This window comes from Diospyros lotus, chromosome 1, assembly GCF_014633365.1.
Source record: "Diospyros lotus cultivar Yz01 chromosome 1, ASM1463336v1, whole genome shotgun sequence".
NCBI lineage: Eukaryota > Viridiplantae > Streptophyta > Magnoliopsida > Ericales > Ebenaceae > Diospyros > Diospyros lotus.
Window position 1 is genome coordinate 48,062,956 of NC_068338.1, and position 236,992 is coordinate 48,299,947.

The 236,992-nt window shown below is 36.3% G+C and overlaps 20 protein-coding genes and 2 long non-coding RNA genes across 51 annotated transcripts; 12 read left to right on the forward strand and 10 right to left on the reverse strand.

The window, feature by feature from the left end:
* Positions 1-1,944: 1,944 nt before the first annotated feature.
* Positions 1,945-7,415, reverse strand: LOC127804309 (serine/arginine-rich splicing factor RS40). Of its 2 annotated transcripts, XM_052341166.1 has the most exons (7): positions 7,235-7,414; positions 6,560-6,620; positions 5,211-5,321; positions 3,633-3,745; positions 3,278-3,531; positions 2,345-3,061; positions 1,945-2,241 (listed from the first exon to the last, which is right to left on the reverse strand). In XM_052341166.1, exons 3-7 carry the CDS (start codon positions 5,314-5,316, stop codon positions 2,205-2,207), a joined length of 1,227 nt encoding a protein of 408 aa, XP_052197126.1. In that variant the 5' UTR covers positions 5,317-5,321; positions 6,560-6,620; positions 7,235-7,414; the 3' UTR covers positions 1,945-2,204. The 2 variants fall into 2 exon arrangements, with proteins under 2 accessions (XP_052197126.1, XP_052197135.1); XM_052341175.1 differs by lacking the exon at positions 6,560-6,620 and having other exon boundaries at positions 7,235-7,415.
* Positions 7,416-11,713: 4,298 nt separating this feature from the next.
* On the reverse strand, positions 11,714-19,386 carry LOC127796965 (uncharacterized). Its single transcript, XR_008022103.1, has 4 exons — positions 19,248-19,386; positions 13,481-14,846; positions 13,081-13,165; positions 11,714-12,142 (listed from the first exon to the last, which is right to left on the reverse strand). It is a non-coding gene; the product is annotated as an uncharacterized LOC127796965 (long non-coding RNA).
* A 3,752-nt stretch (positions 19,387-23,138) lies between these two features.
* Positions 23,139-25,028, reverse strand: LOC127795011 (40S ribosomal protein S17). 2 transcript variants are annotated; one of them, XM_052326410.1, is made up of 2 exons: positions 24,885-25,028; positions 23,139-23,870 (listed from the first exon to the last, which is right to left on the reverse strand). In XM_052326410.1, the coding sequence occupies exon 2, from the start codon at positions 23,843-23,845 to the stop codon at positions 23,420-23,422; it is 426 nt and encodes a 141-aa protein (XP_052182370.1). In that variant the 5' UTR covers positions 23,846-23,870; positions 24,885-25,028; the 3' UTR covers positions 23,139-23,419. The 2 variants fall into 2 exon arrangements, with proteins under 2 accessions (XP_052182370.1, XP_052182378.1); XM_052326418.1 differs by lacking the exon at positions 24,885-25,028 and adding an exon at positions 24,367-24,456.
* Positions 25,029-29,479: 4,451 nt separating this feature from the next.
* On the reverse strand, positions 29,480-33,174 carry LOC127795947 (cationic amino acid transporter 7, chloroplastic-like). The gene is made up of 5 exons (XM_052327935.1): positions 32,592-33,174; positions 32,289-32,511; positions 31,833-32,181; positions 31,497-31,731; positions 29,480-30,393 (listed from the first exon to the last, which is right to left on the reverse strand). Exons 1-5 carry the CDS (start codon positions 32,971-32,973, stop codon positions 29,822-29,824), a joined length of 1,761 nt encoding a protein of 586 aa, XP_052183895.1. The 5' UTR covers positions 32,974-33,174; the 3' UTR covers positions 29,480-29,821.
* Positions 33,175-36,931: 3,757 nt separating this feature from the next.
* LOC127813203 (putative F-box protein At3g17490) lies at positions 36,932-71,528 on the forward strand. 5 transcript variants are annotated; one of them, XM_052354058.1, is made up of 3 exons: positions 36,932-37,506; positions 63,013-63,109; positions 70,145-71,528. In XM_052354058.1, the coding sequence occupies exon 3, from the start codon at positions 70,147-70,149 to the stop codon at positions 71,236-71,238; it is 1,092 nt and encodes a 363-aa protein (XP_052210018.1). In that variant the 5' UTR covers positions 36,932-37,506; positions 63,013-63,109; positions 70,145-70,146; the 3' UTR covers positions 71,239-71,528. The 5 variants fall into 5 exon arrangements, with proteins under 5 accessions (XP_052210018.1, XP_052210027.1, XP_052210037.1 ...); XM_052354067.1 differs by lacking the exon at positions 36,932-37,506 and adding an exon at positions 38,539-38,594; XM_052354077.1 differs by lacking the exon at positions 36,932-37,506 and adding an exon at positions 38,571-38,590.
* A 5,757-nt stretch (positions 71,529-77,285) lies between these two features.
* LOC127794038 (transcription factor SRM1-like) lies at positions 77,286-80,062 on the forward strand. The gene is made up of 2 exons (XM_052324936.1): positions 77,286-77,949; positions 79,015-80,062. The coding sequence occupies exons 1-2, from the start codon at positions 77,540-77,542 to the stop codon at positions 79,277-79,279; spliced, it is 675 nt and encodes a 224-aa protein (XP_052180896.1). The 5' UTR covers positions 77,286-77,539; the 3' UTR covers positions 79,280-80,062.
* Positions 80,063-82,278: 2,216 nt separating this feature from the next.
* Positions 82,279-89,423, forward strand: LOC127787050 (uncharacterized protein At2g38710-like). Of its 2 annotated transcripts, XM_052314900.1 has the most exons (6): positions 82,279-82,578; positions 82,700-82,813; positions 86,259-86,378; positions 87,175-87,289; positions 87,930-88,023; positions 88,921-89,423. In XM_052314900.1, exons 1-6 carry the CDS (start codon positions 82,571-82,573, stop codon positions 89,124-89,126), a joined length of 657 nt encoding a protein of 218 aa, XP_052170860.1. In that variant the 5' UTR covers positions 82,279-82,570; the 3' UTR covers positions 89,127-89,423. The 2 variants fall into 2 exon arrangements, with proteins under 2 accessions (XP_052170860.1, XP_052170867.1); XM_052314907.1 differs by lacking the exons at positions 82,279-82,578; positions 82,700-82,813 and adding an exon at positions 82,842-86,110 and having other exon boundaries at positions 86,246-86,378.
* Positions 89,424-90,289: 866 nt separating this feature from the next.
* LOC127789784 (vesicle-associated membrane protein 727-like) lies at positions 90,290-96,241 on the forward strand. Of its 6 annotated transcripts, none has more exons than XM_052318802.1 (7): positions 90,364-90,382; positions 90,462-90,561; positions 90,798-91,063; positions 91,164-91,368; positions 91,549-91,669; positions 95,568-95,630; positions 95,713-96,241. In XM_052318802.1, exons 3-7 carry the CDS (start codon positions 90,874-90,876, stop codon positions 95,854-95,856), a joined length of 723 nt encoding a protein of 240 aa, XP_052174762.1. In that variant the 5' UTR covers positions 90,364-90,382; positions 90,462-90,561; positions 90,798-90,873; the 3' UTR covers positions 95,857-96,241. The 6 variants fall into 6 exon arrangements, with proteins under 6 accessions (XP_052174766.1, XP_052174746.1, XP_052174762.1 ...); XM_052318814.1 differs by lacking the exon at positions 90,364-90,382 and having other exon boundaries at positions 90,389-90,561; positions 95,713-95,877; positions 95,990-96,241; XM_052318806.1 differs by lacking the exon at positions 90,462-90,561 and having other exon boundaries at positions 90,290-90,382.
* Positions 96,242-102,864: 6,623 nt separating this feature from the next.
* Positions 102,865-104,708, forward strand: LOC127789777 (uncharacterized). The gene is made up of 3 exons (XM_052318767.1): positions 102,865-103,743; positions 103,993-104,147; positions 104,265-104,708. The coding sequence occupies exons 1-3, from the start codon at positions 103,167-103,169 to the stop codon at positions 104,556-104,558; spliced, it is 1,026 nt and encodes a 341-aa protein (XP_052174727.1). The 5' UTR covers positions 102,865-103,166; the 3' UTR covers positions 104,559-104,708.
* A 2,007-nt stretch (positions 104,709-106,715) lies between these two features.
* Positions 106,716-110,036, forward strand: LOC127801279 (pentatricopeptide repeat-containing protein At5g65560-like). Its single transcript, XM_052336245.1, has one exon. The coding sequence runs from the start codon at positions 106,813-106,815 to the stop codon at positions 109,648-109,650; it is 2,838 nt and encodes a 945-aa protein (XP_052192205.1). The 5' UTR covers positions 106,716-106,812; the 3' UTR covers positions 109,651-110,036.
* Positions 110,037-110,722: 686 nt separating this feature from the next.
* Positions 110,723-123,150, forward strand: LOC127801300 (uncharacterized). 4 transcript variants are annotated; one of them, XR_008022994.1, is made up of 5 exons: positions 110,723-110,879; positions 111,611-111,674; positions 112,293-112,373; positions 121,628-121,806; positions 122,571-123,150. It is a non-coding gene; the product is annotated as an uncharacterized LOC127801300 (long non-coding RNA). The 4 variants fall into 4 exon arrangements; XR_008022996.1 differs by having other exon boundaries at positions 121,631-121,806; XR_008022997.1 differs by lacking the exons at positions 121,628-121,806; positions 122,571-123,150 and adding exons at positions 112,547-112,692; positions 112,790-113,423.
* On the forward strand, positions 114,797-118,085 carry LOC127801288 (pentatricopeptide repeat-containing protein At5g65560-like). Of its 2 annotated transcripts, XM_052336263.1 has the most exons (2): positions 114,797-114,997; positions 115,752-118,085. In XM_052336263.1, the coding sequence occupies exon 2, from the start codon at positions 115,792-115,794 to the stop codon at positions 117,742-117,744; it is 1,953 nt and encodes a 650-aa protein (XP_052192223.1). In that variant the 5' UTR covers positions 114,797-114,997; positions 115,752-115,791; the 3' UTR covers positions 117,745-118,085. The 2 variants fall into 2 exon arrangements, with proteins under 2 accessions (XP_052192223.1, XP_052192216.1); XM_052336256.1 differs by having other exon boundaries at positions 114,797-118,085.
* Positions 123,151-126,329: 3,179 nt separating the features above from the next.
* On the reverse strand, positions 126,330-136,013 carry LOC127809031 (isopentenyl-diphosphate Delta-isomerase I). The gene is made up of 6 exons (XM_052347779.1): positions 135,732-136,013; positions 133,907-133,962; positions 129,822-129,913; positions 127,563-127,665; positions 127,298-127,435; positions 126,330-126,946 (listed from the first exon to the last, which is right to left on the reverse strand). Exons 1-6 carry the CDS (start codon positions 135,992-135,994, stop codon positions 126,693-126,695), a joined length of 906 nt encoding a protein of 301 aa, XP_052203739.1. The 5' UTR covers positions 135,995-136,013; the 3' UTR covers positions 126,330-126,692.
* An 8,472-nt stretch (positions 136,014-144,485) lies between these two features.
* LOC127797807 (probable pectinesterase/pectinesterase inhibitor 46) lies at positions 144,486-147,201 on the forward strand. The gene is made up of 3 exons (XM_052330965.1): positions 144,486-145,398; positions 145,595-146,245; positions 146,350-147,201. The coding sequence occupies exons 1-3, from the start codon at positions 145,017-145,019 to the stop codon at positions 147,024-147,026; spliced, it is 1,710 nt and encodes a 569-aa protein (XP_052186925.1). The 5' UTR covers positions 144,486-145,016; the 3' UTR covers positions 147,027-147,201.
* Positions 147,202-147,865: 664 nt separating this feature from the next.
* LOC127799425 (uncharacterized) lies at positions 147,866-161,301 on the forward strand. Of its 2 annotated transcripts, none has more exons than XM_052333460.1 (8): positions 147,866-148,030; positions 148,571-148,594; positions 154,752-154,857; positions 154,993-155,061; positions 158,611-159,104; positions 160,082-160,343; positions 160,501-160,709; positions 161,056-161,301. In XM_052333460.1, exons 1-8 carry the CDS (start codon positions 148,026-148,028, stop codon positions 161,120-161,122), a joined length of 1,236 nt encoding a protein of 411 aa, XP_052189420.1. In that variant the 5' UTR covers positions 147,866-148,025; the 3' UTR covers positions 161,123-161,301. The 2 variants fall into 2 exon arrangements, with proteins under 2 accessions (XP_052189420.1, XP_052189412.1); XM_052333452.1 differs by having other exon boundaries at positions 147,868-148,030; positions 148,568-148,594.
* Positions 161,302-161,909: 608 nt separating this feature from the next.
* LOC127799437 (AP2/ERF and B3 domain-containing transcription factor At1g50680-like) lies at positions 161,910-166,450 on the reverse strand. Of its 2 annotated transcripts, none has more exons than XM_052333480.1 (4): positions 166,389-166,450; positions 166,016-166,183; positions 165,834-165,889; positions 161,910-163,313 (listed from the first exon to the last, which is right to left on the reverse strand). In XM_052333480.1, exon 4 carries the CDS (start codon positions 163,292-163,294, stop codon positions 162,209-162,211), a length of 1,086 nt encoding a protein of 361 aa, XP_052189440.1. In that variant the 5' UTR covers positions 163,295-163,313; positions 165,834-165,889; positions 166,016-166,183; positions 166,389-166,450; the 3' UTR covers positions 161,910-162,208. The 2 variants fall into 2 exon arrangements, with proteins under 2 accessions (XP_052189440.1, XP_052189432.1); XM_052333472.1 differs by having other exon boundaries at positions 166,296-166,437.
* Positions 166,451-167,610: 1,160 nt separating this feature from the next.
* On the reverse strand, positions 167,611-168,257 carry LOC127790083 (dihydroflavonol 4-reductase-like). Its single transcript, XM_052319363.1, has 2 exons — positions 168,040-168,257; positions 167,611-167,916 (listed from the first exon to the last, which is right to left on the reverse strand). Exons 1-2 carry the CDS (start codon positions 168,161-168,163, stop codon positions 167,645-167,647), a joined length of 396 nt encoding a protein of 131 aa, XP_052175323.1. The 5' UTR covers positions 168,164-168,257; the 3' UTR covers positions 167,611-167,644.
* A 3,074-nt stretch (positions 168,258-171,331) lies between these two features.
* On the reverse strand, positions 171,332-183,617 carry LOC127807591 (protease Do-like 10, mitochondrial). 3 transcript variants are annotated; one of them, XM_052345595.1, is made up of 12 exons: positions 182,460-183,204; positions 182,235-182,384; positions 182,001-182,127; positions 181,238-181,483; positions 179,239-179,434; positions 176,159-176,418; positions 175,619-175,746; positions 174,338-174,541; positions 173,372-173,422; positions 172,605-172,825; positions 172,221-172,271; positions 171,332-171,698 (listed from the first exon to the last, which is right to left on the reverse strand). In XM_052345595.1, exons 3-11 carry the CDS (start codon positions 182,089-182,091, stop codon positions 172,265-172,267), a joined length of 1,404 nt encoding a protein of 467 aa, XP_052201555.1. In that variant the 5' UTR covers positions 182,092-182,127; positions 182,235-182,384; positions 182,460-183,204; the 3' UTR covers positions 171,332-171,698; positions 172,221-172,264. The 3 variants fall into 3 exon arrangements, with proteins under 3 accessions (XP_052201555.1, XP_052201542.1, XP_052201550.1); XM_052345582.1 differs by lacking the exons at positions 182,001-182,127; positions 182,235-182,384 and having other exon boundaries at positions 183,062-183,617; XM_052345590.1 differs by lacking the exon at positions 182,460-183,204 and having other exon boundaries at positions 182,001-182,443.
* Positions 183,618-187,460: 3,843 nt separating this feature from the next.
* On the forward strand, positions 187,461-192,521 carry LOC127804692 (endoglucanase 12). Of its 4 annotated transcripts, none has more exons than XM_052341639.1 (7): positions 187,461-187,655; positions 188,234-188,769; positions 189,697-190,004; positions 190,457-191,057; positions 191,163-191,335; positions 191,813-192,255; positions 192,441-192,521. In XM_052341639.1, exons 2-6 carry the CDS (start codon positions 188,382-188,384, stop codon positions 192,212-192,214), a joined length of 1,872 nt encoding a protein of 623 aa, XP_052197599.1. In that variant the 5' UTR covers positions 187,461-187,655; positions 188,234-188,381; the 3' UTR covers positions 192,215-192,255; positions 192,441-192,521. The 4 variants fall into 4 exon arrangements, with proteins under 4 accessions (XP_052197599.1, XP_052197616.1, XP_052197607.1 ...); XM_052341656.1 differs by lacking the exon at positions 192,441-192,521 and adding an exon at positions 187,774-187,907 and having other exon boundaries at positions 191,813-192,439; XM_052341647.1 differs by lacking the exon at positions 192,441-192,521 and having other exon boundaries at positions 187,461-187,669; positions 191,813-192,439.
* Positions 192,522-192,623: 102 nt separating this feature from the next.
* LOC127804712 (beta-hexosaminidase 3) lies at positions 192,624-204,568 on the reverse strand. 4 transcript variants are annotated; one of them, XM_052341676.1, is made up of 15 exons: positions 204,264-204,568; positions 203,071-203,412; positions 202,106-202,180; positions 200,495-200,530; positions 200,278-200,389; positions 197,804-197,874; positions 196,632-196,762; positions 196,479-196,544; positions 195,753-195,853; positions 195,596-195,655; positions 195,318-195,351; positions 194,444-194,542; positions 194,311-194,370; positions 193,529-193,779; positions 192,624-193,005 (listed from the first exon to the last, which is right to left on the reverse strand). In XM_052341676.1, exons 2-15 carry the CDS (start codon positions 203,401-203,403, stop codon positions 192,839-192,841), a joined length of 1,596 nt encoding a protein of 531 aa, XP_052197636.1. In that variant the 5' UTR covers positions 203,404-203,412; positions 204,264-204,568; the 3' UTR covers positions 192,624-192,838. The 4 variants fall into 4 exon arrangements, with proteins under 4 accessions (XP_052197636.1, XP_052197643.1, XP_052197650.1 ...); XM_052341683.1 differs by having other exon boundaries at positions 203,071-203,469; XM_052341690.1 differs by having other exon boundaries at positions 203,071-203,410; positions 204,148-204,568.
* Positions 204,569-206,946: 2,378 nt separating this feature from the next.
* Positions 206,947-221,667, forward strand: LOC127801508 (type II inositol polyphosphate 5-phosphatase 15). 2 transcript variants are annotated; one of them, XM_052336727.1, is made up of 11 exons: positions 206,948-208,088; positions 208,790-209,045; positions 209,422-210,223; positions 215,032-215,156; positions 215,867-215,951; positions 217,359-217,524; positions 217,624-217,664; positions 217,767-218,034; positions 218,277-218,400; positions 218,900-219,260; positions 220,671-221,667. In XM_052336727.1, the coding sequence occupies exons 1-11, from the start codon at positions 207,176-207,178 to the stop codon at positions 221,031-221,033; spliced, it is 3,504 nt and encodes a 1,167-aa protein (XP_052192687.1). In that variant the 5' UTR covers positions 206,948-207,175; the 3' UTR covers positions 221,034-221,667. The 2 variants fall into 2 exon arrangements, with proteins under 2 accessions (XP_052192682.1, XP_052192687.1); XM_052336722.1 differs by having other exon boundaries at positions 206,947-208,088; positions 217,359-217,664.
* Positions 221,668-221,987: 320 nt separating this feature from the next.
* Positions 221,988-234,957, reverse strand: LOC127801517 (acetolactate synthase small subunit 1, chloroplastic-like). Of its 3 annotated transcripts, XM_052336744.1 has the most exons (12): positions 234,789-234,957; positions 234,356-234,684; positions 232,403-232,616; positions 231,728-231,811; positions 230,836-230,904; positions 229,842-229,925; positions 229,206-229,358; positions 225,844-225,948; positions 225,630-225,752; positions 224,957-225,109; positions 223,615-223,680; positions 221,988-222,378 (listed from the first exon to the last, which is right to left on the reverse strand). In XM_052336744.1, the coding sequence occupies exons 2-12, from the start codon at positions 234,637-234,639 to the stop codon at positions 222,295-222,297; spliced, it is 1,419 nt and encodes a 472-aa protein (XP_052192704.1). In that variant the 5' UTR covers positions 234,640-234,684; positions 234,789-234,957; the 3' UTR covers positions 221,988-222,294. The 3 variants fall into 3 exon arrangements, with proteins under 3 accessions (XP_052192704.1, XP_052192694.1, XP_052192710.1); XM_052336734.1 differs by lacking the exon at positions 234,789-234,957 and having other exon boundaries at positions 234,356-234,768; XM_052336750.1 differs by lacking the exons at positions 225,844-225,948; positions 234,789-234,957 and having other exon boundaries at positions 234,356-234,769.
* Positions 234,958-236,992: the final 2,035 nt, after the last annotated feature.

Here is a 236,992-nt window from a genome sequence, read left to right on the forward strand (position 1 = left end):
ATAAATTAATAATATTTACTCACAAAAATGGGAGAAAGAGGCGGTGAAAGAAAAGGAAAAAGAGTCTTATGGAGAGATGATAGAATCTAAAAAAAAAAAATTGAAGTTGAACTCTTGATCCCAAAAATGATAAAGAGAGAGAAAGAAATAAAAAAAAAATGAAAGAGAAATCACGTGTAAAAAAAATAAAATTTTAATAAATAATAACTAATAGTAGGAGAAAAGTACACTATCATTAAAATTATTTGTAATATTTCTGGTACTTTTAAAGTTGTGTTGACACATGAAAATCTATTTTTTTTTTCAAAAACAAATTGTCTTAGTCTTTTACTATCACTTTTCTTCTCTAACGTTTTGTTTTAAAAGAAGCATGCCAATTTTCAACTTCCAAAGTAGATTTTGACTAAAGTTGTTATTGACAACAGTAATATTTAGTAATTAAATATAATGTTGTGCTTATTAATATTAGAGTAAGTAATTAATCAACATTTTTTAGGAATATCTTTTAATAAAAAATTATATCAAAATTTAAAATATCACACCCTTTTTCTTTTTTAAAAAAAAAAAATCTCTCATACCAAAAAATATTTGACTTCAAAATATAAAAAATTACATAAAAGTACTTTCGCGTGTCTCTTATTTTTATTTCTTCTTCCTGTTTGTGTAGAGTTGCTCATATCTGTCAGTGATGTACCCTTCATGAAATGATCAGGTTGCCACTGACTGCCTCAACTTAAAAAGGAGATGCACCATCACCCTTTAAGTTTGTTTTGGCTCCAAATTCGCTACCACCACCATGCTTCCTAGTAGGGCTAAGAATATGATCCCAAAGTTCGCAAGAGTTAAATTTTTTAAGCTCTTTCGTGTGTGTGTGTGTGTGTTTTATTGTACACAGGACAGGACAAGTACGTTTAGAAGATTTGGTTGTTTGAATACTTAGGGCCATCTTTATTTTCTTATCACAAGATTCTAATGAAGCCTAAATCCCAAATAAAATTTAACATATAATTGCAGCATAATCAAACAACACTGAACAATTATTAAATACCCTAACCTCACAACATTCTTGCTAAACTACCCTAATCTAGCCACTTTCCTTTTCAAAAAAAAAAAAACTAAAGAAAATACGAAATTATGTTTCCCATCTGTTTGGAAACACAAAGCAGAAAAAGACGATGAGATTAGATGTCGTCCCCACTAAGATTAGAGCCAAATATGAGCTTCAAGAACTGAAAACACTGCGTGAATATGCCCTGTCGGCGCCGCTTGGACTCCACAGCGTTCCGGCTGTAGTCTGGAAATTTTTTGTTATTTATGAAAACGTTTTCCACACCAAAATAATCGCCGCAAGGATCGGACTCATCAGACTCCCAATTCGGTTCAACAGAATCAAAAGAACAAGACGGCGTAGAAGACATGGCCACACTATAATAAATGGGAACCCTTGCCCTTGGTCTTGTGCCACCACTGCCTGAGTAACAGCAACCTCCTCCTCTACCGGCCATCATGATGATATTAATAACACCCTTAATCTAATGTTACACAACATTTTACGACTATAACAGATTATTATATATAGAGTAGTAGTTCTAGTCCGCGTGAAATTAGGAGATGTTTTCCAGATTGTAAAAGGATTGAGATTCCCAGTCCGGATTGGATAAGGATTATAGGATTCCAGAAGGGCCTTACAAGCAAACTCTTTTAACACCGCAAAACAAACCAATTGAGATTTAAAAGCAAAAAGAGATACCCCACCAAATAACCCTTGCCTTAAGGCAAAAATATTGCGTTAAGAGGCCCCCTCCTATGAAGAACTGCGTTTGGGTCATCAACTTCCATAAAACCGCCCATCCCCATCTTTTTTACAACCAACCTACAGGCTATAGCTTTTGCAATAACAAGAAAATTCCCCACGAACCCGCCGGTACAACCCAAATTCAAATATAGATCCCTAAAACGATCACATTTACTTGAATTAAAGTCGAACACACATTTGTCTATGATGTCTTCCTAGTTCAAAACATATTAATAAATGCATGAAGATTCAGAACAGAAGTTGAAATACAACGACGAACAAACTAGAACCAAATAACCTGCACTATCTCAGAGTTTCAGAAGCTTGCGTCTCATCTGTAACTGGTTGTAGGAATTAGGCAAAGAGACACAGCAAGCTAAATAGTTCCTACAACTTAAATTCAAGCGACTCAAGATTGAGATCTTTCCCTTGCTGGGGGCGTGCGACTGCATCAAATAAGAAAAGAAGAAATTAATGAAATCAATCACATCCTCCAATGTCACAACAAACATGTATGCAACGAACAAATCATGGCAGAACAATACAAACCTCCGGTATCTTTCATTCATGGGGCTCACTGCTCTATCATTTGGACTGTCCCTTGGCTCAAGCTTAGAATCAGGGCTGGGGCCATGGGGATAGTCATCAGAACCATTCCTCTCCCTCTGGGGGCTGGGACTGTCTCGACGATAGTCATCAGGGCTGATCCTCTCTCTTTGAGGACTTGGGCTGCCTCGACGATAGTCATCGAGACTGGCCCTCTCTCTTTGGGGGCTTGGGTCACCACGATGATAGTCATCAGGACTACCCCTCTCTCTGCGGGGACTTGGGCTACCACGGCCATAATCAGGACTAACCCTCTCTTTTGGGCTGGGATCAGAGCCATGATCAGGAACAGGCCTCTCTCTCCGTGGGCTGCGGCTATGACCTCGGCCATAATCAGAATTAGTCCTTTCCTTCCTGTGGGGACCTGGGCTGGAGCCATGACCATGATCAGAATTAGTCCTTTCCTTCCAGTAGGGACCCGGGCTGGAGCCACGACCATAATCAGGGCTCCCCCTCTCTCTCCGATAGGGACTTGGGCTACGGCCACGGCCATAATCAGGACTAGACCTCTCCCTCCTATATGGGCTCAGAGATCGCCCCCTGTCATGGCCTCTCCTTCCAGGAGACCTATCACGACTTCTATCAGGGCTATAGCCATTTCTCCTGTCATCATCATCTTTGATTGCATACTCAACGGAAATAACCCTATCCATCAGCTTGCTGCAAATCAGAACAAATACAAGTCCCAATCACAATATGAAAGTTCATTCAGAAGCTAGACAAACAAACGCTATCAAACAGACAAACGATCTACCAAAAACAAGTCACTGCCAAAGTTTAACTATTCCCAAGGTTACAAAGATTAAATACAAGGCGTTGACACAATTGGGACAATAAACACACAGATGCCACTGAAAAATTTTCAAATAAGAATACCTCATATTTGTAGCATCCAATGCCCTGGAGGCATCCTCTTGTGATTCATATTGGATAAATGCAAAGTTCCTTCTGATCCTCACGTTCAATATCTTCCCGTATGGATCAAAATGCCTTTCCAAGTCCCTTGTCCTAGTAAGATATGGGTCAAAATTAATAACAAACAGTGTCTTCGAGGGTCTTGAATTTGTTGAAGATCTTCGAGAACTTCCAGGCCTCCTTCCACCACCACCACCACCACCACCACGTTCTTGCTGAAATACATCAATGGATCATCAATTCACATAGAATGCAAAAGTCAGAGAACTTGCAAAACGTGCAACTATTACCAGTATAATTAACAGAGTTGCATTACCTTTGTCCACTCAACACGAAGACGACGTCCCTTCCTGCCAAATTCAATACGGTCCAGTGCTCGAATTGCATCCTCAGCATCTCTTTCATCATCCATGTAAATAAAAGCAAACCCTATATACCAATTAAGTAAAGTTATTGCAGAGAAAAGATTTTACTTTTATAAATGGAGGCAAACATATAAGTAAAGAATCCCCCTTGCAAGGATTCTCTTACATGGTAAGGCATTTTCATCAAATGCAAACCGCCTAGAACTCTACCCAAAATAACGTTGACCCCATGTGAAATCTATAAACTATTTGACCAGTAAATTCAGTAACAGACCTTGGAGATGAATTAAGTGGTGTCAAGGAACTAGAATCCAAAGGTGGATGTCTCATGGTGGGATAATGAAAAGATTGCCTTCTCCATGTAATCTGCTGCCTCTGCTTCGAGGTCGGCATAGTTTGCCTGAAAATGAAGGCTGGGCATATTTGATGAGGAATGAAATGCAATGGTGTCTGAGGGAAATGTGGGATGGTCATGCCATAGTGAATCAGAGTGGCTCTTCTTGGATACAAGAAGAGGAAGCTCGTCACAGCCAGGAAATGGAATGTGGAAGAGTTGATCCATCAGCCAGGAAATGTATGAACCTTCCAAGGTCATCCTGCGCCAAAGAATTAGTTGAGTATGGGGGTTACACTTCATAAATCAAACTTTCCTTTTCTCCTCAAGCTGTATCCTGGGACCCCACGAGTACTCAACAAAGGATTGCAATTCTGATCTCGCAGTCTGAATGCTATGCCACAATATGAAGGGACTTTTCGGAGGACTTTCCCTTGGCTGAACGATATTGTTGTTGTGGAGTCCATGGCACCATCGTTGCATGGCAGGATGATATTTGTATGATGAGCTTAATTTTACCACCATTTTTTATATAGATAGAGATTGAAGTAATTTTATCTCATTAATATGACCTCAAAAGAAAAATAAATGTTTGAGCAATTAAAAGGTATAACCTTGCACGAGGCTTTGAAATGCTTACCCTATTGACGCCTGTGGTACATATATTAAAGTACATCATGTAAACATCAGCAACCACCAATTAAATTAACAGCTACTGACTGCAATTAAGTTCAGCTGTACTTGATCAGAGTGCCTCAGCTTCCATACTTTCTGGATCGCAAACAGATCCTTCTTGGCACAACTACTTGAATGGATATGGCAACTGCTAGCGTTTGGAAGATGTGGACGGACGTGTCTTACCGATACATGCATATGGTAGCGCATTAGCTCTAAAATTTATTCTCATTCTTCAACACTATCATAGTTCTCAATCATGGTGTGGATTCAATGATTGCAATTCCCAATCTAATTTAATGGAAAGCTTTAGACAGATATCTTTGCCACTGTCCTAGTTGAGAATCCAAGTAGAAAGCTTGATACTCCATAGTCAAATAGCTAATTACCCATACCACCACCAGAACACAGAAATGATACGTATATAAAAACTGACGAAGCTAACAATTAAGAAGTCAACAATAAAATCACAAGCCTAACATATATGTAAGCTAAGAACAAAAGGAACAGTCAAATTTACCAGACTTCATATCCACTCTATCAACCTTCCCATATTTTCTGAACAGTCGCTCCAGATCAGATTGCCGTGCATCGTAGTCAAAATTTCCACAGAAAATGGGCCTCATTTTTCCTACATGGTAAAAATAGTTCTTTACTAAAACTCTCAGCCATCATGACTAATGCAATATTATGGTGTAAAAAACCTTAAAAGACACTGGTGAAACACTCTTGGACACATAGAATTTATGTATAGTAAAAGTAAATATGCAGATGCTATGGTGAGGCTTGAAGAACAAGTCATTCACAACCACCTCATGAAACTAAAAGACCAACTCTGTTGTCTAACACATAACTTTAAACAATAAAGTATCAATATGTACAAAATACAAACCTAATTGAGATGAAGATATGATGGACGTGTGGCCACGCAAGAAAAGACAAAATTAAAATGAATTAACTTGACCATATCAATTATCTTTCTTCATCACTATCTCATGAAACTTTTCTACATAAAGATGGTTTTGCCACGACATTCTTTTGCATGGATTTGAGTTGTTAATATGACTTTTAGAAGTCAACTGATCTTATAAATGTCATCATGTCACTAACCATAACAAAGTTAGGATGAGGTGCAATTGAGGTTGATAATGTATTAAGATTGAAGTAGCATCTATTGAAGACAAAATGAATAAGTAGAGATGGCAACGGTCACCCATTTGCATACCCATTTAGTAAATGTTCAAAATATATCTTATGTCTATATCCTTCAAATTGTGAATTTTTGAATCTCTTATGACACGAAATATAACTTTTTCATAATCATTTTAACTTTAAATAGGTAAATGGGACCCATTTATTGACCCATTGCCATCCCTATGTGGATTCATATTTTGCGACAGAAAAGAATGGTTTTTTATCTACAAATCTGAGCATAATGGCAGAACCTCTCACGCTTGAACTGAACATGGATGGCGGAACCTCTCACACCAACAAGGGTGGACTATCTCACACCCTAATGCATACGTAGTGCACCAATGCCTAACTTTTACTTAGTTAGCAATATAGGGTTTTAACTAGTTACTCTCTTTAATACACATTTTATCCTATCATTTAGTATTAACAAGTGCCACATGCAGTAAATCAAATATAAGTATCAACATACATAGATCAATAAATCATATTTTACGCAAATGCAAATTAAAGGAAATGCAATCAGCTATAAGTGTCAATATGCGCAGATCAGTCAACATGGATTCTATTTTCCCAAGTAAATTAAAGAAACGTCAATGTGATGGTATATAAAGAATACCAGGATGATTAGGAATTTGAATGCAACAATTGCCACTATAATACAATTTACCCACTCACAGTGTTATATTAGGTTTGGAGATCCCTCAATTGCCTTTTGGTTAGGTCAGGTCCAAGTCACCTAACAAAATTATTAAATTACATGAGAATTAAATAAACACAATATCTAAAATATCTATCCTAACTAACTGAAAAGTCGACGGTTACGGTCAAACGGGTCAACAGATTGGATTTTGGACCGACCTAAGGCCTGCAACAACTGGCCAGACCCAGACCCAGACCCAAAAATGGACTGGCCCATGAATCATCTGGGCCCTGCCAACTTGGCCAACCCCAAAAACAGCCTAAATCAGCCACAACCGCCGCCGCCGCCGGACTTTCCCACGTTCAGAGCCTACCGTTTGAAACGCCAAGCCAAGGGGGTTAACATACACAAAAATGGGTCAGATTTAACGGCTGGATTTTCGTAGATCTGATTTTTAATTTTCGGGCCAGAACTGAAAAACGCACTGGCAGTCGCCACCAGCCACCGTGGCCAGTGGTTCCGCCGATCAGAGGCAACCACCCGACACCCTTATCCCCACCGACCAAGATACCCAAAAACCAGCAAGATCCAACGGCCGAATCTCCCTAGATCTAAGCTTAAGCTTTCGGCCAAACCCAAATAGCGCGTATATACGTATATATCATGGATCAGTGCTGAAAATAATCTCTGATAAAACTAAAAATACTTACCTCCTTGTAGATCGGGCCCGCTTTCACACGGTGAAAATACGGTCAGATCCAAGATCGGATGGTTGGATTTTACAAGATCGGCGATTTACAGAGGCGTTCTTGAGAGAGAACGAAAGAGGGAGAGAGATACCAGAATCGGTGAGGGGGAGGGGGAGAGAGAGAGAGAGAGAGGGAGATATATATATATATATATATTGCGACAGAAAAGAACAAGAAGAGGGAGAGGAGGGAGTGGGAGCCCTAGTACTAGTAGTAGTGGCTCTCTTTTGCCACATGGGCTTGGCTCCCTTGGGTTGGCCTACTCGAGAATAAGGCCCAGAAGTCGGTTGGTACATCATTATTGTCACTTTTAATAGATACCTATTATTTAGACACTTGTCTAAATATCCTTCTACTATCATTTATTTAATTTTTCTACAACTGGAACTGGACACTTCTTTGACAAGGGAGGCTCATGCTAAAGCGGAACTTTGAATTCAACAGCTTCACATATTGAAGAAACCTCAACTAGTACAAACGGCACGTCTTAGGATTATTTTGATGAAATTCCAAACTAATTCAACTGTTTTCTCATAAAATAAAGCAAAATTTAATTTCTTTATCAGTTTATAACATTTGATTTCCAAAACTAGTAAGATGATTAAATGTGAAACGCAAACTAGGCTCGATTTAACAAAATAACAAACAGGATCATAAATCGATTCGATTATATACAAAATTCGATACTTTTGAGCGATGAAATTCTCAAAAACCTAAGAATTACAAAAATCAACAGTCAGGAAAATGAAAAAAAAAATATATTAAACTGGTGCATATAATAAAATATGTAGAAACAACTCTATTGCTAACAACGAGATCTATAACTATTATAAGTGAAACATCATAATAGAAAAAAGTTTCGACAGATTTTATTCTTAGCATTTAAGCCCTGTTTTCTCAACAATCAAATGGATATTGAGATATTGTGGAATAAATAAGTTAAAACTCTCCAAAACATATGGAATGAAAATGATGTAGGAGGTGCGTTCATACCCTAGATTTGAAATCAAGGAACCTTAATTGTAGCCTAGTTAGGGAGAAATATTTTTAGAATTGATCACAGTAAAAAGCAAGAGAGTCTATTTATAAATATTTTATATGTCCATGTGTCCGTCCCCCTCGTCACTAAATTACTAATTGGCCAAAAATAAATGTTGACATTTCGATTCTACTTAGGGTTAGGTTTGGCTTTAATTTATGGGTGTTAGTTTGGAGTAAAAGGATAACAAATTCAAAACATTTTGAACAATTATTTTTTAAGATATTTGATTTTGTTGTATCATATTATATATATATATATATGTTATTAGTCATTTTTATTGCGTTATGTTAATGAAAAATTATTTAATAATTGAATATAATATTTGTCAACGTTCAATTTCGACCGACCGTGATTCGTTTTGGGCCGCGGTGAGTCAATCCAAAAATACCGAGAAGGAAGGAAACCCCCCTCCCCAAAATTCCAAGCGTGTACAACAGAATCTTTTACGTGGTTCGGCCAAAACGATGCCTAGTCCACGGCCGCCGTCTGATTATTCTCTCAGGGTAGCGGTATCTGATTATTCTTTTCGTCCTTGCCCCTCATGGTCTCTTTGATTCTCATTTATACTGAGAGGCTTTTACAATTCAGATAACATATAAAATACAGTGATTGTATAATGGGGGACAAACAGTTCTTATCGCCTTCACAAGACCGGAGTGGGATCCTCATTACGAGGGGCATGGGCTGTTACAGATAAAGTGATCGGACCCTACCTCTGACTTCTCAGCAGCTTTGCCGCTCATGCGAGCTGGAGGTTTTAGGCTGGCGACCTGGACGGTCCAGCAATCTGGAGGATATTTCAGGAGCTCGTTAGTCTATTGCTTGGAGCTCGTTGGGGGATTATCGCGAGCTCGCTATATGCTCGCTTTACGATTTCCAAATTTTTGTGGAGGCTGGGCTTTCCTTAACGAGGTCGTCCGGGCCTTTTTGGCCTTGGGTGATTGGGCCGATCTATCGGACCGAGTCTGGCCCATGCGAGGTGATGCGAGAAATACATATAACAATATTGTAATTATTAATACTTAAAAGTAAATAATAAACCTCGATGCTATTATAAGCTATTTTGTATACAAAAAAAAAAGTCATAAACTCCCAGGGTTATTTTTTTATATTTAAAGTAAAATTTGAGAGGACACAACAATTCATACAACCACCCACATCATATAAATCAATAAAAGATTAACAATTAATGTCCCTAAATATCAAGACCAGATAACTAGTGTAAATAGTATATTTGTCTAATGACCACGCTACATCATAAGGTAAAAATTCCTTATTTTTTAAGTAATATTTATTTTTAGAGCAAAATTGTATTTGGTCAAACATTTATTTTCCAAAACATTTTATTAAAAAATAGTTAAACTTTAGAAGCATAACAATATCAACCAATCAATCATCTATATACTGTATAAATAAAACTAAAATTTGATGTTATGAGGATCTATCAATAATGTATTTCAAAAAGTCTTTTATGTATGTTATTTAAAATATAAAAATTAATTAGGTTAATAAAATTTAAATTCATAACTTCTAAACAATAATTAATTTCTTATATAACTTTATTGTCGCACCAAATCTTTTATTTAAAATTATATCTTAAAAAGTTAAAACTAAAACATTACTATCAAAGGTTATCTAAGAAACTTTTTAATTTTTTTTTCAGACTAACATATCACAAATCACCCCCTCCAAATAAGAGGTTAGACAAGGAGCACTTTTGAAAAAAAAAAATAAAAAAAATTAAGAGTGCGTTTGTTTTACAGTCAATTTTTTCATAAAAAAAGTAAAATTTTCACTTAATTTTTAACTTATGCATTGTTTGACAGTCATTCTTTTATAAGGAAATCATTTTCCTTGTAATGATCATATGAGGACATTTTCTTTCAAATCATGAAAATCAAATTTCTTGGGAGGAAAGAGATGAAATTTTCCTGACAATTTGAAAAGTGCAGCTGGGCAGCCGTTGGGATGAACGAGAAATGCAGGTTGGGAGTATTTAATAAATATAAATATATGTATAAAAAGTGAATATGTCAGAAATTTAATAATTAATAAATATAAATATATAAAAAGTGAATATGTCAAAAATTATATATAAATTATTCCTTTAGAAAACAAAAAAAAATTAATTTTGTAGTTTTATTTTTTGAGAAAATAATTTAATTAATTTAAAATACATTATTATTTTATTTTTTTTTACAAGATTTAATATTTTTTAATACATTTTCATTATTGAATTCCATGAAAAATGTGTCATTTTCTATGAAAAATAATGCCTATCAAACACGAAATGTCAAGAAAATAATCAAATTCTATGGGAAATATTACCAATCAAACACTAAAAGATAAAAAATAACATCATTTAATTATATCAATCAAACAGCTTAAACCTTCAATTTTCAGGAATTTATTTTCCTTGTAATTTAATTCCCTGAAATTAATTTTCTTTCTACTCAAATTCCACCATTGTAATCAAACACATCCTAAGAAATTGTGAGATAGAATTGCGAGTTTAGAAAAAGTTGTCGGTGGTGTTTTATAGCCTTCTACCCTTTTCATTTAATCCTACTATTTAAAATTCTTGAGATGAACTGATCTTAAAGAACAATTTCAACTTTTATTCATATTTGTATAAGTTTTATCTAATACATAAAACCCATAAAGAGTTCCAAGAGCACGAGTTTAGTGTTGGCACCTAAGCCCACCACATTTGAGGAGAAAAAGGTTCGACAGAAAAATTGACTCAACGAAAGCATTTCAACACTCATCCATTTATAAAAAGGTATAAATATTATATGCTTTTATTTACATTTGATGTAACCTACGCATATGGTTAAGTTCAACTAAGCGCCACCGAGTTTGATTTTTGTATATTCTGCTGTACATTTTGATGCTTGAAACATGATTTTCAAGACAATTTTAAAAATTAATCAAGAAACCCATAAGAATACCATAACTGTTGTGCCGTATGTATCAATCAAATATTATTGAATTGTGCTTCGTCCGTGCTTCTTATGTAACAACATCTCAGAAATCATCTAGATAATCTAATATGCACTAACAATTTGTTAAAATTCCTACAATACATGCACACTTAACAAGTCAATAATATATATGCATTAGAGATTTTCTTTCTTTTGTTAAAATTTCTTCATGTTATGTATGTGCTTCTTCCGTGCTGCTTATGTGACAACATTGCCATTTTTTGGGAAATTATTAGGTAACTCGGCAAAACCTTCAATGTTAGATCAAACACAAGCTAAAGCAAAGACGGAAAGGGTGGGTTACATGCTGTAAGATCCATTTACAAGAAACACAAATATATATATATAATAATAACAACAATTAAGGACAAATTGTGAGCAATAGAAACACAAAGAGACAACAAGTAAAGCCAACCTACTGGCCAACTACATTATACGACAAGCATCCAACTACAAAAAAATATATATATGCCACCACCAAGCATCCAATATCAGGGCAAAGTTTACAAAAAATAATTCAACTATTTCATTCGGAAGCTCTGGTGGCCATCGACAACCAATCATAACAACATGAAAGGGAACTATTCTAGATAGCCATTCCAGATACGCACGCACCAGAGTTTCTAAATCATAGTTTATGCCATCTTCAATCTAAAAACAACTTATAAGTCAATATCTGAGCCTATAGGAATACATGCTGCTTTGAGTCAATCTCTACTAGCGTTTTCATTAAATAAATCGTATTGCAGTAAATAAAGAACAACAAGCCTTCTGATTGTTGCATCCGTCCACCAGTATAATTATCTTCAGAGCCAATCAACAAGTCCAAAAGATTTTCATCACCTACCTGTAAGCAAAATTAACTATTATAATGTTTATGAAACATTAAAATAAAATTAATATTGGCACGAGAGACATAATAAACGAGAAAAATCCAGAAAAAATGGCATGCCTTACTATAAGATCATAATAATTTAAAAAAAAAAGGTGCAAGTGGTTGTATAGATTACTCGCTGCAGCATCAGTAATAGGCCATTTCGACTTGTAAATGGCAAAATTATTTTTTATGAGCTTAGTTGTTAAAAAAACTAATAAAACAAACAAAAAATAAAAAGGTAAAAAAAATTAATAGCATAGTAGCCCAGCTGACTATACATATAATTCAAGAGTTATCAAAGCACTGCTATACAAAAAATTCAAGATTCCACGACTGCACCCCATTTCTTATTGCTCATAATTCATCAACAAAAAAAAAAAAAGAGTCATGAACATTATCTCTTTAATGACCAAACCGCAGCCAATCAATTTAAGTTTTGAATACAAGCATAATTTACCAACAAATACAACTGGTGATTCTTCATAAATCTTACAAGCTGACAAACACATTAGGGGAATTGATACAAGATTGAAAGGAATCGATCAATTTCAAGATAAAAAAGACAAAGAGAGAAACTTAATGGAAAAGATTAGGTAAATCCTAATCCTATGAAACCCACAATTGGTGGACAAAACAAATGTGGTTCCTGCAATGGAATACTAACCTCGATCAACACAAGCATTTGGCAAGCGCATGTTATGACTAAACAATAAATGCTTTTGTCAAGTGGATTTATTGTTTTTATAGAAAACGCACTTGGGAAGTGCTTTTATAGAACAATAAATGCACACGGCAAGCATGGTTATTGTTTATTGAAAAACACACTTGCAAAAACTAATTGGAAGAAACCCATATATATATGTTACATTTATTAAAAGAAAGGATTAAAATATTATGTACTCACCAGATTAATTTATTTGAGGATGCTTTTGATTAGATGGGAGAAAATATTCATCTGACAAACTGTGACCTTCACTGCCTGCAGGTTGCTGAAACAAGATAAAAAGATTTAGGTATCGGAGTATTGTGGAATAACAAAATGTATTAGCCACTTGATAATATATAAAAATAATAATTAAAAATGTACAAAAGCCTGCTGAAGGGACTGATGGTTCACTTCTAGGTTATTCCCACATAGTTTAAATTCAGAGCTTCTTCAATGTTTTGCGAGTACACATAAGAAGGGGGAGAATGTAGACGAAAGAAGTGCCATTTTGTCTTTATGAAGGAAAAAGTACTAGAACTTTAAGTATGCTAACAATCTGCCGAACTAGTAATAGAATGCAGAACAATTTTTTCCACACCTGAAATGGATTTACTTCTGTGCCAATATCGTCCAAAAAACTAAGTCAAAACACATCTTCACCTTACCGTTGGTCAAAAGTTATCCCATCAAGATCAGAAACATTAGACAGAGGTGGCACTGAAACATTCTCTTGTTGAATGGAAGTCAAGGATGGTGAGATATTAGTTGTAATCTGAAACCCAATAGAAGAAGACACTTCTTGGCCCAAGTGATCATTCACAGGATTGCCACTCAAAGTTGGCACAGGATTGATACTTTTATATTGCATTTTGTTCATCAGGCCACTGTTAAAATCGAAATAAGTTGATGCCTAGCCACGAGCCCAATATAATTACTGTTGCTAGAGTCAAGAACACCAGTTGCAGTAGAAATGTGCTCTTTTTGTTGACACATTTGGGTAAAATTTGTACCACTGAAGAGGCTGGCAGAAGTATTTCCGGCCAACAACAAATTGTTTTGATGATTATTCAGTTCAATTCTTGAACTATAGGGCATGTTACTTGCACTTCCAGGTTTTGGTTTCTTGAGATCACCTAAATTGTATAATGAGTTGCTGAGTGAAACTTTCTGGATCGGAGAAGGTGGATCATCACCAAGTCTAGGAGCTTCAGCTGGAACATAGCCTTCACTATATGTGTGTTCAAGTGATGGATTCATGTTGTCTTCTTCCAGATTTTGTGATTGCAGTTGGTGTCTCTCATACAAAGGGATAGGTTGCGTACTGATAGGGCTTAATTTTATGCACATTTTTATCTATTTTCGGTCTTAACTTTGTGCTATTTTTCTTACTTAAGGTGTGAGTTTATATGAATTTTACATAATTAGAATTTCTTTTTGGAGAAAACAAGCAAAGGAAATAAATTCAAAGACTTGGGCTTTAAAGAAGATATTATAAATTAAATTATAATATTAATTTTAAAATTAATATTATTGAAAATTAATATTAAAAGGAGGAAATCGGAAGATAAGGGAAGATGAGAAAAGGCAGGGATTAGGTAAGGGAAGAAGAGAAAAAGCAGGGATTAGGGTTGAGAAGAAATTATTATATTAATTTTCAATAATGTTGATTTTGAAATTAATATTATAAATTAATTTATATAATCTTCTTTAAAGCCCAAATCTTTGAATCTGGCTTGTTTCCCACAAAAAGAAATCCAAATTATGTAAAATTCATAAAAACTCACAATAAGTAGGAAAAATAACACAAAGTTAAGACCGAAACTAGATAAAAATAAGTATAAAATTAAGTCCTATCAGATACATGCAAATGTTGATCGATAAGTCTTTTCGATCTTGCTCCTTTCACTGATAGGCTGAGTTTGAGTGCTTGATTCAGAAACTGGTCTTAGGCAATTCCAATACTTCTGCGAATTCATATTAATTGCATCATCAGCAAGATAAAACATCAAGAAAGAATCAATAATTTGTGCATAAAGATTTCTGTAAACATGTAAGTTGTGCTCATGATTAAAACATCGATGTGTTTTACATACAGCTATGCTTACTTGAGCACACATAATTCTTACTCCTAATTTTTGTGCTAATACACAGCTTGAAGAGTAAGAAATAATACATATGATTGAGCCAAGATTTTCAATGATTAATCATAGAGTTACAAGTTTTTTTGTATTGCTAACTGATTGTAAGGAGAAAAACAAAGTCCAAGAGAGCTGTAAAGAAGCAGGATCAAGGGTTTTCTAGTCATTCTGAACAAAATTTCTTCATGTATGCACATCAATACTATTCAATAAATGTAGATTTCCAATTTGGCATTCTCTTTTGTTGAAGCTGTAAAAAATAGAGTTGATTATTTTGCATTTACTCAAATCAATTTAATTTAATTTTCAAATTTATTTTATTTGAATTCCACATGATTAAATATGAAACTAAATGATCAATGGAAAAAAATATGAAACTATATGTGATACAAAAAAATAATCACAATTTTCAGTTAAATAATTGCATTAAATTTTTATACCAACGTAGACATGTTGGAATAATAACGCTAGAGAACTGAGAAGAGAGAGAGAGAGAGAGAGTGAAATGAGTGTCTTTCACAGCTACCCATTACGTATTGTAATTGCTTATTCATGTTATTACATGCATATATAAAAGATTAGGGTAAGGTGGCACCAAACTCCTATGGTTTAAAAATGTATTTGAAGGTTCGCCTTGTGGTTTTCTTTTCTTGCACAAACCCCCATTTCATTAAGCCCTTATTAGGCCCCTATGATTTTACTTTAAATTCCACCAAGATCCTCTATGGTTTTGACTATTTTCACACAGATGCCGTACAAGTTACTTTAAATTTTCACAATTCAAATCCAACATCAAAGCAATCTATTTGATCTATTGACTTTATGGAGGGAGATCTAAATTTAAATTTAAATTATTAACTTAAATTTTCATAATTACTGGCTGTTATAACCCCTGTTAATAGCTTTTCAACACCAGTTTCGGTATGCTATTGCATTTATAAATGCCATGAACGTGATAAAATGCCAGTAATTTTGTTCAATCATAATGCATAAAAGTGAAAAATAAGATGATAAAAACTGGGGAAAAACAAATGAAAGACACAATTGTTGATCCAACTTGCATAACCTATTGTGATAGACATTTTTTTTTTGAGTCGACTCTCAATCCAGATTTCAGAAAAATAAGATTTGCTTTGACTTACAATACATAACATAAATTCATTACAAGATATTTACTTAACAAATATCAAAAATTTATTAGGGGTCTTAAACATACTAAAAATAATTTTACTAAAATTATGTTTTGTTAAACATCAAAATACACAATAGGTTGATTGGAGCAACTTGGCTCAACAATCTCCCCCTTTTTGATGATGACAAAAATATTATAATTTTATGAAAACATTTTTACAAAACAACTCCCCCTATGTTTTGTACTAATAGATACCAATAAAACAAAAACCACAAAGATTGTTTTTGAAAAACATGAACCAAGGTTTTACAATGAAAAACCATTTGGAAGAACATTCCTCTCTCCCTTGCAACTTACCTCCCCCTCACTACATACTTCTCTCCCTTTTTTGAAATCATCAAAAAGAGAAAAGAGTTAGTACAGAAAGAAATATAGGGAAAATGATAAAGCAATAAAACGCAAGGGATCAGAGCATGCAGAGTATAACAAATAAGTAGGAAATAGCAGCCAAGCAATCCAAACATATACACTAGCCAAGAGATAAATAAGATATCAATTAAAACAAATGGCTAGAAAAATTTTTGTATGCCTTTGATTTGAAACAAGAAAATGATACCAATTTAAAGTTGATACCAATTGAAGCATTAAGACCAAATGATTGAAATGATGCCAATTTTTTTTTTAAAAATGATATAAGCATTTTGAGAATAATTTTTGGACGATGATACCAATTGTTGCATAAAAGAAATATCCTCTTGATACCATTTGTTGAAGAACAGTGAAACATAATGATATTAATTTATACCAATTGATAAAACAATGATGCACTAGGATACCAAATGACTTTAAGCAACATATTTAGGCATACTTATATTTAAAGCATGATGGGAGATGAAAATTTGATTAAATAAACTCATTTTCTCCTGGAGGCTTCAGGAGAGTCGACTTCCAAAAACGGACAGTCGACTGTCAAATGAAAGTCGATTGTGATGCTCTGGACTGAGAGTCGTCTCCCAGTGAGGGACAATCAACTGTAAGTCAAAATGGTAGTCGACTGTGAATGTGCATCAGTCGACATAACCGAGCATTGTTTATGCAGAATTGAGATAGCCGAGAGTAAGTTTTGTCCAGTCGATTGTTGAGTCGACTGTCTATTTGAAAGTCGACTGTGGGTTGAGCGAGAGTCGACTGTCGGCAACAAGAGTCGACTATAGGTGTCGCGGAGTCGACTGTCAGCTAGAGTAGTCGACTGCCAGACTCCAACGATCGGATTTTTGGAGCTGTTGCAGATCGTTTTGAGAGCCCCAATATAAATATCAAGAGGAGAAATCTGGAGGAGGCTAATGCTCTATCATTTCCTATATTCCTAAAGCACACCCAAGCTCTCAAGCACTCAATCAAAGCAATCCAAGGCCCAAGAAGTTTCAAAGATTTATCCATTGGAGCTTCAAGGCAAAGAAGAAGTTTTCTTCTTATTGGTAACTTGTATCATTTCATTTTGCCTTGTATATTGTTCTTGTATTGATATCCATTGTAGTCCAAGTGTGTTGAACATAGGATTGATTTATTTGTATTAGATTGTGGATTGTGAGTGGCATCCTAGAGCCCAAGTAATCTAGATGTATTATTGTGTTGTATTAGTTTTCGGGGTGAGCTAAGGGGAAATCTCGGGGTGTACAAGTTTGCTAGGTGCTCTTGTGTGGAAACCTAGTGGTGATTTTAGTGGAACCTCAAGTGTCGGTTTGACATTGAGAGAGTGAAGTAGGTGTTGGATATGCCGAACCACTATATATCTTGTGTTTATATTGTGCTTGTTTGTGTATTTATATTGCTATCATTTTTAAACAACATATATATTTATAACAAGTGTATTTTGTGTATAAGAATATCTCAAGAGTTTTAAAAAGGAAAGAATCGATTCAATAAAGTTTTTAATCACTCAATTCACCCCCCCTCTTGAGTGGCCATTGTGTGTGTCAGGGGACCAACAACAATACCCTGCCTGCCTTTGGTTATTCCCAATTTTGTTAACCTGCTACAAATGAAAGACACAATACCCTGCCTGCTTTTGGTTATTCCCAATTTTGTTAACCTGTTACAAACAATTCACAAACAAGTATCAACTATGTGCTTTAATAGTCAACCATTCCCTACCATCTATGCACAAAGAAACATCCAACTAGCATGATCAACCTAACAAACAAGCATTTCAACCACCACTTATCACCCATCCAACATTTCACAAGCAAACTCATCTAAGAAAATATCAAAATTTTCATATAATGTAAAAAGGTCAGTATCCATCATACCATGTGCAACAAGTACAATATCTGAAAACATATATATGTGCAACAAGTATAACATCCAAAAGTTGAAAAAAAAGAAAAAGAACAACAAAACAAAAGAATAGCAGCATTCAAAAAATTTAATACATACTAATTTTTTTTGCATAAATTGAACAGTTAAAATAGGAATGCTTTTGGCAAGGTTTTGTTTATTGCTTCTTATTCCAAACTTAAAGGCATTTGAAGACAGACAATGTGCATTAATATACATATAAGATATGGCAAATCAATAACTAACTTTCATGTAAGATGAAATATGCACAACCAAATATAACAAACTTGCAAGTGACTAGCTACATGTTCCCTAGTTAATCCACACACATTCATCAGCTCGACAAGTTTCTTTGGAACAGCATCTGGATTACATAAAAAGGAAAGAGGAAGTTAATCAATCAACCAGAACAAAATGAAAATAAAAGAGCCACCCCAACAAAGATGTCGGTTAATTCAACAGAAATATGTCAATATACAATAAGAATGAGAAGAATTCCTGCCACTGAAATCCCTTACGTTCATGGCCGCCTATGGCTTTAACAGCTTCCCAAAACTGGCAGTGGAGTTCATTTGAATGCTTACAATTTGGTGTGTTTAAACTACAAACTAATCAAATAAACAACAAATGCATGAGTTTCGGAATTGACAATTGAGTTGTTATGGACCTTAAGCTCTGCCAAAAACCATAACCAGACCCTGAATTAGAATTCAAAATAATCCTATAAACAGGAATCAGAAAATGTCAAGAAGCAACACCTTGTCAACCCTCTGAAAAGCTCGCACAACAGCCAGCCAATTCTTCGGCGGAGTCTCCAAAACCTTCCGAAACTCCCTCCGTGATCGGCCCCTCTCTTCGTGCCTCTTTGACTTGTACTCTACGTTCTCTGCCCCCCCCCCCCCCCCCCCCCACGCCACCTCTGCCTCTCCTCCGACCTCTCCTTCATCCTCCTCCCATCATCCAACTTCACTGTCAACACCCTCCCATGAAACTCCACCGCCTTCTCCGCAGTACCACCATCGTATATCACAAACCCAAACCCCATGTTCCTCTCAGTCTCATTGTGGCCCTTCATCAGTATAACATTCTTTACTGGCCCGAATTGGCGAAAGAACTCGGCCACTTCATGCATCTTAATCCATAACGGAAGATTCCACACAAAGATTTTCCCCTGCTGCCGGAATGCAACTCCCGGGATGGGAATGACGGCGGAGACGGTGCCGGTGGTGGCAGGGAGAGTTTGCTGGTTAACTGGAGCTTGGTGGTGAGACTGGGGGAACTGGAATTGGCACTGGGTTTATTTGCTGGATTTACGAGGGTTTTGAGGGGGTTTATGTAGAACTTAGGTTTCGCCGGAGGGGATTTGGATAGGAATGATTTGACGGACTTCCGGCTGGAGTTGGGGCCGCGGATGTCGCCGGAAAGGGAGGAGGGGTTGTCGGATTCGGAGGATTGGGGTTTGAGGGAGAGGGAGAGAGCGCGAGTGGAGGCGGAGGTGGCGGCGGCGGCATGGTGTTTTCCGGCGAGGGTGGAGGTGGAAAAAAGGTGTTAAGAGGGGAGAGAGAAGAAATCTAGGGAAATTCTATCTGTAGCCCATTTTTTTGCTCAGTACAGCCATCAAAATAGGATTTCTCAGGATTGCTCAATGCAGCAACCAATTTATTCTCTGCAGCCCACTCTTTTTACAAAATTGCCCTCATCATCTTTTATAACCACGCAATCATTCATTTTCAAACCCTACCACTCACACCCAAAAACTCTCTTGTTAGAAACTCCATCGAATCCAGTCATCACGGCACTTATAAAAGACAACGCCCGTTTGTTGTAATTTAATTAAAAAAATTATAATTTCTAGTTTCTTAAATTATAGTTTCTAAAATTTAAAATAAGTTGTGAATATATTTGCTGCAACTTATTAGAAGATGTAGTTATGGTGTTTGATACCATAAACTGTAAAATAACTTATTTTTATATAATTATCTATAATACCCTTAGTAGTTAAAAAATGATAATTTAAAAATTAATTAGTGTATATGTATAAGTTTCAAGTGTTATAAAAAAAATTAATTAAAGTATAGAAAGTGAGGAAGATGACAAGAGAGAGGAAGAGATCTGAAAATGGAGATGGCAGTAAAGAAGAAAAACCCATGATTGCATAGACAAAAGGGTAATTTTTTGTTAAAAATAAGGACAAAATTGTCATAAAAATGTAATTATTTAAATAGAAGTTATAAAAGCTGGGGTATCACAGCTTTAAAAAAGCCAGCTTCTATCCCTTCTAAAAGTCAGTAGAAATTATAAGTTAGAATTCTATAAGGTAAAACAAACACTACATTCTAACTTTTTGAAACTATAAATTAAAAGTTACATCTTTTAAACTGCAACAAACATGCCCAACATCACAGGTAATTTCGTACTTTATTTTTTACATATTTGTTTTACACATGCAAATTGTTGGGCGGCCATAACTAGGTAGGGAAGGAGGGTGTTCACCCCCTGGGCGGTGGGTCAGCCATCCACCAACGCGGCCGCTGGTTGTGGCCAACCCATTGCAATGGGGGTTCCTGGAGCCTCCCAACCCAATTGGGTCGAAGGCTCCAGGAACCCCAACTCAATTCGGTTGAGGGTTCCAAGAACCCCCGACCCTTGTGATTCGGGGGTTCCATGAACTCCCCGACTTACGGGGGGTCGCGGGTTTCGCGAACCCCGGATTGGCCGCGGTTTCGGATTTTTTTTTTTAAATTGAACAATTTTTATAAATTAAAAATAACATCAAAGTTGATATTTTTTATAAATAATTTTAATTTAAGAATGCTAATTTTTTTATTTTTGTTAAATTTACATTTGGCTTGTTATCTTATTTTTCTCTTACATTAACTTAGATAGTAGCAAATTAATATTATTATCGATAATATTGAATTGTGTTATTAGTTGAGGTATATCCATAAGTTTACCATGATATTAAATTGTGTAATAGGTAGTATCTTTGAATTTATTTTGACATTATATGCTCATATCAATTTTTTTATACAAGTATGCCACGTACTTGAGGAGGTAATCCAGGAAGGAAGTGGGGCACAGGAAGTTAGAGCACAAAGAGCTAGTCCATCTTCATCTCGCTCGTGTCCGACAGCTTCTACGAGGAAAAGAAAAGTCAAGTCTGATGCTGTTGATGTATCCATTCCGGAGTCAGGCATCCTTGAATAGTCATTTGTAATAGTTGTTTCAGGTTCACCATCTACTATTACTTTTGAGTAGCCATCTATTAGTGTTCCTGAGCAATTATCAGAATAAGATGTTGGCTTACCAGTGCCGTCTGATCTTTGACCTACTCTTGTTGTTCATTGTTGCATTTTTCGTCAAACTCTCTCCATTATTGTTCATTATTCTCTTATCCATAACGAAACTCTCCCTATTGTTGTTTATTATTTTCTTCTTCGTAAAATTCCGACCATTGATGTTCACTATTATTTTCTTTGTCAAACTCCCCCCATGTCATTAATTTTTTGATGTAATCATCCATATGGAAAGGAGAAAATAGAAGAAAAAAATCAAAAAATTAAAATGGAGAGGACATATAGAAGAAGTAGTAAATGACGCATATAATTGAGAGAACAGAAAAAGTTGCAGAGAAGAAAAGAGGAGGAGAATAAGAGACTGCACACAAGGGTAATAAAGGAATTTTGATTATGGGTAAATTTGGTATATTAGATGGTGGCTATACTGAGCAAAAAAGTGGGCTGTAGATAGAATTTCCCATCCATTTCTCAGCTTCAGAGTTCAGAGTGAACCGAATTTTGACTCCAAAATCTGTGTGTTTATATAATTATTATATGGTGGTGGCACCATGCGGGTCGAAATTCAACTTAGTTTAATTAATTTTAACTGGGATTAAATATATAAAATAATTTTGTTAATAAATATTAAAAATTAATTTTTTATTTTATAATATAAAATTAAAAAAATTGCTAATAAATGCATCCGGTAAAATCTAATATAAAATTTAAAAAAATATTTTTTTCTTAATTTTAATAAAAATTAAATTAAAAATATATATATTTCTGCTGAAGATACCCCTAATATTTCTAAAGTTAAAGTTATGTCTGCAACTTCAATCGAATTCTTTCCGTTTAATTTACTTTGAAGTTTGAACTTAAATTCAAACCTTTTTCCAGTCAAAAATATTAAACTAACTAATAATAAAAACAAGGTGTTTCTTAATCGTATTAAAGTTTTCAACAATATAATTTTTAGTTTACTTGTTAATACTTATATTCCGAGAAAAAACACAAGAAGATTTAGTGTTACAAGACAAATTAGGTAAAAATGTGCTTTGAGTTGTCATAAAATCATAAATGGGTTCAGATTTTGTAATCAATTATGTATGATTCAATAAATTGAACAAATGTAGCAAGTAATACCATACAACAAGATCATCATATCAAAGTGTAGGTGGGGGGCTCCGGCCGAACTGGATTCACACCCTTTAAATGGGTGCGATGAATTTTAACTACTTTATTTGCAAAATCAGAAGAGGAAGTGAGAGTGGACAAACCGGATGATGATTTGAGAATCAACCAAAAATCCTATATGGTGCTACAACAATAAGGCATCATCAGTCGGTGTCCTGTTATGGGTATCATGCAATATAGAAGCTTTAAAGCATTATTTTTCCAGAACTTCAGAGAGACCTGTATTTTAGTCTAGCAACATCTAATTCATGACATTAAATACCCAAAAAAAAAAAAAGACTTGAAGATCGTATGGGTCCTTTTCTATCAAACCACTTGCCACTCTTTTATCCCATCACCAGACACTAAAACTCAAAATCAATAACAAAACAAGAAGGTCCGTCCTGGCCACAAAATATAAAGTCAAAGTCGCCTAACTACAAACCCTGCATTTGAAATAGCTATCAAGTGCTGAAAACCTAGTACCTCCTCGGTCCACCGCGACCAAAAGAAGCAACAGGAGGTAAAGATTGTGGTTCAACGGTTGATTTGACAACCCCAGGGAGGTCGCCCATGCCAAGGGCAGAAAGCATGTCAATGGTCTCCTTGTCAACCTCAATAACATCAGTTTTGATGGCAGACTCATCAGGCACGAAGTCCATGCGCCGCTCGCGCTCCTCTTCTTGCAGTTTCAACGAGATTCCACGAACAGAACCTTTCTGGATTCTTTTCATGAGATGAGTGGAGAAGCCAGCAATCTTGTTTCGGAGACGCTTGGAGGGGATTATAGCAACCTCCTCCAATATCTTCTTGTTTGTGTGGAAATCCAAGGTCATCTTGGAGTAATACCTCTCGATCACCTGTCGGGAGGACTTTTTCACAGTCTTCGTGCGCACACGACCCATATTTGCAAGCTCCTAATAAGACGCTCTGCAGGAACGTGAAAAAAGGTGTTGGCAACCAGTTAAAAAAGATAAAAATCCATTGATGACTGGGAAGATGTAGATTAAGCAACGGAAATTAAATTCCAAACATCATGTTCATAGAGAGGCTTCAATTTTTCAAACACATGGTTCTTCATACAGTTGGGTTGGGTGGGTTCTACCAGAAATGTTGCTTAAACACGAGTAGTATTCAAACTCAGAATGTCATGATACAATTATTTACAGCCATTATCCTTCTTTCACTGGATTTGAAGTAACTATTTTCAACCGTGCACTTAAACCATGGTCAATAGTGTCTAAAACCCATCAGAATTTTTTCCTTGTGATCATCTAACTGGAAGTTCACAATACATATCTAGCAAGCACCATTGCATTGTTCAAAAAAAATCAAATCCAGACCCAATTTCAACGTTGAACATTGTCACGTACAACTTAAGAAAAGAAAACAGCACCCATCAAACCGAGAAACACATAATACCTACTTGTTTTTGTTGGTTAGTATCTGAGCCTCATCTACCAACAAACAGAGATTCCACGCCGGTTCGTATAGCAAAAGTTAAACCCAGCATACACTAATTCATATACATATGCAGATCCATTAATAGCATAAAAACCAGATAGCCGGAATCATATAACTTTACCAATGCTTTCTCACCAATAAAGCAGAACATTCTACGATCAAAATATAAATGGCAATCGAACTTCTTTAACTGTATATAAAACACATACGTCATGCATCGCAAGGTGTAAGCTTGAATCATGTAGTGTGCGATGAACGGATCTAAACAAATTGAACGGAAAATCTAACAAGATAATGAAATCTAAGAAAGAACGAACCATTTAGTGGCGACTGCATCACATGAAGCGAGATTAAACAACTAACGGCCACGAATAAGAAGCAAGAAAAACGTAATTAAGCCTTAAACAAAATTTCTGTTCTTCTGTTTTTTCTTTCGATTTTCCTAAGAAACAATCGAGAGAAGGAGAGAGAGAAACTTACTTCGAGGCGATGAGAAAGGAAGAACTCCAAATTGAGAAGACACTGCGGCAGCTTAAAAGCGAAGGGCGCAGTGCAGAGAAATATAGGAGAGGGTTTGGGGTTGGGTCTATTAGGGTTTCCTCCATTTAGGGCTCAATTAATGGAATCTCATCATGGGTCGGCCCAGTCCACGCTTTGGGTATTGTGGGCTTTGAAGGGCTTAATCTGGGTCAAGGGCCTCAGGGTCATAGCCATGGCCCAAGAGGCTCGGGGTCCTCGGCCCAACACAACCCATGCTGATAACTGCTCGTCTTGGGAACACTTTGCATGACTCTCTTCTCTCTCTGGTTCGATATTGTAGAGATCATAAACAATGTATTAAGAATCAAATAGTGACTTATAGTAACCTTAGTAAGCTTTAACATATATTCCACCTTAACCCCCACAAGCATAGCCTAGCGGTTAAAATCGTATATGTGTTGGTCCCCAAAAATCCTAAATTCTAGTCGCTATATAGCCGGTCATAGGTCTCGTATTCGATTCTCACTGTTGGGTTCTGTGATTTACCTTTTGGACCGTCTAGGCCCAATCTCGACCCCTTCCCTTATGCCCGACCTCGGCCCAATATGATTTATCTTTTGGACCCAGTTTTGGCCCAACGCCAGCCTGTCACGACATCATTGCAAACCCACTGAATATCCGCACAGCTATCTCAAATCTCATCATCTTTAATGGGAGATCTCATTTACATTAATAAGGGTTTTGTCGCCACTATGCTATCACCTGGGAACCATCACCGACACCCAATAGCCAATCTTATCACTTGTAAGCGCACATCTCATGCATGCAGAAGGATATCTCATCCTTCTATATCAACTAGTTTTCTTTAGAGGCAAGATATATTCTCGCATCTGACCTACTGATACACTGCCTCATCTTACTCTTTTACTCACTCAACCGTCAAAATCCTTGCAGGTACCCGTCGGAGCTCACGCCCCACCTCCGATTGTCCCTTTATTTTGGTCAGGAAGGAACATCTCTCCTGCATAAATCATGGGACTGAGCTGCAAAAAGCCTTTAAGATGAAGGATTTCACCTTTTGGTCCCAAAGATATATTCCATCTTATATTTAATCTTCTTATAGAAATTTTAGATAAAATTTAATTGAATCAGGTTTGTTTAAGAGTTATAAGTGTCTAATAATTTTATTAAATTAAAATGCATTTAGATTTTAAAATTTGGGACACTTAAATCTCTTGTAATTTTGTTTTTGACGACCTTTTTAACATCAATTTTTTGGCTTAAAAATTTGAGTTACATGCAAAAAAAAAAAAACTATAATACTCCAATTAATTTTAAACAATTACATAAAAATCATTTATTACAAAAAAAAAATGAAATTAAAAATACCAAATTTACACTTCCAAATAAAGTCAATTGATTTGAAAGGAAAAAATAGAGAAAAAAATGTGAAAATATGAATCCACTATCCCATAAAAAATAAAATTTTAATTTTTTTAAATTAGATGCACAGATATAATATTTAAAAATTTAATTATATATTGTATTTATTAAAAATAAAATTCAATTTTTTAGAAATTAATTTGTTTCAACAATTCAGATATAAATTGAAAATTAATTTTCTTTTATGATTTAAAAATTAATTGGCTTTTATACTTTCTTTCTTTTTTTTTTAACTTTTTTATCTACTTTTACTCTTATATCCGTCAATTGGCGCCACTTTCCTCCACTTAAACGTAAGTTTGGTATTTTTATTTTTAATTGACTTGTAATAATGGAATTGTGTGTCATTATTCAAAATTAATTGATACATTATGGTCATTTTTTTTCAGGCATACAAATACATAGTTTTTTGTCAAAAAATAATGTAAAAAGGGTTTATCAATTAAAAATAAAATGATAAGAGATTAAATGTCCTAAATTATAAATTTTAAAAGAGTTTCAAGGATTTAAACTTAAAATTAATGATTTTTAAACAACCCTTTGAGTGTTTGTGGATTCGGTTAGTTCAAGTTTTACCTAAATTCAACTAAATTATAATCTGGTTTATAATTTTTAATCTTAAACCAAATTAATCATAAAGTCAAAACCCAATTAAAATAAAGCATGATTGGATTGGTCGCAGTTGCAATACACATATAACAAAATTAGGAAACTCAATTTATGTATGGTGGAGCATAAAATTAGCTTCTATATGTCAACAAAAACACACATATAACAAAATTAGGAAACTCAATTTAAAAACTTAATTATAGCAATTCAATTCAATTTTTAGAAAATTAACAAATAGTTAAGCCAAAATAAACCCTTTCCTAGAAACAAAAAGAAGAAGAAATTAGGGAGATCTTTAATTATGGTAATGGCATGAGATAGGACAAAAAAATTAGGGGAATTTATTTATGGGAGAAGAAACCCACAAGAATTTGGTTCGCAGAAGGGTATGGATGTCAATTAAAGTAATCAAAATAACTGGGTCTCCTCGATTTGGGTTGATTTTTTGACCTTACCTAAACTTAAACTTAAGGGCACTCCCTCCCACTTATGGGAAGTGCTGTTCATGTGTAAATAATTTGTATACTAACAAGTGCTCTTTTTCAACTTCAAGTAAACTCTGCATCTTTTTATCTCATGCACTTTTTGGGTCACATTAGTTCAGATTTGTCTTTTCTCTTATCAGTATCCACTAACTTCAAATCTGGTCGAAAGTTTGTAAAAAGAAATTGTTTTCCCATCTATTTTCTACCATACTTTCTCGGCAACCAAACAAAAATAGATTGGATTTTGCAAGTTTTGGTGGAACACAGTGGGGGGTGAGTCCCTTTGATAAAGGCCACATATGGAAGACATGTTTGGACATGCTACTCTTGATCCGCAATTTTGATTAGGCCCTTCTGCCAAATAGTGACAATAACAGAAAGCGAAGGAAAATTACACTTTTGGCCGAGAAAATGAAAAGGCATTGTGGCCTACGTTGATTGTTTGCTTTTTGTGAGCCCAATTTAATTAATAATTTCAGTGCTATCTTAGTTTTATTCTTCATCATCATCATATATATTATGTGACTATTATTTCTATAATATAATTAAGTTTTTTTAAAGATAAAAATTATTATTTTATTAATACGCATTGTTACGATCCCACTCGCTATTCGACCTCACGATATCAGTAGGAGATATAAATCAGAGGATTCTGCGGTCAGTTCGATTCTTTTTCCTGCCGTAAACGTGAGGGCGACAAGCGATTTTTAACTTTTAAGATCGCTTTGCTGAACTTTCTCTCTTGGTCAGGATTAAAACATAAAACTTGAAAGTTCAAAGAGCATCACCTAAGAAGATTTTTCCTTTACCAGCGGAATTATGCTTGGGGGGAAATTAAATTTTACATGGCTATCAATTTAATGGATTAAATAAAGCATGTGGCATTGAAAATTACAATGGCCTTCTGTCAATTAAATCTTTTCTAAAAGATTTTGTGATAGATACTCTCATAGTTGAAGAGATGTGATTAGCAGGACTGCCCTTCCCAATTTCTTAAGATAGATTATGAATGATTTTGACTAAAAGAAGAATTATTAATGGATTGGAAAGAGGAGGTGAAGAAGAGGGAGTTCATGGAGGAAAAGAAAGGACCTGCTTTAAGCATGATTTTGTGCCCACTTAGGGCCCCTACCAAGGCCACTAATTGGGATTCAAATAGACCAATTGACTTTCGGCAAAGGACAAAAAGTTGGATGCACTTAGGATAGGATTTGGATTTTGGAAAAGGGCTCCCAATGGAACCACCCTTTGGCTAAGCCCCCCCATTCCTCCTCTTTCGTCCCCATATGCTCTCCCTTTCAAAAATATCCAATATAATTTTAATACTTTACAGTGTAGTGTATCGTTGTCCATCCAATTATAGACTGTCACATAGGTTGATCGTGAAGTGCATTTATGATAGCTGATGAATTTAGCATTTGAAAGGGTGACAACCTATGATTAAATTGAAATATTTTTAAAAATAATTGAATATTAAATATTTTCTTTTTCTTTCTCTAGATGAATCCCTTTTGGGAAGGGCATATATGCGTATTTGATATCTTAATTTATAGTCACGTTTTGTTTATAATTATTGATAACTTCTTTATATACACTTATATCTTATTTAAGATTGTTGGATAAATTATATTTTTATTTTTTTAATATGTTAAGTAATTCAAATTAAAGTAAAAAATAGCAAACCCAATAAAGCTACTTTTTAATACGACGAGGAATATATAGTCATTATCTCTTTTGGGTGTATGTAATAAAATCATACGTGCCAAATAGGTATGGGTCAATTAAAAATTGAAAGGGTTATGTCCAAAAAAAAAAAAAAGTTTAATTCCCAACAATCAATATAGGAAGCATACCCACAATTCTTAATATCGAATGTGCATAAAGAGCTGTTTGTGTTCTTTTGATGTTATTTCTCTTTAATTTTATGTATTTTCATAAATCAAACAATGTCGAAGTTAAATAGAATTTCCTTTTGACTGTTAACAAATTTCGTTATACCTCACCAATATCATATAATATATCAACTTAGTGTAAATTTATAAACCATTTATACTACAAAATTTATAATGAAAATATTCTGAGGGATCAAACACTTGATCCAAATCTTCATGATAGACTGCCTTCAACTTTTCTGCCATGCTTTGCTTCAATTGAACTGTCATAATAGGTCAAACACTGGACTCCGATTTTTATATATATATATATTATAAACCCTAAATAGGAAGGGCTAATTTACAAGGGGGATCTAAACCCAAACTTAGATATCAAGCATCTATACAACTTGCTGCTAACACTGCAAAATTGCAGGCTATTGTTTCTTCTCAACTTTTCACCTTCTTTTCTTCTTCTATCACGAGAAGTCATATAAGGGAAAAGAAGGCAGTGAGTGAGAGAGGATCTTTACACTTCGTTGATAGTGTGGTCCTCACTTTCATTTGATTCCTTCATGATTTCACCATTCTTTTGACTAAGACTACCATCCCCGTCAGCATCAAAGCTAGCATGAACACTATATAGCACATATATAAGCACCGCCACGACAGAAAAGAATCCGAACCTCACGTAAGATGGCCCATCAAGAGAACCCAATAAGAAGATGTTGAGAAAGATTGAGATAGACGGTATCCAGGGCATTAAGGGGACCCCCCAGAACTCCGGTTTTCGAGTCTGTGGGACTACGCAATGGAACAGTTGAATGACTGCGATCGCGATCATGGTGCAGGTCCCGAGCATGAACCCCTTGGGCTTGCCTGATGGAATGAAGTGCCAAACCAGGGTGAATATGACGGATGCGAGGGAGAAGCAGATTAGGAAGGACAACGTAGGCCATGGATTTGTAGTCCCCACCGAGACATAGCGCCGGTAGATTACTGCATTTGCCACCATGTAGAAGACGAAAAGGGTACCAATTGATACAAGGTTGAGGAGGACGTCTAGATCGGTGAAAAGCGCAATAGCAGCCGTGCATACTCCTGAAAAGGAAAACAGTTTCTCCATAAGCAAATCTACAGTAGGTAGAATAAAAGCATATCTGCAGTGATGCAAGTAGTGTTAGGAAAGTAAGAAGCCAGCTATCTTCGTCTTTTTGTCATAGCTGAGAGGATATTGATGAAAGTCAAGCAGCCACGAACCAAATTGAGGATCAGAACAAAGAGAGGATCAGAACAAAGAGAGAGGGAATTCAAAATCCTTTACATTATGGGAGGAATCCTATCCACTAAAACCTGCAAGTGTCTAGCCCTACCCTTTGAAAGGATTGAGAGGGGAACATCTTCTAGTGGCTCTTTTGGTCACTTTCAGTGGATGACTTCAACCAAAGTGACCGCCCAAAATGGATATTCCAGGAAGAAGAAGAAACTTTTTCAATTGGTTCTTTCAGAATTCACAAAGCCCAATTGATCTCCATCACTCTGCCAACTAGCTAATACATTAAACCATCTTGTAAAACAGCCCAATAAAATTAAAAAAATCAGCAAACAGGGTCTCTAAAGTTCCAAAAACACGAGATGAGAGCATGATCACCAATGGCTAATATCTTTCTAGAATGCATGATTCATGTGGAATCTAGTGCAGTGCATAGCTAATGATGCATTCACTTCTCAGTGCTCTATCTTATCTGGGGCTCCCAGAAAGTAGTTTCCCAAATATAATTAGTCATTCTAACAGAAAGGGTAACCCCCCCCCCCCCCCCCCCCCCCCCAAAGATTATCCAAAACACTACTCTTCTAATAATGAAATCTACAAATTTAAAATGCCCCTGGAAAAGGGTACTACTAATGATCCCAACTTTTATTTCTTAATGCATCTACCAATTTCCTTTATTTAGAGTTCGGACGAAGAAAGAATTAACGGTCCTAATAAGTTCGGAGAAAGAAAAATTACGTTAACCAACAAACTATGGGTACTGAAATTAGAGTGGCAAGCCCATGGTAAAAGCACGGGGACGCACGCAAGCTAGACCTTCCCATCTCTAACGGAAATTGTTTGGGTGGGCCCACAGCTCAACGGCCAAGCGTGGACAAGAGTCCACAAAGAAACGGAGACGAAGATAAACAGAAGCGAAAGGAGAGCGAACCGAGAAAAGCAGAAGCATTGAGCGGCGTGGATGTCCTGTGGTGGACCCTAGCGAACCACGATGGGACCACTCCAGACCGTCCGATCACGCACATGTACCGCGCCTGACCCATCATCGCCACCAGCATCGACGTCAGAATCCCGAAGCTGGCCCCCACCCCGATCACGTTCGACGCCCATCTCCACCCCTCCGACCCCGCCTTGAACGCCGCCGCGTACGGCGACTCCACATCGATCTGCGCAATCGCAAGTCATTTATTATTATCACGTCATCGTATTAATCTGATATTATTTTTATAAAATAAAGTTAATTGATAATAATTAATTTATATACTACCATATCATAAGGGAGGAGCATGGACATGGAAGCGGCCATCAAGCAGTAAAGAATGGTGACGAGGATAACGGAACCCGAGACACCGATGGGGATATCCTTGACCGGGTTACGGACTTCTTCGGCCAAGGTAGAAACGGCGTCGTAGCCGATGTAGCTTAGGTAGACCATGGCGGCGCCGTTGAACACGCCAGCAGCTCCGAAGGGGAAGAAGCCGCCGGGGTGAGCCGGCTCCGCCGGCTGCGTGAAGTTCTTCCAGTTACCTCTGTAGAAGCCGACGACGATCACGAACACTATGAACAGAATGTGGAGCGCCGTCAACGTCATGTTCAGCACCGAGCTCTCTCTTGTGCTGCGATTCGATGGGAAATTGACGGCGAAATTGGGGAATTGGTTAGTTATGGATTGATGAATTGAAATAGGAATTTGCTTAGGATTTTCTCGGCAATGTTTATATACCTGTAACAGATAATGAGAGTGATGGAGAGTACAACGGCGACGGCGACGAAATCGATCTCGTTGAAGCCCTTGGGGAGAGCGGCGACCGTGAGCCGCCATTTCACCGCCGTCGATAGGCCAACGGCGGTGCTCAGGTACGACGTAAAGCTCCGGGCCACGGCGGCGTTCGACAGGACGTAGTCGATTATTAGGTTCGCGCCGGTGAGAAATGCCGCAAATTCCCCTGAGAAAACGGCATTAGCGTTAAAGAAACGGAGACGGATATGGATAGAGACAGAAGGAGAAAGGAGGAAAAGGGCTGACCGAAGGTGACTCGGATGTAGCTGAAGGCGCCGCCGGCGACGGGCATGTCGACGGCGAACTCAGTGTAGCAGAAGGCGGAAAGGAGGGCGCAGATGCCGGCAATGGCGTAGGAGAGGACGATTGCGGGGCCGGCCAAGAGGCGACTGGCGCGGCCAGTGGTGACGAAGACGCCGGCGCCGACCATCCCTCCGAGGCCGAATCCGACGAGGTCGAACCAGCGGAGGCTCCGGCGCATGTCGGTGCCGGAGCGGGCCCGGACCCGGCTCATCTCCTCAAAGGAGGTGGAGACAGAAGCGGCACGGCGAGCGAAGCGGGCGGGCGTTTGGGAGAGGGCGTGGCCGTAGGATTTGAAGCTGGAGAAAGAGGAGCCATGGCCGTCCATCACTCCTCACTGGATTCTCTTCCTTTTCTTCTTTCTTTTATGGGTTCTGAGTCTTCTTCTGGTGTTATCGGTAAATATACATTTATATATATATATATATGTTTTATCGGAGAAGATGAAGATGAGAGGATGGGAGTGAGACGACGTTATTTGTATTGTAGCATTTGCAAAAGCGGCACGAACCATACCAAAAGTGTGAAATGACACACTGACGCTTGACAGTAATAAATAATCAGTCACCCAGGAGAAAACTACATCTCTTCCCCCGTTTTTCTCCTTTTTTGGATAATAACATGTCTTCTTTCTCTTTATTTTAAATTACCTTAAAAATAATTTCAAAAATATTTTATTTATAAATTGAGAGAACAGACGCACAAGTTAGCGTCTCTCAAACTCTCCCTTTATTTTTCTTTTTATTATAAATTATACTTATCACTCTTCAAATTTATTTTGATATTTAAAAAAGAATAATTATTTATTTTAATTTTACTTGTGTTATACATGTTATTTTCTTTTGATTTCTCCATGCAAAGCTAACCGACCACATTGAGGTGCCAAATCAATCTTTTATAACCCATGCCATTTTTGGATTATACAGTAAGGATGGGTGGGGTGGAATTTATCATTCACCAAACGTACGTGCCTTACTTTTTCTTCTTCCCACGGAGGGTTGGTAATTATTATTATTTGAATAATAATGCTTTCTAGCTAATTCAAAGTAACATTGTATTTATATAATAATAATAATAATAATAATGAAGCCTCTATTGAAAGAATAAAAATAAGCCAAGCATGTCAGCGGCTTAGACGGTTGTAAAAGCAGTCGTGCACGTGACATTTTGTTTCATCAATGGTATGGCAATTTCTTGCTCGACGGAGCTCTAAACGGAAACCGAGGTTATGGCTTGTAGCCTAGTTGTTCCTTCGTTTCTTCGTCTAATTTTTATCCAGTGAGTGGTGGGGGCAAAAGAGTAAAAAATAAATATATTTGGAGCCGTAACGTAACGGCAGAAGGGGAGTAAACCGTTGAGCGGTGGCGGTGGGGGCGCAACGGAAGCTGGCCCGCGTTGACACGTGGGAAAGAAATAGATAATTCCGGGGTTTTTATAGTAATATAATGTGTAGGTGGGGGAAAATGTGAGTAGTAAATACAATTGGGGGATAAGAAGGAGAGATGTAATACTGGTGGGGGCGGGTGCAGTGGGAGAAGAGAAGAGAAGAGAAGAGAAAGAGGTGCCCCCATAAATGCGCGCGACTGCTCTCCCCCGACCCCCCACCCCGGCATCAACTTCGATGCTGTCCACCACCAGCGCTCTCTCCCTCTTCATTTCCTTCCCCTTTTACACAAAACATAATAAATATGGTCGACGTAATATTACTTTCGCCAACGAGTTTGGTGTTTTGTGCGATTAATTTTACGTAATGGAATGAATTCACGTTTAATGATTTATAATTAGAAGGTAATGATCGCAATACCATGAAGAAATAACTCCCATTTAAGTAAACGAATAAAATTCATTCCATTCGTTAACCTACCATTTAGAGTTTGATATAATATCATTTATATATTAATTTTATATAAATTATATTGGTATTTGATAAACTTAATATTTCATAATAAATTAGTTCTTGTATTTTGTTTTTCTTAGTACAATTATTAAATTTTAATTTTCGTTATAATTTATTTTTTCAAATCTCAACATTAATAAAAAATAAAATATTGAAAATCCAATTCTGCATTTTGTGATTAAACAATTTATTTAGCTGATTTTAGATTTTCTAGAAAAAGGATGATTATCCATTGGACAGAAAAGTGGGGGGCAAGGCCGCCTGGCCATATCATCTTATCGCTAGCTGCTACGCTATCTGGTTTCACTTTTTACTTGGATAGGCACAGACAGCTTGTCTGCAAATCAAGCCACTGACAGGGAGTCTGCGGCGAGGCAAGTAGTGGCGTAGGGTGGGGGCTGCGGAGCAGCAGCCAGCAGAGAAGCTTGTAGGATGGGCACAGCCGCACAGCCAGAGTCTGATCACTAGGCCACTCCATCATATCCAACCCAATCCAATCTCAGTTTAGTCTACGTGATCTCGTGGGGGGCCACTGAATCGTCGCGAAAATGAGAGCTCCTCCTCCTCCAACGCCGGCCGGCCGGCCGGCCGGCTGTCTGCTCCCCTATTCCTCAGTTCTTCTTCCTCCGTTGCTGGAACTTTCGCTTCTGTTGTTGCTCTGTTTGACCGTCTCTCTCTGTCTCATCATATTCGTATCGAGGATAAATCATTAAATCAACGCGACTTTGCCATAAATCAAATTATTTGGATAAATTATATTATTAATTTCTAAATTTTATATTTTATAACAAATTATTTTTTCATATTTTAGTTTTTACTATTAAAGTCACTCAAATTTGATATTTGCTAAAATTCAAATTTTTTTTATATTTTTTATTAAATTTTATTAACAATAACTGATATAATATACTTTAAAATAACTTGATTGTGGAATTCAAATTTTAACATTAAGTAATTTTACTTTTGTAAATAAAAATGTATTAAATAAAAAAATAACATAAAACTTTTACAAGAATAAATAAGAACATACCCCCACAACATAAAAATTATACCAACCAAATAACATAACAAACTAAGAAATAATATGGGCGACAATGGTACAATATAAATACCTCAAAAAGACACACAAAAAAAAGAGCAATCCTATGGAAACCATTGGAAACCTCCAACTAACAAAAATAGCCTATGTCTCCCAAATCATCACAAAATTATAGAATGAACCCATATGTGTACAAAGGATAGCAAAAGGAAATGTATGACTTGGGAATAGCCTAATCGGAACGACTTATTAATAAAACAAACTCACAAACCACGAGTTTATAAATATATGAAGAAACATTATGGTAGAAGAGTAAGAAATGATTAAAGTAGACAAAACGGCACACATTAAGTAATTTTAGGGTTAATAAAATTTAACATAAAATTATTTAAGTGTGTGATGAAGCATCTTCATCCTTTGTGTTCTAATAGATATTTAAAGAGGTAAAGAACAAAAGTATGAATGCAATAAAGATCATGATGTTAAGATGAACATATATTCATATAAAAATATTATAAATGACTTGTACTGAATATAATAAATAAATATTATTAATATAATTTGATTTGATCATATGATAAAAAGATTAATAAAAGGTCATGCAAAGAATATAAAATGTTTATAGAAATATAATTATAAAAAAATAATGAATGAATTAGAATTCATATCCATAAATGTTCGGTGTGTTATTATGGTGATCAATAAGTTTAAATATTTAAATTTTTTAAATTATTTAATTTAAATATCTTGAACAATATATTTTGTTTCATTAAGTAAAATAATATTAATCAAAATTTAGCGAAAGAATATTTAAGACTCACAAAATCTCAAATTCACAAAGGCATCACTTTGACCACTAACTTACAACTCCAATATTTAATTGGCCATTGCATCACAAGTGTTTCAAATATAAAATTATATTTATAAGAGTATTACACACAAATCGAGATAAGTACGGAGTATAATATAATCAATCATATTTTAGAGAATCTAAACCTAATCTTGCTTAATTCCAGGTTTGCTCTGTCTCTATCTCTCACTTGACTCGTTTCTTCATAATTTAAGCGACAATTAGCTGTAATCATATAGAGATTTTTTTCAAGCCATTTTAATGATAGAAGGGACAATGAAACCTAAAAGTCAGTTTGACCGCAGATTTGAACAACCTAATCAAACCATGTTTTTTAATGGATTCATTAAGGTTAAAGGCATACTCACCTTCCTCACCGTTTTACCATTTAATTATTTTATTTCTTAACTTAAATAACAACCTATTAACCCCTTAACCTTTAATTTTGAATATATTACGCACCTAAGTCAGCGCGTGTGTTACACACGCGATTGAGGTGCGTGCAGCATACCATCTTCTTCTTCCTCCTTCCCCGTCTTCCTTGTCGCGGGCGACCTCCCGCTCTCTGCCTCGCAGCACCACCATCTTCCTCTTCCTCTTCCTCCTTCCCAGCCTTCCTTGTTGCGGGCGACCTTCCGCTCTCTCTCTGTCGGTGGTTGCAGATCTGGGGTCGGCGGCTTGGGAGGCCGGCAATGGCTTGGGCTGGCAGATCTGGACAGATCTGGGGTCGGGGGGGCCGGCGATGGCAGCGGCGGTTGGAGTCGAGGGGGCCGGTGGGCAGAACTGGGTCGCGATGGCGTCGATTGGGGTTGGGGGGGCCGGTGATGGCTTCGATTGGGCTGGGCGAGCAGCGGCGCGGTGGCGTAGGTCGGTCCAGCAGCTAGGAGGTGGGCGGGCAGCGGCGCAGGCGGTCGTCTTCCTCCTTCGTCACCGGCGGTCGTCTTCCTCGGTCGTTTCAGGCGGCCCTCTTCCTCTCTGGCATAGCGAGACACGTGGCACGCTCTCATTGGCTTGGCCAATGTGGGGCCACGTCAGACCACGCGTGTAACTAACGCCCAGTGCTTGCTGAAGTAAGGTATGTAGTTATTACAAAAATTAATAGTTGAAGTTTAAAATTGAAAGTTGAGGGGCTAATAGTATAGGTGTCAAAAGGGCCGGCCCGGCCCGGCCCGGCCCGGTCCGGCCCGAGTCGGCCCACGGGCTTTTTAAACGGGCCGGGCCGGCCCTTTTACTAAAAGGGCCGGGCCGGGCCCGAGCCCTTTTATCATTGATAGGGCCCGGCCCGGCCCACGGCCCCCCTACAAAGGGGCTGGGCCGGGCCGGGCCCTTAGCCCACGGGCCTAACGGGCCGGGCCCGGTGGGCCCGGCCCTTTTTTTTCTTTTTTTTTAAATAATTTTTTTAAAAATAATACACATAATATATACATATATAAAAATTAATTTGTTTCTTTTTAAAATATTTTCTATCTTAATTCTTAAGTTTTAAATATTATTTCATTAATTTATATTCCTTATAATTTTTTTTGTGAATTGATATGAAAAATAATGTACATATCAAAAGGAGAATGTTTATTTATAATTTAAATATATAAAAAATTTAACTTAAAAATTTTAAATAAATTAATTGATGGTTATTATTTATATATATTGCGAAATTAAATTTTTTAATATCCAATATCAATAATTACTAAATAATAACAAAATTAAAAAAAAAATGAGTAAGTGCCTTACTGGCCCATAAGGGCCTCATGGGCCCGGCCCATAAGGGCCCAACGGGCCACGGGCCGGGCCCTTAAACGGGCCGGGCCGTGGGCCCAATTTCTTTGGCCCAGCCCGGCCCGTATGAACAGTAACGGGCCGGGCCAAAGCCCGGCCCGTCACGGGCTGGGCCGGGCGGCCCGCGGGCCGCCCGGCCCTTTTGACACCTCTAGCTAATAGGTTATTGTTTAAGTTAAGGGGCAAAATGATTAAATGATGAAAGGTGAGGGGATTGGGTATGCATTTAGCCATTCATTAATCATCGATCAACGATGCATCCAACGGTTCGTAACAAGGTTATAATGTGGATTATTATTAAGCTAAAACAAAGCAGCATCCGTGTGTCCCCTCCCAGTCCAGTTGGGGAGCACAAGCACAGGTGAGCTGATGACTGCAGTTGGGTAGGTAAGTATTTTATTTTTCCAATAAATGTGTAGCCAAACCATCACTGAGTCATGATTATTAATTTTTGTTTATGAATCGTGACAGCAGTATTTAAGGGCTTTGAGATGGGCTGGTTATGGTAGGTTGGTCCAGGTGATAAATTTAAAAAACCTTATGGTGTTTGCTTGAAATGTTTTAACAAATATGAAAGATTGGGCTCATTGGCAACCACACGCATCTGTAGCATAGATTAGAGTATTATTATTATTTTTGTATGGATCAAGTGTCTGGGTTTCGCTTGTTTAATCTTAGATTAGAGGAGATCGACTTTCCCCTAGTTTGGTATTCGGGTAAATCAGAAGCGATCACAACCTTACATACTTTTAACTAGACACGTGGTTAGTCTCACCAAATAATTTTTTTTTGCCTCCACTAAAAGTTGATCTCTCGTCACTCTAAAAAAAAACTTGAGAGTTTTACCACTTGCGTATTTTTAATATACTAAAATATTCTTAGAATGATTGTTCTTGCGCGGTCCCGATACTTGTGATCTCGATTACATTAGAGGAGGTAAATTACAGGTTGGATTTTTGACCCCTTGTACAAGGTGAATATTCTGAAACAATAATAGAAATAACAGTCCCTGTGCTGTAACAGAATAATAGAAATAACTCCTAACAAACTAAGATAACTAATTACATTATTGACCTTCTAATTACCCTTGGGTCGTGACAAAACCTGAAAAGGGTCTTCCAATTTCAAGATCAATAAGTTCTTTTCTTCTTATTTTAAAATGTTTCTTTTGATTGACAACCACCATTATATGCCCGGAAACCAATTCCAATGACTTGGAGGCCACTAAATGAAATATAAAGCAACCCTTGTCCATGGATGATCAAAAATCTTAGTAAAGTTGCTATTTAGGCATGCAAAGGCACCTTTGATAAAATGCTTTACCATTTGGTATAATTCCTTACATAATAATATCTAGACAAGCTTATAGAGAGAAATACGAAGTGAGGGATAGAGTATGTTCTTGTTTGATTATGGTCTATATTTCTTTGTTTCACAGTTCTCAGAACAAAAACTCCCAAAATGTTGAAACACTTTTTTTATGGTGTCATGTAATTTTCAATTTTGTGTCTTTGAGTTTACCAGTTCTGAAATCGGAACAAGGTTTTCAAAAACATAACCAAATGATCCTACTGTTACGAAACCCAATTCCACCACCCACATACAATAACCACGTAGTTGGACGCTTAAACAAACAAATAGATGATCGCTGACACTTAAATGCAAATAAAAAGAGAAACAAAAGAGAGAGAGAGAGGGGGTTCGAAATCCCAAAAAAAAGAACCCTAGTTTTGATCGTGATCAAATTACTGCATATGCACAAATGAACGGAAAAAAACACACACATACGAACGTGAAGACACGCAACGTACAAATATGGGCATAAGTTAAATAATCAAACCAAAATAAAGAAACGAAACGGTCAGATGAAAGAGTGTATGGGTGACAGTGGTGTCGTCGGCGGTCCGATTGACTAGAAAAGTCATTCTGGAAAGCTCTCCATGGAGAAGCATCAGAAGTGCAAACCGGGAGACGCCAGAGCAAATTGATGGCATTTTTCGGTCCGCTGGAAAACAGCCCCGAAGGTTTTAACGGCGAGTTTGGAATTGGGGATAAGATTGAAATGGACGTTGGAATTAATTTTATTTTATTTATTTCTTTCGTTCTACCTATCTCCGCCATCGCTGTTGATTTTTTTTCAAATTCTGAATTTTTAAAAAATGAAACTATTGTACAAGGGGTATCTCCACTGTCGAACTCACAAGGTAAATTCCAAAAATGAATTCACAAGGTCAATATTTTGAATTTCTTTCGTTCTACCTATCTCTGCCATCGGTATTGTATAGAGACTAGAGTATTATTGCCCCCACAGGCATAGCCCAGCGGTTGAGATCGTACACGAGTTGGTCCCAAGAGCCTGAGACTTTAGCTGCTATATAGCCGGTAACAGGTCCCGTGTTTGATTCTCACTACTGGGTTCCGTGATTTACCTCTTCTGCAGAAATCTTGGGATTGAGCTGCGGGAGGCCCTTAAGGTGAGGGACTTCACCCTTTGGTCCCAAGAGACTAGAATATTATTATTATTTTTTTTTTTTGGATTACGCCCCATTATTGGCGTCCTTAGCCACCCTACCCCTAGAGCTACACTGAGGAGGTAAATCGTGGGATGCGCCCGAGTGACCAGGGTGGTAGGCCTTGGCACCACTAATACCACTCCCAAGGTCCTCCCCTAGAAAGAAGCATTTTGCTTCCCCCAGGAATCGAATCCACACTGAGAGCCTCCAGATAAGCTTTCAGCATGCCCCTTTGCCACTCGGCTATGCCCCGGGGGGCGAGACTAGAGTATTCTTTTTTTTTTTTTTTGGATTACGTCCCATTACTGGCGTCCTCAGCCACTCTACCCCTAGAGTTACATTGAGGAGATAAATCGCGAGATGTGCCCGAGTGACCAGGGTGGTAGGTCTTAGCACTACTAATACCACTCCCAAAGTCCTCCCCCAGAAAGAAGCATTCTGCTTCCCCCAGGAATCGAACCTACGCTGGGAGCCTCTAGACAAGCTTTTAGTCTGCCCCTTTGCCACTCAGCTATGCCCTAGGAGGTAAGAGTATTCTTAATACTATGAGTGCTGTACAATAGCTTCATTTTTAAAAAAATCAGAATTTGAAAAAAATCAACAGCGATGGCGGAGATAGGTAGAACGAAAGAAATAAATAAAATAAAATTAATTCCAACATCCATTTTAGTCTTATCCCTAATTCCAAACTCGCTATTAAAACCTTCGGAGCTGTTTTTTGGCGAACCGAAAAATGCCGTCAATTTGCTCCGGCATCTCCCGGTTTGCACTTCTGACGCTTTTCCATGGAGAGCCTTCCAGCATGACTTTTTTGGTCAATCGGACTGCCGGCAACACCACTGTCACCTGTGCACTCGTTCATCTGACCGTTTCGTTTCTTTATTTTGGTTTGATTATTTAACTTATGCCCATATTTGTACGCTACGTGTCTACATGTTCGTATGTGTGTGTGTTTTTTCCGTTCATTTGCACATATGCAGTAATTTAATCACGATCAGAACTAGGGTTCTTCTTTTCTGGATTTTGAACACCCCCCCCCCCTCTCTCTCTTTTGTTTCTCTTTTTATTTGTGTTTGAGTGTCAGCGATAATCTATTTGTTTGTTTAAGCGTCCAACTACGTGGTTATTGTACGTGGGTGGTGGAATTGGGTTTCGAAATAGTAGGATCATTTGGTTATGCTTTTGAAAACCTTGTTCCGTTTTCAGAACTGGTAAACTCAAAGACACAAAATTGAAAAAAACTCACTTCGTATTTCTCTCTATAAGCTTGTCTAGATATTATTATGTTAGGAATTATACCAAATGGTAACGCATTTTATCAAGGGTGCCTTTGCATGCCTGAATAGCAACATTACTAAGATTTTTGATCATCCATGGACAGGGGTTGCTTTATATTTCATTTAGTGGCCTCCAAGTCATTGGAGTTGGTTTTCGGGCATATAATGGTGGTTGCCAATCAGAAGAAACATTTTAAAATAAGAAAAAAAGAACTTATTGATCTTGAAATTGGAAGATCCTTTTCAGGTTTTGTCACGACCCAAGGGTAATTAGAAGGCCAATAATGTAATTAGTTATCTTAGTTTGTTAGGAGTTATTTCTATTATTTCGTTACAACACATGGGGCTGTTATTCTAGATGTTTCTTTCAGTTGTATAGCCTATAAATACGCTATAGTATGTAGAGAAGGGTATGCTAGAATTGATTAAATGAAAATCTGATTCTCTCTCTACAATTCTCTTAATTCTCCCTCTTGTTTCTCTCTACTGCTTTCCCTCATTTCTCTCTACATCCTCCCCCCCATTTCTGACCATTTTCCCTCTCCAATGTTTTGTTCTTGAGTCTATTCTATCAGATCCTTCCGATTATAAATCCAATCCTAGGCTAAACCCTAGGTACATGACAAATGGTATCAGAGCATCATTCCTCGGCTGTGATTTCAATCGATTCTAGACGAAATTGAGGCAGATATAGTGATATGGGCGAATTGTCGAGGAACTTGAACAGAATCGATCGACCAGCAATTCCAATCCAATTCCTAAGGATCCAAGGATAGATCGTCACCAAGCATGGCGTTCCTCAGAACTGATTGAGGCTACTTTGGATGACAATTCTCGGAGCCGGTCGAGTTATAGGAAACGATTGGGTAAGCTGAGCTACATGTGATCACGACTTGTGATTTGGAAGAGTTGTTCAATTTTCTTGGAGGCGTTGATAGCAGCTTAGGCAGATTCGGAACCAATTGTTTGGAGGCTGAACTGAGCCTATGATCCACGGCCATTGAATCTCGGAATTGATTCCGATGCACGAGGAAGGGAGTGCTGGCTCAAATATGAAGGAGAAGTAAGGGATTGGCTTGCGGCTAAGACTCCAATAATCTTGTTCGGAATCAAAGATGAGCAAGCCAGGAGGATTTGCAACTAGAGCGAACGATTGGTACGGGAGATCCGCTTAAGTTGGCGACGCGAACAACACCAGAGGTGACGCAAACTGAGGAGCATTCACAACTGGTATGGGAGTTCGTCGAAGGTGGTGACGCAGACAGCCAGGAGGGTCGCGACATGAGTGATCGACTAGTGCAGGAGATCCATTGAAGTTGGCGATGTAGACAGACAGGGAAGCTTCCGACTGGTGCGTTGCTGGTGTTGCCGCTCGATAGGTCGGCGATTAGGTCTGACAACTCTGGTGACCTAGAAGGTGGTTGATATCTCCAACAATGATTTACAAAGGTGGTCCAACAATATATTCGGAATGGGCGAGGCAAGATGTTGACGAACGACAACGAATTTTAATAAGTCTTGCTCGGATTTGATGTGCGAATGAGGGTCAGACGAATTCCGGCTTGAATCCGGCAAATTGTGTCGACTGCATCAGAGTCGATCAACATGTGCAATTGAGGATGAAGTAGAAATTCGATTTCGACGCACGAAGATTGAGCTTGGGCTGATAGCTGAGGCCGAACGTGGAAGGCAAAGCAGATTCGAGCCCAACTGATTCCAGTGGTGAAGCCGACAGTCAGTGTTCGAATTTTTGCAGGCGTAACAGGAGGTGACTCGATTGTGAAATTTGGTAATCTTGTGAATTGGAAGTGCGAAGCAAATTCTAGTGAACTCCGACAATTCCGACAGATCCGAGTTGAAGGTTGGGGCAATCAATTTCAGTGATTAGAAGTCTAACGACTAGTAGCAGTGAATCAGTGAAAAGCGGTATGTATAGAACCCCTATCCCTTGGTCTTCCAAGTGTTATGTTCGTGAGATGTCGACCATGGGGAGTAGGGCACACATGAAACAAATGGGGTCTCAATTGCAGTCGAAAGATGCTGCATTTTCAGTGGGATAGCCTGCTCATGAAGCCTTGAGAAGCAGTGCGCACATGAGATAGTCGGGGCCTCAATGGCAGCAGAAGAAGGCTGCTTTTTTAGCTGGAAACAACAGGAATCATGAGTAGTTTAGTCAGAAAAATTAGGCATGGGAAAGTTGGATAATGAGTCCAGCCAAGTTGACAAGGAAACAAGAAGTGTGATACATGATACGAGCAAGGATTTTGGCCATATGTTACATGAGCAACTGCAAGAGTTTGCAATGATACTAACTAAGAAGTATCATTATAACTTTCTGGATGAATTCTTTGATGATTATCGTGTGAGTTTTAAGAAAGAGGAATTCCTAAAAATGGAGCAGCCGGAGGAGAAGTGCAACATCAGAAATGATATTAAAGGTGAATGGCATTATCCAAGGGGAATCTATAATGAACAGATTGATAGGGCAGTAAAGGCAAAAGGAGAATTAAAGGAACACACCAATTCCTTTGGAAAAGATGTTCTTGATGGTGATGTTTTTGGGATTCTGCAACAAGATCAGTCCAACTTTAAGGAAGAAGGAGAAGAGGAAGAAGAGGAGGTGGAAGAAGAGAGTGAGGAATAGGAATTGGAGAATGGCACTCAATCAGTTGGTGGTCTCTCAAGCACTCTTACTAGTGCTAAGACTGTTGGGAAGAGACGAAGCTCAACCCTTCTCAACCCTTTGAAAATAAACAGACCGGTTTCATACACAAATCATTCGACAGAAAACAACCCAAAAACATACACATGAAGTAAAGTAGATCAAAGCAAAGAACACAAGCGATTTTACTGTGGTTCACCCGTTAATGAGGGCTACGTCCACGTTGAGCTCCAAAGAGGAGAGCTCACTGCACTAATCAGAAATGGTTACAGCCTCCACAAGTACATCACAGTCTCGATACTCTGTACAAGAACCAAAATACCCTCTAACAGCAAAACCCCATAATCATAGACAAAGATTAGAGGTAAAGAACCCTAGACGCAAGAGAGAAAACGAACAATCTCTATACGAAGCTAATTACAACAAAATATCGAGAGTGAAACAAAACTCAATCTGATAAGGCATAGGAGGTTGCGTCGTCTGAATCTCGAGGAGCCAGCAGAAATAAATAGGCGATTCAACGGCTGGGATGAGATCGATCGAAGACAAAAGGACAACAGGGCGCCAACAGCATGAAATGGCAATGAGGGTTGCCGTTTTAGCCCTCCAGCCCATGGATTCCCAAAGGCCCATGGGCGGTTGCCAAAAGGCCATCCACCCCTTGGCCCAATCAGGAATTGGATTGGAGCTTCACAAATAATGCCAACAATCTCCACCTTGAAGCTCCAACATCTTGAGGCATCATAACCAAAATTAGTGCAGCATGCTACAATCCCCTCCATCATTGCTCTTGTTGGTTGCTCCTTCAACCAACTTTGACATGCAGCAAGTCCAAACAATGTTTGAACTTTGCTGCAGTCACTATCTTAGTTCCCATATCGGCTGGGTTATCTTTTGTTGGAACCTTCTTGATTATCACAGCGCCATTTGCCACTTGATCCCTTACATAGTGATATTTGACATCTACATGTCTGGTTCTTTCATGGTATACTGGATTTTTACACAAATGAATGACACTCTAACTATCAGAAAATACTACAACTTTACCTTGTAATATATGGATTTCTTTCAGTAAACCTTGAAGCCAAATGGCTTCTTTAAAAGTATCAGTGACTGCCACATATTCTACCTCAGTGGAAGACAGTGCAACCAAAGGTTGCAGCTGTGACTTCTAGCTGATGCAATTACCTCCTAAGGTAAAGAAGAAATCAGTTGTAGATTTTCGAGATTCCTTGTCACCAGCAAAGTCAAAATCTACATATCCAACAAGATCAAAAACATCATATTTCTTCTTATAAATTAACCCAATATCAGTGGAACCATTTATGTATCTTAACAAGTATTTTAAAGCTTCCCAATGAATTTTACCAGGATTAGACATAAATCTACTGAATAAAGAAATTGAAAATGCTAGATCAGGTTTGATACTAATCATTGAGTACATAATAGTTCTAATGACATTAGCATATGGGATTTTTTCCATTTTAAACATTTCAGAATCAGATATATGGCATTGTTTTTTGGATAAAATAAAATGACCAGCCAATGGAACATTTACAGGTTTACACACGGACATGCCAAACTTTTGTACAGCTTTTAACAAATAATCATGTTGATGAATTTTTAGACAAGAGTTAATCCTATCTCTTTCAATAATCATTCCCAAAATTTTTCTAGCAGGTCCTAAGTCTTTCATATCAAAATTGGTATTTAACAATGACTTTAACTCACATATTTTAGACTTAGACTTGCTAATTAATAAAATGTCATCAACATACAGCAACAAGTAAATAGGATTATCAGATAACATGAAATAGAAGCAATTGTCTTATTTACTTCTAACAAAGCCAATCCCAATTATAAAATTGTCAAATTTCTTGTACCATTGTCTTGGTGATTTCTTTAGACCATACAAAGATTTTTTTAATAAACAAACATAATCAGGATGATGTTTATTAACATAACCAACAGGTTGATCCATATAAATAAGTTCATCTAAATCACCATGTAAGAAGGCAGCCTTAATATCAAGTTGTTCTAGTTCTAAGTCATACTGAACAACTATGACAAGCATCATACGAATGGTTTTAAATTTAACAACAGGAGAAAATATCTCAGTATAATCAATGCCCTCCCTCTCAGTAAACCCTTTAGCTACTAATCTAACTTTAAATCTTAAGGGATCAGTGGACAACATACCTTCTTTGATTTTGAACAGCCACTTACATTTCACTAGTTTTTGTTTCTGAGGTCTTGGGACCAATTCCCAAGTGTTGTTGGTCATCAAAGAGTTCATCTCTTTGTCCATTGCTTGCTGCCATTTTGAACAGTTATGGGAGCTGACAGTCTCCTCATAGGAGGTAGGCTCATTTCTCCTCAACTCCATACCTGCCACTAAGGCACAGTAAGCTAAATTTGAGTAAGCATATCTTGCAGGAGGTCTTATAGTCCTCCTGCTTCTGTCCCTTGCCAGTTGATAGTCCCTTAGGTTTTGTTGAGGAGAGTCATATTGCTCTTCCTCAACTTCAGGGGCTATAGATGGCTCCTCATGATCACTTTCATGATCAGAGGGTAGTTCAACTTTAGGGTTAGAAACATGAGAGGAGGAAGTAGCTAGCAGATCAGGAATCACTGTCGGTTGCTCCACCTCAATTTGGGTATCACTAGTTATAAGAAAATCATTTGGAGTGCTAGGTGTGGGATAATCTTCCAAATTTTCTAATTTACAGGGAAAATTGGATTTATTGAATATAACATCTCTACTTATAGTTATTTTTACTCCACCTGAACTCCTATCCCACAACCTATATTTTTTGGTGCCATCTTGATACCCCACAAAAACACATTTGATGGATCTAGGATCCAACTTTCCCACTGATTGGTGGGCATAGGCCTCACAACCAAAAACTTTGAGGTAATTTAAATTTAGTTTCCTACTTGTCCATTTCTCTTTAGGGCACTTTAAGTTTAACACAGTGGAAGAGCTACGGTTAATCAAGTGAGCAGCAATGGAGAGGGCTTCTCCCCAAAAGGTTTTAGGTTGGCCAGCTGTAAACAGAAGACACCTAATCTTTTCTAACAAAGTCCTGTTCATCCTCTCAGCCACCCCATTCTGTTGGGGTGTGTTTCTCACGGTTTTATGCCTAACAATGCCGTGAGAGTCACAAAACTCATCAAAATCTCTATTACAAAATTCTAATCCATTGTCAGTTCTTAGTGTTTTAACCTTCTTGTCAGGTTTTCTACTAAAGCTTTCCATGTTTTAAATTTGTCTAAAGTCTGGTCCTTAATTCTAAGGAGAAACACCCAAACCTTCCTTGTAAAGTCATCCACAATGGATAGAAAATACCTGTTACCCCCGAGAGTAGGCTTTTGAGAGGGACCCCACAAATTAGCATGCACATACTCTAAGCATACCTTCGCCAGGTGAGTTCCTTTGTGGAAACTCATCCTGTGTTGCTTGCTTAGAATGCATGACTCACAAAAGTTCAAGGGTCTGTAGGCACTGGACTAAGGTAGCCTTAGTTTGACAGAGCCTTCAGTCCTTTCTGGCTCATGTGACCAAGTCTCAAGTGCTAGAGATCTGTCTTATCAGCTTTAGCCATGCATGCAGTAGGAATATTAACAGGGGATAATGAATAACCATTTAAGACATATAGACCATGCTTTTTAGTACCAGTGAGAATCAGGTGTTTGTCCTTAAAGACATGCATAAACCCACTTTCAGCTTTATATGAATAACCTAATTCATCTAAGGTACTAAGAGATATTAGATTTCTTTTTAATCCAGGCACGTATCTAACATTGTGAGTATTTTAATTATGTTATCATGCACTTTAAAAGATATGTCACCTATGCCTTGAACACAACAAGATTGATTGTTACCCATATAGACTGTTCCTGTTTCTTTGTTACTAAAATTTAGAAACCACTCAATGTTTGGGCACATGTGAAATGAAAATCCAGAGTCCATTATCCATTCATTATCAACAGTTGAGCTAGAAACAGTAAGAACTTTAGCTAGGTTATTAGAGCTGCTTGCAGCTATGGATGCATCACCCCCTTGTTTTTGTTTCTTTAACAAGTCATAACAGTATTTCTTTATGTGACCCTCTTTCCCACATTGATAGCATTTCCACTTAGGTTTTTGTTTACCCTTTTTATTTTTACCCTTAAATCCAAAACCCACAGTTTGGTTACTATTCCCTGAGTTGTTTTTCTTATCAGATTTACCTTTAACAAACAGGTTGTTAGCAGATTTCTTAGAGGTACTCAATTCTAACTCTCTTGCCTTAATTCTAGAAATAACAAGATCTAGACTAGGCACATTATCAGTATATTGCAAAGCATGTTTAACAACATTATATTCATCAGGTAATGAGTTTAAAAGGATCATAGCCTCATTGGTATCACCTAGGGCTTGATCTGTTTCTGTTAACAATAAAACAAGTCTGGTAAACTTATCTATGTTTTCATCCATACATTTAGAAACATTCATTTTAAAGTTAAATAGCATACCCTTTAAATAAACTAAGTTAGGAGCAGACAAAACAGAGTATAATGATTCAAGCTTGTTCTATAGTTCAATAGGGGTATTCATGCCACCTACCTTGCGTATAACACTATCACCAAGATGCAGAAAAATAAGATTGGATGCTTCTTCCCTTACCTCATCAGCTCTTGCGAGCTGTTCTGCTGTCCATTTTCGTTCATCGGTTTCAAGTGCAATAACATTTTGTGATGAGAGAGCAAGACTCTCATCTTCTTTTTCCAACTACCAAAATTGCTTTTACCATTGAATGTATCGATTTCAAATCGGGTTGATGTCATCTTCGCCTTGCACGAAGGTACCCTAGGAAACCCTAGACACTGACCAAGACTCACTCAGCAAAAAACAATAGATTGACGAGAGACTTTCAGTAAAAATTGACACCACAACAGTAACCCTAATTGAAGTAAAACGGAAACTCAGCCGTGGATAGTGCAAGTATAAGGGCTTTGATACCACTGTTGGGAAGAGACGAAGCTCAACCCTTTGAAAATAAACAGACCGATTTCATACACAAATCATTCGACAGAAAACAACCCAAAAACATACACAGAAAGTAAAGCAGATCAAAGCAAATAACACAAGCAATTTTATTGTGGTTTACCCGTTAATGAGGGATACGTCCACGTTGAGCTCCAAAGAGGAGAGCTCACTGCACTAATCGGAATGGTTACAGCCTCCACAAGTACATCACAATCTCGATACTCTATACAAGAACAAAAATACCCTCTAACAGCAAAACCCCATAATCACAGACAAAGATTAGAGGTAAAGAACCCTAGACGCAAGAGAGAAAACGAACAATCACTATACAAAGCTAATTACAACAAAATATTGAGAGTGAAACAAAACTCAATCTGATAAGGCATAAGAGGCTACGTCGTCCGAATCTCGAGGAGCCAGCAAAGATAAATAGGCGATTCAACGGCTGGGATGGGATCGGTCGAAGACAAAAGGACAACAGAGCGCCAACAGCATGAAACGACAATGAGGGTTGCTGTTTTCGCCCTCCAGCCCATGGATTCCCGAAGGCCCATGGGCAGTTGCCAAAAGGCCATCCACCCCTTGGCCCAATCAGGAACTGGATTGGAGCTTCACAAATAATGCCAACAGAGACACTTGATGCTATTGATCTCTAGAAGCAGCAGAAAAAGGAGCCAGAAAAGCCTCTTCACCAAGTATTTGAGGAGAAGGAACAAGTGATGGCACCGAGCACACAAGATAAGACAACGATAACATTGCAGCCAGAAGAGTTGGAGGTAACGCACAGATTTTTGCCTGCAGAGAGGTTTGGAATTCTTCTCATGATTGAAAAGAATAGAGTGGTAGGATTAACAGCTCATATGGAACCATTTTTAATGGCAATAAGGAAGAGGGGGATGGTTGAAGACGGTGTTGCAACAAGTGATAATGTTGTTATTGTTGAAAGAAAAGAAAAGAGGAAAAAGCCTAGAAGGATAAAGAAGGAAAGAAGCATTAAACTGATAGAGAAACTGGGATTGGATGAATAGAAACGGCTCAACGTAATAAATTTCTTGGGGACAAGAAACCTTTCAAGGAGAGGGGATTGTCACGTCCCAAGGGTAATTAGAAGGCCAATAATGTAATTAGTTACCTTAGTTTGTTAGGAGTTATTTCTATTATTCTGTTACAGCACATGGGGCTCTTATTCTAGATGTTTCTTTTAGTTGTATAGCCTATAAATAGGCTATAGTAGGTATAGAAGGGTATGCTGGAATTGATTAAATGAAAATCTGATTCTCTTTCTACAATTCTCTCCATTCTCCCTCTTGTTTCTCTCTACTGCTCTCCCTCATTTCTCTCTACGTCCTCCCCCCATTTCTGTTCATTTTCCCTCTCCAATGTTCTATTCTTGAGTCTATTCCATCATATCCTTCCGATTGTGTAACATCCCGTTCGAGCGATAGGAAGGACCGGAACAACTTACCCTGATGGGCCTACACGAACTTCCCAGGGGGGTCACCCATCCCTGGATTACCCCAGGTCAAGCACGCTTAAATTGGGAGTTCTTTGCCAACATTCAGCCCAAAAGGTATCCAGCTGGTGTTGTTTCCTTCCTTACACTATCCTCGATATATACTAACTTCTCTGGGCTCTTGGGGTATTACATTCTCCCCCCCTTGAGCACATGACGTCCTCGTCATGCGACCTTACAACCGGTCCCAGATCTCCCCCCGATGCATGGCCGATGTGGGATTCGCCTAAGGTGTCTACACGCACCCCCCCTCGGGGACTCAGCGTCCTCGCTGAGGTTTGCCCCATCATCGCGCTCAGAGGCTTGGGGGTCGGCTTTGATACCATTTGTAACATCCCGTTCGAGTGATAGGAAGGATCGGAACAACTTACCCTGATGGGCCTACACGAACTTCCTAGGGGGTCACCCATCCCTGGATTACCCCAGGTCAAGCACGCTTAATTTGGGAGTTCTTTGCCAACATTCAGTCCAAAAGGTATCCAGCTGGTGTTGTTTCCTTCCTTACACTATCCTCGATATATACTAACTTCTTTGGGCTCTTGGGGTATTACAGATTGTCAATCCAATCCTAGGCTAAACCCTAGGTACATGACAGGTTTCTCAAATAATATATGTTGCATCTTCCTCCTAGCAACATCCTATTTAATCTAATGGTCCCTTTTTATTTGCATAACCAACCTAGATGCTTTTTGAGCCATATAGAAAATGCTCATGCTGAACACTCAATTGTTTGAATTTAATCTTGCAAATTTGCATTGTTCATGGAGTAATGTTAGAACATGTTATCTAGAGTTGAAGTTTTGAGGTAGACCAGGCAAGAGATAAGCAATTTTATTCAGAGACAGAAACTTAACTGTCGAATGAGAGAAGTACAACATGTTCACTTATTGCAGTATCATGTTCAAAGACAATAGAGGGAGCGGGGCCCCACCATGTATAGCAGTGTCCCTCTTGGTGGTTGATGAATGCATTGATTTCCATATCAAGAGCATCAGCCCATCTTGTATTGCAAACTTGATGAGTAGAATGCCCATGAATATGTCTAGTAGAGCTTTCTTATTCAGTTGATAGATAAGATGGGTTTGGTGTGAAATGGTGCTGGAATCATTGTGTATTTTTGCCATTGAGCCTTCTATTTTTGGTCAATGGTGTTTTATGACTTTCTTTTCTTTTATTTTTGAAATCTCAAGAAGCATTCAACATTACATTGCAAAAGATTGTTAAAGGAAGCTGGTCACAAAGTTTTGACATAGGGAACAGGGAAGGTTTATTATTTCATTGTTGCACTTGCTTTATGATGACATGATTCTGTGTGTAAGTGTGTGACATTGGCGCAGAAATTGAGGATTTTAAAGTATTTTTGTTGCACTTTTGAGGTGGATAAGTGTGAGATCATCCGTATAGAGGAGGTGATTAATCTTAAGATATCAACCAATTACTTGTTACCTATGGGGTTGCTTCTTAAATGATGCTGCTGCTGCATGTGATGGGCTGGCTTGTCAGAGGGGCAAAAAGCACTCTTTTGAGACTTTCCACGTATGTCATGTCTGGGGATGTAACTAGGTCTCCAATTAACCCATCTAAGTACCAGTTTTAATATATTTTCAAGTATTTTGCCTCATTTTTATAATTGTTTTACTTATAAATGGGGTTTATTGGACCCATTTATCTTATCACCATCTACATGTTTGTGCCTAGCTGCCGAAAAAGCTTGAAGGGAATTCTGATAGGGAGATTCGGGATTGAATTAAATATCACTTGGTAGTTAGGACAGCTTTCTGACAGGAGTTGGGGTTGAAGTAGAATTAGGAGGCTTAGGCATTTTAGGTAGTTAGTCATTTCAAATAATTGGTTATGAGGCTTTTTGGCCAAAATATCCTTCTTTGGATTTTCTTGATTACTACATTCATATAAAGTCTTGTAGCAAGCTCTCTTAGTTTTGATCTACAGTCTAATCTCTTATGCCACACACTTTTTCCTTAAAAATAGTTTTTTTTTTTCACTTTAAATCCCATCATCTGATTATTAGGCTCTATTTTATTATTTTTTCTCCATTTTTTTTATATGGACAATGACCATAAGTCTATGTTAAGTGGTTAAGCATATAACTCTACATTTCTTACAACATAAGCAGTCATCTTGTCTCATAAGAAAGTAGTCTTTTTGGGCAATTGATAATCCACTCTCATATATGTGTTTGTCCTATTTCTTAAGCTTAGTGTCAGCTAGGATGACCTCATACACCATGGCAAAATCCAAAATAACTTTACCCTTGTAATTTTTTGCTTCAAAATCCATGAACTCCATGTACAAAGGTATATTCATTCCCTTCTCCACCCACATGACTATTCAAGTCACCTCCTATAATGATTTTCTCTCAAAATATTTCTTGTACCAAACCCCCTAATCTTCCTAAATTTGTCTGTCTTTATCTTCTCTTTTATCCCAATTTCTGGTTCTAACAATATTCACGGTCTCTTCTCATAAAACAGTTTTAGCTTTTACAATCCTATTTTCTGTTCTCTTCACATTCACTACCCAATCCTTTAAAGTCTTATCCATAAGAATCTCCACTCCATTCCTTGCCTGATATCCGTCTCTAAGTAGTTTATCTCCAAATTCTGTCAACATTTTAGCTTTCTCTCTCCAACCAATCTCATCTCCTGGAGGCAGATAATATTAATTTTTCTCATAATAATTAGGTCCACTACCTCCAAAAATGTTCCTGTCAATTTCCTTATTCTCTATGATCCAATTCTTAATCTATGTTCCGTGACTCACTTCTTTACTCCCATTTGTCCATGAAAATGAGAGGACCCTTGTAGATTACACCCAGATGCTGATGCAGCAGTTCTAGTTCATTTTTTTGTCCTCTCGAGCAATGCAGTGTGCTGCTAAGAGGGTTACACCCCAATGATTTGCTCATTTCTCTAGAATTAGTGTTGTTTGTTCAAGTGAGTTTTCCGCTGGCTATCTGCTACCTAACACAACTCTCCCTTATTTGGGCTCGGATTGAATGTAAATAGAAAAAGAAAGGTGAAGTTAAACCATTTTATGGTTTTAATGATGATTAAATTGAATCTAGTTGTGACTGCCAACTAATGCTTGATTATGCAATTATAAATGATTAACCTAACATGCATGCTATCGACCAAAAGAATAACAGTCAAAGGTTCATGTTTTTGTCTAGAATATCAAAGATTTATGGTAAAACTTGGTTATTAGGAGAAAATCCATAGATGACCCGCCCATCGGATCAAATAAGCACTACTAAAAATATGGTTACTAGAATTACCAACTTACAACATAAGCCAATTGCCATAACCCACAACCTAAGGTAGAAACCTTTTTGCTTTTTTGAACCCATGATTCATTGTTGTCCATACTTGTTGAACAATCTCACTTCCTTACTAGATGCAGCAAGATGAAAGCAGATCAAAGATGTTTACAGCTTTTGCAATATGAAGAACACTTAGATCAATCTCACAAGTATGAAATTTTTTTCCTCCCTCAATATTCTATAAACCTAGTTGGATATTGGCCATATGACCATGGATAGAGATGGCTGAGCATCTAGAATTTGTGTAGCCAAATCCACCTAATGGGATTGAGGCTTGTGATTGTTGTGTTGTTGTATTGCATGAACCTAGCAGCCTTGAAAGCCAGTCTGTATAGACAGTCTGGAAACAGGATCATTGAAAACAAGTTGTCAAAGTTGAGTAAGCAAGTTTTAAGTCGATTCTCTGAACTAGTGTTCAAACATGGTTCTGAGCATTCAAATATCTTGTAGAAGCCAACTTTATATTCTTGTGGTGTCAAGACCATTTAAATGCCAGGAGAAGGTTGTTTGAATATTGATGTTCAAACTCCAGAGGGAGGATTCAGACGCCACTGTTTGAATGCTCAAAATGGTTTTGAAGGTGCGGCACATTCAGCCAACTTCCGTCTTGTTCTTCAATCTTCCAAGTTGCATCTTGTAATCTGAAGCATCAACGTATTTCATAGTTTTTACAAGTTTTATGGGTTAAAATTAGCAATTTTTCAATTTTATATTGAATTTTTAATTTTTTCAATAGCCACGTCTAACTTTTGAGACATTTAAATTTTGTACTACTGTTATCTACTGTCTACTTGTGCCATTAAAAAGATGATCTGTATGCTTACGTGGCATGTAATATTTCCATGTGGACTTCTAACGTTGCCAAATGTATTATGGAGAGGAGGCTGTAATTCATAAGCAATTCTGGCACATTTGCAAAAATGGATATGAACTGAAGAAGGCCACTTCTGCAAAGATTGGCAGGAGCTAAGGCACATAATCACCCTCAATCTATGGTTGTGTTTGCATCACCATTACTGGGGCTTTAACATCTCCAAGTGAGGTCACATATAGTGTTTCCTCTACCTCTGCAGCCTTCTCCATATGTTGTATGTTCCTCCTATGTGTATACTTCTGCACCCAGATTGTGAGTACCAACAAAACCAATGTTGCTAACCTGCCTAGCATAGACCCCAGGGTTATCTTTACCTTATTGCTTTTTCTCCTTCCACCACTATTTGATTCCAGACCCTCATTTGGAGGGGGTGGTGTTGGGTAAGGGGCAGCACACTTGACCACAATAGAGAAAAGCCCTTGTTGGAAGGTTGAACATATATTACCAGACATAATATTGCTGAAACTGATACGCCCATGTAAATCAAACCAAAGGCATTTTGGAATGGAACCATTAGGCATTTATTTCACAGCTGTAAACTTGGTTGATATGGGTTGACCAGATGCCCTAATGCCTAGTTTGGGTAATTGGCAACATTAGAAGTCTACATGGCAATATTGCATGCCATCGAAGCTTATACATCATCTTTTTAATGGCAGAAATAGACAGTAGATAATGGTATTACAAAACTGAAACGTTTCAAAGGTTGGACATGACTATTTAAAAATTAAAATGCCAGTCTAAAATTGAAACTCTCACTAAAAGTTCAGTTTTTTGTGGTAATTTACCCTTAAGAACTTGGGAAAATACTAAAGAAATACCCAACTTCTACCCTTTTTTCAATTTTGGACTGAACTTTTAATTTTATCAATAGTATTCAACTTTAATTTTGTTTTAATTTTTTACCAAACTTTTAATTTTATCAATAATAGCATCTAATTTTAATTTTGTTTTAATTTTGAACTGTCCTTTTTTGTTTGTTAATAAAAACTATTAAATGTTGACATGGCATGCAAAGTTAGATAAGCTTTTGCACCTTAAATTAATAATGTAAACAATACATTGACTGTGCTTGGTCAGCTGCTGCCCCATTGGCGATGGGGGTTGCTGCTGATGAGGCGCTGCCACCTATGTATTTTATTAATTTTTATATATAGTTTAAATATATATTTAGTTTATATTTTTTGTTGAAAATATATTTATATATTTAGTATCTATTTAGCCATGTCAACATTTTTAATCTAAGGTGGTAGTCAGCTAATCTAACTTTGCATGCCATGTAAGCATTTAATAGTTTTTATTAACGGAAGAAAAATGACAGTCTAAAATTGAAATAAAATTAAAGCTGGATGCTATTATATTATAAAAGTTCAGTCCAAAATTGAAAGAAGGGTAAAAAGTTAGGTATTCTTTTGATAATTTACCCTTAAAATTTCCAATATTATTTTTGTTTATGAATTTGCCAACATTAAAAATTCTTAAAAACTTGCCCTTGACAAGGAAGGTGACAAGGTCTATGTCCAAAGAAAATATAGTTGCTTTAGTGGCCTCCAACTTAATCTTCATTTACAGGGGTCTGCATATGGAAGGAGTAATCTTGGCTGGTTGGTTGTTGAGATTCTAAGCAATTATCATAACTAGCATTAAGAAATTAAATCAATGCACTCAGATTCATCTTCAAGGATATAATGTCTGTCTTGTTATTAGTTTCCGTCTTATATCTTACTTGGAACTAAAATTCCAGGAATGATAATATGCCTTCAATCTGCATGAAACAATAATTTTCTTTTTAGGCCTTGGATTTGGTTATGTTTACCTTGGTATAAAAGTTTAATTGTGATAAGCTATAAAAAAAAATGAATTGCACTCTAATAAATTTACCAATTGACTGCTGGAGATACAGATTTGCAGTTAAATTAAAATTAAAATTGAATTATTTGGTAAAATAAATCTAATTAAATATGAAATGTTTTTTTAAGTAAATTCAGTATACTCATCAATATAGTAGCTTTTTATGGTATATATATATATATATATATATAAAAGCATATGTCTGACTATAGTTATCTCATCTAATAAATAGTTAAAGATTGATGCTACAAACTCAATTTGATTGTTTAGGTCTCGCAAAGGAACCAGACTTTCACTTTCAAACAACCTGAGCTTGGTATTTCTTGCAACCCTATTCAAGAATCTATCCTTGGAGGAAGCAGTTTGCTTGCATAATAGTTTTTCAGCTTGCTTCATTATGATCCAAACCCCAAGGACACCTATCTTGTCTAGACTTGTGAACATGAGCAATAAATACTACAGAGATGACGGGTCATAGAGGACTTTGGATGAGCCATATATGTGTGTAAATGCAAATGGTTAAGCTCTATAGTATTGAGAGTAAAAATAATAATTTAAAAGATAAAGTTAACCCTCTATCTAACAACTTAAGTTTTTAGATGTTTCAACCAAAAAAAAAAGCTCAAACTTTTTTAGATGACATAGTGATTAACAATTCAATATGGTATTAGAGTAGGTAAAGATCATGAGTTCAAATCTTAGGCTAATCCAATATTTGAATAGTTGCATGTGTTTAGACCAATTATATAGTGAAGCTTAGCTATACATGAGGGGGCATGTTGAGAGTAAAAATAGTAATATAAAAGATAAAGTTAATAGTTTATCTAATAGTTTAAGCTTTTAGATGAAATGGTAATTAACAATTCAACATATAGGGTTCAATAAATAAAATTTTTCAGTTTTGAAGGGTTGTGAAATAAAGAAATATTATATAGACACCTAATACAAATTAGTACCTAGTCAGTTCCTCATAATGTATCTAGACATGTTAGCTGTTGTTACTTTCTTTAAGAGGCTTTTCACCACCCCTCTCGAATCTTCGTTCCCATATATTTCCCCTTTCAGTTTCAACGCAGCTTTCCCCTTTCATTTTGTATCTCTTGATAGATCGATAATAGGCTGAAAATTTTCTCCAGATTCTTTCTGATCTTTGATTTTGCTTTCCATTTCATGATGAGATTATTGGTTGATATCTTTAGGCGCACATGGAAGGTAAAGCTTGAAGCCCTAACTTCTTGTTATTTAAACCAATGCTACATGGTTTTTGTTCTTATGGTTTCCCCATTGCACTACTGTAATCAAGCAGTGATGATATCTTATTTTTTGGCTGTCAACAGCTTTTAAGCCGAGATTTTCCATGAAGAATGCTTACATGTATATATTGATATGTATGGACTGACCCCATGATTTACATCTTTGCAGCAGCCTAAAAATGGTTTTCTTGGCTTACATTAGATAATATTTCGACTTTAAATATGATTGCACGACCTAGTTCTGACTGAGCAGTACAGAAATGAAGCTTTGGCTGCTCAGTTCATTTGTGGCCCTAGCTTCCCAGTGAGAATATTTTCAGAAATTTGGCACAGTATTTCTTGTGGTTCCAACTCTTTCATTTAGGGAAGGTTGAAGTACTGAAGATGCAGATGACTAGGACTTGTTTTTTGGTGGATTTGTGGCGAGAATATCTTTTAAAGCAAGCTTTATTTGGAAGATATAAGCATCAATTGTTTCTCCATGTTAATGGTTTGAGACCATTTCAAAGGAAGATTTACTGAAATTTTTAGTGGCTAAAATTTTCTAAAGCTGGTAAATTTTTAGGGCTTTTTTGTGGCTTTTTGTGGGATTAAAGGTCAAAGTCAAGGGGAAGGGATTGGGTTCATTAGGAGTCAACTAGTTTGGGTTTGGAAGACCTACTGTTAGGTGCCATGTAATGGTGTAAGAATAGTTTTCAAGAAGAAAAGCAGAAAAAAGACGACTAGAAATCAGGGGAACTCTAGGATCTCACCTACACTTAGGAATAAATTAGGATTGTACTCAAATGCATTGCAAAAAGCTTTAGTCAAAATCTCAAATCCATAAATTTCCCCGCATTTTACATAGGTATTAAAAGATTGCTAGGCTTTTTGTGGTCTTGCAAGGAATATAGACTCCTAGCACTAAGAACATTCTATACATAATCATAAAGGACACAAATCTGCAGCTCAGCCTGTGTAATGATCTTAGGTGAAGATTATGCCCCAGTTTTGACGAGTCTAAAAATAATTGGATTAGCCTTGACTCCTAAAACCTACTGAATTATGAGATTTAACCATACTATATTCAAGTAACCTGTAGAAACATAAAATAAGATCCCAATTAATATTATAATGAGCAGCAATGTCCACCAGAGTGCTATAGATCAAATTTAAAAGTTTGTTCTGCTTTCCATGCTTTGTGTTAATCTCGTTTTCATAAAAAATGCTCCTCTTACAAGTTGTTCTCATTATGCATTTAATGTTATTACTTCAGTTGTTAGTTGGAAACACTTACAGTTTCCATTGTATGAAGAATTAGCAAACGTTGCACATTGTTCTCAAAAAACTATGGCTACTTATTTACTCCTTTTGGGCAAAAGAATATATAGGGTATTTCCTTTGGAAGTTGGACTTCTTAGGCTATGCCATAATTGGAAGAGCTGTCACTTAAAACCTTGATCCGTGTTTGCTCCTTTTGAGCAAAAGAACATACACAACATTCTCCTTAGTCCAACCACATTTGTCTTCTTTGTTTATTTTATTTTTTTTTGCAATTTTCTAAGGTGTAGGTTGCAGAGGCTATTTATCTACTAGAATTGGGTGTGCCTAAGCTTTGTCCCTCATAATTAGACTGAGAAACTCATAGCCCAAGCTGAGCAAATATGATTTTCTAATGTGTATTTTGGTCATGTGTAGGCCAGTAGTTGCTCTCCAACCTGCATAGGTGTGGGGGAGTGCTGGAAAGCTAGAGATACATTGTTAGGCCCATTTTCTACTATCTGACCTTGGGACTTCTTGTAGTAACTTAACAGTTTCTATTGTATTTCTTTTAGAAGGTAACCAAGGAGGAGGAAAGAAATAGCTGGATATATTAGATGATACAGGTTGTAAGAGATCAACAACAATAATCAGAAGCTTTAATTCCACTAGCTGGGGTTGGCTTCATGAATTCTAGAGCCTCAGTTAATAAATTGGTAAGGGACTTTGGGGGCATAGACCTGCATCGGCAACCTTTTAGTACATTAATCCATGTTCCTTGAGGAACATCCTTTATGGCCCTTTTGGTTCCATGACCCTGACCATACTCAAGGTGATGGATGTTGTCAAATGCCTTTGCTGGACCATCCATGGCCTGCCTGTTCCTCGCTTGGTGTTCTTGAATGCTAGAGATCTATGGCCTTTTATGGGACTATCCGTTTCCGCCAGAGGTATATTCAGCATCCAGAATTACCTCATACCAGGAGCTTTTATTATGAGAACTTTACAATTGAAATTTAGCATTTGTATCCTAATTCTGCCGCATGCACAAAGGAAGCCCCCCCCCCCCCCCCCCAAAAAAAAAGGTTCTATTTGGGGTTTAGTTGATTATCCTACAGTCAGTTCTTAAGATTTTGCAAACTTGAGGGTAGGGGTGTTCAAAAAAACCGGTGCATCGCGGAAACCGGCCAAACCAAATCGAACCGATCAGTTTTTTTTTTTTGACGGTCGAAAACGGTTTGGATTCTGTCCAAGCCGCGCGGTTTGCGGTTTGGACAGTTGGCGATTCGGTTTTGAACCGAACCGCCCAAGAAAATAATAAAAAAAATTATAAAAAAATTATTATTATAAAAATTTAATGATTGGCAGCCCCATCCTATTTATTTTTTACACTATTTTGTTTTTATTTTTTGCTCCTATTTATTTACATTTAATTGTCTTTATTTACCAATATTTGTGTCTTTATTTACCATTTTTAAATATCTTTTTTAGTGATTTTAAGTAACATTTCAAACCGTGGTAAACCGCACCAAACCAGACTGCAAATGCGGTCTGGTTTGGTGCGGTTTGGTAGAACCCAAACCAGACCGGTCTGGTTTGGTTGAAAAACCGCACTAGCGGTTTGGCGTGCTGAAAATGATTCAGACCGGCCAAATCGCACCGCAAACACCCCTACTTGAGGGTGTTATTTTTCTTCCAGGGTTATAGCAGTTTAATCCTTAGGATGAATTCTGGAGAACAGTTCACTTCAATATGTAATGAGGTGTTTGGAATGACTGGAACAGGAAAGCCTTTAAGGAAAGGGAGATACAAGATTTAGAAAAAGGGAAAATTCTCTTTTTATAGGTTGTCTGGGACTTTGGATGACGAGCTTACCCATGAACCCTATATGAGTCTAGGGGAATGAATCAAGGATAGGTGGTTTTTTGTTCCTGTTGCTACAGAGCATGATATGATATTGAACCTGACTCCTCAATAGTGGTTGGGCAGTGACTATATGCATTATGTGATATGGTTGTTATAGATTACAAGGAGCATAGAAGGTAGTAGATTTGTGTTCTTCTATTTGTATAAATTGTAATTCTCTGTTCAAGGCACGAACCTCTGTGGAGTAAAGGGAGGTGACCACATGGTCCTTGTTTCCAGCCAACAATTTACAAGTCCAAGTGTTCCATGTTGAGCTTCTTAGGTCCTGTCTCCAAACTAGGTTCTGTGGACGTATCTTCAGATTACAAAATATAAGGACACCAAGTGGCTTGGAGAATTTCTAGTCAAGGATAATCTGTTCAGGGAACCTATGAAGCATTGTGCACAAGATGGAGATGGCGCACTCAGAAAGAGAGATTGCATTCGGGCGGAAACTTCCTTGTTCTCCCAAAGAGTGGTCATAATGTGCTTCAATCACGTATGGGCTTCATGGTAGGTTGTGCATGCTAACTTTAACTAAGTCTAGGTGATCCATGCATCATGTGATGAAGCTGGCTCATGGTCCCTCAGATGCAATATTGTGGCAGTCAAGGAGTTTTCCACATGGTGATAATGTTACATATACCCCCAACTCATAAGTGCAATGCTTACTTTATGCAGCACCCTCACCATGTTGGCAGTGCTGCTATTCCTTCTGACTCTATGACCAGCATCAATGTCAACACCATATAACTTCATTTTGCTTCTCCAAAAGGTAGATTAAAACAATGGAGTCTGCATAACTTCCCTAACCACTACTGCCATTTTGTTGTCATCTCCAGTATCTCTGCTATACCACTGCAGCCTCTACTGAAATGATAAACTGTTAAATTAAGGAGTGTTTATATATTGTAATTAGAATCCTCCATTTGAATTTTGCCCATGAAATTATATGTTCATTGGAAGGCAAAGATGCATTCCTTTTAGCTTCCCGTGTGTGGGCCAATGTTCAGGATATATGTTGAAAGATGGGATGATACTGTGAGATGCTTCAGAAATAAGAGAATTAAAGAGGACTGTCATAGATTAACTATGAAAACTTGCTATTTCTCTTATAACTTCTATGTGAAAGCATTGTCCAAAGCTCCTGCCTAACCAGATTGGCACAAAATCTTTTCTTTTCCTTGACTTGGTAAATTTAGGTTGGCTCCTTCAACTTGATAACATAGGCTGTCATCTTTTAAGCTGCACTTGATCCATTATTTTCTTTGCAAGGCACATTCATACTTTGTTTCAATGTAGTAAGTATACTTCCTAGGGCTGATGTGTTTGTTTTATTGACTCAGGAGGTTGCAGTGAGAATCATCATCTGTTTCAAACTCCTATGGGAAAGAGTCAACGGACTTTATCAATCTGTTTTATCATTCTTCCGATCAGACTCAGGTAAGCACCAAAAATCTCTGATTTACTTATTACATCTAATTTGTAGACTGTTGAGAATAAAAAAATGATAATCTAAAAAGATAAAGTTAACCCTCTATCTACCAATTTAAACTTTTAGATGAGATGTGAGTAGTTAACAATTTAATAGGATATTAGAGCAATCAAAGATCTTGAGTTCAAACCTCACCACTAACCCAATATTTAAATAGTTTGCACATTTTCGGACCAGTTACATAGGCAAGTCTGGCCACATGTGAGGTGACATGTTGAAACTAAAAAATAATAATATAAAAAATAAAATTAACCTCTATTTATGAACTTAAGTTGTTAGATGAGATAGTGGTTCACAATTTAACATAGACAATAGTCTCTCTCTCTCTCTCTCTCTCTCTCTCTCACACACACACACACACACACACACTCTCTTTTTCTCCCTATGAGTTGCTGCTTTGGAGTGCTAACCATTTCCCTAGTGTCACCCCCTCGGTGCCCCCAATATCAGGAATGTGTAGGATAGATGAATCTTTATTATTTTATGAATGTCTTTTTGGGTATTGCTAAAAAAATTTAATAATTAAAAAAGGGAGTCCCAATGCATGGGGTTCCTCTCTCTGTGAGGTTCTTTTTTTCTACATAATCTTACCCGTACTTTGCATAGAGGCTGTAAGGGAGCTCCAGCCCCCGATAAACACTCTTCAACTAAGGCTGCTCTTTTAGTTTTCTCCAAATACTTGACCATTGCTTATGCACATACCTGTAACCAGTTGAAGTTACTGTTATGATTTCTGTAATTTCATAAGGCTGATGATTGTGTTCTTTTTGGATTATTATATGCTCATATCCATACTCTTTTCTTATATGCATGTGAAATCTAAATTTCCATAGCATACGAATCCTTTAGCCACAAATATTTAGAGCACAATCAATACTAGGGAGGAGCTTTCTGCCCTGCCCTCCATTATTTGTTGATGACCAACCTCTTTTGAGCGTTTTACATTTTCCTAACATCTTTGTCCAACTATATTGGTGCTTGCTTCCTACAAACCTTGGATATTCTTTCAGATCTTTTTTGTTGACGCTTGTATTTTGTCAATCCATCTCAACTTCCTCTTTTTTTTTTTTTTTTGTTATTATTGTTGATGCAAGATTCTAATATTTTTTTTCCCTTTGTTACATTTGTACGCCCCATGTATTAAAATATGGTACAATATGGATACTCTTGTTTCAATTACATTATTAAACTGTAAGAGACTTTTAGTACATTTTATTTTTACAATTACTTCTTGGAGTATGATGGCTATTCCTTTGAATTCTCTCCATTTACTCTGTAAATTTCTGATTACTGTATTATGGTTTTTCCCTTTATAAGGGAACTTAAAGAGAATAAGTACCAAAAACTCCTGATTGATTTGGGTTAGAGAACACACATGACAATTAAAGGATAGTGAATTAGCGTTTTTTGCTATACTGGTTTTTTCTCTCCAGTTTCATGGACAACAGCCTCTTCTACCTCCTGTTCCATGTTGATGATCCCTTCCAAGTGATGAGAATGAATGTCATTTTGTTTTATTCTTTTCTACTCAGTTTATGTTACATATTTATTTATTTGGTTAGGTTGCTATATTTTTCTGGGATTTATAAATTAATTGTTTTCTATCCATTGATAAGCATAAACAAATTCTTAGCTTTACCAGTGGTAAGATCTATGATATATGATGTCTCTGAGTGGTATTAAAGGTGCGCACCTAAGCACAAGGTGCCCCTTTGGCTCTTGGAATGGTCCCAGGTGGGTGCAGGCAAGCCTAGGCACACCTGGTTGTTTTTTTTTTAAGAGTATTTTTACTGTTTTAAGTGTTTATTATTGTAATTTTTAATGGAATCCTAGTAGGGAAAGGGAACTTCCAGATTCCAATTCCAATTATAACTAAATACTAATTGGAATTGGTATTTTATTTATTGTTGTGATTTTTAATAGAATCCAATCCTAATAGAAAAAGGAAACTTTTCATATTCCAATTCCAACTATAACTAAATTCTAATTGGAATTGGTATTTACTTATAGGAATTGGTATTTTGTTTATTGTTGTGATTTTTAATAGAATCCAAACCTAATTGGAAAAGGAAATTTTTCATATTCCAATTCCAGTTATAATTAAATACTAATTGAAATTGGTAATTGGTATTCTGTTTGTTACTGTGATTTTTAATAGAATCCAATCCTAATAGGAAAATGAAACTTTTCAGATTCCAATTCCAATTATAACTAAATAGTAATTGGAATTGGTATTTACTTATTGGAATTGGTATGTTTTTCATTGTTGTGATTTTTAATAGAATCTAATATTGATAGGAAAAAGAAACTTTTCATATTCTAATTCCAATTATAACTAAATACTAAATAACCTATAAATCAAAAGAGACTCTCAAAATTTTCTTACAAATTCTTTTAATTTTGTGATATTTATATGCCGATTGCTGAAATATAATGAGATGTGTTTTGCTGAAATTTACAGGCACGTAACTTGTTTTAATATTTTTCAACTTCTTTTAATATTTTTCTTAGTATATGTTGAATTTTTTAATTTTCTTGATAACATGCTTGTGAATATATTATGAGTTAGGACCTATTTTATACCTTAATCTTCAACTAGAACATATATATATATATATATTTAGTTAGTATGCGCCTAGTTCCACCAGGTGTGCACCTCACCTTATGCCTTGCACCTCAGGCTCCAACATTCTTGTGCGCCTTAGTGTGCCTTGGCCCTTTAGTAACACTTTTGTCACTCACACCTGAAATTTGTGGGAAGATGGGCACTGGATGGAATAGAATGACTGTATGTAACAGTAGTTCTTCATCTTCTTTCATTTCTATCTCCCATACAACATGACCAAGGGCCTTCCTGTTTTATGTACTTAATCGTGTTATAAATGAAGTTATGAATGTGTATAGATACACAGATTGATAACTGTGAAGCGTTTGCTAGTCTATGCAGGTAGTAATTGAAATTCATTGTACTGGAAACTGTTTGGATTCCCCTGACTTGATGAACCTCAATCTAAGGAGATTGGATTCACAAGCTTTGATGAATAATCATCCACAACTTAGTAAAAATTGAATATGCTAAAAACTATGGTTTGGTTGAAATCCACACTATTCATGAAACAAAATGTTTACAGGATTTTTATCCTACGCTAGAAGTTTACTTCTACTACTTTAACAGGTGGTGCCCTCTGGTTTTATTCTTTTCAGAACTTCCTCTTCAGTCACCCCTCTGGATTTAACAGGACTCTTGTTTTGGTTCCTGGTGTGGTTTTCCCCTCCTAGGTCAATTGGCTGTTGTTCCTTGGCCTCTTGTTAAGTCTTATCCAATGTTATGTTCTATGTTGGGTGTTAAAATCCATGAATCCTTCAATCCATTAATACTAAGAACCTCAAACAAGCACGAAGGTATAAGAACATGGGATGAGAAAAATTCTGTAATCTGCATATTCATGAATTCCTCGAAGCCTCTTTCAACAACAATGCACATAGAGAGAATTCTGAAGTGGGGAAGATTTCTTAATTAGATTGCCTTTTTGTTTCAGATTTGGATGGTAATTAACAAGGAATCCATCATTTTTTATTCCATAAATAACTAGGCATGAATTCCCATAAAGATTCCATTCATTTTCTGTCCAGTTCACTGGTGACTATGGCCACGCTTTTCCCTATGGTAAAGATGTGTTTGCTACTGCCTTTCTACCACGGGTATAAGCAATACTATGCCAAAAGTATGGCATCTGCTGGACTGGGACCTCTTGGAATGTATCAGCTCACCATGGGAACAGCTGCGCAGTTTTGGTACACAGTTAATATAATGGGGCTACTGGAATTTCTGCTCATGTGCTTTGTAATTCAAGGCATGCCATGGGTATGGTTGCTATTGAAATACATTGTAAATGTAACACCCGAATATTTATAAAGAGACAAATAAGAGGGAAAGCAAAATCCAAGAGGAAATAGGATTTCTAAAGCCACTGTAGATTGGAATTGAGTTCAAATTCTAAATGGAGATTGAGATAAAGAGGGATTATCATAGTTGTGGAGGGATTTAAATGGGGCTGGAATTTTGTATTAAACTTGATTTAGTCTGGGATAAATAAAGAAAAATTGTAATAATATGGACATTAGCACTGGAAGAGAATTTGAGAGGGATTAGGATTAGGTTTAGTTATTATGGAATTGAAAATAAAAGAAAAAACTGAATCCAAAACCAAAAGGGATTTGGATAAAACCTAAGGGGCTTATAAATACAAGCTTAGGGGAGGATTAAATCATTAAACTTTGAGATATGAGAATTAATGAGAAACAATGTTGCTGGATAATGTTATTCTTGCACTAGTATGTTTTAAAAATTATTCTTGTGCTTTATTGAAAAGTTGTTTTAACATGATATATGTTTTCAATTATGTTACTTGATATACAAGAACTATTAATTTGAAAATAAATTGAGAACGGTGATTTATCAAATCATTTTGAAAATATTACTGATGGTGTTAGCATGTTGTTTTAAACTGTTGTGAAACCATTGGGAGAAGTCCAAGGGTTACTCTGGTTGGTCATTATTGATGGTGCCATTTTAGTTTCTCAACCGGAGGAGATGGTTTGATATATTTCAATTGCACTCCATCGGGTACTTGGGGGTCTCTAGAAGTTACGGGGTCCTCTTGTACATTGATTGGATCTAGGGCTTTACTGCATTGAGATATCTAATGAGGTTGAATTGATTGTGGAATATTATTGTGGTTCCCTTGGTTAACTGATGTTTTGTACATTGTGGAAAATGTGATTTGACTATATTGATGATACTTGTTGCATGGGGAATACTGGCAAATCTTTGAATTGAAATTTGCTTTATTATATACATATGAAATTCTCTATTTTGATATTGATATATTATGTGAGGTGACCTTCACTAGACTTTAAGCTCACCAATCTTCCTAACATATTTTTTAGGTGAGCAAGATTAAGGGGCTAGGATTATCATTGGACCCAATTTTTGGGATATTTAATTTTTAGTTATGTAAATATGGAAGGATTTTAAGTTTCGTGAACTTTGAGTCTTGGCTTAGGGTTCATGGCTAGTTACACAACCCGTGGAGGGGGTGTAGTAAGGCTGACCAAGAACCTTGCAATTTTTTCCTTGGTCATCTTGGCATAAACCTAAGTAGACTACAAGCGCGGCAGCTACAAGCCTTATACCTAGGTTGGCTAAAATGTTTGTCATATGCATTCCATTAGAATAAATTACATCCATTATAGCTTGCGCCTCTCACATTTTAGAAATTACATTGACTTCCCTCCATTAAACAGACATTAGAAATCTGTGTAAGTATATAAAACATCAAAGGTACCATGTGTAAAGCAAATATAATGGCAGGAGGTAATCTGATACAACTTTTGAACAGTAGAGGTAATCAGTGTAATTTCTAAAACATAAAGAATATTCCCTATATTTATACCAAACCTCATGGGTGCATGGTGTATTTTACCCATTGCATTAAACAGGGATCTGCCAATACTCTTCCAATTCATTTCATTGTCATTGTGGTTATGTTTCCTTCAGTCTTTTCTTATTAATTTGTAGGATGTCTTCCAATTTACAGTGGTTAAAACTGTTGTTGATTCAAAGTCTGTTTGAATCCATTCATTAATACAAAACTCTATTTATTCCAACACAGGCAAGGTTGTCCTGAATTAATACCATTCTAGTTTTTCTTGTTAGAGTCTTTTGTAGGTAGGAAGCAAGATTGTAGTTGTAAAAGAAGTAGTATTTTAGTGCTTGCAGCACTACGTTGTAGCTTCTGAGGATTTTTGTGCACTAGCAGTGGTGGGATTTACCCGGACCTGGTGATGTCCTTTTGTCTCTCTATTTAAACACACAACAAACTGCACTTGGATGAGCTGTTGTTTATTGTCCAAAGCTTAACAAGTCTATAAGTAGGAGCTTTCTGACTCCATTAAAAGCCACAGATTATCTTTCTCAAGGCTTTGATTCTCCATAGCCCTTCTTTCTCTCCATGTCTGTCTAAATGTCTCACCATCTCAATGGTTAAGTATTTGTGTTCATGTGTGGCCTTGTGCTTGAACAATTCTTAAAGAAATTAAGGTAGTTTTCTGAAAGATTATTTATTGTTCTAGTGCCATCTTGATATCCATGCCACTAAGGGTTAAAGTTGTGGTCTTTTCTTTTGTTTACAATCTTCAAAATTGCTCATTTTTGAATTTTTTGTGAAGTGTTAGTGGAAGAAGCTTGCAAAAGATGATGCTATACTCCCTGCATACATGACACTCTGAGACTGCATTCAACATATTTGTGTTTGTATCCTTCCTTGTACATATTCAACACATCTACAAATCTCCAAGATCAGATCCTTTCAATGTCCTTCTGATGTCAAATTTGTCTTTGCTTTGTAGTCTATATGCATTGCTGAAAATTAACCAGTGGTTTTCAGGTTTATTTATTTTTTCACTGTCCTAAATCATTTGGATTGGTGCCTTTTGTTTTAATTTGTACTTATTTCCCCTTCACTGACCATACTTGCCTGAAGAAGCCTAAAACTCAATTCTGTGGAGTGGCGTTTGGTTGAATTTCACTAGTTACCCTTACACATGTCACCATATCCTATTTTCTTTTTTGTTTTTTATCCTTTTCCGATGCTGGGCATGTGATATATTGGATAATGTGAATGGTAATTGTGGCATTTTATTAGTACATTAGAAACATGATTTTCTCATTTGGCCTTCTATTGTCCATTTAGCCTGTTCAACTTTGTTTGTTTAGCCCATTTTACTGGTGCCCTAATGCGCATAGCTGAGCCATCTTCATTGACTTTCCCTGTTTCATCTTGAGCACATACAATTTGAAACTTTTTAGTAATATGTCGTTGCTAATTTACCTGTATTTAGTTATGTTGCTTTCTGCAATATGTCTTCATGGGTTTTCTATTACTAATCCCAATAATGACAATTTTCTTTTTGAAAATCAGAGATGCCGGTGGACAAGAAAACTAAAGACCAGAATGACATCATTCAGCATCTTCCTGAAGAGCTGATCGGTAACATCCTCTCAAGGATTCCTGCTGAAATGCTTCATAAATCTGTCAGGTTCGTGTGCAAGCGTTGGGCTTATATAATTTGTAATCCCCATTTTGTTGAAGAACATTTTCGGCAAGCAAAATCAGGCCTTTTGCTTGAGAGCATCTCTTCTGTTGGGCGCTCTAATTTCCTTGAGTTAAGAGATGGCCTGATCCAATTGACTGAGATAAGGCATGACCATCAACTAAGAGTAGTAGGCAGTTGCGATGGTGTAGCTCTACTTATTGACCTTGTCAACTTTTCAACGTTATATGTTGCAAATCCTGTTACCAAGGAGGTGGCAATGCTCCCTTCTCTTGAGGTGCCCATGTTTCCTCTGCACTGTAGTAACCTTATTGTTCGTGTTCCTTCTACTGGGGTATACAAAGTGGTGCATGCGTGTTTCTGTTCAAGGAAATGTCATTGGCTCGTGTTTACAGTTGGTACTGATAATGCATGGAGAATGTTCAATTGTCAGCAGACATTTAATAGTAAAGATGTAGACATGGACAAATTTCCAGTTCCTGTTGGACAGATGATTTATTGGACTGGCTTTGATTTTCAAGTGGATGGAATCACTTATTTTCTGGGGATGGAGATGAATGATGAAACAACTCACAAGGTCCCCTTTCCAAAAACATCTCGAGAACCACATGCTTACCTGAGAATGGGAGATTATCTTGCTAGCTTTTCAACCACTTCGGCGGATATGAAGTTTGAGATATGCGTGTTGAAAGACTGGCGCCGGGGAGAATGGGCTCGTGTCTATCAGGTTCATATGGATATTGATAGAGAGCCTTTTCCTTGCCCATTTGTGTATTTCCCTGTGATCTGGCTTAATAACGAGGAAGTACTTGTTTTTGAGGGCTTGACAATGGACAGCCATTTTTATTTCTTCTGTGATGTGAAGAGCGGTGAGACAAGATTTATGAATCTGGGCTCCTCCGACTGTTTCGCCGTTTATCTTCACACCAACACACTTCTTTCCTGGGAGACGCCGAAATAGTGCTTATGTCCCGCCCCCTTTTTCCAGCTTTCATGAACAGTTACCGATGGTTTTCAGCCGTGTCATACTATTATGGCAGAGAAGTTCATCTCCCCCTTGTTTCTCTTTTCAGAATGCGCAAACAATAGCCGTTGGGTTTTGGTTTTGGCTTGCATTTGATATTGAAAACTATGCTGCCTTCTGAAAGCCATGGTTTGGCAACCAAACTGGGTTGTGCGATATTGTGATTTTGTTGGTGAAACTTTGCTGATGAAATAAATGTTTTTGGAGGCTGGATTTCATGGTGGCAATCATTGGCTTTATTTGTTTGCTTTGACAATTTCATAGGGGCAACATTTTGTTGTTTAAGTTGGCTTTATCTGTCTGAATCTCATCTGTTTCGTAATTTTGTTTCTCATGTCACCATGCCTGTTTTGGTTTTTCTCAGAGTTGAAGGGTTTTATATGACTCTTGTTTGGGAGAAAATTGCTCTGTAGCCGACTGAAACCTGGGTAAGCTTCATCTATTCCTCAGCTTGAAATACAAGGTTTGATCGTGCATATAATGTTACTTTGTGGATCCTCTTTTTTATTATATAAACATCTACTTTACACGTCTATAGATATATCATATAGTATTCTATTCTAATAAGATTGGTAAGTTTTATTGTTTATTGGTTAAATAATAGAGATGCCTCTTAAATAAAATTGATAAATATAGAGATCGAATAAAACTAAAGATGTCAAAAAGGTTGCGTCGGCTTGCACTATGTGAGCTTGAGCTTGGTACACTCAATAGGCTTTTTTTTTTTTTTTTTTTTGGTTTTTTTATTTCATGATTTGAAAAATACATAAATCATACTGAAAATGGCCTATTTGACTCTTGACCTTTTCAAATAATTTTACTTCAGGGGTGAATCTAGATAAAAATAAAAATAAAAATAAAAAAAACCAGCATTTTAGAGTTAAGATGAGTCATTTTGAAAAGGTTAAGGGTGAATTTAAGTTAAAAAAAAAAAAAAAATCAAGTGTAAATTAACTAAAATTGACCAATTTGACCCTTTTTCCTAAATCATAAAGAAAAAATAACATATATGTATACACAAAAATAAGTTTGTAATTTAAATAAACAAAATTTATAAAAATTTAATTTGTCTTGTACACAATTTATAAAAATTATTTCATTTTAAAAAAAAAATTACTGTAGCTAAAAATAAGTTGGGGAAGTTTGACAGGGTGGGAATTGGATTGGGTTCGTTAGGGCTTGTGCCAAGTTAGACATTGTAGCCTTATCCAATTAACTTCTTTATGTGTGATAATAATAGTTTTTACTTATGATTAAATATACTTGAAATTTTTTTATCATTGACGCTTGGGAACATTGTGGGTAAGGTGACATGAACTGTCCACTCTACCGCTGGTTACAGTATTATTTTCCTGGACGTAATTTTACACGTGCTGCAAACTTAAAGCTGTAGAATATCCGAAGGCCACTTGGAATTAATTTCTATTGTGTTTGTGAAAAACGTGTGCTTTTGATAAGGGATTCAATAGAAAAACGTGTGCTTTCCCATATGTCAAGCGGATTCATATTATAATAAGAAAGGGATTCAGAAACTCACTTGATAATGGTAGTTTTGAGTTGAATTGACTCATTAACTCAAAAAAAAATAAAATTAATCGATAATTAAAAAAATTAAACTTAAATTATATAAATTAAATTGAATTAATAAATTGAAGAAACGTAAAAAAATTAAAAAAAACTAAAATAATCAATAGAAAATGCACAAAACTAAAGAAAATGACATCTTTTTATAAATATTAAAATAATATCGTTATTAAAATGATATTATTTTAAAATTCAATCAGTTTAGTTATTTCAAACCAAAAAATTCAACTTTTAAAAAAAATTAATTGAATCGAATTGATGCAAAAAAAAAAAATCGAATCAAATTGACAAGTTTGGTCAGTTTAGTTTGATTTGATTTAGTTAATTCAGATAAACTAACTTTTTGATCTCTCATATATAATAATGTAAACAAAAATAAGACTTATAATACATGATGTTTATTCATAGAAATAAGCAATTGTGCGTACATGTTAATATTACATCATAACAAAGATTTAAAATAATATTGTTTAAAAATTTAAATATTGAATGTTGATATTTTGTATTTTATAAATTAAATGTCATATTTTTTAATTATTGAGAGATTTTTCATGTATTAAGCCTATGAGTAAATAAAATAAAACTAGTAATGGGCATCTTTTCATTCCACTGTACACATTATGTTTAAATTCAAGGAATAGAATCAACAGGCAGCACTATTAACGACAATTAATTCTCATTAAAAAATCCAATTTTACCAAATGTAAATGGGCACAATTAATCTTATTTATATATTTATTTTGATAAATTTTTAAACATAACTTGTATCTATATTTTATTTTTGTACTTATTCTTATTTAAATAAAGTAAATACAATTTTTATTTAAATTATCAAACATAATTCTTTAAATTTTTGTCTTTTTTTTTTCAATTAATACAATTTTGTATTAAATTTTCAAACACCATATTCATGCTTCTAATTTTAATTCGATTCCATAATTTAAAAATAAATTAGAGACTAATTTATTTATGTGACTAAAGATTAATTAGATTTGATTAACTAATGAATTGATTGGTTTTCACATTTTGTGTTGAATAAATTGAGATTTTTTCTTAATTACACTTATGTCGACGTTCAAAATCAGTCGACCATGATTCATAGGTCCGCAATGAGAAAATTAGCCCAAATGCAAGAAAAAATGATTAAGTAAAAGCAAAGACAAGAGAATTGTCGACGTTCGGAATTGGTCAACTATGATTCGTCGGCCCACACTGGTATAATGAATTCAAGAGGGAGAAAATGGATTATTTGGTTCGATTTGTTGACCCGCCGGCTAGTCCTTGCAATATACTCCGATGCTCAAGTAAGTGAACAAGTAAGTAAAATTGCAGAGTATCAATAAGTTGGCCGGGAAAAGTATACCATGGCTCTTAAAAGAGTTGGCTGATATATAAGAAGAGATGAGATGTCCTCCAATCTATGTTGTATGTCTGTAAGTGGTGGGACAGAATATCCAGCACTGGCGGAAACGCCGATGCAGCAGCAAGATGCCGACGGGACCCTCATTAATGTGGATGTGATCCGTCATTAATGAGGATGGAATCTAAGGTGAATGCGTAGAAATCCAGATGCGACTATAATAATGTTGTTGCAAGAGGCCATGATGGGACTGTCGTGGGCCGATCAAATAGGCCAAGAGGGTAGGGCCAAGTTAGGCCTAAATGGCCCAACTGGGACGACCCATAGCCCATAAATATTCTCCTGTATATAACCCTTTCGTTATGCAAGCTGATCGGCTAGGCCGACGAATTGCAAGAGTTTGCTAGGAGCTTGCTCAAAGTGCAGTTGGGGGCTCGCTCGAATAGGCCAGCGAGCTAGAGGCATTCTTGAGAGTTCGCTTGGCCCTGCGATCCGAGCTTAGACTCCAGCAATGTGTGAGCTCGCTTCGGCGAACCCAGCTCGAGGTCTACTATATCTTATGCGATTGGGTCGGCCTGCTACTTTGAGCCCAACCCGTAAAGAGTAGAACAAGAAATACCCATAACATGAATTTTACATGGTTTGGTCAGAACGATACCTACTCAACAACTGTTCTTTAGGTATTCCGGTAGAGTAACAGTATGTAATTATTCTTGTTGTTCTCACATTTACAATGGTATTATTGACCCCTATTTATTGTGAACGGTATTTACAATTACATAAAATACAAAAGTATAGAGATATTATCATGGGGGACAAAATATCCTTATCATCTCTATAAAATCGGGAGTGGGGCTCTGTATTACCAGGGATCCCGTTTGCATCAGATAAAGTAGGTGGGTCTTTGCCTCCAGTTATTTAGTAGTAATGTTGTTATGCGAGCTGAATAGTTTGATCGGCGAGCTGACAGATTAAGGCAGCTAGCTTGAAGCATTACTGGGAGCTCGTTGAGTATATTGCTAAGAGCTCGCTAGAAGTCTTGCCGGGAGTTTGTTTAGTTCCACGATCTAAACTCGAATTTTAGCGATATATGACTTTGCCTGACGAGCTCAACTAGGCTTATAAGGGCTTTAGGTGATTGGGTCAACCTTTTGAATTGAGTCTAACCCATAAAAAGTTGTATAGAAAATATGTATAACAACTTATTAGTTACATTTTTTCATTTTTTGTCTCTTAAATCATTATTTGATGCCATTTTTTTCTATTTAAAGGTAAGTTTAGTAATTTTATTTTTAATTAATTTGTTATAATAGAATTATGTGTAATTATTTAAAATTAATTAAAATGTTGTAGTCATTTCCTTTTTTCGACATACAAATTTAGTTTTTATGACAAAAAAATGACATTAATAGAGATTTTCAATTAAAAATAAAATTACATATAAATAAAGGGCTCAGAGGTGTAAAAAAAAAAAAATACAAATTTTATTTTGTAACGAAATGTCATTTTTCACCAAAAACGCCAAACTACGTGGGTCCAAACGGTCAAAGCCTCGTAAAGGTCATCTACCCAATTTCCTTTCTGTTGCCCAATTCAAGCGAACAAGCGAGCTGGCAAAACCATCTTATCCAAATCCTTGTGGGCTAAGTACACGTGTCCGTAGAAAGATTTGCCACGTGAGTTAAAAAAACTCAAACCCTCGAAAGTTCCGAGGTGCCCGAAGCACTTTCAGGAGAAACGAGATTGGAGTTCGGGGCTGCCTGTCTGTTATGCCGACATCGACGCCATCCTATACGGCGCCGTTTCGGCAGGCGGTTGCCGACAATAACTTTTGACATTATAAATAGCAAGAAAAAAAAGAAGAAGACAAATTATCGAATTTATTAATTTTTTTCTTTTTTTTTTTGTCTAACTAAGTATATTTTGTACATATTTAAAAATTTTCAATTTGGAGAGTACACGTCTTGTAATTGAATATATGAATATTTAATTATCTTTAATAAATTAAATTGATGAGTTGAATAAATAAGTAAAATGCACAATAAAATATAGTAGTCGACCTTAAGGAAGAAAATTAGGTTGCGTTCTTTTTACTGTTTTCAAGTTATTTTTAGTTTTTAGTTTTCTAAAATAATGAAAACGTGTTCTCTTTACTGTTTTTAAAAATGTATTTTTGAAAACAAAAAAAAATTATAAAGAAAACTCAAAACAACAAAAAATTGTTTTGAGTGTTTTCATCCAAAACAAACTCTAAATTCAAAATACATCTATTTATTTATTTATTCATATTTTATTATTATAATAGAAAAAAATATTATAAAATTTATTAACTTTAAAATATATATATATTTTTAATAATATATTAACATTAAATATTTATAATTTACTTAATAATCAAATTTATTGAATAAAATATCATTAAAAAAATATTTTTAAAATTTCAAAAAGAACGCATTTTTTAATTTTCTGTTTTAAAAAATAATTTTTCAAAATGACAAAGAGAACGCGTTTTCAATTTTCTAAAAATAGATTATTAAAATAGAAAATTAAAAATGAATTCAAAATTCAAAATTAAAAATTAAAAAATAAAAAGATCATAGTCTTAAGATTTGAATGATTTGATTAGTTAGGGGCGAATAAGAACCATACTATTTAAATTCAGATTTATTTATTTATTTTTTATTATTAAAACGAACCTTAACTCACACATTGTTCCAATTTTCCCTTTTGCCAAACAGATAGGATCCAAGTCGTCAATGGCAAACTTTCGCCACAATTAAATATTGCGCTTCGTTTACACGTTTCCAAGCAAATTGGTTCGAATTGAACCGAGAAAAACAAAAAAAATCAGAGAAATTAGGGTAGGGTTTGAAAATTAATCCCAATGTGTATATATAGAAGTTGATTCAGTCACGCATGTGAGTGACTGTAATTGCGTGTATTTTCTCGAGAAAGTAGCGGATGGGAAAAGTTGAATGGGAAAATTTTTCACCCACTGGAAGTGAAAACGTGTTGAGATTGAACTCTCGAATAAAGCAAAGCAAATCAAATGGGAACATCGGCAACGCAAAAGCAAAAATACTTTTTGAAAAATGGAAAAAAACAAACTGAGCCGATGAATCCACCAAAATCCACCTCTTCTGTATAAATACGATTGGATCGTTACTCTCTCTCTTCCTAATCCAAAACCCCTAAAATCTCTCGCCAAACCCCTCCGTTTTCACAGAGAGAGAAAATCCAGGGAACGGGAGTGGAGACCGGGAAAACTTTCTTGCAAAGTCATTGAATTCAACTATGTTCGGCGATCGTAGAAATGATGATGGCTGGCCGATGATGGGCGGCGATTCTTCGGCGGCGGCAGCGGCTGCGATGCCGGCGGCGGCGTGGACGAGGTTCGAGGATAAGTTGTTCGAGCATGCGCTGGTGGTGTACCCGGAGGAGACGGCCGACCGGTGGGAGAGGATCGCGGATCGGCTGCCGGGGAAGTCGCCGGAGGAGGTGAGGGCGCACTACGAGGCGCTGGTTCACGACGTGGTCGAGATCGATTCCGGCCGGGTCGAGTTGCCGTGTTACTCCAATGAGTCTGCCGGGTGGGAGACCGAGTCCAGGCCGAGTCAGATCTCGTTTGGGTCGGCGGCAGGCAGGCCCAAGCAGGGCGACGTCGAGAGGAAGAAAGGTACTCCTTGGACGGAAGAAGAGCACAGGTTTGTTTCCATTTTTCTCGGATACCAAACAGAGAATTTCTTCAAGGATTGGTTGTTCTGTAGTTTCCCTTCTTGTTCATTAGGAATCCCATAAATCATGTGTCTTTTCTGGATGATGTGAATATTTGTTGTTTTTTCACTTTTCATTTTCTGGGTTCTTTTGCTTATTTGCTTGGCTGCACCTATTCATTTTATGTTCTTCGGAATTATTTCAGTGTTTTCTAGAGGACCAAACTTAGCATCTGGTTCTGTATTGGAGCTTCCCAATTGAATTATATGTAGAGTTGGATGACACCATTTGCTGTTTGGCGTTGTATTTAAGAAAAAATTTAAGGTTGTTTTCTTGGTGGGTACTCTGTTTGGTTGTTGAGAAAACAGAGGAACTGACTTATTTATAAAGAAAAAACAAAATAAGAAGTTTGGTCAGTATCAGAAATAATAGGATCATAGATTTATTATTGCGATTGATTGAAAGGCTTGGAATCTGTATATGACTAATGAGGAGAACCTTGAAAGTGAAGATTACAACGCTTGTTTCCAAAGTAAAAGAACGCCGTTACAGTGTATATTTTTCTTAAGAGAAAGAATGTTGCAGAATTCAACAGTTTCCCCAGAAAATTTCGTTGCTCTAATGTAGAGTAACTGGAGTAAGAAAAAGGGTACCTTTTTAGCATTGAATCACTTTGGAAACAGAACTTTTGTGCTCATTGCACAAGATCAAATCATATGCTCCCAACAATGTGATCCTAAAACCCAGGGCAGTGCTTTTGGTAGGCTTTATACAACAATCTCAAGCTTAAATTTCGCTTGATGGGGGTCGGTTATATGAATTCTAGACCTCCATGCGTCTCTATTCATGTCCGCATCATTTATAAGATTATTATATTCTCTGTCATGTCTTTTTGGTAGGCTTTATATGAGGTAAAATTAGATTTTGAAAATATTGGACTTTCTCATCCACAAGAAAGTAAAGGTGTACTAAGTTGCTAGGACTAGTAATCCAATACTTACTTCGACTTCAAGATATGGTTTTCAAAAATTGACTTCATTTGCTACTCATTACAGGTTGTTTCTGATAGGTCTGAAGACTTATGGTAAAGGTGACTGGAGGAGTATTTCAAGAAATGTGGTGGTAACCAGGACGCCTACACAAGTGGCTAGCCACGCTCAGAAGTACTATCTTCGCCAGAACTCAGTGAAGAAGGACCGGAAGAGGTCAAGCATCCACGACATCACCACCACAGCCGACACCCAACATGTTCCTCCGCCAGCTCAATTCCCAAACCAAGGAGTCTCGATGGGGTACCAGAACTTCAACTATCCGATGTAAAGCCAATCGACACAGAAAGCTACAGGGTAGTGTATATAAACTACTATTCAAGTGGACAAGTAATCTGTAAAGTTATATTCTTTGTTAGGGCATAGTTAAGTAGGGGATTAGCAAGTGAATACCAGGGGATAGGTTGTGATTTTTGAGTTATTTCTTAACAAATAGAAAAGGAAAATGGTTTGGTATATGAGGGCATGGTTGGTTGGGGTCCGGCATATGTGAAAATGGTTTGGTATGGTTTGTGTAGAATGTAATAGTAAATGGAAACGTTTACTGCTGTTCCTGCCCAAAATTGCTTCTTCTCGATTAGTTTGTTTTAAGGTTTCTGTTCTTTAGCAAACACGAGGGAAACGGGGGTTCGCTTGGAATGCTTGCTCATTCCGACCTCACACAAGGATGACTTGCCAAGTTATATACTCGCCCATCGTGAGGGATCTTTTTAATAGCTTCGTAAACCATTCCTTGAACTAAGTCACAGAGGCAGAGAGTAAGAGTAAGGTTAGACGGCAGTTCACTAGAGGACTTCAGCTTGAGTTTTGTTCTCTAGCACAGAATCGACATCCCTAGCCCCTTGTGGTTTGCTTATTTAAGGTTGTTTTTGATTGTGATGGTTTACCAATTTTTAGAGTGCAACTTTCTCAATGGGTATTGGTTTGCTTGGCTCTAATTGTGGAGAACAGTGTTGATCTACTGTTCCTGCCAGCTTCATCATCTTTCTCGTGTTTGTACTTTTATAAAGTTTTTGATTCTACAATGTAAATTAAATTTGTAATTTTGCGATCACCAAGGATGGTCTGCTTATTTTTTATATTGAAAGTCTTTGATCTGTAAAATTTGATTTGAATTAGTCAGATAAACTAAATCTAGATAACCCACGAAAGAGACAGTAAGATATTTGGATCAAATTTGGCTCCAGTTACTTATATAAAGAGAGTGAAATTATAAGGTTAAAATTACCCCCTCATAATTCATAAAGAAATAAATGGACCATTTCATCTTTCTATCATGATATCTTCTATATCCAACTAAAGGGTAAAATAGTCTTTTACGTGTAATAAGAGTTTAATATTGCAATTTTATTGATGAATTTAACCTCCATAATACAGGGTTATGGGTTATCTTGATTCCAGCTTTATATAAATTTAAACTTAATTCAGTTATGATTAAATTTATAATTTTAAATTAGAATTGACCCCCCAATTATAAGACAAAATAAAATTAACTCAATTCAATTAAAATGTGAATTCATCAAGGCAGGTTTGATATTATAATTTATGTTTGGGTGAAGGCATAAATGCATTTCTATATTTTAGTAAAAAAGTCTTGTAATATTTTAAATTTTTAAAACGTTTCATTAGGCACATCTATTTTAAAAAAATAGAACTATTAAACTCTTTTTAATTTATATTAAATTAAATGTATCTCTGTACTTTATAAGAAAAAATTCTGGGACACGTTGAATGCCACGGGATGTTTTTGGTAAATTATAAAAGTGAATTTAATTTAATATAAATTAAAATATATTTAATAATTTCATTTTTTGAAATAGAGAGGTCTAATCGGATGTTTTGAAATTTTTGGATGTCAAGTGACTTTTTTCGCTAAAGTACAAAAGTATATTTATGCCTTTACCCTTTATATTTTCAATACAATCAACAAAGAAAAACTAAAAAGATATGCGTAAAAATATTAAATTAAATTAACATATATTGGGTATAAATACTTTTATAGAGGTTAATGTAGGGTTGTGCAAATAATTAATTCAGTTATTGAATTAATCGAAATTCATCAACTAATTAAATTGAATCGGGGAGCCAAATTGAACTGAACCGATTAATTAATTTAAAAAATTAAATTAATTAATAACTAAAAAACTTGAAGTCAAACATATAAAATGAACCAAATCAATTAAATTGAAGAAATACAAAAAAAACTAAAGAAAGTTGAAGTAACTAATACAAAACACACAAAACTAAAAAAACAACATTGTTTTATAAATATCAAAATAATATCGTTTTAAAATTCAATCATTTGATTAGTTTGATTATTCCAACTAAAAAATTAAATCAAAAACTAAATTTTTATAAAAAATTAATCAAATTGAACTGATGCAAAAAAAAAATCGAATCAAACTAATAAGTTCATTTGATTTAATTTAGTTAGTTCAGATAAACTACTTTCCCTTAATTAATGGTAGTAGGTTATACCATTGCAAAGAAAACGATGAATTGAGATATAAACTGAACCGAATCAATTAAATCGAAGAAACATAACAAAAAAAAAAAAACCTAAAGAAAATTGAAGTAACTAATACAAAACACACAAAATTGAAAAAAATAACGTTGTTTTATAAATATCAAAATAATATTGTTTTAAAGTTTAGTTGGTTCGATTAATTCAATTATTTTAACTAAAAAATCAAACCGAAAATTGAAAATTAAAATTTTGAGAAAAATTAACTGAACCGAACTGATGAAAGAAAAAAATTAAACCGAACTGATAAGTTTGATCGATTTAATTTAGTTAGTTTGGATAAACTATGTTTCCTTAATTAATGGTAATAGGTTATACCGTTACAAAAAAAAATATTGAATTGAGATAAAATGTTCATAACAAATTTATGAAAAGTTAAGAAAATAAAAAAGATGATTGAGTACGGCTTCCTATTATTTATTATTAGAGCAAAATTTTAAGGGTTAATTAAAAATTTTGAATTTTACTTAATTTGTAACCTATATCAAATTTTTATTTTCAAACGATAATATTCTATTCTTATTTAGTTTAAGATATGAATCATATTCCTCTGCTTAGATATTTTCATTAAAATATAATGTTATAAATTAATACTATTGAACTGAAAAATGACGTGACAAAAATTACTTACATGACATCTTTATATTAAATACCAAAAGTAATTAGAAATTAAATAACAATACAAAAACCTAATAAAAAATAAATATAAAAATTAAGGATAAATATCATAACCTCAATCTATTAGGTGTAGCTGATTCCTTCTGGCGAACCTAAACTCGACCCCCAATCCGAACCTAAACCCACGAGTTTACTTGACGATACGATCGTATTAGACAGGTACTCACTCGAAATTGGAGTCCGTTCTCGAGTTTACCGGACGTTACAAGGAGCCCCGCCGGGAGGACTAGCGGTCCGGTATTCGCAGGTCCCGGCGATTCGTTTTGGGCCGAGAGACTCTTCGAAATTTGAACCCTCTTCCATTAACTCACATTCAAAAGCAACAGCGAGAGGGACCACATAAAGTTGCTGCCTGTATTTATGCCGAAGTAATTTCTTTTCAATTTGTTAGTGTACCGAGAATTAGCTTATTTCGTCGATCAATCCTTGTTGCTTTACGCATTGATGGAGAGATTGATTGGGTTGATTTTGAGAAACCCCGTTTTCCAGGACGGAAATGTTGTCGGCAAACCAGGAAATGGCGGTGTATTGCTTCGACACCATAATCGCTCACTACAACGGCGAGCCGCCGCCGCCTCCTGCTTTCCCCGATTTGGGTCAACAGTACGCCTCCTTTCCCTTTCTCTCTGTATATTTGTTTAGCCAGCAGCTAGCTTTGTTCACCAGGATATAAATTGGAAAAAAGGTGGAATCTTAAAAATATCTCAAATAAAAGTAATTTTTATTATATTTATTAATTTTTTTTAAAAAAATTATTTCATAACTTTTAAAATAAATTTATTTCTATTCTTTCAAATTTCAAATAACTTATATTAAACTTTATAAATAAATTATCTTAATAGAATTTTATTTTACTCATTTTAACAACAACTACCTTAGTGTTTTCTTGAAAAATGCCAAAAGAAGATAACAAATATTTAGCAAAGAAAGACGAAAAAAAAAACTTGAAAGAAGATAACAAGTATTTAGCAAAGAAAGACTAAAAAAAAAAACTTGGTAAGAGACATTTTAAGTACAATTAAGGTTATAATTTTTAAGAGCCTTGCTAAAGATAACTTTATGGTTAGAAATGACCTGAGAGCTAGAATTCATCTTTTCAGCTGCGGGTAGTGGGATAAAGGCTTGGTTTGTTGTTTTAACAGAAAATGTGAATTGTATATTTTGCAGAACAGTGTTAAGAGGTGAGTTATCATGCTTGCCTGTGCTGTTCCGAGGGATATTTCCTACATATTGATAGAAAGTTGTTCTTTCTTTGTTCGTTATATATCTACAAATGTTATATTTTTGTTCTTCTGTCATCATAGAGGTTTTCACTAGTATGAAATCAAGATCAATTAGTTTTGACAGTGGAGAGCCAATTATGACAGTAAGTGTCATGACCCCAACGGTACATTAGTCAGAGTATTTATATGTATTAGTTAGTTATTGTACTTTGCTGTTTTCCCCGTCTGTACCTTTCAGTTGTTCTTATAATTGAAAGCCTAAACAGCATATAAATAGGCTAAATTAGTTAGATAATGCCATTGTGGAATGATAATCTGAATTTCTTTCATCTCTCTCTACAATTCTCTCTTTCAATCTCCTCAGTTCTTCCTCAATTCTCTCTGTTTTCTCTTTCTGCTCTGTTTCTCCCTCTAATTCTGTTCTCTTGCCCCCAGTTTCTTCTAATTTCTCACTTAAAACCCTAGGTCAACCCTAGGTTCATTACATTTGGTATCAGAGCCAATGATTCTTGGCTGTGATTCCGTCAGTTCCTAGCAGCTGATCAAAGTTCAGATTTGAAGGCAAAGCAGAGCAAAGCAATTCTTGGCTAACATTCAGGCGCATCGTAGTTGTAATTCAGATATAGGCGCCTCCTAGAAGCAACTTCTGAAGCAGATCCAGGCAATATTTATAGGCTGTTTCTCAGCTGTTAATTGAAGCAGAACCAAGTGATTTCTGGTGAGCTAGCTGATACAGAGACGATTGATTCAGGAGGCCAACTCTGATCTTAGGCGACTGTCTGAATGAAGCAAGCAGCGGAGATGGAAGGAGAAAATCAGATGAAACAATTGGAAACCAGGCTGGACAATCTGGAAATAGGCTTAGGACAGATTCAGGTGGAGGCGAGTTGCTATGAGCAGAAAATGCTGCAACAGTAAAAGGAATCAAGGAAGCATGCGCCGCAACAAGAAAAGGAATCCCAGAAGAATGCAATAAAATAGGCCAAACACTCGCTAACCTCAACCACAAGCTGCATGACTTTACTAATTCTGATGTCAAAAAAATTTCGTATCAGCCTACCAGCGGAACTTCTTTCAAGATCCACTGCAGAACCGATTCCAGCAGAAGCTGGAATCCTACCTGATACCTTCAGTCTGCAAAAAGCTAATGAATCAGCTGAATTGGACAGGTAATACCAGATGCCAAGTAAGGAATGGCAGTTTCCAGGAAAATCAACGTGACAACAATTGAGGACATGGCTGTTGAAGATAAGGAAATAAAAGATGATGTGAATTTGGGAAAAGATATGATTACATCGACTTTGGATTTTAAAGATTTTAAGTCTGTTTTCCTTGAAGAAATAGGTACTCCTCTAATACCTAATGACAATGCAAAGCTACTAGTTGAGGATCTACAGAATAGAGCCAGAGAGAAGGAGGAGAAGAAGTTAGAAAGTGTCAACGGCTGGCAAAAGACTTTGTGATCTTATAGGCACCACCAAGGAAATCATTGGAGATGATATTTTTGGAGCTTTGTCTGAGTACTTGAAGCGAATCTATGCTTCTTAATTGCTACATCAGCGGGATATTGTAGATATCTTGGCAGCCGTTGATGCAGAGGATTTGGTCTTGGTTTTAGCAGAGGTAAGTAAAGCAGGTACTTCAAGAGAGCTTGAAATACTTGCCGAACAAAGAGATGTTGTTTTCTCTTTCATCCATAAAATAAAGCCAAGAAGGAGAAAGAAAAAGAGGCCAAAGAAAAGAGAAAATAACAAGAAAAGGCAAAGGACGAACCGGATAGTGAAAATGGGAATTAGATGAAGAAACAATGGCACTGTAGTTGTAGTTTCTTGGTGACAAGAAACCTCCCGGGGGGGGGGGGGGGGGGGGATTGTCACAACCCCAGCAGTACATTAGTCATAGTATATTACATGTATTAGTTAGTTGTTGTACTTTGTTGTTTTCCCTGTTTGTACATTTTAGTTGTTCTAATAACTGAAAGCCTAGACAATCCGTAAATAGGTTAGATTAGTTAGAGAATGTCATAGTGGAATGATAATCTGAATTTCAATCATCTCTCTCTACAATTCTCTCTTTCGATCTCCTCTATTCATCCTCAATCCTCTATTCATCCTCAATTCTCTCTCTCTCTCTCTTTCTTTTCTGTTTCTCCCTCCATTTCTGTTCTATCTCCCTCAGTTTCTTCTAATTTCTCACTTAAAACCCGAGGTCAACCCTAGGTTCATGACAGTAAGCAGTTGTAAATTTTATGCACTGGTGAATTTAGAGTTTGTGCAATTGTTTGACATGTGTCCATGGGTTTGTTGCAAGAAGTTGAAAGAAGGATACTGGAGTTCTGTGATCAGATATTTTTCTTTGAAAATTGAATTTTAAACTAAGGCACCTCCATTATTAGGGCAAAGAGATAAGCGCCAAATGTGAATTCTTGAATAACATTCGTAAAACCTTCTCTGTTTGTTCCTCAGAAACATTAGGTAGTAATTACCATAAATTCATATAGTGTAGTTACACCAGAAGAAGTATTCATAATTTTCAGCTCTTTTGTTTTGACTGTTTGTATCTGTGATGGAGGATTCCTTGTGTACTTTTACATCTTCAAACTTACAAAGTTATTTGGCATCTAATGGATTATCACCCACACTGCAACAACAACAGTCACAGGCTTGAATGCCACCAGGTGGGTTTGGGTACATAAATTCTAAACCTCCAGCCATTTCTAACCATCTATTTTGCTATTAGTTTTTGCTTCAAACAATGCTTAATGTGAATTTATAACCAGAAAGCTCTTGGGTTTAATGTCCTGATCTGCCAGAATTACATTTCAGCCCACTGTTTGTAACTTGGAAGAAAGTGGTGAATGGTGGGGAGCCTCGTCTACGTGGATGCATTGGAACTCTGGAAGCTTATTCCTTGATCAGTGGCTTTCGTGACTATGCATTAACCAGGTAATTTCAAAGAAATAAATTACCATGTGGTGGCTTATCAAATACTTGCTAAAATCTCACTTTCTAGCTTTATGGTGGCCCTTTAAGCTATGCATATGTACTACATTCTAGCTTTTCAGTCCAAAATAATTGGGGATGGCTTTGACACCACAAGCACATGTTTTTTGTAAAACTTACTTTCTTTTAATTATGTGTTTTCTTTTAAATAAGTAATTTTCTATCAACCCTCTCTTTCTACAGATTGGATGGGTAGAAGCAATATTAATGACTCTTGCTTGAACCCACATATCTTTTTTGTGGAGTGCTTGCAACAAATACATATTCATATCCTAGCATCCATCGTATTAGGAAATTGAAATGAAAATTTTCTTTCCATTGTAGATTGATTAGAGGCAACAACTGCTATAACCATCTGTTATAATCCATCATGAATAAAAAAATGTACCTGTGTCAGGATTTGTAGTGGGTGAACAGAAGGAATTGTATCAAGTCACTGAGCACCTTGGTTGCTCTGTTTATTTGAAATGTCAGCAATGAGTTAGCTTATCATTTTAACAGTAGAAGAAGTGAAGCTTATGATTGTGTTTAGATTCTTAATTGTTGCTGCTTCCATCTTGTAGTCATGTTCTGGACACAGTACAGCACAGAAAATTTTCATTTTATTGGTTATTTACTTGCATTCATGTCAATTTTGTCTAATATGCCTCTTCTATTTTTGAATTGAATCTCCAGCTCTCGTGAGTATGATCCAATAGTTTTGGCTGATACTTGTGTTTGAATATGTAACTTCTTACAGTGCTCTGAAGGATCGTCGGTTCCCCCCAATACAGGCTAAAGAGTTGCCTTATTTGGAATGTACGGTCTCCATTCTGACTAATTATGAGACAGGTCTCCACTACCTTGACTGGGAGGTTCGTGATTTCTAGCTTGCTTTAATTTTGAAGATGGGTGAGGTTATCAGGTTATGCACATCTTGACTACAGTATGGACAATAACAAATTACTAGGCGGAGACTAATTTAAGACACATTTCTAACTCTAGACATCCAGCGGTAAATCCAAATGACCAGATAGACTTATTGATTGAAACTGCATAAAGTTTATATGATGTTTTTTACATAAGACTCTAAAATAGTTGATCGTGTAAGTTCATATCTAAATGTTGTATTACGGGATTGGTCATATATATATATATATATATACTTCTTTTTTTTTTTCTGAATGAATGGATGCCTTGTGTAACTGATCGTGTGGAAGTTCATATCTAAATGTTGTAATATGGGATTGGTCACACACACACACATATATATATATATATTTCTGAATGAGTAGATGCATTGTGTAACTGGCTAATGAGATACTGGTTATAAGATTTTCCCATACAAAGTCAATTTCATCTTCCTAAAGATCTTGTGTGGATAATGCTCTTCCTTTTGCTGTTCAAATACTTGGTCCTACTCTGGTTCAATCTTGGATAAGTGGTTTAAATATTTTATGCAAGCAGTTTTGTAGTTTATGTTTCCTATTTATGAATTTTGTTATTTTCTTGTAGATTGGAAAGCATGGTATGATCATTGAGTTTACTGACCCTGACTATGGCACTAGGCGAAATGCCACATATCTGCCTGAGGTGGCTGCCCATGAAGGTTAGCTTTCTGCTTTTATCCAACTTGATATCTTATTATCACAACCATGACTTGATGAAATGATATTGGCCGAGTAAGCAAGCTCGATATATTTTTAGTCCAAGCATTACCCTGGGTATTATTTTTGTGACTGAAAGATTACCCAAGTAGGGTTGTGGGAACAGCTTCCTTGCAATGCAACGGTAAGATTGAGTGCAAAAACAATCTCCCTCGACCCTTGCAAAGTGAGAAGTCTCCTACACAGGAGATGATGCCTGGGAGATGTTGTCCTCGAAGGAGTCTTGGTCTCCTCACTGTCAAAACAATGAAAATCCGCTTCACCTCTGTGTCCTTTCCTTCTCTTAGTGTCCTCTTAAGTTTAAAACAGGGCTCATTGCTTCAGTTTGTATAGATTATGCACCAAACTGTTGCAGCTTGCCGGAATCTCTGAATTCATTTCCTCACTGTCAAAACAAAGAAAACCTGTTTCACCTCTGTGTCCTTTCCTTCTCATAACGTGCTCTTAAGAACAAAACAGGGCTCATTGCTTCAGTTTGTATAAATTACACACAAATCTGTTGCCGCTTGCCTGAATCTCTTAAGTCTTGGCCTCCTCACTGTCAAAACAATGAAAAACCGCTTCACCTGTGTGTCCTTTCCTTCTCATAACGTCCTCTTTAAGTACAAAACAGGGCTCATTGCTTCAGTTTGTATGGATTACAGCTTGCCGGAATCTCTGAGTCTTGGTCTCCTCACTGTCAAAACAATGGAAAACCACTTCACCTCTGTGTCCTTTCCTTCTCATAACCTCCTCTCCAAGTACAAAACAGGGCTCATTGCTTCAGTTTGTGTAGATTACGCACCAAACCGTTGCAGTTTGCCGTAATCTCTCTCATGATTAGCTCATATTGGTCTCAGGCTGGACAAAGACGGAGACAATGGACTCCCTCATTAGAAAGGCCGGTTACCATGGCAAGATAACTGAATCACTGCGGGGGCAAATTCGACTGACTCGTTACCAGAGTACGCTCTACACTATGCAGTACAGTGAGTACGTAGCGTATGTCAAAACCACCAGAGCTGCTGCTCCTTCTGTGGCCGGAGCCAAGCGGGACGGCCGTTGATGCTTCGAACCACCCCCATTGAAACAGATGAACTTGTCCGGTCTGGGATAAGGAGGATCTTTAGCAGGGGAAAAAAATGTTGGGTTAGTAGGAATTGATTTGTTTCTGTTCTGTTCTTCCCTTCAGAAGAAATTGTTGTTTTGTTCTCTAATTATTCTTCAATTTGAGTTGGCTTTGAAGAGGGCAGGCATTGAAACTTATGAGCCTAGATACACTTCAGTTGCTGTGTTTATTGACCAAAGTTCATCTCTGCACGCACTTGCTTTCGTTTTCAAAAGAAAATGGCCTTTCATCGCTTGCTCTTTCTATTTATATTTCTAAATAACAAGAAAAGATATTTCGCTTTAAAATCTGTTGAAAAATACTTTGGTCTAGCAATATTGTTCTAATAGTGAAAAGTAGGAATTGCTACCATTTGAGTATAAATTTATTGAGCACGTGTAACATGTAATTAGCTCAATTTTTGGTCGTTATGGCAGTGGATGACGTTAAAAAAAATTCTTAAGAGAGAATTTGAAAAGATAGAGATTAAATGATTATTTTATCTTATTGTGGGGGTGGGGGGTGTTGTGCAATTTTTGAACAAAAAAAAATATGAAAGATTCCTCTATTGAAGTTTTATGTTATGGCGTGTTTGATAATAGATAATTTTTTTAAAAAAATATCTAATCATGTGTAATTATTATATATATTTTTTATAAAAATAATTAAATATTTTAAATTATTTTATAAAAAATATGTATATGATATATGTATTTAAAGTTTTTTTCATAAAATTTATTTTTCAAGAGGTGAGTGATTTTTGTTTTTTAGATAGTTATTATTTAAAATTAAATTTTAAGTAATGCAATCAAACAGAATCTTAGAGCTGTGAGTGTATTTTTTTTTGTTCGAAACTAATTAGGGTAATTTTTTATTTTTTGCTATGTAATAGTAAAAGGCAAAATTATGTTTAGAGATAATTTAAATTAATAGTGTTGATTCAAACTATTTTTGTAGAATTAATAGTTGATAAAGTGTAATATGAAATATGTAATGGGTCTTCATATTAATTTTAGTAATTACGGTAATCACTAAAATTAATACAAAAGAATATATTAAATATATTTTAATACAATAAAACTATCAATTCAAAGTAGAATTAATCATTATTCGGGATGGAATAAAAAACTGTCGCAGAAAAGCCCTAAACCCAACCGAATTTCCAACCCGAAGGTCCGCGCTTGTTGCTACAAATCGAAAACTTCCCGAAGAAGGTAACACGTAACATATTACGGATTTGAAATCCTCTTCGGTCTTCTTCGTCACCAAGCAAACCACATATTCCCGTCTCAGGTCGTCTCTCTCGCTCTCTCGCGTTGGTTCTTTGCGCTATCGCTGATCACAGCTAGGTTTTGGTGCGCCAATTCGACGTAGGCGTGAAAATTCAGGATCCGTATGCTATGTAGCTTTTGTTTTGATTTAAATTGTTATAGTTTGGAAGAAAATTTGAGGTCTAATTGCAATCGAACCATTTCCGTTCGATTATCTTTTGGTATTATTTGTATCGTCCGCTTATCTTGTACATGCCTGTTACTGTTGGATGAAAAATTCAGTATAGTCAGCCGGGCGTCGATACAAACTTGAAATTATGCGTTCGTCTAATATTTACGGATTTCTACTTTCTGGTAGGTTATTGTTGCCGTAAGGGGCTAACCGGACGTTGGTTTGCGGGTCTTTGGGTGGCCTCTGAGAACATAGTTTAGAGATGAGTCAAAAAGGCCTGATCTATAGCTTTGTTGCAAAAGGAACTGTTGTTCTAGCCGAGCACACACCATATTCTGGGAACTTCGGTACCATTGCTGTTCAATGCTTACAGAAGCTGCCGTCTAATAGCAGCAAGTACACATACTCGTGTGATGGGCACACTTTTAACTTTCTCATTGACAATGGTTTTGGTATTTATCCTTTTTCTATTTTGTAGCAACACCTCTTTCTTTCTTCTTTTTCTGGTATGAAATATATGATGTCAACTTGTTTGTTATCTTGGCAATGCAGTGTTTCTTGTTGTGGCAGACGAATCTGTAGGTAGGAGTGTGCCCTTTGTGTTTCTTGAGAGAGTGAAGGATGACTTTATGCAACATTACGGTGCGAGTATAAGAAATGATGGTCCACATCCCCCTGGGGATGAAGAAGATGATGAGAATGATTACTTGTTTGGAAATCGGTTTAGTAATGCGTACAATCTTGACAGAGAATTTGGGTACATATATATAAATATATTTTTATTTTAGATTTAGATTTTTTCTTTCTACTTTTTTTTTCTCCTCATTTTTTTTTTTTGGTTTGGTGGACAGGACTTCTGAATTGTAATTTGAGTGAAGTATCCTATCACTATGATGCATGGACATTGAAACTGTTTTACTTGTTCCTTTTTGGTTAGGCCAAGGCTTAAAGAGCATATGCAGTATTGTGTGAACCATCCAGATGAAATAAGTAAGATGTCCAAGCTTAAGGCTCAAATAACAGAGGTCAAGGGGATCATGATGGACAATATTGAGAAGGTACATTCTTGTCACTTCTTTGATAATTAGTCCATGGAATGATAAATGTGTACTGGACAGATTAAAACAATTAGCATTACTTTATGTTTGATGTTCTCTGATGAAGGACAGTGTTAAGTTAACTCATTGTGTGTAGTTTTGTCCATGATAAATTACGGAGAAATTTATTGTTGAGTTTGCATGGGAGGTCATGGATATTTACTAGGACGAGAACTTTGTTTCTTTACCCCTCAATTTTATTGGCTGTGTCTTCTAATAAAATAGCTATTCAACAAAATCTTGTGGGAATGAACAGAAATTTTCATGCTTATGCCTTTTGGAATGTTGTACCATAACTATTTACTTCCTCATATTCATTCATGGAAAGTGGGAATGTGGGGTGAAAGTAGTATTTTGCCTACACTTAGGAAAAATCAGAAGTTCAGCTATGTGAAGATATGAAACATTTAATACAAATATAAAAGGACATAATCTCTGAGACAATTGCTGACCAACTTTCCCATGAACTCTTATTTAAGTTCCAAGTGAATTGCTGTATGTTTTATACTTCTATATCATATGCATTATCTCCTTTACCTTAGCATGTAAGTTTTTCAATGATCTCTCATTTCAGATCGAAGTTAATTCCAAGTCCCAAGTTTCAATAGTTGACATAACTGCCCAGTGACATATTTTTGAGTGACTTTAAGCTTGGGATAACCTGTCTCGGAGAACTTTAATACATTTACTTGCAAAGTATAACATGTTAAGAAATGGTTATACCTAACCCGACATGCATGTCGGGAGGGACGAGTAGTACTAATATTACATACATAAATAAATAAATTCTGAAATGAATTGTGAAGGCATTAGGAAATATTAGATGTGTACCAATAAAAATAAGGAAAAGTTTGAAGTGTCACCAATTGGAGAAAAAATGTTGAAAGCTTGCTTGAGATGGTATAGCTAGTGTGTTAAATTTACTTAGGAATATGATTTGAAACAAAACCAACAAGAGATGTTGTATTCATATGTCCATCCGAAGTAATTAGGATAGTGGCTCGTTCAGTTGAGTGATTTTTTCCAGTGCAATAGTTGTCAGAAACATAGTAGAAGGTGCAGTTACAGTACATTGAGGGACTGGAAAAAATTGCTTATATTATGGGAAATATCGGTGCCTGTATAGTATGTCCTAAACCATAGTTTATATCGACTCATCTAAGTCTTCCACGAAAAAAGGAAGACTTTATTTTACCTCATGGTAAGGTTCAGTGGGAAAACATTTTGACATATATGAATAACTCTAAACTTCATTTGCTTGGGTGGCTTTTGGGTGTTGTTATCTCCCTGGGACAGGGTTTATAACTTGTTCTCAATTTGTTATGGCCTGCATCAAAGGTTCTAACTGGACAGGAAGAAGAGAGATGTGACAAGGGAATTTGCTATAGCTGCACATATAACTCACCCTTCAAGTTGTTAATCTTTTCTATTGTTTGTTGGACAATATCATTGTTTATCAATTTAGATATCAACTTTAGTTATGTTCTATGAAGGAATAGCATTAGAATTGAGATGGGAGCAATGGAGGGGATGTGTACACAGTATTCTATTATTCACACCCCTTTAAACCAAAATTATTTGAATGGAAAATTGCAGGAGTAGGAATGTTACATCAGTCATGGATTGTTGAAAATTGAGTCAATGGATGAGATTTTCTATGGTAACATAAAGCTGAATGTAGTACTTGAGATTGACGGTGTAAGACTACAGAAAGACTTGAGGGTATTATAATTATTATTTTTGACATGACTATGATGGGTTAAGTCCATATATGCAAGAATAAGATATCTAGGCCATTTTGAGAAATTGAGCTCCACTACTCTGTAAAAAAAAAAAAGCTGGTCTGGTTTGGCCATTTTGAAGGGGCCCATTGGTATCCATTTGATGCTTATTTTTTGTGAATTAGTTATTAAGAAGTATGTCTTCTAAGGTGATTGGAGATATTTCTTATCTGTGATCAAAACAAAAGTTGGTTGACCCTGAAGTGTATCTACATTTTATGAATCCTTTCATGCTGGTGATGGATCAGTCTTTTAGAGTGGCAAAGCATTAGTTCACCCTTCAGAGCGGTCAGCTGTGGCTGCCAAATGGAGGAAGAGCCCAGCAAGGCATCAAACTGCTTGCTTTGTTCAACACGATCGCCACCCTTATTCATGATCTCGGACTCCAGGTCCCTTAGCATTTGCTGTGCCCTCTCATAGGCCTTGAGGTGGGAATCCACTCCCCTTGGACCATCTGCCACTGCCGGCTTCACTCGCTGAAGGGTCTCTTTGGCAATAACCAGAACCTCCGGTAAGCATCCTCAGCCCTGTCATTGCCTTTCCCAAAACCATAAGAGCTTCCTAACATCCTTGGATGCTGTTGTTATTCCAAAATCAGTAGAGGAGGCTTTAAAAGACCAGAACTGGAAGGAAGCTATCTTGGAGGAGATGAGAGCCCTAAATAAAAATCAGAGATAGGAATTGGTGTCTAGACCAAGGGGGTCAATCCAGTGGGCTGCAGGTGGATATTCAATTTAAAATACAAGGCTGATGGCACCCTAGAAAGGTATAAAGTCGAGTCGGTGGCCAAGGACCATAGACAGTCATATGACATAAATTACCTTGAGACTTTTGCCCCCTGGCAAAGATGACCACTAGAAGGGTTCTCATATCACTTGCAGCCAATTTTGGGATTATTGTAGACTCCAAACCCAAAATCAGCCCCTGAGTCCAAAGAACCTTGTTTGGTCAGAATGCCACCCATTTCCCATCTTTCACGAAACCATTCGTGCTAAACATTCCATCCAGCCATGGCTTGATTGAATCCTTCAAGAACTTACTGGCAGCCGGGATTATATCAAGAAAACACACTTCTTCTGCAATCAAAACCAATCTTGCTGCTCTATTGCAGTCTTCTGAGGAATCGAGAAGGTCGATTCTAATCCCTCTTCCTGCAAAGGCAATTTCTGGCGATATCTTGGCTCTAATCTAGCTCAATGGAGATCACCCAACACCGTTTCAACTAACAGCGGAACAGCCTCATGAGGACCGATTGCCTCCAAGTCGGCAACCTGTAATCAGCTTTTGTGGCTTACGACTAATGATCGCCTACTGTGCTTCACCTCTCAATTTCAAACCGAGAGCTGTTTGCTCTCTCAATTTTGACTTGCCCCCTGATTCCTCAGAATCAGATTGGAAACGCTACTCATACTCACCAGTCAATAGCCACAAATCGCCGGTTTAGATCCCCATTGGAATTCATACATTCAAACCAAATTGCTACGAATTCGCCGGAATCACAGCTGGAATATTTATTGGTCCCACTGCTGGTGTCATTTGTGGTGTGTTTGTAATTTGTCCCCTCTGTGTTTCTAACTTAAGGATAGCATAGTACAGGTGGAATTTTGCTTGTACTATTTTCTATAGAATTGGGCGAGTGAGGTGTCTTTTGTTCAAATAATCACATTTCAATGATATGTCACTGAAACTGAAGGCACTTTGTAATAGTTGGTAAGGACAAAATTCAGGAAAATATAGAAAGAATTAAAAATTGAAAATATAAGGCTTAACAGAGGGCGTGCCTTTATCTTTGAAGCATTGGAAAGTAATTAAAGCTGTGAAAACATAAGGGCTAAGAGCAGAGAATCAGGTTTTCTCCCTCCCATCATATATTGACATTGCTCCGGTTCTTGCTTGTCCGTTGTTCTCTAAAAACAGTACAGTACTTGTCTATTATGATGGCAATATTTCAAATGCTTTTTTTTTGGTAGCTTGCTTCTGTACCACATGGTTTATTTTATTAGCAGCCTTTTAACATATAGCTAAATCATAGACTGAAGTGGTAATCCAACTAATGATTATCTTTTGTAACTTAATAGGTTCTGGATCGTGGGGAGAAAATTGAACTCCTGGTTGATAAAACTGAAAACTTGCAGTTCCAGGCATGTATCCTTCCCTTGTCTGGTGTTAGAAATGTGAAATAATCAGAGTTCATTGATGCTCTTTCAACATGTTTAAATTCAGGCGGATAGCTTCCAGAGGCAGGGAAGGCAACTGAGACGCAGGATTTGGCTGCAGAATCTCCAAATGAAGATGATGGTAGGAGGAGGAGTCATTTTCCTACTTGTGATACTGTGGTTAATGGCTTGCAGAGGTTTCAAGTGTTGATGGCATAAACTGAAAAATCAGGTACAACATTTAGTAGAAATTTGATGTTTCCTTTTACATTTGATCTACAAAAATTGCATTTAACGTGAGATGTAAATGGTCTATGTAAAGCAGTTATTGAAATAATTTGCAGGCATGATCGTTTCATTATTAGCATAACCCTCTTGGTTGGATTGTAGCCGGCCTTACCTAGTAGGGTTAAAGCTTGTAATAATGATAATGATATGTTAATTATCAGGTCTGTATCAGCATGTTCTTGTGTTTATCATGTGTTGGTTTTTGCAGTGTCTATATTCCACTTAATGTTGTGAACATGGCTGAGGCCATAATAATATATTTAGGGATATATTAAAGTTTATGTGAAAAGGAGAAACCTTTATATCAAGAGGCTCTCTTCGGCCTAGCCTTTCTTTTATGCTTGGCTCCACATTTTGAGTATTCTTTTGCTTCAAACTCATATTCATCACGTGCTCTATCTGTCTTTTTTTCACATGTCCATATTTTGTTAATTGTGTCTCATACATGTGATCTTTAGTTAAGTGCCACTTTGAACTTATTGTGAATGACCTCATTTTTGTTTTTAAGAATTTTTTTTTGTGACTACACATTGACCATAACTTTTTTTTTATCTTAGTTATACTAATATTTTGTACATGTTATTTATTACTTAGCCTAACATTCCATGTTATACAAAAGGTGTAGTGTTATAAACATTTCTTTTAACTCTAAATAGATTTTATAATCACATAAAATTATAAAAACTCTTGTTTGCTTTAATTAGCATGTTTCATTCTATGAGCAATATCTTTACTAGTCTTCTTCTCTTTGAGCAATTGATCCAAGATAATTGCACTAGTTTCATCTGCAAGCAATATGGAATGATCAACAAAAAGAGCCTGTATTCTCTCCTCTAAACAACTGCATCAAAATTGCTAAATAGTGGTGATGATGTTGAGGAATCACCCATGAGTTTGTAGATATGATTTGATTGTTGAACGAGCTGGATTGGCCTTTACTTTTGTTGAGATGGAACCTCCTACAACTAAAAATATGGCGAGGGCTATCTTGAGGCTTTTTGGAGCCCTTCGATGTCTAAGGCAGGAGGATACAAGTATGCAGGCAAATTACGTACAAAGGAGGAGTGAAGTATGTAGAGGTGGAGGAGAAAGTTATCTGGAGGTTGAAGAAGATGAGATTCCATCTTGCTAGGCTTGATTCATGGGATATTTATAGGAACGGTTGTCTCTTAGATTCTCGAAGACTCTTTATCCAATCACGTGCGCTTTGCTTGCCTCAATTCGTTAGAGTTGTCGCTGTCAAGTGGGGCCCAAATTTGTTAGGGTGTTGTAGAAACCGTTCCATACAGTTACCACGGTCAGGTTGAGTAGCTTGTTGGACTCCTTCCTTGACTTGTTGGGTTCTGCTAGTTTGACCTTGCCCGTGTGACTATATCTTGAATTTGGTTGTCGATGAGTTAGGCTTGATGTAGCGTTTGGCGACATCAAGTGGACTTAGTAATAGCTTTGTGAGTGATGTCTTTTTGTGATCATACTTGACTATCATTACACACAAAGCTCACGTTTGTCTCATGATCACTAAACATCAGAGAGAGAGAGAGAGAGAGAGATTGCATTCTATTCTGAAGTGGATGTTAGCATAAGAAAGCGGTGAGGGAAAAGGGCAAGAGCTTGTGGAGATTGAAAACTTCAAGGGCAAAAAGTTATTAGAGCCTCTGCTTATAATGGGAAAAGGCCAAGAAAGATGCCAACTTTAGCCAAGTTCATGAGTTACCAACGTTAGATAGTTTGTCTGTTTGCGTCAAAACGCTTCCTCTATGGCCCCCACTTCTAATAGTCTCTCTTTATTCTTCTTCTACGTCTCTCTCTTCCCATATGTGCATTGTTCACATCTTCTAAGCTTCTTCAATCAACCAGCCATGGCTGTCCACAGTTATTGTAGCCTCAAGGATCTGCTAAAGCAAACCCCAGTCCGTATTCCAAAGCTCATGGAGTCTCCTGACAAGTTTCACTTCGAAGAGGGTTCTTGTTCTTCATCAACCCAACACTTTCCTTCCCCGCCTCCATCTCCTGCATTGCCATCAACATTTTTGTCTGCATCCTTTTCCCAGACTCAACCTCTGCAAGCCAGGGTTGAAAACCCGAATGAGACCAGCAACCCAGCTGGGAATGAGAAGAGTAGAGAGGAGGAGGAGGAGAAGATGGAAGATGGCTATGAAGCAGATGATGAAATGGAAGCGGAGTAAAGATGGTTTTCATGGAGAAGAAAGGCATGGCGTGTAGCCTAGAGGAAAAAGATAGAGAAGTATGGCATGTAGTTATGGTTTTGCTTGATTTAGGGCTTGTTCAGTAATTCTGTGATATGTTGTCCTGTGCTTTGAATTAGGTTAGATTTTGTGGAAAAGTTACATTTCTGGTATATTTAGAAGCTGTGTAAGGATAGTTTGCATCATTCTTGTCGAAGTATTAAAGTGAGAAAGATAATGGGGCTGCAGTAACAATAAAAAAAAGAAGGAACAGCGACATATCAAATGGGGCAAATGTCTTAGTAATGGAGAAAATTTTTACCAATTAGAGGAAGATCATAAAAAAATCGAGGTTAATAATTCATCAGTAGTGATTCCCCGACACATACGACCTAAGTGAATCTCTAAATTCAGAAGAAAATTGATTGCACTACAAGACTTTATTGTTGAGTTTGTCAATAGAATCTCAATTGATGAAAGACATATATCTTTTTATTTGATAGAAACATATCATTATACAGATCATAAATTGATAAAAGACAGTTGGATATTTTTCAAGTAGAGAAACAAAATCGATTACTGTAAAAAAAAATAATAATAAATAAACCAAATTTAAAGCGGAAAACAATGAACAAAGACAGGCATAAACCAGGGGGCGACGACAATATGACCCACGGATTGATCTATACATGGTAATGTGGATTGTGATCATTTTTTTTTTTATAATAAATATAGTTTTTTTTTTTTTGTTTGGTACAATAAAAAAAATTGTCATGGTAGAAATCCAGAATTCTTTTCGAGAAAAGCTAATTAGATAAAGATAAAGAGCAAGTAATTTAGTATTCTTTCTATGTATACAACAGTCAACAGTGGAGGAAATAATGAAATCGAGAATGAGTAAAATGGAAATGAAATAATGAATTCGACAAGACTAGATTGGAAAATGAGTGGACATGGAACATGGTGTGTGTGTGTGTGTGTGTTTTGGAAGAGTAGGAAGTGAAAGGTAGAGTGAAAATATTTATTTGTTTGGAAATGCTACGAAAATAAATAAAATGGAAGAATATTAAATAATAAATGACAATTAATACTCTTTAATAGAAAGATAATATTTGCTCAGTTCAATACTAAATTTGAACTTGTCTAAAGTTAATATTATCAATATACAAAAATAAATCTTTTCATCTATTATTCTTTCTTAATCTGAGAGAAATAAAAAATAAGGCTTTTGGAGAAATAAAAAGTATTTCTTTATTTTTATTCCATTCCATTGCTATTTTCTCTCTCAAATAAGAATAAGCATCTTCACCCTTTTTTTTTCCTCTACTCATCTATTGTCATTTCATTCCCTTCTTCCAAATGCACTACTAGGATTTGTCTACAACATAGAGAAAGATTGAGAGAGAAAACAAGAAGCAAAACGAGAGAGAGAGAGAGAGAGAGTGTCACAACAATTGAAGGCAATGATGGTTTTCTAACCCTTCTTTTCTTTCTTTCATTCCTTCCTTCTTTACGTTTATATAGGGTGAGTGAGAAAAAGAAATTAAGAGTCGATTCTTAAGGTATATTTTCAAGACAATCACCTAAGGCCTCTCACCCGGATCAATTCTAAGCCTAGATGGAATGGATTCATCTCATAAATAATGGAAAGAAAACAAGAAGATGTATAAAGTAATAGAAAGAAAACAAAATTTTTATCTTATATAATCTCAGTTATAAACTAATTTTTTTGATTTGGATCAATTTCATACCATAATAATTTATTAATTATACTGTAATAGAAAGAAGCGGTTGGGTCCATCTCAAGAAGATAAAGAGACTATAATGGAAAGAAACAGTCGAGGAAGTCTGTCTGAAATTTTAAGATCCCCAAATATATAAATTATATAATAAAATATATAATATATTTAGATTTTAGGATTCTTATATAAAATTTTGCTTAGGCTACTCAAATTTCCCTGTCAATAGTGATGTCATCCTTGTACTGTTGGGTATCAAAAATTGCTCCCATCCATCTCTTAGAAACCCCTAATAATTTGTTTCTGACAAAAGGGTAGTAGAAAGCAAAATGACATATTACCAATTGGAGAGCAAGAAAAGGTGAAGTAATATAAAAGTTGTTACTCTCCTTTAATTGCAATGAGACGGAGAAGAAAAGTTGGGCTGAGGGGGTGACAATTGCTCCCCTACCTGCTCAGGCATGGAATTTTTTTTTTATTTTTTTTTCAAAATTTCCCCTTAAAATATAAAATATGTGGGGCCAATTTGTAAAGGAAAATAAAATAAAAAAGTATAGGTAACAAAAAGAAGGAAATAACGAGTTATTATTATATGATATTTTAAAATATTCAAGTACCAGAAAAGAAAATGGGTTAAGTTTTTATAATGTTTTTGAAGAATAAAAAATTCTAATGGGTGTTTTTATTTTGTCCAAAATACAATGGAATTAGCTTCGATTTAGCACCACACATCATATTCTTGGACTTTTTGGTCTTCTTCAACATTTCAAAGCAAATTAAAGCGCTACTAAACAAGAAACCTTCTTCTTTGAGAACTAAAGCAACATTGCATTAATGAATATTAATGAAGAAGAACATCAAACCATTTGGATTTATTGAATTAAAATAGGAGAAAATGAGAGAGAGAGAGAAAAAATTTACCAAGTTAGAAATTGAAGCTAATTTTTTTTTGGTGGACAATAATGATAAATAATATACAAAAAAATAAATTAGGATATATCTTGAGTATTTAAGATAGTGCATGATGTGAACTAGCTAGGGCCCTCCCCTACGCATAATCCTTAAATTACATAGATATATTTTACAAGATCCTAATGAGTGTAAATTAAATATAACTCGGTTATTGGTCAAAAGATTGGTTAGCACTTTAAAATGTGTTTATTGTGTTTTTGTCATAATTAATACACCATTTTTTTTATAAATATAATAAAATATATTTTAAAACTCAGTAAAGTCTCTAACTACAAATTAAAGAAAGAAAAGAAATCAACCCCAAAGTTAGAAAAATTCTTACAAATAAATAGATTTAAACCTGTAACATAAGCAAGCAATACACCATTGCACAGAGAGCAACTGTGTAAGCAATAATAATAGACCAAGGCAACTTGGTATGCCATTTAGCCGCTGCCCAATTAGTCATTAGCTTCCACATAACTTTTCTGTTATTTGCTTGGTACAAACGAAAAGGTGTGATTTAAATTGAAAGATCATCAACATACTACAAATAAATTCCAAACAACATTACCACTACCAGGGATAATATTTCAAGTCATCACTCAACCGCTTAACTCTTGATATCACATTTAACCTGAGACCTCTAAATCAAACCGCATTCATTGTTTGTATTACTAAGCAAAGAAACCACCTTTAAGTGTGACTTAAAACATGTTAAATATTAACAAAGATTTGATAAATGGGTATGTCCAATCTTATTTTGAGATAAACTGAATTAGTTTATTATAAATGTATCAATTGATAAAATTATTTTTGTATTAAAAATAAAATATATTTATTACATCTTAATCATTATTCTTAAAATAATAATTAGTATTACCTTTTACAGTTTTAACATTGTAATAAATTTTAATATAGGCAATCAAAGATTTAAGGGAAAGAAAAAATTAGGCAATCAAACTGGCGGGGTGACATTATTAGGGGATATATATAATTAATCATCATGTAATTACCAGTCCGCAAAACGACTAAATAGGTTGGGTCGGTGGCTGGACGGGTCCATGGAGGGGCCTCCATATGGCAACGGGCACTGATCTCATTATCTTCTAAGAGAATTATTATTATTTTTTTTGTTGGATATGGAATATTAATATTTATTTTTAGTTCCGACAGACTGTATTTGTTTTTTTGATAATTCTGTATAAGAACAAAAAAATGTTAAAGACATTTAAAATGTTTTATAAAAAAATAAATGCAGTCTAAATTAAAAATAGTTAACCTCTTAAAATATTAAATATTTATTTTTAGAGTGACTAACTTTGAAAATAAATCTACAATTTATAGCTCTTTGGGTCTTTAGAAAATGGATAATGCTATTTGTTCAAACCTTTTACAGAATGATGTTCTCACAATAAATTGATAACTTATCGCGATATCCTCTCATCTCTCTTTCTTTTTCCTTTCAACAATCGCACATCTCTTTTCTTTTTCCCCTTCAACACTACCTCTCACAACCTTACTCTCGTCGTTGCCTCGCACTCAACACTCATTGACACCTCGCCTATCACCTGACCAATCGCCTTCTTGCCTTTTGCTTGGCAGATTGTCGCTTTGCCTCTAACTTGATCAATCGTTGCCTACTGCATCATCGCCTAGCTGCCTCACCTCTCATGGCGACAATCAACCAAACAAAAGGCGAGGCGACAATCGGCCAAGCAAAAGGTTAGGCGACAATCAGCCAGGCAAGAGGTGAGGCGTCGATCGTCGGCCAAGTGAGACAACGACGGATCATGTTAAAAGGGGAGGAGAGAAGAGAAAAAATGGTAAATTAGTTATTGAGATAAAAGAAAAGGAGAAAAAATAATCTTTTCAAATTACCTTAAAAGGCCTACAAACAGCATGATCCTTAAAAATACTTAGGTACAATACTTAGGTAAAATTATTATACAAAATTTTGGCCAGAGGACATGATTGCGGGTTTTTCTCTCTCTTTGTTTTCCGTCGCTTCCTCTTTAAGCTTTCATTATTCCATACAATGCAGTCGCTCTCACGCCGGCGCGCCGAAGTTGAATACACGTTCACCAGCCCGAGCTGCCATTATTTCTCTTAATCCAGATTGGTTTCAGTCCTCCTCTCCAAGAGTCCTTTTCAGTTTGTTCGCATTTTCTCTCTCTCTAAGTAAAGGATCGATTCCACCGGTCCAGCCAACCGTCCGTTAGCTCTTCGCAATTTCTTGGACTGAACTCATCGTTTAGTCAAACCTTCACTGATTTCAATCGCCAAAACATCATTTCAACTAGGAGATTTTCGTGTTTTTTGAATCTCTCTGTTTCTTGATCGTCGCTACTACAAGAATGGGCAACTGTTTCGGAATCTTCAAGAAATCCACCTCCGATATCGCGCCGTCCGACGACCTCAAAGCAAGGCCGGTCGTCCGGTTGTACGGACCGCCGGCGGGTTTCGCCACGTCCTTTGTCCGGTTCGTGCTTCTCTACAAGCCGGTCACGATCCTCTTCATCCCCTCCGAGACGCCCCGAGGCGGCGGCGAGACGCCGGTTCTTCAATGCGGGAACGAGATCGTTTCCGGCGCGGGCGAGACGCTGTTGCAGTACGTGGAGGCTACGTTTCCGGATCCGCCGGTGATGAGGATGTCACACGGGTGGTTGGATGAGACGACGCCGCTGGTGGTGACGGTGGCGGTGCTGCAGCACCGTAGCATGACGTGGCATATGGAGAGGCTGGTGCGGTGGGCCCAGGATCTGGCGGCGCGTGGGGGGAGGACCCGGCGGGGCGGCGATCCGGTGATGGGGAGTCCACGGATGGAGGTGAAGAAGTTCGGGCGGAGCTACGGTCAGCTGCTTGAGCTCATGCTCGAGCACGCTCAGATGGAGGAGACAGTCGTCTTCCCCATCTTGGAGAAGGCCGATCCAGGTAATCACACAGAAATTAAGAAAAAGACAGACGAATCTAACTTAATTACATTCACAATCTCACAACAGTCAATTAGCATAAAGCTACTCAATCAGTGAATATATACATATATATACATACATGTATAGTTCTGATCCTTGCAACTTCTATTTTAATTCTATGTCGGATTGGATTTAGGAGATGAGTTTATTACTCTTGTTTATATTTTTTTGAAATTGAGAGTTAATTATTTACGGTATTGTAAATCAGGATTATGCAAAACCGCGAATAAAGAACACGCAAGGGATCTACCGATGATGAACGGGATCAAAGAAGACATCAAATCGATCGGCGTGCTGGATTCCGGCGACGCCGTCTATCAAGAGGCTGTATGCAACCTTTCCGCTCGCCTCCAGAAACTACTGGTCAGTTCTCATCTCGAATTTTTCTCCATCGATATCTATGTGTGTATGCATGCTTCTTCTATATATTAGCATTTAGCATTTCAATCAGCTGATCGATCGATCCGAAAAGCAACACAGGATCACTGCAAAGAGCACTTTGTGGAGGAAGAGAGAGAGGTGCTGCCGCTGATGGAGGCGGCGGTGGAGCTGAGCAGAGATCAGCAGGAAAAGGTGCTGGAGCAGTGTTTCGCTGCAATGAAGGGCACGCACTCGCACCTGTTTCCATTCTTCGTGCAAGGCCTCCTTCCTCGGGATGCCGTCCACTACTTGGACTTGCTCGTCAGAGCCACCGGCGACAAGGATCGGGTGGCATCCATGCTTCGCATGCTTTTCGAGCAAGATCGATCCATCCGATCCGATCCGATCCTGTAATTAATCACATCTTCCGATGATTAGAGAGTAATGACGATGACCGTACGTAGCCACCATTCCTTTTGCATCTTCACTGCTTGTAACTGAAGCAAATGACTGGCCTTGCTTTTTCTTCCCCGTTGCTTGTAGAAATTATCGTTCTTTTTTTAAAATTTTATTAAATACTTTTTTAAATCAAATATTAGGATACAGACTTTTATCCCCCCCAAAAATACGATAGAAATATTATCTTAATGAGTAATGACAGGAATTTTATGTTGATCTAAAACTCTCTGGTTAATTTTGCATTTGCAATGGGGATAATTCGAGTAATTTTTAAAACTTAAAATACTCCATATATTTATATCATATTTTACTATTATACTATATATTTTACCCAATTTTTAATAATACCATATTATCATTTTAACGAGGTGTTTGGCAACACTTTAAAATTGTCAATTCAACTCATTTTGATCGGGTTGACAAAATTAAACCAATTTCATAAAAAAAAGTGTCATTATTGTCTAAATCTACGAAAAGTGTTATGGCAAAAATAAATAAATCTTCTTGATGGATCTACAAAATGAAGATTAGAATTATTTGAGGATATTCTTGAAATTGCTATCTATAATACTCGGGTTAGTATACGTAAAAATGAGAACCCAAAAAAAAAAAAATAGAAAAAGAAGAGAAAGTGCAAGAAAAAGAGAACTCTCGAGGGAATAGAACCTTTTGAATAGCCCTGCTTGTATTTATAAGCTTGGTTTAGGCCTAGTTTGGGCCCCCAAGTAAGGCTTTAATCTTGGTTTGGACACCTATCAACTCAACTTCATTTGGGACCTAGTCCCCCGAGTTTTTTCACCACAAGGGTCACCCAATCTCCGTGTGGCCATGGTCGGTGATAATTTTTTCTTGTATTTTACTTTTTAAAATATATTAATATATTTCCTCTGAGTTAAAATATATATATATATATATAATATAAATATTTTCTTTGATAATATAGATATTATGTCGAATTGTGAAAATAAAATATTATTATTTTTCAATTGTGAACATAAGCATTAAGCTGAACTGCAAAAATAAAATGGGCTTTTGGACTTGTTTAACCTTTTAATAGATTTTTATCTATGACATAATAATTTTTAAAATAGTTACATACTGTAATTATAAATTATATCCATATTTGTTAAAATATATCTTCATAAATATCCTTCCTTGTTCTTTTAAATATTTTATTATTATTATTAATATATAATAATAAATTTATTTAACTGAAAATGTCATTGTCAAACATGAGTGTAAAAAAAAAAAAAAAAAATTAGAGAGTGCAGAAAAGTTTTGATGTAAACACTCCAATATTTAAATCAGATATTAAAAATAATAAAAGATATATTAAAATTAGTATCAGAGATATATATTTTTTGAAATAAAAGTCTACTTATTTATTGTTGAGTATGGAGTAAAAATGATAATATTTAGTTTAATATTTTAATTTTTTTTAGAATTATAATTCTTTATGAATAATTACCTATTATTTTCATAAAATTTTTGAAAGAATTTTTTAATATCACAATTATCTAATTTGTGGGGATTTTCAGAGAAAATTTACATATTTTTATTTCAAAAACTTATTTTAAATTTTTGAACTTTTTAAATCTTTTAATGAAGTTTTGTCTATAACACAAAACAAATAATAATTCTTTCATCGAAATACAACAAAGAGTTGCATTTAAAATAAGCACAACAAAGAATATTCTTTGTCTATAAGACAATTTAAATCTATATAATGTATGTTTGATGTTTTCTTTTTGCTACTGATTGTTTTAACGATACAATTGTCATATAAATTATTATAAATTGTTCGCATTTCTCTTTTATATTTTAACGATTTATTTGTATTTCTTATATAAATTATTCGATTCTGTTCATGGATATTGGATACAATTGTCAATTGGTTAAGAGGTTGTGAAAATTTTAAAATTTTATTTTTTTCTGTAACTTTTTACTAAAAAAATAATACTGTCAAACTATTTACTTAATACTACTATAAAAATTAGGATTCAATTCTAACTTGTAATTTAATTAATTGTTTAAAATAAAATAGTAAAAAATATAATTCACGAATATTTCATGGGCTTTGACGATGATGGTGCTTGAGCATTTTGCGTTTTTTGAATCACAGCCAGATTGGGCCTTCCTGCAAATTTGCGTTGGCTCGTCTTCTTCATTGATCCTAAACCCTAAATCAACTCCGGCCGCTGCCACATTCATGCATGGAGTCGTCTGCGTCATCGCCGTGCTTTGCTGCTCCTCCGCCGCAATGACCCGGCCCTCCACCGCCATAACCAGTGCCATTACCGTCATCACCAAGCAAATTGGGACAGGTCAGTTCAGCCTCTCCTTCTTCTCCGCCTCTAAATCGCTTTCCTCGATCGCTTCTCTCCCCGAGCAGAGCCCGCCTCCAGACGCCGCAGAGCCGCCGGTCGATCTCATCGCCCAGGTCGCCTCGCTCCTCTCGCTCCCGAACTGGCAGAAACATTCGTCCTTCAAGAAGTTAATCCCCTCTCTTTCCCCAGCCTTAGTCACCTCCGTCTTCTCTAATTACCCCAATCTCAACCCCAACACTGCCCTTGCTTTCTTCAACTTTCTTTCCCGAAGGCCTGCCTTCAAGCCCACCGTTCAATCCTATTCATCTCTCCTCAACATTCTGATCCGCCACCGATTCCTGAATATCGCAGAAAAAATCCGTATCTCAATGGTTAAATCGTGCGAATCATCCGAAGATGCGCAGTTCGTCTTGGATGCATTGAGAAATATGAATGATAGCAATGTTGGTGATGGTGGATTTAAATTTAAGCTTACTCTTAGATGTTACAATTTTCTTTTGATGTCGTTATCGAGGTTGCTCATGATCGATGAAATGAAGAGGGTTTATGCAGAGATGTTGAATGATAAGATTCAGCCCAATATTTACACTTTCAATACTATGGTCAATGCCTACTGTAAACTGGGGAATGTGCCCCAGGCTGAGTTTTATTTGAGTAAAATCTTGCAAGGTGGATTGAGCCCGGATGTGCATACATACACGTCGCTGATATTAGGCCATTGTAGGAGGCAGGATGTAGATAGTGCTTTTGGGGTGTTCAAGGCTATGCCAAACAAGGGCTGTCAAAGGAATGAAGTTTCTTATACCAATCTTATTCATGGATTTTGTGATGCTGGGAGAATTGATGAAGCTCTGGCGTTGTTCTCCCGCATGGGGGATGATGATTGTTATCCAACTGTCCGGACATATACGGTTTTGATATGTGCATTCTGTGAACTGGGTAGGAAAACTGAAGCTTTGAATCTATTTAAGGAGATGACAGAGAAAGGCTGTGAGCCAAATATTCATACTTACACTGTACTAATTGATAACTTGTGTAAAGATGGCAAGCTTGATGAAGCCAAGCAAATGTTAAACACGATAGCAGAGAAAGGGTTGGTCCCTACTGTTGTGACATACAATGCTTTGATGGATGGTTACTGTAAGGTGGGAATGATCGATGCTGCATTTGATGTGATTAATTTAATGGTACTAAATAATTTTAGTCCTAATGTTCGGACATACAATGAGTTGATTTCTGGTTTCTGTAAGGCAGGAAAAGTGCACAAGGCAATGGCACTGCTTAGTAAGATGCTTGATCAAAAGCTTTCGCCTAACTTAATATCCTTTAACCTGTTAATCCGTGGACAATGTAAAGAGGGCCATCTAGATAGTGCTTGTAGGTTGATTGATTTGATGAAAGAGATAGGTCTGGTCCCTGACCAATGGACTTATAGCACTCTTATAGCTGCCTTATGTTACAAAGGGAGGGTGGAAGAAGCATACTGTCTTCTTGGTTCTCTCAAGGAAAAAGGCATAAAGCCAAATGAAGTGATGTATACTGCTTTAATTGATGGGTACTGCAAAGCTGAGAAAATTGATTTTGCCTGCAGTTTGATTGAAACAATGATTAAAGAAAACTGCCTTCCAAACTCATGGACATTCAATGTGTTGATAGATGGATTGTGCAAAGGAGATAAATTACACGAAGCCTTTCAGCTACTTGAAAGCATGTTGAATAGAGGTGTGAAGCCTGAAGTTCTCACTTATTCGATATTCATCGAAAAGATGCTGAAAGCATCTTCCTTTGATCATGCTGACAAACTTCTTGACAAACTGGTCTCGTTGGGATATAAGCCTGATGTTTGCACTTACACTTCTTTTCTACTTGCATATTTTAACCATGGGATGTTGAAAGAAGTAGAGAGTTTGATGGCAAAAATGAATGAAGAGGGTATTACTCTAGATTTTATTGCGTACACTGTATTAATTGATGGGTATGCACGAGCAGGATTGGTACATCGCGCTTTTGATACTTTTAAATGTATGGTTGATGCTGGATGTGAACCTTCGCACTATACCTATTCTGTTCTGGTCAAGCATCTATCTAAGGAGAAGTGGTTGAAAGAAAAAGAAAATAGAATGGGACAGGGATTGAATCTGGATGTCACCTCTATCAACATTGCTGATGTATGGAAAATAATGGAATTTGATACTGCTCTGCAACTGTTTGATAAAATGATTGAGCATGGCTGTGCACCTAATCTTAACACTTACAGTGCACTCATTACAGGTCTTAGCAGAGAGGCTCGCTTTGAAGAAGCTTGGAGGTTGGTTGATCATATGAAGAACCGAGGGATATCTCCAGCCGAAGACATTTATAATTCTCTTGTCAAGTGTTGCTGCAATTTAGGAAGGTTTGGGGAAGCCTCAAGTCTTGTAGATACTATGGTTGAACATGGTATTCTACCAAATCTAGATACATACAAGGTGCTTGTGTGTGGTTTATACAATGAAGGAAATACCAAAAAGGCTAAGGAAATTTTCTGTAGTCTGCTTTACGAGGAATACAATCATGATGAAGTGGCTTGGAAGCTCCTGATTGATGGCTTACTTAAGACGGGCCTTATTGATAGATGCTCTGAACTGGTGGATGAGATGGAAAAAAAAGGATGCAAGCTTAGTTCTCTAACATATTCAATGTTGATTGAGGGACTTGGTGATAGAAGAGAAGGGGCATAAAAGCAAGTTATTGAATTTCTGAGGATTTCTTTTAACATGTTGCAGGAATCTATCTGGTTGCTCCTGAATGGATCTGGGGCAAAGTTTCTTTCTCGAAGGAACTCGTTTCTAATAAAGGGATGGGGTGCAACCCATGGACTTTTCCCATCTTCGTGAAATTTCTTTTAAGATTTCTCTTTGGCTGCTCTCACCTAGGTTGGTGGAGGGTAAGAGTGTAGAGATGTGGAATCACTTCTTTGATGCACAAACTCAATAGCCTTTCTTGTATTTTCAATAATGGAGCAGTTGCCATATTGGAAGCATTCTTCAATACCAATTGGATATTCCAAAAGCTGAACGTAGCAGCAGCCACATACACAATAATTGAATTTCAGAACAAGTGTCAGGCAAGTGTCAGTGAAATTTACAAAACAATTTTCTATTTTCTTCATCGTTCTTTTGTGTTGTCTCACTTTCCTTTTTTCTCCTTCTTTTCAATGAATATATGTTGTGTTATAAAAACGTTGCTGAACAATTGTTCTTGCAGTTGCCCTATGTTGTAGCTTTGTTTTTTGGCTTTTCTCAAATATTGGTTGTGGGCCTTGTGGCTATTTTATATTCCTTCTCATTTTAGTTGCCTATACCTCTTTGAGCTTAACTGTTGATTTATATCAAAATCTTATGTCATCTGATTTGTTTTTTCCCCCTTTATGTTTTATTGTTCAGGATGTCTTTTTGCATTTGATTACATTGTTTATTATCTGTTTATGGTGGCTTCCACAAAAATAATGCCCAGAAATGCTCATACTGATATTTTTCAAAGTATCTATCATATTGATGACAGCATGCTTTTGTTTGCATGTTAATATTTTTATATGTAGTTCAGCTCTTAAATTCATCCAACATGCTGGAGTTGTAGGATACTTACACACTTGGCCGAAATAAAATATTATATTCAATTTTCTTTCTTTGGATAAATTATTTACAGTAGTCTTCAATGAATAAATGTTGCAAGTGTACTTTTTGCGACTAGTTGTCGTTGATAAGACAATCCTAAATTATGGAAGTTGAAGTAATCTTATTTTCTGCAGTATAAAGCTGTGAGTTCCACCATCACACAAGAGTCGATGCTTATGGGTTCTCTTTCTGGGAGGTAGTGATGGTACCTTTGCACAATAAGAAGATGATTGAAAATGAATGTCAATGAACCCAGTAACCTGCTACTATATGCCTAAAAGGTGATAAATGAGGTAAATGAGACTATTTTTATGGATTAGAGTTAGACATTATTCCCCTTTTCTGTCGCTTGTAAATTAGAAGTAATCCAACTCTGTCATTTATTTTTGGCTTGCTGAGTTGAGGTGTTCAATATTCAGTCATTGGCAGTTGAAGTTAACATTTCCTATTTCGATCATATTTTCATTTCATATAAAAAATATATTTATTTATTTCAATGTAAAATAATCCAAAACTTTGTGTCCATTTGCTTGTATGCATTCGATTCATTTTGTTAGTGTTAGTGCAAATCCTGAAAAAAGGTGAACCCAGTGCATGAGGCTGGGCATTGCAGGCTCTGGAGTCTGGGGAAGGTCAGTCGTATGCAGCCTTACCTTGCTTAGCAAAGAGGCTGTTTCCTGACATGAGCCTAGCAACCTTACCGTTGTGTGCCAAGGCTCACCATCATTGCAAATTCTGAATTTATCTGTCTAGCAAATCTGGGGTGTTTTGACATCTTTTTAGATCAGGTGTTGAAGACAGTCTCATTTTAATGGCATTAAGTTGAACATAGCAGTGATCTCTTCTTTGCCATGCATTAGTTATTCTTTTAGAAGCATGAACAAAAATTAAAATCATTTTTCACTTTCTTAAATTATTTTCTAGATAACAAAATTTATGGCATTTAAAAGTTTGTACTTTGAGTCCATGTCATTCGGTGTCCCTAATTGCTCAAGTATAATGGATATCCTCTGCTTGCTAATAGGATCATCATGGTCAGCATAATTATTTGGATGACTTGCGGTTAGCAACACTCAACTCTCCAGCAGGTACATTCTTTTAATTTTTGCCATCCAAAAGTCTCAGTACAAATTTTTCCTACATCTGCAGGTGAATACCTTGTTGATTTTTTCCCTGTTTTTGTAAAGTATGATTAATGCTCCATTGCATGCCTACTTTTACAATGAACATTTTGTTTTGTGTGCACAAATAATACCTAGGCGCTCTTCTGATTTTCCCCAGAGAGAGAGAGACCCCACCATGACTTCAAAAAAGTTTCTAGCGTCATGGCCACTTGTTCCCTCTGTTGGGGTCCTGAGTACATCTATTGTTCATCCGATTGCCCCATCCCATGGAGCTGAGTAGGGTTAGGTGCTACTAAGGTCACGTCCTGGCAAGCCTTACCAGCTGTTGTCCCCACCCCTAACTACCCCTTTTTGTTAAGCCACAATAACAACATGCCATGCCTTTATCCCACTGGGATTGGCTACATAAATTCTAGCTTTTCATTTTTCCTTTTTGTTAAGCCAGAAATAAATTCTAGCCATGAGAAAGGGATTTATGAGCTGAAGTCGGAAACCCAGTCTCTAGATTAAATCTGTTTAAATTGCCTATTTTCAGACATCAGTATTTAGTTTTCTTAAATTATTTCTTCGGAAACTTTTTAGGAGACAGGAATAGGAGCTTGGACTTAACACCTTCTAAAAGTTTACAGCCCATGGTGCATTGAATCCGGGTGCTGGCAAGAGGTTAGTTTCTTGTCCTTTACTTGTGAAGCCCTTGAACAAACAAAGAGTTCTTGCCTTTTTCTTTACCTAAATAATCAAAAGCGGAAAGAAGACTCAGTTGTTATTCTCCTACTTTTTGATGTGTTAGCTTAGGCTTGTTTAATTTAATTACCATAAAATAATGGTATTTTTAGCAGTGAGTGGCCAAGACTGCAACAATCCCAACATTCCCTGCCAGGGTTTGTCTTTTCACTCTGTCTCCACATAAGTTTCGGCATGTATATGCCTTCAATGGACCCAAATTACAACTTGCTGGAAAAGCAATTTTCCTATAATCACTGTAAGTTGAGACATGTATATTGTTCTTTTCAGATGCTATTTCCCCAGAATGTCCTCTAACTGCATATTATTCCTGTTGTTGTCATCCCTGAGAATAGAAGATAAGCTGTAAATCTGTCACGAACAGCTGATGCAAACTACATCCCGAGATCAGAGTGCTGAGCCGATCACTTACTGCTCTCTGACTTACACTAGCATCTCAAAAATGTTTTTGTGAGTGAAAATTTGGTGGCGCATTGCATGTTGAATGACAAATGTTTCCATTTCCAGTGGTTTAACATTCTACATTACCTTTATTTGTCGACCACGGGGGGTTATGTTTATATCTAAGACTTGCAACTTCGTCGGCGTGTGGCTGTTGCATTCTTTGCTTGCCGGAGAGTTGGACTGGATGCACGACATCCCGGCAAGTGGGGGCTCGAAGCTTGGCCCGTGTATGGTTTGGGGAGCCTATCGTGTCCCGTGAACTCGGCTGAGCCTGCAGCTCCAGGTGCGACTTGGATAAGTTTGATTGGTAGAGAGATTGTATCTTGTTCTATGATCTGGAGATGTGGCCTCCCATGAATTATGAGAATGTATGGTTGGATTTTTGCCATGTAATTGTTGGGTGGTATTGCCTTCTCGTTTCTCCCTTTGTACGGTTAAAACATGGACTAGGCAGCTCTAATAATACCACTTCTTATGAGTCCGAAGCTTTGTCATCGGATTCAAAAGTTTATTCTTCTGTAGATAATAGTGCTCATCTTTATTTTGTCTGTTTTTTGGTTTACCTCGTAAGATCGTTACAAATAAAAGGGATAGAATTCCCGTAATGATATTGAATAGGGTAGAAAAATAATAAACAATAAATTACAACTAGTACTCTAGTAATGAAAAAAAATAGAAGTTTTTGCTACTAACACATGAGCATATATCTTCATATCATTACCCTTTTAATTTTGTTCAAAAGAATGGGTGCATGTAGTGGCGGGCAATTTTTGGAACTTCTTTAAATTTCTAGGGTCACACTTGTACCTCCAAAAGTTATGGGTTACAGAACATAATATTTTTTGTTTTTTATGCAAATGTCTTCTGATTTCTTTCAATTGCACTAACACCCTATAATTTTTTTTTTTTGGGGGGGGGGTGTTAAACAGCAATATTAATATAAAATTGATACAACAAAAGATTGTAAATAATGGCCGAAATAGATGACACTACAACGAGCAAGGAAATTAAATACAGATTGAGTCGTGCAAAAGCATTAACATAGGAACATGAGATATAATAAGATAGTTTATTAATTTAATGATTAATTTTTGGTATTGTTTCTCATTTAGGTTCCATCTATACTATGTGATATGTAGAAATCTAAATAATTATTTTAATTATTATTAATGAGCTAAAAGGGAAATTTAAAAAATTGTAGATTTAAACCTAAATAAAAAATATATTTTTCAAATTTCCAAAAAATATATTGATTAAGATTGTTTTTGTTCATTCTATTACTATTTCTTTCTAAGTTGAGAGAATGGGTGAAATCCGAAATTAGGTCTTGTTTGGGTGTGGAAAAATAAAATTTGTTCTATATTAATAAAAATAAATATCAAAACTCATGTTCAAATAAAAACCAACTAGAAAATATAAAAATGAATGTTTTATGTTATATGAATGTACGAAGTTGAAAATATTATATGGATTATATATATTTTTTCCCCTTCAGTTATATGTGTTCAAATTTTAGTTGAAAATTTTGATGTTAAATAAATATAAATATTAATTATTTTAAATTGACATTACGCCAAATATAGATATTAATCTTAGGAACATGACATGAATAAAGGTAATGATATACACAAATACCCCGAAACGTTGATCGATCGTATAAATAATATGTCGAGTTCGAATCAATAGGTCGTGAGTTTGATTCTCATCTCACACAATGAGATAAAATCTCATATCTACGATTTACCTCCTTTAATGAAATCAAAAACACTAACAATTAGGATTAAGCAAGAGCAGTCATGTACACAATTTATTATCTGAAATATATATATATATTATATATACATATATATGTAGCTAAACCCTTAAACCCAAGAAGCTTAAATAGAAACAGAGCCCACCCGGCCACCCGCACTGCAAATTTCCATTAGCCCGTCTTCTCTTTTCAATCCTATGGACTGTCAGAAACCCTAAAACACGGAGGGAGTGCTGCCACTTTCATGCACGGTGTTGCCTCCATCATCGCCGTCCATTGCAGCTCGCTGCCCATTGCTGCACCGCCGCAATGATACGGCCTGCCGCCACCAAACAATTAGGAACAGGTCAGTTCAATCTCTCCTTTTCCAGCAAATTCATTTCCTCGATCGCTTCACTCACCGAAGAGAGCGTGTTCTCAATTCACGACCACAAACACCGCGTGGATGCAGCAGAGCCGCCGGTCGATCTCGCTACCATCACCACCCAGCTCCTCCCGCTCCTATCTCTTCCCAATTGGCATAAACATCCTTCCTTCGAGAAGTTAATCCCTTGTTTATCCCCCACTCTTGTCACTTCTCTCTTCTCCAGTTACCCAAATCTGAACCCCCACACCGCCCTTGCTTTCTTCAACTTTCTAACCCAAAGGCCTACCTTCAAACCCACTGTTCAGTCCTACGCCTCTCTCCTCGGCATTCTGGTCCGATGCCGGTTCCTGGGTGTCGCTGAAAAGATCCGTATTTCAATGGTAAAATCGTGTGAATCGCCCCTTGATGTCCAATTCGTCTGGGATGTGTTGAGAAATATGAATAATAGCAACGGCGGTGATGGTGAATTTAAATTTAAGCTCACTGTTAAATGTTATAATATGCTTTTGATGTCATTATCGAGGTTTCTAATGATGGATGAAATGAAGAGGATCTATGCAGAGATGTTAAATGATAAGATTACTCCCAATATATACACTTTTAATATTATGATCAATGCCTATTGTAAACTGGGGAATATGGCCCAGGCTGAGTTGTATTTGAGTAAAATCTTTCAAGGTGGGTTGAGTTTGGATGCACATACGTATACATCACTGATATTAGGTCATTGTAGGAGAAAGGATGTAGATAAGGCTTTTGGGGTGTTCAAAGTTATGCTGCAAAAGGGCTGTCGAAGAAATGAGGTTTCTTATAACAATCTTATTCATGGGTTTTGTCATGCTGGGAGAATTGATGAAGCTCTGGAGTTGTTCTCTCGCATGGGGGAAGATTGTTATCCAAATGTCCACACATATACAGTTTTAATATGTGGACTATGTGAACAAAATAGGAAAACTGAAGCTTTGGATCTCTTTGAGGAGATGACTAAGAAAGGTTGCGAGCCTGATGTTTATACTTACACCGTACTCATTGATAGCATGTGTAAAGACAGCAAGCCTGACAGAGCCAGGCAAATATTATACACAATGTTAGAGAAAGGGTTGGTCCCTACTGTTGTGACATACAATGCTTTAATTGCTGGTTACTGTAAGGTGGGAATGATTGATGCTGCCTGTGAAGTAGTTAATATAATGGAGTTAAATAATTGTAGTCCCAATGTTCGCACATACAATGAGTTGATTTCTGGTTTCTGTAAAGCAGGAAAAGTGCACAATGCAATGGCAATGCTTACCAAGATGCTTGATCAAAAGGTTTCACCTAATTTAATTACCTATACCCTGTTAATCCACGGACAATGTAAAGAGGGTCATCTAGATAGCGCATTTAGGTTACTTGATTTGATGAATGAACAAGGTCTGGTGCCTGACCTGTACATTTATATCCCTGTTATAACTACTTTATGTGATAAAGGGAGGGTGGAAGAAGCTCACCGTCTCCTTGGGGCTCTCAAGGAAAAAGGCATAAAGCTGAATGAAGTGATATATACTGCTTTAATTGATGGGTATTGCAAAGCTGAAAAAATTGATTCTGCGTGCAGTTTGTTGGAAATGATGGTTAAAGAAAACCTCCTTCCAGACTCATGCACATTCAATGCGTTGATAAATGGATTGTGCAAAGGAAATAAAATGCATGAAGCCATTCAGCTACTAGAAAGGATGGAAAGTAGAGGTTTGAAGCCTGAGGTTATTACTTATTCGATATTCATTGAACAGATGCTGAAAACATCATCCTTTGATGATGCTCACAATCTTTTTGATAAAATGGTCTCATTTGGATATAAGCCTGATGTTTGTACTTACACTTCGTTTCTACGTGCATATTTTAACCATGGGATGTTGAAAGAAGTAGAAGATTTGATTGTAAAAATGAACGAAGATGGTATTAGGCCAGATTTTATTGCTTACAGTGTATTAATTGATGGGTATGAACAGGCAGGATTGGTACATTGTGCTTTTGATACTTTTAAATGTATGGTTGATGCTGGATGTGAACCTTCTTCTCATACATATTCTGTTCTGATCAAACATATATTTAAAGAAAAGTGGTTGAAAGAAAATGAAAATAGAATAGGACAAGAATTGAATCCAAATGTCAGCCATATCAACATTGATAATGTATGGAAAATAATGGACTTTGATACTGCTGTGCAACTGTTTGAGAAAATGATTGAGCATGGCAGTGTGCCTGAACTTAATACCTACAGTGCACTCATTAGAGGTCTTAGCACAGAGGGACGTCTTGAAGAATCTTGGCAGTTGGTAGATCATATGAAGAAAAGTGGGCTATCTCCCAGTGAAGACATTTATAATTCTCTTGTTATGTGTTGCTGCAATTTGGGAATGTATGGTGAAGCATCAAGACTGGTAGGTACCATGGTTGGACATGGTCTTCTACCGAAGTTAGATGCATACAAGCTGATTGTATGTGGCTTATATGATGATGGAAATACCAAAAAGGCTAAAGAAGTTTTCTGTAGTCTGCTTAATGATGGATACAATCATGATGAAGTGGTGTGGAAGCTTTTGATTGATGGCTTACTTAAGAGGGGCCTTGTTGATAGATGTTCTGAACTGGTGGACTTAATGGGAAAAAAGGACTGCAAACTTACTTCTCAAACACATGCAATGTTGATTGAGGGACTTGGTGATACAAGAGAAAGGACTTGAAAAAAGGACTTGCAAAAGTGCTATCTGAATGCTCTTGTATGAACCTGGATTAAAGGTTTGATGGGACACAAGGATGAACTTTCCCCATTTTTGAAGAAATTGTTTATCTGGTTCTCTTTGGTTGCTCCCATAGATTGGTTGGTGGTGGCTAAGAGTATACTGCTGTGGGAATCAATTCTCTGATGCACAAACTTAGGAGACTTTCTTCTAGTTTTATAACATGTCTTGTTTTCAGTATGGAGTAGTATGGGAACCATTGTCAAATGGCACTTGGATATTGCAAAAGCTGAACATAATAGGAGCTCCATATGAAGCAAATGAATTTCAGTGACTAGTATGAGGCAAGTGTCTGTTAACTTTATCAATCATTTCTATTTTCTTTGTCATTCATTTGTCTTCTCTTACTTTCCATATTTTTTGCTCCTTTGTGATGAATTTATGTTGTGCTATTAAAAGCATTGCAGAAAAATTCTACTTACAGTTTCCCTATGTTGGAGTTGTTTCTTGTCTTTCCCCAAATACTAGTTGTGGCTATTTTATGTTTCTTCTCATTTTAGTTGTCTATAGAAAATTTCCGCATCCTCCCAAAATGTAGCTTTTGATTCATATCAAGATCTTATGTTTTTCTGATTTGTTTATTATGTTTTCTTTTTTATAATTCAGGACATTCTTTTGCATTTGATTATATCATTTAGTGTTGCTAGTGGCTTACACAAAAATAATAGTGTTCGTTTTGCTTGTATTTGGACATATTTCTTTTATGTAGTTCAATTTGTTTGCATGGGTCGTCCATCAAGCCCCTTTTGAGTTTCCATGAAATCGCAAAGCAGCAGCAAGCCACCCTAGGAGAGCTTCAAGCCATCCAGAGCAATATTTCGTAGGCCACACAACCATTAAATCAGTACTACCAGTGTTCATGCTTACAAATATTCAATTCTATGCGAGGGAATGGGCTATTTGATTTACCTAAAAAATTTCTTACACTTGTAATACCAGACTCCTTTTTCAGCTCTTGTTTCAGAACTTCTTCCAATGGTAGTCCCTTTCTTGATTCTTGACCAACATTTTTCAGCTCTTTCTTCTTTGCTCCTTTCTTTCTTTCAATGTTAACCTTCTTAAATAGGAGTCCCTCCCTAACCACTTGTACAAGCCAACTAATTTCTGTTGCAGCAGAATCCTTCTAGAAGGATTTTGTTGTAACCCACCCCCAGCGCTCTTCTTTTTGTTGTAGCATTTTCATATTAATTCCTTACTATAGTATAAGATCTTTGAAATCATTTTAGCCAAATACTTATTCTTTAAAAAGCACTTCACACAGCTAGCTGTGGGCCTAATTTTGAGTGACAATACAAATAATAGGAAATAATACCAAGATAAACTTTATTGACCAAAAGCTGGACTATAAATCCTTATTCAATGATTACTAGATGATATTGGTAAACTTGCTAGTCCAAGCAATTCATCATGGCCAACTAACTAAAATTTGCAAATCACTTGGCTCCAATTAATGCCATTGTCCAATACAAGTATAACCAATAACTTGAGATGATCCTAGATTTATTCAAGCTGACTTGAATAACCCCAAAACTTAAACAAATTACAAAAATTAACCCGCAGTTTTTCTTTTATTATGCTTCCTTAAGTATTTTTGATTGGGTAAACAGATATGGAATTTAGCACCTTAAGGCTTGATCACATTTCTTTTACTTTGCACCTGCTGTTGACAAGAGCACAATTTCTGTCAGCCTGGTGCCTGTAGTTTGTGTTTACATCCAGAGAACATTATATTCTTCATTTATATATGCACACATTTATTTCCCCACTTCATGTGGCCCAAGTACATGGGGATTTCAGAATGATGTGATTTAAATTTTCAGTTATTTGGAAAGTTGCTTTGAATTATTTTTGCTAGGCTTTTTTGAAAAAACATGCATTGTTCTTGGAAAAGATTGGCCTATTGCTGGGACTATTTAAAGTCCTGATTTATTTTCTCAAAAAATGCTGATGAAATTTAGCTCTTCCCAAAAAAGTTTATCTTTTTCAGGTTCTTAAGGCCTTCAAAGTGCTGGCTTTATTCTTGTACCTGTACAAGTTCTTTTTTACAGTTACTTCAACTGGATCTAGGAAGCCTGTCCAAATCTGAATTCAGCTGGCTGTTTGGTCAATTCTTTGAAACATCTTTTCATTGTTCTTGATCTTGAAGATTATAGGTCTTATATTTTTAAACTACCTCCAGTGCAATTTTTTATATGTATTAAAATCCTAGTCTGTTTTGACTTGTATCATAATATGTCCATGGTGCTAAAGCACCACATTTATGCTACCTGATTATAGGCCAAAACTGAGATTTTCATGAATCTTTTGGTAAGACATCAAGACAACTGGATCAGTTCTTGAATTTTTGTTTTTCTTTAATGGCATGGTAATTATTTACATCATATGTTTTTCTTTTTTCATGCATGTTACCACCTGATTGCTGTTGTCTAATTCTGCAGGCCAAAGCAGTGTGCTCCACCAGCACAAGAGAATCAATGCTTTCAGGTTCTTGTTTTTGTCAGCTAGTGATGCTACATTAGCTGCAAGGAGAAGATGATCTAAATTTCAATGTCAATGAACCTGGTACCATCTGCCTAGAAGCAAGTACATAGCTAAACGAGAAGTGATGTAAGTTTTGTTTTTTATTTTGGCCTGGGGAGTGGAGTGTTCATGGGAATTACCAGTTGAAGTTAACGTTTCCTATTTCCACCATATTTGCATTTCATATAAAAAATAAGCCATTTATATGTGTTTATTTCAAGGTAAAATAATCCAAAACTTGCATCCAATGCTTGTATGTATGCAAAACTTTCCAAACCTTGAAATCTCCAAAATTTAGCTGCCAAGCAAATCTGGGGAGTTTTTGATTTCACGTTCATGGCATTAAATTGAGTATAGCAGTAACTTTTTCTCTACTATATGTTAGTTATTCTTAGAAGCATAAAAAAACTTACACTTTTTTGCCACATATTAAAATCTATTTTAGCCAACAAAATTATGGCATTTAAAAGTTAGTACTTTGTGGATTATGTGTCATTAGTTTACCTAATTGCTCAAATATAATGGATATCCTCTGCTTGCTAGTAGGACCCATGGTCAGCATAATTGCTTGGATGACCCACCTTAGCAACAATCTGACCCTCGGATTAAATTGGGTTTATGAAAATGTTGACAAACACATAAAGACTTGAATTCAATAAGATATAAATGTAAGTAAGTATGTCCCATTTGAGTTCAATAAAAAATTTAAAAAATCAAAATGTTTAAGAATAAAAGGTTGAAATTTGGTTCCTAGTACAAATTCATGAACTTCATATGGTTTGATATTTTTTCATCTTCAAGATATGAGGGGCTTGTGTTTCCAAAAATTAGTCAAACGTTGTTTAAAAGAAAATTCCTACCAAATGACCAAATTTTGCCAAATTTTCTCTCCAATTTAATTTATTTTCTTACACCTCTTCTTATTATGGGACAATCCTCTAGGCACAGAAAAATTTCCAGGATCTTAACCACCATATACACCAATACCGAGACACCTGTTCTAACCTCTCTGTCATTAGTACTCATCAGAGTCATGGATATACTTATTTATTTATATTCATTTATTTACAATATGTATTGGTATATATCAGAATCAAACAAATGTGGACGCCTGCTTATTTTGTATCATAAACACTTTGTGAGTGTGCAAGTGATATCTAGGCCCTCTTTTCCTTATCACCAAAAGGAGGAAGAGGGAGGGAGGGACTTCAAATTGGGGCAGAAACGCAATTTCTTCTTTTATTATTTTTTGATGGGTTACTCCAGGCTTGTATAATTAAGTAATATGAAGTAATGTTGTTTCTAGCAGTGAGGCAACAGCAGTGAAATCTTCCACTTGTATTAGGAGGGAACGGTAGAAAGATTGGCCTAGACTGACACAATCTTTGGCAATGTTCATTTTTGGGCTTCGGCTTCCCTGAAGATTGGCATGTCTCTGCCTTTGATGAACGCAAATTGTCCTGCCAGCTTTTGTGAGTCCAACAGGTACAACAGGAGAAAATCCTAGATTTTTAACTTCCCAGAAAAAAGAATATTTTATAATCAAAGTAAGACATTTAGATTTTTCCTGTTTCCACTTTTTGGTACAGGTACTATATGTCGGACCTATCAATTTGGTTGATAAAATTATGATTCTTTTCACATGCTATTTTGCCAGTAAATGCTGTAGCTGCATATTATTCTTGTTTTCATCTTCTTTGTTAACCTTTGTTTTCCCTTATTGCTGTGTTTGAGCTACAATAGTCATGTTCCCTGTGTACATAGCATAAAGTGTTTTTTTTTTTTTTTTTAACCTTAATGGAAGCGGTGAAGAGGAGGGGGTGGGGGTGGCTAAATAGCCCCTCTTCCAAGACATAAGCTTAGCAACGTCTAGCCCTACCAAGCCCAAAGAGACTTTGATGAGTCAAAGTTGACATCTGGTCCTATTACCAGAAACAATTTTGCCACCCTAACCGCATACGAAGAGAACATGCAAAAGTCAAACCCATGACGTCCTAGAAGTGGACTGATGTTACTAGTAACACCCGTTTCACTAAGTTACCACTTGATAATGAAATCTGTGGTATCATGTATTGAGTAACAGTGTTCTCCATTTTTACACTCGTTTAACATTCTACACAACTTTTATTTGTCTAGAGAGTTATGTTTACATCTAACATGGCAACTCTATTCTGAGTGTTATCATTAGTCTTTTCTTGCTTGATGGGAACTAACCTGAATTCAATCACTTCACAAATTGAATGAATTAGGAGGTCTATTCACGTCAACATCTAGGCAAGCTGAATGTGCAAGAGGCAGCCGTACACTAGGGAGTGGTCTTCATTATCCTACGGATGTGTTGACATATATCGTTGTAGGTGCAGATGTGTGTCACTTCCAGAATGCTTACTTGTGTTGGTGATTACTTTGTCACCTAAAGAGTAAGGTTTGGCTCTGCCTCTCAACCTCTATAGGATGGAGTGTGCTGCATGGGGGCAGAACATGACAAGTTGAAGCTCGAAGCTGTGACCGTGTATATTTAAAGGAGTTAATATAACGGATCATGAACTTGGCTGCCAGCCCCTTGGTGCGACTTGGATAGCCTGATTTCTGGACATATTTGTATATCATCTATTATTCTATGATTTGGGCAGTTGGCCTGCCAAACATTCTCAAGATGTGTTGTGGCCTGGGCTTCGCCCAACCAGATATGCAATGGATTGACGTGTAAGCAAAGAACACAGCTTTGAGTGAGTCTGGTTTTTCACCTCCTCTATCATCATTGGTTTCAACAATTGCCTTATTTTCTTTTTGTTTCTGTCTGGAATAAAAATGCATAGTTCATGGTCAGTTTTTGCCTGGTGCTGTTTCGTGGATGCGAAATCATAATCCATTACAATTAGCTTAATAAGAATAAAATGTTATTTTTAATAAAAGGAAGGTGCGTTTGATTACAAGCACAGGGACTTGCATGAATAAGAATGTGTTTGATTGCATTTGTTCATAAAAGAAAATATTTTTTAATTTACATGAAAAATAAAAATCACCCCTCTTTAGAATTAATTTTTTATGAAAAATAAGTCAAAACATATTTTAAAAGATTGTATTATGGAATTTAATTTCATAAATAATATGGTGTGTCAAATAGTAAAAATAGAATTCAATTCTTCGGATGTGATATTTTTTCATAGAATTTGGTGTTTGATTGCTTTAATTTTTTACTTAAAAATTGTTGTATTTTTTAATTTTTGGTATTTGATTGACACTATTTTACATGGAATTAATACGTCGTGTGTGACTTCTCTTCCCCCCAACGCCACCTCTTCCTTGCTTCTCCCCATCTCTCTCTCTCTCTCTCAAATTTCACCTAAATCAGACTTGGTACCAAGCTTCACCGTCGCCATGCTTCTTCTCAAGCTTCTATGTCGGTCGTGTTGTTTCTCCTCCTCAAGCTTTGCTACCAGTCTCGCTGCTCTTCCTCCTCACAACTGCCAATCTCACTTCTCTTCCTCCTCGTGATTGCCAGTCGCGCTGCTCCTTTTTGCGATAGTCGACCATTCTTCTTCTCCTCTACCAAAGTGAATCTTCAAATGATTTGTAGAGAGGGGATGGAGATGTCGATTGCTTTCTAATTCCCTAGAAAATTTGATCTACCCCCAATGAGAAAATATTTTTCAACAAAAGTGAAAAAATAACATTACATGACCAAAAGTGCGAAAACAATTTACCTAGAAAAATTAGTCAATCAAATACCTCAAAAGTTAGAATTTGGATAAAAAATATGGCCAATCAAATTCACCCTAAAGGATGTTCCCATGTTCAAAATGCATTAAAATTGTTGCCAATGATATTTCAGGTGCTCACTCACTCTGTATGCTAATTATGGTAATTATAAGGTTATAAGTTCAAATTTTTTTACACCCTTTAATGTGCAGATATTTTTTCATGCTCCTTATGTGGAAATTGCATAAATTAAACACTACTAAAATATAAAATTTGTTTTTAACTTCTTTTTTGAGAAAAAAAAAAACATTTTTGTCATTCCCAAACAAATTAATTGCATGTTATAGTTACTTTACTAGTTTTGACCCCACCATCTAATCTTTCAAATCCACACTTTATTTAAGAATTCAAAATGAAAAAAAAAACATTAAAAGATCAAAATACCCCACCATTGAAAACAAAACAAAACACATTTTTCAACAAACCTCAACTACCACCATAACTTACGACACCGCCACCGCCAACTACCTATAACACCGTCATCAAATTGAAAGGAAAATATAAATAAAGATCATTTTAGTAATAATGAAACCCACATATTAAAAAAATAAATAAATAAAAAATAATAATAACATGACTTAGTTTGGCACTAAATCCAAAACTAAAATTAAATCACTTTTTTGTTTTTTATTTATTTATTATTATTATTTTTTTACCATGAGATTTTCTAAGTTACTTAATAGTCCCAAAATTAAATTATTATTTAAGAATTACACTTTTATTTGGATAAAAAAATATCATAACATCATCTTGGTCCAATGTTCATGATTAATGGTTAGAACACTTGATCATATATTAGTTGATAGTCACCTAATGACATTTCACACACCAAGTGATCGATTTTGTTGGTATTCTAAATTTAATTAATCTAGATAATATAACTAAAGATCATTTTAATAATAATGGAACCCATGGATTGAAAGAAAAAAATTAAAAAAATAATGATCGAGTTTAGTGGCCAATTAAACCCAAAACTAAAACTAAACTTCGCACGGATTGAAAGAAAAAAAATAAAAATAAAAATAATAATAACCAAGTTTAGTGGACAACTAAACCCAAAACTAAAATTAAACTTTTTTTTTTTTTCTTTTCCCAACAAGAGCTGAGGTTAATACTAAAGAAACTTGGTGAATGTGGCTTCAATGAGGTCCCAGCTATGATTGATGAAGAAGATTAAATAGCCCAACAAGCAAAAATATTGAATGTAGAAAGAATGGTTGAGTTTAAATGGTTTTGATAATAAAAAAAGTAAATAGTATTAAATGTTGGAAGAGAAAAGTAATCTGAAAGAGACAAACATATTTTAGTAAATGAAACTAAAAGCAATATAAGCTTTCCATTTTAAAATCTTATTAAGGGTATTTTAAGTATCTTACACAAAAATAGCTATAATGTGTAATTAGTTTGAGTAGATGAAAATATTTTTATTTTTTTTCAGAGAAAGAGTTAAAAATGATTATATTCATTTATTTTAGATTAATTATGATTCTTCTCGATTCAAAATAATTTTTAATTAATAACCATATCTTTTTCAATTTTGAAGCATACCAAGAACAATTATATCCTTAAACATCTAAAAATTATATCCTCAGGTTTGCGGCAGGGCTAGGGATCGTAGCCGTTGAATCCTCTGATTTACATTTCCTGCTAATATCGTGAGACCGAATAATGGAAGCGCTCGTGATGATGCGTTAATAAAAAAAAAAATTAAGATATTACATATAACATAGTTGAATTTATTGGTCTTTCAAGAATGTTCTTTCTAATTTACTTTTTTTTTAAATCAAATAATTAATATATCATCACCAACACTGATCTTGAAAAATAGAAATAGAAGTTGACTGTAATCTATTTCAACATTAAACCATCCTATTGGATTCCTAAAAACACTTGAAATCAACAAAACATTAATCAGGCCTACGAGTCCAGACTCCAATGCTCTATCAATGTAAAAAGTGAGAAGATATAAAATAGGAAAAAAATTTGGGATCGCAAATTCTATTAATGTATGGTAAATTTTTAGCGTTTAATATTTGAAATTTAACACTTACTAGATAATTACAAGTTATAGCATCTATTACCACCTCACTAAATTTGTGAATCCAACAAATTTTTCTAATAAAATCCGCAAGACTATTCAATGCAAAAATCATCAAGGTACCTCAAATGAACCTCTCCAAATGCACGGGCCTCCACATTTTATGGAGATTGAGAAAGATCATATATTTTCTAAAGAGATTCCAAACTTAAAAAGCCATAATCTTCCCATCACAAAACAACCATGCATCTTAATTACCATTACAAGGCTTGAGAGAGCGCTGCATATGCTGACAAAGTTTCTTTTTGTTTAGCTTCTCATGTCAAAATACACTGTAGCTCAAGTCTTCTAATTCCAAGTAAGAGAAGCTAAACCACCATGCCACATTTTTTAGGCATCAAAACAGAACTTAGTAACAGCAACGAGTTTTCTTTTTCTTTTTTTCTTTTTTTTTTTTTTGGGCTAAACCAGCAGGGGAACAGCAAGTTTTCATTTCGGAAGAACAACTTTGTTCAAACAGCAAGACAGCAGTATTCATGACCCAGCCACAATATTGGGCGAGAGCTGACTTTTAAGTCAGTTTGTGAATGGTTTTCATATCAGCGACTTCTGCCAGGGTGCCTTTCTCCACATGATCCCACCACTTGAACAAGAAATTGTCAACCACTAGCCTGAACCATGGGGACAGCTTCAGGCCTCCCTCACCAGCATCTGCTTTCTGCAGCAGTTCTTTCAGCTGCTCTCGGTTCACATATTTGATGTCAGCAACTTCATCAGGGTTCGGGTTCACATTAACATCTCGAACAATGAAGAGTAGGTAGTCAACTGTAGGCAGAATAACACAATTACATCAATGAATCAAAAGATAAATAATAATTATGATGATGCTGATGTTACATGTCACTTAAACCAGGGTAGATACAGTTTAAACAAAAATAGCAGCTCTCTAACTATCATGAAAAGAAAGCCTAGCAAGACAATTGGAAAAATTTAGGTACAGATTAGTAAGCCTTCATGCATGGCATCATTGCAACATCCATAAGTTAATGCGTTTCTAACAAGACCAATGATAAGATGCACCATGATCAGTCCATAGTTTAGGAAAGAAAAAAAAAAGCAAAATGGCAGATAAAATATGTCAAGAGTTCTGATTGAATTGAGGAAAGGAGTTATTACGTTCATGCTCGCCCCACTTCCCATCAGATGCTGCCTTGTACAGCATGCGACCCAGTGGGAAGAACTGATCAACAGGCACATCTTCAGCAGGAATACCCAGTTCATCCAGAAGCTTCCTTTGTGCAGCATTTCTTACCCCTAGAAGTTACATTAACACCCCCCACCCCCCCCAAAAAAAGAGTCAAATCAGGTGTCCAGATGAAGAGTAAAACAATCCTCTGACAGCAACCAGTGTGATTGCAGTACGAAAGAGAGAGAGAGAGACCAAGGTAATTATCTTCAATGAGCTCAGATTCTCGGTACAGCGGATGGCTGCAGCAAGTATTTGTCCACACCAGAGGGAACGTTACCTTTGTTGCTGACCTTTGCTGCTCATTAACACAGGTTACAACATATGTTACATGATATCCTCAAAACGATTACAAGACTAAAACAATAGTAATATCATTTATTGCAAAATACCAAAAGATAATTGTCCACAATAGAATGAGTATGAGAAAAGAAAAAATAGTAATTTCATTTGCTGTGAAATACAAAAAGGTAATGTCCCTAATAAAATCAGTACGAGGAGAAAAAGATAATGAGTTAGAGCTATCCCTCAAACATGGGTATAAAGTAAAGGTAGAAGATATTTTCTATATCTGGATGATCCAGAAACCATATTTTCTGGAAGATGGATGCATAGAAATCCACTGGCTTGAATATATAGTTTTATTAGATAAGCACACAAAACTTGTTATTTGCACTTCTTTTTCAAGATGTAGAATGCATAGAATTGAAAAAAACAAAGATTTCTTAAATGTTTGGAAATGTATAAAACATTAATATATTCTATACAAAAGTAAAGAGTCCTAAAAGGTGCCCCTAGTGCACAAGGCTCCTGCCTTGCAAAGGTTGGGAAAGGGTCTGTTTCCACAACTCAAACCCATAACCTTCCAATCAAGAAGCAACCTTAACCTACCAAGGCTGCCCTCCCCTCTTTGCAAAGAGTTTGTTATTTCCATATAATATGCATAACATGTAATTCATCTGTTGCTTGTCCGCCACCCGTCTAGGTTCTAATGCAAGTATGCTCTCTCATGTTGCATCCATGCTCTCTCTGTATTTGTGCTTCTTTTCTCCAAATCAATTCCATGCTAAGGGAGGGACAAACAATGTCAATTAAATTATTTGTGGGAAGGTTTTGGCCAATGACAATACTTTTTCTTTTTCTTCCCAAACATAGTGACAGTTCGAAATGTCAATGTATTCCCACTAGAGCCAACATTAACCCAGGTGATAAAATAGAAGTTGACAATTTTACTGTACTGAAAAGATCAGAATAGTCATCTAAGAACAAATATTTAATCAGACACAACAGAATTGAGTTCCCAAGTAAGAAGCATCATTTAGTAGCTTGATCATCTCAAAGAATATATGTCTCATTACATTGGAAATGCATGCTAGTAGTTGACCTATCATATATGTTTGAATTACCATCAATAATTATTGAGAATTTTAATGTTAGATCAAGGCCTATCAACAATATGGTAAAGATAGATCATATAGTCTTGGTAATTTTGTTTCTCATTATTTCTAATAGTTGTATACAAAATTCAATGTTGAGTTGAAATATAGGGTACAAAAATCTATTTTCAAAAGATAAAATGTGTCTAAATATTTTTCTAGAACAATCAAAATATATCTAAATTACAACACAAATTAGTCTTCTACTGAGGGTGTGTGTGGGTTGGGGGGGGGGGGGGGGCGCATGTGAGTGAGTGAGAGAGAGAGAGATAGAATTTGAATACGTCCAAAAAGTAATAATTAGAACATATTAGTTGTGCTGAGAAACGTTAGATAAAGGCTTGCTTGTCCACTACATCTAAAAGTTTAATGATTTCTCATACCTACTTACAATATAAAGAATGTTTTCAGTAACACCATTAAGTATTTGAAAGGAAAAAAAAAGAGAAAAAGTTAAGGGCCTGTTCAGTTGTGGGAAACATTTCTAATTTTCAACACCAATTTTATAACTAAATATGCTCTAAAATTTTATGTTTCAAAAAGCAATAGAATTCATTTCTAGAAAATTTAGAAAACATCTTTTTTGATGTTCTCCAATTCATAATATAAAGTTGAAAAATTAGAAAATTGAATTTTCTATTTGCTTGTTGGAGATTCAACTATTCAATAGAAAATTGAAGTTGAAAAATTAAAAAAAATGTTTTTTGAAACTGAACAGGCACTAAGAGATCTCTCTCTTATTTTTTTTTTTAGGAAACAGTTTATGATACCACTAAACAGAATGCCTCCAAATCTGACTTAGCCTTTACCTACAGGTGAAAAGTAAAAGCCAACCCAAGATGATAAGTGCACAAACTCATAATTAAAACTGTCCTCATTTGGATGCACATTAAAATTATTTTGGAACAAACACTCCCAACAGACACGTGCCTGTACATATACAATTAGATTCAAACAGCATCACAAATTGTGTACATATTGTTGATGGTTCCCATTCCATTAAAATTTCAACACATACCTGAAGGAGTAGCTCATACTTAGAGTTGAACAGGAACACACTGAAAGCTCTGTGGAGCAAATTCTCAGATTCAATCTTTTGCATCAAGTGACCTGTTCATTAGATAATGCATGGACAATAAAAGAAAGTTAATAAGGATCTAACAACAAGAAGCTTGTCAAAAGCATGCATAAGCAACATATATACCGATGCTTCCTTTAGTTAAAACAAGTCACAAGGAGAAAAGGCAACAAACTGGAAATTTTCAAGGTCATTTAGGATAAGCAAGCTCTAAGATTACAAATTTTGTTTAAAATGATGAAAAAGAAAAGTGTTTATTGCAAAACAGGCATACACCAAAAAATGTGAAGAAAGAGAATTGACATAAGCCTAAACAAAGAGAAGAATGTCAGAAGCAAAAAGAAGATGAGTAGAGTGGCAATAGCTACCCCCTCCTAATTGCCCAAACTAAAACAAATAGAAAAAAGAATACACCAAAAAGCCTCAACTCTCTCCCAGAAGCCTAATAAAGAGAAGAGTGTCATAAGCAAAAAGATGAGAAATAGCAATAGCTCTCCCCTCCTAATTCCCCACCTTGTCCGTCCACTCCCTGCACCATCAGACTCAAAGCTTCCATAAACATAATTTAACAACTTCCATATCAAGCCTAAATCCCACTAGTTGCAGTAGGATGTATGAATTCTAGAACTCTGATAAAACTCTTAGGGTGCCGTTAACCAAAAACATAATTATGACAGTCAAAATGAAAATTTAACAATCAAAACAAAAACTTGAGTCAAAATTGAACCCCAAATCCAAGGTCTTCCATTTTGCCCCAAAAACACATTTTCCACAATAATAAGCAAGAAACGGAAACAATCATAGTAATATACAATCAAAACAGCTTTGCACCTAAATCTGATGACCACACAAATGCATTTGAGATTTAAAAATAATGTCCCATCAAACCCTCCTCCCCCCAGACAAGCTCTCAAACAGTGTCAACAATCATTATGCGTCCAGCAAGCTAATAAGACAAAAAAAAAAACTTCGACTCCTGAACTTCCCTAATCATTGGACAAGTTCCAATCCACCTCCTAACAAAGAGTTTCAACTTTATTAAAAAAATTGGAAACACACTCCCTAGACAGCTCCCCACCATCCAATGTGAGAGTTCCAGTATGTCCTGTCTCTTATCGGCATTGACTGACCCATAGAACAATTTAAAATTCCCATATTCTTTAAAACAAAGCAAACTAGACTTTTGTCTCCAAGTCATAATCTTTCTTCCCATCTTATAGTATGCATTCTTGTCATCTCCTCCTAAGAAAGATTCTCCCTGCTTCTTTCTATCCAAGACCTTAACCTCGCCCAAGACCCATCAATGCAGACACTAACTTCCTCTAACCTCTCTACTCTGCTTCTTAGTGTCCTACTTCAAGAATTTTAACTATCTTGCAAGACAGCAACCAGGAGACCCTACCATATAACCTTACCACTAACCCTAGACTAAGTCCACAAACCAAGGTTCTCCCAACCACGTTTCTCAAAATAATGCTACCACAATCAACCTAACAAATAAAGTACCTTTCTAAGATAGGCATGAAATGAGAATTGAATCCCTAGAGTTGGCCTATGAGAAGCAATTGCCTCTAAAGGTATTCCATAAGCTCTTAAAAATCAACAGAACTCAAAAAACTTCTCATTGCACTACTCACCCTCAAGCACCCAAGCTCTCCCAAGGAAACCCAACCCCAAAGACCAAGGGCAACAAAACCTACATTTAAGTCCAAGAGTTCCCTTCTGCAAACCCATCTCCCACCTATTACATTAAGAACCATAAGCTCAAATAAAGCCCAAAGAAATCCATTCTCTCCATTCTTCTAGATAGGAAACAAAATAGAACCCACACAAACATCATTCTAGATATTAACATCATAATATAACCCATACAACCATTAAATATCACCATCGGAAATAACAAACAAAAGTAAATTCTAGCTTTGACATCAGAAAATAACCCACAGAATCATCAAATATCAGAGTCAAGAATAAAAAAAAAAAAAAAAAATCATCAATTCTAGATATCACCCCAACAAACCTCGTAGCATCCAAAGAAACTTAATCAGCAAAAGAATATCTTGCAAAGGTCATTCCAATCCCTCACATTCCATAAAATGATACGCAACAATCTCATAGCCTTAGTGTAACAGCTTCCAATGAATACAACATAAATCAATTAAACTTCAATGGACACCCACATCATCACATTAACTAACCCTTCTCACAACCCATTCAGACACTTCACTCTCAGTTCCTCTTAATAGTGGAAGGGGACTCCCCCACACAATGGCCCCACTCTTCCAAATTCCAAACAAACCCTGCCATGGCCATAATAGCAAATGAGAGGTCCCTTGACGCAGCGACAGATGAACAATCAGCAAAACAGGAGTACAATTAGGGCTAGGAAAGTCTAAAATCAAAGCTGAAGCAATGATCTGAATATTATGGTTTAAGAAAACCTCAAAAGTTGTATTAGAGTTAAAATGGCTTCTTAAAAAGTGTCTCAAAAGACTTTTTATTAGTGTTACAGTAATAATAAATCCTAGTCGTTGATCGGGAATAAATCCTTCTAATCTTAGCAGTTCATTTAAATTAGAAGTCACATGCTAATCACATGACTACTTATCAAGCTAACAATATAAATACTAACCAAAACCTAATAACACAAATACTAAGCATATGCTAAACAAAAACATTAATAAATGAAGAATATGCTCCTGCATCATCCTAATAACCCACAACCTCCCATCTTCTCACTTGCTCAGCTCCATAACCAACCCAGCATCCTTCCCAACCATGACATCCACAAACCCTCACTCTGCATCCTCTCTGTTGTTTCCAAAACCTCACCATGAACGATGATTGTTCTGAGTTACCACACACCAAATTTCTAAAATTCAGATGTATGACAAATTTCTAGAAATAAAAAGCATGCTAGGAGAAGATTTAATGGAAAAATCTTCTTGGAGAAAGGTAAAAGTAACAGTGTAAGTGACAAAAGAAAAGACAATTATTGCATTAAAATTGACAAATAAAATTGACATCTTTGCACATATCAAAAGTTCAGGTTTTGACTGGGAGAGGATCAGAGTAGAGGACAAATCAATATATACTGGAAGGACTGAAATGGTAAGGGAAGAAACATAAAGGTTGTTACTCTCCCTTTGTTTGGAAACATGGACCGTAAGGAACATAATACAAGTTTACTTTGTTTGGAATCTTTGCATGGGAGACAGCACGGAAAAGTAATAAAAACAAAGTGACAATTAAATGCTTCACTTTCAAAATAAATTACAACAAACAAAATCTATTTATTCTTTTAGCATTGCAGGAGAACAAACTAAATATGCATGAGCCTTGAAATGTGTTGTAGATTTATACTTCTAATTTTAAGTATCTACACAAAACATAAAGGTGTTAGTCTCCCCTTGTTTGGAAACATGGAACGTAAGGAGCATAATACAAGTTTACTTTGTTTGGAATCTTTACATAGGAGACAGCACGAAAAAGTAATAAAAACAAAGTGACAATTAAATGCTTCACTTTCAAAATAAATTACAACAAACAAAATCTGTTTATTCTTTTAGCATTGCAGGAGAACAAACTAAATATGCATGAGCCTTGAAATGTGTTGTAGATTTATACTTATAATTTTAAGTATCTACACAAAATATATCACGTTAAACTATAAAAAAGAAATTATAGAATTTTTTTTAGATTAAGAATGATATTGAGTTTTTACAAAATAGTAAGGGTAAAATAGTAAACATAATAAAAAAAATTATTAATATATTTCCGTCCCCCTCCCCACACCCCAAACTGGGGTGTAACAAAAATTGGGGTATGAGAGGGGATAATACCCTCCCCTCCCCATACGTTCCATTATGAAACTCTCTCAAACAAATCCCATCCCATCTCTTCTCCCTCCATCCAAACAAGGGGCCAATATTAAGAAACTATAAACCATTTACCTCAGCTAGTTGCTGGGAGGAGATCTGTATCAATACATTTATTTACCAACTTTGAGGGAAAAATCTACTTACAATTGTATTTGGTATCATGGCCAACAACACGATCATTTTCATCCACCAATATGCACCTGCAGAAGTTTGGTTGAAGAAATTTTATTAGAACCAATAAAGTAACTGAAATACTTTGAACAAAAATCTGTAAGCACCAGCAAAACGAATCACACTATATTAATAATGCTTGACAGGAACTAAATTATAGCTGGCCCCACATAGAGAGATAAAGGCTTCGTAGGTTGGTGGTGTCGTCATCTTGAGTCTTGACTGGAACTAAATTAAAGGATCTTGCAGTGCATGCCAAGTTTTTCATATGTAATAACCTCGCTAAACAGAAAATGATACTTTTTTTTTTTTATTGATGGGTGGAGGAAGTAGATAATGAATAGAGAAAAATCGTCCAAGTTGTTCAGTTATATGTCAAGAAAAGATAACAAAAGCAGACCTCATTAATTTAAGTCCTAAAAACAACATATAGCACCATAGTAGTTTGATACAATTATCTTATTATCATTGCAAGCACACAAAATATAACTGTTTCCCAACAGATGTTATGCATACTAAATGTCATGATTTTAGTTATAGCCAGATCTTTAGAATTGGCACCAGACCTATACGGCACAATGTTCAACCTTCACATCTACTTTGAACAGGAGTTGGACCTCAATTTTATAATTGGTATCTAACCACGATTGATAAATGCCCAAAGGATCAATCTGGCTTTCAGTTGAAGAAATGGACAAACATTTTCCCTTCCCAACCGAATATAGTAACGACAAGATAATGTGTGTTTATGAAAAGATCCTTATTCCAACAAAATTTCCAAAATAGCTGTTTTTTTATAGACAAATAAAGTATTTTCAATAAGGTCCTGTTCTTAAAAAATAAAAAGGAGAATGTTAAAATAAAATTTTAAAAGATAATAGTTTTTACACTCTCTCTCTCATATTTTCATTTTGAGGAAGCCAAGCCCACTTCAGTAACAAATTCAAAAAGGGAGGCATCACAACCTCAGGCCATCAGATTCTATACTGGGTTGAGCTCCTCACAATTTTTCTTTTCCTTCCAATTCTTGAAAGCAATCAACATGGATCAGGGTTGCACAAATTCAACTGCAAACCCTTTATTTTTTGTTTTTTATTATTATTTTTTTAGGGGTGGGGGGGGGGGGGGTGTTCGGGCTAATCAAACAGGAAGCCTACAAATCCAGGTTTTAGCCGCTGCACTATTGCAAAAAATATTTGTTAAGGCACAAATGCGTGCATGTACACACAGCAAACACGTGCTACTTCAAGCAAATTTTAGACAGATAAGCCACGGAAATTATCAGTCCATATCCATACTCACGCTTGCTCTGCAAAAACATCCCTGTCTCAAACCATCACACTGGCCTCAGTAAAGACGAAACAGTTACCAAAAAGGCAAAAACCAGATCATCGCCGATATAAAAAAAAAAAAAACAATCAGTCAATTACCTAAGCCATCATCCATTTTGCGTCGTAAATTAACGAACAGATCAAGAATCCGATAAACATTCAGAAATCAAGCAATCTATATTATTCAGTCAAGAAGACGCGGATTCGGAGAGATGAATGGTTTACTGACGCGTTCCCAAAACACAAGACGCCTCCGGACAGCATCGTTGCGTCAGAAATAAACAAACAGATTAGGAATCAGAAAAACAATCAGGAATCAAGCAACCTACGCCCTAGTCAGTCGGAAAAACGAAAGTTTTCCTGACTCGTCCTCGATCAAAAAAAAACAGACAGATTAAGAATCCGAAAAACTCATAAATCAAGCAATATACACTCTGTTCAGTCAATAAATAGGAAGTTTTACTGACTCGTCCTCGAACATGAGACGCCTCTGGACAGCGTCCATCCCGGCATCGGCAGGAGAGTCTCCCATAGCGGCCGTAGATGAGTAGAGGCGGCGGCTGATAGATATAGGAGAACAGCTCCTCCTCGTTCGGAGTCGGAGAGGGAGCGAATTGGAGAGACGATTTATCGAAGCCGAGTGGTGGTTGGGAGATAGAAGAGGCGACGAGAATGAGGAGGAGAGCCTAGCTGTCACCCAATTTGTTAGCGACATTTTTGTAGCATTCATTCACTTCCTCTTCTTGCCGCCCCGCCCCGCCCCGCCCCGCTCCTCCCGTTTATTTATTTCATTTCTTCCCTTTTTTTTTTTTTTTTCTTCCCCCCATCAATCAATCCATCACAAATACTTTTTCTCTCAATATTTCTAGTCTTCATTTTATATTTATATTTTTATTTATAATTTTTAAAATATACTTTATTACTTCATTATCTATTATTTCAATTCTGCAAGCTTAACCGCTTTGAATATAAGTAGAAACATTTTCTTTCAATTATGAAATTCTCGGTCGACAAGAAGAAGATCGAAGAAGAATCGAAAAGTCAAATAATTAATTATTTGCACATCAAAAAAGTTTACCGAAATAATCGATCGACTAAATGACTTTACCATTTTGTCCCTTTATTTTTTATGCACATTGGTGTTTAAGTTAAAATAAGATAACATTTGTAAATACATAAATTAATTAATAATTTTCAAATATATCCTTTTCGTTCTTTGTAAAATATGTTTCTTTTATTATTTGTCTATTTGTGTTTGTGATGTTGTCACCATTTTTTATTATAAAAACTTTTATCCTCCCATGACAAAGCACTTTACAAATATTTAGTCAAAATTGGCTTGCAAGGTAATCTAAAAAATTATTATTGGATTTAATAATATTCTATATGAGAATGAGTTTTATACAAAAATGATGGTATGAATAATTAATTTAAAAATAATTTTATGGTAAATTACCCTATTGGCCTTCAAACTTTATTCTTTATAACACACTAGTTACTATATTTTGATTTTTATTAAAGTTTAATATCTCGTGCATATTTTTTATATTTTATTTTTTAATCTATATCTTAATTAATAATCTAATTGAAATGTTACAGCAGTATATTTATTATTATTATATTAATAAAAAGGAGATATGGTCTTTAGCAGTGAAGCCCAGGCCCCGCCACTAAAAGGCCACAAACCATCCCTTAAAGTCATGATAACAACCAACTTGATTGTCAAAAGCAGTCACTAATAGTTCGTCACAAATGAATGACCAGCAGTTACGACACTGACCTCCATCGCTGAAAGTACCACTTCTGTAGTAAAGGAGGCAAAAAATTTAGAAAAAAATAACACATAATCATAACTTAATGATTATTTGATTAAAAACGTGAATACATGTTAGTTGATACCTTTAATTTCATAAACACACGTCTTACCTAAGTCAAATTTGGCCTCATTGGCTAAAAAGTCAGCAATGAGTTGCGCATTATTGCAGCTGAGCTGACCAACATTATCATGCCATTTAATTTGGAGCAAAATAATGGCTCTCCTTTGTAGGAACAAAAGAAAGCAATGTCTTGGGTTGACATTAGTACTCACTGAACCCTGCTACTACTGTTCGGGCCAAGTTCTTTTTTTAAAAAAATAAAAATAAAATATAGAGTTAAAGTGATTAAAGAATATTTAATTTTAATTATACTTATTAATTATTGGGAGTCCGAATTTGTTATCCTAATCCCACCTATAATATTTATAATAATTCTGTTATATGCTCACACTATGATTATAATTTATTTTCAAAAAGTAACAAAGACGTCTCTACCAACTAATTAGACTACCACTTTGCAAGGGGGTAGGTTTTTTCTTCTACCTATATTTTCTATGTTACTTTCTAATAGATCATTCATTTGAATATAATTAGGAAACAAGTTATTTTAACTATAAAAATATATTATCAGTATATGACAACTTTATTTTTTTTATTAACGTACTATCACGAACGTCCCTGCTATTGCTCCACGATATCAGCAGAAGATGTAAATCAGATAATTCAGCTCTCAGTTCGATCTCTAATCCCATCACAAACATGAAAGCGGTAAGTTATTTTTAATTTTCATAATCACTCTAATAATTGAGTTTTCTCCATTAATCAAGATTTAAATACTGAAGCTAAAAACCCAAAAAACAACAACCCAAAGTAATTTCTTTGCCACAAAGAAACTATGCCCCGAGGGCTATATCACGGTTTCTTGTACATGCATGCACGTAACATTGACGGTTGGTGGTTGGCACTAAAATATAAATTGAACTGTCTTAATTGATTAGTGTTTTAAAAGTGGGGAAAAATGTCTCTCGAGTCAAATTTGGCACATCAGCCAAAAGTCAGCAATGGCACGCTGAATTAAAACTTATTTTAATTGTGGGTATATGATTTCTTCATTTACAGACTCTTAAAGACTTTATAATATAATAAAAAAAAATATCAAACCAAAACTCCCAGCCTCTAACCCAATTCCTTTTCCAAAATCAAAATCTATGGTTACATCGGACTAGTTTGAGAAATAATTTTGAGTTGCAGGCTGTGACTGTTTTACTGTAAAATACTTTATAATTTTACAAAAAAAATGGGTATATTATTATACAATTAAATGTGCAATTAACTAAACAACTTATGTTGACGGTAATTAATTTTGTAACTATACCAACCCTGGTGCGAATTAAATTTTCATTACAAGAATGTTATTATTTTGAGGCCTGAAATTAAGGAGGTTTGCCATCTTTGTCTATCATTAGACTATCAACTGTGTTTATCTTATCGGCTTAAGCATCTTGTCTGATGAGAATTGAATGATCTCTAATTAATTTTATTTATTTATTTATTTTAATTAATTTTAATATATCTTATTATCTAAATCTTTATTTTTATACTTTCTTAAAGACCTATTTATTGGAACTTTTTAAACCTTAGCAAAGTTAATTATCTTGTTAAGTGTAAGATTGATCAAATTATTATTCCGATAAATTATATTCAAAATATTTACATTTTTAGAATACTAAACTAACAAGAAAATTATAGATAAAACTTTACAACGATAGTATTAAAATATGATTAAAGTTTTTTTGAGTATTATTTATAATAAAGTTTAAGCTTATGAATGTCTTTTAAAAGACAATTTATAAAAAATTATTTGAGTGTTTAATTTATTAATATAAAATATTTTTTAAAAACATAAAAACCAACAAAAATTATGGCTACTCCCATTGGGCGTCATGTGGCTCCCCTCTTGGCTTTAGCTATCACGTAACCCTACACTTAACTATAATATTCTTGTATCTATATTTATTGCTTTTATATCGTTCATATAATTATTAATTAATGTGTATTTTAGCATAAAAAAGAGTGTGTAAGCCAATAGACATGAGTAAGGTGAGCATTTAGTCTGATTGATTATTAAACCAACTAAATTATTTAAATTAAATAGAGTAATTTTTTTTTAAAATCAAATTAAACCAATTGAATAATTGCTCAAATCGTTTTTTTTTAAATATAAACATATATAAATAATTTAGAGAATAAGTGTTACTTAAATAAAAATAAGTGTTACTCAACTAAAAAGAATATTACTCAATTAAGAATAATTTTTATTCAATTAACTTTTGTGAACAAATTTAGAAATGTTATTTGATTAAAAAAATTTATTACTTAAATAAAAATTATATTATTCAATTAAAAATATTCGTTACTTGAATAAAAATAATATTACTTGATTAAAAAGTTTCGATTAATAAATTGAGTACAAGGACCAACACTCTTGTCCAATAATTATTATTCAATTAAATTATTTGGTCACTCGATTAAGTATGATATTATTTGATTAAGAATACTTTTTTAATCAATTAATAATTCGAGCACATAAATTTTAGTTGATTCAATTATTTTAATTTTTTTTCAATAAAGAGATTGAATCCAACTGAAATAATAAAAAAACTCAAATTTAAAAATCGAATTGAACTAATATACAAATTTAAGTGAACAACTAATTTTGATTAATTCAACAGTTACTTGAAATTTTGCCACGCTATCTATTATTTTAATCCTTTTAAAGTTAAAACAGATTTTAATTGAAAAAATAAAATAAAGTCCAATTAATATATATATTTTTTTGTATTATTGATACAAAATGTTTACAACCAAAAAAAAAGTTAGAAACATACACACAAATTTGTAATTTACAACTATAATTAACAAATTTACAAACAACATAGCAGAACAGAGCGTGTGATAAATCATACCTTTATGATTCAAAATGTTGATAGATGAAGGGTTACGAATTATACTTTTTTATTAAATAATTATGTGGTTAGTTCTTAAATATTGTTTTACAAGTAATCATTGTATTTTAAATTTTGTACCTAGTTACCAAACTTTGACTCAAAATAAGATTTAATAAACTTTGTAATTTTCTATCAAATTTTATTAACATAATATATACATGAATAAGAAATTTTTTTGTTATCCATAAATAACATAAAATTTATCCAAATGAGTAAATTGATAGGGAGTGTGGGACCTAGAGGGGATGAGACTCACACACACACCCTCTTGCAAGTTCGCATCAGACAATATAAGAGCTCTCCACATGAATATAACTTTAAAATTTATTAATTTATATAATTTAATTAAATTTGTACATCAAATAAATTTGTTGTTTATATTATCATGTATGCCACACTAATTTCTGTTAATAAAATTTGATGAAAAATTAAAAATACGTCTAAATTTGATTAAAAAATTAAATTTAACAGTTATACATCAACTAATTTATTATAATATATAAAGTTTTCAAAAATTATTATTATTATTATTATTTGGGAAGCCTGTGCTGTGCGGGCTACTGGGCTTGGGGCCTTAAAGCTCATGGGCTGGGCCGCACCTCCGCCGGAGAGGGTATCGCGCGCTTAACTGCTAATACAGCCGGCGGACCGGGAAATTCCAGTTCGCGAAGAGAGAATGTGGAAGGACAAGAGTCCCGGCGTCAAGATACTATGGGTCTGGACGATCGGCACTGCCGCTGGTAATCCCCTCTCTCTAGACTTCTCTCCCTCTCTCTCTCTCTCTATATATATATATATTTATATATACACACATACAGATGCTTAAGGTCATCTCTGTCATGCAGTTTTGGTTGCGAATGTTGCCCGGACTAGGATGAGGGACATGGAGAAGCTCGTGAATGCGCAAGATGAACAGCCCGCTGGGGTTGATTCCGTCGTGATGGAGAGCAGCTCGGCCGATTCCAATGAAGCCGTTGGCGATCATCGTTCCTGAGAGGCGCGGTTTGATTTCATTTCAATTTCTTTTTTTCTTTTTTGCAGTATCTTTGTGCCCAGGTTCGTTTGTAGGATTTTGCCTTGCTCTATTTGGGAAATGGGATATGAAAATGTTTTAATGTATGTGCTTTTTTGTGGCTGTCGATGATTTTGAGATAAATGGGGGCGTCTGTATTTGACATTACCTGTTCGATGAATTTACTGAATGACATAATTGGACGTTTGAAACTTGAAATGGGTTTCAAGTTTCAAAAATTTTATTTCCTTTCTCTTTTTCTTGAAACACATTTCCTGAAAGTATGGGACTTGAGACCTTCTGTTGGGTTCAAGTCAGAAAACACGGACGCAAATGGTGGTGAACAACACAACGAGGGATCCGCACACTGCAACAACAAAATTGAAATTGTTATTCCCCTCGCCCTGATTGAAGTTTTCTTGAAAGTGGTGTTGTTTTCCCCCACCAAAAAATTGTTGCAAGTATCCTCTCCCTCACTACAACTGAACTGTCCCTGAGAGAAATCAGTGGCTCTCCATTGAAACACTCTATCACCGCCTCCTAAAACCGCTTATTGAATCAGCGGTTCTTTGTTGCAAAACCCTTTACCCTTCGCAAGAAATTCTGATGTGCGAGCTGAGTTGGCTTAGAGAGTAGTTGTTTGGAAAATAATTTGTGCCCAATAGTATTTTACGGTTTTTGTGGTATCAGAAAGAAAAAATTGTCCATGGAGAATTCTTTGATTATTTATTTGGGTAATGTTTGTTAAAATAGTAAAAATAAAGTTGTATCAAGATAATTTATCAGTAAAATCTAAGATAATTTATCTAAAGGGAGGGGGGAGGGGAGAGATAAATTTATTTGGAAACTTCAAGATAAGAAATCACACGACTTATTTATAGATAAATTTATTAAACATAATGAAAAATACTTTTGTTCGGAATGTTTTTCTATATTTTACTCTTTTTGGTTTATATATTAGTTAACAAATACTACGTTGAGATATTATCTGCTGAGTGAAATTAGCGTGAGACCTGAAATTCAGAGATTGTTATGTTTATCTTTTTGCTCGGCAATAAGCTGGTTGTTTTTCATTAATACAAGAAAATACTGTTCTGAACATTTGGAAAGGGAGAGGGCTTTACTGGTTTCTCCCCACTAACAACAAAGGAAGCCAGGGAATGGATTAGGATAAACCCAAAAAGATTATGATTAAAGGCCGTTGGATGCTACTGTTATTATAACTGGGTTTGCCTCTAGCAAAATTATTATTTGGCTAGCAAGAAAATTGTCAAATTTGAATCAAGAGACTACGGGAAGGAATGTAATTGTTGAATATCAAAGTTTGCTTATTTTGGTCCTACTTCTGAGCTATTAGAAAACTGACCGAAGCGGAAGACAGTTTGAAGTTGAAGTGCCACATCTTGAAATCGGTTTTTATTGTTGCTTTGGTTTTGAACTTCTTAGCTAAATCTTTATTAATCTCTTGCTACAATGAAACAGAGAACAACTGCTGATAATTCTTTTCTGAAATGTTTCAACAATTCAACTTCTTGGTTTTGAATTATAGATTTGGTTATTAGGGTTAGAAAGTGGTGTGTTTTCTCTGGTAATTTATTATTTACCATCACATTCAGCTTTCCTGGTTCCATATTCGACTTTGTAAATGGCTTGTTTTACCATTTAAGTGTTGGAGCTGGGGGACAGAACCCAAAGCTGCCATTTTAATGCCAGTGACCGTGTGAAAGAACGTTATCTGGAGTTTTCCCGGTCATGAAAGTTTAAAATTTATCTATATCACCAATTGATCGAGTGAATTATTCCAACAGAGGCCTGTTGAGACTGAATACGTTAAAATTTCTTTATCTTTCTTTGATATCTGGTTATGCGATTCAATTCTAACATAAGAACTAAGGCTCCCCATGCCATAACTGGGAGTCCAGACTTTGCAGTAGTGTCATTTATAGAGTTTGAACACCATCTCATTGAAGTGTAAATTTTCCATTAATGTAGAGGTGTCAAAAGGTCGGGCCACTTACATTTTGGTCCCCAGCTGGACAAAACCCTTCCCCCATCTCAAACATATTGGGCCTTGGCCGTTTGGCCAGCCCTGATTGGTGGAGTCCATGGGCTATATTGGGCCCAACCCAACCCCGTTGGGTCAACATGACAGCCTTTATTTTGTCCATATTGAATAGGCTGCAGTCATATCTTGCGAAGGTCAACTTAATTACAGGAGTGTCAAATATTGGTGAATTGGACCAAATTGTGTCTTTTGGATTAGTTCTATGGTTTAATGATTATGTTTTGGTTTTAAAAAATTTAGAACCAATATATTTGATTTGGTTACTGATTTTTTTTTTTTTTCAAACTGTGGTTCAAACTAAACTGAAATCAATATTATACTTATATATATTATAATTTTTTTGATATATATATATATATACATATTCGCATAAATAGTATCACTTATTAGGAAACTAGTGAGATTCATGAACTCTTTTATTTCTAAACTTTTATGCGCTATTGCTATACTAAATAATCGATGTAATCTCATTTGATGAGATAATTTATGAATTATTTTGTTCTACTTTTATTTCAAGACTTGAAACATTAATGAAGTTATGAGTTTATTTTGATTAACAAATTTATTTCTAATGTCATATTTTGTGAAAATGTTTAAAACTAAATATTAATTGAATAGAATCGAAACGGTCCGATGTGAAGGATTGGTCATGGTTTGGTTTTATATATATAATGGTTTGGTTACGATTTTTATTTCAGAACTATTAAAAATGGTTTGGTTACTTGATTCTTATAAAATCGAACAAATCCGAACATTTGACACCCCTCCTTAATTGTATATCTTGAAATTAATTATTTTCTAATTGTATCGGTCTCAATGAATGCGAAGAACCCCATATATTTAAGCGAAATGTTGTTTGGGTCAGACATATGGTTCTAGCCTTCAAGGAGTGGATCATTGATGGACTTGCATTCTATAAGATTATTGATTATGGAATGCTGTCTTTTGAGAGATTACAATAAATGTTATTTATAGGAAGACAAGGTCAAGCTGTCATATTACCCAACAAAAAGGAGAATAAAAAACACAAAAGAAAAAGAAGAAAAAGGAGTCAACTTCGATTTGGATTTTTGAAACTAAAATAATCATACCAAAAATTAAAATAAAGTGGAACTTTTTAAATTTGGAGTCTGCATACCATCATTTGGTACCCTTTTGTTTCCATTTTGTGTTTTAGTTTCTTATTTTGAAAATTAAAATTTAAAATATAAAAATAATTGTCCCACATTTTCTTTCTCTTCTATGCCTTTCCAAACCTAGTGGCTCTCTTGCAAGTTGCCATTTGCCAATGAGTAAATAAAATCTAACTAGAGAACCATTGCAGAAGTGGCAACTAATACCTTATGTTAGGTTAAGTATGAGATAATGAGTATAATAATATACAATGCAAAATAGACTTTTTATTATATAGGAACACCAATTCGGCTTACGGTTTCTTAATAAAAAATAACACCCTACATCTAATTAGTCAAGTTTCCCTAAAAAGACAAAATCTAAAAATTTCCATAAGCTTATATACAGTGCAAAATTTAGATGCCTAAATACTCACATGCCTAAAATAGGAATTACCAAAAACAAAATGCCAAAATCGATGCAGATCACTGTTGTTCATGAAGAGCAGTACTCCGCAAGCCAACGACATGAGAAGCACTTCTCTTCTCTTGTTAGTTGTTATGCTTCTGTGTATAATTAATGGCCTTCCATATATAGTTCCTCGCACGTATTCTTACTATATATATAACCATGGATTAGTCTCATCGAACCTTCAAACGTCCACCCATCATCTTCTTCAGTCAAGTTAGCGACTTTCCGATCACCATAGCCAATATATAGAAGTCGAGCTCACAAGCATGGCTTCTGTCAAAGTTTACGACAAAATCAACGAAACTGACCAACTCCGCCTGGAGGCCCGCCGGAAAACCAGGAAGCGAGTCGTCCTCATTAGCCTGTCCTCCATCGTCCTCATTGCCGTCGTAGTGGGTGCCGTGGTCGGTACCACCGTTCGAAAGTCTAAAGGTGGCGACAGCGCCAGTGGCGGCGCTCAACCCATCTCCACTGCCGTCAAGGCGGTTTGCGACTCTACTTTGTACCCTGACTCGTGTCTCCGATGCCTTCTGCCTTTGGCAAAATCCAACCAGATTCAGCCCGGTGATGTCTTCAAACTTTCCCTTCAGGTCGCCATGGATGAGCTCTCGCGATCAGCTGCCCTCTTCTTTTCTAAGTTCCAAGGTGGTGTAGAATCGAAATCAAAATATATACACACATCAACTGTACGAGGAAGAAACTAACCGTTCCATTATTCGATATTTTACTTAATTCCTCTATACTCCTAATTAATCTCTACACATATCCATAATAGTCAATACATATTTTCTTACTATACTTTTATATTCCCTCTCTTTAATGGATATGGTTTATTTGCCTATAGGCGGCGCCGACAAGATGTCAGTGGCGGCACTTGAGACATGTCGTGAAGCGTTGGACCTCGCTTTGGATCACATGAACATCTCATTATCATCTTCCGGCGACCTCACGGAGGCTTTCGACGATTTGCAAACATGGCTGAGTGCCGCCGGAACTTTCCAGCAGACTTGCATAGACGGGTTCGACGACGCTTCCACAGTCGAAAACTTGAAAACCAGCGTGTTGAAGTATCTCCAGAACTCAACCGAGTACACCAGCAACAGCCTGGCCATAATCAACCAGTTCTCGAACATTGTGAGCCCCCCGAATCTACGAAGACGGCGGCTGATGGTTTTGGCCGAGATGCCGGAGTGGGTATCTCGAAAAGATCGGAGACTGATCGAGAGTGGAAGCGGGAGGATGAAGGTGGATGTTGTTGTCGCCAAGGATGGGTCGGGAAAGTACCAGAGTATCAAGGCGGCGCTGGCAGCGGTGCCGGAGAAGAGCAAGAAGAGGCTTGTGATCTACGTGAAGAAGGGGGTTTATTACGAGAACGTGAGAGTTGAGAAGAAACAGTGGAACGTGATGATGATCGGTGATGGAAAGGATAAAACCATAGTTTCCGGCGGCCTCAACTTCGTCGATGGAACTCCGACGTTTCAAACTGCAACATTCGGTAAAATTCATGACATTTCCTAGAAAATTCCATATAAAAAAATTATACAACAATGACAATCAATTATGTTTATTAACACGAAATTATTTCATACTGTGCTACAGCTGTGTTTGGCAAGGGCTTTATTGCAGAAGACATGGCCTTCGTCAACACCGCCGGCCCGGCTAAGCACCAGGCGGTGGCGCTCATTTCAACCGCGGATGAGTCGGTCTTCTATCGGTGTCGCTTCGACGCTTTCCAGGACACTCTCTACGCACACTCCAACCGCCAATTCTATCGGGAATGCGACATCTCCGGCACCGTCGACTTCATCTTCGGCAACTCCGCCGTCGTTTTCCAGAACTGCAACATCCTGGCGAAGGCCCCCATGCGCGGCCAGATGAACACGATCACGGCGCAAGGCAAGATGGATCCGAATCAGAACACGGGAATATCCATCCAGAACTGCACGATCTCGCCGTCCGGAGACCTCAACGCCGTCCAGACCTTCCTCGGCCGCCCGTGGAAGAACTACTCCACCACCGTAATCATGCAATCCATTATCGGAAGCTTCGTCGATCCGACGGGATGGCTGCCTTGGACGGGCAATTCGGCGCCGGACACCATCTTCTACGCCGAGTTCGAGAACCGGGGGCCAGGTTCTTGGACGAAGAAGAGGGTTTCGTGGAAGGGATTGAGAAACATTACCCGAAAACAAGCTTCGAAGTTCACAGTGAAGCCGTTTATCAGCGGTGATAAGTGGTTGCCGGCCACCGGCGTGGAGTATAAACCCGATCTGTGAGGGCAAACTGGCTTTCTGAATCTCTCGGATGCGCCGTTAAAATGACATGTGTGGGTGTGCATGCAGCCTTTTGATTTGACCAACTCATTTTTTATAATTTAAAATTTTAATTAATGATGATCCATTTACAGAAATATTCTAACAGAATTGAGTCTCGCAAATTTTAATTAATTAATTAATGATATCACCCAAAGTGAATGAAAGAAGTCAGTTTTCCTCTCCCAAAGCATATAAAGGTCAACTAGTCCTTAAATTACTAATTCGATATTTGATTTAGACCAGAGTTAATGATTTATTTGTGATTTATTTTTTTTGTCAAAATTAAAAATACAAGTAATGAGAGATTATATAAAAATGATAATTTAAAAAAATAATTTTTCTTTTTCATGATATTTTTATTAAAATATTAATAAAAGATCGAGTAAGTATATAAGAAGTCATAATAACTAAATAAGTAATTTTACATCATAATTTATTTGCATATTTAGTGTGTATTATTTTTAAAGTATTTAATAAGTTCATTTTGAGTGCATATACAGTGACTATAAATTTGTATCGACGTTAAATAAAAAATACAAATATATCTAAATATAAAATTAGTATTAAATTGAAAAAAAAAAAGAAAAAACAGTTGATGGGGATCAGAGAAGCGTTGTTGCCTCGGTTCGCGGATAATGGGAGCCAGCCGCCGCCCAGCTCGGGGAAAAAAGACAGGGGCTTTATTAGGAAATACAAAGTTTTTGGGGGCTAAAGTGTAATAATTTCCAAAAGCATTCCGTCCTCCAAATAGTCCACCTTTTCCTGCCCTTTCCTTCCTTTTTTTTTAATATTTGCCCTTTTGTATTTCTCTCGCTCTGTCGCTCTTTCTCTCTCTCGCCAAGATAAATATCTGCGGAGAGGAGCATCTCGGCCGAAGGTCTTCTTTTCTCTCCGAATCGTAGATCGAACGCCAAATCTCTCCATCTCGCCTGTCTTCTTGATTTCTCCTTAACTTGGTTTATGAGGTACTCTCCCTCCCTCTCTCTATCTCTCTCTGTACCTTTCGCTTGGAGATTCAGTCTTTTGTTTCCTAGATCTGTCTTTCCTTCGTCAATTCTTCTCTGGAAATCCCTGTTGTGATTTTCTTTTCTTTTTTCTCGAGAAAGATTTTGGCTTTAATTAAAGGTTGGATCTTTTGGTTCCGACGGATCTAGGTTATGTGATAAGTGTTTGGTGTTTCAGGGTTACTGAATCTTATATGTCTCTGTGTTTTTGTTGTCTTTGAAATCAAATCCAGGCTTTTATCTCAAGCTTAAGTTGATCTTTGGCTTGTTGCTATTGACTTAGGAAACGAATCCCTGTTCTTACTGTTTAATTCTTTTGTTTTTTTTTTTTTGATTTTTTGATCCCTAATAATTTATATTTAAATCTCTTTGTTTTGTTAGGTTTAATGTTTATATTCTTTTATTTATTTTGTTATCATTTTTGCCTCCCCCCCCCGGGGGGGCGTATTCTACAACGTAATTTAACCTTTTCTTGTTTGCTTTTTCTTTGCATCATAGCAGCTCGAAGGAGAAACCCACTCTTGGGTAAGTTCTGTTATTATTAGTTATTTACTTTTGCTTGTGCTTGTGCTTGTATTTATTCTAACTTGTCTCCGCTTTGTGCTTGTCCTGATGGCATCCGATGAAGTATTTGTTCGTTCTAGAAACATTTCGAGTTCTTTTTTGTTATTAGAGAATTTTATAGGTGGTTGGTGCCAGGAACTCACTTTCAAAAGTTTTGACCTGCAAGACTTCTATAATTATGACATGGGTTTGACTTGTTATTGCTGGTTAATGTCAGGGATAAACCCAAAAAGATTTATACATGGTGTTTATAGAGTTAATTGAATATCACAAAGCTTATAGAAAAGTCAAAATAAATCTGTCTCTTTTGTTTAGATATCTCATATCAATTGTTCAAAAAGATAGGGCGATAAGGATGTTACCTGCAAAATTGAGATAGGATGCTTGAAATAGAGGATTGTTTTCAGAGTTCTGTTATATGGAACAAATATTGGGTAATGAGTAATAACGTGCTAACAGGCTTAAAATCTAAACATAAAATGGAATTGTTATGTAAGAAGAAAAGATTCTTGAACGTGATTAAGATGGATTGGTTGTATAAAACGATCATATATATGCTTTTGTAATAAAATAGAATGAAAAAAGTGAATGGCCAATGTTAAGTTTAGGAGCTCTTAGATAACTCAATCAATGATTCTTGTTACCAATTCACTCACACTCCTCACTTGAACTCAAGAGGTGCAAGAATTATCCTGGCTCAAGCCACGGAAATGACCCTACATCCAGCCACCAAGAACAAGGGCAATTCCACTAGAAACCGAGTGTAGAACAATTACAAGAAGTCCCTCTCTTCTTCCTCTTTGACTCATGAATTCACTGCACTGAAAGAGATTACAAACACTCTTATTTACACAAAGTATTTCCTCTCTTCTTTAAAGCAGTCTCATTTGTATTCAGAAACTTTTGGAATGATCAATATCTCACTCTTCCATCTCTATTCCACCTGAGTACAATCTTCTTGGAGATTACAAAGACTTTCTTGAACACAAGCCTTTCCTCTCAGACACACTGCACTCGATCGTAGAGAATGAATGATCATCTGTGACTGCCCTGCCCTATGTCTCCTATTTATAGACATTATGGGAGGTAATTACAAGGTTCTCATTTAGCCTACACAAAGACTGAAATACCCCTTATAATAAACGCCTAAGCTAGACTCTTCTAACTTAGAATAAAACCAGCCGCTTCAAACACTCGAGACATCTCCTGTTCTTCTTAACCTTCTGGACTGTTTTCTCAATGCAAAAAATCAACAAATCTCCACCATTTTGCACGAGAAACTTCTAGAATCTGGCTCCACCAATTGCTCTCCTCTTGGACCTGCAAAAAACCTGATCATCCACAAAAAATCAACAAACAAACATTAAGAATTTTCAAATTTGATGCTGAAATTCTGACAATGGAACAACCTTGGAAACAAATCAGCTGCCTTATCTATACCTGCAACCTTTTATTAGGATTAATTCCTCCTTCAAGGATTTCCCTAAGAATTGATTACTAACATCAATACGATTTGTTCTTTCCATGGTGGGATTGAATCTTAGTAAGTGGACTGCGCATTGGCTATTCCATCTCAACTCAACCTTAGCATTCCTCCTAGGAGTTCTGCTGTATAATCAGCAGCCAATAGACCCTAAATGCATGGTTCTTCTTCCAGACTTGCTCCACCATAAACCAAATCCATATCCATTGTTGATTTTACATACCAAGGTGTCCAATTTCGCAGCATCCCAGTGAACCCTACTCGAATTGACCATAAATTTGCTAGCCACTTGTTGAAATATATTCACTGGCAATTAGCAGTCACAGCAACAAGTTCACTCCCTTCTATTCCCGAGTACAACACAACCCTCGTTCTCAAGATTACAAAGCTACATTTTCTCTAGCCTTTCTCTCAGAATGCTCACAGCACTCGTTACAATAGAATTAAGAACTCATAACATGTCAATTCCGGCCTTTAGGCTTTGCCACTGCTTTTGAGTAAGAACCTTACCCATTTCTCTTATGTTTGCTTCATTATTAGGGACTGCTCTGCACTTTAAACTTCTTTGCCAGCTTACAAAGGTATGTCTATTTTGGATAAATTAGGCTGCCTAAGCTGTTCATTTCTCTTTTACTTCTATGCCTAATATTTTCCCAGCTTCTCCTAGATCCTACACTTCAACTGCTGACCTAAATCTCAGCTTTTAACTTGAGGATCTCTATGGCTGATTACCAGAGATGATGCATTTACATCTCATTAGGCATATCTTTGAAATAATTCACAGCTACCAAATGCACTCATTTTAAACCCTTGGACTATCATAAGAGAATCACATTTCTTATACCAATGCCTTGGGGATTGACTTAATTCATAGGGAGACCTTCTAAGCAACCATACTTGCTTACCTTTCTCTCTAATCTCACATCCCTTGGGCTATTCTATAAGATCATTTCCTCTTAAATCTTCATGGAAAAAGGCTGTTAGTGACACCATTTAAACAAGAATTAAGTCTTAATGTGCTGTCATAGCTTAATGGCCACTAGCCTAGTCTTTTTACCTAGGCTTTTCTCATTATCAGCACCTACACTCACAGCTCACCACCCCTTAATCCTAAGGGTTCATTCACTAAAGTCCAAGGCAACTCCACTTCTAATTTCATGGCAACCAGACATTTATTAGAGTCTATTGAGTGCATTTCCTCTTCATAAGAAAGAGGTTCCTCACCAGCCTCTTCTATAGTACTTGACAACGCATAGGAATCTAAGTCCAGAAATCCATACCTCACTGGAGGCCTCATGTTCCTTCTTTGCCCATTTTACCCATCTGCCCTAGAAGATCTACCCGAACTGGAAGAACCAGCACCATCTGCAGGCTGGAACCTTTCAGAACTTAAGGGATCAAGGCTGCCACTTTGCTGGAAGCTGTCTAAGGAAGGAGAAACACCACCAGCACTATGCTGGTCCATATCCATAGAACAACCAGCACTACCAATAGGCTGGTCAGCTGCCAAAATCCTTGGAATTCACCATGTCAGCTTCATGGATTTTATAAGACTGTTCAAATGCAACAGCTTTCCCCTTTTCTCTCCCATCCATTTGGAGATCTACCTTATCATCTTTCAAGAAAGAATCCTCTCTAATGGTCACATCTCTACTCAGTACCCACCAATGTTTCAAAGATTGACTAAAGGTCCAAAAAAACTGAATGAATATATTCTAAGAGGGCTTTAGATATGTGGTTTGATTTCTTGGGAATTTTACCTTAGAAGACTTCCCAAACATGCATGTTTCACATTGGTCCAAATCTGTTACCTTTTCAGCCCCTACGATACCTTAATTGGACAATGCTCTAAGTCCTTGTCCTTCTAATGCCACAATGTGGTTTAACCATAGGTTCTGTTTTCACCTATTTGTGCTTCACCACTCAAAGTGGTTGCTTGCAGCATATATCACCCATTATGTAGGGCAGCTTTCATGCTTATGAGAGCTCGCTTAGATACCCTTAGAACTCCACCATTCCTCTATAGGAATAGACACTCTTATCAACTATCCTAGGGATATAGGGTTCCTTTTCAAAACTGGAACATACCTAACAGATTTTTATAAAAAAAATCTACCAATCCATCATGCATTCTCAATTTTATGTCTCCTATCCCATTTATATTACACTCATGGTTGTCCCCTAAAACCACCTTTCCACCACCTATATCTTTATAGTTTAAGAACCATTCTCTATGGGATGTCATGTGAAAAGAACAATCCGAGTCTAGAACCCACCCATCCTTATCTGCACTATCATAGCCATACTCACAAGGGATGATGAAATTTCAGAATTAGTTCTCTCTTGGGATTCTCTCTTTCTATTAGGGCAGTTTTTCTTGATATGGCCTTCATGGCAGTGAAAACACTTGATTTGATTCCTACCATTCCTAGTCTTGGACCTAGACTTCCCCTTAGGCCTAAAGTCTCTCCTTTTAGCCCTACTCCTAACAGTTAGGACATCCCTGGCTGAACTTTTCCCTTCTAATTTCTGCTGTAACTCCTTAGAGTTCAATGCCCCGAAAACATCTTCTAGAGATAATTTTTCCCTACCATGCTTTAATATATCAACAAAGGTTTCATATAACCTAGGCAAAGAATGCAATAATACGAGGGCTTTGTCTTCCTCAGCATAGTTAATATCTATGTTTTCTAAGTCAAGACATAGCTTATTAAGCTCATCTATGCGACTTTGTAGCAGTGTTCTAAAAATCGGCCTAGGCACTGCCGAGGTGTTAGGCGGCCCCTGGCTGCTGCGAATATAGGCTAATCGGCCTCCCTAGGCGCCCATTCGATTAACCGGTCATTGGCGGCGCCTAGGCTGATTTCTCTCTCTCGTCACTGCCGCCAATTGCCTCTTCAAAAGCTCTCTTGTCGCTGCCAGTCGTCTCTCTTGGCCCCTGATTTCTCGATTTTCCTTGGCCGTCAATCCAGTCGTCTCTCTTGGCCCCAGTTTCCCTTGGCCCCTTGGCCGCCACCGCCAGTCGTCTCTGTTGTTCTTCCTCTGCCCTAGCCATCACCCCAGTTTATATATATGTATATATATAAGTTTCTGTTTTTATATATATAAGTTTCATTTGTCTTTTTAACTTTGAAAATAACATGAAATTACATTAAAAACTTTAAAAAAAAATAGCAGTCCGCCTAGGCGTCCTAGGCACTAGGCCCCAGTCTGGCGTCCGACTAGCGCCTAACACATTTTAGAACACTGCCTTCTAGTTTCTGTCCTCCTCGCATTTTAAATGTAAAAATTTTTGCCTTTAAATACAGCCTATTTGACAAGAATTTTTGTCATGTAAGAGACTAATTTAGACCATAAAGCCTATGCCATTTCCATCCTTGAAACTTTCCTAAGAATTTTATCTCCTAAACTTAGAATTAGAGTATTATAGGCCCTTTCGTTGATTTCTTTCCTATGCTCACTGAGATCTTTTTTCTGCTCTTCAGTGGCACTCTTGGGCAATTTCTTTTCTGCCTCTAAGGCTTCTTCTAACCCCAAGTTTCCCAACAGTTCCCTCATCTTAATTTTCCATAGACCAAAATCATTAGAACTATCAAATTTCTCTGTCATTTCTAGCGGAAGAGGGCCCGGAAGCCATGGCAGTGTTTATGACTAGTGATTTCTAGGGTTCTTGGCAGTTCTTGAAAGAGTTTTTGGCTCTGATACCAAACTGTTAAGTTTAGGAGCTCTTAGATAACTCAATCAATGATTCTTGTTGCCAATTCACTCACACTCCTCACCAGAAATCAATCTCAAACAACAGAAATTATGCAACTGGAATGAAAGACATAATTAAAGGAATGAAAACAGAAATGAAACAATCAAACCACAATCACAAGAGGCACAAAAATTATCCTGGTTCAGGCCACGGAAATGGCCCTACATCCAGCCACCAAGAGCAAGGGCAATTCCACTAGAAACCAAGTGTAGAACATTTACAAGAAGTCACTCTTTTCTTCCTCTCTGACTCACGAATTCATTGCGCTCAAGAGATTACAAACACTCTTCTTTACACAAAGTATTTCCTCTCTTCTTTATAGCAGTCTCACACTCACTTCAGAGACTTTTGGAATGATCAATATCTCACTCTTCCATCTCTATTTCACCCAAGTACAATCTTCTTGGTGATTACAAAACTTTCTTGGACACAAGCCTTACCCCTCACACACACTGCATTCGATCATAGACAATGAATGATCATCTGCGACTGCCCTGCCCTATGTCTCCTATTTATAGACATTATGGGCAGTAATTACAAGGTTTTTATTTAGCCTACCCAAAGACCGAAATACCCCTTATAATAAAACGCCTAAGCTAGACTCTTCTAACTTGGAATAAAACCAGCCGCTTCAAACACTCGAGACATCTCCTGTTCTTCTTAACCTTCTGGATTGTTTTCTTAATGCAAAACATCAACAGCCAATAAAAGCTTAGTAATAAACTTATTGAAAAAAGTGAATGGTCAATAAAAGCTTAGTAATAAACTTAGACACAACATTGAAGATCATGGGAAGCGTGGTCTTATGCATTCTGATTCACAACTTCTGTCTAAATTTAAATTTTGTGGTTTTTACAAGCGAATTTTTGTTTTGACAGTGGTACGCGGATTAAGACCCGCAAACGGAATATTGCAGCTCCACTGGACCCTGCAACCTTCTCGGATGCAGTGGTCCAGATATATTTGGATAATGCTGGTGATCTGGTAATTTTGAGTCCATACGATCCAAAATATTATTTCACTTTATTTTAGTGCCTTCTTCTATGTGCGTATGCATTTTACTTTGCTTGTAGGATTTGTTCCTTATGATCTACCTCTAAAAAGTACTCTCTCACACAGGAACTTGTTGCTAAGAACATTGAATCTTCAGACCTTAACTTCTCAAGATACGGTGACACCTTCTTTGAGGCAAGCATTTAGTTTCATTTACTTAAGCTTTTCTGATGTATTCTCAGCACACAACAGTCTTTTCCTATAAATTTGGGCGTTGCAATGTGTTCAATTTCATTAGGGAATCAGTATTAAGTTTTTCTTGTTTGTATTATGTTTAGTAGAGAGACAGAAAATGTAACTAGAGTTTCAATTGCTTTAATGTTGTTAAAAAATGTGGGTATTTATTAGTCAAAATGTTCTTGTACTGAATTATTACTGTTGATACCTTTCAAGTTACAGAATGCTTAGAACTGAATATTTAAAAGTTCTTCTGTTAAGATGAAGTTGCCTACATTTAGCTTAGTGGAGTTTGATATTCTCTTTAACATTTCTTCACTAGTTCTAGACTCCTTTTGTGTTTCTTTTGTTCTTTCTGTGTTTCTTGTTATAATTGGGAGCACTGGCAGCCTTTAAACACACCCAAGAAACCAATCAAATTCCTCCCGACACACTCTCAATCACTCTCAACTCACCGGCCAACAAACCACAACACAAACAGATAATAAAGAACAAAAATTTGAAGGCATAAAACTGAACAAGAAAGAAATATGCAAACCACATGAGACAGCAGATTTATCTTGGTTCAAGCCAATTGAATTGGCTCTACATCCAGCCTTTAAAAACCTCCCGAGAGCAGCCTTTGATTCAGAATGATCACAGTACAATCCCTCACTCTCACAATTACAAGACTTCAAGATTACAAAGACTATTCTAACACACAGAGACTTTTCTCTCTCTTCTTTCTCGTGAGAATGAACAAATGCATCCCTATGCCTAGACTGCTATCCTATTTATAGAAAATAGGGCATTAACTTCTAGGAACTTATAATTGGTATAGACATTTCCGGTTTTGCCCCTCAACTTAAATCTATTTACAAAGCTGAAAACTGCCTATCTATACCCCCTAAAATCTGATGCATCCTTACTGCAAATATGCTGGATTTACTTGAGACAACATTTCTTTCTTTCATTCTTTTCTCCTTTCTTTTTGTGTAGAGTTTGTTAACATTTGTAGGGAATTCTGCAGATACTAGAACGGCTTAAATAAAGATGAGTTTGAATGTTTGTGGTCTGAACATGTGCTAAATTTATGAAACAGGACCTTAAAACTATTTCTTAAATGAGACTATTAGACCCAAAAAATAAAATGATAGATCATGCAAGTAACAATTTACCAATGCATTAAAAGCAACGGTTCTGACAAATAGTTTTGGCCAATATTGTATAATATAAACAGAGTTGCACACATGCCAACCACTATTTTCATGTTAATTAGAGATGAAGCTATGACTTACATTACTATGTGCAATGCAACGTCATTGTAGTTTGTACCTACTGTAACTTGTCTTAGTATCTAAATTCAACTAGTTTTTTTTTCCCTAGTTATATTAATACCAACAGTTGTTATGCACACAAACAGCAATACACCAAGTCTTAAATCACATTGGATGGGGTTGGCTCTATGGATTGTAGCTCATCGCTCATCTCTATCGATGACAATATTTTTTGAAAGACCATTATAAATCAAATCCTGTGTAGGATTTTTTTTTTTTTTTTTAATTTTTATCAAATTTCTTTAGTCATTCTTGATCTCTTTTGGTACTAATTTCTTACATTCCATCTACTCTTTTTGTAAGAAAGTATCTATAGGTCTCCTCCAATGACCACACCAACTTAGTTGTATCTTGTGCTTCTTATTTTCAGTTGACATTTGTTTTTAGCTATGGCTGAACATTTAGTTCTTCACTGTCCAACATTCTATGCCATACAACAGAGCTGATATTATAGTCATTTAATAAAATTTTTCCTTTTAACTTTAAAGGGAATTGTAAAATGTGGGAATCACTTCTCTATTTTAACCATCCTATCTTATTTTATGGGTAACATCTTCAATAATCCCTGTTTTTTTGGATAATTGATCTGAAATATTTGAACTGATATTTTCTTGGAATGACGTGATCTTTAAGTTTTGCTGTTATGGCATCCACACTTCTATTTTTACTAAACTTATATTACAGATTTTTGGGTTTTGATTTACTTAACTTGAATTTTTTGGATTTTAAGGTGTTTTTTCATTTCCTTGAGCTTAAGATTTATGCCTTGTTTTGTTTAATCCACCAAGGAAATATATTATTTGCAAATTACATACATTGAGGCACCACTTCTTGAATGCATTTGGGGAATTCATCCTTCACTGAAGCAAAGGTTAAGGACTTTAGTACAGATCCTTGATGTAGTCCATTTCAATTTATAATTAAAAGATTGTTTAAGATACTAGAATGGACTAATAAATTTGGATTTATGATGTGTCATACTTCATACACTTTCATATTGTCTTGTTTCCAGCATGGCCCCCTTTGTTTTTTTTTTCATTTTTATGCAATATTGATTTGTTTGCATGGCCTTAAATTTTTATATACTTCTAAAGGACTTAAATTAATTTAATCCATTTACGTTATTTTAACCGAATTACATGTCCAATGTAATTTTTTTAGTCTTAATAAAGTGGACATTATAGTTGATAATTTATGAACTCTTTGGACTAGTTTATTTTACTTCCTTTTATTTATTAATTTTATTTTATTAGTCAAAGGGATTGAATTACCCTTCTATTTATACTGATATATTTGCTATTTGTTCTGCTGTTATGCCAGTCTATTTATAACTAAAGGTGCAAATTTACACTAGAAGAATATCATTCTAACATTTGAGTTACTACCTTTGTCCTTAATAAGTTGTTATAGATGCTTCACTATATTATTGGTTTTTTTTTTTCTTTGCTAGTACGCTACTGTACCATTGGTTTTACCTCTAAATTTTACCAGTTCCTGTTCTTCTATCTTAAGTTTGTATTAGTAATTTTTGTTATTGACATGCTTAGTTTTTTAATGCATTTGCCAAGCCAAAAAAAAAACATGAAATGTGAAATTTTTAGGATTATTCAAAATTTAAATGGTTTTCGTGTGAGTACTATCTATAAATAAAAAGGTTCTTATCTAAGATGTAGTTGGTTAATGAAATGAATAACACCAATAAGTAGATAAGGGTGGTGGTGCTGGATATGAATTTATCATGATCGTTCTATGGAGAAGATATAAAAATTATGTCAGATATAAATTGCATTTTGAATGTAGTGAGGTGCATCCAAACAGGTGATCTTTCTTTAATGACTAAATACAACTGAAATTCAAGAGAAACTAGTAATGATTACTTGGTAGTTGGTCCAGCTACATGAATCATTAAATCTTTATCTGGTTAGCTTCTCTATTGAAGGTTATCATTGGTCATTGCAATAATAACTAACGGTTAAGGAACATGGCACTGTTAATTTTTGTTTTGAGATCTGTAACATTTGAGTTGATCACATGATAAATGGAAACCTATGTAACCCATAAACAAGATGGTATGCTAAGTTGGAATGCTTATTCGTTTTCTTGATTGTAATTAGTTGCATTTCCTCCATTTGTTTTGGGAGATCATTCATGTCCTGAGATGATTTCATTAGATGTATATTATTCCACACAGGTTATCTTCACTGGTGGTCGTACACAACCTGGCACAACTAAGCCCGATGAGGGGGACCGCCATCCATTCTCTATAATAGACTGTGAGCCGAAACGTGAAGCCATTTTGCCATCTGTAATCTACATACAGAAGATTTTGCGACGAAGGCCTTTTCTCATAAAGAATCTTGAAAATGTCATGCGAAGGTTCCTGCAGTCATTGGAGCTTTTTGAGGAAAATGAAAGTAAGAAGCTGGCAATTTTCACAGCACTTGCATTTTCACAGAAGTTGTCAGGACTTCCCCCAGAGACTGTGTTGCAGCCGCTGCTCAAGGACAATCTTGTGGCCAAAGGGCTAGTTCTTTCATTTATAACTGACTTTTTCAAGGAATATCTGATTGATAATAGCCTTGATGATTTAATTTCAATTTTGAAGAGGGGTAAAATGGAGGACAATCTTCTTGATTTCTTCCCATCTGCTAAGCGGTCTGCTGAAGCATTTTCAGAGCATTTCACGTAAGTATTCTTTGTGTTATAGAGACAAGTATCATAGAGGGTTCTAAAGCATTCTCATGCATTAAAAAGTAAATGGACCATCTGCTGCTCATTGTGATCCTTTTGACTCCCAACACTATTTTTGAGGTGTTGAATTGTTTCTGATTTGGTGCATGTCTTCGGAATCTGCTCCTGTGAAAGAATTATATCTTTTAGAGAATTGTTTCTTCTCTTCCTCTTGTTTTGTTTAGTTCTTTTGCTGTATGGATTAACTGGTTGTTTGGGGTATTAACCTTTTCTAGATTTTTGTATTGCAAGATGATGGTTCTTGTAGAATTAAGTGAAAGAATAAGAATTAGGTTGCCAAAGATGGAAGAGCCTCTTTGGCATACTTTTGGAACATGTTCTCTAAGTGTCCTTGTTCTGATTTGTGTGTGTGCGTTTTTTTGGGGGTGAGCAAGCTGTGAGTTTCACACGTAATCTGTTATTTAGCATCTCAGAGATGAAAACAAAAAATAAGGGTACAACAACTGACATTTTATTGTTTTCTTGAAAAGTGATTATTTGCACAACTATTTCAAAAGAATTCACCAAGAATACAGCAATCTGAATAAATCTTCAGTCCTGTCATGATATCATCTCCTTTGTTTTGCCTTTTCTCTTTGTGGTGGTGGGTGGGGTTCTGGGACTACATATTTTAATAGAAATGGTCTTCAAAACACTGCCAAACAAGGTTTTACATAGCTGTGTTTTTCAATATGATTGAAGTTATACATTGTCAGGTCCCTTTTGACATTAATTTGAGATTATGTTAGTGAGAGTACGGCTGTGGAATTCTGGTTCCTCCATGAACGTGAGTGATATTGGGAATTTATCCTTGTGTTACACTAGTTTATAGTAATTATTTCACCACTCAACTCTGATTAATGCTCTAAACTACTGCGATTTGTTGCTCGAGTAAGATGCAAATATTACATATTCAACTGTTTTGTCCGCAGCAAGGCAGGGCTGTTACCCTTGGTTGAATACAATGAGAAGAAAATATTTGAGGTGAAATTGAAAGAAATGAAGTCTGCTTTAACAACCCAGATATCCGAGGAAACTGATATATCTGAAGTCATAGAAAGTGTGAAGCAGCATGTTAAAGATGCTAAATTACCAGATGTTGAGATCGTGCGGATTTTATGGGATGTAATAATGGATGCAGTTCAATGGTCTGGAAAGAACCAACAACAGAATGCTAATGCTGCACTGCGCCAGGTATAAATTGTAGTTCACATAAAATTTGCTATTGCACTATAAAACATACAAATGCCTCTAAAGCTGCTTCCATTTAACCTAGTGCTTTATGCCTGCTCATCAGTTGGAGTGGTTGCTTCCCTTGAGACTATTGATGATATGTTAACTTCCTGTCCAGGTAAAAACTTGGGCAAATTTACTGAATACCTTCTGCACCACTGGGAAGCTTGAACTGGAACTTATCTACAAAGTCCAGGTTCAATGCTACGAGGATGCGAAACTGATGAAGTTGTTCCCCGAGATCGTGAGATCCCTGTATGACCAGGATGTGCTTGCAGAAGATACAATTCTTCACTGGTTCCGTAAGGGAACAAACCCTAAGGGCAGGTATGCATTTTATCATCTTTTCAGTTGATTCAGGGAATTAATACACCCACAGCCAAACTTGAGTTTCCATGGCCCCTATTAGTTGGCTCCAATCGTTAAGAGGGTGGGCTGTTAGGTTAGGAGTCTCCTTGATTTGTTTAAAATACCATAGGCTCCTTACATTGCCCAGTGTCAGGGGAGGGTTTTGTTTTCGTATGTAAACTTCGCCGTACTTTGCAAGGAGGTTTCTACAACTCAAACTCGGGCCCTGACCTTGCGAGGTCACAAAGGAGCAAACTTATTGTTGCTAATCGATTATAGTCACATGGCTCTTCACTGACTTCTGGGCTTTTGGTAAATGTTGCAGGCAAACCTTTGTGAAATCTCTGGAGGCCTTCGTGACATGGCTGGAGGAGGCTGAGGAAGAGGAATAAAATTGGGCGAAGCTGTTGTCACATTACATAATGGGTTGGGTTGCTAAGAGACGGGCCCACAAAATATTCCATATACTATGCCTATGCACTATTATTATCAAAGAATTCCATACTCTTTCTAAGACATGAGTGTGCTTTTGCTTGAAACATGAATCCTTTTAAATAACCAGATTTTACAACTACCAGTCTCGTTACCCTTTCATTTTGTATTTGTTATGTTTGATGTTGTTGAGGTGATGGATGACTGATGTTGTGGACGTGAGGCTTTCCCACTCAGCTCAAGGGTAAGAAAATTAGGGCTGCGAGAAAGTCTTCAAAGTAATAACGGAGAAAGAAAATAAGAGGGAAGGGAGAAATATCATGTTGGTGAGCAGTTTTGTTGAGGGCTTTTGTTGTGCTTGCTAAGGCCTATTATATTAACCCCCCCCCTAAAAAAAAAAAAAAGAGAGAGAAAACAAACGAACAAATCTTTTTTCATCAAGTCACATTAAACCACCAGTTCAGATGACATACATGAACCTTATATGAGTAGTTTTCTCTGCTTTTCATGGTTAGATGATGTTTAATTATATAAATTACAAGTTTATAAGGATAAGCGAAGTGTCCGTGCAAGCACACCTTTAAAATGTCAATAAAAATGAAGGGTTTCAATAGATTCCCGTACTCTCGGGATTTTTCTTCCCTTTTCACTCTTGAAAAAAATAGCATTCAACTAAATCAACAACTATGCGTAAGATGTTGTAATTTTAGATAAAATAATTGTTTGACTCGTTTGACAATCATGAAGTTGCTCCAGCCAAAAATAATAATGGTTATAATAATTAATAAAAATCACAAGAAATTGACTAGAAAGTTGGGTAGGACTTGCTCGACAATGCAAAACAAATAAACTAATAAAGCACCATCCTCAATTCCTAGATAAAACTAATGGAAGTAATCTAAGATGGTTAAGTAAGAATGTTAATTAGACGATTACCTAATATGTGAAGCTCAAAAATATCCTTGGTGAATATGGAAACTCTAAAAGAAAGACTTGAAAATCATGGCAGTAAACCTCAGTTGAGAAGGCAAAAGACTTGATCCTGTTCAGAGTATTTGCACTCCAAAAATCCTAAGACCCTTTTGCCCTCCAGTTGATTCAACTGCCATCTCTTGCTGCTTCTCACCATCAACACACCCAACATTCTGTCCAAGATGAAATCTTGTCATCTCTTTCTCATAATCCTGTTCATGTTCAGCATCATTATTTTGTTCCTCAAACTGTTGCAATTGCCCCTGCATGCCAGTGTCTTCGTTCAAGTCCTCGATCACACTCGCGTTGCTATCCACCCGATCATTATAGACCACGTCAACCATAAGGTAGGTCTGCATCTGGTTTGGCCCCTCCCTACATTTACATACAGAAAACCTAATGATATCTTTTTCCTTTAGCCCATTTTCCTTCACAAATCGATTCCAACCTCTAGTGAAGACAAAACTTTGGCTGCTCTTCCAGTAGCAGTATCGAAATTTCCATGACCTCATCAACCTGTCATAGAAAACTAGCTGCACATCCTCAACTGCAAAATCTGCCAGATTTTCTTTTGCGTCTTTAGATATATCAGGGAAATACCTCAAAGCATATTTTTTTGGAATCACAAGCCGGTTAAGCTTGCCCACATCACTCGGTGTGAGCTCCTTTTGGAAAAGTTGTGTACACATAAGCCCTCCATTACCATGCTTAGGCATCAAGTTTAGACTGGCATCGTTTCCTGCCCTCTGGAATTGCATCCTCAGAAAATCAGCAAACCTCGATGGGTAGGATCCATCCTTGATCATGTTTAGCACTGCTTCTGTACTGAAGTGGCTCTGGAAGTATGGCTCTTGGAATGTCGCATTTGTCCATGAAAAGTTTCTATGGGAGTCTCCAATTCGAAGTTTGGTTGCTGCACTGTCATATGCCATTGCTGCTTCTCTTTCTGATTTAAATGTCCCAAGCCAAATGCGATGGCGGTTGGCATAGATCTGCGCGCCCCAGTGCCCATTTTGTTGACAAACAACACCTTTGAATCTTGAAGCAGAGACACCGTTATCCCGCCTAGGATGCCTGTGGCAATGCAGTGGCTGATTGTTACAACTTGAATACGAAGTCTCCTTGGTTGAGGGTGTTACGGCATTTGAAGTGCTACTCATTGCCTCTTGCACTACAAATCTGATGAAAAACAAGACACAAAGGCAAGTAGGAAAATCCATCAAGGATAAAAGTACTACCAAAAGTTGCAGTAAATACACAAATAAACCATATAAAAAAAGCACCAAAAACTACAAAACAGTAAATCCAATTTTAAAATTTGCAACCTGATCAAGTAAAAACTACATGCAACCAATGACGTTGAGGCTTCCTCTCGAACTTGAAAAAAAGTATTGTGTTATTCAACAGTATGCTTACAAGTTGCTAGCCAACGGATATGCTATTTTAAAACCTAACCATTACAATGGCCTAAATAGGAAATCCTTCAAAAGTGCTCTATAGGATACAAGTTACCACCAAAAATGTATACCATGTTTAAGTTTCAAAGGAGTGGCAAAGTGGCCTCATCAACGCCTTCAGTTATATAAGGCAATTTATATTTACGTCGATAGTGATATGGAAATTTCCTAACCTGTATTTAGGAAATATTTTTCGCTCATATCTATGATTTGATTTGGACTTGTGCACAATCGTATATATCGAAATCTTTCCATAATTGGGACCGTTGAATTTGAAGGTGATTTAAGTTAATTGTATATCTTGTGAAGGTCAACTTAATTGTATATCTTGAAGTTAATTATTTTCCGATTATATCAATAAATGCGAAGAATCCCATATACTTAAGCGAACTATTGTTTGGGTCAGATATATGGTTCTTGCATTCAAGGAGTGAATCATTGATGGACTTACATTCTATAAGATTATTGATTATGGAATGCTATCTTTTGAGGGATTACAATAAATGTTATTTATAGGAAGACAAGGTCAAGTTGTCATATTACCCATCAAAACAGATCATAAAAAATACAAAAGAAAAAGAAGAAAAATGAGTTAACTTCGATTTGGATTTTTGAAACTAAAATAATCATACCAAAAATTAAAAAAAAGTGGAACTTTTTAAAATTGGAGTCTGCATATCATTTGGTACCCTTTTGTTTCCATTTTGTGTTTTAGTTTCTTAATTTGAAAATTAAAAATTAAAATAAAAAATAATTTTTCCACATTTTCTTTCCCAGATGCCTTTCCAAACCCAGTGGCTCTCTTGCAAGTTGCCATTTGCCAAGATGCCAATGAGTAAATAAAACCCAGGGAACCATTGCAGAAGTGGCAACCAATACCTTAAGTTAGGTTAAGTATGAGATAACGGGTATAATATTCTCATGTCCATTGGTGGTTAGAATTTAATATATTTTTCATATACCAAGAAGAAGAAAAAAAAAAACTGAAAAGAGTTGTGGCTAGTAACTCTATTAGGGAAGAGAAGGAGAGGAAAATAGCTATATATATATATGATAAAATGAGTCAAAACCTACGGATGAAACTTATGGGACTTAAGGCTTAAGGAATGATATAAAAAAAAGAGAGGAAAAGATATTAAAAAATATTAAATAAAAAAAGAAAAATGAAGTAGAAGAGCCCAGATTCCAAATGAACAAATTCAAACTTGAAAATGAACTTTCTAATTCACGAAAAATGAGAGACAAAGGGATTGATCGAAAAAGATCTCTTGTTCTTATTACTGAATGATTAGAGGCATCTGTAATCATTCTTTGGAAGGTATAGTTACAAATCTTTGAAATGATGACAAATTCACAAAGCATTTAACTACCTTTACAACTCTACAATTAGAAGTTCCAGGTTAATAAATTATTTTCCCAATGCTACCTGAGTAAGAGTTTTAGTTTCACTTTTATAGGTTTCTCCTCTCTCCTTCTGTCTGAGTCCACTGTCTCAACATTCTTATACTTCAAAGACAGAACCACATGATTGAATCACACCATTATTGTGGTCTCCTTGGGTGTTGGTTTTATTTTCTTTTGAAGAACCTATGCCATTACTTTAGTAACAATCTGCTATTACCAACAACTTAGTAGGTGCTCAACAAGATATCCACTGAAAACCACTTTCCAAACTATATTTATAAAGTGAATGCTAAGGTCTCTCTACACATACAAAAAAAGATTAAACTACTTAACTGAAATCCGAGTTTTCACCTAGTCATATGACTTAATTATGTGTAAGTTCAAATGATAAAAGTTCTTTTTGTGAAACATCCTATTTAAATGGCTTGCAAAGGTATAATGGCTGTGCCATAATGTTTGTGCATACAGAACATGGAAGTGCATGATATATAATATTGTAATAAACAAAACCAACACAACATATAAAACCTTCAACACAATAAAAAAACTTCACGCAACTACTAATTTTGGAATAAAAAGTACGGATATTTTTCCCGTTTCTGCTACTGAAACCAGTTTGATCCCTTGCATAAAAAAACATATTTAGATGAACTAATGAGCAACTCTTCCTTCAAAATCAAACATTCAATTAACCGTAACTGGATATATTTTCAGAGAAACAGACATGCAGCCCCAACCCCATAAAAGAACAAAGCATCACACAAAGAAACAAAAAACCTTCGCTAAGTAAATACATGAGGAAACCATTATGACATGAATGAGATTAGTTATAAGCTACCTGTATGTATAATAAAGTGTGTTTGCAGAAAAAGACGTGTGTTGCTCCAATAACTCCTGCAAGAGCAATGAAGTCAGGTTTTTAATACTCATATGATCACTGAAAGCCCTTGGCCAAGAAGACAAACTTGTTTGAAAAGGCAATTGATATATATGTCGACAGTGATATGGTAATTTCCTAACCTGTATTTAGGAAATGTTCTTCACCCATGTCTATGATTTGATTTGGACCTGCGCATAATTGGATATATCCAAATCTTTCCATAATTGGGACCGCTGAATTTGAAAGTGATTTAAGTGTCAAAATCGGTATTTCCTTTGCTTCCAGCTTCTAACCAAAAAAGTCCACCACTGCCATTTACAGTGGAATCAGATCTCTATATATGAATGCCAAATCGGATGTGAAAATTATGGAAACCAGTTGTGCATTTAATCAGAAATCGAAAAAGCCAGATACAAAAACCTAGATTGATGCGAAGAATGTAGATGAAAAATTCCGGTGAATCATCCATGAATCAGAGAACGGTCGGCGACCGTAATCTAATTTTCTGATTACCGTTTTCTCGAGAGCCAACCACACACGGCAACTAGGCCATCTCCAATGGAGACGGCCCATTTTGGTGTGATGAACGGACGCCATTATATACCCATTATATTCTCTTTTAATTTTGTTTTAGTAGGTATAATTATTGATTTTAGTCTTAATTTGTGTATTTAATTTGATCATTATTTTTAACAATATAATAAATTAAAATAAAGTAAAAAAACCTATAATTATTTAACAAGATAAAATAAATTATTCCATAAAACTTAAAAGATTAATAACAATATAAGCAATTTTGGTGTAATCGATTGGAGATGACTTGATATTGCACTATTTTGAAATTTTGGATTAGAGACCGTCTTAGCGTTTAGGATTTCAAATTTTAGTATAAATTACTAAAAATTCAATGATCTTACACTATAATCTAATATGCATAACAAAGATTTAAAAGTTATGTTACAAAGAATTAATCAAAATTATTCTAATAACCTAAATAACTCACTTTCTCTCGTGAATAAAATGAGAATCAAGCATTATTTTGTAAGAATTTCTTTTCATTAGTTAATTTTTTTTATAAAAAAAATTAAAATAATCTCTTCACATGCATGTCGATATTAATAATTATTACATGCATCATAACATATCTAATTATTTCTTAAAATATTATTTTAAAAAATATTTAAAATAATTAAGATATCGTGCCATGTCATTATGTTAACATAATATCAAAGCTGAATCACGCATTACCATATATATAAAATTTGAATATAACATGGCAGTGATTCATATCTATATATATGATAATACATAATTAACTTATAATATTATATTAAAATGATTTTATGACATCTAGAATTTTTTTTTATTTTAGGAGTAGTGATGGATGATCTAAAGATTCAGTAGTGTTGTCCTAAATCAATAAAAGATGATACTAAAATCCTATAAGCATAACACGGATGGTTCACGTGATAAAAAATTTCACTCAAAGATATAAATTCGAGTCATGGCAGTTGCAGTGTGGAAGTTTCATATTCTTGTAAGGGTGACTCTTTGTGGGCACTATACACTGTGTCTCTTATCTTGAGAGTCGTCGTATATCATGATTAACTCATCTCACATTTGTGGAGCAGTGTGTGAGGACTAGGAATTTCACATTTTTGCACCTAAGATGATACTAAAAATTAAATTTTATTTTTAATTTTTTTATCCTATTTTCTTTCTAAAATCCCGCCCAACGACTTTTCGCTACCTCTCTCTCCCACTTTTCACTATCTCTCCCACTCTCTCTCTGAATCCCGCCACCGCCGCTTGCACCGTCCGCCATCACTGCTTGCACCGCCACCCGGTCGCCCACACCACCGCCGTCGAACCTCAGGGTCCTTTGAGTCGAAACCCATGGGCGTGGCCACATGGAACACGCCGGAGCAGCCATCGATGGCCTCATCGAAGCTCCCGTCTTCGCCCAGGTCTGCCTTCCATAGCGTCAAGTTGGTGTCGGCATTTGGCGACTCCATCATCGGCTTCACCTTATTCATGTTCCCTAACATTAAAGGAAAAATCATCATAGAATTTTTCTCCTTATTCTAATTCTTCTTCCCTTTGATCCTGCTTGAATTCTTCCCATTAATGGATTGGAACTAAAACTGGTTTGTGTACAGTGTACCTGGGTCGCGAACGGTTGCGCTGACAGTATAGCCGCGTTGAAGAAGCCTCATGACGAGCCACGAGCCGATGAACCCGGAAGCTCCGGTGACGCATACGGTGGCCGGCGGTGGAGGAACTTCCATGGCTAAAGGCTAGAGCTAAACTTTGAAGGTGGGAATATACTGAACAAAGATTGATAGAATTTGGGGCTGGAAATGAGGATGGTATTAGGTGAAGTGATGATTTTTCTACTGTTCCTTGAGCTTGCATTATATAAACCAACAGGGGGAATGGTTTCCGTTTAGAGCTGAATTACCATGTTTGTACCCCGTTGGATTTGGTCACTGGTCATGACAAATTTGCAACATCCGGATCTTCTTGAGGCCGAATAATGTATTCAATCTTGAATAGGAGATTACTTAGGATTGACTCATATGAATGTTTGCCCACAAATGCTCAATGCATCCATTATTATTCACTATCTAGAGCAGTTGATGTAAGAATGATAGGAACAGGGGAATGGCATTGCAGTTTTTCTGGAACGCAAGACCTTGATTTGCCATGTGATTGATTATGGACCTGATTTGGTGATTTTCAAATAGGGCATTCAACTGCAACTGCAATTGTCGCAATTGAAACCTGAAATCATTTCACTCCTTGATTACCTTAATAATTTCTGTAACAGGGGCTACATAGATTTCCAAATTACAGGAAGTTAATTGGTTCCATTTCCTTACCTTTCTAGGCAAATCTAGCAGTTATAACTTCTCATTTTTTGTATCTGGAGCTGTCTCCCCCTCCTCCCCAGATAGAACATGAATTTTCCCTCAAAATGGAATTCATTTCCTCAACAATTTCAGTTGAGAAGTTGATGATCCGGTACCTGTTGTATTTTCAAGAATAGAATGCAGAAACCGATTTGGAGTCCTGCTCGCAGGGCTTCCGATTGGGGTTCTGCTAGCAAGAGCTGCAGCGGGTTGGTTCTCACAATTTTCTGTCTCTGTGTGCGCATGTTTGATTCTGCGTGGCGTCTTGGAAGTCAGACCCATCCTGGAAGGCAATAGTGGGGCTGGAAGGCAAGGCCCACGACATGGCCAAACAGAGCTTGGAAGGCAGTACGTGGGGGGAGACGCGCTGGAAGGCAACAGTGGGGCTGGAAGGCAGGGTGTGGCTGGAAGGCAAGGCTCTTGTCATAGCCAAACAGAATTGATGTGCTCCAGGATGTTTTGGATGTGCTGGTTTTTATTTCCGGTTTTAAGCTGCCAAGTTGGATTGCTGAAACATTTGTTTCCAGTAGCAGCTCATTTTGGAGGCTCTACTTGCGGGCAGTGTTGTCCGATTGGGGTTTCTTTCCATTGGGCTACTGGTGTCTTAAGGGTTCAAGTCATGTTGCAGGTAGGGGTTCCGGATTTGGGTTTCCGTTCGCTGGTTGGATATTCTCGATCGTGGATTTTCTGCTGGGCAGATCCAGCATTTTAGAGTGGGATGGGCTAGGCTAGGTTGGGGGTGGGCTGGGCTGGGTTGGGGGTGGGCTTTTAGCTTAAAATTTTAATTTTTTTTGTGGGCATTTACATCCGCCCGTGATTGGGGCTTCGATTGGTCTTTACTGGCTGGGAGTTCTTCGATTGAGACTGTCTGCGGGCTGGGGGTATGCTTGTTGGCTGCTTTCTGGCTTGCAAGCTGAGTCGGAGTTGATTCTGAAGATGGTTTCCCCTGCTCTGTACGTGCGGTGTCTTCGTGTTGTGTTTGCTGGATTTATGGATTCCAGCAGTGTTTTATATTGAAGCAGCTCTCAGTTGATTTCTTTGATTGGAGCTCTTCTCGCGGGTTGAATTTTCAGTTTTGGAGTGCTGCTGGCTGGTTAAGATCTCGCTGTCACGATGTGCGGTTGGTTCGGCATGGCAGGTTGGTCTCTGTCCGACTTGGAGTTCGGCTCGTCAGATTGGCTGGAATTTTGTTGAGTCTTGCATGGATTTAATTTTTTTTTTTCTGTAAATAACATGGATTTAATTTTGATAGTGCTGGAAGAATTTGTGGTTTCATGTGTTCCGCCTTGGTTGTCATTTGGATTTTGACCGATTGAATCGGCATCTAGTTTGGCTGCCACCAATTGACTTTTCCAGCTGTGATGTGGGGGATCCAGACTGGTAAGTTCAATTGGTGCATGGCAATTTGGTGTTTTCTATTTCCGGGTTCTGCTAGTGGGTCTTCAGATTGGTGACCATGATTGGGTTCTCATTTGGGCTTCTTCCAGTGGGCCCGTTTGGGAATTCTTTTGGGGCTTCATGTTTGGATTCGCTTGTTGCTCGTGGGCCTTCCCAATGAGATTTCTTTTTGGGCTCTGAATTGGTTTCCCGCTCGTGGGTCCGTTTTGGACTTCTTTTGGGTTCCTGCTCACGCTTTCATGCTCGTGGGTCCTGCTTCCGACTGGATTCGCTGGTTGCTGTTTGGCGAACTTTAACATATTTGCAGTCGTAATTTCCTTGTATTGTATGTTCTAATTCATTGTCTCGCGGGTCATAAGCCTTTTGCGTTGGGTCTTTTCATTGTATCATTCTGGATATGCTTGTACATTTTTTATCTATACATATTTACCTTTGATAAAAAAAAAAAAAATAATAGAATGCAGAAAACATTAACAGGGCTCTCTACCTTTAATCACAACGGAAGCGCGTCATCACTTAATTATTCTTTTGAAAAGATAACAAACGAGCCTATTTAAGAAGACAATTGCTTAAAGTCAATCGTCAAAAAACGAAAAAAAAAAAAAAAGAATAATTGCTTAAGGTAGCTTTTTTATTTGGTGAATGATTCAAAATCTTGGTGCCAATGGCAGGGCTTTGAGAGGAATGGTCATCAGCTGGGGTTTCAAAGTAGGGAAGTAATCCCTTCTCCCTGCAGGTGTCAATGGCTTCTTTGAACATGTCCTCCAAGCTGTACTTGGAACTTAAATTCCATTCCTATCAGCTTCTTGGACGAGAACATCACACTTGACAAGTTCTTGTCAATCCCCTCAAATCTGCAATGGCGGTGGGTGCAAGGTGAGCGGTAGGGAGGAGCACCACGATGGTGAGAGGTGAGCACCGAATGGGGCACTACGGTGGTGCAAGTGGCGGTGGGGAGGGGCGAAGGCGGTGCGAGCGGTGGTGGTGTGGGCGATCGGGTGGGCATGACGACAGGCAGTGCAAGCGGTGATGGCGGATGGTGCAAGCGGCGATGGTGGAATTCAGAGAGAGAATGGGAGATATAGTGAAAGAGGGAGAGAGACGGAGTGAAAAGAAGATTTCAGAAAGAAAATACGATAAAAAAAATTAAAAATAAAATTTAATTTTTTCGATAAAGCTTTCTCAACAAGTAGCATAATCCATCAATAAAAGATGATTGGAAAACAACAGAGACTGGAGTTTTTGAATTAAATGGTGGATATTTGGCGACTCAACTGCTGAATCCTTGGCTTTTTTGGCAAGGTCTGTTGGTTGGCATGGCAGAAGGTATTCATCCTGTGGCGCTGCAATATTCGAGACGTGGCGATTTTTGCAGAGTGAGAGAGTTCAACACAATCACTCTCTTATCTCATCGTCCAAATCCAACTCCAAATCTTCTTTCTTTACAGTCTTCCACAAGGCAGCATAAACGTTTCAAATTGTCGATTTCAACCCCATTTTTCAATGTCTTTACCTGCATGCAGTATTGTTGTTCAGATTTGCAATGGAACCCAGAAAAGAACGCGAAAAAGAATGAACTTGTTGAGTTTCAACTTGATTATTGTAACCCCACGGCAGAAGACTCCCCACTTTTGCAAGGGTTAAGTCGCAGCCTTACTTTTATTTGGCAAAGAGGCTGTTTTCATATTTCGATTCAAACATGAGACCTTTCAACCACAAATTACAAAGAAAAAAACTATTTCAAGGTCAACTTGGCCATTAGGTTTTGCAGGCACAACTGGTTTTCTGGTTGGGAAGTGCTTACTCCCAATTTAATCTTGATCATTGAAGTAGAAAAGGAAAATAAGATATCAGTAACTTGGTCTTGATGAGACACGGCAGAGTAAACGACATATTTGGACCCCGGTTCTATCTCCTACCACTTATTACCATACTATGTACCTATGCAGTTGGCAAAAGCGATGAGCCGACAGACCATCAAAAGGAAAGTAACATCAGATACATGGTTTAAATCAGAGAGAAAAGGAAATGATACCTGTAATGAGCAAGACGCTCGTACCCAGGATTAGATGTTATCCATCAGGACCTGAAACTCAACATCAACTCAATCAGTTTCTAGCTTTTCTGTAGTTGTCCGGAGCAAACAACAATTGAAACCCAAAATGTTTTTCTAAATCAATACAACACAACCATCTAGAGACAGCATAAGTTATTAACCATCGTGCTTATCAAGAGATTCTACAAGCTTGCAGGGCAAGATCAAGCGCAAAAACAGGACCGTGGCGGTAGGATGGTAACAACAATACAAGGCTACTAGATGTAAATAACAATGCAAGGCCTTTTGGCCAAATCAATAATAAATGATGATTGGAAATAACAGGGAAGAGAGTTTTTGAATCAAATTATGGAGATTGATTACATTGATGAATCCTTGGCTTCTTTGACAAGGTCTGTAGACATGGGAGAAGGTATTCTATGGCGCTGCAATATCCGAGAAGTGGCAATTTTTGCTGACTGATAGTTCAACACAATCACTCTCTCATCGTCCAAATCAAACTGCACATATTCTTCTTTACAGTCTTCCACAAGGCAGCACAAATGTTTCAAATTGTTGATTTCCACCCCATTTACTTTCTTTACCTGCACGTGGTTATGTTATTCACATGAGCAATGGAACCAAGATGAGAAAAAGTAAGAGAAAACGAATGAATTTGTTGAATTTCAGCTTGATTATTGTAAACGGCTTCCCCATGGCAGAAGACTATGCTTTTGCAAGAGTCTTCTTAGCAAGTTGTAGCCTTACCCTTCCTTGTTTTTGCAAAGAGGATGTTTCTATAATTTGAACATGAGACCTTTCAACCACAAATTACAAGATTTTCAACTATTTCAACGTAGACTTGGCCATTAGGTATTGCAGGCACATCTGATTTTCTGATTGGAAAAAGCTTACTCCCAACCTGTTTAATCTTGATCATTGAAGTATAAGAGGAAAATATGATATAAGTAACTTGGTTTCAATGAGATATAACTGGGTAAATGACGTATGCGGACCCTGATTCCTATCTGTACCACTTGTTAACATACCATGTACCTATGCAGTTGACAAAAGTGACGACCTGGCAGACCCATCAAAAGGAAAGTAACATCAGATACACGGCTTAATTCAGAGAGAAAAGGACATGATACCTGTAATTCAGCAAGACGCTCGTACCCAGCATTGATGTCATCAATCAGGATCTGAAACTCAAAACCGCCTAAATCAATTTCTAGCTTTTCTCTAGTTGTCTGGAGCAAACAACAATAAAAACCCAAAATGCTTTTCTAAGTCAATACAACACAACTATCTAGAGACAGCAAAAGTCATTGACCATTGTCCTTATCAGGAGATTCCACAAGCTTGCAGGGCACAATCAAGCATATAAACAAGACCATAAAGGACAGATGGTAACAACAATGCAAGGCTGCTGGCTGTATCCTTTAGTCATTAGAGTTATATTGATATGACAAGCTTTTTCTTCAATTTGATGTCAAGGCAGCAACCTATAATTTCTAGGTCAAAAGGAGATCCAAGATAATTGAGAATTATGAAAAAGGTTCAATCATAACAATACAACAAATACATGTATTAATCCCTCTAGGTGGGGTTGGACAAGTTAAAACAATAAGACAAGAAAAATATTTTAGATTAAATTTGGTTAAATAAGCATGTTTTTGAATATTGTGACCATGTATTTCAATTTTTTTGGAATCTCCTTAAGAAGACACGGCAGAAATACACTACAGATATTCTTGCACATTTGTTACCGTGTTGCATCTCTGGTAGTCTGGTCAACAGATATGATCCCGGATGGATCCGATCTGCTCAACACAGGGATGACACATCCAGACCCAGTCCAGTAATCCATAGACCCCATCCAACAGGCCAGATATGTTTCCAGATAAAATCCAGATTTTACAGGTGGCCCCAAAATGTTAATACCTCAGGAGGGTACTTAAGGATTAGGCATAATATACAAATTGTTTTATTCCAGAATTTGTATTCTTGTATTCCTAGTGCTACTTTATCAAGTTTTCCATTGCATATCTCTGAGAGTTATTACAACTACTGGAAATATGTATTAGCATTGCTTAAGCAAGAACATAAAGAGACACCTGAGAAAGAATGACAAGTTGTTCACCAGCCTTCTTAGGAAGTTCTCTCAGTGCTCTTTCACACAATCGACGGGGAGAAGTATTATACCAGTCTTCTCCATACTCATGAAGGAAGGGCTGGGTCAATGGAACAAAGACCAGACCGGCAAAGATGAAATAGGATGGGAGTTTATCGAACTGATGAACTGGCACTAGCGGCTGCAACTGCAACATTACCAACTTCATGTTAAAAACAAGAAAAACCAGAAAATCCTATTTAAGTTGAGAAAAGGTAAGCATTCATTAAACAATATGCATTCAGTATATACCCATCTTGATTATCTACTTTGCATAAATGAAAAGGGGTGGCAGATTAAATGCTTAGATTGCAAAAATTGCATAGGTTACATAAGTTTAACAAGATGAACAATGTAAACAATAAGATTAAACCAAATTTATTTCATAACATATTCATCCAAGACAATGGGCAGCATTTTATGATTTATACCAACAGTTAGTGGCCAACTGTCTTACCTTACAATGTTTCACAGTATAACTTGAGGATTTTGGGTATCTTTCAGACCATTCATCAATTGCCAATATAGGAAGTTCAAGTTTACTCTTTTTAATAAGCTAATTATAATTTTTCTAAAAGCAGCAAAAGGAATATAACTTAACCTGTAGCTAAGTTTACTCACATTCCAGTCAAGGATACCATACAGTGCTAACACCTTTGCACTCTTACATGTCACCTGTTGACTTCTTATACACAGTAGCTAGATGCTAAGAAGCTGTTGGCATGTGCTCAAGTTAGACTTTGGTCAATTTGGTCAACGTAGCTATGGCATAATCTAATCATAAAAACTAGTGCATTCCCAGAAGGACAGCTGATCTTGTAAGTTAACTCCTATTCCTGATCCCTATTTCATTGAGCATTACACCATCCATGTTACCCACTCTATGACAAAGAAATTCTTTAACTAAAAAAGCCATATATCAACATGCATGGCAACATGAGTAAATGCAAAGACATTTTTCCACAACTAAAAACTCACAAAACAATCTAGCAAAAAAGAAAAAAAAAAAAAACAGCAAAAAAACAATTCTATCAACAACTACCTCATTCATCCTTCTTCAATTAGTTCTATTTTCATATTTTATTGTAAATACATCTTGTAAAATGCTTTCTTTCCAGTTAGAAAGATGCATGGCATGGTAAATATAAACTACAACAAATTAATTGCCATACTTCAAGGAAGAACGGAAAAGAGGATGGAAAGAGAGGGGGAAATAATGACTTACTGGATGAAGAACTATACTCAACTCATGCTCTTCACCATTCCTTAATACTCTAATTTTAGCCATTTCATTGGGTTTTTTCATAGAGACTAGATGATCAAAAGTTATCCGCTCTCTGTTTCTGAAAGGAACTGCAGAGCAAAAATAATTGTACACATTCAGACTATAACCCCCCCAGAAATAAGGAACCAGAAACACCTGTTCAATAAAATTTTAAAAATCAACGGTTTAGAATTGAAAGCATTTCTTTCACCCATTTTAACAGTTTGTGCTATCTCAGGGATGATCCCCTTCGTGGAGTGCTCTTGGAAGATTCTTACAAAAGGTGCTGGAAGTGCCAACACACTGTAGAACAGTTGAGAAATAATATTCTTTTCAAGCATTCCTATCATTATGCTAAACTCATAACTAGAATGATTTTCCTTTCTAATATACTACTAGAGAGAGAGAGAGAGAGATTATGGGAAATTAAAATGGCTAAGAACTATAAGAAAACAAATTGCACATTGTAAAATACAGGAATAATGATTTAGTTATGTGTACCAGTTCCATCATTTGCTATGGGAACACCATCAAAGGCAAGGAGGACGTCCCCTTTTCTGAAAACTCTGTATGCATCGGAAAGTGGGTTAATTTTGCTCACTAATACACCAGTCATATCACAGTGCATTTGGAATCGGTCTCGTAGTTGAACATTTTCCATAGGTTGGCAGGACAACCCTAGAGAGCAAAAACCAACATAATCTCCACTTTCTTCCACACCATCTATAAAGTGTTTAATAACAGGGACAGGAATTATATAACTGCAAAGAAAAATCAAACTCATCAAGGAGATCTGGAAAGCATTATCACATGGTTGGAGCTACAGAAGCAAAATACTCCAAATTACATGCACGCACGCGCACATAGATTTCCATGTAAGATTAGCAAATTTTCTAAATAGAAATTACAAAAACAATTATGATTAGTTATCAATTCTCCAAAATCATTACACTCAACTTAAGAGCTAGTATCCAATATTGCAACATAAAATTGTTTCTTATCAAGGAACACTAAATTTTTAATTTAGGAGACAATTTTCTCTCACTATGTGATTGTGAAAGCCTAGCAAATTTTTATAACTATCAAATTTGAGCATTTTAATTAAATATCATTAAGAATTAGAAGACTGAAGCTTCTTGCTCTGGTACGTGTCAGACACTGCCTCACACCCTTACCTTTGTCATATCAACTGAACATGTGTACACGAGATAAAATAAGACTCCATGTAACACTGCCAAGATACACATTTGGTTTGCAATCCAACTTAATTTGCATAGAGAGGCTAAGTACACTAAAGGATCATTGGTTAGCTTTTGCAGTTAAGCAAAATTTTCATTCATAATTATTGCACTTACTTAAAACCACAAGAGGACTTTCCTTTATAGGCAGGGGCAAAATAATGTTCTGGCAGTGGTAGGAATAACAACAGTGGAAGAAATTCAAGTTTCTTTCAGCGTGTAATTCTTTATATTATAGAGCTCATTATAACACACTTGGGCACTTCAATTATCTGATTTTCTGAAAGATTGCATTGCCTTGGAGACTGAGTCAATTCAATATCGCCATGGGTCATGATAGAAAGGCAGCTCTTAAACTAGGCTCAAGAAAAAGTTAGGACTAAGTCAAGCAATCCTTGCAGCAGGTGAGAATTAAACCAATATCCTGCCTCCAAATGACAAGGCAGCAAGCCTTTTTTTCCAACCAGCCCACGACCTTCTGATTGCTGAAGTCCGCCCTTCAAATGCATAAAAAGCACAAAGCACAAACCATGCAGACTTTACCCCAAATCCTGCCTCCTAATTCTTTAAGAGACTGCCTCTAAAATTAGTAATTACCAACAACTCATGTTGGCAAGATTATGAATATCATGATGATATATACATTCTACATGCTGAGGCTAGTTTGATTTTGATACTACATGGGAGGTATTTCGAAAATTTATCCTGACATTTTTTTTCTAGTCTTAGACACAATTGGAGGTACAAGAAAATGATTTCGTTTCTAAACGGTACCTTGGTTTTTAATTATTTAGTATGAATTTCTCTTAAAACAATTTTTAATGAATTTCAGGAAACATGTGACTTCTCATCTTGAAAATGGAAAGAAGCTAAACTGCAAAGAGTTTGTAAATTTGCACATAGACAAACCAGTTGAAGAAGTTCTAGAGCCTTCAGTCAACCCCTACAATAAATTGTGGAAGGCAACATCCAAGGTAAGATGTTCATTGGTTTTCACAGCCAACTAGGGAAAGCAACAATTGAGGTAAAATGATCGCTGTTTTGCACAATCAACCTAATAGTCACAGTCAAACTTCTATTTTGTACTCTCTATTTGTGTATCATTGCAGTCAAGGTCAACCAAAACAGTCAACTATCTAAGTGGACCGCATACCTTACAATCGACTGTTAGTTCACTGCCAGGCTCTAACATAACAATTTTTAATTTCATATGAGAAGCCAAAAATTGTTGACTTCTTATAGAAATGTCAGGCAACAACTACAAGTGTCTCCAATGGATTTTTTCTATAAAAAGACCATTCTTACCTGAAGATTAACAAAATAAATTAAGCAAAATATAAGAGAGTTTTGAACATTAAAGTTCTTCATTTTTACTGTTTTATTCACATGTGGTATATCTTTGTATTAAGTGGGCTTTGTTGCTTTTATCAATTTTAGAGATAATTTCATCTGTATTCTTTAATCCAAGTGAGTGTATGAGTTCCTTGGAGGAATTCTCATAGGTGAGCTAGTACGTATCAAGTAGCAGGGGGGTTTTAACAGTTTTTAGGAAAAACTTGGGTTTGTTATTGGAGTGTTTTTGGGGTAGAAAAACTCTTGCAGGTGAGCTAACACCAGATCAACTAGTGATTTTATCTTGTGGTTTCAAGGTAGCGAATTGAAATCTCTAATTGCAGTTGTAGGAGGGATAGGTTGTTGTTAAATCACCGTGTTTTCTCCCTCTATTTATGTATTTTCTATCCTTCAACTTAGTTTATATACATTTGTTGAAATCTCGATGGACCCAATTCACCTCCCACCTCCTCCCCCCCAACAAAAAAAAAGGGAAAAAAAAAATCTCATGTTAAACTTGATTAATTAACTCTACACAAAGGCAAGAAGCTTTGGAGTTTGTTGCTCTACATATAGAACAAAATAACAATATGAAGGGTCAAAGAACTTATAGATGACAACTTATTAGAGGTGCACTCACACAATGCAGATTAAGGATACAATAATTATGAACAAGGTTCATAAATTAAAAGGATCATAAAAGTAGAGAAACCCATATGATTGTTCAAGCTCCCATACTGACTTGGTCTTGTAAATCAACAAACATGAAAGCAAACATAACGGAACATTGGGGAACTTTATTAACTATGTTTTCACAGTAGAAACAATATTGTAGTGTCTGCAAACAGAGATGCATCAGAGAAATCAGCACAAGAGCAAAATCAAATAATCAAACATGGTCAGATAAAGTTAAGTCACTTGGGGATAAAAGGTGAACTTGGAGATGAATGCTCTTCATCCAAAGTGAAAACACACACATACATTGCAGACTGGGACCAAATCATAACTTACCCAATATTCTCTGCACCTGAAAGATTCTGAAAAGCTACTCCAACAACTTTGTCGCCCATGATTGCTGGGCCTCCACTATTTCCTGGATTTATAGCAGCATCAATCTGTATGGCCATCAACTGGGTTGCACCATGTATGTATTGTGTAGGCTCAACTCGGGATACAACTCCTTTAGTAATAGAAATGTTGTCCCCTCCTGCATATGCATGGCTAATGTTTTTAATGGAATTGGCAGGCAATTACTGATTTTACCAAGAAAAACAGCTATTGATATGAACATATATACACAAAGCCCCAACAAGCAAAAAAAACAAGGGTATCCCCAGTGTATAACGTTCCCCACTCTAAACGGGGCCTTCCCCTTCCTTTACCATAAAGAGGTTTCCACAACTCAAACCTTACCATCACAAATGAGCAACCTTACTATTGCTACCAAGATTTGCCCTCAAAGCTGCAACAAGAAACAAAAAACAAAGAATGAAGGCAAAAGAAATATACAAAAATTCAAGATCCCATCTTCCTGCATATATCAAAAAAATTTGGCATGCATAGATATAGCAAAATCTTTAGCAAGGCATTTGGAGGAGAAATGACACAAAAAGCCACTGTTGCTTATTATGTATAATAACAGCTCCACAGATTTGTAGGGAAACAAATATAATAAATCTTTTTTTTTTTTTTTTGGTTTAGCAGAAAAAAAAAAAAAAAAGACCTAATTGCATAGCAAATTTAGACACATGTGTCATATGACCTACAGGCTCTTGATAGAACTAAATAACTTGAATCTCTTCAAAACTCTCAAAGTAGAATAAAATCTTGAAGAGCTAAAACTTGAAGCTCTCTATAATCTCACTCAATATGCCTCCACTCCAAGTGCACATACAGTGATGTAGCCTTGTATTTATTTGTCAAAAAAGTATAAACACAACAGGCTTTCAAGAACAACATTTTCCAGTCCAATGGAGCACAAGAGGGTTCAAATGCCTTGAGAAAACTAGAAAACCAGCTCTCTTCAGCTCCCTATCATTTGAATGCACCAACTTCCCTTCAAACTAGTCAACAATGTAATAGCAACTTCAACTCCATTTTTTACCCTTGAAATGATAGATTTCAAGAATCATCGTCAACACAAAGTTTTAACCCTTCCTGTCTACTTTCCAATTGAGGAAAAGATTAATTCAATCAGGTACTGCATAAAAGCTACTAGGCCAACAATGGAAACTAGGAGGGACACCTTAAAATCCAAAAGTTTCAAGTTAAGCAAGTTAAAAACCATATATATAGAATGTAAGTTTAATAAAAGTAGAAATGAAGGCTCTCAAGAAACCAGAGTAGAATATGGCGGAACAACTAAAGCTCACATCAACGGGAAGGTTTGGCAAAGGAGACAAATAAATACAATTGTGCAAAAGGGAGACAATGAAAGTAGAGGATGACCAAAAAATTATTGGCCAAAGACTCTTTAGTATGACCATACAGAAAATATAATCATAGATAATTGGAAACTTAATGATTGAAGTCCTTGTATCCAACATCACCTCGATGGACTAAGGTTTAGCGTGCTGGATAATTGTCCTTGGGTATAAAATGAAACAATTGTGGCCAAATTACTAATGTATGTTAAGTTGAACTTCTCCATCTTTTTAATTTCCCTCCAAATTTTCATATTCCACCACTCTAAACACCCCACACAATATCTACACGGTTTAATTTATCTTTAAAAACTTTATAGAATTATAATTGAAATTGGTGATGGACGTGCCAGCACAATATAAATTATAACAAGTGAATATTAGCACTAAATCACAATTCTCTCTGTTCTCCGTAAAATTATAACAAGTGAATATTGGCACTAAATCACAATTCTCTCTGTTCTCCATACATTTTACGCTTCGTTCTAATTATTTACTATAGCAATGCAGCAGAACTACAATTACATACAGTACTAAAGTTGATTTGCTAGTCTACAGAAAACCATGTGCATCTTTTATGCTATTACCTTGAGGATAACCAACTACAGCAACAGCTTCTTGTAGGAAAGGAATGTCGCCGAGCTCCAAAAAGTTCATACCCTCCCAGAACTCTTCATTTTTAACTTCCAAAATAGCTAAATCGCATTCATGTCCAACAGCCTGAACTTCTGCCCTATACTTAGTAGGTGACCCATGCTTTCTTACCATTACAAATGTATTATCAGCAACCACGTGAGCATTTGTCAAGATCCTCTTACCAGGGATAATAAAACCTACATGATCATGTAGAATCTCAAATTAAATATGAATCAAAACAGAATGACACAGATCTGTACTTTAAAATAATTCACAAACAAAATCAACCAATAGAAGTTCTTCTTACACAAAGCAATAATAACAAAATCAAAAAGATGTTCAGTTCTCATTTAGCTCTATCTGTTTTTATCTTTCTCAGTTTCTTTTTTCTTTTTTTTCATGTTATATATTTATCATCTTAATTTGCAAAAAAGGCAGAGAGTGATCATCACAGGTTAAGACTACTAAATTACCAAGCTAAGAAACTTCAAAATTCATTCACCTCCTGGTACAAAAACTCATTTTAAGTGGTATTTTTCTCTATCCCAATTTTTGGACAGAGTAAAATGAGAAAATTTTCCTTTGGACTTTACCAACAAATCCATGCATATTCCCCCAGCAAACCCCCCCCCCCCCCCCAAAAAAAAAAAAGAGTGAAATGGGATGATGTTCAACAAAAACAAAAGGAGAAACAAAAGTACAGGTTAAACCCACCCAAGCAAAAAAAGTACATGCTAGGCTTGGGATGGTAGTAGTTGTTCCATGTTTGATTGGTCAAAGAAATAGCATCAGCAGACCCTTTCATGACTTGATCAAATGATTTTGCTAAAGTACATTATCCCTGGAATTGTGAATTGTTCACAAATGTCAAGGATGAATAGCTCATAATTGAAATATAATTACCATGACAGACACACATTGATAAGGTTAACGTGGTACAGTCCCCACCATACAGTATACACATGTCCTAACCTCCCTGCCTGTGGGAAGCAAGGTTGTGTAAAGTCTAAAGATTAGATGCCAGGCCATCTCCTCTCCCAAACCACTAGGCCAAGGGAAATACAGACCTGATGACAATAAAATATGTAGCTGGAGCACCTGCAAAATGGCACACACAAGTATAGCAGTTTGTTGGTAGAAAATAATTTTGTATGCAGAAGGAAACCAATGCACCTGTATTTGATTCAAGGAACAGGCTTCATTCTGAAAATATCATCAGAGAGATGCCCCCGTATTATTCCCCACATCAGGAGAGCGGCATTAGGGTTTTTTTTACACCTGTATTTGATATTCAAATGTTTCTACTTGAATGCACAGCTGGATCAAATCCATAGAGGGGGGGTGACCTCATAAAATCTTAATCTTCTTCTTGATGTTATCATTGTTGCCAAAACAAAGCTATTATGTACTCAAGAAATAACAAAAAGTAAGAAAAGGGAAACAAAAATGCAAGGATATCATGAAGCCAACGGTAATATTAGATGCGACGAAGATGCAATTTAGACAGAAACTGTAAAAGTTTATCAAGTTCACGGAGCAATAAATGAGTAAAGATGGATGAACGGTTCCATTCAGCCAACACCAACATAATTTACAGCTGCAAATAAAATATTTGGGGTGTGCTTGTTATTCTCACTACTTAAAGATATTCTCAAATGATTGTTATTATGGTTCTTAAATGAGGAAAAAAATTGAAGCAAGCAACTGAAAGCAAGTTCAATATATATATATATATATATATGTATATAAACAGAAGTTTTGAAAGAAAAAACAACCAGAACCCAGGGTTTCTCGCTGAGACTTATTCTGCCAAGGAAGGAAGTAATTAGGGCTGCTGGAGACAGTGAAGATCTTCACGACAGAGTTGAGCGCCAGCTCTACCGCCAAATACGCGTTTACAGAGGCGGCGCAGTCATATTCAATAGGAGGCAGCCGGCCGGACGACTCCTCCGCAACAGTAGCAGAAGTCGAAACATTCCTAGCCCGAAGAACATAACAAACCGACTTGGACGGCCAAAGAGATCGGAAACTCTTTCTATATGCGTCCGACGGAGAGAGGGCACTGCGGCGGCCACAACCAAAATCCCCAAACAGTCCCAGGCGGCACAGCCGTGGTGGAGCGGAGGAGGAGGCGGAAAAGAAACAAGAATGAGATGAATGCAAAGAAGAAGAAAGCCGGCGAACGGCGCGGAGCTTCGATACCAACATCGTTGCTTTGGAGAAGACGGAGAGCGCGCCGTAGCGGCGATGCGGGTCTCGATTTTTTCGGAAAAGCGCTCGCCCGATTCGTGCCCGTCCGTCAGCTTATCGAGGCTTAGTTTGGCTAGGATTTTTTTTAACTGGGTAGTGTTTAAGTTGTGTAATAGTATTTAAATTAGGTAGCATTTAAACTGATAATGTATTTAGATAAATGTATTTTTAAACTATTAATTAATAATTACATGTTTGGTTTGAGATAGCTGATAAGCTATTATAACTTGATAAAAAGACAAAAATAGACATGTTATTTGAATGATGTAAAATTTTTATTATTAAATGTTAATAAATTATATATAATTATTAAAAATTATATTAATATAATATATTATATAACAATAATATATATAAAAAATATCATTATATATATATATGTTTGCTGTTATATATACATATATACACATATATATATACATCACACAAACAGCAACAAGGATGGGGAGGAGGGGAGGCGAAGCAGGACGGTGACGGGTAGCGACCGATGGGGAGACGGACGGCCTGCCACGACCGACAGTGGCCTGCGACGATGGGAGCAGCGGTGGGGCGAAGAACGGCCTGCGACGATAGGAGTAGCGGTTGGGGCGAGGGCGACTTTCGTTGCCGATGGAGACGACTGTCGACGGGAAGTAGTGGGTGGGGACAACTGTAATGGCCGACGATGGCAGTCGGAAGTGCTAAAGAAGAAGGCGGCGGGAGGGAGCAAAAGGCAAAGGTAGAAGATGAAGGATATATTTTTGTACAAAATTTATAACTATCGTGAATAATGTCGTGCTGAAGTTCTGATCAAATATAAAAAAAAAAAAAGTAGAATATATTTTATTATGTTTATTTTATTTATTTTTAATATTTAAATAATAATATATTCTTTGAGTGAGTATTCATTTGGTGTCACTTAAACTAATTTGATTTATTATATGCATTAACGCTGACATGGCATTGCCTTCCTTGATTTTTGTCCTAAGGTGATAGTGCCATGTCAGTGTTAACATAATTATTAGATTAAATTTTATGTGATCAAATAAAAATTATATTACGTGATTATCACTTTTCTAAAAAAATATTTTTATAATAATCATTTTTATAAAAGAGCAGTTTGCCTTATGTACGATATATTTTTAATACTATTAGGGTGCGTTTGATTGTAAGGATAAAATTTGAGTGAAAATAAAATAAATTCTAAGGAATTAAATTATAGGGAAAATGAATTCTTATAAATTAAAAATTTAAACTATTTGATTGATATAATTTTCTACCTATAAAATAATGTTATTTTTCATCTTTTAGTGTCTAATTGATAATATTTTTTTATAAAATTTGGTCATTTTCCTAGCATTTCAATAGTGAAAATGTATTGAAAATATTAAATCTTGTACAAAAAAATTAAAATAATAACGCATTTTAAATTAATTATTTTTTTTTACAAATAAACAAAACTACAAAATTAAAAAAAAATTGTTTTCCAAATAAATTATTTATACATAATTTTTTCTTTTTATACATTTATATTTATTAATTATAAAAAATACAAAATATATAAAATACGTTATAATTTACAAACCATGCCCTACCTGCCTGCCTTTCTCTCTCATCCCCTACCCATCGTCCACCCCCTGCCCTTTTCCCTCTCTTGCTTTGCTAGCTTTTGCCACTCACCTTTTTGCCTTTCTTCTTCTCTGACTTCCATCGGATGACTCAAATCGTCACTGACTCACTTGCTCTTATTAGTCGCTACTCATTTGCCTCACTTAGTTGTTCTTGTCTCTGTCTGGCTCCGTTGCTCACCAATTGCCTCGCTCATTCGCTCTTGCCTTTATTTGGCTCTGTCACTCACTGGCGCCTACTTGGCCTTGGCTTCGCTCTCGCCACCTCACCTGTCGCCCCTCATCCTCGATCGTCGCTCAGCCTCGCCAACTGCTAGCTCTCCCGTTGTTCTCTCGTTTGCTACCTCTAACTCTATGGCTCTCTTAACTCTCTTACTCGGTAAGTTGTTGCTTTCAATTGCCAAGAAAATTCAGTCTCTTCCTCTCAAGAAATTTGGTTTTCATTATTTGAAAGAAAATCTCCTCACGTGACCATTTATGGAAAATGAGTTACTTGGAAAAAAATGACTATCAAACAATACACAAGTTGTAAATTGGGATGAAAAATTTGTATTTTTCTTAGAAAAAGTTGTCTATCAAACGTGATCTTCTATGTGTTTGATCATGGAAAACTCTTTTTGACATCATTTGTAATAAAATAGAAAATAAACATAATCTCTTAATTAACTTTAAATAATTACAAATTAAATATAAAAAAATACCAAACTTATCCTTAAATGGCATTTAAGGAAATCACACCAATTAATGATTTTTGAGGAAAAATAAAGAATAAATGAAAAAAATATAACCACTAAGGTTAAAAAAACAAAAAAAAAACAAATCAAAAATTTTAAATTAATTACAAGCACAAACATAGTATTTAAAAATCAATAAAAAATTGCATTTACTATGAAAAAGAATAAGAAAATTCAAAGAATTAGGTACTTAAAAATTCAATCAAATATCATATTTATTTATGAACAACAAAATAAAAATAAAAAATTCAATTATTTGAATATTACTTTACTTCCACGATTTAAAAATAAATTAAAGACTAATTGTTTTTGTGATTTAAGGATAAATTGAGTTTCGCTTTTAACATATATTGATTCACTTTTGTTTTTATTTAGAGATAAATTAAAATTTTACTTGCATTTTAAGAGACTGATTAAGATTAGTGATTATATATATTTTTTACTTTTTTCTCAATTTTTTTACTCAAATTAAATATTAATTGACGTCACTTACCTTCACTTACTAAAGATACGATTGATATTTTATTTGTAATTTATTTGTAACTATATAGTTATTTGTAATTATTTAAGATTAATGGGGACATTGTATTTTTTTTTATATAAATTTAGTTTTTTTTTACCAAAAAAATGATGTTAAAGTGACCTTTCATAATAAAACTATAAGAAAATTAAGTGTCTCAAATAATAAACTCTTACATGGATTTTAATCATTCACTTTTCATTATTACCATGAATAAAATTATTACAACACACTTAATGAATACAAATTTATTTAAGTCAACAATAAATTATTATAATAGTTAAACAACAATATATCGTGTTTATAGACAAAATATATTTATTATATCATAGTTTTGATATTTAAATAATTTTACTAAATAATTAAATAATTTAAAATATGATATATTTATCACCAATCAATAAAATTCTTTAGATATTAAAAATAAGAATGAAATAAATGCACATGGTCTAAAAATAACGTGCATTTATTGCTATTTAAGTATTAAAAGAATAATTCTATTTATCTAGATCCAATCTAATTGATATATTTTCAATGAGTAATGAAAAATTACAAGTGTCCATATATTACTTAGATTAAAGATCCATCTCTATTTTTAATTTAGATAAATAATATTAAAGTGGTTTGGACAATTTTACCAAAGCAAGCCCAGACTTCAATTGTAATTTGAACTCTCCCAAATATTTTTCCAAACCATATTTAACCACTGAAGGTCGTACCGCCTGCCCATCTGAATTCACAAAATAATTTGAACACGATCGATCATTGACGGGAATGGTGAGATAGCTCCGCACCAGATAGCTTCTCGTCTTCCAGCGTGGATTTTAAATTTTTAATGGGAGTGTTCAGATAGCTGCTCACCAGGTAGCTTCGTCTTCCCGCGGGGAGGTGGCACCGCGTGGGGGATTCCAGCCCAGTTTTTCTCCCAAACCACGACTGACGCCACAGACATGGCACCAGGAAGTCAAAGACAATATATAATACAAAACATCAATTCCACGAGTCTCTCTCATCGAGTCAACCTCCTTCTCTCTCTCTAGATCGATCGGTTTATATATGACCTTGACGGAGAAGGTGGAAAACGAGAAGGAGACGCGAACCTGCAGATCGAGGCTGAGAAAGAGAAAGAGATCAAGATTAATTCATGATATGCATAGTGCTGCGTGCGTGAATCAACAGAGGAATTTCTGTGAATTGCTCCAACTGGCGGATTAACTACATCGATCGATGGTGTAATATAATCAATATGGGAATAGATGTAAGTACACGGTGGTAAGCCTCCGCCCTTGGATTAATTTCTTCCCTTGCATTGACTATTTGATTTGATGATCTCTCTCTCCTCCTCGATCGTCTTGCTTAATCTTGTTCGTTCTTAGTTTTGATAATCGTAACAGAAATCACTTCCAAAGACAGAGCAATACGTATCTCCCGTGGTTTTGAATATGAAATGACCGGCCGGCTGCTAGAGATCATATTATGATACTCTCGACTCTCGAGCTGCGATGATCTTGTATTTTATCATCTCTTTCCTCGTCGAGTTATTAAATCTCGTCCGTTAGTTAATTAGTTTTTACAATCGCAACAGAGTGATCAATTATAGAGAGAGCGAGAGAGAACCTTTCATGAATTGATCGCATCATGATAGAATTTATCGAGCTGTTACGATCTTCTCTCTCTCTGAACTACCAGTTGCAATATGTAGAATTTTGCAAGAATCATTTCCACCAATCATGTAACTCAGACTGGAATAGTCTTGATTTCTGAAACGTCGAATTTATTTCCTTATTACTTACCGGAAATTAATTTCTCATTCTAATCGATAACGTACGTGAACAGGGGACTACTGGTCGCGGTTGGTTCATGCACATGGAAGTCATCGTCTGATCTTTGATTCAATATCATCATATTCCATACCATCCGCAAGATATATACATCTCTATCTATAGCTATAATTTCTGGTTCTTATACATTCCGCGCTTCGAAGATGTTTAGCGGGAATCCATGGGGAGGATCGCTGGAGATAAGCAGTACGAGTATCAATGGAACCGCAGAAGACGACAACGAGAGAAGCAGCAACTACTATGATAATGATCATCATCATCATCACCGCGATCTGGACGAGACGCAGCAGAGTTGGCTGTTGGGGCGTTCAGACGAGAAGAAGAAGAGCAGGTATGTGGACTTGGGTTGCATCGTTTGCAGCCGGAAGGCTCTGAAATGGACGGTGGGGATAGCGGCAGTGGCATTCTTCGCCATCGCCCTGCCAATCATCATCGTCAAGTCCTTGCCCCACCACAAAGCCAGCCGTCCTCCGCCTGACACGTACTCTCTCTCCCTTCACAAAGCCCTTCGCTTCTTCAACGCCCAAAAATGTAAGCGCCTATCACCTCTCTTGCAATTAACCCATCAAAAAGTCTCATATTTTCATAATAATGTCATTATCACATAATTCTATTTATTTCTGTTGTAAATCTTATTTACAAATAATTTTTGTCTTTAGCTTTGTCTGTATATTAATAAAAATTATGTTTTATATTTTTTTATACAAAATAATGTACTTCTTGTTGTTGACATTTTCGTATATACATAAAAAACTAAGCCTGTCTCCAAAATGCATCTTTTGGCATGCATGCCTTCCACATTTAGTTTTTAAATATTTTAACCTTACGAAATATTACTTGAACGTGGAGTTTATACACCATAATTTTAATATTTGTACTTTTCATTATTATAAACACAATTATAATTTTAATTTAATAAATATACAATATACTAAAACTAAATATAAAATAAAATATACAAACTCTGCGTCTAAATAAGGTTTCGGTCTAACCTATGTAGTTGTTGATTGCTGTATTTTTAGATGGGATTGGTGGGCAAGGCACGAGTTTCTGACTAATTCCCCTGCCCACCCTTATCTTAGTTGACTTTACCAGGTTGGTTACTTGTTATGAGGTGAAAGGAAGAACCTTGTGTTGGTCTCTAGGATGATAAATTTAATTAGCTAGGGTTGATTATGAATGAACCCGTTAATTTCTTTATGTAATGTTCTTGTATTATTATGGAAATGCATGCAATGTACTATAATAGGAGTAAATAAGGTTTAAATGATATATAAAATCGTAACTTTACCTTTCATAACATAAAGATTTAATTTACAAATATTTGACACCATTTAATCCCTTGAACTAAAAATTACATGATCTTCTCATCATTAATATCTATAACCAATAAAATATTTATTTTAAAGTCTTTTATTAAAACAAAAATCAAATATTCTAACTGAAGTGGGTGATTAGCTGGAAAGTTGCCGAGCAACAATGGGATTCCATGGAGAGGGAACTCTGGCTTGACAGATGGCTCTGATTTAACCGACGTGAAAGGGGGGTTGGTCGGAGGGTATTACGATGCCGGAGACAACACTAAGTTTCACTTTCCGATGGCCTTCACCATGACAATGCTCAGTTGGAGCCTTATAGAGTATCCCCACAAATACAAAGCCATCGGCGAATATGACCACGCCCGAGACCTCATCAAGTGGGGCACCGATTACTTGCTCCTCACCTTCAACTCCTCCGCTTCCAAAATCAACAAAATTTACAGTCAGGTAATCTTATTCACCTCACAAAAGTTTCACTAATTTTAATTTCGTTAATTAACTATTTAAATTTATATATAAGATTGAAATTAAATGTCATATATAAAATTTAACTTGACTGTGAACACTCCATTTGACGATAAGTAGAGAATAGATATAGGTGTAGAAAGTTTAATTAATCCATCTAGAATTATTACTTAAAAAACATCTTTAATTAATATTCCAATTATTGATAAATCACACCACTAAACCTTTTTAGAGTTATTATAAGTGTGTATTCGAAATGTGCATTGTAATCTAATAATTAGAGTTTATAAAATGGTCTGGATTCCAATTATCTAAAATGGTTGAGTTTTGATATTATTATATTAGGAGGATTTATAGATTTTACATGCAAAACTACGTTTTAGCGATTACTTTCTTCTCGTTTTTGTTGGTTCTTAATGAAAGGATGCTTGTAGGTTGGGGGATCTCAAAATGGATCTAGAACACCGGACGATCACTACTGTTGGATGAGACCGGAAGACATGGACTATCCCCGGCCAGTCCAAACCACAACTGCGGGTCCGGACCTCGCCGGAGAAATGGCGGCGGCGCTCGCGGCTGCCTCGATCGTCTTCCGATCGGACAACGCCGCCTACTCCGGCAAACTCATCAAAGGCGCCAAGACTCTCTTCGTCTTCGCAAGGGACTTCGGCCGGCGGGCGCGCTACTCCCGAGGCAATCCCTACATCGAGCCCTACTACAACTCGACGGGCTACTTCGACGAGTACATGTGGGGTGCGGCGTGGCTGTACTACGCCACCGGAAACTCGAGTTACCTTTCCCTGGCGACGAATCCTGGCCTGCCGAAGCAATCCAAGGCTTTTTACATGATCCCGGATTTGAGCGTTCTGAGTTGGGACAACAAGCTGCCGGCGGCGATGCTGTTGCTCACCAGAATGAGGATATTCCTCAATCCGGGCTACCCCTACGAGGACATGCTCCGGAGCTATCACAATGCCACGGCCCTCACCATGTGTTCTTATCTCCAGAGGTTTCGGGTCTTCAACTGGACTCAAGGTGTGCGTAAATCTGAGATGATTATATATATATATATATATATATATGATGTTCGTGTAAAATCGGATTGGTTGAAAATGAAATGGGGTGGATTGGTTTTTGCAGGCGGCTTGATTCAGTTGAACCATGGGAGAGGACAGGGTTTACAGTATGTGGCAAATGCAGCCTTCTTGGCATCTCTTTTTGTTGATTACATGAAGGCCACTGATATTCCTGGCTGGAACTGCGGCCCCACTTTTATACCATTGCAAGATCTCCACAGTTTTGCCACCTCCCAGGTTTCCTCTTCCTTCCTTAATTTTTTCTATTTTTTGGGTGAAAAATTAGATCAGTCATCCGTGTCCTAAGATCCTTTGGCCTATGGAGATTAATTATTTACTCCCGTCTTATGGATAATCCTTAAAAATACATATTTTTGACCTTCTAATAAAATACCCTTAGAAAATAAACTTAATTTATTTTTACTAATTTTAAGTATAAACTTCTATTTTTTTCCACTCAATTATTGCACTACAAATAACAGGACCTATAAACATTCGTTCATTAAAAATAGAACTCATAAAAATAATTTATAATCACAAAAACATCTTCTTCTTTCTTTTCTGGTAAGTCAACACAAAAACATCACTACTTTATTGTATTATTATACTTCATTTTATAAACTTTTTATATAAATACCATTTTCTGTGCAGTGTACAAACTAATTGTAATTTTCTTAATTTTCTGTATATTGTTAAATAAATAAATAAAAACAGATTGATTATATCCTTGGTAAGAACCCCATGAACATGAGCTACGTAGTGGGCAACGGCAACAAGTTCCCGACGCACGTGCATCATCGGGCGGCATCGATTCCCCACGACGGCAAAAAGTACTCTTGCACCGGCGGGTGGCGTTGGCGCGACACCCGCAGCTCCAATCCCAACACCATCACCGGCGCCATGGTCGGAGGCCCCGACCGCTTTGACAAGTTCCAAGATGTCCGCAGCAATTACAGCTACACCGAGCCCACCCTTGCCGGAAATGCTGGCTTGGTCGCTGCTCTGGCGTCGCTCACCGCCACCGGCGGCCTTGGCATTGACAAGAACGCGATCTTCTCCGCTATCCCGCCGCTGCATCCGCCGAGCCCCCCGGCACCGCCGCCGTGGAAACCCTGAATTCTCTGCCTCTCGCCCCCTGCTTGTCTGTAAAAAGACTCGTAAGTTCATTGATAAAGACCCCCCCGCGCGCGCCCACACACACACACACATATATATATCTATATGTTTAGATGAGATCTCACATGTGCGCCGGCCGCGAATCTCGATTTGTTGGACCATATGGCATTCACAATTTTATTTTCAAGTACTATCAATTTAACTTTATTTTTATTTGATTTGACAGGTCCCGAGTTTTAACCCAACCCTCTTTTACTTGGACTTGAGGTATCGTTGTAGCCAACTAATATAGAGCTTTTAATTAATACTTTAATATGTAGCCGTGGCATAGCTTTACCAACTGGCTGGGGTTGGCTGTTTTGGAGTGAAGCAAGCAAAATATGAAAATTCCACATGAACACCTTGATCATATGAACTGAACCAAAGTAATTCAGAGCTCATGAAAGTAGGGGGCTAAGCTAAGCAAAGCCACTGCTGGTTGAGGTTGAGATCAAGATGAACAGATTACATGGCTGATATAGTACAGCTTAAATTACATGGCTCACACAGCTAATAAAATCATGAGATCTTCCTGAGTTTTCGATTCAGGAGCTTATTATTTTCTGCATCTTTTTGAGTCAACGGTTATTGCGTAAAGCAGGAACCTGGTTCTTTAGGTGCAACTCGACCAGGTCCAGCCAATGGGGCAGCGGCTACTCCTCTCTGGTTCAGCAAGCACCTGAAGTGTGCTAACCTTCCAGTCACCTTCCTTGGGTCCTTGGCTAGTTTATCGTAGGGTGTCCAAAGCCTCTCTACATCCAGGAGACCGGGAAAGAAAGAAAGGAAACAAAGAAAAACACGAAAGGCCAAATCAAAATGGGAACCATATATAATTGAATCGCCAAACAGAAGCAGTGATTTACTTTATTCTAGGCTATAAGAACTGATGAATCTAATAGGACAGCACATTTCCTGTTCGGAAACTAAGATTTTCTCGCAAAACCCTTCTCTTATTTTCTTTTTTTTAGTGAACGCTTGAAGAACACTACCTACACCTTCCAAAAGCATATCTAGAGATCTGATAGCACAAGTTGATACTGAAATGTGACAAGCGCAACATCCTTCTGCAGTACATAACCTAAGTTTCCAAGGGATGGAACTATATTGCTGATAACTACAATAGGAAAATACATGGTTCAAACTGGTCATTCTTTTGGAAGATCCTAGAAATCAATGAAATCCAATAACATGCATAACCCAAGTTTCCATATTCACAAGAATGGAAGTGGAACTATATTGGCGATCAACATATTTTAAATCTGCAGTAATAATTACCTGCAGCTGCTGCAGCACGCGGCCATATCGTTTGTTCAATGTCAGATCCATCAATATGTTCACCCCACATGCATACCTCGCCCCCAATAACCAATTTTTGTTGCTTGAGGTCTGTGATATTTGCGAGTGGTTCATTCATATAGAATTCTGGCCACATGGTGTCCAAGTGGTCTAAATACCACTTATCTTGATTGCTCACAATACATCTTAACCCAGCTGCAACCACTCGCTTGGCAACACCAGCCCCGAGCCTGTCAGAGGGAGTAGGCAAATCAGTCCTTTTTACCCAAATTTTGAAATCAACAAATATATACTTAGTCACCCCAAAATCATGTTATATATGCTGAATCTCCTTTGATCAAGGAATCATTTTATGTTTCCCTTCTCATGACATCGGGTTCTTCTCTTTCACCTTTGTATTATTTAGTGGATTAATAAGTAGGCTGGGATTACAACTAGCAAATTTGTTACTTTACATCCAGTTTTTTCCCTTAAATCTAAACAACAGTGCACAAGATTTTTAGTTCTGGTGCAACAGCGCAAGGGGCTTTAATAATGAATTGATTAGACATTAAAACTATATGCATTTAAAAGCCAAGATGATTTAATCAGATAGTGAAAATTAAGAAGATAACGTAACCAATACACTTCGTCTATGGATAACATCAGTAAAGTAGAGCTTAATGCTCTGTCCAAAATCCCCTTCTCAGATTTGGATGAACAATTAGAATACTTTTTTAAACATTAACTACATTGCACGAATATCTTTTAGGGTGGCGTACCAGTTGTGCACCACAGTCCTTTGGCTTAATTTATTCCCAAAGTTGTTGAAGGTCTCTTCCCTGCAATCCTTTGATGAGCATAATTTACACATAAGGCATAAAACTTGATTATAAATCTTAAACATAAGACTACCAGTTGATAATATCATATCCATGCGATATTGCTATTTTCTGAGCCCGCAGAACAAAGTATTGATAAGCTTCAGATTCATTCAAACCGTGCTTCTTCAACCTGAAAAATAGAGCATGATCATTAATATTATAGATGAGTGACAATGGCCTTCCCAAACAATCCTGACAGAAAGACCAGAAAGTGCTACAATCCATGATCGTTAGTGCACAGAAATCATTCAAGAAACTTATGTTGAGCAACCTAATTAGTAAAGTAGTTTCGCTTTTTTGCACACAAGGACAAGTTCACATGGCTACTCTGGAACTAAGAATGTTAGGGCATGGCATTGGTGAACCAAGGACCATTACAGACTTTAGTAGTTATGAAATAAGCAGAAAGTAATCTACAATTTTTATCCATCTCATGTTGGTGTTGAATCCATGATTCTTTCAAAAAAAAAATTCAAAGGCGAAAGAAAAGAAAAACAAATGAAACAGCATTTCAATAATGAGATTTCATATAAAGAATCCCTTCTTGTTTTCATGCCAACTTACACTAGTCCTAATTGAATATTTAAATGGGAAAAATTGAATATTAAGAACATTTTCTAAAGAATTTAAATATGAACAAGATCTCGTTCCTGCACTTGAGAGAAGAAAATCTGACCGTTGTCTTTGTTACATGTGAGTCACAGCCAGTGAAGTCAAAAAAATGAAAGACATTAAAGTCAGTCTTTATATATCACATGTATTAAATATGATGAATTTCAGAGGAATCCTATGCTGAAAAAAATTTCCATGGCAGAAGCAAGAAACCCAATCAACAAATTGTAGTTGGTAACACAAAGAAAGTTTGGTCTAAAATAGTAGAAAAGGATAAGATTTTAGTAATTTACCAGCTCCTGACATGAGGAGTTAAACCCCAGCAACCTGAAATCAATATTTCAATTTTATGTGTTAGTGAGTATCATCATTAATATCAAATTCCATTTGGCAAAGTGAAAGAAAAATACTGATGCAATTGTATTTTTTTTCTTCCGAGTCTGGTTCACTTCGTACTGGCCGGAACAGTAATGGCATTAGCCTTTCCCGATTAAGAATTATGCTTGAAATTGATAAAAGATTTTATGGCATGAGAAAACATAAATAACACAAACAGAAATATTGAACTCACTTGTGTCAACTTCATCACCTCCCAAGTGAATAAATTTAAATTTGAAGATCTTACTGAAATCTGAAAGATGGCATGTTTCAAGAAAGATAATTATATACTAATTCTGACATTAGAGAAAAATAGGTAACATGATTTCAGAAGTTATTGGTACTGTTACCTGAAAGAATACCATCTATTACTTTGAATGTAAATTCATTGCTGACGTCAAGTGGCTGCTGACAATCCTTTGACGGCCATAGGGCTGGGTAACCAGTTCCCCTAAAGAAAAAGAATTACTAGCCACTTGAATCAATTTAAAGAAAACCATCAAGATATTATCTTACTGATTTTATCAAAGAAAATTCTAAAGCAAGAACAATTTCATTTTGCAAAAATGATACCGGAGGTATAGAAGAAAAACAAGAAATATTTACATGAAAATATCTGAAGTTCAGAATTGGTCCATTTCACAAGAGCAAAGTACAGTGAGAGACTTGATTTCTTTGCTGTGTATCAGGTATTGAAAAGCTTTTCCTCTATCCCACATGGTCACCAAAAAACCTTAAGGATTGGTCCAAAACAATCGTTAACATTAACCTGTCAAGCTAAGTTGAATCTATAAGAACCTTTGTTTTTTCTCACTATGGCATCTTGGTATTTATTTTTTCAAATGAAATGAAGCTAAAATTATGATCCACATAAACTATTTTACATTTAACCCAAGTATGTTCCTGACCAACAACCACTTAGGGGGGGAGGGGAGTCAAAGAAGAAGAAAGATTTACATGATAATATTTCACAGTATGATGTACGAACATCAAAAGTTCACAGTATGTGTTTCTTTTGGCTGGGAAAGGGAGAATGTATATCATAATTGATGAGAATAGGCATTAATCATAACTACCAGGAGAGAGCATGTCCAGGAACATCAATCTCAGCCAATACATTGATCCCTCGTCTCTGAGCATAACTGCAAAAATTTAGATTCAAAATCCAGGACAAAAGTTAGAGATTATAACTCCTTTTAGCCATTGAAGATAAAGCAAAAATCACTTGCCTCACAATCTCAGCAGCATCAGCCATTGTATATCTCTCTGAGATAGAATAAGCTCCATTCCATAGCTTGGGATACGAAGGTATCTCCAAAGGAAAAGATTGGGAATCTACTATGTGCCAATGTAGCACATTCTGCATGAAAATAAAGGTAGGCATATCGATATATCAAACTATAAAATGTCAAATCAAGTCATGTGCAAGTAATTGCAGGCACTAATAGGTTACAATGCCACCAAAACTGTAGTTATCAAGAACACCCCACCATGCTTATGACCACATGACTTGAGACCTAATTTAGATTGCCAACAGTACCGGTTTGACATTTATAAGAAATTCTTCCAACATCTATGGCTCAGTCCATTAATTGAAAAGGAAGGTCCTTAGGTCACACCATCACAGATTCACAGCAGCCAAGCTTCTAAATCAAATTGCCCCATTAAGTCACAATTCATCAGGAGGTGAGGGATTGTAATAAGTTACAGGAACTATGGGCAGACAAATAGATGGCCTAGGCAGTAAATGATTGTCTCTGAGTCCTAGATTTACCTCAATGTACAGAAAATATAATGAAGGATGCTGGACAACTTTCATTAAGTATGGTATTTAGAGGGAGAAAGTAAAATTCTGCAAAACTCAATGAAACCCAAACTTCTTGAGAGAGCAATATTTGTCTTTATACTCTGGTCTGATTTCTACATTAATAATTGGATATAGCATTCCTATACATAAAAATAATGTGGCAACAATTTCTGCTTTTTTATATAAAAAATGAAAGCAATACCTCAAGATTCTTTTAGCTAAAACAACTCAAGATTCTCACACCAATAAACACATATACACCATTCCACAATATGTGGCAAAACATGTTACCAGCTTTCAATATTAAGAGTGTGTTTGATTGTATATAGTTGGAAAAGGAAAACATTTTCCATCTTCCATGGAAAATTAAAACCACCACCCCTTTGGAATCAATTTTCCATAGAAATTAGGTCAAAATATGTTTTAAATGGTTGTACCATGGAATTAAATTCCATGGAAAATGTTGTGTGTCAAACAATAAGGATGGAATTAAATTTCTTGGATATGAGATTTTCCATGGAAATTCCATGCTATCAAACACACCCTAACAGTTAACAAAATTGAACATACCATTCTAAGTTAAACATTGCATACCAATTTGGAGTAAACCATTGAATCAATAACTTTCTTTATCATCGGAAGTGGTTGATAGTGTCGAGAGGTATCTGCAACATATCCATTCATAAGTCAAAACAAACATATTTGCATCTTAAGAAAATTTCTCTATCCTACTAAAGCAAGATGAAGATTTGCATCGTTAAAAAATTCTCTAGGCCAAGCTTGAGCCCAACTCAACCCATTGACCCAAGTTCACCACTGGGTCAAGTCAGCTTATGAGTTGACTCATTGGCTCAAGTCAACCCTGACCCATTCACCTGTAACGTCATCAGATGATGCCACGTTGATTGTTCATTGTTGACCAATGGCGTCAGTAGATGGCATCAGCATTCTGATATTGGCGTGATGACATCATCATGCTAACGGCGTTGAGTGATACTAGAAACTGTGCACATTTATCGAGGTGCATTTATCTTTCATGTTATTTCATCAGTTTTAATCAACATGCAACATTTTCATCAGAGTGATTACGTTAGAACACTTAGGTTTGTTAAAATCAAATTGCCATGCTAGAGCATGGACTTATACAGTTAACAGGTGGTTATATGTGTATCAGAGACACCCCTCATCATGGAGTTGCCTAACTGAGTCAGTCATTACCAGTCAACACTGTGCATAGATGGTTTGAGTTATGTGAGTTTTTTGCATGTACCCTTTTATTGCACAATCATGTCCTAATCTATTACTGTACTATAACTGCCACCACATTTTTATCCACTTTCATGAAAATGTCTTACAACTCTATGGAGACAAGCCTGTAACTTGATGATAGTAGCATGAGATGATGAGTTACATTGAGATAGAAGTTGAGACTTGATTCATGCATACGATGCAATTATGATTTAATATGTTGCCTTCCTATGGATACCTGTTCTCATATTTGTTAACTTGGGAGTTGGACTAGAGGAGGGCACTAGTGATAACAGCAGGACTGTTGGTCGTGGTGCAAGGCATTTATCTTAGTTAGAGAGGAGTGGGCCCTGTGTGTGTGAGCCAACAAACATCTTAGTCAATTGAAAGGCACTAATACTCAGGCTTATGCCTGCCCGATATGATATGGACGAGTTGTCTACTCCTGTGTTTTCCTACTGTCTTTGTATATGCATGTATTGTATTAACTATTATGTTTAGAGTATCTACATTTAAGCTTGTAAAACCTTGCATTGAACTCTTTTCTCTGCATGTTTTCTCCCAAGCATCATGGCATACCCTATCTGCTCACTTTGTGCGTGTGACTCACACCATGAACATTGTTTTCTTTTATAGATCCTTTTTGATAATTGTGGGTGAATGCTTGTCCTTCCAGTAGTAGTTTCCACTAGTAGTTGCTAAGTGGCAGGGTGTTCATCATGATCTTGCCAGTTCATCCAGTATATTGTAGGCATGCTCATGGGATAGACATTCTAGAGCACATGCACCACCAAACATTTTTTAGATTGATTCCATACATTTTTATAGATGATTACTATTTTTTTTTCTTTATTCTAATGATGACACAGGTATACAGTGGCAGGAATTATCCACCCAGATATGATGTATTCTGTTGATACCTTTATATGATATGCATGCATATATTCAATCACGAGATTTTGCACACATATTTGTGCAACACATGATAGAATAGATTTATCACCCTACTCACCTCATGGCATAATTATAGCTGCTGTTACAGCCTTCTAGTTATTCATCACATGATGCCAAGAGGCATAAAATATAGGCTTATTCCAGTCATTCATTTAATTGATCTTATCCAACAATAAGACCTACAGTAGGTAATTCGCCCTATCGTAAAGACTTTCCAATCATTCATATGGTGTCATCATATAATTATATCTATAGTAGGCTTGGCAAGGACCCCCACACCTGGTCATGACAATTGAAATCCAAGACATATTTCTGAGCAAGAAAGTTGCTTCATTGATGAAATACCCAGAGCTTATGGCCCCAAGCAGGAAACCAAGTTCTGAGAACCAGAATTGCACTAGCTTTGTCCATCTAGAGCCTAGGTTTGGTAAGTATATTCTATTCTACCTGGTTTTGGAAAATTGTTTTCCGCATGCATGCCTACCTGAAATTCTCCTTTTTATAAGTATCATATTGATATTATTGAATATATAGATATTGTAAAAAGGCACTTCCATTATTGCATAGCCCTATCTCACACCCCCTGTTATCCTGAGATTTCTTCCCACTTCCCCAAGGAAAGGATAGCCTAGTGAATGGGGATTAATTCCCGTTCTGGTTATGCAGCTCAAGTGCAAAAACCAAAAAGAGGGAAAAGACGCAAAATGGATTATAGTCCAAACTCACACCTTATACTGTGAATCAGTGCAAAAGAGAATTTATGAATGGAAACAAATGACATTGAGATTCAGCTAAAAAGTGAATATTTGAAAATAGATTATGTGGTAAACTAATGTGTAACAAGAGGAACAAGAGCAGCATCTCACCAATTAAAAGCCCACGATAAGAGAACCTTGGCTGATCAATAATATTCCAAGGGACCTGATGAAGTTCAAGCACTCTGGTGGTAGAGTTAAAATGGCAAAGTTGGCTGAATGTCTGCAAGATTTTATCCAAAAATATATATACATTGTAAAATGTGAGTGTGTCCTCAACAAACTCAAGATGAGCAAGTCTTATAAGGTGCTATGAGTAATAATATACCTGCAGCCCATGTAGAGCTCCATAAACTGTTTGTGCCTGCAATACAAGACATCATGCAATTGAGTCAATGAGAGATGTTTATGTAGGTGAAAAGCTACCGAACTCAGGAGCTAACTCTTTATTTCACAAATTGTTGGCATTTTTTCAAAGAAATACTCAGTAAGGATGTTAAATACCATTTACTAACTCATGCAACTATTAGAAGTGCACCTACGGTGGAATAGTAAACAAATGCTCAATAAGCAAGTTTTTTAAACCATTTACAGTTTTTTTTATGTGGCAAACTCTCCTTTTATTCTATAAGGATGTTGACAATAGTAATGAAATAAAACCCAACCAATAAGGGTGAGGGAGCCTAGTGGAATAGGTGTAACTGAAAGAACATCACTTTCAAGAGGTTGTGGGTTCCATTTGTGTTTGTTCCCCTCACATGTGGTCAGGGACGCAAACCCACTCACAATAGCAGACACCCCTGGAGGGACACCTGATTCATTAGTGCCCTCAGCAGGGGTCAAGTGTACATGTATAGCTACTACTCGTTCAGGTCCCCCTAGGCCTAAGAAGGATAGATTTAATTTTTAGAAAAACAACAACAACAGAGAGAGAGAAAGAGAGAGAGAGAGAGGGCGAGAGAGGGGACCCATATTCATACATAAATAGCTATGAAAGGTTTGAATTAATAGATATACTGTAAAAAAAAAAGCCAAGAAAATATTCCAAACATGAATTAATGTTGGAGTTCATTAAACAACAAAATCAGAAGAAGCAGAGAAACTATGGGTAACAAGAAAACCTTAGCAAATAAAAATTTTTAGACATTACACTTAGACTCAACTGAAATCCATCAAGAGAAGGAACCAAAATATCTCCCATGCAGATGAAGTATAACATTAACCCCTGCAGATGAAATATAACATATATCTCCACAAACCCAATTTGTCCACCTTGTGCATTCTTCATCATTTTCACCCATACCAAAGAAAACTCCACTTCAACCCAATTCAACAAGCATTGAAGTTCCATCTTATCAAGTTATCAACATAAACATTTTGGGAGAATTTCACCTATTTCTCCCCTTTATAACTAAAGGAATGATATTTTCAGTCATGTCATAATAAAGTACCTTTTTTTTCTACATATCTTTATGTTATTATTTTTATTATCTTCTTTTATTTGGTCTTATTCTAATATTGTTCCAGAACTGAAAATAAAGCTATTTGCACTAGGACTTCCAACACAAGCTCTTCGCCTTTGTCCCTCACATCAATGATACACCATCTAAATATCAAGTTTTGGAAACTACATCTCAAATAGATTAAAACTTTTAACTGAAAGGATATCCCTAATAAACGCAATCATTCCATGTCTTGCCAACACATCCTGCAGCATACAAAAACTAAGTCCAGGAAACAAAATTTTAAGGGAAAATGTTAGGGAAGAGAAAGACCACTTCCAGTCAACTTGTAACACAAGTAGTTGGAACCTAAAGCAATAATAAGATCAGAGGGAGAAACAATGATGAAAAATTGCAAAATAGTTGAGCATACAATTGATGTTGAATGGAATCTGTCCCATGTTACTTGAAATACCATAAGCAATAGTCACACCCACCTCCAGATGAGCATAAACTGGTTTTCCATTTGCAGGAACAGATAACTTGTAAGATTCATCAATTCCATACTGTAACTGCAAAATACCAAATAATCTTCAGCAAAAAAACAGAATAATAATCTGCATTTTTAGAGGGAACCAACCATATGAAGAATACAGGTCAGCAAGAATGAAGAAAAATCAAATACTCCACAAGAAAAAAAAAAATCTGCATTTCAGAATTTTAAATCTCGTTGTACTTTTCATTCTAAGCCAAAGAATCAAAATGAATATGTGCAAAGAAGGTAACAGGAATTGAAAATCTTATGAAACCCTTAAGCATCAATTGATAGCATCTGCTAAAGATGGTCAAAGAAAAGAAATAGGGGAGGATTATATCCATCCCCCTGAGGTTTCTAAGAACTTCCCTCTCAACGGTATTGGAATTTGCATTCCCCTCCTGAGGTTTACTCCAAAATATCATGTCCCTCCACTTAGCTGCACCAAAAAATAGTTATACCATCACAAGATGGCATGCAATTAGCATTATCCATGCCCTATAAACAATATGGACCAATTATCCTTCTTCCTCCTTTTACCACATATGTACATGGATGGGGTCCCTTAAGGTGACACCTTCTAGATTGATTTTTATTTGTAAGAAAGAGAAATACACATAGACAAATCAGCTATTGAAAGAAGAATATGAGAAGAAGCAAACACATGTAGAAAATATCAAAATGAAGAGAAAGAAAAAAAAAACAGTGAAAATATTGTAATAAAAGCTTCCAGACACACATTGATCTGTTGATGCAGAAAAACAGAAGACCGTGGTCATAAAACGGCAATTGGATTGTTGCAATAATATTAGCAGACATTTACAAGTGATATAACGCATACAATTAGGCAACAAAACTTCTTAACCTTTCTATACATAACATAGTTAAAGAAGCAGAAAATTGATGCAATCATGATAGGTGAAGTACCATATCATTTGGTGAAGAAATGACCACGTTAATTCCCTGAAGCAGGACAGACTGCTGAAAATTGGGAAGGTTACCATCAATAACATGAGCAGCTTGAAGAATATTGAGTAATCGAGAGAATCCATCCTTCAATATCCCAGAAGGATCGAGATATTTGCTTCCTTCAGTCCTTAGCTCAAAGGTTTTACTCAGATAAAGAATTTGATCCCCATGGCTCACTGACTGGGGCATTGGCCATATGTTCAGCCGATTGAAGTCCGCAGCAAATACCACCCCAAGGAGGGCATGAAGGAAAAGAGCAACAGCAAAGCCTTGAACCACCAACTTCAGCATCACGAAACTCTAGCCACAAAAGGCAAAGTGGGAGAAGGGTAACAGGAGGCAGAAATTTTGAAAATGCTATGAGCAAAAATCACAGGATTAGACACACCGAAAGAAATTTATGATGCATTTTATCTAAAGTTATTTATTTATTGGTGTCTGTAACTCTAAGCATGCAAGATTCCATCAGAGGGCATTATCTATGCATTCTTCAATAACTTAAGAGGATACTCCAAAGAACGGCCCATTTTAGTGACTTTTTACACCTGCAGATTTATCAAGCATTGGGGATACTCAATATTGAACTGTTCATTTTCCCCACATTTTCTCAGCAAACAACAAAAATGAGAACAACATTTCATATCTTAGGCGGTTCATTTGGTCTCGTGATTAGCTCTTCCTTCTACAGGGTTTGCCCCGTGAGGCATTTCTTTATATATCATTAACTTCGATAAAATATATATATAGAGCCAATTCCCTGTAGATAACAGATTGCGAATCCTGACAAGACTGAAATGTCAGTCCCGTATTTGTTCGTTCGTTGAGCAAAATGGGGAGAAAACAAGTAGTCCTACTGAGAACCTTACTAGATTTGACGATAGAAGAAAACGAAAGCGCGTACATCCTGCTGAATCTGGTGAAGCAAAATGCGCGCTGTCTTTTACAAGTATAATTCACTAATTAACAAGAAAACAAAGAAATGCCTGGTCAAGCAGCCAACAAATCACTGACAAATCATTCCTCTGAATCCATTACCTTCTCTTCTCAGATAAAACACAGCTCTCCAGATGCAGAACGAAGCGCTTGGTAAACGAACGTATATCCGAACACACGCAGCAATTAGTAGAAAGAGAGAGTGGCCAAAAAACTACCTAACTTTATCTCGATGAGAAGACAATCGAAGGCCTCTTCCACTGAATCTGCGAACCGCGACCTGAGCAATAACACGGGTAAATACAGACACGCATACAAATCAAATATGCCCGTGAGCACAATGACCGCATGATATTCGGCTACAGACAGTCGGAGAGAGAATAATCTGAAACTCCGAAGAAGACGACGGAAACAACCACGTTTTTCGGACGAATTATTGTCTTTGATTCTGCTCCAATATCTACTTGCTTCCACTAACGCATTGCATCTTTCGTTTTCATCACGATGTTATCGAGCCTTGTCAATTAGTCCGAATTGATGATCGATAAAGTGCGCTGCCAACTAAGCATGGAATCTATTGGTTTGCACAATTTTTTTTATATTTGTTTAATACATAGAGCTTTTAAATTATTCATCACGCACTAAAGAAAGAGATCATGTAAACCCAAACTTTTGAGTTGGAATATTTAGGCAATTTGGTAGTTTATGGTTGGAGTTTGTAGGTGTAACTAATGCTTGATTTTTGTTATTAAAATAATTAATGTATATTTTTTTTTAATATTTGAGAATGTTGTTGTTCTGAATTTCTTAATAATTCGTTAAATCTTAATATTATCATAATAGTTTCGTGTTTAGTAGCAGGATAAGAAATTTAAATATTTAAGTTTCAGATTCAGCTATAGTAATTAATTTGTATTTGTGTTGATGGGTATTCTTCTTTTGCTTTTTATATATTTTTAAATGTCTTTAATGTATAATTTGTTGATCTATGATTATGGAAGTTTTACCGTAACAAAATGATATAAACTAAAAAGTTTTTAACATTTTGAATTATTTTGTTATGTGATAAATAAAAAAATAACGATATTAAATTATAGGATAAATTGTATATATTACCCCTAAGGTTTAGCGTAATTGTAATAAATACTGTCATCTTTTTAAAATAAGTGACGATACCCTTATGTTAGTTATATATTATGTAAAATGATAATTTTACTTTTATAGTGAAAAATATTTTATAATTTTTGTAAATGATTAAAAAAAACAACAAAATAAAGGGATAAAGGCTAAGGATGAAAATGGGGGAAATTCAATAAAAATGAGCTTAATTATCATATCAAATTTGAAACAACAAATTTTTTGTTGTGATTAGGGATTAGGGTTTCAAGGTCTAGAACCCTAATCTAAAAGAGGTTTTTACACTTAAAATCAAAATTACATAATCTAAATGACTTAAAACATACAAATTAAATAAAAATATGAATTAAACCCTTATCAACAAATCTAGTTAATAATAAGAGTTCAACAACTAGGTAATCTCATATTGCATTCCATCAAATTCAAAATATTTAAAAACACTCAAACTTTGATGGCAAGGGGTTTAAGTGTTTTGAAATATTTTTGGATTCCGATAAACCCAAAACATAAAAAAGATATGGGTCATGCTATTTGTACATTATTTATGTACACTTTAAGTTACATAAGACATGTAAATAACATAAATACCTCTTGCTTCATTACGTCTCACTACTTTGAGTTAGGGCATTTTAGACATTGATACATCATTGTGTAGGTCAATATGCACACAATTATGCATCAATAGCATTTTTCAAAAGAGATAGATAAGATCAGAAAAAATAAAAAAAAACTTATGATGGCAAATAACGAGGGTTAAGGGAGCAACTATGTGAGAAATCGAGTAAAGAAAATAAAAAAAAAGTAAGAGAGAGAAATAAATTTGATGTATAAAGATAATTTAGTCATTTCATAATATTTAACAAGGTTAATTATTCATAAATTAATTACAAAGAAAATTAATATTTTTTAATTTTATATTATAACTAAAATTAAAAAATATTAAAATGTACCAAGTATCGTTATATTTAAACTAAAAGTAAACATTGCTCTTGACGTTTAACAAAATATAAAAATTATTTGTGATTTGCAAATCATGTTACAATTTCCTTTATCATCAATTATTCTCATTTAATTAAAATTATTGCCCTTACATGTTAAAATGACTATAAAGAGATATTTGAATTTTAAAAAATTAATTATAATTTCAAAAGGTTCATTTATTGATACTAACATATTTAAGTTATAATTTAAATTACATAAAATTAATATAATACTTATTTAAATATTTATGCGTTTAAACTCACAAATAACATTAGTTACAAATATTTCACGATCCCTACAAATATTTTATAGTAATGAAATATTAAATGTAACAATTTTGTAAAAATAAAAAGTTTCATATGTCTTGTGCTTTTTACTTATCTTAAATATTGTATTTTGATTGAGCTCGTGCCAATCAAAAGCCAATCAAAATATTATATTAATGATTCCAAAGATGAATCTAACCTAACATTTTTTTAATTTTAATTGAATATAAATTAAAGTTAAATTTAATTTAATTTAAATATAATTCATGTTGCTCATAACAGAAGGTAACTTGGCAATGAAGTAAAATCACAAAGGCTTCTATAACAAAAAATAAAGCATAGGTAAAGACCCCAAATCACATAAAATGTGAGAACAATTTGTTATCATTACATTTACATATTAACTCATTAGTTTCAATAATAAATATAATCTTTTGCAATAACCGGACAAAGGTCAGCATAAAACCCGGCAAAAAACGGATCGGGCTACAAACTTGAATATGAAAGCGGTGCAGTGGTCTTTGACTGGCACGACCGCCACGTCGTGCAAAGTATCATTCATTCGCAAGAACAAACAACCACTCGCACGCCACTTCCGGCGATCCCCTCTCTCTCTCTCTCTGCGTTGTCCGAAGTCCAAAGCCTCTGACTCTGAAATCGGCGCTCTCTCGCTATAGATTTTCTCGGTTGTTTTGTCTTCTCCAGGCTAGATTCTGTGGTCGAGGCGAAGCTAACAAGCAAGGAGAATGGACGGTGGCCGGATCGACGACGACGACGACGACCTTATTCTGCCAGGGTTTACGGTCGGCACCGCTCCGGCTTCGGCTTCGACTTCGTACGATGGCCGCCGTGATCCTCACACTGGCCGCACCCCTCCGATCAAGGTGTTTGATCGCTTCTACGGCTCGCCTTCCTCTTCCGACGACGACGACGACGACGACGATGATAATTCTCCCGGTACTGGAAGCAGCGGCGGTGGAACAGACAGTTACGGGAGTGTCGTTGTCCAGAGCGCTGGCAAGCGCCTTGATTACATGATTCAGTTCTTGGATCGCAAGCTGTCGTCCCCCGAGAATTACTATAATAGTAATGGGAGTAGTGATAGAGGTGGTGATGGGGAGAGTAAGGCGGCGGAGAATAGGTCGTTGCCGGAGTTCGTGGGGAGGGGCGGGGGAAATGGAATCTTCAGGGTTCCGCACCGAGCGGCCGTGGACCCTGGCCGGCCTCCGAGCCTCGAACTGCGGCCGCATCCGCTCAGGGAGACTCAAATTGGGCGTTTCCTTAGGAGACTTCTGGTTGTACCAATGGATTCGTCGTCTCAATTGTGGGCGGGGTCAGAGCGCGGAGTTAGGTTTTGGAATTTGTCGGAATTGTATGCCCCCCAAATTGATCCACTTGGAGCAACGAGGTGTGGAGATGAAGAGGCGGAGGAGGAGGAGAGCGCTCCCTTTTATGAATCGGCGCACACTTCGCCTACTCTCTGCCTTGTTGGGGATGCGGCGAATAGAGTGGTATGGAGTGGGCACAGGGATGGTAGAATAAGGTCATGGAAGATGATGACGGCGGGAAAAATGGATCCGGCACGCAGTGCTTTCAGGGAGACTCTTTCCTGGCAGGCTCATCCCACTCCTGTGCTTTCACTTGTTATAACTTCTCATGGTAACATTCCTAACCCGCCGCACGCTCACACACATACACACACCAAAGCCTCCTAATGCTAAGGTTGCCACTTGACCAACGAGGAAACGTAATGGAAAGTCAATTCAGGCTAGTTTGGCTAAATAGATGGTTATGAGTAAAGATGAAGAACCTTGCTTGAGAAAACTTGCTTCCTTAAGGGTTACTTAGGCACTACTCAGGTAAGTTTTGTCCTAGGAACGACTGAACTGATCCCTGTTTCCCCTTTAAGGAGAGGAATAGATCCACAATGTGAGCTTTATCAAGCAGTGATGGAGATTTGAGGTGAATGCGGAGGCTTTGTTAAACAGCCCTGATATAGTCCCATGAACAAAGATCTAACCTGGCACATTGAAGAACAAAAGCATTCAAACTGCAAGGATGGCATAATGTTTAAAATATAGGGGATCATGGATGTTGCAAATTTCTTTCTACAGGATTTATTTGCCTTAAAACAGAAGCAACATAAATTTGGATGTCTCTTTCCTAGATTTCCTGGTTACTTGAATAAGTCATAAACCTAATTTTATTTTCTATGTTTTTGGTCCATGAGCACTGATCTTTTTGTTTCCAAAATTGGTGGTTGGTGGGGTGCTTAATTGACTTAGTGGAACACAAGTGATCACTAACTACATGTAAATCTTCCTTTTTTTTCTCTGTTTTTGACCTTTACTTTGATTCAGGAGATTTATGGTCGGGCTCTGAGGGAGGCGTAATCAAGATTTGGCCATGGGAATCCATTGAAAAATCTCGTTCTCTAACACTGGAAGAAAGACACATGGCTGCACTAATGGTCGAAAGGTCATATATTGACCTCAGGAGCCAAGTCACTACAATGAATGGTATCTCCAATATTTTTACTTCAGATGTTCGGCATATGTCATCTGATCGTTCAGGTGCTAGAGTGTGGAGTGTTGGGTATCTTTCATTTGCTTTGTGGTAAGTTATTACTCTGGATCATTCAGTTCTGAAGATTAATTTTAAAAAGTGTTGAATTAAGTATTTAGTTTATCATGAATTATGTTTACTTAGATTTATTTAAAGAAAAAGAAAACTCTCATATTTCCTTTTTAAGTTTTCTGCGGAGACCTACACATGAAACCATATCCATATGATCTTTTTTATCCTATCAGAATTTTTCACGAGCTCTAACAGCTATTGTGACTGAGTCACAAAAAGCTAACCTGGATTTATTGTCTTAAGGATTTAGTGATGACACTAGATGAAAAATCTGTATTGGCTTTGGCTTCCACAATACTTTCTTGTTAATATTTTCATATTCATATTTGAATTGTTAAGTGTTTTATCCCTGCAGGGATTCTCGTACTCGGGAGTTACTGAAAGTGTTCAACTTAGATGGTCAGGTTGAGAACTTATCAATAGTACAAGATCCCATGATGGAAGATGAGGTGAAACTGAAGTTTGCATCTGTTGTGAGGAAGGAACGACCACAAACTAGCATTAGTTTCTTTCAGCGTTCATGTAATGTTATAATGGGAGCTGCTGATGCTGTTCGCCGCGTTGCAGTCAAGGGAGCTTTTGGAGATGATAATCGGAGAACTGAAGCATTAATCACAACGATTGATGGAATGATTTGGACTGGCAGTCTAAATGGGCTTCTTATGCAGTGGGATGGAAATGGGAATCGTTTGCAAGAATTTCAGCATCATGGCCTTGCCGTTCAATGCTTGTGTACATTTGGGACTCGAATATGGGTAGGTTATGTGAGTGGCACTGTCCAGGTATTGGATCTCAATGGCAAGTTTCTTGGAGGATGGGTGGCTCACGACGGACCTGTTATAGATATGGCAGTTGGTGCTGGTTATATTTTCACATTGGCTAACCATGGTGGTATAAGGGCATGGAGTGTCACTTCTCCTGGACCTCTTGATGGTATATTACGCTCAGAATTAGCCACAAAAGAATTTCTATATACTAGGATACAGAATTTGAAAATCTTAGCTGGTACATGGAACGTTGGACAAGGAAGAGCCACTCACGACTCAGTCATAACATGGTTAGGTTCTGCGGCTGCAGATGTGGGGATAATAGTAGTTGGCTTGCAGGAAGTTGAAATGGGTGCAGGTTTCCTAGCAATGTCTGCCGCAAAAGAAACTGTAAGAGATTTCCAAGTTTTGTGCCTGTATATTTTTTTTGTTCTTTTGACATATTAACTGTGCAAAGACCTTGTGTGAATAACTTTTTTGGAAGACAGAGAAAATTTCTTTCAAACGACCTGTTTTCAATTTGAAAGGGAGTTAGAAAATGTCAGCAGATGCGTTTATCCTCTACCCGTCTAGCACAGGTGCTAGACTCATATCTTCTACATCATTATGTTGAGGAGGGATATCCAGTCAACTCTTAGAAGACATAAAGTTAAATGAATTGGTCAATTTATCTGTCTTAGGTTTTTCCATTTTCAGGAAGGATGGAATTAGAAATGAGGTTACACGTCATAAGGTCCGAGTAACTCCTATTTGAAGATAAGATGAAAAACACAATAAGATGGTTTGGTCATGTGAGAACTAAACTGATAGATGCTTGTGTGAAGAGAGTGGATGAAATGAATTAAGTTTTTAGTAAAAGAAAAAGAGGTAGGGGAAGACAGAAAAAATTTGTGGGAAACTCATAGGCATAATATGCATTATAATGGCCATAGATAGGAATGATTGGAAAACCAAAATTCATGTAGGGCTGAGAGTTGCACGAGCAGCAGCAATTTTAAACACAAATGAGTTGGATTTCCTTGTTACAAATCAAAATCCATGGAGATTGGACTCCAGGGTTGCAAGATAGAAACTCACAAAAGAAATAAAAAATTGAGGCATCAAAAGAACACAAGGCTTGCAAATTTTACTTTGAAAATCTGAAAAGAAATAAAAAGTCATTGGACCTTAGTTTAGTAGAAATATCCAGTATCATGAACAATGTGTTTACACAAGGCTTGGGTCCAACCCTAATTGTGTTACCTTACTACTTTCATGTGCACTGTCACGGCCCTAGGGGTAAACTAGTAAATGTATTGGTAGAACTACTTGTATTAACCGTTAGTGGTTAATTAGCTGGGGGGGGGGGGGGGGGTGTTAAGTAGTTAGGGGATTAGCTAACTGTACAACAGACTACTCTTTGCTGTTGTGTTAGTTAGTTTGTTGTTAGCTTGCTGTTATACTGTTAGAAGGGCTGCTATAGACTATATAAGAGACCTGCGACAGTGAGAGGGAAGGGCATCGAGACTAATAACAAGTTTTACACTTTCAATATCTCTCTCTTAACTTTCTCTCATTCTCTATCGTTCTCTCTTTCTCCCTCCTTCCTCATTCTATCTATTTCTTCCTAAATTCATCTCTTCTTCTTGAAATTCTGCTCGAATTCCTTCAATTGTCCAGCTCACAATTTGAGGGCTTGACAAGTGGTATCAGAGTCAGCGTTCTTAGTAGCCAACGAAGTGGGTCCATTAGGCGAGACGACAGTGTAGGCACGGTTAGACTAGAGGTGCGAGATTGGAGTAGGAAACCGACGATGAAGGAATAGACGATGGTAGGTGGGTCAATCGGTTCGGTTAATTGGAGCGTACCAGAGAAATGCTTGACGTGAAGGAATAAACAGTGGCTGGTGGGTCAATTGAGTGTCCATGGGTGTCAATTGCATTTAACACCCAAGTAAATTCCGACGAGCTTGGGTCGGAATTGAACACAAAGCTGGTTGGAAGAGACAGGCGTGGAGGGGATCCATTCCAAAGCGGTGTGAGCAGACCCAAGGGATCTCAATTGGAAGGGAATTTCCACAAGCATGAACTGAACTCAAGCCAAGGCAGTGCAGGCAGACCCAGGGTGATTGTAACTGGATTAGGATTCATGACGCTAAATTTGGGTTCGAATCTTGAAGGTAAAACAAGAGCAGGTTCAAGAAGCAATATTAGTTGAAGTTGGGTGGTTATCAAACCTCTGTTCTTGGGTTATTGCATGGTGAGATTCAAGATATAGGTGGGCGTAGGAGATTGTAGTTCACCATCAGTCCTTGTAAGAAGATTAGAAAGTTACTATTGGTCCTTTTAAGAAGATTTGAAAAGGATTGTTGAAAGAAATAAGATGGCAGAAGGCATAAGAATGAAACAACTTGAGTCAAGGATGGAAGCACTAGAAACTGGGATGATATGGACTCAAGAGGCCTTGAACCACCACAGGGAGGACATTTCGGCCTTAAGGGAAAGCGTGTGCCGGGGGGGGAGGGGGATCTCGCTGCATCTCGAGAGGTTATGCAGAGGGAATTGGAGAAGCACCAAGAGACGATGGATCAATTTGGGCAGAGAATAGACAGCATGTTCAACATGTTGTCGACGATATTGCCTCAAATCCATTTGCCAACGGATTTTCCACCAAGAACCATTTCCGATCCAATCTTGCCAAGTGACGGAATTCTCCCTCAAGCTTGTGGATTGGAATCTCCACCAAGATCTATTCATGATCCAATTCTACCTGGCAATGGTAATTCCCCTAGAGTTTCAGAAGGGTAGTGGGCTAAGGAGCGTCTGAATTTGGGCCCAGCTGTTCAGGTAAAAAGCAATTCTCAATCCTCGACTCACACTCTAGCACCAAGACTAGAAATACTGGTTTTCGACAAAGTGAAACCGAGGTGGTGGATTTGTAGATGTGGGAGATTTTTCCAGTTTTACAATGTAGTAGAAGGGCAGAAAATCAATTTGCCATCAGCCTATCTTAATGACATGATTGATTCATGGTATCAAGATTGGCTTCAGACAAGGGAAGTTGAGGTTAGTTGGGTTGAGTTCGCTGAAGACTTGTGTGAACGTTTTGGGAAAAATTCCATGGTGGATGTGATTGAATAATTTAATAAGTTAGACAAGAAGGATCAGTGGCTGACTATCAAAGGCGATTTGAGAAGTTAAGATCCTTAACGTGGAGTTCACAACCAACACTAACGGGGCATTATTTTGTATCCAGCTTCATGAGCGGTCTTAAGGAGGAGCTAAGGCCGATGGTCAAGATGATGCAGCCAGTGACGGTGAAGTAGGTTATTGAGATGACCAAGTTACAAGAGCTTGCATTAGAAGCAATTTTTGGTAAGAACACAATCGCAACAGTAACTCAGCCTATGTTCTGTCAACCTTTGGAAGGGAACCAAATAAATGTGAACTCTAAAATTTACCCAAAACCATGATATAGCCAAATCAACTGCTATGGAGCAGAGAAGGAAGTTAGGATTATGTTATAGGTGTGAAGACAAATTCAGCCCTGACCACTGATGCCAAAAGCAGTTACTGTACATGGAAGGAGTAGAGGATGAAATTGAAGAAGAAGCACCGGCTGGAATTGGGTGATGAAGAAGGCACAACTGTTCTGAATTCTTGGGGTCAAGAATTGTTTGAAAGGGAGGGGATTGTCACAACCCCAGAGATAAATTAGTAAATGTATCGGTAGAACTACTTGTATTAACCGTTAGTGGTTAATTAGCTGGGGGGGTTAAGTAGTTAGGGGATTAGCTAACTGTACAACAGCCTACTCTTTGCTGTTGCGTTAGTTTGCTGTTAGCTTGCTGTTATACTGTTAGAAGTGTTGCTATAGGCTCTGTAAGAGACCCGCAGCAGTGAGAGGGAAGGGCATCGAGACTAATAACAAGTTCTACACTTTCAATCTCTCTCTCTTAACTTTCTCTCATTCTCTCTTTCTCCCTCCTTCCTCATTCTATCTGTTTCTTCCTAAATTCATCTCTTCTTCTCGGAATTCTGCTCAAATTCCTTCAATTGTCCAGCCCACAATCTGAGGGCTTGACATGCACTAATGATTTGGGTTTCCTTGGACTATCTTTTCATCTTTTTACGCACACTTCTGGATTCGTTCACCTTGGTCCACTGGAGAGATTTAAACCTGGTCTAGGTTTGATGGGAAACCACTCAATAAATTGACCTTATTGTTGCTTAGCTACTGCTAAATCTTGTTCCCAATATTCTGTTATGGTTTGAGGTAACAAAAGGCCAAGAATCTTGAGTCCCTGAGGCAAACAAGCCCGAGAATGAATTGAGGAATGGAGTCACACTGTCACAGGAAGATCACTTTGGCAGAAGTGCGTTTAAATACTCGGCACTGAAACCAGAAGCTTTCCAAGTAATGGAAGGAATGGGCGTTCTGAGTATGGTGATTACATGCCAATCATATAGAGAATATTAATGTGGGCAAGCACCTCATTGGCTTTCCAAAACAATTAGGCAGGATACGTAAATGCTTCTTTTTCTACGTCTCTACCAAATTGTGGCTATCCTTTGCCTATGTTACAGCTTTGGTGTTTGCTTACCTGGTTTTGTTGGCAATAAAGCTGTTGAATTTTGGAGGGGAAACTTTGTAACAAGAACAATTTTCCTGCTTCTACCTCTCTCTTTTCATCCCACTAATTGTGGCTTAAAAACTAGTAGACTTGACTTTTCAGTAGATGACTCTTAGAATCCCACCTGATACATTGTGACCTTATCAAAACATACACTTCTAAATATTTAATAACCACACTCCTAGGTACATAAGTCATCTGCATTTTGATTTAGCAAAAGTGTCATCAATCAGCAAAAGATATGCTTATTCTATGGTGGCTGTTGGACTAGGTTCCTGCAATGTCTTGCTTCACCTTGGGTACATGGCTTTTGGAAATCTCAACTATGGTGATGCTTGTGCTATGTTTTGCCTATACTCATGCAAATCCAACAAAAGGCTGTCCTGACCTTGTATATTCACCTATACTGTTCTTGGCCAAAAACCAAAGTAAATTACAAAAATAGCCTTGCACAAAATTGACAAAAAATAAACTTGTTTATCACATGAATTTGCCAACCTATTCCTATAGACTATATATTTTTTATTGTGCTGACTTCTTAACTCATCATTTTTCTACTGGTAATTTACTTATTTTAACCATCCAGGTTGGTCTTGAGGGGAGCTCTGCTGGACAGTGGTGGTTGGATATGATAGGGAAAACTTTGGATGAGGGATTGACTTTTGCACGTGTTGGATCCAGGCAGCTGGCAGGCTTGCTTATTGCCGTCTGGTGAGTATTTCTATGAGGATCTTTGGCGGTCATGGAACCATGAATTTTGAAGGGGGAGGGGGCAAAGTCAAGTCATCTTATTTGTGACATAATGCCATATATATAAATGATAATTGTATTTGTATAAAATTTAGTGGCCATTCTGTTCAGATAAATCATATATCATATATATGATCCTAAAACTTGCCCAATTTCTAAGAAAGTAACTTTTTATAACCACAAATTTTGGTAGTGGAGGTAGGTAACTACAAATATACATATTATTCAGAATTATTATGTCGAATATTCTTGGAGTACAAAATATAGGATAATAAAAATTGGTAACTTAATATAAGTAATTTAAAATATTATTTTTCTCAAAACATTAAGGAATCCAATTGTTTACAGAGGTGTAAACAAAATAATCGGGTTAGAGATTTCTCAAGGGATGTACTAAAATCTCAGTGATGTAAATTAGTAGATAACTTATCTTGGACATTTTATTCAATGTGTCATAGTAACTTTGTGCATTAGATTAGATGAATTTCCTTTGATGCAATTTTTAGAATATTCAGTAATGAAAAAAAAAAAATCTGATTCCACTGGATGAGCTACTATATTACTTAACTTTATAGTTTACCATTCTCTTCATCTTCGCATCTTTAATCTATCTCAAAAGGGTATTCATTACGTTGAGAGTAGTTTTGATTCTTAAAACAACTGTGTTTCAGGGTTAGAAACAATATTAGAGCTCATGTTGGGGATGTTGATGTTGCAGCAGTGCCTTGTGGTTTAGGGCGTGCAATTGGTAATAAGGTATGCCCATGTTTGTTCTCTCTGTTGGTTTGCATACAGGAAGTTCATGTTACCTCAATAATTTTACAGTCTTATCCACTGCACCCACCCCTTATTTGTCATCTAAATAGTACACTCTTGTTAATTTAGTGTTTTGAGGGGTTGCCTATACGGGCTATACCGCAACACAAGCATGACAAACATCCATTATGCTTTATGAATGATGTTTTAGGTAAAGCCACAGAGAACATCACCAATGAACAAAACTAATGATCATGTGTCCCCAGAGAAGATGCAAATCAAAGAACCTTGGTTGTAATATGAAGCATTGTTGTAATACCTTGGAAATTATATGAAAAATTGAGGATTTGTTAAATGAAGCAGCGGAGTACTTCAACAATCAACTGTTGGCTGCTGATCTTTCTGTTATATTTTTCTTTTGAAATTTCTGATCCAAATTTCACAGAGGTCTCCACAAAAGAAAAATATAACAGAAAGATATGCTTGGGACATGAGATGGGACATGAGATGGCAATTCTATATCAATATATAAATAAATAGAGGACAATGGTTAGGGTGCAGTAAATGCACCTTGTTTTTAGTCCCAAAACAATTTCATTGGTTGATAAAATGTTACAAAGCGCCATGCATTTGTATTATCAACCAATATAAGTGTTTTTGGGCTTAAAACAGAGGGCAATGGTTGGTGTTACCCATAAATAGATTATCTCTATCTAAAAGATTGATGTTGATATCTATTTTTTTCTACTTTAAAAATGCATCAATTATCTCTCATGTTAAAATAGTAGATATTATTTTTCACATAGGTACATATCAGGGAAGGAGTTTGAAAAGAAATGTCTAATATCTAATTCTGAAAAGCTCAGACCATAAACAACTTTAAAGGTTTCCATAATTCTTGAACTTAAAAATCTAGTATGGAAGGACTTTTAGATATATAAAATCCGTTATTTCATGTTGTATAATTAATTTTTTACTTATTTTCTCAAAGTTGGTAATATGTTCAATTTATTTAAGTGATGGGCACATAGGTTCTTACTGCAGAAACATGTGCCCTTGAAATATCCTAAAGGTCTGGCTGTAAAAAATTACAAAATTGTAGGATATGCTTGGCAAGTGTACAATATGGATACATAAATGCTGGCCTAAGGATGGGACCATGATAGAGCACCTTCCTAAATGCATGCTTCTTATGCTGCAACAGCAAAACTCCTATGCATTTGACACCTTATTACCTCATAGATGGTTTGCCTTGTATTACATGCACGTGCACAATCATGTGGAGGCATTTTGGCACATTCTTGTTTTGCATTTTCTTTTTCTTCCTCAGTGAACCAGTTCAAGAGGGTTAATAATTCTTACTTTTGATATTTGTATTATTAAATCTGCTACTTCTAATCCTACCAGGGAGCAGTTGGTTTGAGAATGAGAGTCTATGGTCGGATAATGTGCTTTGTGAACTGTCACTTTGCCGCACATTTGGAAGCAGTTAATCGCCGCAATGCTGACTTTGATCATGTATATCGCACAATGATCTTTAGTAGGCCATCTAACCTTGTCAATGCTGTGGCTGGTATGCTGCCATACCTCTTCTCATCTTGCTTGCTTGCCTGCTCAGTGTATTTATGTTGGCATTTTTATCATTCTCGCTTGCCATTGGTCCTTATTGCAGCTAGCGTGTCATCCTCCATTCAAATGCTTCGTGGTACAAATGTATGTTTGTAGTTTGATTGGAACCACAGATCAATGGTTCTTAAATTATCTTTATGGACGTCTCATTTTTGTCTATAACTTGAAGCTTTGTTGTTTTTGCAGGCCATGGATGTTAACTCTGTGGAAGGGATGCCTGAGCTATCTGAGGCAGACATGGTTGTATTTCTTGGTGACTTAAATTATCGGCTTGATGGTGTATCATATGATGAAGCAAGGGATTTTGTTTCACAAAGATCCTTTGATTGGCTTAGAGAAAGAGATCAACTTCGTGCTGAAATGAAAGCTGGGAATGTCTTCCAAGGAATGCATGAAGCAATTATTTCATTTCCTCCAACTTACAAATTTGAAAAGCACCAAGCTGGTCTAGCAGGTGACTTACGCCATATAGATTGTGCCAATATCAGTTTGGTTTATCGGAGTTTTTATTTTATTTTTTTCATTTTTCTTTTCTGAATTTGATTGCATGGCTGTTTCTTATTCTGTATTCTCAAGATCTATTCAAGTAATTTATACCTAGATGAAAATATTCTTGCATTTATGTATTCTCTTGCTGGTGATATTTTGGAAAACTTCTACTGAGCCTATGATCTTGTGTATTGTCTTTTTAATTAGGGTATGATTCTGGTGAAAAGAAACGTGTTCCTGCATGGTGTGACAGAATTTTATACCGTGATAGCCGCTCAGCTTCAGTATCTTCATGCAGTTTAGATTGTCCTGTCGTCTCGTCAATTACTCAGTACGTTTTCTTAGCAGAGTGGTTTATGCATATAAGAATGAAAACAAGCATATGTATCAGTAGCATACACGCTTGAACAGATCTGCATTATGCTACCTTCAATAATTACAATAAAAAATATTTACTGGTTGAAATGTCAAGGGGATAGGGTCACATTCTCCTCTGCATCTCATCCACCTCAGGTTTCCTTGACTGGATCATGCTACATATTGAAAAATTATTCTGTTTTTTCCCTTTTTCTGGAGAAGGTGACTGATGGCCAGATGGTTTCTAAAATCTGTGAGTCTAAAATGTGATTGGGGCTTTGGCACACCTTTTGTTTGTACTTTGTTCCAGAGGGGTGGTGGTGAAGATGACTTAATGGTGGTCTGTTAAACACAGCACTGCCCGAAGATTGTAGCAAGTAATATCCATTAGTCTTGATTTTCCTGCTGTCTGGTGTGTCTTTACTTCTATTTATTTTTTCTCCCTTATAATGATTGACATGCCCTTTTACTAGATATGAGGCTTGCATGGACGTGACAGACAGTGATCACAAACCCGTCCGTTGCATGTTTAACGTTGAGATTGCTCGAGTAGATGAGTCTATAAGGAGACAAGAGTTTGGAGAAATTATTGTATCTAATGAGAACACCAGGGGTGTACTTGAAGAACTGCATAAAGTTCCAGAAACTATTGTCAGCACAAACAACATGATTCTTCAGAACAAAGACTCATCCATCTTGCGGATTACCAATAAATGTCAGAAAGACAAGGCTCTTTTCGAAATAATTTGTGAAGGTGAGTCCGCCACTAAGGAGGAGGGACAAGCATCCAATCATCATCCAAGAGGTTCTTTTGGCTTTCCTCGATGGCTTGAGGTAAACTTTCAGCTTTTTTAATGTTATTTTGGGCTCTTTCATTATGGCATGAAGGCTTTTAAGTCAGAAAGCTGTAGATTTTGATTACTAAAATCTGACCCTTTTATAGTCACGGAATAAAGTTTAGTTTGATTTTCATTGCTGAAACATTTCTATTTCTAGAGAAACTGACAGAGAACTAAACTAGAAAACTAGAACTTCATATGTTTCCACCAAAACATGGCGAAACAAAACTGACCAAAACACTACAAAGCATTCCAAAACAAAAAGGTTGTCCCAATAATATGATGAATGTAGAGAAATTTATTTTCTTTTTTATTTGGAAATAGAGCACAATCTTAATATATATTAGAAGTTTGAGAGACCAACGTCTCCTCATGGGATTAAGGCATGGTATATTGTTGTATTAGAAGTTTGAGGAAATGGAATGCAAAGGAGAGATCTCAAGTAGAAGGGAAATTGAACACCAATTGTTTTCTTTCTTCATAATTATAAGTAGATACCTTATTTTCATAAATAATATAATTGGAGCTTTTCTCACCCTGCTACTCTTTCAACCTAGCATTTTGTGAACCTTCTTCCACAGCTAACCTTGTAAACCTTTTTCTAAATATTGGAATAGAAAATAAAATTAAACATGTGTGCACCAAGGATCTCCCAAATATTAGGACACTTAAAATATTTCTTATATCAGCTACTATAGCTGTACAATTAGTAAAATCTTATTTTGTTGGATCCTTGTACATGCTTAAAAATATGTATGTGCTACTGCTACCTGGACACAACCCACTACATTAACTTTCTTGAACAATTAGGACGGATGTGGTTGCTTTCTTTGGTGCAAAGAAAAATAAAAAAGGGGTGCATAATTGGAAAGGAAAATAAGAGGACGCCAATGAGTGCCCACACAATATTGATTTTGGATTGTAGTTTAACTATTTATGCATATCATCAAAGGCAAATTAAATAAATCTTATGTCATCAAATTCTTAAATGGTTCTCTCTCATTGATCTAGCAAGCACAGCTTGAGCTTACATTGGGCTGTGAAAATTGCAAAATGATTCCTATTTTTGTATATATTTTAATTGTTCTATAACTAAAGGACTTGTATAATTATTCTTATAATTGAACTAAAAGACTTGAGCTTACAATGGGTCATTTTTATATGCAATCTTACACTTACTTTGCAAAGAGCTATTTGATTTCGACATCAATGCAATCTTATGTATTTTATTTTATTTTTTTATTTTTGATTGAAATCAACTTGCTCCTAAACATTTTATTGCCTCTTCAACAGCATATCAAAATATAGTGCAATTATTATATTGTGAACTAAAACTAGAGGAATTCGCAGTGCACTATATAGTAAGTGAAAATTGTCTTATCAATTAGTTTTTGCTTCTAAACAGGTCATTCCATCAGCTGGCATAATCAAACCAGATCATATTGCGGAGATTTTAGTTCATCACAATGAATTCCACATGCAGGAGGAGTTTATTGATGGTATTGCTTATAACTCTTGGTGTGAGGATGCCAGAGACAAGGAAGCTATACTAGTGGTCAAAGTGCATGGCAGCTACACAACCGAGACTAGAAGCCATCGTATTCATGTGCGTCACTGCTCCTCAGGTAAGGCCATGCATGCAGATAATAAGGATAACTCTGGTCAAATCCAAGCAAATCTTCTTCGCCGGTCGGATTTTCAGCGTCTCAGCAGCTCAGATGAAGTAGTTGGCCACCTAAAAACTTTTCATGACTCCTTGAGACTGTAAATATACTGCCAGAGCACTTGCCAATGAATACTAGCGTTGGGCATAGTTGGCCAAGCTTGAAAGGGCCTCTCGGGCAACCATGCTATCTTCTAGATGTAAATAGGCAGAGCCTGAATGCAAATTTTGTGCTACTTGATCGTTGTCTGATTTGGTGGAGTTGCAGTTCCTGCTAGCTTCTAGCGCCAATCGATCGAGGCTCTGCTCAGTTTTTGATGTGTGCAAAGGTTGTGTTTCGAGACTACTAATTGTCAACAGCAGGCATGTGTACATAAAGCAGAGTGTCTGGCACGTATAAGATGGTTTCTGGATTGGTTACATTACAGACCTCGTAAATAACCTCAAGTTTTGAGGGCAGAAGCTAATACCAGCCAAGGGTTCGTTGCGTTTGAAGCATTTAAATTCTTAAATATCCTTGTTCTGTATATGCAAAACTGAAGATAAACAACAGGACACTCATTAAAATCTTCCCCCATTTTTTGCATTTATTTAAGCTGTCTTTCTTTTTATTTTATTTTAATTTTTTCATTTCCTTTCTCATGGTAAAATTGTCAGCGTTGGCTGTTATAAAGCAGAATGTACTGAAGAACGGTGTGTAATTGGCGTTGCATTACATTGATTAATGGGGTTCCATTCATATTTCAAATTGTTCTCTCAAATCATATAATTTTGCACGTCAATTTTGCACGTCAATTTCTTTTCAGTTGCTGGGTTCAGGATTGATTTTGCTTCTCTTATTTGGATGGGTTCCATATCTCAATGATATGATTCATATAGTTTTCAAACGGGTGAATATATAAAGGGTATTTATGCAAGTATCCAATATCCCAGTGCACAAAGCGCCTTAATTTGTGAAGATTGGGGAAGATTATTATGCAAGTCCTCTCTCTCTCTCTCTCTCGTATGAAAAAGTTGTTTCTACAACTGAACAAAAATTACCGGACAAACACAAATCCAGAACCAAATTCGACCTAAGCCAACTCTTATTGGCAGTAGAAAGGAGAAAGAGAGAAGAATAAAAATAAAATAAAAAACAAAACTGAAAAGAAACAAAAGTAAACTAACTGATTGTATGGGTAACTTGTCTACATAACGAGTAAATAATTTTAGCGGCTTCCTGCGGAATAGAGTCCGGCTTGCCTTTGATCAAGCACTAACTAAACTCATCTGAAGATCAAAGAGAAAATGAAGACGTCCGGCCACATGATGCTAAAGATAGCACATTAATCCAAGGGAACATTTCCTTCAAGTTTCTAGGCAACAATTATAAAGGAAGAGAGAATCCCCTGAGGTATGTAGAATCTACACCAGACTCTCGCACCAGTGCAACTCTACCAGTTCTTGCCACCTTCAAATGGGTCATTAACCAAGTAAGCAACACATTCTAAAATATGATATATATAAATATATATATATAGCAGCTGTCATCAGTCAAAACAACAAAAGTTCCTGCTAAAGCTGTGGCATTGTCATCTAAAGATAAATAGGTGGGCACCTTTAACTAATTGAAAGTGCTATTTGCATACTCGTGACACTTTAATAACACTGTATTGATGTTTTATATTGTATTGATGCTATACAAATAGAATACATTGTGTCAAAATAGCATTTCCGCTCATCAAGTTACCTATAATAATGTGATAGGCGCCCATAATATTTCCCTACCAAAGACCTAAGAAATAAGGGCAGAATAGAGATATTGAAATGGAGAAGGCAAGTGGTGCATGTGCAGCCAACAAATTCAGTTAAGGGGTAGAATGGGAAGAGCAAAGAGGGGGAGGCATGGGAGGGCAATAGATTCCTTTAAATAGAGAAGCAAATAGAGTAGAAGGCAGGGAATTTTCTGGAGAGTATAGAGGGAGAGCGTGGACCTCTCGAAAGTCCACTTTCTTTTCATTTTTTTTCTCAATTTCCAGCTTGTAGTCCTTCAATTATCAGTGTCCTAACATAATGCTAGGGCTAGATAATCCGAGTACCAAGATCACCCAGGACATACGTCACCATTAGATGTGAATATGATCGGCATAAGCAGGCCAAAAATAGAAACATTGAAGTGTGAGATTGGCACACAAAAGGTCATTCATGGTTCTTACTAGACTTGCTGGTAAAATCTCTAAGCAAGCAAACCACACACTAGGATCGAGGTTAATGGCTATTGGAAAAAGTAAATCAGCAAAGGATGTAAAGAAGTTAAGAACCTAACCTAACCTCATCATATTATTGAAGTTACGGTAATCTCTCCTTTTTTTTTTTCCGCTTATACCAATACGCATTGGATATGCTTGGATATGTGTCGGACATACCAAATGATTTATTTATTCTTTTTATTTTTTGTAGTATTTTTATTTTTGGACTTGTTGGCTCCACCTAGTAGGGTTAAGGCTTGATATGCTCTTGTAATATTTCATTTTTATTAAATGTGACACATGGAAAATGCAAGTTATATTGGCTGTCCAAATAACAAACCCCACAATAATATTTACATGACATTTCTAAACTCAATACAAGTAAAAAGATGACAAAATGTGTGGGTGTGTCCTAAGATCTGGATGCAATTTGGGAAAAGAAATATTAGGGCACAAACCTCACAAATGCCATAGGGCTCCAATAATTTCTGCAAAGCAAGCACCTTGTTGAAATCCCCTGTGAGCTGAAACAATTAAAATAACAAAAATTGTTATCAAAATAGAAAAATTCAGAAACATAAGAAAGGAAGAAAGAGGACATGCTGAAAAAGTTTTGCAAAGAAAGAAGCTAAGACAGGCATAATAGTATGAATGGCCCTCAAACTAGCTCTAAACATACTCCACACTTTCTACTTCTACCAATTAAAAAATGCAGTAGATTAATTAGTTTTATTGGAAAATTTCAGTTTTTATGAAATTTTGATTTACATACGGATTTATCATATGATGATTGAATGAAAACAATAGGTGAAGTTAGATCACACTCATAATCATATTCCTAATTTTCACAACAGAACTGGAGTCTGGACACCAACTTTTAATGTCAATTCGCATTTATGGACAATTACTTCAATTTCATAATTGGTAAAGTTGTTTAGTGTGTAAAATGTATGGTGGTTCATTATATAAAAAATGTGGAAATAGTTTTACATCAAAAGACTTGAGTTGCGGTGTTAGCTAAACAAAATGTCCACATTCAAGGCTCAAAATTCACTTATCATTATTATTGTTATTTTAGCTGTCAGATCTGGGTCGAACCAGTTGGACTGACCTGTCCAGCTAGTTCTGATAATGATTACCTAACTTACCATGAGAAAGACAGAAAGGAGAGAAGGAAGAACAAGATATGATCATAAGAACAATCAAAGTTTGTGCTTCCATAACTGGTGAATTCAACATCCTAGGGACTTCGATAGACCTTTCAGCTTTTAATTTTTGTTCACTTGTTTGCGTTCAATTTTTGTTTTCAATTGAAAAGATAAAAACTTTAACATGTTATTTGATATCTTCTGCTTATTTTTAGTTTACTCTTTGATTTTTTTCATACATTTTCCTTTTCCCTCCCCTACCCTCCTTCTAACCAGTAACCTTAGACACCAAACCCCCAATGAACCCAATGATCCTTGGCAACTAAGGTTGCTCGAGGAGACCATGAAAATGAAATACAAAATGTGAGAGCAGCTCTTCTTGTTTTCATTTTTCTCAAAAATTTCAATTTTTTTTAAAACATAAACAGGCAATCAAACAATATTTTCTGTTTTTATTTTCAAAATAATGAAAACAAAAACAGAAAACTAAAAACGAAAAGGGTACTAAAAGGGCCCTTAGATCTAAGTCTTCAATTTAAACTTGAGAAAGTGAACTACCGAAATAAATATTAAGAAACTAAAGAGGGAATGGCACATGGTTACTTGGTTACTTCAGCTTCAACAGATCATTCAAAGTTTACTGAAGTTTCACCTCTAAAGTTATTGTATGGTCAGACACATCAACAGCTTTTCCCCTGAAAATACTGGCAATATCAAGAACATCCCTCCTAGCAGCAGCATTTGCAGCAACCTTAATTAACACCAACTCACGCTCTGCAAATGGCAAGTGGGTGATATCCCGAACCTGAAAACACCATCAACTTTCTGTCAAGTTACACATTCATAAACATAAAGCATCATAAGCACAAAAGAAATTACTCAAAAGAGCAAAATCCAATTGCATGCCAATCTATATTTTTGTACAGGTCCATGGAACTATGGGTCGTGGTGATGCCCACTTATTAGATAATAACAAATTGTGGAACTCCTAGAAGCAAAGCAAAAGAGGGCCTCCCTAGTCCATGAGGCTCCCCGCTTCGTAAGAGTTGAGCAAGGGTAATTTTTGTATGCAGCCATATGCTTGCTTTGCAAAGAGATTTTTTCCACATGCTAGATGCAAAATAGTATGTATATGTGGGGGGGGGATTCTATTATTTTCCTTTGTGAAAAACATATTTGTTGCATGCAAATGAAAAGGATTGTAAACTGAAAAGGGGCTAAAACCACAATTGAAATTATTCAACCATTCAACAGACAGTAGTAGCATCAAATCCATCAAGCACTAAAATACCAAGTACTAGTTCTGTAAATGAAGCATCCCTCACCTCATGAACATCCACTAATTTGTAAAACTGCTGGACCAACTTTGAAATAGATTCATCTGTTCCAGGGACAACAGTCATAATACGTGAAAGCCCCTCCTCTTCAGCAGGACCTACAGCTAAGCTCTGAGCCAATAAGTGCAAGACAGCAATTATATTAGAAAGTGACAGAATTCAGCAAGAAATTTTAAAAGAACACACCATCAACCAAATAGACCTGAATGTTATAACCTCTCCGAGATATAACCCCAGTAATCATGTTGAGAACTCCAGGAGAATTATTGATAAGCATGGATAAAGTGTGTGACTGAAGGCCACTTGACTGAAACATTCAAACGAATAAATCAGAATGGCACTTTCTGAGACATCCAAACTTAAGAACATAATGATTCCATCGACAATCTAAACCAATGAAAGTAGTGGAAGTAAATATTGAAGCCACTAACTGGAAACTAATTTAATGTTCAAGTATGTATTAACCAAGTTAGGATTCAAAATTTGATGATAACCACCCCAAATTCTTCTACAATTAAAACTAACAGAGGGTTATGAGAATTCTCAGAGACCAATCACATGAGCACCACTAAAAAGAATTGGTACAGAGAATATAAACAACCAAAAGAAGATGTCACTTAAAACGGTCATTCTCAAATCAAATGCCATAAAGATTTTTGTTTCTCTGTGTTGAAGAATTGAATAGACTTTCAGTAAGGTTTAACTATTAAGCGACAAAATTGGAAAGAAACATAACAGTAAGATGATTGGGATTAGCAAATAGATTCTTGACAAAATTGAAAAGAAGCATAACAGGATAAACATCGCCCTGCATTTAAATCACAAGAAAAAGCCACAAGAGCATGAATGAGTTATTCACAACTTAGAAAGTTAGAATAAGGGATGACAAACAAATTTATCCAGCTGCAGCAATGTTGCCCTATTAATCTTCAAACCAAACATAAATAAAGAGGGTTGATATCAAAATGAGAGACGATTATTATCTTTGAGTTGACAAATCAATTACATTATTAACAACTACTAGAGAATTCCTGTGACTCTATAATAAGTATTAAGAGTAAAAATAAAAATATAAAAGATGAGTTATATCTCTCTATAACAGCTTAAGCTTTCAAACTAGTTGATAGTCAATAATTTCACAAGAAAATGATATTGGTACATCATTGTGTACACCTTGCACTACACAATGATGTACCAATGTCTAAAATGCCCTCACCCAAAGCAGTGAGGCACAATAAGGCGAGGGGTATGTATGTCATTTATGTGCCTTGTGTAGTCCAAGGTGTACATAAATAATGTACAAATAGTATGACCCAATTTCACATGAAATTTGCGAGATTTATCTTTATGTCATGGCTTATGTCATTAGGATTAACTTATGTCATGACCCATTTAGTATTAGTATATATAGGTGTACAATCTATTGTTTGAGTGATGAATTTATTTCCTCCAACTAGGGTTTCACTCTCAAGTTCTCTGATCCAACATGATATTAAGGCCAAACCCTAGTTGCAGTCACGACCTCCTCGTTGCCTCAACGCCGCCTCCGCCACACCTGCCACTCGCCCAGATCCGGCGCTAGCGTCTCTTCCACCACAGCTGCCTCTGCCGTCAGATCTACTAATCGATGCCATCACCGCCAGACTTCTCTCGCTGCTGCATCACACAGATCTTGCAGCCTCTTCGCAGCCGGATCTCGCGCATCACCCAAATCTCGCCGTCACCACTGTGGTTGAGGCTCAGATCTACTCGCGTCGTTGTTGCTACTGGTGGAGTCGCCCGGACCACTCTTTTGGCCTATCTCATTTCTGACGTCGCTTCTGTTGCTATTTTCAGCTTCCTTCTTTTTCCATCATTGATTTGTCTTTTCAGATTTGAACTGTCGCAACCGTTTCCACCGTCAATCTGCCTTCATTGGCCGCCATCGCCTGCAGTTGTCGACTAGTCTCTCGCAGCCGTCTGCCAGTCCCCCTCGCTATCTAGCTTTTGCCAAATCTGCCTCTTTGTCTCCTTGTCTCACCGAATCTACCTCTGCATCATTTCTTAGATCCAGCCGTCAATCTTCAAATTCGGCCATCATTTGTCAGATTCAGTCAGATCTAGCTCTTGGACCTTAGATTCGGCCATCATTTGTCAGATCCGGCCGTTATTCCGTCAGATTCGGCCGTCAACGACTAGTCTCTCGCAGTCGTCTGCCAGTCCCCCTCGCTATCTAGCTTTTGCCAAATTTGTCTCCTTGTCTCGCCGAATCTGCCTCTGCATCATTTCTTAGATCCAGCCGTCAATCTTCAAATTCGGCCATCATTTATCAGATTCAGTCAGATCTAGCTCTTGGACCTTAGATTCAGCCATCATTTGTCAGATCCGGCCGTCATTCCGTCAGATTCGGCCGTCAATCCCTTAGATCTGGTCAGATCTGGCTGTCAAACCTCAGATCCGACCATCATTTCTTAGATCTGACCATCATTTCCCAGATCCGACCGTCAATCCTTCAGATCCGGCCATCATTTCTTAAATCCGACCATCAATCCGCCATCTCCAGCCGTCAATCCCTCAGATCCGACCATCTTTTTCTTGGACGACCCAGATCTTGCTCCAACGATGGTATCTTAGATTTGGTTTCAGATCTCGTCATCTGCTCGCGATCCCTTCGCTGTCGATCTGTCCCTCTGACGCCACTATCGGCCCGTTATTTCCGTCGCCAGGCCGCCTCGTCTCTTTCAGCATCATCTCCTTAGTCGATTGACGACCTATCTTCAGCATTAGAGCATCGCCATCGTTGGCACGACCTCAGATCTCGCACCTGTTTCTCCTTCCAGTGTGACTCTCAGATCTCTTGGCCTCTTCTCTAGATGTTGTGTATCGCATAGATCTCGCGTCGTCGCTACATCATCGATCTGCCATCATCGCCGTTGTCATCACCTCCTTCCTCGCGGTCGTCTTCTACAGCAACGCCCCCACTTGCCCTCAGATAAACTGCATTTGTAACAAGTTTGGAAAATATGATATATATATGTTCCAACTTGAGGGAGAGTGTGAGATTTATCTTTATGTCATGACCCATATAGTATTAGTATATATAGGTATACAATCTATTGTTTGAGTGAGGAATTTATTTCCTCTAACTAGGGTTTCTCTCTCAAGTTCTCTGATTCAACAATATTGAAGTCGGCTAAGGTTCTCAGTTCACACCTTAACAAGAACCTGATATTTAAATAATTCACATGTTTGCGCTAGTTATATAGGGTTCTCGCTTGAATTAATATTTTACTACCTATTATTTTGGTTAAACTCAAAAGTATCCATCTGCAATTAATAGCACAAAACCCTATTCCCTATCCAAAAAGATAGCAAGATAACAAAGAGAATTGATTGAGAGATTTTTCACCTACAACATGATAGTCAATTTTCATCAACTGGATTAAGAAGTGCATCTGACATCAGCAAAAGATATTCCCTTAAATATTTTCCCCCCACATGGTAACTTATCAATAAGAGGAACCATGCATGAAGAGAAGAAAAATAGCATCCACGATCTACTAGTTGGAGCAGCAAAGTACTTACACTAGAGGAAGTACTGCAGTTGCCATTAAGAGGCCTGGTAAGATTTCCTAAAAGAGCATCAGAAGGAATTGTCTCTTTAAGATCTGGATAAGAAGTGGCAGAAAACCTCCAAAAAGGAGCAGTCTCTCCCATTTTTTCGCGCTTCAAAGCAATCTGTAGGAGCTCATATGTCAAGATCTCAGCATATACTGACTGGACAACAAAACCAAGCCATGATTTATTGCAATGGAATACCAAGAATCCATTATATGAATGGCCATCATCATGGACTTTCCTAGCTGTTTGTGAATTAATAGAAGAACAAGTAAAACGGGAACCCAAAAAAAAAGTATATGTCATTTTATCCAGACCTCCTTGTCTAGCCTTACCTGGTTCTCCTTCTTAGTATCGGAATATTACTTTTGAAATGTAATCAATATGGGTACATGATATAAATGTATAGAGGAACAGGTAAAAAAGAGAGAGGGGGGGGGGGGGAAGAAAGAAAAAGAAAGTACATATGATTTTATCCCGACCACCTTGTCTAGCCTTACCTGATTCTTCTCCTTAGTACAGAATAAATACTCTTTTATTGTTGAAATGGATCATAATGCGTACATACATGATAATTTAAAATACATAAGTGATGATACCAACCTTTCCAGTCCTTGCAAGTTCCTTAATTCCAAACTTTCTTAGATTTTTCAGAACAGCAGCCATCTTCCCGGGGTCCCCCGTCACCTGAGTCAAACAAGTGAAACACAAGAATGAACTTACCTTTACTCGATCAGCAGTCTTCAGAACTATTGAGTATCAAATTAAATTAAATAATTTTATAGATATATGAATAAGTAAGTATCTCCAAGATAAAAATACTTTGTCCCTTATTCAAATATTTTAGTTGACCTATGATACTTTCCCCAACAATTAATAGTCTAGTCTCACTATCTTCTTCTTTGTTTTTGTTTTCCTTTTTTTCCTGTCAAGCTCTCCCTCTTTGCCTATACTTTATAGCCATTATTCTAGTTGGTGTAGTAGTTCATAACTATAACTCAAGCCTTTTATTTCCCTGATAGAGAATTAAAAAAATAAATTTTATATAAAAATAAAACTCAAAATAATAATTAGAAAAGGTTCAGGGACAATGCATCATATATTTTTTCAATCTCTTTCTGCTAGTTCACTTAAAGAAATAAACAAAGCTGAAGAACATGTGCACAATAATATCTGGCATTTACGAACAGTTTCTGCAATACCAAATTGATTATATAGAAAGGCAAACAAGTAGCAGGAAACATATTATGATTAACTGGTGTGGCAATTTCCAGGACAGTCACCAAATTGGTAGTCATTTCTTGTGTTTCATTTTCAGTTGTTACAAAGTCAGCACTGAATTTTATGCTTTTTGATAAGAAAGATAATTTCAGAATGCTTGGCTTACCATGTATGAAGAGAGTGAACCTGAACAATAGTTTGGAAATAATTAAGATGAGCATTGATTAACTATTAGTCCACTTCACACGATGTGTGGGATTTCATTGATTCTCCAATGATTGGTCCACTTTCAGTCATTGTGTCACTAACATCTGTACATGTGTGCACAATATTTACAAACAGAAACTGAAGCCAGGTAAAGGAATCAAACTATCACCTCAACAGTCAATGAATGCTCTGAACTATCCACAACTTTTCCTCTAAAAATGTCGACTAACCACATGATCTGAAGAATGAAACAGAACAATCAGCAGAGATTAAATTGCAACTGAAGAAGAATCCATCTATTACCCTTATAGAGAGAAACTACGTAAACAAGAAGCTCTTAATTTAATTGAACATGCTTAAGACACTTTCTTTCTACTGCAGAATATAATAACATTTACATAGAATAAGCAAGTGTCTATTCGGCTCCAGTCTTTTGGATTCAAGACAATGTTCCTCTTAAGACAAAGCTTCATAACTGCCTTAAAGCTTTTTGAAAATATTGGTTGTCCCTTAGGCCACTGTTCATGCAGTTTCTTGTATTGCAAGCATGTTGATAGCCACATAATCTTTTTCTGGAAAGGGTAGGATGAAAGGACATCAAGTATTTTACATTCCAAAAATTTTTCCATTTACCAAGCAGTGAAAATCAATGGAATAGACCATAACTGAGAAGGCTAAAAATGTTATTTTGGTGGGAAGCAACAATATCTAACAACAATTAAAGGAAGAGGACAAGAAAGAAGGAACTAAGCCCACCTACTTGATCAAAGGAGAAAGGAGCTTAGATCAAATTTGATGATACTTGTCAAAAACACTTTTACTTAGCTAAACAGACCAAAGTTTGATAATCCAAGTTAATCACTTAAATGAACCTAAAAAATTCCATAAAACATAAATTAATTAACTCTGACACAAACCATTACAGCATTAAAATAAGGATTATGGTTTCCCTATCAAAGCTTTCATCCAGCAGATTGACTATAATTTTTAGTTCGCGATTACCTGAATTTTTCCTCCACTGCAAGAAAATTTTTAAGTAAAAATAAGTACTATGTAATAACCTCTGCTTTTGTTCTTGGATCAGCGTTGACCTTTATGAGCAGTAGCTCACGCTCTACTAGTGGTTCTATTGAAAGGTCTTCAACCTGATAAATCAGACCAAAAAAAAGTTCTTGTTACCAGAAACGTTTTCATGGAATTGTAATGGAAAAATTTTATGAATATCAGTTACCAGAAAAGTTTTCCCCACCAAATTATAGATGTACATGGCAGTATAAGAGAGGAAAAAATAACTTTGCATCCATTACTTATTTGCTCAATTAAATGTGATTTATCTTATCACTCTTATCCATCATGCTGTTCAAACTATCCTGCTCCAGACTCGCAAGAAATTTCATAGATGTCACCACCAGATTGCTATATCCATAATTAACCCATCCTGGTATTAAGTCGGTGCTATCAACAATGAAGAGAATATATTATTTGGCATAAGAAAATAGGGGCTATAAAGGATAAAATACAATTTATCACTATGCATAAGAAAACACATGAATATTGTGCATGCAAGCACCTGAATGAAGATGACACAAACATTGTGTGCTAAGAAATTAACTTACTTTTCAAGTCAAAAGCACAAACAGCAAGCTTAAAGTCTAAGCATCCTTACCACCATTCTTGGGCATTAAAATTATCTTTATAAAAGAAAAATTTGTGATGTTAAAAGAGGAAAGGGTAACCTTCAAGACATTGACAAGCTTGTTGAGCTGTTCTACGACTTGTTGCAAAACCTTTTCAGTTCCAGACACAACCATAGTAAAGAGTGCCTTGTCTTTGTTCAAACCAACAGCAAGAGACTCAATGTTGTAACCCCTTCTGGCAAAAACCCCTGCAATTCTATTTATTATCCCACTTTCATCCCCAACAAATACTGAAATTGTGCGGCGCTTAACCCTGAAACAAAATAATGCAACATTAGAATCGAATTAGAAGACACTAAGAAAATACAAACCGTGAGAAAACTGAAGACTTGTTTTGAACATTTTTGACAAATTATAAATTTAGATGACCTGCAGTCCAACAGTTCTACTAAAGCTCTTCAAGAAATGTAGGCACTTGAAGTTGGATAAATCTAGGGTTAACAACTTTTTTTTACCATGTTTATGCTAACACATAACCGTAAGCAAGGGATAATTCAAGGCACCACCCTTCATAAGTAAGGGAACCTGCCCACCAACATTATATACATTCTCCAGCATGTTGGAAGAAAATGAGTTTATTGGTAACAGGGGGAAAACTCTTGGTGAACGAAACAGGGGAGGACCGTCAAAGACAATGCCCATATAGCACCAACTTCAATAATACTATCCAATAAATGACAGTGTTACAAACTTAGCAACTATATATTGCATTTAGATGGATATGCAGCAATAAAACTTGCTAAAGATAATTTTTTAATATTCAACACTAAATAACAACTATATAAGAACTTACAAAGATGACACTTAGTCTCCACTTACTCCAGTTACTTCTACACTAGTTATGACTTCTAGATAATTAAATAAACACAAGTTACTAGACACAACTTACTAAGCAAGACCCATATAAACAATTTATAAGACACGACTTAGTAAGAAAGACTCTAATTGCCAACTAAGTTAAATGACTCCAATGTAACATTTAATGAGGCTTCTAGAATAAAGAAAAACTCTCCATGCCCCTGCATTAGTAAGATTCCCTGGAAGAGGATTTGTATTTTCGCTTGGTAGAAATGAATATGAGGTTCCATTGATGTCCCAACTCAAATCTAATTTAGGTTTCACAAATTTGGGATGTGAACCAAAAAGGCCCCTTTTTCCGAGGCACCCATCCCATCCCCTTAACCTACAATAATGGTTTTTCTTTTTTTTTTTAAAAAAAAACATACCATTTTAAAAATTCCTAAAATACTACACAAAATAATTCCCAAACTATGCTCTTGGTTTCACATCACCATACCATGCCGGAAAAGTTCCAGCGCAGGTAGTTTTCTGCCCAAAAATAACCAGTGGTTAAACTAGTAGTTATTTGATCAAAACGCTGATTGAACGAGTGATTTTAAATTTTTAATAGCTGCTAGTTCAACCAGCAATATTCTCAGAGAGCACCCCTCCCATCCCCTTACCCGAAATTACCGTAATTATACTTCTATCTTTCTCTTCCTTCTTCCATAAATCATAAATTCCTGATTCCAGACATATTCCAAATCAGTTCTTAGGTTCTGTAGAGCTCTCCTGGTGACAGGGATATAGGGGGTAGTTGTTGGCCTTGATCCCTTCTTAATGAAATCATCCTTGTCCGAATGAATAAATAAATGTCTTACAATTTAATCATACGGTGTGTGTATATGGACTATGAAAGGCGGCCAAGTAACTGTAAGAGAGTATTTTTTTTTGTCTTTTTGTTTTTCACGGAAATAAATCCAGCTTAAATGATTCTGAGCAGAATGAATGAATCAGGAAGTGACACAGGTCACATAGGGAACGAATAAATTAAGCTGGATTAAGGAAAAGTCATACCATTCCCAGGAGAAAGGAAGGAGGGTAGAGCCAGACACAAAGAGTAAATAAATAAATCAAAAGAAAATACATTGAACTAATTAGATAGATAGATGGATAGATAGATACACAAACAGACAGAGAGGAAGAAAGTACATTGAGAGAGTGGCCGGAGGAGCAGCTGCCGGTTCAGTGGATTGGGAGGACAATGTAGCAGCTGGAGCCGGCGGCTTCGAAGAAGCTGAGGCCAGAGAGAACACCGGCAGACTAGTTAGAGGCTTTGTCTTCCGATTTCCCCTCTTTACCACTACCACAGCTCCGCCACCTCCTAGTTCCACGCCCCAGCCTCCGATCCCGCCGCCTCCTCTGCTTGCTGCGGTTACATTCTTCCTCGCCGGCGCCGGCGCCGCCACTGTATAGGCCGACACAGCCGCCGCCATCTCCGCAGCTTTCAATGCTTCTCTCACCTCACAACTATTTTATTACTGAAACAGTCATAGAAAACACAAAGGAAGAATCACAGAAACAGAGAGAGAGAGAGAGAGAGAGAGAGAGAGCGAGTGAATGAAGCAGTGCCAGACGCCAGTACAGTGGCTGTGACGGGGCCGGGTAGCACCAAAAAAAGAAATTCCCTCTCCGGTGACAGTAACACCGCCGAACCGCCGACGTACTCGCCTCCCTTGTACCTTTTGTTGCTGTCGATTTAAGACACCTAGCCACGTGTCGCGATTCCTACCCATTTAACCATATGTTCCGGTGACAGCCGGTGAGGATAGAGCCGTGCACTCTTCTTCCAAAAGCCTCCTGGTCTCGTCTTTTTTGGTTTTATTTGTTTTCTTGTTCCAAAATCCTCCTTATTGTTTTACTTTTTATTTTTACTCTCTCGCGATGGCGAGTAGTAATTACCTTAACAAATGAGACTTTCAAATTACACTAATCCTAACTATTAAAAATAAATCACAAAAATCAACAAAATATAGTTAATGCTATAAAAATAAAAGGTGTAATTGAAATTTATTATTTATTTATCTAAATTTTATTTTTATAAATTATTTTATATAATAAAACAAGATGACGCGCATGAGGGAGAGCTAAGCCCCAACCCCCATGTGAAAATGTGAATTGCAACGCGTCCAACAACAAGTCTTTACAATTGTCTTTAAATAATTTTACTCTTAAATAGTCATCTGGTTTCTAAAGAGATATATATACATATGTAAATATGGGTTCTGATTTTAAGGGGTTTGCATAATAATTCAATTCAAATTCAAATGTAAACAGTTTGTAAACCTTCAAATCAAATTAGGTTATGTTAGGATATAAATTGAACCAAATTAAGGGGGTGCAAAATTTTGATTTAATAAAAATAATTAAACCGAATTGATTGAAATTATTGATTCGATAAAGTTTTTGTGAAAATTCATTTTTTTTATTTTTTATTTAGGTTTTTCGATTTCGATTAGAAATAACCAAACTTACCGAAATTATAAAATGTTGTCGTTTTTGTCCCAATATAAAAAAAAATATAACAAATGAACTGTAGAATCGAATTGATGTTTTGGTCATTCTGCATTCCCCTTTCCTTTCGTCTTTGATCGATCCCATCATTCATTTCGACGCCAATAGTGGCTAGCCTTGTTCTCATTGACCATTGTTACCAGTATACTTCTATCTTTCCCCTCCGACTAGTTCCTTCCACTGCATGCCATTGACTCCATCGCATAATTCACACCAGTGTACTTGCTTGTCAATGCCACCTTGGCAGTCGCCTCAAACGCTACCTTTGTTTCCTTCAGTGATTTACGACATATAGGTTTTAACTCATTCGGTAAGGTTTATGACGATTTTCTTATGGTTGAGTATTCTATATTAAAACTTATATTTATCAAAATTCGATCATTTGATCCTTTTAATTTCCAGATATGTGGATTGTTAAGTTGAGGCTAATTTAATGGTTAATTTTGATTGTCAAAATATACCGTGGATAGTGGTCGACAACATTTTTTCCATAAATGAGTTTTGACAATAAAATTAATTTTAGATCTACAAAAAAATTATTGTTGGATTAAATTTATTTTTGGATATATGAACCATCGCAATTGAAAAAATTCGATGACCTGTTTTGATCATTGAAATCATTAGCTAGCTAAGTGGCTGAAAGCAATAGTAAGACAAAAAATTAATTCGATTTGTTTAGTTATTTTTGAGTTTCGATCAATTTGGTTTTTTCAAATTTTGTTAAGCCTTTTTGGTTTTCGATTAGTTTGATTTTTTGTTTTATTTGATCGATTTGGTTTAGTTTATATAGTAATTCGATTATTAAATTTTAGTTAGTTTAATAATTGAATCGATCATTTACACACCTATTAATTAAACCAAACTAAGAAATAGCGTTGACTTGGCAATACACGTGACTGCCACCTCAAAACGAAAATTAGGAAATATACAGGACTACCAAATTGCACACTACTAATTATCATAATATTTTACATATTAACTGTTGATTTGGCAAATTAATTAAACTGAAAATTAGGAAATATACATGACTATCACGTCTTTAAGAAATGTTATTTATACATCAAGAGCTACACTTTAGATTATATATGTATATATATAATCAAAATACCCCTCACCCAATACGATGATACGAGCTAATGAGAGGCTGGAGATGATGACACCAAATTGCCCTTCTCTGCAACTTGATTGTCGCTTCATTTTTTCAACTCTAAATTAAAGAGAGAATGACCGCCTTGGGATGATTGCCATTGCGTGGTCTCTGGTGCTTATTGCTCT

Bases quoted from the DNA above. Each gene is read 5' to 3' on its own strand.
- LOC127804309 (XM_052341175.1), bottom strand. From the start codon at position 5,316: ATGAGGCCCATTTTCTGTGGAAATTTTGACTACGATGCACGGCAATCT. The intron at 3,746-5,210 runs GTAAATTTGACT...ATTGGTATATAG, and splicing joins TAGAGTGGATATGAAGTCTG to GGTTTGCTTTTATTTACATG. The intron at 3,062-3,277 runs GTATTCTTATTT...TCTGATTTGCAG, and splicing joins TTGGATGCTACAAATATGAG to CAAGCTGATGGATAGGGTTA.
- LOC127795011 (XM_052326410.1), bottom strand. From the start codon at position 23,845: ATGGGTCGTGTGCGCACGAAGACTGTGAAAAAGTCCTCCCGACAGGTG.
- LOC127795947 (XM_052327935.1), bottom strand. From the start codon at position 32,973: ATGGACGGCCATGGCTCCTCTTTCTCCAGCTTCAAATCCTACGGCCAC. The intron at 32,512-32,591 runs GTCAGCCCTTTT...CCGTTTTCTCAG, and splicing joins CTACATCCGAGTCACCTTCG to GGGAATTTGCGGCATTTCTC. The intron at 30,394-31,496 runs GTTCGCTCTCCT...TTTCCTTTTCAG, and splicing joins CAATGCTTCTGCTTTTCTCG to GAGTATGCACGGCTGCTATT.
- LOC127813203 (XM_052354039.1), top strand. From the start codon at position 58,440: ATGATGAGATTATTGGTTGATATCTTTAGGCGCACATGGAAG. The intron at 58,482-63,012 runs GTAAAGCTTGAA...TTATTGACTCAG, and splicing joins TCTTTAGGCGCACATGGAAG to GAGGTTGCAGTGAGAATCAT. The intron at 63,110-70,144 runs GTAAGCACCAAA...TTTGAAAATCAG, and splicing joins ATTCTTCCGATCAGACTCAG to AGATGCCGGTGGACAAGAAA.
- LOC127794038 (XM_052324936.1), top strand. From the start codon at position 77,540: ATGTTCGGCGATCGTAGAAATGATGATGGCTGGCCGATGATGGGCGGC. The intron at 77,950-79,014 runs GTTTGTTTCCAT...TACTCATTACAG, and splicing joins TGGACGGAAGAAGAGCACAG to GTTGTTTCTGATAGGTCTGA.
- LOC127787050 (XM_052314900.1), top strand. The intron at 86,379-87,174 runs GTAATTTCAAAG...AACTTCTTACAG, and splicing joins CGTGACTATGCATTAACCAG to TGCTCTGAAGGATCGTCGGT. The intron at 87,290-87,929 runs GTTCGTGATTTC...ATTTTCTTGTAG, and splicing joins TCCACTACCTTGACTGGGAG to ATTGGAAAGCATGGTATGAT.
- LOC127789784 (XM_052318806.1), top strand. From the start codon at position 90,874: ATGAGTCAAAAAGGCCTGATCTATAGCTTTGTTGCAAAAGGAACTGTT. The intron at 91,064-91,163 runs GTATTTATCCTT...TTGGCAATGCAG, and splicing joins TCTCATTGACAATGGTTTTG to TGTTTCTTGTTGTGGCAGAC. The intron at 95,631-95,712 runs GCATGTATCCTT...GTTTAAATTCAG, and splicing joins CTGAAAACTTGCAGTTCCAG to GCGGATAGCTTCCAGAGGCA.
- LOC127789777 (XM_052318767.1), top strand. From the start codon at position 103,167: ATGGGCAACTGTTTCGGAATCTTCAAGAAATCCACCTCCGATATCGCG. The intron at 103,744-103,992 runs GTAATCACACAG...ATTGTAAATCAG, and splicing joins CTTGGAGAAGGCCGATCCAG to GATTATGCAAAACCGCGAAT. The intron at 104,148-104,264 runs GTCAGTTCTCAT...AAAGCAACACAG, and splicing joins CTCGCCTCCAGAAACTACTG to GATCACTGCAAAGAGCACTT.
- LOC127801279 (XM_052336245.1), top strand. From the start codon at position 106,813: ATGCATGGAGTCGTCTGCGTCATCGCCGTGCTTTGCTGCTCCTCCGCC.
- LOC127801288 (XM_052336256.1), top strand. From the start codon at position 114,961: ATGATACGGCCTGCCGCCACCAAACAATTAGGAACAGGTCAGTTCAAT.
- LOC127809031 (XM_052347779.1), bottom strand. From the start codon at position 135,994: ATGAATGCTACAAAAATGTCGCTAACAAATTGGGTGACAGCTAGGCTC. The intron at 133,963-135,731 runs GTCAGTAAAACT...AAACTTCTGCAG, and splicing joins CGTCTCATGTTCGAGGACGA to GTGCATATTGGTGGATGAAA. The intron at 129,914-133,906 runs GTAAGTAGATTT...TCTAATGAACAG, and splicing joins CCATGATACCAAATACAATT to GTCACTTGATGCAAAAGATT.
- LOC127797807 (XM_052330965.1), top strand. From the start codon at position 145,017: ATGGCTTCTGTCAAAGTTTACGACAAAATCAACGAAACTGACCAACTC. The intron at 145,399-145,594 runs GTGTAGAATCGA...ATTTGCCTATAG, and splicing joins CTTTTCTAAGTTCCAAGGTG to GCGGCGCCGACAAGATGTCA. The intron at 146,246-146,349 runs GTAAAATTCATG...ACTGTGCTACAG, and splicing joins GTTTCAAACTGCAACATTCG to CTGTGTTTGGCAAGGGCTTT.
- LOC127799425 (XM_052333452.1), top strand. The intron at 160,344-160,500 runs GTATAAATTGTA...CTTCCTGTCCAG, and splicing joins CTAATGCTGCACTGCGCCAG to GTAAAAACTTGGGCAAATTT. The intron at 160,710-161,055 runs GTATGCATTTTA...TAAATGTTGCAG, and splicing joins GGAACAAACCCTAAGGGCAG to GCAAACCTTTGTGAAATCTC.
- LOC127799437 (XM_052333480.1), bottom strand. From the start codon at position 163,294: ATGAGTAGCACTTCAAATGCCGTAACACCCTCAACCAAGGAGACTTCG.
- LOC127790083 (XM_052319363.1), bottom strand. From the start codon at position 168,163: ATGGAAGTTCCTCCACCGCCGGCCACCGTATGCGTCACCGGAGCTTCC. The intron at 167,917-168,039 runs GTACACTGTACA...CTTTAATGTTAG, and splicing joins CGCAACCGTTCGCGACCCAG to GGAACATGAATAAGGTGAAG.
- LOC127807591 (XM_052345582.1), bottom strand. From the start codon at position 183,494: ATGTTGGTATCGAAGCTCCGCGCCGTTCGCCGGCTTTCTTCTTCTTTG. The intron at 175,747-176,158 runs GTACACATAACT...TTTGCTCTGCAG, and splicing joins CATAGCAAATGATGGAACTG to TTCCTTTCAGAAACAGAGAG. The intron at 172,826-173,371 runs GTATCATGTCCT...AACCACGTGCAG, and splicing joins AGCGTCTTGCTGAATTACAG to GTAAAGAAAGTAAATGGGGT.
- LOC127804692 (XM_052341639.1), top strand. From the start codon at position 188,382: ATGTTTAGCGGGAATCCATGGGGAGGATCGCTGGAGATAAGCAGTACG. The intron at 190,005-190,456 runs GTAATCTTATTC...GGATGCTTGTAG, and splicing joins TCAACAAAATTTACAGTCAG to GTTGGGGGATCTCAAAATGG. The intron at 191,058-191,162 runs GTGTGCGTAAAT...TGGTTTTTGCAG, and splicing joins GGTCTTCAACTGGACTCAAG to GCGGCTTGATTCAGTTGAAC.
- LOC127804712 (XM_052341676.1), bottom strand. From the start codon at position 203,403: ATGCTGAAGTTGGTGGTTCAAGGCTTTGCTGTTGCTCTTTTCCTTCAT. The intron at 196,763-197,803 runs GTATGCAATGTT...ATTTTCATGCAG, and splicing joins CAATGGTTTACTCCAAATTG to AATGTGCTACATTGGCACAT. The intron at 195,352-195,595 runs GTGAGTTCAATA...TATTGATTTCAG, and splicing joins AGGTGATGAAGTTGACACAA to GTTGCTGGGGTTTAACTCCT.
- LOC127801508 (XM_052336722.1), top strand. From the start codon at position 207,176: ATGGACGGTGGCCGGATCGACGACGACGACGACGACCTTATTCTGCCA. The intron at 215,952-217,358 runs GTATGCCCATGT...TAATCCTACCAG, and splicing joins GGCGTGCAATTGGTAATAAG to GGAGCAGTTGGTTTGAGAAT. The intron at 218,401-218,899 runs GTACGTTTTCTT...CCCTTTTACTAG, and splicing joins GTCGTCTCGTCAATTACTCA to ATATGAGGCTTGCATGGACG.
- LOC127801517 (XM_052336744.1), bottom strand. From the start codon at position 234,639: ATGGCGGCGGCTGTGTCGGCCTATACAGTGGCGGCGCCGGCGCCGGCG. The intron at 229,926-230,835 runs GTGATAGTTTGA...TGTTTGACTCAG, and splicing joins AGCATTCATTGACTGTTGAG to GTGACGGGGGACCCCGGGAA. The intron at 223,681-224,956 runs GTGAAACTTCAG...TAATTGTTTCAG, and splicing joins ACCATACAATAACTTTAGAG to CTCACAGGGGATTTCAACAA.